Consider the following 288,358-nt stretch of genomic DNA (forward strand, 5'->3'; position numbering starts at 1 on the left):
GATAATAGATTAGAGTATGAATACTTTCATTTCTTTATCAAGATTTTAAGCTCCAATTCCTACAAAGAACATGTATTCAATAATACTACTGGGTACGTTCCAGCAGAGGGCACCAGCTGTTTGCCCCAAAAGCACTTTAAACACCAGCAAGTCACAGGGCAAAGGGAACACAGGAAGAAGGCAGAGCCTCCTCTAGACATATCCTTGTTTGGTAAGGACCTAACCTAACAGAGTATTTTCCAAGACGAAAGAAAAAAAAAAAGTGGCCTCATAACTAGTTAGCTCTTCTTTTACTGTTAATTTTATTTTCATTCCTTGGGATGAGACAGTTTTCCTTGATCAGCTACTTTTTCTGGGAGAATGTGTGTAAATTCCAGAAGAAGGAAAATTTTAAAGCCATAAATATATTTTAACGAACTAAGCAGTTTTAAACTAAGATCTCTGAAGGATCATTTAGTTCCCTGCAAATATATTTTAGTTTTGCTCTGCAGCCGTGGCTGGAGTCAAAATGGCTACTATTCCATTTGCTTCAGAAAAATGACTGCACTTTGCAAATGCTTACTTGAAGAGAGGTCTCTACCACTCTTAGAAATGACCTGCTTTTATAATATGGAAGGTGATAGGTTCAGTTTCTACTTCTGTGAGAGATTTTAATTTCATAAACAAGGAAGACAACTGTGGTCCTGGGCCCTGTCCTTCTGTGCCTTGCTCATGTTTGTGAACCCTTGTAGCGATCTGCACCTCCTGGCTGATGCAATTCCTTCCCAGTAAACAACTGCATGAAGATATTAGGAAAGGTAGCAGCCAACTGTGGGAGTGCTGTCTGTTCTATAGCATCTGGCAATTTAAGGAATTCAGACAACTGCAGACTTAAGGCAGCTCACTTGACAGCTGGATTAGGAAAAGGGCATTTGCCATCCCAGCAGTGAAAATGCACAAGGGGCCCCCTCACTGTGCCGTGGGTGGCCTTTCTGTTCATGTTTCTATGGAAACCATCTACAGCGGGAGATGACGGCTCAGACATTCTAGACCTTGGTTCATCACACTGGGTGAGGAAAAGATGCAAACCAGGACAGACAGCAGGTTGTAGAGTTGCCATGGGCTTTTGCCCCTCTCTCCCCCTCCCCACTTATTAATAAAGCTAAAACAGAGTTTGGCCTTTCGTGGTTATAACTATTCCCAAGGCCTCTCTTAGAAGACCCCCTCAAGGGAGCACCCAGCTCTCTCCCCTTTGGCCTTTACAGAGCACGAGTAGAGCCACCCTTGGTTTGGCTGTCTCCCCATGATGGTAAAGAACCTGGGCTCCAGCTCAGACACCTGGCTCTGACTCTCACTGCAGGGCCTTATGCTGGTTCCTTAACCTCTCTCAGCAAGGCAGGATTCAGGTCTTTAGTGTAAGGTTGCCAGATAAACTACAGGACACCCAGTTAAATTTGAATTTCAGATAAACAATGAACATGTTTTTAACTATTCCACGATATCATATATTTTTTATTTGCTAAATCTGGCAGTCCCACTTTACAGGCTCCAAGGGCCTAGAAAGATTGATACCCCTTCCCTCCCTACCAAATAATTCAAAAAAAAATTTTAAATCTACACCTTAAAAGACATGCAATAGAACTTGCTGAAGATCATACTTTTCCCATGATGCTTTTATTGAAACATCAGATTATTTTCAAAACCTATTTTTGGTGGCCCAAGCATTTGCTTAGTTTGTTAATCCATCACTGTTTTTAAGAATTGTGGTAAAATATAGATAGCATAAAACCATTTTTACTGGGGCTTCCCTGGTGGTGCAGTAGTCAAGAATCCACCTGCCAATGCAGGGGACACGGGTTCAAGCCCTGGTCTGGGAAGATCCCATGTGCCACGGAGCAACTAAGCCTGTGTGCCACAACTACTGAGCCTGCGATCTAGAGCCCGTGTGCCACAACTACTGAGCCCACACGCCTAGAGCTGGTGCTCCACAACAAGAGGAGGCACTGTAATGAGAAGCCCGCGCACCACAACCAAGAGCAACCCCTGCTCGCTGCAACTAAAGAAAGCCCGTGAGCAGCAACGAAGACCCAACAGAGCCAAAAATAAATAAATTTATTAAAAAAACATTTTTACCACTATCTTAACCACTTTTTAAGTTATTTAACCACTATTTTAACCATTTTTAAGTGTATAGTTCTCTGGTTTTAGGTACTTTTTTTTTTTTTTTTGCGGTACGCAGGCCTCTCACTGTTGTGGCCTCTCCTATTGCGGAGCACAGGCTCCGGACGCGCAGGCTCAGCAGCCATGGCTCACGGGCCCAGCTGCTCCGCAGCATGTGGGATCTTCCTGGACCGGGGCACGAACCCGTGTCCCCTGCATCGGCAGGCGGCCTCTCAACCACTGCGCCACCAGGGAAGCCCTTCAGTGCTGTTTCTAAGCCTCAATCTTCTACCTATAAGGTGTAGTTATGATACCAACCATGGAAAGGCGTATATATATTTGGAAATATTACTAAAATTGACTCAAAAAGAAGGAGAAAATCTGGATAAGCAAATAACACTGACCTTAATCCTCAGTGAAATATAATCCTCAGTCAAACCTGCTGGCAAAAAAAAGTGCAAGGATCAGTTGGTTTAAAGACAAGCTTTATTAAACTCCAGCAACAAGAAAAAGAAAACTAACCAATGCATTTAACATAGCTGGTATAACCTTTATGAGGCCTGATTTATATAATACCTTATTGATTTTCCTATATTATCTGTCTCTACAACCATCTCTAAAAGGATGCATCATAATTAGGGATGCTGTACACGTGACTGGATATGGGACAACCATATTCAACACAGGCTTATGAATTAAGTGCCAGTTTAGTATCCAAACCAGAAATTGAGATGAAAATAGATTAAATGCTCTGTTAGAATTGATGGGCCAGGAGGCATGTGTATTCTCACCTTAGAACACTATAAATCAAGGGCTAAGTTGTGGTACCATGAGAAAGACAGGTCTGGGAAGGTTTAAAGAGGTAGCTGTAACTAGGCTTTGCAGAATGCACAAGAGCAGCTTTTGTGGGCCACAGACAATTTACAAAGTGCTTTCTTATGCACGGTGTTGTTTGGGTCTAGAGAGGAGGTGTGGAACCATGACACATGGGTCTAAGCTGCCCAGCTGAAAGAAAGGGGACTGTTAGGAATAATGGGGGGCAGGTGGGAGAACGGGCAGGTGGAGAGAGAACAGAGTGGATGGGGCCTAATCATGGAGAGCCCAAAAGTTAAGGAGGTAGGAAGGAGACTGGATGCAATGCCTTATGAAGTGTCAGGGTTTTCCATTAGGAGAGTGGTGTGATGAAACGGTGCATTTGAAATCATAAACTAGCTGGAGAGTGCAGCCTGAGTCAGCCAGTTGAGCAACACTAATTGAGTGGTGGCTGATACCAGGGCAGTGATAAAGGACAAGAGAGGTGTATAGGAACGTTAGAGGCTCCAGCAGTGCATTAGCTTTAGGCAGTAAAAGATCGGGAGCTTGGACAATGAGAACGGTGGTTCCACAGAGAGGAGGTAAATTGAGAAAAATTATGAACTTAAGCTTTGAATGTATTGAATTTGAGAGAATGGTGAGAACATCTGAATGGAGGTGTCTCAGCCAGCTGGCTGGATTAAGGACTGGCCCAGGACTCTTCTCACTACTGCAAGCTTTGTCATTTATATATCAAACAGTATTTGTCTTTCTCTGTATGACTTATTTCACTATGCATAATACCCTCCACTTCCACCCATGTTGTTGCAAAAGAGCAAAATTTCATTCTTTTTAAATTTTTAATGGCTGAATTCCACTGTATGTACATGTACCACATCTTCTTTATCCATTTGTCTGTTGATGGACACTTGTGTTGCTTCCATATCTTGGATACTGTAAATAATGCTACTACATTGCTATATTGCAATGCTACACTGGAGTGCATGTATCTTTTCAAATTAGTATTTTTGTTTTTTAATGGTTCTTATTTATGCTCATTTTCCCCCTCAGATTGTATGTGCTCCTCAACAATCTGTTAATTGGTTCATAGCTCCTGGAAGGTCTATATTGTGTTGGATATTTCTTGGGCATTTCTCCCAGAGCTAAAATAATTAGGACCTATGGGAGATTATTAGTAGATAATTGTTGAGTTGAATATTAGTTTATCATTTTTTTCCAAAAATACCTAAGCAGTGTAGTTCTTCCTATAAATTTCAAAAGTTCTTTGCAAATGTAATTCCTCTGAGCCATCTAATAAGCATAGAGCAAATGGCAGAATAAGCCTCTTTTGCAAGATATTCCCAAAAGAAGTTCTAAAGGCTGAACAGTTTTCATAATATCAATACGTAGTGAAATTTTCAGCTTAATATTCTGAAGTGTCAAAACTATCAGGATTTTTTCAAACTGTGACAAAGACATAGCTCATGTTCCTTTCAAACTCTCTCAGGGTCCAGCAATGGGACCATCACTGTTGTCTGAAGCAAGGACTTGGGTAAAAACATAATGGAAATCATTTTTTTCTCTCTGAGTAACACAATTTAGAAATAATATTTTCTTCTCAGAGTATATATAGTGGGTAATATTTAATTATAAAGTATTAAAACACAAACTCCCATCTTGAATATTGAAAAGCTGTGGTGGTCTCTATTTGCATAATTAGAGGAATTTCATTGACATGAAAGAGTAAAGTTTATGGCAGTTTGTTTTAGTCAGAACCATTATAAACATCAAGCATTTCATCAACAATTTAATTTTTAGCATGTGTTCAAAGTCCAAATGTGACTGTCTGTTATGAATAAAAACATAGTAAAAGCTTTAATAAGAATTGAAAAGCACTGAGTTGTGTCCCTATTAGGTGCTCAGCAGAGAACAATTAGGGAAAGAACATCAGTCAAGGGAGCAGATGGGAGCTTGTGAGGAACAGACACACCAGAGGTTACATGTGGTGTGTAACCAAAATGGTGTGTATCCATTTGCAACCAGACTAGAAAGGTAAGCAGGACTTAGGTGTGGTTAGGAAATTAATGAGTCTGATTAAATGTATTAAATTGATTTAAATGTAATTCTGGGACTTCCCTGGTGGCGCAGTGGTTAAGAAACCGCCAGCCAATGCAGGGGACACGGGTTCGAGCCCTGGTCCAGGAAGATCCCACATGCCGCAGAGCAACTAAGCCTGTGCACCACAACTACTGAGCCTGCACTCTAGAGCCTACAAGCCCCAACTACTGAGCCCACGAGCCACAACTACTAAAGCCCGCACGCCTAGAGCCTGTGCTCCACAACAAGAGAAGCCACCGCAATGAGAAGCCCGTGCACCACAATGAAGAGTAGCCCCCGCTTGCCACAACTAGAGAAAGCCTGTGCGCCTCAATGAAGACCCAATGCAGCCCAAAATAAATAAATAAATTTATAAAAAATAAAAATTTTAAAAAATGTAATTCTGTACCTTTGAAGTTTGATTAAATTGATCATGGAGTTTAAGAAAAAAATACGAGTGAGAAAGGCAAAATGTGGAAAATCATCTGGCAGGCTAAACTCACTAAGTCTGGCTGGAAAAAAATGTTCAAACTCAGAAGACTCTGTGAAAATCTTTCAATCTTCTAGGTGAGATCAGAAGTGAACTGAAGAAAGCACTTCTTAATAGGCTACCCTAAAAGAGAACACTTTTTCCTCCTCTCGTTGTTATACTGGAATTGAGTAAAGTTGGGGAGAAAAAGGAGAGGAATCCTAAAATGGTAAAGTGACTAGACAAATCAGTGAATTATTGCTGACTTATAGCAATTCCCGAAGTCAAGTGCAAGGTATGCGTTTGTGTGTGTGTGTATGTGTGTGTGTGTGTGTGTTTTAGTTGATATATAACCAACAGAAAGTGGGATAGAACTTATGGTCTGAACATAACCTAGTCGATTTCTTACTAAAACACAAAACATCAACAATTCTTCAGTGACGTATAATAGGACCCAGGGTCTACAATACATAACATTCACATTTGTTATGTCCAGGATACAACTCAAAATCTTTCAACATATTGATACATACAACCAGGAAAATAGGGCCAATTCTCAAGGGGAAAAAAATGCCAACCTCAAAATGGAACTAAAAGACAAAAACCTTAAAGCAGTGATATCTATGCTACATAAGGTCAGGGTAAACACATCTGAAATGAATGAAATGATACAAATTCTCAACAGAGAAATGGAAAATAGAAAAAGGAACCGACTGAAAATCACTGAACTGAAAAATACAATATCTGAAGTGAAAAAAATCACTGAATAGTCTCAATATCAGAATGTAGACGGTAAAGGAAAGAGTCAGCAAACTTGAAAATAGAACAATGAAAATTATCCAACATAACAAACAGAGAGATAAAAGATTGAAAAATACCCCAGAGTGTCAGGTAGATAACTTCTACAGATCTATCATAGCATAATTGGAGTCCCATAGGCAGAAGAGAGAGTGGTTGGAACAAAATTTTTTCATCAAGAATGACAAAAAGTCCCCCAAATGTAGTGAAATACATACATTTACAGATTCAAGACGCTCAGCAAACTCCATACAGAAAAATTTCAAAGAAAACAATGCCTCAACACAATAATCAAACTTCTAAAATCCAAAAATAATTGAAGAATTATTGAAATCAGCTAGAGGGAAAAAGCACACATTACATACCAAGGAACAATGATTCAAATATCTATGAATTTCTCAGGAGAAATCCCAAAGGCCAGAAGATAGCAGAACTACATCTTTAATGTACAAAAAGAAAAGAGTTTATCAACCCAGAATTTTACATCCAGTGAAAATATAAAATTATCTTTCAGGGCTCCCTGGTGGCACAGTGGTTGAGAGTCCACCTGCCAATGCAGGGGACACGGGTTCGTGCCCCAGTCCAGGAAGATCCCACATGCCACAGAGCGGCTAGGCCTGTGAGCCATGGCCGCTGAGCCTGTGCATCTGGAGCCTGTGCTCCGCAACAGGAGAGGCCACAACAGTGAGAGGCCTGCATACTGCAAACAACAACAACAACAACAACAACAACAACAACAAAAGTATCTTTCAGAGATAAAAGCAAAATAAGGACATTCTCAGATGAAAGAAAACAAAAGATAATTCATCAGGAGCAGTCCTGCTCTTGTATCCAGAATGTATAAAGAACTCTTATAACTCAATAATAATACAAACAACCCAATTAAAAATGAGCAAAAGATGTGAATGGATACTTCACAAAAGAAGAAATATGAATGACCAAATGCAGAAGAAAAGACTCATCATCATTAGTCATTAGGAAAATGTAAATTAAAACCACAAAAAGATTCAACTATATACTATCTAGAATGGCAAAGTGTTTACAAGGACATTGAGCAACTGTAACTCTTGTAAATTGCTGGTGGGAATATACAATGGTTCAACCACCTTGGAAAAGTTTGGTAATTTCTTTAAAAAGTTAAATATATACCCACCACATGTCCATTCTATTCTATTCTTGGCTTTTATCAGAGAGAAATAAAAACATATATCTACACAAAGACTTGTAGATACACATCCTTAGGAGATTTATTTGTAGTAGCCAAAAACTAGAAACATCCCAGATGTCCATCAATACAAGAATTGATAAAGTGTGGTATATTCATATACTGGAATATTACATAGAAATAACAAGGAATATAGCAGCCCTATTTACAATAGCCCGGAGATGGAAACAACCTAAGTGTCCATCATCGGATGAATGGATAAAGAAGATGTGGCACATATATACAATGGAATATTACTCAGCCATAAAAAGAAATGAAATTGAGCTATTTGTAATGAGGTGGATGGACCTAGAGTCTGTCATACAGAGTGAAGTAAGTCAGAAAGAGAAAGACAAATACTGTATGCTGACACATATATATGGAATTTAAGAAAAAAATGTCATCAAGAACATAGGGGTAAGACAGGAATAAAGACACAGACCTACTAGAGCATGGACTTGAGGATATGGGGAGGGGGAAGGGTAAGCTGTGACAAAGTGAAAGAGCGGCATGGACATATATACACTACCAAACGTAAGGTAGATAGCTAGTGGGAAGCAGCCGCATAGCACAGAGAGATCAGCTCGGTTCTTTGTGACCGCCTGGAGGGGTGGGATAGGGAGGGTGGGAGGGAGACGCAAAAGGGAGGGGATATGGGAACATATGTATATGTATAACTGATTAAATTTGTAAAAAAAAAAAAAAAAAAAAAAAAGAAATAACAAGGAATAAACAATTGATACATCAACAACATGGATGAATCTTAGAAATATCAGAATTATGCTGAATGAAAAAAGCCTTACACAAAAATACATATTGTACGATATCATTTATATAAAAATCTAGAAAATGACTGAGGTCAAGGAGAGAGGAATAGATTTCAAATTGGCATGAGGAGACTTTTTGGGGTGATGGAACTGTTGACTATTTTGTTAGTGGCGATGGTTTCATGGGTCTATACATATATCAAAACCAGTCATTTTACATATCTGCTGTTTAACTGTACTTAATATACCTCAATAAAGTTGTAAAAAAATAATTTAAAAATGTTGACAACACAAATCCTCTCTCTTTAGTCCTATGGCTATTAATAGGCTCAATTTAAATTCCACATGGGCATTTGAATTTGTTACATCAAAGCATGCTTATAACACTGAACATTCTTGCAGGGAAGACACCATAAGACACCGTCCCTGCAATCACATTACATGACTGACCAGGGACCTGGGGGGTTTGCAGTTCTCCATTAAGTGAAATATTCAAGGTAATTGAAATCTCTGCTTATGTCAGTATTAACTACAAATTTCCATGTGTTTCAGATTTCTCCAATTAACTTACTGTCTATGAAATGATGAGAAATGAATTTTTAATTGATTGAGGATCTGGCTAGGCCCCAGGGTAGTCATTTTAAACCTGTACAAATAGCAGGTAAGAAAAGATAGAAGGCTTATATGATCTGACCCAAAACACTCTGGAAGGAAATTTTAAAAAATAAATACAATTCTTCTCAGACCTGTCTAACACGCCCATGCAGAAAACAGGAGAATATGCCAGGGAATGAATATTGAGGGCTTGGGAAGGGGTGGGCTTAGAAGCGGAGGAGGGGAATATAAGGCTGGCTAAGAGAATATTTATTGCTATGCAGGCACTTTCCCCACAAAAAATAAAACATGGTTCTTGATTTTTGTTATATATTTTTTTCTCTTACCAGTCTGATCTTAAATCATTGAGAACTCATTTCAGTCATTTCAGGTCATCGATCACTATCACTCTTAATATTATGTTTTTAATCATGTACAAAATAGTCTTTAAATACTAAAATTCCATTTTTGCTTGACTTCACACTCTGAAGACATTCAGTGTGTGTTTTTCTCAGATAAATGTTAATAAATTTCACTTCCAATCCCCTAAATGTGGATGTTCCCCAAATTTCCAATATTGACTTTGTCTTTCTGTCTTTCCTGTCTTTAACTTTGACCTCATCTACATATAAGGTTTCAAACATATCCGAGGTGCAAAGTATTCCAAAAGATTCAAAAAGTCAATATTCACAGTCCTGACTTGTCCTTCAAAATCCAGTTCCTGCTGCTACGAAGCATTTCCACTTGGATGTGTCACCCAGCACCTCAGACTCACCTTGTCCAAACATGCCTATTTCCTCCCCACCTCTAGCCCACCCAATTAATTTCATCTCTGGATTTCCCTATTTTTATTGGTGCTACTATCATTCTTTCAATAGGTTATAAATTATCCCATTGTTAGAAATGTCAGGATAATGCTAATACTCATATCCAACGAGTCAGCCAGTGTTACTGCTTTTCCCTTCAAAATGTGTTTTGCATTCCCAACTTTATTTCCATTTGCTAGTTTTGTCTTTTTCCACTCATTCAATAAATACATATACAGCAATAACTATATGAGAGGCACTATTCTTGGTCCTGGGGTACGAACGAAACAGACCAAGTCATGCCCTCCTGACTTCATCTATCCTACCACCTTGGTGTCAGTCTCTTCCAGCTTGAGGGGGGCTGTCTACTCAGTGCAGCCTGCTTGCACTGCTAAAGTGCTCCTTTGCTATATCACTACGCCCCCTCTCTTGCCTCTCAAGGGCTCTGTAAGATAAATTCCACCCTCTTAGAGTTCCATCCCCTACAGTCTATGGAGGACCATCCCAAACTCCTTACCTCCCTGGCCCTCTGACCAGGCCAAAATTGGATCTTTGCTTTTGGCTCATTCCCACTTCATTACTCTTGCCTGTTATACTTTTCCATCTAAAATTTATTCTTCTCATCTCTCTACATGTGACATTCTTAAATTCCCCCCCTTATGTGAATTCTTCCCAGCCCACTTCTACCTTTCTTGCCCACTTCTGAATTATTTTATCACATATACCTCACAATTAATCATGGTTTACCTTAGGGCATCTATTGCATTGCAAAGGACTCCTTATTAACTGCATTGTTATTTATCTTTAAATGTTTGTCTTTTCACCAATCTTAAGTAGTTAAGTTAAACAATAGTTGATGCAATATATCTGACTGCAAGAAATTACATACCAGCCTGTCCTCCCTAACTCATAAAAGTTTGACCAAACCCAAGATCAGGAAGACAGAGTTGAGCCTTGCCTCCTGTTCTCCTTGCTGGTGGACCTAGTAATAAAGCTCTTATTTCCTCAAGGCTGGTGCAATAGTATTGGCTTCCATGCGCATTGGGCAGTAAGCCCTTGCTCAGTAACAAAGGATGTTTACATTTTGTTAGAAAGAAGTGAGGGGACTTCAATCAAAGGGGAAAATATCATTTGAGAGTCTATACAATAATAGCTTAGTTGACATTTGAAGAAAAATGTAAAATATTCAATTCTCCCACTCTTTAAGATATAAGAGCTAATAATAAAAACATTCTTAATTTCCTTATTAAGGCTTGTTTAGAAAAAGAGAAAAGATGGAGAAAGGGGGCTTCCCTGGTGGCGCAGTGGTTGAGAATCTGCCTGCTAATGCAGGGGACACGGGTTCGAGCCCTGGTCTGGGAGGATCCCACATGCCGCGGAGCAACTAGGCCCGTGAGCCACAACTACTGAGCCTGCGCGTCTGGAGCCTGTGCTCCTGCAAGAAGAGAGGCCACAATAGTGAGAGGCCTGCGCACCGCGATGAAGAGTGGCCCCCACTTGCCACAACTAGAGAAAGCCCTCGCACAGAAACGAAGACCCAACACAGCAAAAATAAATAAATAAATTAATAAACTCCTACCAACAACATCTTCTTAAAAAAAAAAAAAAAAAAAAGATGGAGAAAGGAAGAAAATAAGATTTGGTGATTTCCAGGAATGGGGAAAAGATGACAGACACCAAGGGATAGGAAAGGCCATCTCTTCAAGCCCACCCCAATGATCATTCCTATTGTATGGCTACCATAAATACCATACTTTCTTCAACTATTCAAATTACAGATATTTAGTCACACTATCCACCTAAGTTCCTTTGTACTTGTCCACAAGTTCTCATGTTTTTGTTCGGAAAATATTGTCACCTGTTTTACCTAGACCTCAGTCTAATCCCTATTGCTTCCAGTCTCTCCCCGCTGCTGAATGCTTAGCCAAAAAGTGATCCTTCTTTTCCCTTTTCCCTTACCCCATTCACCCTGTGCCACACTAGTGCAAGCAAACTCCCCTCCTAACTTGCTTAGGTGATGTCCATCCCATACCCCTATCCCCGTTTCCTCTAGGACAGCAGCACTTTCCACCTGGCCACCTTCATCCTCCCAGCCTTGGGTTAAGACATTTACAGAAGTTAAATAATTTGCACTTACTTATATAACTGGTAGGTAGCAGAGTGAAACCTGAATAGAGGTGCTTATACCTGTATACCTCTCCCTATTCCCTCGCTCTTAATTACCATACTAAGTATGATTATAGTGATTAAGGGAGATTATAAAGTAATGAAATGGATTTTTCTGTATGGCTTGTGACAAATCTATAGGTACTGCATATATCATGTAAATGAGACCATCTATGCAATATTTATGCCTGATTAGAAGGACTTCTCATGGGTTGTCTTAGGTGAGCATTGGTCTGCATTCTGCTGAAATACTTCAAGTTTAATGTGCTTTTAGATACTATAGTCAAGAATGGCACATTTTATACCTAAAGATTTCAATCCACAAATGAATTGTTTCGTGCTATTGAGCAGCAACTAGAAAATGTGCTTTGCGAAAATGTGCTTTGCGTTACATTTACTGTAAGATGCAAATAAAACATTAGAGAGCTTAGCTCCTGCACAGATGATAAAAGGATCACTTGCAACCTTTCAGAAGACACCAAGTGTCTTTAAGAAGAAACCAAAGTTTAAAAGGGAGGATAGCAAAAAAGTGTGTTTTCATTCTTCCATATGGGTAATGTGAGCTGTAAACAACGCATAAGGTTGGAGAAGTGGGGCCTGGATCAATTACTGAAAAGGAAGAATAACAAAAATATTTCTCCAAGTTTCTAGAGTTTTAGGGTTCTAGAAAGAGTTCTAGAATTTTTTTTTTTTGCGGTACGCGGGCCTCTCACTGCTGCGGCCCCTCCCGCCACGGAGCACAGGCACCAGACGCGCAGGCCCAGCGGCCATGGCTCACGGGCTCAGTCGCTCCGCGGCACGCAGGATCCTCCCGGACCGGAGCACGAACCCGCGTCCCCTGTATCATCAGCAAGCGGACTCTCAACCACTACGCCACCAGGGAAGCCCGAGTTCTAGAATTTTCAAAGTGCTCTTACGTATATGACCTCACGTTACCATACTGATCCCCAGCAGCAGGCAGAGTAAGTGTAAGGTTCTCCACCTTACAGAGGAGGAAGCTGAGGCTCAGTGGCAAAATCCTTTATGAAACTTTTCACACCTAATAAATAACAAGGAGGCACAAGTAATCCGAATGTTGTTTTACAATTTTGGAAACAGCTACCTACTTCCTGAATGGCAGCCCTGACCTGACAAACGAAGTTTTCCCTGGATGACTTAGACCAAAAGTAATCTATAGGGGAGGATTTTTAGGCCAAATTATGAATCAAGGTCATGCTGATGGAGTTTTGTTTATTACAGAAATGGATCTCAGGGATCAAATGTAGATAATGAACAACAGAAAAAAAGAAAGGAGCCACAAGATCTTATACTTCCAAGGTGTTAAAGACAACATTCCTTCCCTCGATAATATATACTGAGCAACTACCGCGCGCCAGTCACCATGTTAGATGTTAGGAATCCCGCGGTCAGCAAAACAGGTATTTGCTCCCATCCTCACAGAGTTTACAATCCAGTGTGTAGGGTGTAGGATGAATGAGATATATATCAAGTTTTTAAAAGAAATCTCAAAACTATATGATTATAAACCACGCTAGCACCCCGATCTGACTTCCACTTCCAGAACTAGGAGAAGTAAACTGATGTTTATAAGCCAGCCGGGCTATGGCATTTTTGTCCTAGCAGCCTGAAGGGACTTCGGAGGACTGATCTAACCTGGCCCTCTGGGGGGCCAGAGGAAGCTTCTCTGAGGACGTGATGGAGATGCTGAGGTCTGACGGCTGAGCATGAAGCACGGGTCTGCTGCTGGGGGGCAAGAGGTTGGAGTGGCACTGGAAGGCTGTTAGGCAGGAGGGACAGATGGCGCAGAGGTGCTGAGACGCGGGAGGGGAGGAACAAATCCTAAGAAACCTGAGCTTCTTAGAGGGCTGTCTCCACCCCGCCTCCCTTTCTCCCTCTATCCTCAATGCAGCATCCACCCCAAGGTCCCCTGACACAGCCTGCACTGAGGTCACCAGCGAAGGCCAGGGTGACTCTAAAGGTCACCTCTCCGGGACCACTTCTCTGCTCAGCAGCCATCAGCGTCCACCTGGGGCAGAGCCGGTGACGCCCCACCGTGTCCCTCGGGCACCGGCCTGACCACGCCGAACCTGAGCTCCCACCGCCAGCACCGGGCTCTTACGGGGCGCGGCCCCCGCTCACCCACGGAGCAGCCCCGCCTCGGCCCGGGTTTGGCTCCCTGACCCTGGGTCTCACCTGGAAGCCTCGCCGCCTCGAGCCCCGGCGCCCTCTCAGGTCCGCAGCCCCGGCCCAGCCCGCGTCCAGCGCGTGCACGCCTCCCGGTCACTGTCACGGGGCCGTGGGTGTCATTTACTCGCGGAAGGGACGGTGCAAACAAACGGGAGGAGGAAATACTGGGGGACCGGCCGGAGGCCGGCGCGGGGACCGGGCCGGAGTGGCCGGGGCCTGGGCCCCCTCCGCGGCCGGGCCGCCCCCTCGGACGGGCCGCTCCCGGCCTCGGGTCTCGGGAGTCCCAGGAGCCGCCGTTCTCCGTCAGAGGCTCGGCCCTCGCCCGCCTTGGACTCCTGATGGAATATTCGGCCCCGCCGGGTTGAGCAGTTTCATGGTTCTCTGGGGCCCTTTCCTCTCCTTAGACCGGGAAACCCGGGGCAAAGTTCTTCAGAGCTTCACCTCCCAGGTCAGCGTTGTGAGGCGCAAGCTACGCCCTGAAATGCGGAAAGCGTCGTCTATCAGGCCAGTCAGGCCCGCGAGCGTTAGACGTGGCGGGAAAGGATGTGCGCCCCGGAAGTGAGGGCCGCGCGCAGCTACTACGTCAGGGGGTGTGGCCTGAGCTCCAAGGAGGGCTTGAGGGGGGCGAGGCCTACCTGGTAGTGGGCGTGGCGATGGGGTGGGATGGGCGGGGTTGGCCTTCTTCAGAGGGGCGGGGGCGGGGAAGTGGGAAGGTGCACAGAGGGACGGGGCTTGCCTGGCGGTGGGCGTGGCGGTTGGCAGAGTGGGCGGAGTGGACCTGCAGCGCGGGGGGGCGGAGTAGGGAAGTTGCGAGGGGGCCCAGAGGTGACTGCCCGGCCTTTTGTGACTTTGGTAGGATGGTTGGTGGCCGTTGACGGTTTGGTGGTGTGGTCTCAGCCCCGGGGGCAGGGTCAGTCATACCCAGGCTGTCCAGCTCTGTAGAAAGCAGAAACCCGCGGCCACCCCAGGCTGCCAAGAGCATCTGCTCCGAGAAGCAAGGACCCTGCGAGGCCTGAGAGGTGGGGAGAGAAGCTGGGAACGGTGCGTTGTCACCTAGTGCTGCTCAGTGATTAAGTGATTGCTCAAGAGCCAGACAGTATTTGCAGCGAGGCTGGACATCGTGATTTCATGATCTCTCTTTTCGTAAATTAGAAAGCAGAGTAAATTACTCTGTTTATCCAGAGTGGACTTGGGACTCTAAGCCACTCAGGACGAGAGGCGAGCGTGTGCCGTTAGTGAAGCAGCCCTGGAACGGGCCAGGCTCACCTGGGACAGTTGCTAGAGGCCTGTGATGGTCACCTTCTAACAGGAGATTCTCTGAGACTCAGGAATGCGGGGACAGGTTGCGGGCAGCAAAAGGAGGCCGTTTGTGATCTTCAGTTGAGGGCAAGTTGAAAATAGTGGGGGCCCCGGGGCTGCCGCCGCTCCTGGGGAGGCTCTCCCGATTAATGTGGATTTGGGGGCAGGCAGTCTCTTCTGAACTCGAGGTGTCATCTACCTTTTTTATTCTTTTGCTTCAGACAGCAAGGCCAGGCCCAACAGATGGAAGCTACAGGGAGGCCAGTTTAGACTTGATTGAAGGTAAGGATGCAGCCACCAGAACAATGGGCATCCCCATTCCTAGCACTGGGCAACCATTTGCCAGGCAGGCAGAGCTTGACAGTGAAAAGAGCATGGCTTTGGCAATGAGACATCTCTCTGCTTAAGGTTCTAAATTGATAATTCTCCAAGCCTGTATTTCCTCTTTCCTTAAGAAAAGAACATGCTACTGTTCAACTGGGGGGTCTTCCTTGTGTTTTTCAGTCAAAGAAGGCTACAGGGCTTCCCTGGTGTTGTGTGGACATAGCTGATCTAAGCTGCCTACTGAAAACAGAGGGTTCCGGGTTCAGAGTAACGGCAAAGCCTACAAAGTGGGCGGGGCCTGATCATGGAAAACCCAACAAAACTACCTCATGCCCATTTCCAGCCAATTCCACTACAAGAGGCAACCAATTTCTGATGTCTATCACCACATAAGGGAGGTGTATGATTAACCTCATACTACTCTGCCAGTTTTGCAAAGTGGTTCTTCCATCTTACACGCCCACCAGCAATGAGAACGCCAGTTGCTCCATATCTTTGCTGACACTTGGTATTGTAACTCTTTTTTAATTTTGGCTATTATTAATCAGGGTATTCTTGTGTTTATGTAGTGCTATTACATTGGAATTAGCATTTCTCTGAGGGCTGATGATGTTGAGTACCTTGTCATGTGTATCGACCATTACTATACTTCGGTGGAATATTAGTTCAGGTCTTTTTTTGGCCATTTAAAAACATGAGTTGTCTTTCTTTTTTGCTATTGGTTAGAGTGCTTTACATATCCTTGGTGTTAACACGTGCGTGTGACACACACACACAAATTTTCTCCCGATCTGTGACTTTTCAGTTTCTTAAAATTTTGTGGATCCAATTTATCAATTATTTCCTTCTATGGCTAACTTTTTGCTGTCCCATTGCAGTGAGACATAGTGAGGGCCACGTGGTAGAAAAGCCTGTTCCCAATCTGTCATCTAAAGACATGGAGCTAAGGGCTGCACTGCTGTGCAGTAATAAAAATGTTACACAAATGCAGAGCAACAGCTGAGAATGAAGTGTTAAGAGCATAAAAGTTCATAGACAAGATGACACTCTGTAGGAGTCCGCATGTGATTGTTAGTTGATAAAACTCAGATGAACCTTTGGTGACTGTCCTCCACCTGCTCCCAACTTCTGTCTGGCCTGTCAGGAAAGGTGTCATTTACTGCTGGGATGATAAGAGAAGCAGGTCTGTGGAAGCCCCCAGCATCCCTGGGAACTCCTGAGTCTTTTCCATCTGCTCATATGCTTTGCTGTCAAACCCCATTTTGCAGAGATCTTTGGAATTGAGCTAATGTACTTCATCACTTGTTACAGCCAACAGGATTCCAAATTGATGTAGTGGAAGAGGTTGCAACTGGGCTCAAGCAGGGTGAAAACCTTCCAGGATGACCAGCAGAGTGGAGCACCCACTCCATAGTCAAGAGCCAGGGGGAGAGGGACTTCCCTGGTGGCGCAGTGGGTAAGACTCCACACTCCCAATGCAGGGGGCCCGGGTTCAATCCCTGGTCAGGGAACTAGATTCCACATGCATGCCACAACTAAGGAGCCCACCTGCTGCAACTAAGGCCCGGTACAACCAAATAAATAAAATTTTTTTTTAAAAAAGAGCCATGGGGAGAGAGAACCCAGACATGCCCTCAAAGCCACTAACTGGGGGCCTGGGAATGACGGTTTCATCAGCCATGGAACAGGAAATGTGGTTTTAATTTGCATTTCCCTAGTGGTGCGCGATGCTGAGCATTTTTACACGTGCTTATTGGCCATTTGTGTATCTTTTTTCGTGAAGCGTCTGTTCAAATCTTCTGCCATTAAAAAAAAATTAGGTTGCCTGTCTTTTTATTAATGAATTCTTTATATATCCTGAATATCAGCCCTTTGTCAAATATATGCTTTACAATTATATTTTTTCCCCAACCTGTGGTTTGCTTATTTGATTTCCTAATGGTCTCTTTGAGTTTTAAATTTTATTGAAGTCTGATTTATCAATTTTTTCTTTTATAAGGGTTGTTTTCTGTTCTGAAGAAATCTTTGTCTACTCCCAAGTCACAAAGCTATTCTCCTTTGTTTTCTTCGAAAAGCCTCATGGCATTAGGTTTTAAAATAAAAAATGATCGATTTTGGATGAATTTCTGTATATCATGTGAGGGGGTCAACTTCCATCTTTTCCACATGGATATCCAGTTATTCTAGGACCATCTGTTGACAATGTTCTTTCCCCATTGGGTTGCTTTGGCACCTGTGTTGAAAATCAAGGGACCATATATATGGGCAACTATTACTGTGCTTTCTATCTTGTTTCACTGATGTACACATTGATCTTTATCCTGCATGATATTGTCTTAAAAATCACTCATTCTAAGTCCTCCAACTCTTTTTTTTTTTTTCTAAGATTACTTTGGATGGTCTAGATCCTTTGCATTTCCATATACATCTGTCAATTTCTACCTGAAAAACCAACTGGTGGTGTTACCAAGTCCAAGCTATCTCTGCTCGCCACATGACAGGCCAATGAATCAGAGACAAGGTGCTGAGGCAAGGGATACGACTTTATTCAGAAAGTCAGCAGGCCAAGAAGATGGCGGACTAGTGTCTCTGAAAACCATCTTGTCCGGGTTTGGATGCCAGTTTCTTTCACAGCACAGAGAGGGGGAGGAGATGAGGAAGTAAAGTAAAAAGGCCATAAGTTTTGCAAACGTCCCCTGGAATGGCCAGCCTCGAGGAAGGGACGTGTTCATTTCTTCTTTCTTGTAGCCATCCACAGGTGGACAGGGTCCGGATGTTTCCCTGAACAAAGGCACTTACATTCAGGCAGAGGGGCAGCGTTCCCCGAGGCAGGCCATTATGTATAGACAGTATCCTTTTAGTGAACAAAAGCAGCGGAAAGCAAAGGTTAAAGTAAAAGAAACAGATCCAACATGTAGTCAGATTTGGTTCTTCCCTGTAACAGTGGCATGAACTGGGATTGCACTGAATCTACAGATATATTTGTGGAGAACTGACATCTTGCCAATTCTCTTCCACCCACCTCTTCCCATCTAGAAACATACTGTATCTATATATTTACTCAGCTACTTTCATTTCTACCACAAATATTTTGTTTTTAGTATAGTAGTAGTTTTCAGTATACATGTTTTGCATATATTTTGTTAAATGCACTCACAAGTATGTTTTTGTTTTTTGATGCTATTCTAAATGGAAGTTTTAAAAATTTATTTTCCAATGGCTTGCTGCTAGCATAAAAAATACTACTGATTTTTATATAATAATCTTGTATTCCATGACCTTGCTAAATTATCTTATTAGTTCTAATAGTTGAAGATACCTTAGGCTTTTGTACATAAATAATCATATTATTTGCAAATGGAGACTATTTTATTTCTTCTTTTCTAATCTTATGCCTTTTATTATTTCTTTTCCTTGCTTTGGTATACAGTAAAAAAATCATGAATGAGTACTGAATTTGCCAAATGTCTTTTCTGTATCTATTGAAAAGATTCTTTTTTTTTTTTTAAAGCGCAGATTAAAAAGCACCAACTCAAACAAGTTTAGTAAATAGTTTTTGCACAAACATCCACCATTACCCTAGTGCCTCGTGATTTTTGCACAAGATCACCATCTGGCTAGTAGGTGACAGAGACTGGGCTCAGACACAAACCTTTTGAATTTAAAGCTCCTTTTCTTTCACCAGCACCATGGTAACCTCAGACTAGTTGAATATAAGAATTCTCATGATAATGTTTTTAGTTTTTTCCTCTTTATTTTTATGGATAAAATGCAACATACATATTATACTTAACAATGAAACTGATGGGATGAAAGAACAATAACTTTTGAGATGGGAGACAACATAAAAAATTGGCAACCTAGTGACAATATGATTTTTCAATCAAAGCACATAGTTTTAGAAAAGTTGGAAAATGCCTAAAAGAAAAGATGTTATTTTTAAATTAAGGTGTGTGTGTGTGTGTGTACAACTGTTGAAAATGTTTGAAAGAAACATTTTAATCCATGTCATATTATTTTTTATTAAGTGACATATTTATGAAAAAAAAAAAAGTTGAAAGTGCCTGTCAGAAAACAGAAACTATTCAATCCCGTAATGTATATTCCTTTCAGACATGTGATACATTTACGAAAAACAGTTGAAATATGCTTGATAGAAAGAAGTTTAATCTCACGCTACTTTCAGTCAAGTGCAATGTGGGGAAAGCGGTTGAAAATGCATGAAAGAAGAAGAAGTGAATTCCCACATTTGAAAACCTGTGACTCAGCACAGTTAAACACACAAGACAATGACTAAGGGACACGGATTCTCTCAGCGTCTACACCACACATCATAGTTACAGAGTATTTGGTTTTAAAGCTTTTGCTAACAATATTTTACATCATTAAATGTATATTATTAAATGTACACTGAAAGCTAACTGAAGTGACTTAAATAATAAGATTCAGGAACAGTTTGTAACAAAAATTGTTAACGTCCGTTATTTTTTTCTCCCAAGAAAGACAAGTGAGGTAGTTTATATTGTATATACATTGTAAAGAGATTAATATTCCAGTTTGTTCAAAGGTCACTCCTTGAACTCACTAAACTCATTGTTCAATGACTCCAAGAATCATATCCCCAAGTGAGCTGTTTAGCAAAGGGATCTTCTTTTGTAGAATGGAGGAAGGAATGAGCCTGTTCTAGGGGGTTTTTTTCTGAATAATTGTTCCTAAAACGTTAACTTTCTCTAATGTTTTCGTAGATATAATTTTCCTAACTGTACACCAAGAGCGCTTGGGAAGAGATGAGGTGGGAAGCTATCAAGAAAAGAATTTAGAAGCCCAGTACCTGACTCTTCTTTTGTTTGCAGATATACTATTCATGTTTGCTTTTACACTATTCACTTTTACAGATTACTGTAACTATTTTAAAAAACAACTCTTCATAAGGCAAAGACAGTTTTTTCAACACTTAGGTGACCAGCAATTTTGAGTTTTAATTGTAGGGGTTTGTTTATTCATTAAGAATAAAATTATTCATTAAGAATAAGATTAGTAAAAAAAAGAAAAGTAACAATTAGTAAAAAGAACTTCTTTAACCACACAAAAATTAGTTTGTGTGTCTACTGGAAATTCTTCTCTAATCAGTTTGTTAACTTGATGACTAAGAATTCAGGTTATATCCAATGGTATTGGTATTGACATGGGCTTCCATATCATATAGTTATTTGAAAGTTGTCACACATCCTTGGATGCACTGAAGCAATTAATTTAAAGTTATTGACTGGACTAAGCCTTTGACATCTAAAACCACACAAAAGTGGGTAAGAAATTCAGAAACTTAATATTTTTTAATCTCTCATCTGTTAGCCATTTATTTAAAACTAATGACTAATGAAGTAAATCTTAAAACCTTTAGAACTTATGCATCTGTCCTAATATGTTTTCAGTCAAAAGAAATAAAAATTCCCAAATAAAAAATTAAATGGATAGATCTGTGAATTTTCTAAACACAACAGAATATATTCTAAATGATAGGAAATTCAGTGAGAAAAATCAGTCATTGTTTTAATATATACACAGAAGTGTAAGGCAGCTAATTTGAAGAATTTCTTCCATGTATGTGGGCATAAATTACAGCCATCTTATGTCTTGGACCTTAGCAACTACATGAAGTAAAATGTTTACTCCTGTTGTTTGAACTGCAAAAATGATAACAGCATTTTCTCAGACCCTCAAAGTTCATTATGTAAACTCACATGCCGTCAATTAGCCATACATTGAAAACTGATGAAATGTAGGAATAAATATAAACCAACAGAACACATGTTAATCTTCTAATGGGTTTTCAGGCAAAGGAAATAAAAAATTCTCAAATAAGCAAATAAAATGAATGGATATTTGAGTTTTCTATAAAAATATAACAAAATTCTAATGGCCAGAAATGCAATTATCTACATGTTGAATATAAATTATGTTTTTATAGATATCAAGGCATAATGAGCATGTAAAAGATTTCTTCTATAATATAGGCTTAAATTATTATCACATTTTGTTTTGAGACTTGGTAAGTAGATTAAGTGTATTCTGCATTGGTGAGCAACTTTGTCCATTGTTTGATTTGCAAGAGAGAGTCATTTGGGCGTTAAATCTCATTAAAACTGGTGTAAATTCATCAAAATCTCAATCTAATTAGTAGATTCTAATCCAAAGCACATACATGGGATAAATGAGACCTCTGTCCCCATTTCTAACCAACTCTAGAACGACTATACTGCAGTATCCAAATGAAAGGCAGGGCTGTCTGACCTCCCAGCAAATTTCAGATTTGCTCTCAATTAGAATCATGAATTGTGCTTTCTCACCAACTGCAGGTCTGGAAAATGGCTCCGCGGGATCTTGATAGCGAGGCAGTTTTCAGCTCACCAAACATTCATCTGATTTTAAAGCCTGATGCTAATCCACAGTGCTTGGCCAAGTCTATGATTGATGAACAGAAACAAAACCTGTTTTTACAGCATATAAAACCTGGATATAACAGTATTTTTCAGCACTCCTGAAGAAAGAGCAGTTGGACAAAGGCAGTTCTGCAGTTTTAAAACTGGGGCTGCAGAAGTGATTCTCTACAGCTGTGAAATATAAAAAATGATATGTTTGATGAGGAAAGGAAATCTGTGCCTGGCACATGGAAAGCTATTCACTGAGCACCATAATCATGATGAGGAAATAGAGGCCCTGTGACCGCTGACTACACCAAAGGTTATGGAAGCACAAGAACAGCCTTTGTCAACCTAACCTTAACTATGGGGACCTGTGCTCATAAGAGAACAAGCTTTAAAAATATCAGTTTTCAATAGCCCAAGATAGGGAAATGTTCATTTGCACCAGAATGCAGACAGCCACAATACAGTACAGCATACGTAACAATACAGTGGTTTTTAAATAGAAGGTTCTCCTCCTCCAATTCAGGAGCAAGTCAGAGCATAAACATTGTTTGTGTGACTCTGGAAACTGATTCTCTTTGGAAAGTAGATCTAAATTATTTTTCAGAGCAGAAATTTTTGTTATTTCTGGCATCCTTTTTCAAAAAGGTCTATATATATATAACATAAGTATAAAAAAAAAAGTCTTTTCCACCTCTTGTGTTTGGTAGCATTTGCTACATCAAGAAGTGCTTCTTATCCCCAGGTAGAGGACCAAGTTCATTTCTGCTGTGAAGTCAAATTATTAGAAATGATTAGAGTTCCATATTCTATATTGGCCTTTCTTCTGGAAGGATCACATCCTCTTTCCTTCACTCTTATCAAAGAACCATCATGAGAAAGCTTCAGCTCAAATGGTCAACCAGTTCCTCTTCCACAGTTTGTGTTGACACCAGTGGGAGACACCAGTTGGGCTGAGAAACACCAAGAGGGTTCTAGGAACAAACATGTCAAAAGCAGTCTTGTTTTTTCCCTACCAAATGTAGGACTTCTTGGCATGTAATACACGATAGCTGCCATCTTGGGGGGTATTTCAAACACTTGGTTGGGGTTTAATCACCCATTCTGCCTGGGGATTTACATGATATACATCCAATATATAAGCCTCTGGATCCAAGCAGTGCTGTCCTAAAAGAAAGAAAAATCAGAGTATGTTTTCAAAAGTGCACACTTCCGTGCGTGTGTGTGCATGTGTGCATGTATGTGTGTTTGCAAGGCTCAAATAAGGCCAGTATAGTTCCCTCAGGCAAAAATAAATATTTTAAAGTTTCCTAGCAAAGCCAGCCTTCCTCCCCTCTTTTCTTTGCTTCTTTCTGACTATGAAGTACTTCAAATAAATCCCACGTGACACTGGGGAGCAAACAGACACACTAACCACAAGTAAATTGTTCCCTAGACTCACTACATCAATTAGAAAAATATGACAAGAACCTGTTTCAGGTATCAATTCATTTATATGATAATGAGCACTAATGATCATTTAGATGACAATACATGTCCTCTAACGGTTTTATAGATAGAAACTTGACCAGGACTAGACACTACCATCAAGTTCATTTTAGGGAAGGTCATTTCAATTTTCCTGTGGGCAGGAGATCTGGAATTGATAACAACAAAAAGATCATTCCATGGGGGCAAATACATTTGAAAATTCTTATGTACAGTGTGTTCAAAATGTATACTAAAGTCTCAAACAAAACTACCAATATTTAATTGCTTGCCTGATTCATTCATTCATTTCTCAAATATTTCTTGAGTTATTATGTGCCAGGCACTATTGTACGGGCTGAGGCTACAGCAATGCATCAGACAGTCAAAAATACTTGCCCTCGGGGTGCTTATGTTCTAAAAGTGGTAAAAGGCAACTAGCAAATAAGCAGTATGATAGAAAGTAAGTCTGATGGTGATAAGAACATGAGAGAACAAGAAATTGGGGAAGGCACAGAAAGAGGGTCCAATCCAGGAAAGTCTCACTGAGAAGCTGATACAGCGGCGAACACCTGACAGAGGTAAGGGAGTGAGGAGGGAACCATCTAATGGAAAGCATCCAGGGCAAAAGTCAAAGCAGATGTGAAGGCCCAGGGCAAGATGTGCTGGGGACTGGATATGCAAGCTGGTGTCCAGGGGAGTCTGCATATGATGTTGAGAGATGGCAGCATCCAGGTGCCTTCAGAGCAATGAGGTGAGGTGGACTAAGCTCACCATGGTAGGTAAGTGTAGAGAGAAGTTCCAGTGCTCCGAGGTCGAGAGGATGAGAAGTAACAGGCCAAAGAGACTCAGAAGGAGCAGCCTGTGAAGCTGGGGGAAAGCCAGGAGCTTAGGGGGTCCTTGAAACCAGGTGAAGAGAGTGTTTTCTTAAAGAAGGGAAAGATCAGCCCAGGCAGTTGTAAAGACAAAATGAAGCACTGGATTTCACAACAGAAGAGTCCTCTGGTGACCTCGACGGAAGAGCAATTCTGGTGAAGTGTTGAGGGGTAAAGCTTGACTGGAGTGGCTTCAAGAGAGAAGGAGAGGAAGAAACTGGAGTATACACAAATGATCCAAGGAGTTTTTGCTGTAAGTGGAGCAGAGAAGTGGGAGTAGACTTGAAGGGGGTCAAGAGAGAGTATTGTGGAGATGAGAAAAATTACAAAACTGTTTATGCAGAGAGAAATGGTGTGGTTGGGAGGGAAAAGCTGATGACAGAGGAGAGGACGGAGACTGACGAAGCCCTCGTCCACAGGAGGGAGGCACCGCCCTAAACAGGAGCACGGGTATTTCATCCCAACGGTGAGGGGGGGCAAGAGGAAGGTAAGGACACAGAGGCACGTGGATGGAATTTTCTTTTTATTCCTTTCTGTCACCCTTCAGGGGAATAGGAAGAATGAATCTGGACTGAGAGCTGAGCAGGGAAGTTCAACACAAAGGATGTTGTGATGCTGAAAGTGCCACAGTTTCTCCTTTCGTTTGCATGAATCTCCAGACTCTCCAACTTTCAGAGTCACATTTAAAAGACTCAAAAATCTACTCCACATAGACTAAACTATTTACATTTAAATTTTGAAAATATTTTAGGAAAGTCATACTGTTCTTATGTGAGATTTAAAAAATCTGACACAGTGATTTTGATTTTCTATCTAAAGAAATGTGTAAAGTACACTTTTGCAATAATAGCAGCGTATTTCTTTTAGAGTAATCAGAGAATGTAGGAGTAAAAACATTAAAGAATGCTTACCTATATTACCTCCAATTTCATATAATCTTTGGTTCTGGATCTTAACGCCTTCTGATGAACCATGACTGAGAAAAGAAGAAAGCAATATAATTCTAACCCTCCTCTGTGATCTGGGGTAAACCTGTGGATTAAATAACCATGGCAACAAACAATTCATTCTGCCTTGGGTGAAATACACCACACAAGTCATTATTATGACTGAAGTGATGATAGAATCTTTTTTTTGTTTGTTTGACACAGACAAGCATCTGAGGCAGAGAGGGAGCTGGGCGCTGCCAGGCTTCACGGCCCCCCCAGCCCTTCCATCCACCACTGTTAGCTCCTCTTAAGAGAGGACACCTTACTGACACATCAAGGCTGGCCAAACAGCTGGATGTTTAATATTGCCTTGTCATGGGCCACACTACTCTCAGTTCAAAAGCCATCAGGTTTCATTTCTGTATTTGCCAAAAATTGAACGAGATTCTTTCCTCAGCCCATGGCACATTTCTAAGCTTGCCCAGTGCTTTGTAAACTAACGTTAACTTTGTTGCATGTCTCTGCCCTATAATGAAAGCAAGTCAGAGAAAATAATTGCCCAATTTTATTTTTTTTTTATTTTTATTTTTTTCCTTTTTGCGGCATGCGGGCCTCTCACTGTTGTGGCCTCTCCCGTTGCGGAGCACAGGCTCCGGATGCGCAGGCCCAGCGGCCATGGCTCACGGGCCCAGCCGCTCCGCGGCATATGGGATCCTCCCAGATCGGGGCACGAACCCGTATCCCCTGCATCGGCAGGCGGACTCTCAACCACTGCGCCACCAGGGAGGCCCTAATTGCCCAATTTTAATCTTCCACCCCAGACTAGGCTGCCGGGGCAGAAGAGTCTGGAAAGACCATTGCTGAGCTCCTGCCCACTAGAACTGTCAGCTTGGTTACTCAAAAAGATGGTCTTTGGCTCTCTGCTGTGAGGGAGAAGGATGTGCACCCCCTTTGTTTCATTAAACATTTTATTTGAGATAGTTGTAGATCTGCATGTGGTTATAAGAAAACATACAGACACATCCTTGTGTACTCTTTACCTAGTTTCCCCAGTAGTACAACCTTCCAATACCCTAGTGTGATGTCACAACCAGAAGCGCCACATGGATTCAGTCAAGGTACAGAACATTTCCTTCCCCACAAGACTCCTCTTGTTCTCCTTGTAGCCACACCCACCTCCCTCTCCCTGTCCTCATCCTCCACCCCTTATCCCTGGATTCTACATTTCTATAAACTTGTCATTTATAGAAATGTTATATAAATGGAAACACACAGTATGGAACATTTTTGTATTGGCTTTTTTTCTTCAGTCAGCATAGATCCCTGGAGATTCACCCAGGCTGCTGCATTGTTACGGCTGCGTAGCACACTGTGATATGGATGGACCACGGCCTGTTTAGTCATTTACCTGTTGAAGAACACGGGTTTGTTTTTTCCAGTTTTCGACTATTATAAATAAAGCTGCTATAAGAATTTGTGTACAGGTTTCTGTGTAAACATAATCTTCCTTTCTTTGCGATAAATGCCCAGGAGTGTGAATGCCGCATCACACAACAGTTGCAGATTCAATTTTATAAGAAACTGTCAAACTGTTCTACAGAGTGACTAGACCATTTTACATTCCCACCACCAATGTATGAGTAATTCAGTTTTTTTGTATCTTCACCTGTACTTGGTGTTGTCATTATTATTACTTTTTAGCCATTTTCATATGTGTTTAATATGCCATTGTGGTTTTGTATTTCCCTAATGGTTAAGAATACTGAACATCTTTCCATGTGCATATTTGTCATCTGTATATCCTCTTCTGTTCATGTCTTTTGCCCATTTTCAAATTGGATTGTTTGTTTCTGCACTGTTGAGTTTTGAGTGTTCTTTATAAATTCTAGATACTAGTCCTTCGTTGGATATGTACTTTATAAATATTTTCTCCAAGTCTTTAGCTTGTCTTTTCATCTTTTAAACAGGGTCTTTCAGTGTATAAGTTTTCAATCTTGATGAAGTCCAATTTACCAGTTTTTGTTTCGTATGAGCCATACGATGTCAAGTTTAAGAAAATTCTTCACTAGTCCTGTATCACAAAGGTTTTCTCCTATGTTATTTTCTAAAAGTTTTATCCAGTTGCAGAAGATCTCCTCTCTTCCTAAATTTGCTGAGTTTTTATCATGAATTGGTGATGGATTTTGTCAAATGCTTTTTCTGTATCATTTAACATGATCATATGATTTTTCTCCAATTGATATGATGGATTACAGTAATTGATTTTTGAATGTTAAACTAATCTTGCATACCTGAACTAAATCCCACTTGTTCTAGGTATAATTCTTTTAATATACTTTGGATTGGATTTGTTGAGGGCTTTTGTATCTAAGTTTAAGACAGACATTAGTCTGTAGTGTTTGTTTTGTATTATTTTGGTCTGGTTTTGGTATCGAGGCAATACCAGTTTCCATGATCACTCTCTTCAACCTCTGGCAATCACTCACCTAACCTGCATTTCTAAAATTTTGTCATTTCAAAAATGTTATATAAATGGAGTCCTGCAATATGTAACCTTTTTTTGCTCAACATGGCTACTCCTTTTCAATATGATCGGAAAGCTGCTTTTAAAGGATATCCATCAGTTGTACTAGAGACCATCAAACGGTACCTGCTTTATCATAGTTAGATTTAAACTAGTGCTTCTCATCTTTTAAAAAAAACCCAGGGTAAATGTTTATCCCTGAGTAAGTATGCCTGGACAAAAATTATCATGATTTATGCTCTTTAAGGTGACTTAAGGCAGATATGCAAAAAATATTTTGTCAACATCACTCTGATCCTAAGGTTTATTGGTAGTAGCTTTTAGGGAGACCAACAGCTATGATGTTCACTCAGCTACATAAACTCTACTTGATATAGTCATGTTAAAGCCCAGTGGAGCCTGGAATAATGATATTCCTAGAAATCTATCAAGATAGCTACAAAACTAACTTGCTAATTTTTTTATTCAAATAAAAAGTAAAACCGATTGAGTAAATGAAGACACCGGGACAGAAGATACCTATTTAAGAATCCCAATTGTAGAAATTCCTTGAAAAAAACCTTTTGATACTGATAATTCTATGGTCTACTTAACTTCTTTCTTTACTTTTGATTCTTCATTTACTGGTGAAGTCCTTAAAATAACAGGTTCTAAGTTTTCAAAAAGGTCAAATTTTCAAATGCCTGGAGTTTCTCATCAGATAAAAGTTCATCTTCCTGTACAGAGACTCATATTCACTTCTACTCACCTGTTCTCATATTGAAATTTCGCCAATATGTCTTTGGCTTTGGTTTGACTGTTGAGTTGAATGGCCATGGACACCTTGGAGAGAAGGGGTGCGTGGATCCTTATGACTCCCTCCGGCACGTCAGACTGCCAAGGAGGAAACGTGGTACATTCTGTTAAACTCAATGATTACACTTAAGAGACATGAAAGTCAGTGGCATTCCAAATTAGGGAAACATGTAAACATGACTAGGATTTAACCAGAATGAAACACTGCTTTCTTCCTAACAGGAGATTTACTAATGACTAAACTTAATCTGGGATTTTACTTTTGTTACAGGCTTAGGTCTCACTATAATGCCTTAAAATCATGAGGGAAGAAAACTGGGGTGTGTTCATTGCAGCACTATTTACAATAGCCAGGACATGGAAGCAACCTAAGTGTCCATTGACAGATGAATAGATAAAGAAGATGTGGCACATATATACAATGGAATATTATTCGGCCATAAAAAGAAATGAAATTGAGTTATTTGTAGTGAGGTGGATGGACCTAGAGACTGTCATACAGAGTGAAGTAAGTCAGAAAGAGATAAACAAATACCATATGCTAACACATATATATGGAATCTAAAAAAAAAAAATGGTTCTGATGAACCTAGGGGCAGGACAGGAATAAAGACGCAGACGTAGAGAATGGACTTGACATGGGGAGGGGATGAAGTGAGAGAGTAGCACTGACATATACACACTACTAAATGTAAAACAGATAGCTAGTGGGAAGCAGCTGCATAGCACAGGGAGGTCAGCTCAGTGCTTTGCGACCACGTAGAGGGGTGGGATAGGGAGGGTGGGAGGGAGACGCGAGAGGGAGGGAGTATGGGGATATATGTATGCATACAGCTGATTCATTTTGTTGTACAGCAGAAACTAACACACCACTGTAAAGCAATTATACTCCAATAAAGATGTTAAAAAAAAACTGGGTTGTGACAAAAATCTAATGTTTTTATCAGTGCATTTTCTTGAACGATGTCCTAAATAAGCCTACTTGAAGTAGGATTCTGTATTTCAATTTATTTTAAGAAGATCAACCTGAAAAATTTAAGGATCTAATTGAAAAATGTGGCCTTTCAAATATCCTTTTTCTTCAGTCAGTAGCAAGGAATGGTCACTCCAAAGTGAATTCTAGATGGGCACCAAACTTGATCCCTCAAAGTGTCCTATTAACACTGTGAAGAATGGAGTGTGGACAGCTGTTGGGGAAGAGTGTCCCTGCTTTCAGGTGCTCTGATTGGCTTGGGGACCTCAGAGCTCTCATCTAAATGAAATATTCAAAGAATGGTGCTGTCTAATTAACAATAAAGTCTCTTTTGTTAGAATTGAATGGAAAATTCCTTTTGTTTCAAAATCTTGAATGTTTTAAAAATTAATTCTCTATTTAGAGATAAGCAGAAATAAATTTCTATTTGAGGATCTGGCTAGTCTTCAGGTAATTGTTTTAAATCTGTATGTTCTCAAGGGACGATACTGTTGGTGTAGTTATATGTGAATTGACTCAGCGTATCCCCTAGAAGAAATGTGTTATGGATTGAACTGTGTCCTCCCTCCCGCCCCCTGCCAAATATGTTGAAGTCCTAAGCCCAGGACCTCAGAACATGACCTTTTTTGGAAATAGAGTCATTGCAAATGTAATTAGCTAAGACAAGGTCAAATTGGAGCACGGTGGGCCCTTAATCCAATGTGATTGGTGTCCATATAACAGGAGAAGACACACACACACACACACACACACACACACACACACACACGGTGAATGCCATACAAAGATGGAAGCAGAGATTGGAGTGATGCATCATCTGTAGGCTGAGGAAGGCCAAGGACTCCCGGCGTCACCCAAAGCTAAGAATGATGTCAGAAACACATCCTCCTTTCACGACCTTCAGAAGGAACCAACTGAATCAACACCTTGATTTCAGAGTTTTAGCCTCCAGAACTGTGAGAGAGTAAATTTCTATTGTTTTAATCCACCCTGGTATTGTTACTGCAGCACTAGGAAACTACTTTTTAAGGGTCAGTTCTAACAGTACTTTCCTACTGTTACCTGAGAGAAGCAGGAGAGCATGCCAGGGAATGGCAGTGAGTGGTTTAGAGCTGGGAGGGGGCAGGGAGCCCCTGGTTCACTGCAGTCAAAAGCACCCTCCCAAGGGGATATGGGAACATATGTATATGTATAACTGATTAAATTTGTAAAAGAAAAAAAAAAAAAGCACCCTCCCAAAACACTCCTGTGGGCATCTCACGTCCCTCCCCTGCCAGCTCCACAGAAGCCTCTTAAGATAAATTTCACACTCCTGATATCACTGAGCCAGTTATAATGATCACATTTTCCCTCTAACTTTCTAGTGTATTCACTCTTGTGAACAGAATGTCTAACCACAAATTCTGAGTCATCAATTAGTTGAGTCCTTATATATTCCTTCATGTGCTACACTGAAAATGTCAAGTTTGAAGGTGTATCATGAGCAAAATTATATACAGATAAGGTGGATAGAGCCAAAGAATACTGTGTAAGGAGTTAATAATTAGGGAGGAAAGGAAATGATTTGTTTTCTTACCATTCTTCTTGTAGAGGGTGATTTTTGTAGTACCTTTGAAGTCTTGGGGCTTATAACCTAAATAAAAAACATTTAGTCTTTAGGATTAACATTGAGAAAACAAGCATATGCTGCTGTTGGAAGTGTAAACTGGTACAATCTTTATGGATAACATTTTGGCAATATTTATCAAATTATAAAATGCATATGCACTCTGACCCAACAATTCCACATCTATAACTTTATCCTTCAAATAGACTTCATTTGTGAGAAATGACATATGAACATGTTTATTCACCGATGCATAAACTTTAATAGCAAAATATTGGACACAATCTAGCTGTTCGATGATACGGGAATACTTAAATAAGTTTCAGTGTGTCTATGGAATATCATGCAGAAGAAGCAAAGAAGAAGGCTTGTGGATTGATGTGGAATAATCACCATGATTTCATAAGTCATTAAAGAAGATGCAGGACAGTGTTTCAAGTATGTTATCATTCATGTAAAAAAAGGGAAGAAGACCATATATTCATATTTGCTTGTATGTCATAGTGCCTCTCTGGACATATATGTATCTGTGTGTTCCTGTGCACACACATGTGTCATTGGTGACATTTCTTGTCTTCAGGAGGGGAAGTCAGAGATGGTCAACTTTTATTCTATAGTTTTTTCCCCTTCCAGTATTTTGAATTTTGTAAACTGTAATGAATTGTCTATTCCAATCAAAGTCAAGAAGTAAAAACATGGTATAGTACAACAGAACTGAAGAAAGACAATTTCTTCATCTTTAAGCACTTGCTTTCGTGGTACTTATAGCCTTTTAAAATTTTACTTAGTTCTATTTATAATTAAAACATTAAAGCAACTGACATTCATATAGCATTATACAGTTGACTCAGTGTTTTACACCCACATTATGTGAGTTGATGCTAATGACAATTCTGTGAAATAGATACCATTACTTTTTTCCCCAAATTGAAAATGTTTTTTTAAAATTTTGTTGGAGCATAGTTACTTTACAATGTTGTGTTAGTTTCTACTGTACAGCAAAGTGAATCAGCTATATGTATACCCATATCCCCTTTTTTTGGATTTCTTCCCCATTTAGGTCACCACAGAGCATTGAGCTCCCTGTGCTATACAGTAGGTTCTCATTAGTTATCTATTTTATACATAGTATCAGTAGTGTATATATGTCAATCCTAATCTTCCAATTCATCACACACCCCCATCCCCCTTGGTATCCATACGTTTGCTCTCTGCATCTGTGTCTCTATTTCTGCTTTGTAAATAAGATCGTCTATACCAACTTTTTCATATTCCACATATATGCGTAAATATACGATATTTGTTTTTCTCTTTCTGACTTACTTCACTCTGCATGACAGAATATTGAGGCTCTGAGAAATACTTTAATTTGCCCTGGCTCACAAAGCCTTACCTGACCCCAGCTTCAGCTCCACACATATCATACTTAGGCCATTGAAATTTTCCAGAATGAAAATGGCAGAGTAAGGACTCCAAAAGTCTGTCCCTCCATAAAAGTAACGAACAAACTGCCAAAAACTGTCATTGTCAACTTCTTCAGAACTCTGGAAACTAACCCAAAAGTCACAACCTGGGGAGCGCTTAAGTAAGAAAAACAGCTGAATCTTGACAAGAAGAGTGAACTTTGTGGCATTTTAACTTACACTTTCCCATCTCAGCTCCACAGTTCAGTGACAGCCTTAAAAATAACAGCCTGCGTTCCTGGTATTAGTACTGAAGGGAGCAGAATGGACCTCATTCACAAAAAATTCTAATTATTTGTTCCCTGGAAGACTGGCTTGCCTTTATCTTGCCTGACTTGGAACTTGACCAGTGCTAAAGTGGTGTAATGTTGAAAACATTTACAGGCAAATGCTTTAATCACTGCTGCCTGATGCAGTGGGTAAGAGTTGGGGGAGAAAGTAACTAACTAAAACTCTTGGGAGGCAAGCCTAGAGAATGAGATGCTTTGGGGAATAAGGTCTTTGAAAAGCTCCAACATATTCCTGAGAATCTAGAAGGCCATGGCATGCCCAGGGCTGTACACATATTCAGGAAAGACCTGAAAAGAACTTAAGCTCTCACCTCTGGCTGACCTTTAAGCTCTGTCCAAACAGGAACTGAAGGTTCAGGTGAAGTTGTAAACTGCCTGGCTGAATACTGAAGGTGTGTCAAGCACACGAACACACAGAGCTCGTCTGCAAAGACTGGGAGATTTTTTTGGTTTCAGATATTTAAGAAAATCTCTGTGCAAACATCAGCTAACCACTAGGCTAATGGAACAGAGACTTCAGTAGCCACACTAAACAAAGAATATAGACATAACAAAATTAGTTCAGCAGAAAAGTCATGAACAAATAAATAACAGCTATAACAAGGAGCAACCACGGGGAGGGGGGAGAATCCAAAGCTGCCACATTTTAACATTCAAAATGTCCATTCTTCAATAAAAATTATGAGACAGACAAAAAAAATGGCAAGAAAATATGGCCCGGACTTCCCTGGTGGTACAGTGGTTAAGAATCCTCCCACCAATGCAGGGGACACAGGTTTGAGCCCTGGTGCAGGACGATCCCACATGTTGCAGAGCAACTAAGGCTGTGCACCACAACTACTGAGCCTGTGTGCCACAACTACTGAAGCCTACAGCCCGTGATCCGCAACAAGAGAAGCCACCGCAATGAGAAGCCCGCACAGTGCGACAGAGTAGCCCCCGCTCACCGCAACTAGAGAAAGCCCTCATGCAGCAACGAAGACCCAATGCAGCCAAAAATAAATAAATAAAAATTTAAAAAAAAGAACATATGGCCCATACACAGGAAAAAAAAATTAGTGTCAATAGTTTCAAAAGAAACTCCTTAAGGAAGCCTAGACATTGGATGTACTTGAAAAAGCTATTTTAAATACTTTAAAAGAACTAATGGAAACTGTGTCTAAAGAACTAAAGAAAACCATGAGAATGATATCTCACCAAATAGAGAATATCAAATAAAGAGAATATATCATAAAAAGAAACCAAAAAGAAATTATGGACCTAATAAAAGTCCAATTGAAATGAAAAGCCTACTACAGAGGTTCAACAGCAGATTTAAGAAAGCAGAAGAGGGAATTCCCTGGTGGTCCAGTGGTTAGGACTCTGCACTTTCACTGTTGAGGATCTGGGTTCAATCCCTGGTCAGGAACTAAGATCCCACAAGCTGCACAATGTGGTCAAAAAAAAAAAAAGCAGAAGGAAAAAATCAGCAAATCTGAAGATAGGTCATTTGAGGTTATCCAGTCTTGAAACAGGAAGAAAAAAAAAATAAAGACAAATGAACAGAACCTAGAGGAACTGTGGAACACCAGCACACCAACGTACACACAGTTAAGAGTTCCAGAAGGAGTAGAGAGAAAGGAACAGAAAGAACGTTTGAAGGAACAATGGCTGAAGACTCCCCATATTTGCTGAAAGACAATGATCTACGTATCCAAATAGCTCAACAAACTCCAAATAGGATAAAATCAAAGAGATCCACACCAAGAAACATCATGATCACACTGTCAAAAACAGACATAAAGAGAGAATCTTGAAAGCATTAAGAGAAAAATCAATTCAAGTATAAGAGCTCCTCAATAATAATAGCTGATCTCCCAGCAGAAACCATGGAAGCCAGAAGACAGTGGGGTGACATATTAAAACTGTGAAAGAAAAAAAAAAAACTGACAAGCAAAATTCCATCTGGCAAAACAGTCCTTAAAAAATGAAGACTGGGAGTTTGGGGTTGGTAGATGCAAACTATAACATTTAGACACTCCCTTGATAAGCAAAAGCTGAGAGAGTTCATTGCTAGCAGACCTACCTTAAGAGGAATGCTAAAGAGAGTCCTTCAAACTGAAATGAAAGGACACTAGACAGTAACTCGAATCCACATGAAGAAATAAAGAATATCAGTAAAGGAAATTACTTAGGAGAATATAAAAGGCAATATAATGTATTTTTTGTTTATAACCTCACTTTTCCCTTATCTAACGTAAAAGACAAGTACATGACAATTATAAATTTATGTCGATGGGCACACAATTTATAAAGCCGTAATATGCAGCAATAACAGCATAATGTGGGGGGACAGAAGAATATAGGTAGAAAGTTTTTAGATACTTAAGGTCTATTAATATGAACTAGATTGTTATAAATTAAGAGGTTACTTATAATCCCCAGGGCAACCACTAAAAAGATGATTCAAAAATATATAGTAAAAAACAACAACAAAAGAATTAAAGTGGTACACAAGAAAATATCTATTTTACTCAAATGAAGGCAGTAATGGAGAAACGGAGGATTAAAACATGTAAGACATATAGCCAAAAATGAAATAATTCAAGGGAAAAATAGAAAGTTCTACAATAGTTGGAGAGTTCAATACTTCACTTTCAATAATAGATAGAAGAAGTAGGTAGAAGATCAGAAAGAAAACAGAAGACTTAGACAACACTCTCAACCAACTAGATCTAACAGACATATATAGGATAATGACAGCAGAATCCATTTTGAAGTACACATAAAACACTGTCCAGGATAGACAGCATGTTAGACCACAAAACAAGTCTCAGTGAAGTTTAAAATATCAAAATTATACAAAGTATGTTACATAACCACAATGGAATAAAATTAGAAATCAGTAACAAAAGGAAATTTTGAAAATTTACAAATATGGAAATCAAACAACATATACCTAAATAACCAATGGACCTAAGGGAAATTAGAAAATACCTTGAAATGAACAAAAATGAAACACAACACACTAAAACTTACTGGATGGAGGAGAAGTAGTGCTCAGAAGAAAACTTATAGATGTAAATGCCTACGTTAAAAAGAAAGATCTCAAATTAATAGCCTAACCTTCTGCCTTAAGAAACTAAAAAAGCCAGCTAAACTCAAAACAAGCATAAGGACGGAAACAATAAAGATTTGAGTTTTAATAAGGATTAGAGAATAACAAAAAAATAAGAGAAAATAATGAAACAAAAGTTGGCTCTTCAAAAAGACCAATGAAATGGACAAACCCTTGGTTAGATTGACCAAGAAAAGAGAGAGGATTCAAATTATTAATCAAGAGTATAACTGGGGACATTACTACAAACCTTATACAAATAAAAAGGATTGTAAGCAAATACTATGAACAATTTGTATTTCAACAAATTAGATAATCTAGCTAAAACAGATAAAATCCTAGAAACACACAAACTGTCAATACTAACTCAAGAAGAAATAGAAAATCTGAATAGAGCTATAACAAGTAAAGAACTTAAGTCAGTAATCAAAAAAAAAAAAAAATTCCTACAGAGAGAAGTCCAGGACCAGATGGTTTCACTGGTGAATTTTACCACACATTTAAAGAAGAAGTAACACTAATCTTTCTTAAACTCTTCCAAAAAATTGAAGAGGAAGGAGCACTTCCCAACTCATTCTATAAGGCCAGTATTACCCTGATACCAAAGCCAGACAAAGACATAGCAAGAAATGAAAAACTACAGACCAGTGTCCCTTATAAAAGTTGATGCAAAAATTCTCAACAAAATACTAGAAAGTCAACATAGAGTTGCCAAATGACCCAACATATGCCCAAGAGAAATGCAAAACAAATGAAAAACAAGAAGTGAAATACTGATACATGCTACAACATGGATGAACCTTGAAAACATTACGCTAAGTGAAAGATGTTAGACATAACAGGCCACATACTACATGCTTCCATTTATAGGAAATGTCCAGATAGGTAAATTCATAGAGCTAGAAAGTAGATAAGAATGTGTCAGGGATTGTGGGGAGGGGGTAATGGGGAGTGAATGCTTAATTCGTATGGGGTTTCTTTTGGGGGGTGGTAAAGATAGTCTGGAATTAGATAGTGGTGATGGTTGCCCAACTTTGTGAATATACTAAAAGTATATACTAAAATTTATACATTTTGAAATAGTTAAAACGGTAAATTTTATATTATGTGAATTTTTTCTCAAAACAAAAATTTTTTCCCCAAATTTAATGTGATGGTTCTAGTTGATCTGAAGTCACTTTGCCTATAATCAATGAGGGAACACAGCCATTCAGCCTTGTTTGTGATAAATCAATTAGCAATACTCCTACCTTACTGCCTTGGGATTTACTATTCCTTTCCCTGAATGAACTTTCCCCTCCTTTCTCCCTTCCAAATGCTACTACCCATCCTTGAAGATGCAGCTCAAATGCCACTTCCTCCGTGAAGTCTCCACACTTTCCACGTTGGAGCACATTTCTTTCTCCTCTGCACGATTCCCGGCACCCTGTCTGCACGACACGTTTCACACTGAATGCACATTCATGGCTCTTGTGTACATTTCTCTACCAGGTATCTCTCTACTAGATACACGTTCCTTTAAGGACAAAGTGAGTTTCCTGTATCTCTGCATCCTCCTCAAGGCCAAATGCTATGCCTCACAATCATCCTCAAATTAAAGCAATAAAGATACTTCTAAAGCCTGTTTCCATTATCCATCTCCACACAGACAACCGTGCTGAGGCAAAAATTCTTTGAAATGTAATGAATTTACCCAAAACGACTTGAGGATTAGATATTCTTTTAGTATCCAATCACTACAGAAATCTCTATCTCTACTTATTAGATATATTGACTACTGGGATTGCCCTTAAATCCAGTTCACAGGGACTGAAATGTTGACTTTCAGCATTTGTAAGAACCATTTTGCCCTCAAGTAATCTCCATGACAGAGATAATTCAAAAACTTCAACTGCAAAGCACATTAATTCAACAAAATGGAAAGACCACAGAACTCTGTCATGAACACAATTTCCACAATGTTTATAGTTACAAGACTGACACTTTATGAGAATATAACAATTTTGGTTCTAAATTACAAGCTACTTTGTGCATCACTGTGAGAAATAAGAGCCTGGGTGGCCATGATATTCGTGCATTTATTTAGTTATTACCCCTCGTTCTATGGTCTTCCTCCTTAGCAGCTTTTTGACACTTGGAAGCTGTTTCTTTAACAACATGGTGGCTTCATTCATTCTTCTGACTTGAGCGATTAAGAAAGATGGAACCTGGAGAAGAAACAGAGCTTGACTAGAAGGAAAACACTTGAGTTAAACCTCCCTGGTAGAGTCTGTCTTCTGGCCACTCAGTATCCAGGAACCAGGAACTGTGGTTCTGTCCTCATAAAGATTAGGAAAATCTACGAGGATTCTTGTTTAAAGGAAAATGTGTTTGGGAGCAGCCTTAAGGAATGATCAAGATGCCACCAGCAACCTGGGATTACTGTCTCCCACCTCTCCCTGTGCCTGAGGGCACTGCTTGCTCATGAGTCTTTACATCTCCTGGGGGCTAGCAGACATGAGAACATCCTAGTCGTCACATTGTCACTCACCTTCCACAACATCTCCTGGTACTTTAGCATCAAGCGGATGATGTGGGCAGCGGTGTTTGCTAAGAGTAATTCTTCACAGTCAGAATGTTTGCTTCTACTGAAGAAAAGATTTGGTGCCATTATAGTAGAAATGTTCCATATACTCATTCGGTTTTTTGATTCATTGGCAATGACTTTATTGAAGAATGTCATGAGGGCCTGATAGGAAACAGCACGGTGTCACTCTAGTCTTTGTAAATTAGGAAAAGGCATCACTGATTACTATCACTCATTTCCATACCCGTTCACTGGGCCTCTGGAAAACTGTCGGAGCTACGGAATGGTTCAATGTGTCATGTTTCCCCTCTAACTGCTTAAAAGTGCTAATGAGAAATGTGAAGAGTTTTTTCATTTCTCTGCTTCATAAAAGTAGCTCCATTTTTATGGAATTTGTTATGTTGGGATCTCTATAAATAATAGTTTGCATTTTCTTATTTTCTTTTATCTTAAACAAGCTTGACAAATATTAAAATTAAACAGTAAACAAGGGAGAGAAAACACTACAGCTCAAATAAACATGAAATGCAGTTCTGTCGTGAAGGAAGAAAAGTAATTCACTCTTAAGGCATTACTGTTAAAAATTATTTTCTGTTTCCTTGGGAATGGAAAGTCCATTGAAAAAAAATGAGTTTTAAAATAAATAAGTTATGAAATAAATGTCATGGGGATATAACATACAGCATGGTGACTATAGTCAATAATACGGTATTGCATATTTGAAAGTTACAAAGAGAGTAAATCTTAAAAGTTCTCTCAAGAAAAAAATTTTTGTAATGGTGATGGAGGACAACAAGATTTCCTATGGTGATCATGTTGCAGTGTATACGAATATCAAAATATTATGTTGCTTACTTGAAATTAATATGTTATATGTCAGTGATACCTCAATAAAAAATTTAAAAATAAAGTGAATAAAAAGAAAAAAAAATTAAAGAATAGAAACAACAAAATGAGTATCTCATTCCTCACTTCAAAAATATCTCAATCGGGGCCTCCCTGGTGGCGCAAGTGGTTGAGAGTCCGCCTGCCGATGCAGGGGATACGGGTTCGTGCCCCGGACTGGGAGGATCCCATATGCCGCGGAGCGGCTGGGCCCGTGAGCCATGGCCGCTGAGCCTGCGCGTCCGGAGCCTGCGCGTCCGGAGCCTGTGCTCCGCAACGGGGGAGGCCACAACAGTGAGAGGCCCGCATACCGCAAAAAAAAAAAAAAAAAAAAAAAAAAAAAAATCTCAATCGAAAAGCTGAAAACTTTCACTTTTTGGGTGTCATTTTTGTACTGCTTTTCAATTTTGGAATCTTTAGCAGACCAAAGGGAAATGATTACATGCACCTGTGCTCAGCATTTTAAAAAAATTGAGAAAGCTTAATAAAAGTTTGGCTAAGCCACCAAAGTATAAATGCCTATCAGAACTTTCTGAAATTCACCAAGAGGGCTGAAATCCTAAAAGGAGATGCTCTTTGGTTTTCCAAGTTTGAATTCTGCTATAGTATGTGTAATGAGAAAATGGACAGCACATACTAGTGATAATAGCTAACATTTATTTGAGGATTTACTGTGAGCCAGGCATTATTCTTAGTACTTTATATACTTCCACTCATTTTATCATCATTCCAAACCCTGTGAGGTAGGTACTATTATTGTTTTACAGATGAGGAAACTAAGATGGGGAGGGATTAAGTAGCTTTGCCCAATGTCACTTAATTAAGTGGCAGAGCCAGGATCTGATCCAAGGAAGCCTAATTCTTGAGCCAGACATCTTGATCTCTACAACACACTAGCTTCAATCTTCATTCCAGTCATAATTCAGAATGGAAGAGGGAGGGAGGGAGAGAGAGAGAGAGAGAGGATCTTCTATTAGAAATGTACTGAATTCTTTGATAATTGCTACATTCTTAGTTATATGAAAGGGGAAATGACATTTTGACTCAGATATCTGATACTAGATTCACTTCTTTGGATAAAAAAAAAAAAGCATTGTTCAGACAAAGCCAAACCAAAAAAAAAAAAAAAAACAAAGCTAGTAAATTTCCAGCTTTTGAAAAATTACCAAATTGTATTAAAACAGACATTCTTATGCCTTTGCCAATCCCCATTCTTGGGTGGAGGACATCATATAATTGACATAGATGGTTTCACTTGGTAGGAGGAAAGGTCCTCACCAAACTGAAATGTCTGACAAGAGGTAATACGAAGACTCATCTTTGTTTTCAGCATCATGTTTACTGGCCTCAAAATTATAACTCTTTCCAACTCATCCTCACCTCAATTTCATTTTAAAGATTCCAAGCACCTGGGGCTTCCCTGGTGGCGCAGTGGTTGAGAGTCCGCCTGCCGATGCAGGGGACACGGGTTCATGCCCCAGTCCAGGAAGATCCCACATGCCGCGGAGCGGCTAGGCCTGTGAGCCACAGCCGCTGAGCCTGTGCGTCCAGAGCCTGTGCTCCGCAACGGGAGAGGCCACAACAGTGAGAGGCCCGCGTACCGCAAAAAGAAAAAAAAAAAAAAAAAAAAGATTCCAAGCACCTGTTGTACTTATAACAGATTTCCTATTGCATACAGAATCATTATCAAAACAGCAACAGAAACTTTGATTTTTACAAACATAAAGCAGAGAAATGAATTTGAAATAAAAGGAGGGATATTTGGGATGGAGAACTATGGAATACAATTCTATCAAATGTTCTATTTTATATTAATGGAGAAATCACTTTTCTGAGCTTAATTTTCTTAATCTGGAAAATGGCAAGGTCCTATCAGGTGATCTATAAAATTCTGGGATTCTATAATTCTTTAAATTGAATTATGGTAAGACATGAACATTCTAGAAATTTTATTTAAAGCAGGGGTTTCATTCACTTCTGACATTATTCCATTTAAGTCTTCCATCTTTGCTTCTTCTTCCTACTCCTAACCCTCGCCCAGTGCCTGGCACACTGTAGATGCTCAACATCTCTTAACAGATTGAATGAACGAAACAAATGTTCAAAGAAGATTCCAGGATTCACATTCTTTCCTGGCTTCCTCAGGAGAACAGCGGTGGGAACAAGGAAAGGCAGCAGGTTTGCTGCAGGCTCAGCTGGTTGGTAAGTTGTCCTCTCAGTTTTCATTTTTCAACCTGAGCCATTTCCTCTGACCAATAAGAGTCAGTGACAGACCATGAGGTCGATACAACGTACCTGGGCTGTGTCCCTGTTGGCCTCAGGCAGTGCCATGATCATGAGGTGTAAGGCTTGAAACTGTACTTTGATGTGAGGCCCTCCTAACAAGAAAACAGAAATAACCACACATTTTGAACAACGCTCATGCATTCTGACAGCATTTCTTGCTAACATCTGGTGGCATAGGAGGGCCCTGACAGCTTTCAGTGGTAAAGGCTCAGGTTTTGTGACCAACAGTGTAAGTCTGTTCACTTGGACAGGAGCCTCAGTCTATCAACTCCTTTTTAGCATCCTAGGATGCCACTGTAGGGGCAGGTGGCCAACGAGATCCTCAAAATTATTCTGGATCTGTATAACATTTCTCTTTTCAAAGTACTTTCATAGATCTTGCTTTACTTTTATGCTATAAACAGTTGGCTTGAAGCTCAATTCAAGAGAAAATAAATTTTATTTCCATATGATGAGGCAGCCAAGCATAATAATTAAGAGCAGAGATTCTAGAACCAGATTCAAATTCTGCATGTACTATTTAGTCACTGAGTGACCTTGGGCAGGCTATTTAACCCCTGTTGCTTCTATTTTATCATCTGTAAAATGGGAATTGTCATCATACCTACCTCACCGGGCCATTATGAAGGTTAAATGAGCTAATGTACAGAGTATTTACATCAGTACCTGTACATAGTTACCTCCATAGGTGTTTGCTCTTGTTATTATGATCAGTGACGTTTATTTTAGCTCTTAAATGGACATGAAGGGAAGGTAACCACAGTTGGGTCTTTGGAGATCCAGAAGATGGCACCAGAGGGTTGACATTCTACTACTGTGTGTTCTCAATATTGGCTCTTTTCCCATTTTAGGGAAAGGATTTTAGGAAATCTATCCACAACTGCATAATTCACAGCCAGCTGTGCTGAAAACATAGGGTATTCCAGAGCATCCAGGCTTTGCCTGTTCTCTCTGTATTCTCCCCAAAATGGTCTCTTGGTAGGGAGGTCCTGCAGGGAAGCATGACATTCTGTAACCCCAGGGGGAGCTCTCAAGTTGAAGGAAAATCTATCCATTTACGACTCAGTGGATAAAGGCAGTCAGCTGCTTATAGAGTTACTTAGCTTTACACTAGAGGAAACACTCTCGTGACAAACTACTAGGTCACAGGAGGTCGTGTGCATCCGAGTTAGGAGTACATGATTATTGTGTGTAACCACGTAATGAAGGAACAGTTGGGAGGAGTATTTATAGGCTCATATCGTATTGTCTCAGCACAATCCCCATGAGGATTTTTAAAAATTTATGTCAAATTTGTAAACAAAAATGACACAGGTCCAGGTTGTTTTTCAAAATGGCTAATGCACACTGATGTGAGTTTGCCTGAATAACAGGCAGTAGCAGGAGTATATCTCAGTACAAAGCATTTGGGGACAGATAAGACATTACTTTAGGGCATAAATTACAGGTTAAGGGCTGTCTATAATTTTCCAATGCAACCCAAAAAAACCTCTGGGGGGAAACAATAGATGCAGATGCAGGCTCTCTATTTCCATTAATTCCAGATAAATTACAAAGTTCCCTTTAAGATTAAAAATCTAAACTGGCAAATAATCCATTTTCATTTTGCTTAGGAAACCCGGCCCTACACTGTTTTGTGGTTAATAGTTTTGTAGTTAATTCATTTATTGCACCCTAGTTAAGAGTCATTTTTTTCACTCCTGAGGTCATTATTTTCTCAGAAAGATATTAAACTTTTCATGAAAGTATCTAAGGTTTGATTGATGAACTATTAGTCTTTTAATTTTATGGGCAATTTTTGGACCCAGTTTGAAAAGAGAAAAGAGAAAGTAATTACACTAGTGGAAAAGACTACATTCTCTGACCTCCGTTTTAGAGTAAATACAGGGGCAGCTTAAACACACAGATGTCCACAGTTCTTCCCTTCAGAAAACCTCATTACAACGAGAGCTTACTCCAGGTGGCAAAAAGGCCATTCTTTCCGATGGCAGCAGCCCAGAACTCTGGGCTTCCTGTGGGGTTGGCTAGTTATCAAATCAATCACGACAATATAGTATTTTTCACTTTCAAAGTCATACAAAGAAATGTGGATCGTCCTGTGAAACTTTTCAGGATATTTTCCAGATTCTCTCCCTTCACTGAAGTGTACTGGCTTCAACATCTGAATAATGATATTAAGAAAAACTAAATATGATTTCCTTCTTAAATATGATTCTCCAAACAGGTTTTACATGGTGATTGACTCCTCTGTGGCACCATTTGTTTTGATGAATTGTTCAGTATATAAACTGCAGATCAAAGTGAAGATAAGACTTCTGCAGCCCGTTTTCCAGGACAGCAAACTTTACAGAAAATCCTGTGTTTCTCTGACTTAGAAATAAAGAGAGGGAGTTCTGTTTCTGGTATGGCTGAGTAAGCTCCTACCCAATCAACCCTCCTTAAGACAACTGTACACTCTGGACAATGTACAAAAAACAACTACCTGAGGCAGTGGAGAATGAACAAAAGCAGGCAGATTTAGGAGGGCACTGGACACTTGGCATTAGGGAATGGCACAGGGAGAGTGTCCAATTTCCTGGCTTTTAGTTTGAGGTCAGGCCATAGACAGCAATGGCATAAGGTGGCTGAAATTCCAAAAGAAAACCCCAATCTTTCTGGCCTGAACAAAGAGAGGACAGGGTTCAGGATGACCACAGCCACTGGGAAGTTATGGGGAATCCCAGAAAGGGAAGGTCAAGAGATAGAAGGCCCTAATTCTGGTATAAAATCCACCCAAATGTTGGCCTACCCCATAAACCATGCATATGTGGAGTAGCACAGGTAAGTATTAAATAGCAAATTGTCTGCTTAAATACAAACAAAAAACAAAACTAACCGAAAAAACCCCATTCCTTGGAGAAATATTACAGAACACAGAGTTTCCAAAAAAAATATTCACAAGGTTCTGGATACAGTTTAAACTTACTTGACATAAACAGAGACCCATTTTCAAGGGAAGAGACAGTCAACAGAGACCAACCCTCAGATGACCCAGATGTTGGAACTAGTTATGAAGCAGCTATCATAACTATGCTCAATGATATGAAGGTAAATAGGCTTACAATGAATGAAAAGATAGGGAATGTCAGCAGATAAATCGAAAATAGTTTTAAAGTAGCAACTGGAGATTCTAGAACTGAAAATATACAATATCTGAAATAAAAAAGAATGAAGATTCAAGCCCTGGTCTGGGAAGATCCCACATGCCACAGAGCAACTGGGCCCGTGAGCCACAACTACTGAGCCTGAGCATCTGGAGCTTGTGCTCCGCAACAAGAGAGGCTGCAATAGTGAGAGTCCCGCGCACCGCGATGAGGAGTGGCCCCCACTTGCCACAACTAGAGAAAGCCCTCGCACAGAAACGAAGACCCAACACAGCAAAAATAAATAAAATAAAATAAAAATTTTAAAAAAAAGAAGGAAGAGAACTAGTTCTCTCTTTCTTTCATAAAACAAAAATACTACATCATACAAAGAAAAGAGATACTGGTCACAGCATGTCAATTAAAGCTTAGAAAAGGACTGCCTTCTCTTATCATATTCTTTTCTCTGAAGCCACAGCGGATTATTTTATGAATCTGGTTTAGTTAAAATTTTTAAAGATTTAGAACCAACTAATTTTTAGGACAAATTTTGTCATACAACTTATGATGTGACTATTATTTTCTATGATTGTGATTTTAAGGATTTTATACTTCTGGTCAACCTGGAGAAGGTTGTGAACTGGCAGATACGGGTAATACTTGCTACGCTAATGTAGTGTTTTAAAATTTGAATTTGTGGCTGACATTTTTAAATGAAGAGTTTCGTCATTAAAGCCTGGATTTTGGCTTTCACTCCTGCATGGTAACCATCATCCAGAGCTGAGCAGTGGCCAACCCCTTTATATGGGATATGTCCTCTCAATCTGGCCACAGTCCATTTCTGTCCATATAGAATCACCATTTACTTAGCATGCTTATATATATTTAGACTTGTGACTCCTGAATTCCTCAGGTTGGTAGTTAAAGCCCACACTATGTAGCCTCATCCTACTTTTCTAAATTTCTCTCATCACACCTTCTTCAATATTCAACCTTTAGGATGAAATTACTTTCTGACTGCCAAATACAAGACACACTGTCCAGTTTCTATACTTTTTATCCAAGTACCTCAGTTAAGGCCTCATCTATGTGACTTTTTAAGTTTCAGAAACACTATGTGATACTGTAATTTTCAGAGACAAAACACCTTCTTACTGCATGCTACATCATCAGACCCAGGACCTCGGATTTAAAGAAGGGAGAGATGTTATATTTTTTGAAGGACTATTATACACCAGGCACTATCCTAGATGTCTTCATTCAATACCCACGACAACCCTGACAAGTAATTATTATCTGTAATTTACAGGTGCAGCAGTGAAGCTCAGAAAGGTTGACTGCATAGTTAACAGATGGTTGAGCAGGAATTCAAATCTCAAGAGCCAGGTCGTTCTGTAACCCTCTCTGCCTTTTAATGATTATAAAACCCTCTAAATCATATCAACCAGACTCAGAAATATAAACATGTGAAGAGATAACAGTTTACCATCAAACTCAATAGTTCATCAAGCAGTACCAGGAAATAGCAAATCTATACATTTATGGTCACATCTGATTATGCATCTTTCTTCTGCTCTGTGCCACTTTATTGACCTTGTATCTTAGTCCATTCACACTTAACTTCTTCCACCTACTTTCCATTAGAGTGATGAAAGCAGGTATATATTCCACAGGGAAGAGAGAGGTGGGTAGTTCTCTGAAAAATGCTTTCAACATTACTGCAGCTTCTCTGTGGCACATTTTCTCCCATTTAAACTTATCAGCATTAAACTTGGCATCCAGTTCTTCACGGTATTGCTGAAAATCAAGGAAAACAGTGAGTTTTACCACCTAATCCTCCCCCTTTAAAAACTGTCATTACATAAACTATTTTTGTAATTAGATTGAAAAGCCAATATCTACTAAGCTTATCTTTTTTCAACATGATTAAAGAACTGAAATGGCTATTTCTGAATATATTCTTTTTAAGTTTTCTAAAATCCTTTTAGAATAATGTTAATCTTAAAATAATTTGCCATCTTTACAAATACAAAAGTTCTTTACTCAGATCATAGTTTCATTTATATGGTTTTGGCAGAATACTGCCTATGCCCACATCATAAATGCACTGCTAGATTTTGACAAAGCCTCCACTTCCCCCTTTTTTTCAATGATCCCTTCCTTCTGCCACCCTGTCTTCTGTTTCTAAATTAGATCAAGAATGTATGCCTCTTGGCTAGTTCACATACAGAATGAGAAATATCCCAACAAAGGAACTCTGACCTCAGTGCAACACGCACACCAATGATATCTTCCTGGAGCAGTTACAGCGAAGTTTTATGCCAAGACGTACACATGTCTTCCACATGTCTGCATGTTTGCCCAATCCTTCGTAAGGTTGGGAACACTGTGTAAATACTTTTTAAAACAATCACTAATCGTCCTTAAGTTTTACTTGGGTTATACATTTTACATTATTAATTCATTTGATGACCTGTGCCCCCCATTCTACTGCTCCCTTGAATTAGAGTTTACCAGTAATACCAGGCAGTTATAGTCAGTTTCCCAACTGACAATAACTGCTTCAAAAAGGATTCTTCAAAAAAAAAAGGAAAAACTCTGAAAATCCTTAAGGCCTTTGCTTTATTCTCATGAGACGCCTAAGTCTTCCAGCCTTGAACATGTAAGAGAAGCTAGAGAACGACAAGGTGAGATTTATCTTTCCTGACAGGCAGGCGGAAAAGTGATTTGGGGGAGCTTGGAGCTCGGCACTGGCTGGGAAGCAGGCCAGAGATGCAGAAAGCAATTATCGGGCTAGGGCACCATTTCTGGTGATGGATCATCGAGGACTTAACCTGGATAAGCAGTTGTAGGATAGAAAGAAGAGGTGGCATTTAAGAAACGCCTAGGAGGGAAAATTCTCAAGAAGCAGTAATGGATTGAACATGAGACTCAGAGGGAGAAATAACAGTCCAGGATGACTCTCAGATTGCTAGCTGGAGTAATGGGCAGATGGAGGTGTTCTTAACAGGAAATAGAGGGGGAGGAGTAAATGTTTTCCGTCCACTGCCTGGTACCACTGCCATAAGGCAAAGGGGAAACTGTTTTGCAAGTGGGCAGGAAGTATTGGCAAGAGCAGAATAATTCAAATCCACTGCCCACAGACCTGTGCCACAGGAAGCTACCTGAAACACGAAGGTGATTCTCACCTGTCACTAAGTCCCTGCCACCTAAGAGGCAACATGGCACCAGGGTCAAGGGCAGGTTCTATAACCACATATTTTAGGTGTTTATCCCAATTCCACAACTGCCTAGTTGTAGGCCTGTGAGGTTTCTCGCTCCATAAGAGGGATATTAGGGATTTCCCCAGCGATCCAGTGGTTAAGACTCCGAGCTTCCAATGCAGGGGGTGCGGGTTCGATCCCTGGTCGGGGAACTAAGATCCCACAGGCCGTGTGGTGCAGCCAAAATTTTTAAAAATAAATAAATAAAATAAAGTCAAGAGCAATCATCGTTTTTTTAAAAGATGGATATTAGAACAACCTCACAGAGATTAAATTGGACACTACAATGTAGAGCTCAGGGGGCAGGGCCTGCATACAGAGAGCGCTCAGGAAATGCTGGCTGCACTTACCCTCCCCTCGTCTGGGTCTGCTACAACCTCTAGTGTTATTACTACGGGAAACCCATGTGTATGTGGTGTGGATATTCGGGTTATAACAGCACCTCATCTTGTCTAGACGGCCAGCGTGAGACACACGGAGAAGTTGGGACCCGAGCACAGTGGAAGTAGGACCAGAGCTGACACGTCCACGGTGGTCCCAAACATGAAGCCACATGAACCCGGGGCTGAGCTTTCCTCGCCAGAGACGTGTACACGTTAAAAAAAAAGTCATGCTTTCTGTCCACTGTTAATAAGAACGCCAGGCAAGGGTCAGGAGCCATGTCCTTCAATCTCCTCTGAGCAAATATCTAACCTGCTTCCAATTCTGAGGTACTTTTATAAAAATGCAAATAACCTGCTTTCAGCTTCAAAAACCAGTTCAGGAAGGGAAACCAGCAGACCAGGTAACATCACTATAAAACATTTAGAGCAGCCTCCGAATAACTGAAACGAGTCAAAAAAGAAAACCGTGCATGTCAAACCAGTCTGCCTTCTTCCATGAAACATATTCCCCGGTGTTTGGCTCAAATTTCTGTCATTTTTGGAAAAGAAAATCACTGGAAACACCAAAGCATTAAATTGGTTCCAAATGATCTGAGGCCTCACATCCAGGAATGGGCTGGGCAGTTATGTGCCCCGTGCGGCTAAAACCAGCAGCGTCCCCCAGGGCTGCTCCCCTGTGAGTCTAACTGGGACTTGAAAGCACAACCCAGGCTGGCTTCTTCATAATGATACCTTAGTGTTAGTGTCATCCACTTGGCACAATTTGAGGATAATTACAATGTTTTTTTTTAACTTTCTTTCCCCAAGCACATTCGTAGAAAAAACAGTCTAACAAATGAAAAATTTTTTTAAAGTTTAAAGTTTGAACAAAGAAGAGAAATAAAGGCCCCTTACTACATCAAGTTACAATGCCTTTCTAACTGCAATATCCCCCTGTTTCTGTTCGCTGGCCCGGAGTTCTTTCACATTGGCTTTCTTGGAGCTCAAACCACGAAAACATCTGGATTACATTTTTCGGACTAATAAGAGATGGAATAAATAGGCTAAAACTACATAAAACCTATTAAGGGCCAAAAGGGACTTTTACCTAAATGTGGCTCAGGAATGCATGTGCCTAATAGAACACATTAAATGAATTATTGGCCTTTGGTAAGTATTTTTCAGTCAAAGATTAGCTAAAGAAAAGCAGCTTGTGCTATGATGTTAAAATTCATACATACAAGAAATGTCATGTAATGTTGTCTCCTTTTGATTAATTTCAAAAATAGAATTTTAAGTCATATCCATTATGTTCCCCCTACACACACACACACACACACACACACACAGTAAGGGTCAGTAAGAATATGTGCAAATACAACTTCCCTATTATACAGGGAGGTCTAGAGGGATGGAGTCTAATTCTGTTTAGGAAATTCATTTTCCTGACTTCATTTTGGTTCTCTGACTCTACAGATATAACCACAAAGACTTAACCAAAACTAGTAACAGCTTTTGTCCTCAGATTTAGGATACATTTATTTAGAAGTATATATAAAAACCATACCTGTGAGAACCTGAAACAAAAAGTAGATCCCATTTAGAGAGGACAAACCTTAAGGATCCACTAGGAATTTTCCTGCCTTTCAAACGAACTTGTGCCAGTATTTAGTAATGTCTACTCCCAGGGAAGTCACAGCTCCCCCAGATGTGCTGTTCCCTCTGTCACCAGCACAGTGCAGAGCACAGCTCAGGTCTCCCTTCAAAAAAGAACTGGCTGTTCATCGGCAAAAAATGCAGGTAGCTGACTCCCCAGCTGCTGGCACCTTCTGATTGGCCTCAGGCCCTTCCCTGCAGGCAGTCCCAGCAGTGACAGTGCAGTGTGGGGCTGACAGGGCACAGGGAGAGAGTCCCACCTGCACCCGGTCTGAGGCTCAGCCCGCCCAAGCCCACGTCCTCTCCCTTGATCCTTGAGAAGCACGGTCCGCCGATAACCGTCTTCTACTCCTAACTCTGTCCCAACACCTGTTTTCTGGAGCTTCCAATAGACACAGCCTATTTATTCTCAATTTCCCCTTTGAAAAATATCTCATCATACGTCTATATAAAAACTCTGAGACTTCTGATACAACCAGAATTTCCCAAAACATGTGCCCAAGTGAATTAGTGAAGAGATGCTTTCCTGCCCCTACACAATTCCTTTTAGTAGTTCAAACACAACCAAGTTCACTTTTCCCTCTCCCCGAGATTTTTTTCCGCAAGGATTCATTATTGGGAACTGCTCATGTTTCCATGTCCACCCACCAGGGAGTGTACAGGGCAGGGAGGGACTCCGTGGATGCACACCGGCACACAAAGTGGGATATCTTACTGGAAATATATGAGAAAAGCTTTTCTTTTCTAACAATTCTTTTTTTTTTTTTGCTGTACTTGAAGAGTTTCCCACCATACAGAAGTAGGAAAGTAAAGGAATTCACATTGCATGAGTGGTTTTATATGTAGCAACTAACATTACCTTAAATGGAGTTGGGTTTTAGAACTGCTGAGTGAGTGTTCTAGTGGCTACAGCCATTCCTACAAATTCTTATAAGGACTTCCATTAAAAGGAAAGCCAAAGAATGTTTCTAAGTTTGAAGCAATTGACAATGGAAATCAGGGATCATCTAATACTGGCTTAGTGAATTCCATGACTGAGAGGAACACAAAAAAGCTAAAGTGTTTAACACAAAAAACAATGATGGGACATTTCAACTTTACCGAATTAAAGACAAGCAGCAGTTTTTGATAGTGAATTGATGTGTTCTTTCATTGTTGTTGGCTTTTTATTGTTGTTGTTTTAGTTTAAAGGAATGCACAACTCAGGATCATGGAACACATGATCTATAGGGCCAAGTGGTAGTATCCAAAAAACAACAACAAACAACTAGACACACCTGATGCCCGTGTGAACTTGGGTCTAGCTAGCTGAGATCTCTAACGAGGAAGAGAGAAAATGTTTGGTACCTTGACTTTGGCAGTACATCCTGAAAGTCGAAAAATCCCTTCAGATTCCAGACCCGATTCTTCAACTTTCTGAAAGAACTGGAGAGCAATGATACATTACAAAAATAAATACCTCCATATGATAACAAACATTTGAAGTAATAACGATGATGAAAGCAATCGATACATTACCAAGCATATATACATGCCTGGTACTCGAATGCCTAGTTAAATGTTCACACTCTCCCAGGAGGTCAACATTAGCCTCCAATTTGCAAATGAGGAAATGGAGACTTAGAGCTGTTTTCCACTTTCCCCAGGGTCAACCTCAAAAGTAATGGCACCAATTCTCTCAAGCTTGTGCTCTTAACCAAGAAACTACACTGCCACTTAACTATTTTAAGATCTGATTACTGTATCTCTTTCTGCAGATTGACCAATAAGAAAAGATCCTAAATTTACTATCATTAGTTGCACTATTCTGGCTAAGAAGCTATAGGGATTCTCAAAGTCTGACCAAGGGATTACATACTGTAAAGGCTTATAGGTCTCATGAGCTCTCATGGTAATGATGATGGTTTATGATTAAATAATAATAAACACTAACATTGATTGTGCACTTACTGTGTGTCAGATAACATTCTCAGCACTTTACTACATTAACTTACTTAACCCTCACAATAATCCTATGAGGCGGGTACTAGTAGAATCCCCATTCTACTGCTGAGGAGACTGAGGCATGGAAAGGAGAAAGGATCTGCCCACGTTCACACAGCAAGAGCAGGATCCAGAGTCTCTGTTATTTTCCCTTCAAGAAATGATGGTGCCTGGAGCTAAGGTAGTTCCTGTAGGTGTGAAGAGAAGTAGATATTTAGGAGGAAGAAACGTGCTCGTAAGAAAAGCCTCTCCCACAGGAGTAGAAGAGCAGTGCCTCAGATGAGGAGCAGTAACTAGAGCTATAGCACCTGTTGAGGTGCTAACACGAGGTAAACCCAGATTTAGTTTAACTGGCATGTATTGTGCACCTTCCATGTGCTAGGATTTTGCACCTACTTAACAATATAAATTCTTGTGTTGAATCTTCTCAGTCTTAGATTTTTATGCATTTTCTTCAGACTCTGTCCTTTCACTAGAGGACAAAGGGCATTATTCTGGTTCTAATTCAAGGAACGAAAGGAGATCTTAGAGTCACCATGGACCTGGCCTTGGATATACATACTGTGCTCCTTTTTGCATCTACCTCTTGTGTGTTCTTGGGCAAGTTATCTCACCCTACGATGCCTCCGTTGCCTCAGCAGTAGAAGGGAGATGATAACACCGACCTCCTGGGGCTGCTCGGTGCTGTCCAGACATGACAAGATACAGACGGCCGGGTGCAGGGGAGGTGCCCTACAGACGCGCACACTGGGTGTCGCCAGCATCCTCTGGCCCCCTGGTTGCCATCCTCCCTGCTCCTATTGGCAGTCAATCAATCACCTGATTTGAGGAGCAGCTCAATTTGAGGTATTGGTAGCAAAATTAAGGAAGATAGTAAAGAGACATAGAATTGTTACTGTGAATAAAGTAAGTATGTTTCCTCACTCAGTATTTTCACATATCATTTAAAAACTGAATTGAAAATTCAACAAGATGTGTGTTTAGGGCTTGGAATTTTACTTGTGCCACCGGATGTCACTGTTGAATAAATGCATAATTAAACCAGTGTAAATTGCTGGCTATAAAAAAAGTGACACAAAAGCAAATGAGCCATTAACCAGTGATAGTCACAGAGACAACCACATACGATAGTTCAGGTAATATCAGTTTCAAAACCTCCCAAACCAAAATTCTTCTTTGTCTAAATGGATCGTACCTTCTCAGTCATACCCCAAACACCACCAGAATAAGCTGATTTTTAGACTTTATTTAGCTTTGTCTGGAAAATTCATTTAAACAACTATACATACACATTTAAAAACACCCAACCTGCGATATATCTTAGCAAATACTTGTATGATTAGTAAATGGACTGCTAATAATTAAGTCATCTCTTATACAGGACAGAATAATCAAATACACACACACACACACACAAACACATACATACACACAAATAACATGTTTTAAATATTCAAAGAAATATAACTAAAGGAAGCCATGTGACAGAGCATCTGCACTCATCACCTGATGCTTTATGATCAGACAGTGAAACAGGCTCCAGAAGTTCTCAGCAAGGCAGACATGCCCAAGTGTTTGTGGATGTCATGTGGACGTATGGAGGAAACCTGGAAATCACCAAGGCCCAAGTCCTAATAGGGCTTTAGTGTCTTTAAATCTAAAGGAAAATTCATTAGTGGGTTTACAAATAGCACACTGCAAGCACAGGGCTCTATTAACTGCCCCTTTATTTACACTGAACTCACTTTTTGTAACACAAGGGGAACTTTCACTCCAGCATCTTTCCTTCGGTCATTTTCCAGCAGGACTGTAAGAGGAACTCCAAAAATCCCACTGTCTTCATTGTAAAATAGCCAAGAAAGAAAAAAGAATCAGAAAAGCACCGTCTTATTCCCATGTATCAAAGTGTTAAAGCCAGAATAAGTCTTTTTGTTTTGTTTTGTTTTCAGAATAAGTCTTAATACCTCGTCCTTTTACTTTCTCCGTTTTGTTTCTTTTCAGTTGAATACGAAAGGCATCAAAAAAGGCCGTCAATTCAATCAGAGAGAGATGGCGGATTTTCTTCATGTCTTCAGCAGACAGATCTCCTGCTTCAGTTAGGCCAAATCTGGTTTTCTGAACAATAAATTTCTAAAATACATATTGAGGATATTTATTTTTTATGGCAAAGGAAAATTATTATACCTTCATTCAAATGCCACCTGGACATTCTAAATCTGTACAGCAAGACATGCTATTCATAAAAAAAATCTCTGAGGAGCATGCTGCATCACAGAAAGGTTATGAATATGATTTTTAGAACATCTGCAGATCACTACTACAGTAAACTGAAACAAAACAGTGATCTGAAGTACACCATAACGTCATCACCACAACTGTGGTGTAAAGAAGGTAGGTAATTTCTCAACTGAAACTGATTGCACCTGCTTGCTGGGACAATAGTTATTCTACCTTAAAAATCAAATTTAGGTAATTCAAAATATTCTTAAAAAAGAAAAATGCATAGAAAGTGCCAAATAATTCTACTATCATTTTGAAGCCAATTATATCGTTATATTCTCCATTTCCACACTAGGAAACAAAATACACTAAAAGAACAATAAAAAACCCTTCAACAGTCCAGAAATAATATGAAGACTATAAGAAGTAGGACCTTTAAAAAACAAGAGATTGTTCTTGTAATAAATAACAGAAATATTACATATAGCTAATAATAATAAAATATAAGTATTATATAAGTTAATATATAATTACATAAGTAAAATATAAATTTTATATTTAAGTATATATATAAAATATATAACAAATACTTTGCTCTCAGAAAACCTGGTATTGAAAGAAAATGGCTAAAGTAGAACTATAAAATAGTTATTTAAATTACAAACTTGTAAGTATACATTCTCCATAGGAGTTCCCTAAACTACAGCTTCCTTGGGATTTTTAAAGCATCTACCAATTCATTCATTCATTCATTTACTCATTCATTCAACAGCTGTTCTTTGAAATTCCAAGTATTTAAAAGCTAAACAACAAAACATAGGGTGTGGTCTGAGGCATACCTTGTGCTATTAAACACTTGGTTATTTTACCTTCTTTCTTTTTTTTTTTGCGGTATGAGGGCCTCTCACTGTTGTGGCCTCTCCCATTGCGGAGCACAGGCTCCGGACACGCAGGCTCAGCGGCCATGGCTCACGGGCCTAGCCACTTTGCGGCATGTGGGATCTTCCCGGACCGGGGCACGAACCCGTATCCCCTGCATCGGCAGGCGGACTCTCAACCACTGCACCACCAGGGAAGCCCTATTTTACCTTCTTTCTGAGACCAAGGCCCCACATGACAATAACACATAACAACAACAGCAACACAACAAGAACTGCAATCATTACTGAGCAATTATTGACACTACGTGCTACACCCTATGCAGAGCTCTTCATGGGAGGCTGCCCTGCACCCCAGGTGAGCCCAAACTCAGGAGGAGACAGACATGATGAGGAGACTGGGGGTCAGCATCCTCTCTTGGACAATTCTCTCCAAAGATTCAGAGGGACTCCCCCTGCAACCAGAGTCCCAGAGCTGGGTTCCCTCTTTTGTCCCAGAATGCCACTGTGCCCTCCGACATAGAGGCTGCATAGGGTCCAGGAGGGGTTTTGAAGATGGTCACGTGTAGGTTTAAATCCTGTTTCTGCCTCCTATTAGCTGTGAAGATTTGGATATGTTACTTAGCTTGTTTGGGCCTCAGTTTCCTCAACTGTAAAATGGGAACAATCACTAGGATGATGAGAACTAGAATACCTACTGCAGTGTCTGGCCCATAGAAGGCCCCTGGTGAGTCTTACAATTCTCGCCCTGTCCTCTTCCCCTCCATCACAGGAATGGTCCAGGCCACCTGGGGCAAAGCCTCTGCCTGATTCTAGATGACTCATTCCTCTAGCCCTGAAACTGCCTGAGCCCTGCTCATCATGCCTCCAGCCCTGATCAGCACAGAATATTCAGGACTCCACATCTTGAACTCTTCACAAATGCACTGACTGAGTAGCAAATAGATCAGTGTAGCATATTTCCTGTATTGGGCTTTCAGAATATAATTATCCTGGATATATATAATGAGGCTTTCAGGCTAATGAAGTATGTAGCTCTACTTTCCCATCCCATAATAATAGTACGAATTCTTGAATTTATTTTTGATGAGTTTTTAGTGTCTGCCCTATAAGCTCTCACTTCTTATTGTTAATGACCGTGACTTTCTGCAGTGCCCCATCATGACATGTGGCTTCTAATGCACAAGGAGGTATACAGTTACAGGTGGAATCGGCATCAACCTGTAAGTAAAGTAAGGATATAAAGTGCATGAAAGCACACAAGCCAACTGGAAATCCTATTTCATCTGTAAAGCAGTACTCAAGCATATACCCTAGCAACTCTTCCTCAACCCAGAGCTGCCAAGTACAGCCAGGCAGGCTGTGTACTACACAACAAATAATGTCCCTGGTGTGATGTAACACTGATGCCTGGCCTCTCCCCATGCCCTTGTGCACACACAAAGAAATTTTTTAAAAAATCCTAGTTTGTCCCACAGAGAAGTCACAGGAAGCTAGTGGAATAATCATGAAAGGTTTTTACTTACAGGTAAAACATAGTCTTCTTTCTTAAAATCTGACTTCTTAAATTTATTTCTTTTTGGAGCCTCTGTAACCATTTCTGAATAAGATACTTCAAAGGACAGCTCTTCAGCTTGTAGTGGAATGTCCTTTTCCAGATATTCATCATCTAAAGAACAGAGGATGTGGAATATTTAATATGCCATTTAATCAATCAATACCATTTACTGTAAAATAAGCACAAAATATTTACAAGTTAATCCATAAGCACGTTAGAATGTTTACATCCCAGGAAAAGCATTAGACTCACCCAGAATGATTTCAGTTAAGCAATTGATGTAGTGTCATCAGATTTCCACATGAACAAACTTCTATAATTGTCATCCAAACAAACTTTCTATTTAATCTGATGTTTTTAATTTTAGATGTTTATGTCTCATGAAAAGCACTGAAGATTATTAGATTATTAGAAAGACCAAAATGAAATATTTCTATATATTCTCATGATATTAAAATTAAGTCCATCCAGACCCAACGTTGCTGCTCTTGGGGAAGCAAAAGCTTAAAGCAGAGGGAGAAAGGGTGGAGGCCCCACAGAAAATTCCTGCCTACTTTCATTCCTCTTGGGTTTTTTGCCAAACTGTGGAACTGTATCTCTTAAAATTTGTTCAAATTCAGTTTGCCCTTCACTACTAGATTTGTTCAGGTGAATTAATCCTAATTCTTGTGATTCTGTATCGTTACCTGACCTCGTATGATGCACATTACAAAGCTAAATGGGTGACAAGTAGTGTCCCATATCCATGTTTCTCTCAAGTCTGAAATTAAGACAATAGATTCCTTACCAAAAACAAGTGAAATCATTTGAGTAAACCTAAATCTGATTTTTGACTAAGAGTTTGGCTTGCCATCTTGTTTCATTGCCTGGCAAAACTGTTCATATGTCATGAAAAGACTTATTTGATTACAAAAAAAAGAGCTCATCTCTTTTACTCTCTTCTATAGACAGTGACTAAATGAAAACCAAATAGAACAAAAGGAACAAAAGATAGAAATGATAGAAGACCTAGTTAATCTCAATTAAAAGTTTAACAGAGAAATTTGTAAATCAACAAATTTAAAATTCTAAACAGTTATACTGAATTAAAACACAATAAATGGATACAGTAAGAACTTAGAAAATAATGAGGGCACAGTTAAGATTTTCACTCATCATACAGAGGCTTGCATGCAAATTAGAGTAAGATTAATTGTTAAATAAAACGCTAACTTCTTAAGGACCTATGGACAGATTCTTTGGACAGTGTTGATTATACAGGCCGATACTCCAAATCACCAGACTACTTCAGGTAGACTTTTATCTTTTAGTGGTATGAGTTGAACTGAATAACAATATGTCAGCAAGTAGAATGATGTGGAATAATTTACAGCAAATCCATTCTCTTCGATTTTTCTTTTTTTTTGGAAACAGCTTTATTAAAATGTAATCCACATGCCTAGAATTCACTTATTTGAAGTGTACAGTCAACGGTTTTTAGGATATTTGCAGAGTTGTACAACCATCGGTCAATTTTAGAACATTTTCATCACCCCAACTTATTTGAGTTTTGAAGCTAATGCTGCAAGTATGGGGTTCTGCTGTATCTGAGAAGATGGTGCATTATTTAGGGAAAATTTTGAGGAATCATAAAAGTGTGGCCTAAAGGGACCTATTTCTAACAAGGAGGATTTGAGATTCCATACTGAGCCCATGCAGAGTATCCAATGCTCAAGTGGAAGAGGCCCATTTAAAAGCTAACCCTGTTACTCTGTATATCACAAGCTGCTCTGCTGCTGCATTTACTTGAGCATAATTCGAGGTTCTTGGAAGTGGTCTACTTCCTGGTCTGCTTGACACTGTTAAGCAGATCCAGATTACCTGTCAGAGAGGCCCCAAATCAAAGACACTGCCTAAGTGAGTAGTTTCTAAATGATGCAGTGGGAATAAAGGTGGAAAAGATTCTGCTTCCAATCTTGTTCAATTAGTTTCGTCTGGTATGACAGATGGGCTGTTTGGAAGTGATGGGAGGAGAGGCCCGGGTGAAAATCAAAAAGGGGAGAAAATACACTTACATTTTGCTTTCAGAAATTCACTTCTCACTGAATTGAGCGCCAGCACAAAAGCAAAAAGACACAGCCTGAGTACAGTAGGAGTTTGTGTCACTCACCACTCACTGCGTTCTGCACCGACTGTCCAGGGTCTGCTGAGCCATTGGAATGAGCTGGCACATCTGGAATAGTCTCCAGGGTAGACTGTGAAACAAGGGAAGATGAACACAAAACAGCTTATCATAAATACAGTCTACCTTACGCTTCAACCTGATTTATGTTCTGCGGTATATTTGAATTCTTTTCACAAAAAGCAATTCTTGATTCCATGAAGGGCTTGCATCTGATTTCCTTTGTTTTCTCACTCAGTTCAGACCTGTACAGCTCACACATTTTTCTCAAAAGAGAACTAAGTCAAGGTCAAAATAACCACATCTTCTTAAATGTTTGTTGTCATACAGTTCCTAACGTAAAAATTACAATGCTTGATGTCACATAGTTTGACGATTATTATATTTGTTATTCTTGATGCAGCTGGTCACACATTTTGGTCGTAAACTCTAAGTCATGACATAGCTAGATGGCTAGTAACAGGGATGCTGGAGCCAGATTGCTTGGATTCTAATCCTGGTTCTTCCACTTCGTGTGACTTCAAGCAAGTTACAGGACTCTCTATTGCTTAATCTCCTGATCTGTAAAATGAAGATGATAATAGAACATATTTCAACAAGTTATTATGAATTTTAAATGACTATAAATCACATGGAACAATATCTGGCACATAGTGAGTACTGCATGAGGGTTAGCTACTATTAATATACTCATACATTAACTTCTTTGCTAGGAAATACAGAGTGATAATAACAACCAAAAATTTAAGTACGTTTTCTAGTTCAGTGTCCTCTCTTAATTAATTTCCTACTTTCTTCACTGCAATCCTGCCAAAGCACTGCACTCCCCTGCAATGTTATCAGAAGTTGAGTAATTAACTTTGTAGAGCTCTGTAGAGCTTTGTAGAGCTCTAACTCAGGTTGGATAGGTACTAGTAAAAACTTACACACAAATTCTACCATTTCTACCAATATAAATTTTAACATGGAAGTTATCAGCTGTGAGTATGTGTGAGGGTGAAAATCTGCTATTCCATCAAGAATCTTTTTTATGCTCTTCACACATAAGTCTGTTCTTTTTTCCCCAGAGCCTGATGTCGTTTCTTTTACACTCGTATTTATTTAGCAATATGAACTGAACACCTGCTTCATGAAAGATCCTTTATTATGTACTACAAATTGCACAAGGGAATCTCGAATGCTGAGCTTTGCGTTCTCTTTTTCCTATTTTATTCCAAAGGAGATAACATACCTTATTGTGTAAACAGAATGTGAATATATTGCCAACTATTAAAATACAGATGCTCAATTATGTAATTGGTGGCTCTAAAAACTAACACTACAGATTAAAGATTACCTATACACTGAAATCCTTAAAAAGATGTGGAACACTTTTCAGTGGTTTCCTTACGTTTTTCTAGAAAGAAATGTTTTATTAAACTTTGTAATAACTCATCTATAGAAGAGAACACTCCTGAAAATTGAGAAACACTCATGTAAGGCTTGAAGCTGATGGCTTGGGATCCTTGAATGGACTAAATGTCAATTTTGTAATCTGTAAAGTGGAGAAGTGCCATCTGCTGTCTGGTTTAACTGGCCTCCAGCCAGCCTACAGTATTGACTGAGGTCCCACTTTTTGTAATATAAATTATTCTGGGACTTTCCTGGGGGAAGCAGAAATTTAAATCGTGACCCTTGCTCTTTAGCTATTTATAATGAGGAGAAGAGAGTAACATTTATGGAACATTATTAAAAGACAATCCACTCTTAAGAGCTAATTTCTACACTACTAGTGTTTACTGGAGAGTAAAGGAGAGGAAAGAGGTGCCACCCAAAAGGTTTCACTGAAGAGGTGGCTGACCTTGCACGGGAACTCAAAGGAATGATGAAAAGGACTTACAAAGGCAGGGAGATGGGCAAAGCATTCAGGCCAGACATGGAATTATAAATTTCAGGTATGGAAATCTGAAGCATTTTGGCTTCATGAGAGGATCACGGAGAGCCTGATTTGCCAGGAGTTGAGACAAGGTATTAGAAAAATATGAGAAATATGTTAGTCAAGCAGGTTTTGAAAGCCAGGTAGAGGTTCTCAGACTTAGACTCATAAGGGTTAAAACACAACAGAACAAACAAAAGAACATTCATGTGTTAAAGCAGGGGGATGACTTGGTGAAAATGAAAAGGAAGACCTCTCTGCCAGTAAAGGGACCATGAGTTTTGAAACAGGTTGAATGAAAAGGCTCAGTGCTTGGTATTCATAATTTTAAAACATCCATTTACTCATTAAACATATTAATATTGGAATCTTTAAAATATTTTCACTAGTGATTTTAATGTATTTCAAACATAAATGCCACTCCCATTTAAAACAAACTTCCCTAGCTTGTCCATAATGGATCCTACCATTTCCCTACATGCCCAGCCACTAGAGTTTCCCACTGGGGCCTCAGCTGCTTTAGGAGAGGCAAAGCTTCCTTGCTACCAACGCTTGCTCTGCTGCCCAAATCCTACTGCACTGGGATTGGAGAGTAAGGGTTGAAGGATTATTATTTTAAATTCCAACATTTAGAAGGTTAGCACTATCTGCTTGAGTTCTCTTAAAACTAGACTTTGACTATCTGATATTTCTTTCGCATTAAAGAAACACCATACCAAATATTTTCCGTGTTCATTACTTACAGGAGAAACTCACCGACTCAAAAGATGTTTCTGACCTTCCTGACTGGCTGCTTGGTTTTTTTCTCATGGTTGCAATCTATGTGTTATGACTCTATACACTAAGTCTGCTTGTGCTTCAGTCATTACAGACAATAAGGCTCCCCATATTCCTCTTCTGCATCTGAGATCAGAACTGATAAAACCACCTCTTGCATCCACTGTGCCAAATTCCCCAGAGACGAACGTAAATAAGCCACATTCACTGACAAATACATAACCAATTTTGAAATAAAAAATATAATAAAAATTACAAAATCTATCCAAATGTGAATTTAAAGGCATTCCGATGCCATCTATGACATCTGAAATTATAAACTAAATATTAAAGACAATGAGAGCAATAAATTCCAAAAATACATGTGAATAGCCGAAGTATTATTCAGATTACTTCTTAACCTTAAACACAAGTAATAAAGTTTAAAAATAAATGGACTCCAAGCGGGGAAAGCGGCAGGGGGCTGGGGGTGGTGGTGTGATGAATTGGGCAATTGGGATTGACATGTATACACTGATGTGTATAAAATTGATGACTAATAAGAACCTGCTGTATAAAAAAATAAATTAAATTAAATTCAGGAAAAAAAAAAGTTGCTGATGTAATGGATAAGTTCCGAGCAAATCCTTCTAAAAAGGGATATCTGAAATTTCTGTGTCTGACATTAAAATGAGTATATATTTCAAAAAAATAAAAAAGAAGAAAAATGTTTATCATCCAAGAGACTAGGAAAAATTATCCAAGTAGACCCAAGAATGAATGAAAAAAATTAATACGATAGAAAAAGTAGGCTTAATTAATTAAAGGTAGTGACTTTAAAAAAAATACTGCCAACACAGGCAAGTATTTACATTCTGATAGACATAAATTTTATGAAGAAAAAAGGAGTAATAGCTACCTTCACAGAAAATTTTAAAATTATGCACCTAAACAAATGTGTGTATGTACATATATATATTTGTGTACATGTGTTTACACACACACACACACCAACATATATTGAAATTTTAAATGAACTGGATGTTTTGCTAGAACAAACACACATTACCAAATTCATACAAGTTGGGATTGAAAGGAATATAATCCCTAAACCATATCATTTGAAAAATTAATCAAAGCATTAGGTCTACAGTGATGCCAGGCCTTGGCATAAAACTGTATATAATAGTTTTTACAGATTATATGTTTACACCAAAGTTTAATAAATAGCTCCAAAATACTGAAAAATATTCAAAGTTCTCAACATGTTTGTACCAAGATTAGCATAACTCTGGTAATAACAAAAGGAAATTATATATTATAGGCTAACCCCACTTACTAGAAGAGTGGTTAAAAATGCTAAAATGGTAGCAAATCATATTCAGTAGCATAAAAAAAGAATAATATAACACAAGTAGGGTTTAACTAAGCAATGAAATTATAGTTCAACATTAGAAAAACCTATCAATGTAATTTCCTAAAGTAATTGCCTTTTAAAGAAGAACAACAATACATTCATTTTAATAGATGATACAATCATTTGATATAACTCAATCTCTACTCCTGATAAAAGTAACTACAAGGCTCAGAAACCCAGAACGAATATTCTTCTTAATAGTGAAACTTAGAAGAATTCATGAGAAAATCAAAAATGTATCAAAAGATCTCCATAATTATTATTCAATGTTATAAGTGCTTGAGGTTGGTTCAATAAGGTAAGAAAAGTAAATAAGATGAATAACTACAATTGTCCCTTGGTATTCATGGGGGATTGGTTCCAGGACCCCCAAGGATACCAAAATCCTCAAATGCTCAAGTCCCTTATACAAAACATTGTGGCGTTTGCACATAACCTATGCATATCCTTCCGTATACTTTAAATCATTTCTAGATTACTTATAACACCTAATACAATGTAAATGCTATGTAAATAGTTGCTGGTGCACAGCAAATTCAAGTTTTGCTTTTTGGAACTTTCTGGGATTTTTTTTTTTTCTGAATATTTTCAACCTGCAGTTGGTTGAATCCTAGAATGCAGAACCTAAAAATAAAGAGGGCTAACTGTATTTTAAAGATTGGGCAAATAAAACTTTCAGTATTTCAGATGATGTCTGCACAAATTATAAAATCAAATGAAAAATTCTAAGAAATAAAAAAGAATTTTCAGAAAGGAAACTATAAAAGAGACTTTTTTGAGTAACAAAAATACTTTCCTTGTATATCCACAAAAACAGACAAGAAGATACCATGAAAAACCCCTACCATTTAAAATACCAATGAAAGCTATTAAGTTCCTAGTAACTAACAAATGAAAAAATGTGTAGGAAAAAATATGAGAGGAAATTATGAAATTTTATTGAAGGATAGAAGATACAAATTAATGGAAAGACACAATTTTTTCTCAGTGGGAAGATGCAAAATTTTAAGATGTGAATTCTCTCTGACAATCTTTAAATTCAATGAAATTCTTAGTGGAGTACTAACAAGATTTTTATTTAATGGGTAGTGATAGCCTCAATTTAAGTTCATCTGAAAGAAAAAAATTTCTGAGAAGAGGAAAGAAAATTTTGATTCTAAACAATGATGGCAAACTTGTAACAAATTTAAATAAATAAAACATAGAGTCATAGTAATTAGGATAGACCCTGTATACGTAGAGAATTCACTTATCATAAAGGTGCAAATCAAACAAGTAAAAAAGATGAAAGAATGAAAAAGCAAGATGTTGGTCAAGCCAAGGCTATCCCCTTGGAAAAGATAAAGTTAGGTTACCTACTTTATCCCATTCCACAACATAAATGCCAATAGTGATAGTTGTCAAGAGCCTCTGGAGTCTTGGAGATAACAGTAAATAGTCAGTGAGGTTTTCCCTGACAGGCTGGCGAGATTTACCTTTATAGGCATCATGGCCAGGACCCCTGAAGCCCTTGCCTCCACTGCACTGGATCACTGGAAATCCCACCATGTAGGAGAAACTGGGGAACCAAACTGGGGTGCCCATGGCTCCTTATAATCAAGAAGCAGGGAAGTCAAAAATGTGTTTACGTCATGGTAAGAAGTTCTAGAATGATTTTCAGTACAGGTGCAGAAAGAGTTAAGTTGGCACCTGTGGGCTACTTTAGCAACTAACCAATTTGTTTAACATTTCAAAGTAAAGATATTATGAGTAACAAACAATCCAAAGTAAGTCACACTAGAGACAGGTACCAATGAAAAATTTTTGAGTGTCATTACTGCTGAAACTTTTACTTATGTCATTATTGACATTCAATCAGTTTTCAGAAAAACAAAATGAAAACAAAAACGAAATCTGAGTGACTAACTTATCCCAGGAAGCTCTGTCTATAACTGCCATGCAAGATCATTTTCTTTCTCTTACACTGTCAAACTTTCAAGGATCCTATCTGTAGACAACACGTGTTCAATAAAGGTTTGGTGAATGAATAAATCAATGTATCAGCAAAGAATGAAGAAATAGAAAAACGTCACAAGCATTGTGGTCACAGAGCTGCCATGGAAAAGCCTAGAAAACAGGCCTACCCAACCTCCTCTTCTTTAGCAACTCAACGGTGCAAACACCATGCTTCAAATTCTGCTTGGTGTGTGCACAGAACTACACACAGTACTTTCTTGTTGGCTTATAGAACAGATGAATTCAGCTAGGGGACAGACAAGGGGTCAGAGACAGGAGTTTTCTAACTACCTAACACTAACACTAACTAGAAAGTGGGGAGAACTGCTGCAGGCATGGAGCAAGACTTGCATTTTAGACCGATGACTTGCAGCCACGGCAAGGATGAGATGGAGGGTATAAGCTAAAGTCCAGGAGATCACTTAGGCGGCTGCTTCAGTAACACAGAAAGATGATGAGTTTCTGTATTAAGGAAGTAGCTGTAGGAAAAGAGGGGAGTAGACATATTCTAGAACTATGTACAAGATAAAATCAATAGGTGTCAGAGAAGACAGGTAGAGGTGAGGCTAAGACTTAGGGCTGAGTCTTGGGCACATGGGTACCTCCAGCTGAGACTGAAAATGAAGGATCCTGGGCAAGGCCTTACTTAGAACAGGAATCCCTGGTCACGGGGGGACAGCACAACCATGTAAGGTCTACTGTAGGAAACTCCTCATTTCTAGGAGTTACCAGTATGCAAATGACTTACTTTGTTTTCATCACTAAGTGGGGTGAACTGGAGATTATCTCTAAAATAGAGATATTCTCACTTATTTGCATGACTTACTTTGTTTTCATCACTAAGTGGGGTGAACTGGAGATTATCTCTAAAATAGAGATATTCTCACTTATTTGCATTCCAATGCGTGGTCTTAAATGTGAAAGTAACAGCTGAATTTAAAGTCAGTAGGTCAGAAACTGTGGGTAACCCTTAGCCTATCAGTGATATAACCTGTAGTGAGTGCTACTAACAAAAATCACTCACATTATTTTATGCTTCTTAAATGATCACTATGAAACAAAACAAAACAACCTCATAACCAAAAATCTAAAAACACAACAGAAAAACTCATTCACATGGGGCTAACAGCATTATCTCCCTGAACAATGGGGGTGTGCTGGGAGTGCATCGTGCATTATCAACTACCCGGTATATCAAACTCGACAACAGACGAGAAACTACTGCCCAGGAGGACACTGAATGTGCCCCCTCCACCTGCCCGTCTTGTCGTGCTCTTTTGCCTTCCATCAACTTGCCAGTAGAGAACCACTACTTTATCTAACAGGGTCTCTCACTTCTTCTGGCCCATTATGCCACACCCTGCCAGGGCTCCTGCACAGAAACACCAATTGGGGGTTCCCAGTAGAGGTGGGGCGGGGGGAGGAATGACGAGAGTTTGAGACAAAGAAAAGTAGAAGTTCTACTACTCAAGGCTGCGTGAGTGAATCTGTCGTAAGTGGAGGGTTTGTTTGGATGAGTCCTGAGATCCAACGCTGGATACACAGGCAACAGTGGAGAGCCTTCAATATCAGGAGGAGGAAATTTTAATTTATCCTGAAGGTAAAAGGACTTCTGAGTTAAGATGGCAGAGTTAGGACAGATCATATGAACTCAGACAAGGGGACAAAAGTTAACAAATCGCTCCATGTCTGAGGCTCCTAAAGAACACTGCATCAGTATTAATTTATGGAGTCCTCTTTCAAACTGATCTATTCATTCCTCAGTTTTAAGTCTCTTTCTTCCTAATTGTTGTAAGGCTGATGGGTCTATTGGCAGCTATGGTTTCCTCACAGTGTTAGTTCAAATTTTTCTCATCTGTTTGAAAGAAATTGCTTCTTCTTGCCTTGAATTTGCAACTTTGCCCTGACATGCAATCATCTGGGCATGCGATGACTTACCATGGAGCCACTCCTGGGAACTGCAAAACTCCCTTCTTCATCTCGGGACCCATCTGACAGGGTAGTAATGTTGAAAGACGCATCATCTGGCTAAATGGAGAAATGAAAGCACCATTCTTATTCACGCAAATACTTTCTAACATGTTTGTGTATTCCACTACGCGTACGTATTTAGATATGTGTGGCAATACACAGAGTTATGACTGCCAGGGCATGGGCAACTGCACCAGCCCTTCAGGGTTCATCACTGCGAACCACCTAAATGCCTGGCCCTCTGACAGACCCTGGCCCTGTGGCAGACACTGCTCGTCTGCCACAAATTCCATTTACCTTAACAATATCTTGGTTTTGTTCCAGGGAGTGAGGTGTTAAACCAGAGAACTTGATTTCCAGGCTTCTTTGCAGCTAAAAGTGATCATGTGACAAGTGTGGTCAATGAGGTGTAAGTGTAATATTAAGAAGAGTGTCTCCAGAAAAGTTAAGGCTTTCCTGACCAAAAAGAGTAGGGTCAGCTGCTACATGCTCATGACAGCACTCCAGGTGACAGCCTGGAGTTTCCAGGCATCTTGCTCCAATGCGGATGATGGATGGCAGAGATGGCTGGGTCTGTGCTAAGGGGTATCACGTGGCTGCCCTGTCACACTTGGACCACCCCCTCTTAAGCATCTCCATGTGAAGCAAAGCAACTCCGACTTTTCTATTACATGCAGCCAAACACAAACTTAACTTGTCTAATCTTATTTTTTTTAAACAGACCCTAGGACTATCTTTCACAGTGATTAGAATTCAATAGCAATAGCACCAAATTATTTTTTCATTTATAAAGCTTGAAGTAGATTTTTGCTTTAGTGTACAAGGGCATTACTGAAATTTAATAAATGAATATTCTTTTCTTTGCTGAAGGAACCTTATGGCAAAATCAAATATATTTGATACTTATAAAAACATATGATATTTTTTTTAAAAAAACTGTCACTCATCTTTCTTGACCACATTTTCTAAATTTTCTATAGATGGTATGTGTTACTTTATAAAATAAACATAGGACTCTTTTTTCTTTAAAGGAACAAATAGAACACAAGATCTAGCACAAGAAATTTAAGTCAAGATGGCAAGCTGACAGTCACCTAACTCCCCTCACCCCAAATCACTAAAAATGGCAGAAAACATATATATATATATATATATATATATATTTTAAAGAAACAGATTGTTAACAGCAATGGAAACCAGCAAAGAATTCCATAGCTGATAGAAATTTCTAGAAGAAAAGCTAATAGAATTGATCTGGTAAAATAAAAACCTCTACCTGAAAACAGCATAAAAGAAAATTTTTTAGAGAGGGAAGAGAAAAATAACAGAATGTACAAAGAGTAGGAAAGGGCCACAGGCATATAGTTAAGAGCTGTTTACAAAATATCGATAGAGGTCAAGTAGACCATCCCTCTTTAAATATGCAGACAGCCCCTAAATATAACCCTAGAACCGCACCCCCCCCAATTCTGTCTAAATAAAATGAACTAACTGCTTTGGGGTGGGTGGGCTCCTAGTTTGAGTACAGTTGACCCTCTGTCTCCACAGGTTCTACATTTGCAGATTCATCCAACCCAGATGGATAATATTTGAAAAAAAATTCTAGAAATTTCCAAAAAAACAAAACTTGAATTTTGCATATGCCAGTGACTATTTATATAGCATTTACATTGTGTTAGGTATTATAAGTAATCTAGAGATGATTTAAAGTATTCAGGAGGGTGTGTGTAGGTTATATGCACATACCACACCATTTTATATAAGGGACTTGAGCACACATGGATTTTGGTATCCTGGGGGGTCCTGGAACCAATCCCCCATGGATACTGAAGGAGGAGGGGGTCTAAAAGAGAAGGAACTTGGGAGACCACAACAAAAGAAATGGAGGGGCGACTGAAAATGAAATCAGCTTTGCCTGGATGAAGAATTCTTCATTCCCTTCATCAGTTTTGCATTTGGGGAGTGTTTACTGCACTAACCCACCTGCCCCTTCTATGCATCTTAAAGTTAAGTACACCCCAGTCACTCGCAAAAAAACACACAATCAACAATTTTGGCCTTTTAGTAAAATCAACCTACTCAATTGCAGAGGAAACATACAGCAACTCCCTACAGTAATCAATCAAAATTAATAAAGACTTGCATTATGATTGCAGACAACTTTAGGGGCCCAGGGGTGGTAGTTCCACCTGAAAATGTGCTGGTGTCTTCTGCCTTGTTGAACACTTTTAGCCCTGATGGAGGCTTTGGTGGGTCATCCCACCCTCTTGCTGTGACAGGATTCTGATAGACAGGGGTATGGTGGAGGGACTGCAGAGCTGGACAGGAAAAAACATCCAGGATCCATAGTCTTGGTGAGAAGCTCTCCCTGTACTGTAAACTTGGGGACTCTTGCTGTCACCTGACAGGAGATGTGCGCTTCCCTAATCAGATGGTGCTTGCATGTGGGCAGGACTCCACTGCTTGTATCACTTACTGCTACGCATTCCAAAAGCTAGCATGTTCTCCACACAAGATGTTTACGTTTGGAAAATAACTGGGAAAAACTAAATTTTTGTTTCTTAGTTGATACTGAAAATAATGAAAAAAAATTTACATGGTAATCTGTTATTTTTCCATATGAGCTCACCCACAAGGACCAAGCTTTAGTTGACAACATCCTCCACTTAGAATACACGTTTAAAAAATTAGTTTCTGTTGTTGTTGTTTCTGCCTGTAGATGCTTTCTTTAAAAGATATAATTTAGTTATTTTTGATTTATTGAATTATTCCTAGCTGAGTTTAAGAGTTATGGGTGATGGGGCTGAGGATGGCTTGTTTGCCAACAATCTGAATTATGTTGCATCTTTACCAATGAGAAATCAGAATATACATCCTTTATACTAAATGAATGTATTGGCGGCATTATTCATAATAGCTCAAAACTGGAAACAGTCCACATGTCCATCATCAGGTGAATAGATACACCAATAGTAATATATTTACACAATGGATTATTGTTAGTAATAAAAGTACTAAATTTCTAATACATGCAACAAATGGATAAATCTAAAAATTATTCTGAGTGAAAGAAGCCAGACACAAGAGTTCATATTAATCTCAATAGGGTTTGCCTCTGCAGGAGAGGGAGGACAACTGACTGGAAAAGGCCTGAGAGAAGTTTCTTTGGTGATGGAAATGTTTTCTATTTTGACTGCCTGTAGTTATATGAGTGAAAACACTTCTTCAAACTGAATTATATACCTAAAATGCATGCACTTTAAAATATATATATATATATCAATAAAAAAGACACAGAAATAATCTCCTTCCTTACAAATAATATAATTCTTATCTTCAAGGGGCTATTGCTCTATGAATCAAGAACCTACAGCTACCATATTGGGTAAATCAGAGAGAAAAAAGTTGTTCTTGGGAAATAAGAATATGTTTGCTGAAATGTACAAGGAGAAAGACAAGCTTAAAACAAAACAAAACAAAACAGAATCATGACCAAGAAAAAAATTACTAATCTGGAAGATAAAGATGAAGAAATCAGAGCAAACAGACTAACAGGAGAGAAAATTTAGGAGATACTGAAATTCAATTCAAGCAAAGCAGGAACCATCTAATATGTGTTCTAGAAGGGGGGAACATAGAAAATGAGGAGAAAAAAATAACTTAAGACATAATAGAAGACAATGTCCATAAACTGAAGAAAGAAATCAGTTCTCAGAAAGAACTCACTGAGCAGTCACCAAGATGAATGAAATAAGGGGCTGATTCTTGTGAAAGTTCAGAATTCCAGCAATAAATTCAAAATTCAAAAAAGTTGTAGATAGAGAGGGCAAACACAAGAAGCTTATTTATAAAGGAATAAGATTCAGGCAACCAAAGAAGAGAAAAGAAACCCAGATTGTCATGTAAGAGTGCAAAAGTAGGTCAATGAGCAATATGAGAAATGCCACTGTGCGGGTTTTCTCCAGGAGAGCTAAGGTTTTCTGTTAACAACAAACAGTCAGTTGGCACATGTTCCTAATGGGATCCAGAGTTTGCTAACCATCTTGTAAGTTTAAGGATTAAATCCACATGTTATGGTGGCAGCGTGAAAGGAAAAAGTTAGAAGTTTCGTGCTAAGGTTGGCACTGCATTGCACTGCAGTTGTACTAGCCTTGGTTTATCCACCATTAGTTACTCACTTTGTGATTAAAACAAACTCCTACTTGTTTAAACCCAGGTTCCTTAGATTTTCTTTACTACAAAGCAAACACAGATGCAATTGATCAGTTTTAACAGAAGGTATGATTGTATTTTGCAGTGAATTATAAATCAATAGCAAATGTAGCTATTTGAGTTTCACTTAAGACATTGGAAATAAACTAGATGGAAATAAACTAGATGGACTACTTTGCCTTTGAATTAACTAACACCTCTAATGACTAATTCATTTATGTTGACTACACGAAAGGAAAATGTTTCTTTTGTCTATACAAGTGATTTGTAGAGTAGTTTGTAAGGACTTTAGACTGGGTTGTAAGCCTTCTGTACAGGTTGTAAATCTTCTGTAAATCTTTTGTAAATGCCCAGATTTAGTGGCATTTGTGATTTAGAGTCAAGATTCAACCATGTATAATATATAGACAATAGACAATCATCTATATTATAACAGACAATTCCTTTATTGTAAGTAGCTTATTACAAAATAAATGTGTTGGATATTAAAGAAATCATAAAATATTATATGGACTCTTTTGTAAAGGTTTCTTGAGATAGATTATAAAGTATACAATTTGATGAGTTCTGACAAATATATAGACCTATGAAACCATCACCACAGTCAAGACAATGTACAAAACCAGCACTCCCCAAATGTCCTCATGCCCCTTTGTCATCCCTCCTTCCCTCTCCTCCTCACCAACCCCTAGGCAATCACTGATCTTCTTTCCCTCACTATAGGTTTACATTTTCTATAATTTCATATAAATTGAATCTTTTTTGTCTGGCTTCTTTCACATGGCATAATTATTTTAAGATCCATCCATGCTGTGTATATCAAATGTTCATTGCTTTTTATTGCTGAGAAATATTCTATTGTATTTATATATCACAATCTGTTCACATATTTAGCTGCAGGTAAAACTGGGTTCTTTCCAGTTTGGGGCTATTAAGCTATAAACATTTGTGGATAAGTCTTCATATGAATATATATTATCTATGAGTAAAATGGCTGGGTCTATATGGAAGGTATGTGCTTAATATTTTAAGAAACTACCAAATTATTTTCCAAAGTGGATGGACAATTTTACATTCCTACCAGCAATGTATGAGAGTTCCAGTTGCTCTGCATCCTTAGCACCAGTCGATACGGTCAGCTTTTTTAATTTCAGCCATTCTACAGGGTACGTAGAGATATCTCATCTTGGCTTTATGTGCATTTCCATAATCACTAATGATACTGAGCACTTTTCATGAGATGATTCACCATCCAAATCTCTTTCTTGGAGAGATGTCTATTCAAATCTTTTGCCCATTTTAAAATATGAGAAAAGACCAAACAAAATTTTATCACTGGAAAGCTCCAACTATGTTCTTGAAACAGAAAGTTGATTTGTTTTCAAAAGTAGAGGATTTGTGTGATTAAGTCGAAGGAACTAGGACTTCCCTGGTGGCCCAGTGGCTAAGACTGCACTCCCAATGCAGGGGGCCCGGGTTCAATCCCTGTTCAGGGAACTAGATCCCACATGCATGCCGCAACTAAGAGTTCACATGCTGCAACTAAAATATCCTGCATGCCGCAATGAAGATCCCACATGCCACAAGTAAGACCCGGCACAGCCAAATCAATCAATCAATCAATCAATCAATCAATATTATTTTTTTAAAAAAGGCGAGGGAACTAAAGCTTAGAAATACCAGCAGAGAACAAATTGTGGATAATTTTAATATAAAAAGAAAGAGTTGGGGCTTCCCTGGTAGCACAGTGGTTAGGTATCTGCCTGCCAATGCAGGGGACATGGGTTCAAGCCGTGGTCTGGGAAGACCCCACATGCCAGGGAGCAACTAAGCCCGTGCGCCACAACTACTAAGCCTGCACTCTAGAGCCCACGAGCCACAACTACTGAGCCTGCGAGCCACAACTACTGAGCCCATGAGCCACAACTACTGAAGCCTGCGTGCCTAGAGCCTGTGCTCCGCAACAAGAGAAGCCACTGCAATGAGAAACCCGCGCACCGCAATGAATAGTAGCCCCCGCTCGCCACAACTAGAGAAAGCCTGCATGCGGTAACAAAGACCCAACACAGACAAAAATAAATAAATAAAATAAATAAATTTTTTTAAAAAGAGCTATGTATTATTTCTGTAAACAATAGGGATTATATTCTGGAATAAAATGGGAGAGTTAAGTCAATGACCAAGATTTCTCTCCTAAAACCTAGTAGAGTCAACAAAACATAATGAAAAAAAGAAAAAAGAATCCCAGCAATGTTCACACGAGTGGTGGTCAGAGAGAAATATTCCAGGAATAATGTAAATTCTTTTCCAAAATCTGCTTCCCTCCTAATCAAATGGAGACACTTTTGAAATAGACAACTACTATCTCCTCCAAATCATGAGGGAAAACAACTGAAGCTGTGAGTAACCACATCTAGGGTCAGTATGAGCAGAGCCTTTGAAACTCAGTCTCTCCCCAACACCATCTCAGTAGGGAGGAGGGAACCTATTGGAGTCACCATTTTGCTTTTTTCTACCTGGGAGGAAGTTAGGGGAGGGAATATGAGGATGGAAAAATTAAAGGAAAGGTAGAGTACGTAAGCTCCACCAAGGGAGAGAAAAGATAGCTTAGGATAGAAGTGCAAGTAAAAACAGACGTGAGAACAGGCTCTGGCTAAACCATAAATAAAGCAATCTTTCCCGTTTGTAAACTGACAGAAGCTGGATCTTTCTCCCAATGTTTGCCTGACTTTGCCCTCCTCTGGGTAAGTGGGGAGTGGAAGTGGCTCTGGGGAAAGGCAGGGGGATGGGGAAGGGGAGGGGCACTAGACACCTAGGGTGAAGAGTGTGGTCAGAACTAAGATGCCTGGTGTTCGCCCTGCACCAGGGATACAGTGGACAACCTGAGGACACCTACTGCTGTCCTGAGACCTGACGTCCATAGCTGGTGGAGCTGTGACTCAATGGAACCAACACTCTTATGAGAATTTTTCAAAATAAAAGAAAAATAGAAAGGAACTAAATCTGTCATAAAGAAATGCCTACCATCGTTGGTTTTCTGGTTTTGTATCTGTTTTAATAGAGCATGTAGTTGTTTGTGGCTTTAACTATTAAACTCGGGTTCATTGACTGATGAATGGCTTCCTACAAATCAAATAAAGGTAGATAGGCATGCTGACAGCTGTAGTTGTCCAGCCACCTGAATTATGTTGCGTTGTTTTGAAGTTTTGCATGATTGTCTTGAAAGAACGGCTTCTCTTTTCATCCTTACCCCCAGTTCTCCTATCACTTACCAAGGAACCACCTGTTTTGATAACTCCCGGCAGCTCTTTTTCCTCCTGGGTGCCGTCCAACTGACTAGGATGGTTGTCACAGGTATCGCCTGGCTGATGAAAGAAATGAAAGTCATTTTTATCCAGGCATATCTTTCGCTATGTGATTGTTTATTCAATTATACACTAGAATCTGTATAAATGCACAGCCATACACAGAGTTAATGACTATAGTGCAAATGGTAGCATTCACCCATTCCTCCAAAAGGATACTGAGCCTCATAGATGTCATGCACTGCAATAGAAATGAGTCTCAAAAGCAGACACTGGGGCCTCCCTGGTGGCGCAAGTGGTTGAGAGTCCGCCTGCCGATGCAGGGGATACGGGTTCGTGCCCCGGTCTGGGAGGATCCCATATGCCGCGGAGCGGCTGGGCCCGTGAGCCATGGCCGCTGAGCCTGCGCGTCCGGAGCCTGTGCGTCCGGAGCCTGTGCTCCGCGGCGGGGGAGGCCACAACAGTGAGAGGCCCGCATACCGCAAAAAAAAAAAAAAAAAAAAGCAGACACTGCTACCTGCTTGCCAAAACCCACTTTTCTTTTCTTCTTTAACATATGAATATCATGATCTTGCTCCAAGATGCTGTGTGCCTATCTAAAAGGACTAAGTGTGATCATGTGATGGTTCCGTCCAAAGAGATTCGAGTGAAACCCTACTTGGTAGAGCATCCAGGAAGGCTCATGTTTTCTTGTTGAAGTGCATGGAATCAGCTGGCTGATGCTTCTCCCAGAACATGGGCATGGTACCTGTGATGCCCAGACATCCTGTAAGCATTAAATACTAGCCTGTATGCTGAGTGGAACAGAATGGAAAGATAAAAATTTGGTAGGTCCATGAGAGGGATATTAGTCAAACCAGCCACAAACTTCTTATTTTGTAAGGAAAATAAACCTCTAATTGTCTAAGTCAGGAAGCTTACTGATTAAACTATGCTACTTAAAAATCAGACTTTATGGGCTTCCCTGGTGGCGCAGTGGTTGAGAATCTGCCTGCCAATGCAAGGGACACAGGTTCGAGCCCTGGTCTGGGAAGATCCCGCATGCCGTGGAGCGGCCAGGCCCGTGAGCCACAATTACTGAGCCTGCGCATCTGGAGCCCGTGCTCCGCAACAGGAGAGGCCGCAATAGTGAGAGGCCCGCGCACCGCGATGAAGAGTGGCCCCCACTTGCCGCAACTAGAGAAAGCCCTCGCACAGAAACGAAGACCCAACACAGCCATAAATAAATAAATAAAAATTAAAAATCAGACTTTATGACTGTATTTTGGAGTGATTTACAAATCAAAAGCCAGAGTATTCAGGGTTTTTTTCCATTATGAAACTGGAAAAACATTAGACTGATTATCTCACAAACACATATGACTGAACCAAATATTTCATTCCCATCACTGAGTATTGGAAAAGCTCTGATTTTCACTATGCAGCAAATGGATTTGAGACTATTCTAATTGTCATGTGCTGCACTGTAGGCCTTGTGCATATGCTCTAAGATTTTTAGCAGCATTTGTGATATAATGGCATTTCCCAAAATAAGATGCAAATATTCTACTCCATGATTAAAGCAACTTTTTGCAGAATTAAGCATACTGGATATTAATGAAATAAACTTTTACATGAGACCTTAGAAACATTTTTCATCTGGCTTTTCCATATTTTCTAACTTTCCCCCAATGTGTATGTATTATATTGCTATGAAGAACACACATCTCTTTGGAAGGGGAAACAATGCTGAAAAGGCAGTACAAGAAAACTTAGGTCAGGATGGAGGTCAGAGAGTGTACCACTCCCAATCACTCAGAATTAGAGAAAGGGTGTATTTTTTAAGTATAGCTCCAAGGGCACTGAAAACCAACAAAGTGTTCTAATAACAGATTAAAAATTGTTAGAAATTCCTGGAAAATAAGAAATAAGTAATTTATTTCATAATTGTAAAGAAATTCTCAGCCTAAGGATAGCAAAAGACAAAGAAAGGGCAAATCCACAAAAAAGCAAACAACCAACCAAGCTAAGAATGAAAAACACACAGGACAAGAAGGGGCCCCAGGGCAATGGCTAGGATAATTTATTGTAAGTGTTTCCTTAATGGAAGGGCCCGACAGAACTCCCAACAGTTCCCTTTACACTGAACAGCAGACAGCAGCCACGTATGGACCCAAGGAAAGCACTCTGAATGAAGTGAACTACCTGCCTTGGGAAGATGCCCAGGGTTGGGACCAAAACAGACCTCAACATCAGGTCACTCTGGACCTTCGTGAAAGACATGGATGGGAGAATAAAAGGAGAACATGAGTTTTGTCTGGGAATGATGTCATTTGCCACTCTCCCTTTGGCACTGAAGGTATGTGCATGCGTATATTTGTGTGTGTACGTGTGTATGTACGTGTGTCTACGCATGCACACATGCACGGACTCACCCATGTGTGCTGTTAAAATAATGTCTATTCACATATCTTACTGCTTACACAGGACCCAAAGTCAGCCCTCTTATTCAATAAAGAGCCCTTTGGGAAAATATCTATATAATAGCAGAGAAATCATACAGCAATGACATATCCTAAAAGTCGTTAACTAGTCAATCCAGACCATCTCTAAGGATCATCAGCCACTGGAGAAAAATCAACATTATAAAAAAGTCAGCTGTGGAGAAAATCAACATTTTGAAAACAAAGTATAGTGATATACATTCTGGGAGAAAGAGATAATTGAGGGAAGAGAAAAAGGCTTATAATGATTTAATAATTTCAGAGAGATCTGAGAGACTATTGCAATCATAAATCAGGACTAACTATAACAATAAAGGGTGATCAGTGAAAAAAGGAGTTCTTATGAAGTAACAGTATGATCGCTGAATTTAAAAATCAACAGGGACCCAATTATAACCACTCATAACAAAAATTAGAATTAGGTTTCCACAAAATGATGTAGACAAAATCTGCTAGCATACAGAACAAATGGGAAAAAAAGACATGGGAAATATAAGAGACAACTTAGAGCTGTGTGAGTTTAATGTAAGAAATGAAAAGAAGAAGAGAGAAAATGGAGATAATGAAGTAAAAGAAATAATGGGAAAAGAATGTTCAGAACTGAAAGGAAACATGTTTCAGGAACAAAAAGCTGAGTGCTGGATCATGATAAAAAAAAAAAAGATTTCATATCCTGATGGCAGTTCAGGTCTCTAACAACAAAGATAAACCTAAAAGCTTCCAGAAATATAAAAATGAGAGCAGGATGCAAATAAAGGAATGATTTAGAGAGGCATCAGACTTCTCAACATTAACACTATATGAAAAGCAAAGAGATTAGTATTTACAAATTTCTGAAAGAAAATGATCAACAGCCTAGCATACTGATACTAACCAGTTTAGGATTTAAGCTTTTTAGTTATTAAAATTTAATATCCAGAGATATTTCTTGCCAGATTTGCTCAAAGGATAAAAGATGCAATCTGCTAAGAAGATGTAACAGTTCGTAATATATGTGATTATGGAAATTAGTATTTCTACTATTCTCTGTGGTCATTCTGGTGGGCTAGCCCTCATCCTCCTCCAGGGATAAAGAGCAGTACTGCTTTCTCATTCTATAAACTGGTGAGTAGTTCAGGGATGTGGCTGGAATAAAACTTAATCGTTCTCATCCACCTCAGTGGGAGATTTCTTCATGTGTTCATCACCACACTTGCCTTTAACCTTTAAAAGATGACAAGACCATCAAAGAATTGAAATAAAAGGGATAGTGATAAAAGAGAAAAGAAACAAAATAAGCATAGACTCATCATGAGAGTCCATGGCTGGACGTAGAGTGTCATTGAGGCAAAAAGATCTAAAATAAGACTCACTCTTACACGTTGTCTTGACATCCGGTAAAAGCAGGAGGGCCGTAAGTGGTCTAAGCCCAAGTTCCCCTCCCACTTTGCTCCCTCAGATAAGGTCCCCTAGTAAGACAACACTCCTTACCCAGGGGGCCAGACACAGTTCTTGCTTATCCCTGAGTAGTGGGTTTCAGTTCCCTGTCCACCCATGGAATTATTCAAACAAGCCAATCCATCCTCTGTGAGAACCAGGGGGGCACTCCCCCTCTTGATACTACAAAGCCTGGTTGTCCACTCTGTTCCCAAGTGCACCCCACATGTGGCTCTGTATGGTGTGCGGTGTCCTCCCTCCCTGGGCTGTGAGAACATGTGATAACTTGCTGTTGTCTCATCTTTCCAGTGTCAGGGGTCATGTGCTGAGCCGTCCCTATAACCCCAGGGTGAAGAGGAAGCAATCAAAGCAGTAGGCAGAGGCAGGTGGGGTGAAAAGCTCATAGAAATCGTTCTTTGAAAACACCCCATGTCTACTCTGACTTGCCCCTCCTCTAGCTGAGAGAAGAGGTAGTGGCTGCTGTGAAGGGGAGAGGGCGGGCAGAGAGGAACAAATGCCTGGATCAAGTGTCCTGGCCGGAAGGATGGTACAGAAGACTCCCTGAACCGAGGGAAAAATCTTCCAACTCAACAGAAAATGTAAAGACCTCTGACTAGACAGAGTTCACACTCTTATGAGAAATGCAATGAAATTAGAAAAAAATTAGAGACAAAAATCTGAAAACAGGATTGCTCACAGCCCCAGCTGACCACCCTCCACCTCCAGACCTTGACCTACCCTCAGGCAACAGAAGAGCAGCCAGAACACAAACTGGCCACATCCAAACCCTTGAGCAGAATTTTGGAAGGTACCAGGGGCTAGCCTGTATCGAGACAATTGGAAGATGTGGACAGAGTGCCCCACATAAAATATATGCAAGATGAAGGTAAACTGTCATCATCATCATCATCATCATCTTCTTCATCAGATCAAGAATGGTACAGGGGTTACTCTTAGAACAACAAAGAATCCCTCTTCCTCTGCTAGGAAAGAAAATAAAGAGCTAAAGAGAAGGAAACACATAGAAGCATGATAGAGGAAGGTCTCTTACTGTAAATTTTCTGCTGCCATGAGTCCAGGTGGAGGAAGATGTCAGGAACCCATGTCCTTCTCAGGGTGAAGGGTCACCACTTCAGTAAGAGGACCCAGGCCTCATGCCAGGAGGTACAGATCACAGCATGAGATTCATCTCTTTCACTGAAATAGCTTCACTGACAGTTTGGAACTCAGATCATCACTCTTTGAAACTTTGTACTAAACTGGGTGAGGTGGGCTCTAAATAAAATGTGTTTACCTCCTGTGCAAGACTGTGCACTTTTTCCACTTATTGTTACACGTTCAAGATGCTATAGTGCTGCGTCCCACGATATATTTACATTTAGAAAGTAATTTAAATGTCAAAATATGTCTTACAGTGACAATTAAATTAATTTGGAAAGATTTATAGAAGGTAGCATAAAATTTTCCACTATGCACTCAGCAAAGAGAACAATAGTTTAGCTGATGACCTCCCACATGTACTGACTTCTGGCTGTGGCTGCAGCTGCAGCTGCGATTGTTTTTGTTATTGTAGGTACAAGTAGGCCCCATAGTATTTGCGGATTTATCTATTTAATTATTCATTCCTGAGTCTGAGTCCCTTTTTTTCTTCATTGTTCCAAGGTAAGTAGGCTTTTTTTTTTTTTTAAACTTTCCAGGCTGCCTTGAAGTAACCACTTCTCCTGACCCCCTTGCTCTGTCTTACCAGTTGACCATTTCTGCAGGGAACTGCTGGCATCCCTTCTTCATCTGGGTTCACATCCAAAAGAGGAGCTGGGATACAACAAAAATCATCTGGCTATTGAGAAAAATGAAAGTGCATTTTTATTCAGGTATGTTCTCCCAAGGGTAACTGCATTTAATCACGTGTTACGCATACGATATGCACATTCATACAGACTTGTTGAGACACCCACAGATATGACTGCCTATGCACTGATCACTGCATTTGGCCACTTAGCAGCCAGTCCTGGGAGCTCACCACACACCAGGCCCAGTGACAGACACTGGTACGTGTGGAAGATCCTGTCAACCGCCTGCCCCAAACCCAGTCACCTGTCTTCCTTAATAGGATCCTGATTTTTTTTTCAGGAACTTTTGTGTACAATGAAAAAATATCAATTTCCCAGGCTCTCTTGCAGCTAAGGATGATTGTATAACATTTCTAGGCAATGAGAGGTAACTGGAATTCTACCAAGTAAGATTTCTGGGAAACCTAAGTCAGAGAGATAGAGTCAGTTGGTACAAGCTCCAGGAACCACCAGGAACATGGACATGGTGGCAGGAGTGGCCCAGCCCCCTTGGCAAGCAAAAGAATGAAGGCCACATGTGAAAGACAAAATAGAAAGATGGAAGGAAGCTGGGTCTATGCTAGAGCAAAGATCAGTTTCCTCTGAAAGAGAGAAAAAGCAAATTCGTATTTGTATAACTCATGATTTCTTGGGTTTTATGTGCCATGCAGTCAAATGTATATGTGTGATGTAACATTTTTTTAAGGACTGTATGCCTATATTTATACAGTTAATTATGAGTTAGTCCCACCTTTAACTGTTTATCAGTTATGAAGTTGGAAATATATCAGATTGACTATTTTGCTCAATTAAATGTGTTACTGAAGGTAATAATTGATTCACATCTTCTGAATATTAGAAAAAATCTGTCTGAGCACTGAACTTCTGCTCATGATGAAATGGATTGTAGACCTTGTATTATGTATCCAAAGGGTGATTTAATACCTGTGATTTACTGTATAAGAGCTCTACCAAAACAAGGGTTAAATATTCTATTCTTTTATGGTTAGAATTTCACTGAAAATTCTATTCATTGGATATTTAATTAAATCATAAAATTTTATTTGGGCCCACAGAAGTAATTTTTTACCTCGTTTGTCCATATTTTCTAAATTTCCATTAAAGATGATGTATTACTTTTATAATAAGGAAAAAAACACATTTTTTGAAAGGAACAAATACTACTGAAAAAATCAGCATAGGAAAATTGGATCAAGATATCACAATGCACATACCACATTCTCCTCCCCCTGCAAATCACTCAAAATGTCAAAGAGATACCTTTCTCAAAGAGTAGATCTAGAAACCACTAAACATTTCCATTAGCAGAACAGAAATTGTTGGATGCTCCTGGAAGATAAACAGCAAGCAAAAGCGGTTTGATAAGGGTAGAGAAAAACTTCAGCCTGAAAAAAGGTATAAGAGAAAAACGTGTGGAAGGTAAATGCTGAAAAAAAGCAGAAAAAGCACATATCCAGAATGAAAATAAAAACAGCAGGAAGGCATCGCCCAATTCAGAAGGCAACAGCTGTTTAGAAGAACAGCAGGCAGCAGCTAAATGTAATTCCAGGATAAAACCCAAGTGTCCCCTTGGTGACAGAGTGACCACCTGCCTTGGGAGTGGTAGTGGCTGTCCTAGTATGGGTGCGGTAGTCCCGGATAGAAAGAATGTTGAATTGCACGTTATTAGGGCCTTCTAAAAGGATATAGACAGGAGTATAAAAAGGAAAGTTGGGTTTGCCTGAAAAGGAAACAAATTATGATTCTGCAGGATCTTGTTATTTTGGCATTGATACCATATTTATTTCTTAAAGTGAAGTGTGACAGTTGACATTGACACACTTCACCACTTACACAGGCCCAGACTCCTGTTCTGGGGGAGAGTTTTTGGGAGAAAACGGGTCTACATAACTGCATAAGAAATATATGACCACTACCTATACTAATCAATCAGTCAATCTAGTTCTCCATTAATGAATATAAATCAATATCCAAAGATTAAAGTTAATTGAACAATAGCAATGTAATGATGCCAAAAATAAACAGATGACCCTGAAGGAAAGAGATAATTCAAGGAAAAAAGAGAACCTTGGAATTTAAGGTTTAATTTACTACCTTCAGAGTGCTGAGAGGCTACTGCGGCTGAGAAACAAGAACAGATCACAAAATAAAGGAGAAATTAGGGGAAAGGAGGGGCTTCAGTAAGTTCATAAGAGGACTATTAAAGTTTTAAAAATTAATGAAAGGTAAAAGTGTTAATACAACCAAGGCCAAATTAATGATACAAAAGATGAAGTTGAAGGGACAGCCAAGAATGTAAAGCAAACATACACACAAACAAAGCTTGGAAAATAGGACATTTAAGAGATATTGAGATTCAATCCAAACAATGAAACAATCATCTAACAACAATCATCTAACAACAATCATCTAATATCCAGAAGGAGACAGTGAGAAAATGAAGGGAATAAATACTTGTTTTAAACGTTAGAAGAAAATATTCAGAATGAACAAGCTGAAGAATGAAAGAGCTCACTTGGTAGTGACCAGGATGAATTTTTTTAAAAAGTAAAACTGCTAAAATTTCAAGGTTCCAACAATAAAAATGAAATTCACAAAGCTTCCACATTTGTATATAAAGGAATGAAGTTGATGTAGGTATTGTGCTTCCCCACAGCAATGGTGCGTGAGAGAAGATAACGGACAAATATTTTCAAAATTCTGAAGAAAAATGATTTTGAACCTGGGATTCTATCTGCAAAAAATTAAGAAAAAAACTAGGATAATCTACATATCTATTTTTTAAAGTATTTATGTCTTCATTTGGTGAGTATAGTGGGTCAGATTCATAATTCTAAGACTAATGGAAAATTACCTTATGCAACTTGTAATGTTAAAACTTCATTACAAAAATGGAATGAAAACTTTATGTAATTGTTCTATTAATGTAGGTAAACGATGACAAAGACAGAAGTAAAGAATAGGAGAGAATAAGGAAGGGAGAGCGGGGAAGAGAAAAAGGAGGGAGGAATTGGTATTCATGATGTCAAATCCAAATAGGAAACTTAAAAGAGTTTAGGTATATTTCTAAGAACCTCCAAGTCTATTTACCTGCAGAAGCAGATGCTGAATTTTTTAGGAAAAAACAATCTTGTGGAAATGTTTATTAGGACTTACACATTGTAAATATACCGTATTTTTAAAAGGCTGGCTTTATATGGCTTTTTACATTTTTGACAAAGAACAATGTGAATTTTTAAGCAGCATAATACAATGCCAGGCTTTCCCTGACTTCCAGATGCCCCACTTCTCAAGACAGCACAAGACCTCTACTCCCTGGAATATATGGTCATTCTTTTACCTGTGACCACTCCCCCTGCCTCATTCCCTATTCTCTCTAGAACTGGGGCTTCCGCAGCAAGACTGGGGGGTATGTGGGAGAAGAGGAAGGCAGACAGGAGGAAGAGCCCCCGGGGCTACTCCCCTTACCCACCAAGAATGCGGCCCTCTCTCTGCCTTTGCTGGAATTAAACACCAAACAGTTTATTGCACTTACATGTTATGGAAAAGTAAGACTCTTCATTTCATTTTATACTTAAGCCCTAATGCGTAAGTGCCCACCTTACGATTCCCTTCGGGGTCCAAGTGAAAGAAACGGGAGGAGCACTGCTTCTATGTGACTATAGTGCAACGTTTTGGGAAACCTAGAGAGTCTAGTTATGCATTTTCTTGAGTAACTGGAGGATTCAGGAGAAGCTATAGACCCATATTTTGCAGTTTGCTAGGGAAGAGGAAAAATCTTAGTCTGAAGTAGCTGGAAACAGAAATGGGGAAAGGATGCATGTAGGCCAAGTTCTTAGGATTCTCTCAAGATGATCTGGGAGATAACTGGAAAATGACCCAGGGAATTTAAACCTGCAGGGTAAACCTTTTCTTTGATAGGCATCTTGTCCAGGACTCATGTGGCTGGAGCCCTAGCCTCAAGCTGTGGGCATCACCTTTACTCAGTTACAGCTTGAGACAATCTCACCTTCCAAGAAGACCCAGGTTTCAACTAAGCTGAAAGTTCAAACAGCGTAGAACTCAAAATGGCTTACCTTGAGTATATCATTATATACAGCAGAGGATTCTAGAACTGTGTTCATTATACTGGCTACAAGCCACATGTGACATTTTAGATTCAAATCAATTACAATTAAATACAATTAAAATTTTAGTTCCTTACTTACACTAGCTACGTTTCAAGTGCTAATGCCACATGTGATGGGGGCTACCATATTGGACAGCACAGAAATAAATCATTTCCATCACTGTAGAAAGTTCTAAAGGACAGCGCTCTTCTAGGACATTGTAAACACAAATACAAAGCTTAACTTTGTATATGTGAGCTGCCCTGGCAACACCCCACTGTGATTAATGTATCTAAGAGAAGATTTGACTTACAGACAACCTTAACTAACTCAAATTAGAGACTGTCTTCAGTTATGCCAGCTACCCAATATCCTTGAAGTTTTAATTTATGTCACTATTGATATTACAATTAAACAGATGAGAAACCTAAATCAAAGTGATTAACCAACTTGCCCCAGGCAATTTTACCTGTGACTGCAGCAGAATATCAAGTTCCCCTTTTCCTATATATGAATTACCCCAAAGTTCCAAGAATCCTATCTGCATAGAACCTGATATAAGAATTGCACAGAGAATGTATCCAGTAATTATCTGTTGCATCAATGATGCAATTATTTCAATGCAACACTGCAATGATGCAATAAATGGATGAATGAGTGAACTGAAAAGCAGAGCTACCAGTAAAACAACCACAGAAATAGGAGGACATGACTCAGCCTCAGAAGTAAAACTGCGGCCGTGGAATAGCCAAGGGTACGCTGGAATTTCAACCAGCCATTTCTCAGAAAACATGTGATGCTTCCCTTATGGTTTTTTGAATCATTCTCTGGCCCATTTGATTAATGCTGTATCTTTCACTTTTCACCATTTTAATTTCTTTGAGCATAAAGGGTACCCTAACCACTCTCCCATCCCTACCCCCAAGTAAAACAAACTACACAGACTTGCTCATAATACTTGGGCCCACTTCTCTGGGACTCCTTTGCCTGTCCACAGAGTTTCCATTCAGTGCTGAGGTTTAAGTAAAGGCTCCGTGTATCCCATCCACAAAGACTTGCTCCATTACCAAAGAAGTGATCAACTTCAAAAGAAGGGAATAAATTTTGTGTGCAGGGAGACTGCTGTATGGTGAATAAGAAATAATCACTTAAGTTTCAAATTTGCAAATTTTTCAGTTTGCTGTCTGCTTTACCTTTCTCTTAAAGCTAGAGGATGACTGACCTTTTCTGATAATTTTTCCACATTCCCCTTCCCTCCCCTCAATCAAACCAAACCTTTTGAGCCCTGCTCACTACTTACAGGAGATTCGCTGACTCCAAAGATGTCTCTGACATCCCTGACGGATTGCTTGTTCTTTTTTCTCATGGTTTGAGTGTAAGTATTGTATCTCTTCTTCACTGCAGCTGCTTGGGTTCGAGTCAAAGTAGAGAGCAAGGCTTTGCCATCCTCCTCTTCATCACCCGAGATCAGGGTTGATAAACCTACATCTTGCAACCACTCTGCTTCAAGTTCTCCTTCTGTAAGATGAAGTTTCCAAGAGAAGGTTAGAATATTCTGAGATTGGAAGCCATGTATATCTGTACGTCTGTACACATCAGCGAGCAAGAAATAATCACTAGACAATATATTAAGACCATCCTGGACCTTGAGGACATTATGCCAAATGAAATAAGTCAGACAGAGAAAGAAAAACACCAAACACCATATGATCTCATTATATGTGGAGTTTAAAAACAAAACTAAGCAAAAAGTCCGAGCTCATAAATATAGGGAACGGATTGGTGCTTACCTGAGGCCAGGAGTGGAGGGTGGGCGAAATGGGTAAAGGTGGTCAAAAGGTACAAACTTCCAGTTATAAAAGAAAATAAATAAGTCATGGGGATATCATGTACAGCATGGTAACTATAGTTGATAATGCTCTATTGCATATTTGAAAATTGTTAAGAGAGTAGGATCTTCAAAGTTCTTACCACAAGAAAAAACATTTTGTAACTATGTGTGACAATGGATATTAACTACACTTATTTTGGTGACTATTTCACAGTGTATTCAAATATCTAATCATTATGTTTATACCTGAAACTAATATAATATTGTATGTAAATTAAACCTCAAAAAAAGTTAAAAGACCATTCTTTTTCCCATAGTAATTGTGGGAACGGCCTATAGGAATGAATAAAAGGTCTGTATTGTATTTTTTTAAGTAAGTCAAATTTTTAAAGTATCTTCTAGTAGAGTAAGGTTATTTGGCAGATTTGGGAAGGTAATTTTCCTTACCAGAGAGCTAAATATAAGCCATATCTGAACAGCCAATCTCAAAAAATGATAAAATATTAATATCTAAACTAAAACCATAACAGAAAAAAAGTGGTTTAATGGCACACAAAAGAATTTTTTCATCACACAAATTCAGGTTCAAATCCCAACCACCATTTACTAACTGAATGCCCTTGGAGAGTTTTAAGTAGCTCTAGCTCTCGTGTCCTCTTGGCAAAATGGAGGTAATAATTACCAAAGTATTAGGTGGCTATGAGGATTATTTTATCAATGAATTTGTGACAGATGGCAAAAATCTAGAACAGAGTATGTGTTCAATCATCATGTAACAGAAAATCCACTGTACACACTACAACATTCTGGGAACTAGGCTAAACAGGCATTACCTGAATAAGGTTTCTTTTAAAGAGCAGAATTGACTGGTTTGCAAGTACATGATCAAATCATCAGTCCAGAGGTGTTGGACTCTGCTTATGTTATTCTATCACTGGTACATGAACAAAAGCCTTCCCACATGCTTTACAAGAAAATGAGAAAACATTTTAAACTGAATAATAATGAAAATATGAAATATCAAAATTTGTGGGATGGAGTGAAGTCACAAAGGAAAAAGTAAGACTGTCTCTATTCACAAATGATCTCTTTGTTTATGTAGAAAATTCTAAGAAATCTAGTAGTAGACAACTACTGGTAAGTGAATTTAGAAAGGTAATGAAATATAAGGTCAAGTACAAAAATCAATTGTACTGCATACCAGTTGCAAACAATTAAAAAATGAGAGAGGTGAGAGAACAAGAGAGAGACACCCAATTAAAAGAAATAGTCAAAAGATTTCACAAAGCAAGATATATGAATGGACAATAAGCACAGGAAAAAGCGTTTGACATCATTAGTCATCGGTGAAATATAATTACACAATGAGATACCTCCACACATCCCTAGAATCATTCATGTTAATAAGTCTTAAAACATCAAATGTTGCAAGGATGTGAAGCAGCTAGACTTGTCTGTCAGATACTGCTGGGAGGAGTGTGAAGTGGTACAACTACTTTGGAAAAATGCTGGCAGTTTCTTATGTAATTACACATATTCTATGAAAAATACATATATCCAAGAGAAATAAAAATATATCTCCACCGAAAGAGTTCTACAAGATTGTTCACAGCAGTCTTATTCATAATGGCCAAAACTGCAAGCAACCATTAACAGTTACATGTATAGACAAATTATGGCATTGTTCACAGCAGCCTTATTCATAACAGCCAAAACTGCAAACAACCATTAACAGTTAAATGTATAGACAAATTATGGCATATTCATACAACAGAATACTGCTGTCATGGGTTGAATTGGGTCCCCAAAAAGATACACTGAAGTTCTAACCACCAATACAGGTGGATGTAACCTTATTTGGAAACAGGGTCTTGGCAGGTATAATTAGGATTTAAGTTGAGGTGAGGTCATACTGGAGTAGAGAGGGCCCTTGATCCGATACAGCTAGTGTCCTTATAAGAAGAGGAGGTGAGACACAGACAACAACACAGGGAGTAGGCTACGTGACTACAGAGGCAGAGAATGGCATGTGTTGTCTACAAGCCAAGGAACAGCTAGGATTGCTGGCAACACCAGAAGCTAAGAGAAAGACATGGAACAGATTCTTCCCTACCATCTTCAGAGAGAGGAGGGCCCTGCTGACCCCTTGATTTTGGACTTCTAGTCTCCAGAACCACAAGAGAACAGATTTCTGTTGTTTTAAGCCACCTAGTTCTGTGGTACTTTGTTACAGCAGCGCTAGGAAACTAATACAAACTATCCCATAATAAAAAGCAATGAAATAGTAATACACCAAATGAATCGCAAAAATATTATGTGGTCAGTGAAAGAAGCCAAACCCAAAACTATATGCTGCAAAAACATCAGAACCTTGGTTGTCTCTGGCTAGGGACAGCAAATCACGGGGATGATGAGATTGGGAAAAACCATCAGGAAATTCTGAGTTGACTGAAATGTTATGTCGATTTGTGTGAGGTTACAGGGTTAGTATTTGTCAAACATCACTGAATTGCACACTTAAGATCTAGGCATATGCTTCGAGGAAAATAATATCAGTCAAATAAATTTTAAACTCCAGTTAGTAGGTATGTTTTTTGTAGAAGTTTATGTTAGCAAGCCTGAGAATGTTTTCTGTATACTCTAGGCTTGAGCAAATGAAACAATACATTGAGGAAAGTAAGAACCAGGTTTCTCATTATTGGAGAAGGGGGATATAAATACAGAAAAATGGAAGACAACAACAAACTTTGTGGTGTTGGATTGGAATTGGAGTTTATCAGTATGAACTCATGATTTTTAATATAGATAGCTAGCTAGCTAGTAAGAAAAAAGAAGTGGAGAATAAGAGGTATTTTCCTTTATGTGTCTTTCTGGATCTGAAAAGACAAAATGTAAGTATGTAAGGAAAAGGAATAAAAATACCCTTCTCTGATGCAGGACAGTTCCCTTGAATGGATTTTCATTAAATCTGTGGTGGGACTTTTTATTTCTAATGCTAAGTGAAATAGACTAATTGTGGTACATCTGAACTATTGTTTTTCAGATCTAAGAAGGATAGGCTTGTAGAAAGGGAATAAAGAACAAAAAAGGTTTTTAAAGTTTCAGTTTATCTTGATAGTTGTCTTGAGGTTAATCACTGGCTAATGAAAACATTCTTAGATACTTGCTAAACTACCTTCAGTCTTTCTTAAGCATTTACTTGTCGATAGGTAGTACCTGGAGAAGATAACCTATGCTTTTAATCTCAGGTGAGTAATTTTGTACTTTTTGACAATTACGGACAATTATACTTTTTGGGTCCTCAACCTTCTTGTTTAATTTCACTGGAAACTAGTATAATTGACATATCTGACATGGCTTTTATTTGGTGAAGTACTAGATTATCCATTCTCTAAATACATTAATGCTAGTACATGCTTCATAGTTAAATATTTTTAATCCAGAATTATGTTGGTAAATTTTTTTTCTGTCTGTCTCTCTCTTTTGGTAATTAATGGTCAAGTATACAAATATAAAAGCCATCAAAATGAGAATACTCAATCTGCTAGATGATTATGAATCAAGTCAATAGACGGGTAGAGCATCCCTAAGTGATGATACGTAAAGGATCAATCTGGATTGTGTTGACAGCCCTCCTTCAGGTCATGTCACCTTACACAGAAGCCACCCTGAGCCAGACCAGCAGATATAAATCAGTGGGAGCAGGCAGCTGATGTGCCAAATTCTACTGATTCACTTGTTAAACTACTAGTGGAATGATTTCTACCTGCCAACAGAATAAGAGAGCATACAAAGAAAGACAGCACAGGGGAAGACCAATCTAGCATCTCACCATCCAGGGGCTTGGCCTCAGCTGGCGTCTGCTCTTCCTGAACTCCCAGGCTGTTCTCTTTGATACTTTCTATTTCCCGCCAGAAATCCTCCATGGAGGCGCTGTCTATGGAGGCTTGAGAGTTGGAGCGGCTGAATGCCGGGGATTGTAAGGATTCATTGGAGAGCATCCTGCTAATTCTTCGGCAGCGAGAAATGGATTTTCTGAGAAAAGAATAGTATCTGTTAACGAAAATCAGTGTCTCAGGTTACAAATCACAAAATTAAATTTAGGTGTGATATCAATGGAGAGATGGAGTTAGTGTGATAGAGAGGGGCTTGAGGGAATAACCTCCAGTCAGTGGTGGCCCCGTCCTTTTCATTCTCTATAATTCATAATGACTTTGTGGCCATGTGGGAATTACCACAAAACTACTTTTTATACCTTTCACACACTCATAAAGTGGGAAGTTGTTCATATTAGTCAAAACATATATAGTAAAAGTTAGCCCCTGTAAAGTATCTAAGGTGATGTCAGAGAAGAGTGAAAAAATCTGGCTGCTCACATCCAGTGGGGTGGGTACTATTAAACAAAATAAGCATTGGCGATGATGTAGAGAAACTGGAACCCTTGTTCATTGCTGGTGGAAATGTAAAATGGTACAGCCTCTGTGGAAAACAGCATGGCAGTCCATCAAAAAATCTAGCAGAACTACTGTGATATCCAGCAATTCCACTGACTATACATACAAAAGAACTGAAAGCAGAGTCTTGAAGAGATACATGTACATCCATGTTCATAATAGTGATTCACAATAGCCACAAGGCAGAAGCAACTTAAACGTCCACTGACAGACCAATGGATAAGCAAAATGTGGTCTATTCATACAACGAAATATTATTGAGCCTTAAAAAGAAAGGAAATTCTGACACATGCTACAACATGGATGAACCTTGAGGACATCAGGCTAAGTGAAATAAGCCAGTCACAGAAAAACAAATGCTGTATGTATGATTCCACTTATATGAGGGACCTAAAGTAGTCAAACGCCTAGAGACAGGAAGTAGAATGGTGGTTGTAAGGGTCTGCGGGGAAGGAGGCATGGCAAGTTATTGTTTAACAGGTAGAGAGTTTCAGTTTTACAAGATGAACAAGTTCTGGAGCTGGAGGGTGGAGACGGTTGCACAGTGTGAATGTGCTTCATGCCACTGAGCTGCAGGCTTAAAGGGGTTAATATGGTCAATTTTACGTCGCACATTTTACCAGAATTTAAAAACAAATGTTTTTAAATTACAGATACATTTTTTAAAAGTTGGCTGTTGAGAAAATGAGCTAACGAGAGGAAATAATCCATGACATTAAACAGAAAAACTCTGTATTAGGATGGGGAAGTGGGGCACTAACTCAGTTCAGGGAGAACCAGATCACCACCAGGGGAAAGGCCCAAATGCTTAGGGGGGCAGCGAAGCTCCAGGCATCACCACCCAGCAGGACCACTGCTAGCCTAGCAGACAACAGCTGAACAAGGCACAGAGCAGCTCCATGGGGTGCTTTCCTCGTGGGATTGCTGCAAGGACTAAGTGAGTTAGCATGTGTAAAGCATTTAGGACATAAAAACATCCAACAGATGTTAGTCTAAAAAACAAGAGACACAGTAGGGGAGACAGATGCCAAAATGCTGGAATTCTGAGAGAGTTTGGAGATTTACATAAAAATAAAATATTTTATGTGAGGTGGTGGATGTGTTAACTAACCTTATTGTGGTAATCATTTAGCAATATATACATATATCAAATCTTCAGGTCGTACTCCTTAAATATACCCCATGTTATATGTCAATTCTATCTCAATAAAGCTGGAAACATTTTTAAATGTTTGACTCTATGATATATGATTGACAAATATTACACTTCTTAGGAACAGAATGTTTGACTACATACAACACTTCAGTCCTCAACCAGGAAGGATGACTGAATTACTCTATGCAGTATGATCTTCTGCTCTTATTCTTACATGATTTTTTTTTCTTTTTAATTTTCCAGTTGGAGTGTGTACGCAACTCCTGTCAAAGAACTCCTCCACACTTGGTTTCTTCTCCTTGGGTCCAGGTGGAATTGAACCAAAAAGTTGAGACTACTTAATCAATGTGTGGTCAGAGCTGTTTTATCCAAAACAAGAAATCCAGATGGAAAGAGCAATGACATAGTAATGTCCAACCGTGGCATTCTGACTCGCTTAGGGCAATTCAATTTTGACATTCAGAGCAGCAGTGGATTACTACCAAACTTAGCCGTGTCCTAGAGCGTATGTAAAGCACACTGATATGTGTGAGAGTACAAAAAGAAAGGGGAATAAGAAAAAAATTCCATGTGCTCATATGGTCTATACCTCTAGGAAACCTAGATTTCTCAATCACCTTTAGGATAAATTTCTAGAATTTGATCATTGATCCTGAGACTGTACCAGACTGTAAGTAGTTCCAGTTTTGCAGTGAGTTAGCCAACTTATTTTTAAAACTCAGAGCATTTCAGGAAAATATTAGATATCCACTTTTATTTTTTTATTCTTTGCTGTGTGATAAAAATTTTATGTCGCTTTGATAATTGGGTGATAAGAGTTCTTCACTAAATTCTTCACAGTTTGACAAGACAGACACATTCTAGTGGTTGAAATACACAGGAAATCAACACAGGTTATGAAGGCAGTTACTGCTCCCTTTATTATTTTTAGGCTCTTCAGCCTTTTCTCTTTTGAAAGCCACTAATGAATTCATAGAATTATAGCATATAAACATCTATTTCTGTGAAACTGTAATCAATTACCACTGCTCACACAGCCTACTGTCCTCCGTGTATCATATTCAGGAAAAAGTATATAGATGCCCAAAACTTTCTCTAGTTCCAGTTTTTTTTTTTAGGTTATTCTTTGAAAATGAATATGACTTGTAAAAAATTCACAGTCTTAACAGAAGACATGGACTAAGTTTTTAAAAATTATAAGGCAGTATATTATAAGCATAAAAGTTTAAGTAATACACAATTTATAAAGCGGAAGCTGAAGGTTTCTTCCCATCTGTATCATATCATATTGTTCTATAAGCTGCTTTGCTTTCCCCACTCAAAAACATGTCATAGCTATCTTTTCCATGCCAGTACAGAGATAACACCTCAATGGCTGCATGGAACAGCACCATTTCTCTTAGAAATTAAGAAAACATGCAGTTATACTTAAGCACTGAAAATGTTTGAAAAAGTGAGAAATTTGGGAAATATTAAGTGAATCTTAGAAGATGAGGAGCATATATATTTAGGGCTAATAATGATTCTTCTGGTTACAGCCCAGTTTCTTACTCATGCAAAGGGAATACTGGTAGAATCTCAGAGAAGAGATCTTCATAAACTTCTGCTGGGAGCAGGAGGATTGGAGGTGAAATACAGGTCACGAACATCTGCGCAACACACTGGTTTCATCTGAGACAATCCACCCAAAGAATCCTTTAATTGCAATGGTCAACTATTTTTTTTGGCAAATAAGTCAAACAGCATTTTTTGGATAAGCACATTTGGAAGAGTTCTCACTTTTTTAGTTAGGGATCCAAATATTTCCCCCTTCACCCCAGGGTAGAGTAGGGACCATGACCTTACAGTCTTAAAGTATTACGTAATTGTGATGCTTGGGCTCATCCACCACTTTGATGAGCCTCACAGCTTCAAACCTCACCATATTAGGATAAACAGAGCTTCAACTTCATCAGCTGTTTGTCATTTTTTATTCCAAAACAATACCAGGAAAACTCTACATGAAAAACAGAATGCAACTGTTACACAGCATTATATAGCAACTTTTGTTGGGAAAACACCATTAGGTTTGTGGGGATTTTTTAGCCACACCATGCGGCATGCAGGATCTTAGTTCCCAAGACCAGGGATTGAACCCGGGCCCACTGCAGTGGAGGCACGGAGTCCTAACCACTGGACCTCCAGGGAAGTCCCAAAACACCATTAGGTTTAAAATTAGATTTAAGTGGATGATAATTACCATAAATTCAAAGTGGCATTAATAAAAAAAATTTTTTTTAAGATTTTACGATTCCATTTTCCCCTCCATAATGTTTTTAGAAATACCTTATATTATATTTTAATGATTACTGGAGATGCTACAACTTCAGAACAATGCAAATAACGTATAAGGAGTTTAATTCTCCCTCCACCCCTTATTATATTACTATTGTCATACATGTTGCTTCTTCACATGTTTACACCCCACAATGGTTATTATTTTTGTTTCTTTTAGAAAGTCAATAACCTTTTTAAAAATTAAATAAGTAGTCTTTTATGTTTATCCTTTCTGGGGCTCTTCATCATTCCTGCATGTCCATGTATCCATAACAGATCATTCTAATCGGTTTTGAGAACCTCCTTTGGTATTTCCTCTCTTTTTCTTTAGGATTTCTTGTACTATGGATCTGCTGGCAACAAGTCCCCTCATATTTCTTTCTGAATATGTCTTTAATTCACCTTCATCTTTGATGAATATATTTCCTGGGCATAGGACTCTAGGCTGGCAGATTTATTGTTGTTTTTATAATCCTTTTAAAGATGGCATTCCATTGTCTTCTGTATCCTTGATTCTGATGAAAAGTCAATTATAACTCTTACTGACATGCTTCTAAATATAATGTTCCTCCTCTCTAACTGCCTTTAATAGATTTTTTCCCTTTATCTTTTGTTTTTAGAAGCTTAATTATAAAATACCTAGATTGTTTTATTTGTATTTATTCTACTTAAGGTTTACTGAGCTTCTTGAATCTGTGGGTAGATGTATTTCATCAACTTTAGGGTAGTCACCCATTTTCTCTTCAAGTATTTTTTCTGTCCAACTCTCTCTCTCCTCTTCTTCTGGAACTCCAATAACACAACCATTTGATATTGTCCCAAATGTCCTTCATGATATGTTTGTTTCCCCTCCAACCCTCACCCCTTGTACTTCAGTTTAGGGAATTTCTACTACCCTGTCTTTAGGTTCACTTTTCTTTTCTTCTATGTGCCCAGTGCTAGTTAAGACCATCCAATGAATGCTTCAATTCTGATACCATGTTTTTTCATATCAAGAATGTCCTATTAGTTCTTTTTAAAGATTCTATCTCTCTGTTGACATTATTCATCTTTTATCCCTTTTATCTGTCTTCTTTTTAACATACTTATTATTGTTATTTAAAAGTTCTTGTCTCTTAATGCCAACATCTGTGCTGTCAGTGCATCTGCTAGTATTGATTTAAAAAGAACAGTCAATTGTTTATGGATCATATTTTCCTTTTCTTTTACAAACAATTTTTTGTTGACTTTGTTTTTAAAAGAACTCTAGAAAACTGGAGTAAATAGTAATTTCCCCAAGAGGGGTAAGCTTTCTGTCTGGTAGTTGAAATGAGGTACAGATCACTTCAACCCATTTAAGGAGCTGAGGTGGGTCTGGGCTGAGTTGCAACTTTAATCAGTTTTAGGTTACCTCTGATTCCAAATGCTTTGAGGGGGTTGATCTGTCCTGTGTGTATTACAGGTCCCTCCCTCAACAGGGCTTTTGGATAAACACCACAGGACTACAGGAATTGCTCTCTACTTTAGAGCCTAGCCGCGAGCCTCCTGTGTTGCTGGGCTCTCAGCAAAATCCCAAGGGGGAGAGTTGTCAGACTTGGAGAACTAGCTCTGCATTTGGGGCTTTGACAGATTCCAACCTTTTGGGCCAGTGCAGGCAGCCCCATGGGTGTCTTCTCTCCCCATAGAGTCCTTCTGCCGAGGGAGTGATCTTCTGCCCAGCAGTACACAGACTCAGGGAGAGACACACACTGAAGTGACTGCTGGGCTCTGCCCACCTAGGAAGAGCCCTTCCCTCCCTGGAACTGAGTTCCTTTAGACTTCTTTGTGTCCACAGCTCTCCATTATAAACAGCTTCAAAACATATGATTTTACATGCATCGTCTCTTCTCTAGTTGCAACAGTGAGAAAGATAATCGGCCACAACCTAGTCTGTGTTCTAACTGGAAATGGAACTCCCACAGAACACTGTACACACATCAGATATTTTTTAAATGCTGCATCTACTAATGAATTGCTTGCTCTAACCACAAGTTCAACTGTTCTGAGTATATTCCACAGAATATTTCAAAAAGACATACTTCTTGCTAAGAAATACTCTGTGGCCTTTATTATTTCTTATTTTATAAAGAATTTCACATGAAACAATTTACTATCATACACATTCCATCCTTTGATTCTTATCTTAACCTCCTGAAGTAGTCAAAGCAAGTATTATACATCTCAGTATACAGTGAGGGAAACAGTTACAGAGAGTAAAGTGAAGACACATTAACTTCCCACCACAATTACAATAAAATGCATATTCTTTTCTATGACATCATAGCCCAGCATGTTCTGTCCTCAAATGTCTTATCCAGTCTCACCTTATATCACTCTCCCCTAGCATTAGCACCAGGCCTGCTAATCTTTTCTCGGTTTCTCTAAAAAGTCAAGCTCTTCCTTCCCTTTCTCTTACCGTTTTTCTCTACCTGGAACATTCTGTCTATTTCCATGGCAAGATGCTTCTCATCATTCAGCTCCTAATGTAAATGTCGCCTCCTCAGGGGATCTTTTCCCGGCCACCCTAACATAGCATTTCTCCAATTACCCACCATCTCAGCTTTCTGCATTTCCTTCTTCTCACTCATCAACAACATACACTTTATCTATTCACCTACTTCATTTTGGGGAACTATTTTCCCCACTAGAATATAGAGGAACCGTGTCTGTCTTATTTACACAGTATCTGGCCAATAGCAGGAACTCAGAAATATTTGCTGAATGAATGACTAGGGACAGTGAAGCCAGGATATGAATTCACACGTTTTCAATTCTTTCCAAATGCTTTCCCTACAGTAATCCTTCTAAATTTCAAACGTCTCCTCAGGTATTTGCGTATCTGTGTATATAGCTCTACACATTTTTATACCAGGGAAGGAATATAGTATTGTGATTTAGAGAAAAACTCTGAAGACAGCTGGTCCAGATTTGAATGTGGGCTCTGACCCTTCCTAGATCCACAACCTTGAGAAAGGAATTGAACCCTTGGGCCTCCATTTCCTGATCTGTAAAATGGGAATATTAATCACATACATGCCCTGGGTTATTATGAGGATTAACTGAGTAAATATATGTAAAATGCATGGCACGTAGTAATCCCATGTGCTATTACTATAATTTAACTAATTTGTTGGCATGCCTATGGCTAGGTTTAGGGTCAGGCTAAAACGGGTGGTAAAATATCACAGCAGCACTAAAATTTACTAGGAATATAATGAGATAAATAAAACTGCATTTATCAGAACTCGTCTCTGATCCAACCCCATTCCCAAGCCTTGTTTCTCCAACTCCCTTAGGCCAGAAGCGATCATCTGACACAATTCTGGCCAAGTCACATAAGAAAAATCCCTCTCCATAGTTTCAGTGTAATCTTTTATTTTCCTCATATAGGTGCTACTCCTTTCTCTTCCTACCTCTCCCTTACTGGAATGTAGACAAGATGACTGGTACCTCAGCAGCCATCTTGCAACTATGAGAAAAAAGCCATGAAAATTGTAGTGATCAGCCTTGATGTTATTGAGTCTCAGAAATAACATCAGATGCTGCCTATTCTCTGGACTTCCAGAAATGTGAGAAAAATAAACTCCTATTTTTAAAAACTACTGTAATCTCTGTTGCTGTTGTTATTGCTACTTGCAGTCCAAATGATTCCTAAGTGATATACCTAGAAGAAATACTTTAATAAGTCATTTGGGGTGGGGTAAGATGAGACACCATCTCCACCCCACTAAGGAGACTATTCAAGTAAGATTAGACAGTCAGTAACCTGCCACCTAAAGGAAGGTGGGATCTAATGTAATGATTTTCCATTTTAAAGGTGACCGAATTATTGGCTTAACCCCAGTCTTGGTCTGGTCTTGATCAGTACACTATGGAGTTAAACTTCATTCCTGCTAAAGATCTCCCTGCCTGAATATGCAGGGAATATATTCACATTGCTCTCAAATCAAACATATTCCAAACATTTTAGGAAGAATATATCAAAATGAAAGATTTCCCCTTCTCTTTCTGAAAGAATAAGACTGCATTCCCCACTGTCATTATCACTGAATGAGGCCGGTGGCGGTGGCGGCACAGCATGACCATCTAGAGAAATCATCTTGGACCCTGACCACAGTGGGCCTGTGCAGCAGGGTTCTTGCAAGAGAAACCTCTCGCTCTCTGGGACAGACGCTGGGTACAGTCCCAGTAATGCTGCTGTCTGCCCTCTTGGCTTCCTGGGGAGGTCACTCAGCATGAGAAAGAAAGAGGACAAATCCCTTGTTTTCAGGCTCTGGCTTCTCAATATCTTTGGATTCGAACATGCTTATTATAAACAAGCTCAACTTGGATGTCTTGGAAAAAGCACTTGAAAGGCAGTGGTGATAAAAAAAAAAAAAAAAAAAAAGAAGCTATGGTTTCAGATTAATAGACGCAAGAACACAGAGGAGGTTCCCGCTCTTTCTCAGGCTCCCTGACTCGGTCTTTCACTATCATTCTGGCATCCTCTCCTTCGCATCCTGCCAGCCCAGTTTTCTCTTCTGTTCCTGACCTTCCTCAGCCCTCCTAGGGGAATGAGGAGAAAGCTGATGAAGCTTTTCCTTCAAAAGGTAAACAGGTCTGCCTGAACCTCTCTGTTGGCAGAAAAAGATACAGAAAAATGTGTTTGTAGATTAAGGGAAGGCTTAAAACAGCAAACAAACCTCAGTCACTCAGCAGGGAATATTTGAAATGGTTTTGAAAGCTAGAATTCTTTTTAATCAGTTGAGGTTCACAGCAGCAATTAAATCCTTATGCAGCGTGTATCACCTCTGAGCACAGGCACTGGGCTAGAAATGGGAAAAGTGAGAATGAGGAAATAATAACTTCCAACTATTATACACTGAACTCCAGTATTTACAAAGGCGGGGGCTCAAATGGGGCCACAAGCTCTTCTGTAAGAGAGAATGACAGAACCTTTTCCTGGAGGTGGGAGGACAGCAGGTTTTTCTGTACTTCTACTGTGAAAGGAAAGCAACTCCACATGCTTGACTTTGAAGGAAAGTAACCTGTTATGTTCTGTCTACTGCTCTACCAAGAAAAGCCACTAACTAAAATCAATGCTTGTACAGTTACCACTTAAGTATAATACATCACTTATGTGGATACATAACAAACATACACATGACAAAACCAAAATAGAATGGTTCTTAAATTTCCCCTACTTTGGCTGAGGGGAGGGAGGAGTAGAGAGTGATTGCTAATGGGTGTGGGGTTTCTTTTTGGAATGATGAACATGTTCTGGAATTAGTGGTGATGGTATCACAACTTGTGAACATACTAAAAACCACTGAACTGTACACTTTAGAAGGATGAATTTTATGTTATATAAATTATATCTCAATTTTTTAATTGTATGAGAAAAAGATCACCTTTCTTTTTTTTTTTTTTCTTTTTTTGCGATACGCGGGCCTCTCACTGCTGTGGCCTCTCCCGTTGCGGAGCACAGGCTCCGGACGTGCAGGCTCAGTGGCCATGGCTCACGGGCCCAGCCACTCCGCGGCATGTGGGATCTTCCCGGACCAGGGCACGAACCCGTGTCCCCTGCATCGGCAGGCGGACTCTCAACCACTGCGCCACCAGGGAAGCCCCACCTTTCTTTTTTTTTAATTTTGATAATTACAAGTGCTTTGACACTGACAATACAAAACCCTGGCTAGGATGTGGAGCAAGAAGAATTCTCATTCATTGCAGGTGGGAATGCAAAATGGTGCAGCCACTTTGGAAGACAGCTTGGTGGTTTCTTAAAGCTAAGCACACTCTTACTGTAAATCCAGCAATCGCTCTCTCCTCAGTATTTACCCAAAGGAGTTGAAAACTTATGTTCACACACAAAGCTGCACATGGATATTCATAGGAGTTCTATGTTCATAACTGACAAAATATGGAAGCCACCAAGATGTCCTTTAGTAAGCAAATAGATAAACAGTGGTATATCCAGATAATGGAATATTATTCACTGCTAAAAAGAAATGAGCTATCAAGCCATGTAAAGACATGGGAGAATCTTAAGTGCATATTACTAAGTGAAAGAAGATAATCTGTAAAGACTAGATACATACTGTATGATTCCAGCTATATGACATTCTGGAAAAGGCAAAACTATGAAGACAGTAAAAAGATCAGTGGTTACCAGGGCTTGGGGGCAGCAGGGGAAGTGGGAGGGGGAAAGGAAGGATGAACACGTGGAACATAGAGGATTTTTAGGGCAGTGAAACTTTTCTGTATGATACCACACGTTTGTCCAAACCCCCAGAATGTAAACTATGGACTTTGGGTGATTATGATGTGTCAATATAGGTTTATCAATTGTAACAAATGTACCACTCTGGTAGAGGGGTGTTGTTAATGGAAGAGGCTGTGTACGTGTGGGGCTGGGGGCATATGGGAAATCTCTGGTCCTTCCCCTCAATTTTGCTGTGAACCCAAAACTTCTCTAAAAAGATAAAGTCTTTTTTTTGTTTTTCAAAGAAAAGTACTTTGGAATTTCAAAGTTGAGGCAAACTTAGGAAAATGCAAAAAAGAATCAAATTTGCAAAAATACCCAGGGGTTTAGAAAGAAAGGAAAGATACTTCTATGAAAAACTACTGGCTGCTTTGAGCAAAGAATAACAATCACAGATGGGAAATGGCCCTATCTGCTCAAATAATAATCATCTAAACAAGAGACAGGATGAAATGTCTGCTATGCAGGCAAAGGAAATCACCGAGTGTGAATGTTTTATGTTCTGTCTGTTTTAAAACTAGTATGCAGTTTATAAGCTTGATGTATATATTGATTTTGGTGACGTTCAGTCAATCCCACAAGTGACTCTTGTCACATTATCCTTAAGGATAAGTTAAAATTATGAGTGGAAGACTAGTTTGGTGACACCTAATTATTGCTCAGAGGCTCATATTTTTAACTAAATTAGGAGATGCCCAGGAAAGAATCTATAAAACAGAATATGAGCAAAAAGCAGCTTTCCCTTGCTCTTTAATAGAATTCTATTCTTTATCAATTCAGTGACACGTGTCACTATAAGAGTCCTGGTGACCTATATGTTTTGTGCTTCTGAGATTACTGTTCTCTACGTAACCTGGATAAGTAATTTTTTTTTTTTTTTTTTTTGCGGTACACGGGCTTCTCACTGTTGTGGCCTCTTCCATTGTGGAGCACAGGCTCCGGAAGTAATTTTTAAAGGATGTCTTTTAATATCAAATGTAAGCTACATATTCCCTCTACTTTTCAGTACCAAATAGCAGTATATATTTTTATTACGTAGTTTTGAGGAGCCTGCTGTGGCTGGTATTGCTATGTCTGGCTTTCAAAGTAATTAAACAGATGAGTCCCCCATTCTGGTGTCTACTGAGGGTCTGCCTTTGTTTTCCAGCTCCTTGTGTGCCTCTCTGGTGCTGTGATGATTTGCTGGAATGCAACCACTCAACCTCTATTTCCTTCACATCTCTGGTCTGTATTTATTATCATTATTACCCAGCCATTAATGCTCAGCCATGCAATGTGAAAATGTTCTTCTACTGCACCCTTGTACTGTTTTTCAATTTCCTTTGTCTGTTGCCTCTCTCCAGCTCCAGAAATTCAATAATAGCAGGACAGAAGCACAAATAGGATCTCTGGGAGTCTCAGGCAGTCCCACATGGTCATTCTCATGTGGATAGAACCTTTCATGTGGCCTTAAAGAGCTCTGTGGTCCATCCCGACAAGGTTTTCCCTGAAGTGGGACTGACCTTCTTCCTCAGGGGCACTGGAATCAGCTCAGCTTTAAACTATTTGGTATAGAATCCAAAGTAGAATATAAATCCAATTTATCATATTCTGACAGGAGTTGGCCATTTGGATGAATAATTATCCAAATTGATTTCTCTTCTTTCACAATATACTTTTCCCCACTCAGACTCACTCCATGATGGCTTTAATTCCACAGGGTCCATTTGAGCAATAACCATTTTGTATTCCATTTGTTTTCACTGTCTAACTTTAAGACAGCTGTTTCCTAACTTCCCTACAAACAGCTTTGAATTGGAGAGCCATAACTAGGATTTCCAATGAAACAGAGGATCCTAGAATTGGAGAGCTAAGAGGGAATCTGAGAAATGCCAAATAAAACACCACATTTTAAAGATAAGAAAAATGAAGCTCAGAGAGGTCAAGCAACTCACCCAAAATCACACAGCTAATTACTGAGAACTAGAACTGCAAACTTGGTCTCCTGATGCCTTATTCCATGCTCTTCTCCCCTGACCACCAGTCTCCTAATTCATTTATGCTTTATTCTTCACCCACTCACCAAAATAAATAAATAAATAAAGCTTCACGTTTTCACATTAGAGATTATCCTCTTTGTCCCCTTAATGTATTTCTTAAAGAGCACATGATACAAAAATCAAGTGGGTAATATTTTTATCATAAAATATGTTGGAAATTATGTCCCCAGTCAGTTTTCATTAAAGAACAAAGAGCGCTACATGCAAAAGTGTCCCACAAAATAAAGATTTTTTAAAAAACAAAGTGCTCTGAAAATCTGAAAGTGAACTAATAAGATCGGCAAGTATAGCAGACCAAATACACCAATTATCTAAGTTGTATATAAAATATAGACAGATAACACACATTAAAAAAACAACTGCTATATATCCAATAAAAAGTAATATATTAGCACTATTAAACATAAATCACATTTTTAATTTATCCATTGCTTGGTATATTAGAATATATTAAAATTTATTGAAATAGTGTCAATAATTCATTCCATTTTAAAACCATTCAAGGTAGTAGAAGCTAAGACTCCCATTTTACTCAGCTTTCCCTGTGGCATATAGAGACGATTCCCAGGTGTCATAGCCAGGTTAAACTAAAATACATTCTAAATTCACATTTTTGTTACTGTTGCTATTGGTAATCATCATCATCACCATCATCCAATTGAAGTCATTTTAAATTAGTACTCTATCTCACCCTCTCCAATTTACTCAAAACACTGTTCATCACCAGATAAATTCCTTGAGCAAATCGAAGAGCCAGCAGTCAGAGCACTTCACACTCTCTAAATGCCATAAAAACAACTGTTGGGACTAGGGTCCTCAAAGTCCTTCTCACAGCATGACAAAGAAAAGCACACACTGGTAACCTGAATGCCCATGTTAGAAGTGAACTTTGGAAAGACAAGAGCTGTAAGTTTCACCAAAAGAGAATCAAATAACTAGTTTCACACTGGCTGACACTTCATGTGGTAGGGCTCTGAAGATCTCCCTGCACTGGAGATGAATGGCTTTAGTAGTTCAGTATCTGACCTCTGACAGCAAATCCAGAATGGCAGGATCTACAAAGTGAAACTGCTCCAGGAATTGGCATAGAGGTTGCCTTGACTCTTTGGTTAAACACCTATCAGGGCTGCATAAGTAAAATCTTTGCAAGAACTGGTAAAAATTAACTCCTGAGGAAAGAACCAGAGAGCTATAACCCAAAAAATTTCCAGAGTTCAAACAAAGCCAGGAATGTGTGTATATACATTGGTGTGTATACTAAAAATTTATCAAGTGAACTTCTGCTTTCAACCATGACAAAGTTTCAGACTTCACACCAGGCAGAGTAGGAATATGATAGAATCCACAGGACATACAGTAGAAACGTTAGAAGTCTCATGTCGTAATAGTAAAGTTTGCCCTAGCTAGAGGCTACTCTAGAATTCACTCACCACCCCCCTGCAAAATCAACAAATAACTGTCTGCCAAAATAAAACTGTACACTCTTCAAAGAAATAAAACAAAATATACCAATATACAACCTAAAATTAACAAGTTCAAGTATCTAAGGAAAATTAAGATATATGAAGAAGGAAGAAAAAGTGACTCATAACCAGGGCTTCCCTGGTGGTGCAGTGGTTGAGAGTCCGTCTGCTGATGCAGGGGACACAGGTTCATGCCCCTGTCCAGGAGGATCCCACATGCCGCGGAGCGGCTGGGCCAGTGAGCCATGGCCACTGAGCCTGCGTGTCCGGAGCCTGTGCTCCGCAACGGGAGAGGCCACAACAGTGAGAGGCCCGCGTACCACAAAAAAAAAAAAAAAAAAAAAAGTGACTTATAACCAGAAGAAAATCAGTCAGTAAGAAGACAGAAATAATATAATTAGCAGAAAAAAATGTTAAAACAGCTATAATAAAAATACTTAAGGACCTAAAATAAAAGATGAACATAATGCAGAAAGAAATAGAAAATATAAAAGATGAAATTTCTATACATAAATAATATAATATGTGAAATAAAACATTCACTGGGTAGAATAAACGACAGATTAGACACTGAAAAAAATCAGTGTAAAGAGGAACAAAGAAAAGGATATCAGCAAATTTCATGTTAAAAACAATACAATCCAAAAGACAGCAGAGCAGTAGCTTTAAAATACTTGAAGAAAAAACTATCAATCTAGAATTACATACTCAGTAAAAGTATCTTCAAAAATTAAAGGGAAACTAAGTTTTTATTTCAGACATAATAAAGTTGAAAGATTCATTAGCAGTAGAACTTTCCTGCAAGAAATGTTAATGAAAATCCTTCAAGCAGAAGGAAAATAATACCAGATGGAAATATGGATCTATACAAAGGAATAAAGAGCATAAGAAATGGTACCTATAGGGATAAACACAAAACTTTTTAACTTATTACTTAAATCTCCTTAAAGGTTAATTGACTGTTTGAAACAAAAATAACATTTCATGTTAATAATATTAATATATAATATAATATATAATCAAATGATAATATACATTAATTGAAGGTAGATTATTATAAGTTAAAGATTAAAATATGTAGTTAAAGCAATTGCCAAAATACACAAAGAACTAAGTAAAAAATACTTGATTTATCCAAAAGCCCCCCAAAAAGGAAAAAAAGGATAAAAAGTAAAAGCACAAAAAATATATAAAAATAGTAGATTTACACCCAATCATATCACATTAAAGTGTAAATGGTTTAAACCTCCCAATTAAATGCAGATTGTCAGATTAGATTAATAAGACACACACACACACACACACACACACACACACACACACAAAAACCCCAGTGTTGCCAAGCAGTCCACTTTATATGCAAAGACACAAACAGGTTAAAAGCAAATGGACAGAAAAAACACCATGCTGAAAAAAAAACCAAATGAGAGCTGAGTGGTTATACTAACATCGGAAAATTTGATTACAGGGCAAAAAATACCACTAGAAGTTAATGGAATCATTTTCTAATAACAGAAAAGTCAATCAAGAAGAAGTAAGACTCAAAAATATACAAACAGTTCATGCAGCTCAATATCAAAAAAACAAACAACCCAATCAAAACAATGGGGGAAGATGTAAATGACATTTCTCCAAAGAAGACATACAGATGGCTAAAAAGCACATGAAAAGATGCTCAACATCACTAATTATTAGAGAAATATAAATCAAACCTACAATGAGGTATCACCTCACACCGGTCAGAATGGTCATCATCACAAAATCTACAAACAATAAATGCTGAAGAGGGTGCGGAGAAAAGGGAACCCTCCTGCGCTGTTGGTGGGAATGTAAATTGGTACAGCCACTATGGAGAACAGTATGGAGGTTCCTTAAAAAACTGAAAATAGAGCTACCATGTGATCCAGCAATCCCACTCCCAGGCATATATCCAGAGATAGGAAAAACAGCTAATTGCATATTTAATGGTGAAAGACTGAATGCTTTCCCTCTGAGATCACGAAGAAGATCTGGACGACCGCTCTCACCACTTTTATTCAAGATTGTACTGGAGATTCAACCAGTGCAGAAAGAAGTAGACTATATTTAAATACAGATATCATAATTGTCTATGTAGAAAATCCTATAGAATACAGAAAAAACTACTAAAACTAACAAATAAGTTTAGCAAGGTCACAAGGTAAAAATCAATATCAATACACAAAAAGCAGTTGTATTTCTAGGTACTAACAGTGAGCAATTGGAAATCAATATTTTAAAACAATATCTTTTATAATTGCATTAAAAATATGAACCACTTAGGAGAATAAATCTGATAAAAGATGGGCAAGCCCTGTACACTGAAAACTACAAACACTGCTGAGAGAAATTAAAGCCCTAAATAAAGGGAGAGATGTGACTTGTAAATGGATTTGAAGATTAAATACTTTAAGATGTCAATTCTCCCCAAATTGATCTATAGAGTTAATGCAATCTCAATCAAAATCCCAGTCAGATTTCTTTGTAGAAATTGACAAGCTTTCTAAAGTTCATATGGAAATATAGAAAACCTAGAATAGCCAAAACAACTGTGGGAAAAGGAAATAGAATACTTATGTTACCTAAATTCAAGACTTATAAAGCTACAATAGGAAGCAATATAGTAGTGCCATCAAATAGATACACAGATCAATGAAACAGAACAGAGTCCAAAAATATACCCACAAACATGTTATCAATTGATTTTCAACAAAGGTGCAAAGGGATTCAGTGGGGGAAAGAATAATCTTTTCAATAAGTTGTGCTGGAACAAATAAAGAACCATAATCAAAACAAAAACAAAAACAGAAACAACTTCCATCCTTACCTCTATTCTATATACAAAAATTAACTTAAAATGGGTCATAGAGCTAAAATGTAAAACCTAAAACCTTTTAAAACCTTTAGAAACCTTTATGTTTCTAGAAGAAAACATAAAGAGAAAATCCTTGTGACTTTGGGTTAGGTGAAGATTTCAAAGATAGGTCACAAAAAGAAGATTTGAACACTCTACCAAAGAAAATTGTACAAATCACTGAGAGAAAAATGAGATGTTTTACAGACTAAGAATTGAAGTACCACTGTCTCTGATATTATCCCTGATCTTACCAGAGGAAAATTATCTGCCAGCATATGCCACTTATATTCTTGTATTACACTGACTTGAAGATAGGACTCACCTCAACTATTAGATTTTAAACTTGAAATTAGAAATTATATCAGATTTATTTTGACATCTCTCAGTCTATCACAGGTCCTGGCATGATGCCTGCTTCATTGATGCAAGTGTTAAGTGCATAAAGATAGATGAAGTGTAGGTATATATGGAAATCCTTTTGTATGTGAATGTTTTATTGAAGAAACACGTTGCAGAAAATTATTCCGTAAGTTTAATAATTTTATAATTTCTTTTTTATGTGTTCTAGAAAACTTTGAATTTCATTAAGAAAAATAAGTACCTATCTTCTTCCTCCTTCCAAATTTAAGGCTTTTCCTTTAAACTCAAGGTTGCATTAAAAAAAAAAAAAACTTGTTTTTAAAAACCATTATCTGAAGTTAATCACTATTCTCTAATTTCCTTTCTCTCACAGACCTCCAAGTTGTAGAAATCGGTTCCAGGCAGTGCCAGCTCCTAAAAGATAACAAAGCTATGCTATTATGGAAGCAAAGAGGAAACAGAAGACTGGGGAGAGGGAGGGGAAGAAATACCACACAAACTTTCATGGAAATCCAGTGTCCCTGAGTTGCAGGTATTGTCCCAGAGACAACTGCCAGGATGGATGCTTCTGGCCTCAAATGACATTCTGAAGAAAGGCAGATGCCTCATCTATGAGAGCCTCGGGAGAGCAGGGATCTGTGAGTTGACAGCCATCTTTTCTTTTCCAGTCTCACAGTGACAGAGAACAAACTCCAAAAAGCATCAAAGTGATCTAGGTTTTTCCATTTCTAAAGTCTCGCTTCAGGTGGGGCACACTGATGCCAAAGATAAAATAAAGGCCATCTGCCACAGAGCAGGACAGATTTTGAAAGTGTATACAGCTAACCACAGAAAGCCAGCCTCACGTAATGCCTGAACAAACAGGCAGGGACCAAGTAGACCCCCAGAGTCTATTTACTTTCAATAAATATTTATCAGACACAGACATACAAACTTGTCCCCCTTCTGGTAAGCTCTGAAGCCTGCCTAGATAAACCTTATTTTATTGCCATCATCAGTTTCCAGAGCTCTGTACCAACCAGCCACCCTGGCTAATGTTTGTTTCTCATTTTCCATTTGTTATTTGTTAAATTTAACTTTTAAATTAATTTTGAATGAACCATAAAACCACAGAAGTGTGTGTGTGTGTATCTATATATCTATCTATCTATATATATATACATGAAAAGAAGAAGCACAAATTGGCAGTTTTAGACTAACCCGGGATTTTGTTCCTTTAATTCACCAAAGGTTTGATGGGACTTCGTTAAATAGGTTACTTCGCCAGTCTCATTTATAAGACCTATAGGATGTTATAATTAGGTGTTTTTGAAAAATGACAACAAAGCTGAATTTCATAGAATTCAGAGGGGAGAAAGACAGAAAGAGATTAAAAAGAGGGCAGTGAATTGGTTGCTACTGAACTTCTCAACCTGTGTGACCACCTAACTTTTCTGAAGAAAATGACTAACATGTCAGATAGAAAATGCTGTATTCAAATAAGTGGTTATTGATTTAGAATGAAGATGATCTGAGCATCTTTAAAGGCAGGAACAGGAAGCTTTTAGAAAAGGAGAGGTTTAGCCATAAAAAAAGAATGAAATAATGTCATTTTCAGCAACATGGATGGATCTAGAAACTATCATACTAAGTGAAGTAAGTCAGACAGAGAAAGACCAATATCATATGATGTCACTTATATGTGGAATCTAAAATATGACACAAATGAACCTAGAAAACAGACTCACCAACATGGAAAACAAATTTATGGTGAGGAGGGGATAAATTGGGAGTTTGAGATTAGCAGATACAAAACTACTAAATATAAAATAGATAAATAACAAGGTCCTACTGTATAGCACAGGGAACTACATTCAATATCCTGTAATAAACCATAATGGAAAAGAATATGTATATACATATATATGTATAACTGAATCACTTTGCTGTACACCAGAAACACATTGTAAACCAACTATACTTCAATTAAAGAAAAAAAAGAAACAAAGAAAGAAAAGGAGAGATTGATCTGTAAGGGAGGGGCCTGAGGGGACTGAGCAAGGCTGCCAAGGAGGCAGGAAGGCAGGGTTCAAGCTTAGCAAAATCCTGTTTTTCTCCATCAGGTATAGAGGGAAGGGAGATGAACAGCTGTAATGGATAAAGTGTGTGTATCTCTATGTGTACGTAGGTATGTGCATGGGTGTGTGCACATGCACGTGTTCAGACTGTTTCTATTTATTGAGAATTTCCTTCCAGTTAGTTCTTGCCAGTAGATCCTTGCTGGCTACCACCAGGGCACGCTGCTCTTGGTACCTGGGCTTGAGAGTTAATACTTGGAATCTCACCCTCACATGTTCCATACATTTTGTTAAGCACTTCTATCCATCCATTTACCAGACTGTCCCCAAACACAGGAAAAGCCTGCAGGCCTTAGATATGACAGTCTGCCTTGTGCCACACGTTATAGTTTGAATTTAGACTCCAGTGTTACGCATGAAAATGTAAGGGTATAAATGTTACTTGGCTATTGTTTAAAAATTTCCTTGGGATGCTCCAAGTAGTGGCCTGGATACCACAAGTGCTTTGGGAGGCCCAACCTCTAAATGTCTGGTCACCCTTTATGTGGATGGGAACCAGACCCCTAAATGTCTCCTCTCACCTTAAAGGTGGGACTACACCCAGGTCACCCAATGAGAAGGAGGCTCAGTAAACCACACGTGGACAAAAGATAGCTTTATGGACATCCAGCCTCTCCCACTGTCGAAGTAGCCCTTGGTTGCATTCGTGCTGCAGTGGTAGAGTTGAATAGTTGCCCTAGAGGTGCTATGGACCACAAAGCTGAAAATATTTATATCTGACTTTTTACAGGAAGTGTGCTGACCCGTCCCCTCCTCCAGATTAAGAGAGAGACTGTTTGCTGACGAGCCATGGCGCTCAGCACACCTGCCCCACTTCTCCCCCAGGAGCACAGGCTGTGTCCTCTGGGCACACGAACTCTTAACACATGACTCTCCTCCCCGGACCTCAGGAAGAATGGGAGGCTCGACTAAAACCCGCTGTGCTCTTTTCATACTCTTGAGTCGAAATCTTTGTATAAAGGTCCACTGACCTAGAGAGAAAAGTGCTCTAAATTCCACTCTTGGATTTAGAAAGTTAGTTTTTAATAATCCAAATGTGCAGAAAAATACTCTAATGGCAGTCTGAGAAAATAAAATTTCAATGCTTCAGTTGATTTCTCCAGAAAGCCTGTTTAAACCTGTTTAATCTTCCTTGGTACATCTAGGAAGAACCATACCTGAAAAATTCAATCGGTCATGTGGTATTAGAATTCAGAGGCTTGAATATTCTGTTGAATGAACAAACAGCAAGATCTGGAAATAAAGACTTTAGGCCCTTAAAGTGAATCTAAAGAATGTACAAGAAAACTGAAAACTAAATTTCTGAATTTAATTTAATTTCTGAACTAAAAACTGAATTTCTAATATCACAAGTTAAGGAAGACAACAACTCCAGAACAAAATTATTGGCGCGAAGGTATGACCTTTGACAGACAGAACAGCAACACGATGTCACTGACCAGTGGAGGATCAAGCTCCTCCTGGAAGGACTGGTTGGTTCCAAGACCCTTCTGCAATTCACAGGACCATGGCCTCATTTTCCTATTACATGCCGAAGGCCAATGAGCCAGTTTTTAAAAGTGACAATTTTTCTAGTGTTTGAAGTCAGGCAAAAACATCAAGCAAAAACCACTGCAGTTTACTTAGCATGTTACGAAGGAAAAAAGATGGCTTCTAACAAAACTGGCTAGTCTGTTATGAAAGTTAGTTTGTGGGGAGGTTCCAGGGGGCTGGGAGAGGAGTATTCATCATGTGCAGTGAGATATACCATAGAAAATACGGGACCAACCTGGCAGCTATCAGAAGCACGATCAATTTTCTGTGTATCTATTTTGCAGCAGCTTAAGCCTAGGATTGCACAGCATACACATTCTCTTAAAGAGAAATATTGTTGAACTGAAGTAAGAAAACAGCTGATCAGTGTTTGTTATTTAATATTTTTATTTTTCTTAACTGAAAATGAATAAAGAATATAATTAATTTCATCATTGTATAGAATTTACAATGTATAACTCCTCTCTCCCCTTTATACCCATTGTAGGAATGATCTAATAGAGCCTTGGGCAAGTAATCCAGGATAATCTCATACTGATGAATGCGTTTGGGTGTCAAATTTTGTATTCATATTGTGAATTATATTTTCTGATGCCCTTCCTGATTACTCATAACCTTCATGGATCTCCCTGAACAAACTGGAAGCCAGTTTACAACCTCTCCCGATGAAAGCAAACAGAGGGTAACTTACCATCTTTTCAATGTCACTGCCCAGAAACACATGTAGTGTTTTACAATTCACAGCATGGCTTCATGTGCAATTGAGGTGGGACAAGGAAGGAGAGTAGGGAAAGATGTTTAAACAGTTCCCTAAAAATAGACTGTAATTCTTTATTCTCTGCCACTCAGAACATAACCACCAGAGCCCTACATTTAATTATTTTCTTCCATACTGTTTCTATCCACCCGAAATTTGCCAGTCCCCTTTGGGCATGAAAAGATAGAAAGAAGAGGAAAAACTGAACATGAAATGAAATAGAGGTATATGTAAGAGGAACATCCATGGTCTGAATATTTAAAATAATACTTCGAAGAAATATTGAAGGAGCAAGTTTCTTCATTTGTCCTTATTTTAAGCATAAGAAGACCTTACCTACTCTCACATGCCAAGGTCTTCTATAGTCAGCCATGGTGCATACCAATTATGGACCTTATACTTTATAGCATTTTAGAGTTTCACATTTATCATGTCTCATAAGTATTCTAATTACAAAGAAATGGAACCTGCAGATGTTAAGTGACTTGCCCAAGGTCACAGGACAAAGTAAAATAGTCTTTTGGGAAGAAATGAGGAAAGCTTTTACACCCAAATGATCAGTATAAAGGCCACACAAATCACCCAGAATAACTGAGGTGTGTCTTTCAGGATCCTCATTAAGTTCTGCTTAGTGTTTAAAATACAAATTTGAACCAGGTAATTATAAGCATTGGTCTGGAAGCAGATTTAAGGAACAAATTTAGTTTGTAAGTGGGCTGGTAACTGCTTGATCAGAGCCATTGCTAAGGGGAACTGCAATATTTGTGTAACTAATGAATTAACCTAAGAACCTATAGCTGAGAGAGGAAGGAAGGGATTGGAAAAATTTACGTAGAAACAGTGGAAAAACTCTTATAATTGGTTTACGGAGGGAGAACTACAGAATTCTACAGAGGTCACAATTGATGCACCATCACGTTACTTCCCCTCCATTTCTTGCTTAGCCAGAACTCTAAAAACTAAAGAAATCTAAAGACTAAGGAGGGGCATTTGACACTGTGAACCCATGCTTCTCTCTTGGACTGCGGCACTCCATAGGGAGTGCTCTGGAATGCTGTGGGAGAGCTTTTAGATTGTCGAAACAACTAGGGGCCTTCTGGTATTAATCGGCAGGGCCAGGAATGCTAGGAGTCCTACGAGGGCACGGAGAAAGAATCGCCCTGTGTCACACGTGACTTTCAAATACCCTGCTGGACACTGACCACAGGTGAAAGGCTTGTTTGTAATCATTGCATCCTAGAGCCCCTTTCAGTTTTAGACTTAAAGTATTTTTTATGTATGGAATTTTCCAGGAACACAATTATTGTGTAAGTTGAAGGAAAACTGTACTTTGTTCGAATATTCACCCTTCTGGAAGTTCAGGTCCTGTGCAGCAACACAGAACAAGCTCATCCGGCCCAGTCTCCACGTGCAGGGCCCCCATCCACGCCGATTCTGCGCGTCAGAGCAACCATTTGACTCCTTCACAGTGTCGTCTGCCTGAGCTGTGTCCCAACATTTACATATTGAAACACTTATTATATAAAATGTACTTTCCTTTTTTATATATATTACAGTTGGGGCATTATGTTGATTTTTTAAATTATGTGCACAAGGAGAGTATATTATCTGTAAATTTCATCTTGGGATTGATAAATGGAACAATGTATCTGATATGGTTGAAAGTCAGGGCCGTAGCCATTCTTTCTTTTCTGGAAAATCTCTCATTCCCGGCTTCTGGGACAATGCTATCTCCTGGTTTTCCTGAACCCCACCTTCCTTAGTCTACTTTACTGGCTCCTATTATACCCAACTCTTAAAAGCTGCAGTGCTCCTGAGTTTCATTCCCATCCCTCTATTTTTACTGATTTATCTCTCTTGCTTACTTTGACAGCTTTGACTAACACTTACTTGCCAAATGGCTAGACCCTGAGTTTCCCACTTCTTTTGCTGAATTTCACACCACATTTTCACTTGCCCACTGTGTACCACTTGTATTTTCTACCAGTGCAGTATCTCAAATGCAGCAAGTCCAAAACAGAACGTATTATCTTCCGTGCAAAGTCTGCTCCTCCCGTATTCCTGTTTTTCTTGGTTAAGGATGATATAATTTACCAAGTCTGCCAAATTATAGAAAACTGGAATCATTTTAGAATAATACATCATTTTTACACTTCCCGAAAGTAATTGCTCACCAAATCCAAACAAACTTATATCTTGAATATTTCTAAAATCTGGAGCACAAGTTTTTGCACTTTTTCTGAGATACAATAAGTAGCATTACAGTCTTAATGTTACGTGTGGTTTAACTCATTTTTACTTAAGTTATATAGCCTGTAAAAATATAATTTTACACAACTTTATGCACAAAGATGTTAAATATAAGGTTATTTATGAAAATTTGGAAACAACCAGCTAAAGGAATGGTTTGGTATTTTTATTATGCATCCATACAAAAGTGACTTTGTAGCCATTAAAATTATGCTAATGGAATGTCTTTATTATAATAAGCAATGTTTTTCATAGTGTTCTATGAAAAATCAGGATCTAAAATTATCTCAACCATATAAATTATGCAGGGAAAAATGACTGGAATGAATCACTAATGGTGGTTTATCCCTGGTGAAAGGATTATAGATGATCTGTATTTTCCCCTTAATGTTTTCTTCTGCTATCTTCGTGATTTTCCACCATGCGTGTTTTTCCTATAAGTAATTAAGTCCTTTTCAAGTCTTGTCGATAGTGCCTGGACCATAGTTTCATCACTTGTAACAGCCTTCGCATACACTTTCCTTGCTTCCTGTATATTTTTCCCTTCTGCCCATCTTTCACACTGCTTTGAGATGAATGTTTTCAAAATGTAGATTTGTCCCTGGAGTTCCCTTTCTGCTGGCTCCCGACCTGTGCAAAGGTCGAGGAGCAAACACATACACATGTCATAAAAAGATGGGAGAACCTGTCTCCCAAGTCTCTTTTTTCAGCCTCATCCCCTGCAATTCCTCACCAACAAACAGACCTTCCACCTTTGCTTGAACAAGCCATGGACTGTGGCATTTTTTGCAAGTCTGTTTTCTTCGACAAAAATGTCCTTCTTCTCTTTTGCTGCCAGGTCAAATAACACGTTCATCCTTTAAGACTCTATTCAAATGCCACTGCAGCCTGAGGCTTTTGCTGATACAGCCTCTCACACTCTTCTCCCAAATACTGCTGTGGATACTCTCTGTTAGCACTTATCTCTTGGTATAAGAAAGAAATGGCCACAAGAGTTCCTCTTCCTGGGAAAATACCGTGTCTTAGTCACCACCTTTGTATTCTGAGCCCTGATACAAGGTCTGCACTCAGAAAGCATTTGATGAATGACCAAATTAATGTATGTAGCCAAAAGCTGCAGGAAGAAAATCTTCAAGCACCTCAAATACCCAGATGGCTTGGAGGAGCTGAAGCCGAGTTTCTGACAAGACTAAAGGAAGAAGGAACCTGAATGTGCCAAAAGAAGAACACTAAGTGAAGTCAAGTTAGTTAGGAAGAAATGGCAGCTGGATTCATCAGTAATTGATAACTGGTGGAGATTGTGAGAAAAGATGAATTAAGCTTTTACATTAAAACAATACCTTGTGCCTATGTATTTATAATAGAGAAGTCTTTAACACTTTGGTTAAAACTGTGTTTTTGAGTAGTAAAATAAAGCCACCTTGGAAACACCTACGGGAAGCCGAGACACCAGATTAATACTCAAGGTACCATCACTTTGTCTGCACATCCCAACTTTTAAAATCTTAAAGCCTGGGCCACATTCCAGATCAACTGAATCAGAATCTAAGGGCCGGGACCCAGATGTCAGTATTTTTTAAAAGCTCCCACTGTTGAGAATCACTCATCTACATGAAAACAGTTTTCCCCAACTGCAGATCATCTCCCAAGAAGGAAATTAATACTTCATGATTATTTTCATTATTAACTTTGTTCCTAAAAAGTGACAGCAAATGATATACTCAGTATCAAAGAAAGGTAAATAACAACAATTAGTTTAAATAAACTTCTTCATTCAAGGGGCGCCGATTTTTACTTTAGTTGATTTTTTTTCTATTCTCAAAATACATTTTCAATATAACATTCAAATCTGCATAAATGATCATATTGGAATACCATACTCCAATACCATATTTTGATATTTTTAGGCCAAAGGAAGAAAAACTGGGGAATAAAAAATTTTATGGTAAGAAACCGAGCTCGTATGGACACGGAAGCTCTGCCAGCTTGTGGAGGGAGGGTCGCAGTGGGACAGCAGTTGGGACCCGGAGTTGGGAAAGGAGACTGGAGAGGTAAGCTGATTCCAACTCTCCTTCCTGAGGGCTGCTTTCTTCCTTTGGGTTCTCATATCTTTACCCTCGCTGTCACCAATTCATCCTGACTTGGGTATACTTACCCCTTATTAGACTCTGGCATGGTTAGAAAAATTCCCTGAAATTTTTCTTTAAGAATCTATGACAGGATAGTTTTTCAAAATTTATTTACTAAAAACTGAAGAAAGGAGGGGGAAAGAAAATGAAATGATTAAAGAAAAAAACAAAAACAGGAAATTTGTAATGCATAAGTATGTGACCAATAGTGACTTCATAATGCAGTTTAACTGGCATAAATTAACAATGCTAGAAATCGTTATCTTGTTCACTTGATCTCAAAACGCTCTTTTGTTTAACTGACTTTTCTCTCCATTTAAAGACAAGCACCTTATTCTCAATTCTGCCTCCCTCTTAAAACTTGTCCTTATTTCAAACACTATCTCTTAGTGGAGTGTTTTTCAAAAATTTTTTAACTTCCACTCATATCAAGAAATGCAACTTATATCTCCACCCAACACACACATAAATCATATATGCAACAAAAACAAATTTCATGAAAGTCTCATTATGCCTGACATGCTCTGATGTATTTTCTATTTCATTCTTTCACATGCTGATAGTGACCTACCAAACTGGCTTCATAACCCACTACTGGGTGGTGTGAGCAGCTGGAAAGCTAAGCAAAGCCTGCAGGGTCCCAGCGCAGTCTATTTAAATAGTGCTCGTACAGACACAGAACCTTGTTTCCACATCAGACACAATAATGCTCCTTTCCCAGTTTCTTAACTCCGCCCACTTTGGGAGAATTCTTAGAACCTGCTGGTTGGCTCGTTCTGATACAGTAAGGACTATGACATACCCAGGGTGGGAGGTGTGTGAGAATAACAGAGTCACAGTCACGGCATCAACTCCTGTAAGTACTGACAGAAGTTAATCCAAGTTCCAGCTGCTTACAAGCAGGGGAAGCAGAGAGAAGGGAGCAGGGGAGGGGGAGTTGAGGCTCAAGAATCCAGAACGAAGAAGATACCTTTCCTCTATCGCTCACTTCTAGCGCCAGGAAGAGGTAGCAAAATGGCAGGTAATGTGTATGTTTTGAGTGACACACCTGGTTCTCTTGAATGAACAAATGAATGAACGGTTAAATCAATATTCATAGCCCTAAGCCAGTATTTCTTTTTTAAAAATTCATAGTGGCATAAAAATTGTCCCCCCCATTTTGCTTGGATAATTTGGAATCTGTGTTATTTTGTGTACATGAATTATGCAGAGTCTTGAATGGGAGAGTTGCTTACAGGTGACAAACTTGGGGGCCTAATTAGGAATTCCTATGAGAACCTTATGAAAGGGAGACTTAGATTCTTTAACAAGCACTGAAATTAATTCCAAAGACAGCTTATGAGGTAATCAGTTGGTTTTTCCTCCCTGAATTTCCTTTCAGAAAAAAATCAGCTCCTTAATGCCTTTAGAGCTCTGGGTGCCCATCGGCATTTGCTGCTCAGCAGCTGCCTCAATACAAACAACTCTGACTCCGCAGATTGCTGGCTGGTCCTGGGAGAGATGCTTCTATTTGTCAAGTGTGACATTAGGATGAAGTTTGAGGACAGGAGATTACAATCAGGTATCTTTACTCAAGACTTTCAAATGTGACTAAAATTAGAAAACACAAGGCTTTCCATAGGATTTTACAGAGGGACTTCCTCACATTCATCAAGTAAAGTAACTTGAATTTTGATACTTTGGCCTTTGTTTCCACCTCATTTTGTTCCTGTCTCTGTTATAGCATGTACTCTTGTTGTCTTCACACTGACTATGAACAAGTCTTCATTCTTTCACTAAATCCAGTTCAGAGCAAGGATGTGTCTGTCACCTTATTCTTCTTTGTATTCCTAACACCTAGACGGTACCTGGAGCTGAGAATGTGTCCAATACCCATTACATAAGCAAATAAGAAGAGGGTAAGAGGGATGTGAGCTTTGCTCCAGGATGGGGGGTAGTGGGGAGGGCGGAAGCAGGGCAGGAGAAGCCAGAGGAGTTGCAGGCCGTCCCAGGAAACGAAGGAGATGACATTCAGAGTAGCAAGCTTCAACCCAACAGGGCTCCTGGCCACTTACTTCCTGAGAAGGAAGCTTACCTTTACAGCAAGGCTTCCCAATCCTTAAGGTGCAGATAAATCACCTAGGAATCTTGTTAAAATGAAGCTTCTGACTCAGGAAGTCTGAGTCAGAACCCTAGAGTCTGATGTTCTAACAAGGCTCCCAAGGGCTCCAAATGGCTGCTGGTTCGGTTTAGACACACCTCGAGTAACAAGGCAGCCTCAGGACCTGCGCTCTAAGTGTCTGTAACTCGTGGGTTCAGTTGGGGTCCTGGGAAGAAGAAGACAGCAAACACAAACTGCTTAATTGAGGAGCCTTGACTAAGATGTGAGTAGCATTAGGGGACACGAGCAACAGAAAATTAAGGACCTTAAGACTTGCAGCTGAGAGGATGAGCCATCACTAGTCCCAGACCAAAAGGTGCAAAGGGAGGGAGAGGTTACCAGAACCAAAGAACTTTGAAGCTGGAACAGGAACTGTAGGACAGTGTCATGAAAAGAGCTGTGTTCTTGGGTATCTTGGGTAGAGGAGCAAAGGCACTTCCTAGGGAGGGAGAGGGAGAATCAATATCCATCTCCCTCCCTTCGCAGCTTCTGATCCCCTCCCATGCCTCCCACTGGCCAGACGCAATTGGGACCTAGGGGACAAGGAGGCCCTGTTGATGAGCCCCCTAGAGCAACCCAGAGCAACCCAGAGCACAGAAAGGAGAGTGGATTGGACAGCACAGGGAGCTAGCCAGCATAGGAACTTCAACCAATTTAGCAATTTACTATTTCCTGTGGGTAAAAGTAAATACTCTTAAAACACAAAGAGTCTGGATTTGTCTAAGGGAGCTACATAAAAAAAGACTGCACCAGTCTGTGCTGATTCGATAGGCAATCTTCAGGAGGAGGAGACTCTCAAGGGGCTTGTTAAGTAGGGGCAGCTTTAGAGATAAAAGAAAAACAAGTTGACTGCCTGAGGCAAGGGCAGAAAGGAAGTGCTGGGAAGCCATTAAAAGACCAGCCCAGGAAGTGAAGAACAGAGTGGCCCCAGGATCTCTTAGAGAAACAGGACCAGCAGGTTGGCGCTGGGGGCAGGCAAGCCGAGAGCCTTCACTTTGCTCTCAGAGGCACTTTGCCTAAAAATTTCCAACTCCTTTTTAAAATTTAGATGCAGTATCATTGGTTGAATTCCAAGATTTGGAGAAGAAAGCAGACCCAAGGAAAGTTAGAAAGAGTAAGGGTCATAAATGCTAGCTCCTAAAAAATTCCAACCAGAAGTTTGTTAGAGACATATGATTAAAATTATGTGTGTATGTATATATACATGTATTCTCACACACAGAGAGACACACACACGGTTCCTCATTAGAGCTTTAATCCAGGCTCTTAGGAAAACACTAAAAAAAAAATGGGAAAAGCAACATCCTCATTTTTAGATTTTCAACATGCTAAAAACCAGCATCTTTCACACTAAAAGATAGTGTCACCTCATCACCCCTGAGGGATGTGCCATGCTCCTGGTCAGTGCTAAGCAGAGCAGTCCTTCCCAAGTCTGCAGGGCAGTCAGAAATGGCTGGACTCCCAGTGAAGTGAGAACGCAGTCTGGACCTTGACTGATGAGTGAGATTTGGTTGCCTTTTGCCAGGATGATATACTTTTTTTTTAAATTTATTTATTATTTTTTGGCTGCGTTGGGTCTTCATCGCTGGACACGGGCTTTGAGGGGGGCTACTCTTCATTGCGGTGCAGGGGCTTCTCACTGCAGTGGTTTCTCTAGTTGTGGAGCGCGGGCTCTAGGTGTGCAGGCTTCAGTAGTTGTGGCTCGCAGGCTCTAGAGTACAGGCTCAGTAGATGTGGCACACAGACTTAGTTGCTCCGCAGCATGTGGGATCCTCGCGGACCAGGGCTCAAACCCGTGTCCCTTGCATTGGCGGGTGTATTCTTAACCACTGCACCACCAGGGAAGCCTGATGATATGATATACTTTTGACTGATGTGTTCCCTCTTCACCACCTCCGCCTCCTTCCCTAAACCCATATTCCAAGAGATTTGGCTGGGGGTGGGGGGGCTCGTTCACCACTTGCCCCAGAGGGAATTGTCAGGAGGGAAAAGAAAGAAAAGAAAATGCCGTAAACAAAGATTCCAAGTTCTTGGCTCTAGTTCAACTGAGAGACAAAAATAATTTTGAAAAGAGATATGAACTGGCAGAAGTTTTTTGTTTGTTGTTGTTGTTGTTGTTTTGTTTTGTTTTGTTTTTTATGTTTTAAACCACCCCACTCCAAACTGGGAAGAAGGGAAAATTTAGAGAGGAAAAAGAGCATTATAAGCAATCAGAGGCTGTGCATTCAGTATCCCATCCCCAGAATAAAGCCCCGATGTATCAGGTGGGAGTTGGGGTCATCACAGTTTTCTCTCCAAATCTGGGGAGGCTCTGGGAGGACACCTGCTTCCTGCTTCCCTTCTTTAATCATTAAAGGCAGCTTCAGAGACAAGGGCAAGAAGAATCGGGATAGAGGATCCTGGTGGGCTAAGGCAGATGGGGTCAGGAGTTCCCTGCCTTGCCTACGGGTGCTGATTCTAGCTGAGAGACAGAAAGAGAAGATTGATTGATTCTATGTCTAACAGAAACTCCTGGCTTGAGGTAAGAGTCCTGATAGCAGGGGCTGCCTAGCAGGTAGCCAGGTGGGAGCCACGCCTGTGCCCACGGATCCATGTCTGCATCCCAGGAGCACTGCCCCCAACTCCACTGGGGTCAGGGGGTCAGCTCTGGGCTCCAAGAAGTCAAGGGAGGGGAGGCTGAGTCCAGAACCCAAGTCCCTGATGGCCGCTATAGAGGCACTCCTTATAGCACCAGTAGGGAGGGGAACGAGGAGGATGGAGAGGAAAGATCCTGAATATTCCCGAATCTTAACCGGGAGCAACTTACTCCAAAATTGGATGTGGCTGACTGGCTGTCGCTGTGACTAGATTAATTTTTCCTGCTATCTGTCAAAAATAGGGAATTCGAGTTAGAATACAAATTTTGTTGCCAAAATAAAGAAAATTATATTCTGTGACTGTGAAATTGATGTGCATTACAAGTGACTGATTTTTCTCAGCCTCACTGCTTAAATGTTATATGTGAATATTCAGTCAAGGTCAAATTCTATCCAGAAAAAGCAGCCCCACGGTCTCACCTGGGCCAACAATGGAGAAGCAGATTCTTGTTGGCCATCTGGCCTTCATCTTAATCTCACCTGAACTCTGATTTAGAGCTGGGATGGTCTCATAGGTCCAGTCCATGCTCTGTAAGTGGCAGCCCTGCCTGGAAGCACCTGTCTCCCCAGGTACCTGGTCCTGCCTGAGAGGTGACGTGCACAGCCAAGTCCCGCTAACACACGTCACATGGCTGCCCGCTCCCCTGATCCTAGGCAAGGTCTGACTCTCCTGCTCGCCTCTCCTTCCCAATGCCTCACTGCAGCCTCGTATGCCCCCTGCGGTTTCCCCAACCATCCCAGTCCCTAAGGATCTCTTTTACAGAGTAAGCTAGGCGCTCTGGAGTTCCCGGACAGTGACATTTTGGGTTCTCTTCTATTTACTTTTGTAGTGGGATGGTTGCATTTCTGCCAGAGGGTTGTTAGAAAGACACGCATTGGCCACAGTAATTGTGAAGCAATAAAGAAATGTCAGAGGCCTGCTTGAGTCTTGACAAATGGATTTTCATCATTAACTAAACATCTTTCCTGATGAGGAGGATGTTTCCCTTCTTCTCTCACAACAGCACCCCCTAAACACACACACACAACACGCTCGGACACATACAAGCAACAAAAATTACATATTACTGGGGAAGAGGGATAGATACTATCTCTTCCTTCAAGAGAATCAGTCAGAAAGGACGTAAAAATGGTCAGAGTAGAGAACCTGGGAGCCCCGGCAACAAGGAGAAGCGGCCTGCCTGCGTTGTTCAAAGTCCTGCAGCTACTTCCAGCAAAACCTCAGAGTTCTTCTACGACCTCCAGACTGAAAACCACAGACAGGTAACAAATTGTGCCGCTCACTGAGCACTGTGTGGGAGGGAGTGCCCAAGCCTCTCAGGCAAACAACGTTTGGTTCACATTCCCACCCTGCCACGTACTGGCTGTACAAACTTGGGGAAGACGCCTGGCCTCCTCGTGCCTCAGTTTCCATATCTGTAAACTGGGGGTAACCACCTCTGCATGGAGTCTTCGTGAAGATGAATGAAACGGTATTTGTAAAATGCCTGCACACGCTCTAATTCCACTCCTACCATGGTCACCAAAACCTACGGATTTGTAGTGGTAGATGTTTTGATAGTTCAGGCACTTCCGATGCTTTGGAAATTACACTACTTCTTGAAAAAGTTTGAGATGGGTTTGTTTCATGTTGATGTCTGATTTCTTCTATTTCACAGATTAGAAAGCAGTTGTGGTTTGTTTGTTTGTTTGTTTGTTTTGCGGTACGCAGGCCTCTCACTGTTGCAGCCTCTCCTGTTGTGGATCACAGGCTCCGGACGCGCAGGTTCAGCGGCCATGGCTCACGGGCCCAGCCACTCCGCGGCATGTGGGATCCTCCCAGACCGGGGCACAAACCCGCGTCCCCTGCATCGGCAGGCGGACTCTCAACCACTGCGCCACCAGGGAAGCTCTGATAACAGTTTTTAAAGGGACTGTAACTTCTTATTGGTAAGGGATCTCCACAGACTTGCCTAATTCAAAAGGAGACTGTGCTTCAGGGTTTTTGTTTTGTCAGAAGGAGAAGGAGGAAGAGCAGAAGCAGAAGCAACAGCAGCAGAAATCAGAGACGGATCAAGTGATAAATCCTGTAATATTTTAACTGAACGATACTGAACATTCATAGCTACTGAATAATTTGAGGTTGTCAAAAGAATGAAAGCCGATTGATGCATACTATGCTCTTATATAAAAAGAATCTTTTGAAGTACATGTAGGCTCTGCTGGCCTCCATGATAATTATATTGCTATAATACAAAGCACTCTGTCTGGACTAGTCCAACTGCGCCTGTGGATGCCCAACACCAGCGCTGAAGGTGCCTGGTCAACCACCAGGCTCCCGAAACTGCCTCAGCAGGCGGCACTGACATGTGGTTCCTGTCTCCTTATCTCCAGGACTCCTTTTGAAGTTTATGGAGGCACTGTTTGGAATTAGCACTGCAACTCATGGAACAGGAAGAAAAACAGGGTGAAAACATCTATATTATCACCTACTTATTCCAGAAGTTTCAGATAGTCAAATACCACTTCAGTACACAAATAACTGAAATACTGTGCCTTCTGTCTTTTTAAGCAAAATAATGGACGTTTCACGTCCCAAGTAGTGATTTTTGTGAAGTACCAAGCTGGATTCTTGGAAAGTCTAAAACAGAGATCTGCATTTTTAGCAGGAGATATCCTTTACATATCTGGCCCCAATTTTACTCGTATTTTCATAAGAGAAAGAAAAGAGGTGAAGTCTTCATGTTCATTTGCTTAACTACATCTAACAAACAGAAAGTGAGTAATACAGACCTTCAAAGCTAACAGAGACAAGACCTGTTTACTCTGCTCACTTACAAACCCTGAGTTTGTTTGGGACCTGAGCTCTGTAAGCCTATCATTTATTCATCACTCAAGTTGCCTAGCAATGAATGTCCATCTCATCAGCGCTCACATTGTCCAAAGACTCCTCTCAATAGTTTTTTCCCCTTCAATAATCCACAGGCTTCTCTATCACTATGAAACAATTCCCTTTTTCTCAAAGCCTCCTTCCTTCTGTTTAGACAAGCACTTGGGGCAATTGTTGGTGCAATCTTCTCTCTGTCAGTGGTCTTACTGCCAGGTCGCACAGGCCTTCAGAGAGAGCTGAAAGGCTTTTGCACTCTGTCTGGCAAGAAGGCAGTCAATTGCCTTCCCCCGTGTCTTTCATGTAACAATGCTGCACATCTTGACTAAGCTGCCTTCAATCTCTGCTTTTGGAAAATTTCCAGGCAGGGTCTGTGTTTACCTCAGCAAGACCGATTCAAAACAACATCTCTGGGGTTTTAAACAGGCTTTGAAACACAGTCCTGCACTCAACTGGGGTCAGTAGGAGGCCTTCCAGTAAATCTGTTATTTCACTTTATCATTCTACTTATTGCAGAGGCGCACTGATTTCCTTTTAGCTCATCTTATAAGCTATTTTGTTATTTTTCATAAAATTTCTGCCAGAACCTTGGCTATTAGAGCCTTGCATTCATTATTAGGCCCAATGTCTTCAGAATTCCTTATCTGTAGAGATTCTGCTTGTTTGGGTAGGCTAAGTGTTGTTGTTCTTTTTCCATCTGTTTTTTTTTTTTAAGTTTAGGATCATAAAAATAAAGTCCTTCAGAGTCATATCTTGTTAAATTTGCCTTTGATTAGCACAGCTGCTCTTCAATTAATCCCTGGGCTTAGAGTTTAACAAGGGCCTTACAAAACTTGTAAAAGATGGGACATGTACAGAGGGGTCAGGGCAGGGGGTTTGTGATTATTTGCAGAACTACAGGGGCGATCACAATGACACTGTAGAATGTGAAACTGAAAACAATTTCTAAATATGCAAATTCCTTATTACTTGCAAGATTTAAAGTTAAAGCCTTCTTATTTAGCAGTAAGTGTGAAATTATTTTCACAAACAAATGAGTACATCAAGCTATTGCCACAATCCTAGACATCATGCCAGACATTTATCCCCTATAATGAACCTTGGTTTTGCTTACCACCCCCTGAAATCTGTGATAAAACTAAAAAAAAAATAAAAATTTCCCCACACTATACCCCGAAAAACAATATTGCATTTCGGTAGGCTTTCTTACCACACTCTGATCTAAAAAGAAGGCTCATTGAGGCCAAAGTAGACTTTACCTTTGATTACAAAATACACTAGTAAAACAATTTAAAAACAACAAAGAAACTATAAACACACTTGCAAAATATAAAAATAATGCTACTTAACTAAAAAATAAAAAACCAGAACACAGTAAAGCAAATGATTCTAATCCAATTTTAAAGGAAATGAATTTCAAATAAGCAACAAACCCATCCTTCCTGATACTTGCACTTCCCTCTAAAAGACAACACAAAGGACAAGAAAAGGAATAAAAAGAAAATAAAAGACCAGCAAGGACCCTTGACAAAGTGGCTGTGTGGATAACAATGATCTAACAATTAAACATGAAACAAGGTGAACAGATATTATGGAAGTCTTTCTGGGAAGAGCATGCACTTGTGTTTACTGAAGTAGACCCTCTGCTTGCGATTAATCAGAGGAATTTTTGGCTTCCAGTGTACACTCTATAACTCAGGCACCAATGTCTCGAAGAAGGTGCATAAGAGAGGAAGGAGCAGGCAGAGGCCAGGAAAAGATCAGAAGAAATGGACAGAGGCAGATCACACGAATCCCCGGGGCCAAATGAGGGCAGGCACATGATGAGAACGCCTTCCTCACCCACATGTCTTCTCTTGGACCAGGGCAAGGAACACAGCCATTTCTGGTTGGTGCCCCTTGTCCCAGCACTGAAAACAAGAGGAAAGGCTGGTAGCCCCACCAAAGAAATATTTTAATTCCATTAAAGAGTGGAAGAGCTTGCTTGAGTAATGGAGTCTACCTCAGTTGATGTTTCTAAAATTAGATAATCATCTGGAAAGATTAGATGAGATAGTTGAAAGGCTCCTGCTCAAAAACAGGAACTGTAATCAAAAGATCTTTAAGCCATTCCTTTTTATGCATCTATTAAGATCTCATTTTAACTAGTCTTCCCAAATTAGTAACAAGGCTTACCTACTTGCCTTCTATATTTGAGCTTTAGAAACTCACATTCACACCACAACAAAACTTTTGAAAGGTTAAAAAGTAACAGTTTACTGGCACTTAACATTATGTACCAATAACCTACTAATAAAACTGTGAGCCCCACCCATGCATTCACCTAAAAATGGATTTAAAACAAACAAAAAAAGCTACAGCATGCTTTCCTTTCTCCTTTCCTCTTTTAGTAAAAGAAAGAACCAGTCTGCAGAAAGAAGTCTGTGGCCCAAATTATTGGTTTAGGAAACTTACCTTTCAGCAGGTTGAAAGTCTCATGCATGATATTCTTAAGGGAGAAGCACAAGACCTCTCTGTGGCCCAGTGTCCTCATGGCCCAGAGGTGGGGATGCCACCCTCCAGCCCACTTGCACCCTCACACCTGCAGAGCTTGGCCTCCACCTCAGAGCAGGACCTCGCCAGCTGCCTCCAGCCCTGCAGGGCCAGAGAAAACAAAGGGCAAGGGGAGCTTCTCATCTGAGTGGAGAACAATCCCCACTGCATGGCAGCTGTTTAAAGAGGTGGTGTCTACAGGACGAAGGCTGCCTCAGAGCCTTCCTGTTTGTGTCCCAGCTCAAATTTTCATCCATTTCCTAAGGAAGACTGCAAAGAGTAATCAGCCCTGAGAAGGCTGAGGTTTATGAAAACCCATGCCGGGTGCAAGGGCAATTTTTAGAAACACTTTTACCCTTTCCTTCTTTTCTCCACTAAGTAGATATGAGGCTTTATTAAAAGTACTTTTAAAGTCAAAAGCAAAAGCTGTATATGTTGTGATCTGGTAAAAGTTTTTCTACTCCTGAAAGATTTTTCACCTGAAATGTAGAAAGGAAAAAATTTGTGGCTGATTAATCCAATACGTATCAAGTAATTAATAATGCAGAGGAAAACTATGCAACTTTTGGTCAGAAAGCAAGGGTTTGAGTCGAAAAAACCTTTACCATTTACTAGCTTTAAATAAAGAAATGCACTCAATCCCTCTGGGCCTCAGTTTCTTTGTCCGAATAAACGGGACTAATAACATGTGCTTTACATGTCTATTTGTGAGAACTGCATAAGATGACTGGAAGAGACCCCATACTTTGCCCTAAAAGGTCAGAGCACTTTATCATTACATCAAGGTATCCAATTTCCCTGTGGCCGTTACATAATGAGACATTAGTAGCTGGCAAACAAAGAGCTAATACATCTCCTCACTTCTCTCCAAAATTATACTATATATGTATTTGTTTGCTTGTGTATTAGCTGACTTCCCCACTGGCACGCAGGTTGCCAGAGGGCCAAAGACCTCATTGGTAATGCTGATTTAACAATATCCCCAGTACCAAGAACAAGTCTTCACATTTATTAACATGCAGTATATATTTGTAAAGTAAATGAATAGATAAATGCATAATTTGAGGCAAAATCAAACACAATGCTCTACAAACAGTAAGCCTGTAACAAATACTTATTAGTGAATGTACCACCACTTTTTTTTAATAGAAAAATATCCCAGTAAGAATGCAATGTGATAGAATTTTAAGACACACTGGAACTCTGAAAAACATTTGAGATAAATATGACTATCTTTTGTTAGATCACCTTGTTCAAATATATTATTAAGATGGTTAATGTACAAACTTCTTATCTCACGGATATTAGGTACGCTATCCAATATGAATTAATTCGCTGAAAAAGTTTACCTTAGTTTGTATTTAAAATCCTTCCTCAGGCCTGTTTGTGTTCAAAGTGGAAACTCTCTTTTCGCTGTTGCCCTTTAAGTCCTAGCTTGGTGGCAATGGGATTGATAAGGATTCTTTTTTTTTTTTAAGAGCATTACCCAGACAAGAAGGATAAAGATGTGTGGTCCCTTGTGGCTCTTATGATCCAACTACCAATGTTTAATGTAACATAACAACATGCCGGGAGACAGGAGAGTCTCAGGGATCTGAAACAACAGATTTAGTTTTGAGCCTTCACATCATTGCCTGAATCCAGTTCAGGCCAGTTCAGGCCACTAGAGACTCAAAATCAATTCTCTGACGGCTGCTCATTAATATCTATTACGTGTAAAGAAGAAAGCGACTATAGTGGATATTTGTTCACTTTATAAAATTACGAAGAGAGGAAAGATCCTGAATCTTAAAAGATCATGTGAAACATAATTCCCTCTTCTACGGATTTCTCTTGCTTTGCTTGAGAAATAGGACCCTCCTTCCGCGTCTCTTCTCCTTTCCTCTCTGCCCTCTCTCGGCTCCTGCTTTATAGATAGGACAAGAGCTATCCCACTACATACAGATCTTTTCACAAGCGTTAAAAGTGCCATATAAAGATTTTAAGTTGCTCGCTCTGAATGAAGTCATTTTAGTTCCAAAATATGAGGAAACATCTCATAAACACTGAACCTGAAAGTTCTACAGCTTTTGGCCAACGAAAAAGCATCTCTGAACAACAGACAGTGATGATCAAATAAAATCAGAATTTATTACCTTTAACAAGTATCTATTCTGTTTTTCTAAGTTCAGAATTTCAGACACTGAGGATATTGTTCGCTACATCCCTCCTCCTCCTTCTCTCACACAGCTCCCCCAGCACTAGAGGCATTTTTAACTGAGCAATTTAAGATTTTAAAGAAGGTTCGAAACCGATTTTTGATAGCTTCCAGCAGCAAGCCTTTGTCACCGTGCCGGTAGCCTCCAGCCTGACAAATACCAGTCTCCCTGGGGCTTGTGAGTTCAACCACGAGGGTTATCAGATGCGCTTAAATACCTCCGGGAACAGGTACAGCTGACACTGGGGGAGGGGCTGAATTGTGGAAACCACCATCCTGTAGTCAAGCTGCTTCTTCATCCAATAAAGAAAGAACTTCTTGAAGAAGAGTTCTTCAAGAAGCTCTGACATCCTCCCCTGGGGCTGCTGGTGTACCCCACTAGCTATTTGCTATAAAATAGTTTTATTGCCCTAGTAACTAACAGACTTAGTCAAGATATCACTGTGTATTTGGTTAACAAATAAAAAGATAAGTTCAAATTACTGATTACAGGGTCCTGTTATGTTATTTCTATCATTATTTGAGATCACATATCTTATTTTAATAAACATTTATCTAATGCTACAGAAAACATAAAAATCAATCTTGTAAGGGACAATAATTTATAGGCATGAGTAAAAGGAGCAAATATCATAGAACACATTATCCCAAAGTCTATCATTACTAGGTATGTACACCACCGGACAACAGAACAATAATGAATATTTCCTTTTTGCCATCTGTTGTTTTATAGGACAGCAGATTTCCTGTCAGCTGACTGATGCAGATGAAAAAAATTAAAAGAAATACTTAAATTACCCTGGACATTCAAAGGAGAAAGAAAATTCCATCCGTAAATAAAATAAGAGACAGAGGATTTTGCAGCTGAGAAACTGCTCTAGGAACAGGTTGAATGTACGTACAGGCTGTCCTTGACTTATATCCCTTCAGTGTGAAAGATGATTGAGGAAAAGTACCTGGAAAGAAAAGGGGCCACAGACCCCTTATCTCCCAGATGCCATGCCCCCCTCTTTTCTGGAATGCCCACTCATGGTTCTGTGTGCAGTCTCAGCCTGTGCCATTCAGGGCACTGTAAATGGTCTTGGAGCCTCTTCTCTCTCCCCCCAAAATTGCTTCTCTCTCAACAACGGATACTCTCAAAGACTACCTTAATCTAGAAAACATCTAGAATATTCATAAAAACCGAAACTTCTGTTTCTAGCCATGATGCATTAACTGGGACTGGATCAGCCTTCGTGCCTAAACAGCTGGAAACTGGATAAAATACAGGGAAAACTATTTACAGATACTAGACAAAAGGAAGCCCAAGATGTGATCCCTGAGAGAAGGGGAACAACTTAGGTGAGTCTGATGGTTAACCCAGCTTGCAGAGCAGTGAGAGGAAACCCAAGAACCTGGGTCTCACTGAGTAAAGGGGACACAGAACAGAGTTCACAGAGGCAAAGGCAGATGGAATTTTATAGAAAAAGTACTAGACATGAAGGATCTATACTGACAAAGAGCTCAAGAAATCCACACGGGGTATCCTTGAGTTTGTTGCTGAATATTAAGTTGCACACGGGCCGGGTCAACTTCATAACACTGGACAAAAACAAATGAGGATCTACAAGATAAAAGATCCCCAGATCTGGCAAAGGGCTGGGAGCCATGTGAGTTTTTACCAGCCAGAATAGAAAGTCTTTGCTGAGCACCTGGGGCTTTAGGTCACAACCCCAGAAGATTCTTTAAAGTATTTGTTTAGTAATATGGTTAAATGAAGCCTAGAGTAAAGGTTACTACAGACCTGCCCTAACAAACCTTTTAAGAGAAAGACAACAAAACTTGGCACTGAATCAAAATAATACAAAAACAAAAACAAAAAACGAAACACCAACCCACCCACCCCCACCAAATCCAGCATTCAGTAAAAAAATTTACTGGACATGAAAAGAAGAAGGAAAATGGGACATAGACTTGGAAATGACAGAGCTGAGGAATTAGCACACAAGTACAATTATAAATATGCTCAATATACTTAAGGATTTAAAAGAAAGATATGAGGAGATAAAAGGAAGATTAAAAGACAATGAGATGTTATGGAAGTGAAAGAAATATTTGAAATAAACAATATACCAGATGGGATTATCAGGACATTAATGAACTGCAGAAGAAACCAGTAAATTCAAAGACAAAACAATGTAGAAAATACCCAAATGTAAATAGAAAGAGGAAAAAAAGCCTGAAAAAATGAACAGAGCCTCAGTGACTTGTGAGACAACGAAGTGGTCTAACACATGTGTTATCACAGTCCTGGGATGCAGGTGGGAATAAAAATGATAAAAACAGATAATGGCTAAAATTTTTCCACATTTGATGAAAACTACAGACCAGAAATCCATGGAACTGAATGAACCCCAACAAAGATATACAAAGAAAACCAGAACCAAGCATATCATGAGGCAATTGCTGAAAACCAGAGATAAAGAGAAAATATCAAAGGCAGCAGAGTGGGAAAAAAAGACATTATATACAAAAAATCAGTAAGAAGAATAACTGCAAACTTCTCATTAGAAACCACACAAGCAAAAATCAGTAGAATGACATCTTTAAAGACCTGACTGGAAAAAAAAAAAGAAAGGTCAACCTAGAATTCTATATCCAGTGAAAATATCCTTCAAAAAATGAAGACTAAATAAATACCACATTGCACAAACAAAAGCACAGAGAATTCATGGCCAATAGATTTGCACTACAAGAAATGTTTGAGCAAGTTTTTCAAGAAGAAAGAAAACACCAGGTGGAAACTTGGACTTACACAAAAGAACTAAAAGTGTGGGAATTTGTAAATATGTGGGTACATACAAAATAAACTATTTCCTTATTTTTTTATTTCTTTAAAATGAAATTGACCATTTAAAACAAAATAACGTATTGTTAGGTTTTTGACATATGTAATAAATATGATGTATGACAACAATATCACAAAGAAAAGGAAGGAGAAAATGAAAGCATAAAGTCAGGAAGCTCTTACATGACACATGAAGCAATACAATATTATTTGAAGGTGGGATATGATAAGATAGAGTGGCGTACTGTAAACTCTAGAGTAACGACTAAAAATAATGAGCAAAGAAGTATAAGAAAGAGAGGAGATAAAATGGAATACTAAAAAAATACTTAAGTCATCCCAAAAAAGGCAAGAAAAAAGAGAGAAAAGGGAAGGAAAACAGATGAGACAACTGATGGGAGCATACTGTATAGCACAGGGAACTCTACCTAACGCATGGTGGTAAACTAAATGGGAGGGAAGTCCAAAAGGGAGGGGTTATCTGTATGTGTATGGCTGATCCATTTTGTTGTGCAATAGAGGCTAACACAACATTGTAAAGCAACCATAATCCAATAAAAATTAATTTAAAAAAACAGAAAACATACCACAAGACAGTAGACTAAGCGCAGCCATACGTGCTGTCTACAAGAAACACACTTTAATTATAAAGACACAGAGTAAAAGAAACACACCTAAATTACAAAGACACAGAGTAAAAGCAAAAGGATGGACTAAGATATGCCATGCAAACAATAATTAAAAGAAAGCTTGGATGGCCATGTTAATTCAGACAAAGTAGACTTCTGAGTGAACTTGGGTCCTGGGAAAGAAGATGTCAAGACTGAATCAGAAGTTCAAGAGATTTACTGGGGGAAACACTTGTGAAAGATAAAGGTAAGAGGGAATAGGATTGAGCAGGGTAAGGCCTTCAGACATGAATGAGGATCTGACACCTGTGAAAGGAGAGAAGGAGAAAGAAGGTTTGGGTCAGAGGAGCCTGAGACTGCAGGCTCTGTGAAAGTCTTAGCCAGGCTGATGGGGAGTCCCCAGCTGAGTCTGCCCACCGGAAGAGCTGGCTTTGGGCAGAAACAGTTGGGGTCAGTCATGAGCTGGCAGCACCATGGGGAGAACATAGCCACGGTGGGGATATGTGGCAGATCCCCAAACTGTGGCAGCTGAGGCTGTGGGCTAAGTGTACGACTTTGGGGAAAGGAGGTCTGAAGAGCACAGCTGGATGGCTTCCACACCTTTAGAACCAGGGGTATGACCAAGGACAAGGAGGGATATTTCTTAATGATAAGAAGCTAACTTCATAAAAGAGACCCTAACAATCCTAAATGCACATGCACTGAAACACAAGGCTTCAAAATATTTGAAGTAAAAACTCTTAGAACTGAAAGGATAAACAGACAAAGCCCAGTTACAGTTGAATATTGCAACACTCCTCTCTCAGCAATACATGGAATAAGTAGACAGAAAATCGAGAAAAATATGGAAAACTTAAACAATAGCATCAACCAAATTAACTTAATGGATATTTTTAGAATACTCCCACCCAAAAGAGCAGAATATATATTCTTTTTAAGTTCACAGGGAATATCACCGAGATAAATCATATGCCAGGTCATAAAACAAATCTTGATAAATTTTAAAGGATTTAACTCATACAAAGTATGTTCTTTGACCACAAAGGAATTCATTTAGAAATCAGAAAAGAAAGATATCTAGAAAATCCCTAAATATTGAAAGTTAAAGGACACACTTTTAAAAAAACCCACAGATAAGAAGAAATCCCAAGGGAAAGTAGAAAATATTTTTAACTGAATAATAAGAAAACTACAACATATCACTATTTGTAGGATACTGCTGAAGCAATCCTTAGAGGGAATTTTATAGCATTAAACGATTATTGAAATAGAACAGAGGTCTCTAATCAATGATCTAAGCTTCTACCTTAGGAAGCTAGTAAAAGAAGAACAAATTAAGGTTGAAATAAATCAAAGCAAAGAAATAATTAAGGTAAGAATGAACAAAAATCAATGAAAGAAAGAGTAAACAGGTGAACAGAGAAAAATTATTTAAAAGTTAGGTTTTGGAAAAGAGGAATAAAATTGATAAATTTGTAGCTATTTTATCAAGAAAAGAGAAGACAAAAATTACCAGTATCAGGAAGGACAAAGAGGATTGCCCCTAAAAATCCTGAAGATAGCTAATGGATAATAATGGCATAAAATAAACAACTATACTCCAAGAAATTAAACAACTTACATGCAATGGACAACCTCCTTGAAAGATATATACTACTAAAACTGACAGCAGAAGAAATGGAACCTACTTGTATTTATTTTGAATATTGACTCATGATTTCATACTTTCCATGTGGCAGTAATTTATTCATGGACAAAAGAAAACCAGCCTCACCAGTGTGATAATTTTAGCTTCAAAATTCCTTATGCCAGTAAAAATTAAAAACCTGAAAGATACCTCACAGTAACAGATAAAGCAGGAAGGGGAAATGAAGGGTGAATGAATATAACCAAAGTAATAGTGAAATGGAGCAGGACGCTATGGTCCTTCCCCCCCACCACGTCTTCCACCTGCCTTTTGTCTGGGGAAAAACTTTAGCCAAAGAATAGGTTTAATCAGAGAAGTGAGAAAATGCAGAAACAAAGGAAAACAGTCCAACAAGACTAAATAATAATAGTTTAGTCATTAAGCACAGTCAAGGACCTTCAGTTCCTTCTCAAGGGCTATAGATAGATATATTCCGAGCCATCTCCTGTAAGTTAACTACATGATGACCAGACTGTAGCCATGACATAAGCTGCCACAATTCCGAGAACTGGCCTCAAGGAAGTGGGAACAAACCAACCCTGGAACTGAAGACTAACTGTACTTAAAACAATCAAGATGACGTTGGTCAGACCACCGATGACCAATTTCAAGATGACGGTCAGAGCTGACTGTGCTGTTTTTGCATGTAGCCCCCTCCGTCTATAAAAGCTCTTGCCCACTGCTTGACAGTGGGGAGGGAGGGGGAGTCGCCTCCCCACCCCTGCCCCCCCACCCCGTTGCCAGCATCCAAACTAAAGCAAACTTTCCTTTCCACCAACCTTGCCTCTTTACTGGCTTTTGAGCGGCAAGGAGCTGGACCCCACTTTCGGTTACAACAGTACTTGCATAATTAGGGCAAAATTATTATTAGCTAATACCCTTAATTACAAGTAGGTTTTAATATGAGTCTGGATCTCAACCCATCTCTTTTTTGGAATTAAAAAGTCTGGAAGTGAAACTATAGCTTCCTTGACAACACAAACGGTCCCAAAATGATTCCTGGGAACAAAAGCAGCAAGATGATTGTCAGGAGGAAGTGTGCTTTGAATCCAGGATAGCAAATAGTTCTTGTTTTACAATAAGCTGTGAACAGCCAGCTTTGACTATTAGCAGTTATGTGCCAATGATTATTAACTCAACTGCATAGTGAGGGCATTAAGTCACAGGAAGACTGTTGCTTTTATGCTGTACTTCTACTAAAACTTGATTTTATTGCCCATTTTCAACAGCTCTTGGGCTTGGGTTGTAAACAACAGCCTTTTGGTAATTCTTCTGCAAAGGATGCAGCCGGTGAGTAAAATTTAATCATATATGTATCCAACAAGGAAGAACAAATAACAAAAAACAAAATAACACGATTCTCCATTTACAAGTCAATCAAGTTATGTGCCTTACCTAAGAAGTTATGTCTTTAATTCTAATCATTAGTGATCATTAGTAAATGAAACAATTTTTATTTTTCTCAAGTGTTTAAGAAGCCAAACAATAGTCTAGACTTTCATAGGGAGACGTGCACAATCAAGATGTCATGCCAGGCTTAATGATAGTAATAAAACACTTTAGGCATTTACTAGGCTCTGGTTAGTATTTTAAGTGCTTTACATATACTAACCAATCTCATCCTCCATACCACCCAATGAGATTGTACTATTACTTCCATCATTTTACAAATCAAGAAATGGAGGCACAAAAAGGTTAAGTAATTTGCCCAGGATTCCACAGGTTGGCTTCTGATGCTGTATGGGGCACAGAGAGGTTAAGGAATTTGCCCAGGACTGCACAGCTAGGCTCTGATGCTGTAAAAACTGAAGAGTAATTCCCCAGTGCACCAGTTACTACCTCTGCTTTCACATTGCAGGAATTAACATTTTTACAAGTTTTTTACTTCTGGAAATGACTTTTTTTGTCTCTATGGTTTTAATAAGCTGAATCAGGAAAAATACAGTGTGAGGAAACATTAATTTGGTTCTGTGAGCTTCCCAGCAGCAGGTCAACTTGCTGGGATGAAGAACCTTTTCAATAATCCAGTAGCACACTCCAAGACTACAAGCGCATTTGCAAACAGCATAGTACCTGTGAGAAGGTGTTATGCTGAAAGGTAAGCAAGGTAGAACAGAGACCAGCACAGCTGACCCAGAGGAAAAAGAAATCAATTCAGTCCTAAAAGCAAAACTTAACAAACTTCCACATCTTGGAATGAGAAAAGGATGTGACATTTATTTTTAGAACCTCGTCTTGGAAACCCATTCTGCAAGACAAGAAAAATCATACTTGCTCAAGTATCCTCTTTGTGCAGAGACCTGGAAGGAAAATGCAATCACTGGGTGATGTTTACATGACTTGTGGAAAGGGAAAGGGGAAAAACTAAACATTTATTGAGTCCCCAGGTTGGGCCAAAACTGTGTTATGTTGTTTCCACTTCATCTGATTAAATCTTGACAATGTACCTATAAGGTATTATTCCCATTTCTAAGGTCTAGAAAAACTGAGGACAAAAGAGGTTATGTAAAGTCCCTGAGTAAATATGCGGGGAGGCCAGAAGTCACCTCTGATCTGTCAGATTCTGAAGCTCGCACCACACCCATACCACACACTGACCCCCGTCTACCCACCCCAGAGGGGCATCTTTGTAAGAGGTGGTCTACTTCTTCTGGGGGGCTAGACTGTATCATGTCAAAGGTTGAGCTCTAGGGTAAGACTCCTGGGTCTGAAGCCCAGTTATGCTGATGACTAACCATTGACAAGTTACCTGACCTTGCTGTGCCTCAATTTTCCAGCCATGGGTGACAGTACCTATATCATAGTGATGCTGTGATTATTAAAGGACTTAATATATATAAGCCCTCCTGTATACTTCCCCATAGCATTTATCACAATACACTATATACTAACCAAAAATACAATTTGTTTATTTCACTTATTTTCTACCCCCTAGAATGTAAGCTTCATGAGGGCAGAAATTATTATCTATTTTGTTCTGTACAATTCTGTATCCTCAGTACTGAGATGAGGGCCTGAAACTCACTAGGTTCAATAAATATTTGTTGAGTGGTGGACAAGTATAAGCCATTAATTTATTAAAGATCAGTATTTCATTTTTGTATGAGTCTGAGCATAGAAATACATGGTGATACATGCTAGGAAAAAAATTAAAGGGTCGACATATGGGTGATGATGGGGATGAGATACCAGTAAAACACGAATGCCCCTTTTCTAGAAATTTACTAATTTTGTATGTCAAACGAATTTCAACTCCTGTATTGCATCTATATTCATGGAAAGCAGAGGAAGTTATCTCTGTTTTATGGGAAATGAAAAGATACCTAGTCTTTCTAGCTTTCTCTTTGCCTGAAACTTAGGGGTTGACTCTTCATTTAACCTAATTTAAAACTCTTTTTTTTTTCTTTAAATCAGCAAAAGCCAATGATTGGCTTTCTAATCCTAAATTCCAAATGGGAAGAAAATTTTCCTTTCCTTAACCAGGTCTTACCAACATCCAGTGTAGCAGTGAGGACACAAAAATGCTTGGAGCAGAGATGTCACCCACTCCCACTCCCTCAGGAAATCTTAAAAATCTTACTTCTCTTTCTTAGATTATTTTATTAATTGGGATATTTAAAAATTAAGAGGATATAAATAATATTAATAAACTATTTCCTTATAAATACAAGTAGCCCTAAACATGCATGTCCTCTGTCACGTGTTACAGTACACATAAGTACAGCAGGTCAGTCCATGCACTTATTATTACATTCAATATGATATATAGAGAATCCTCCATAAACACTGCATTTAAAAGTTAATGCTCAGTTTTAATTTTTTGTTTCTAAAAAATAGATAAATAAATAAATAATAAATAAATAAATAATATTATTTATTTGGCTGCGCAGGGTCTTAGTTGTGGCATGCAGGATCTTCGTTGCCACCTACAGGATGCGGCATGCGGGATCTAGCTCCCCCAGCAGGGATAGAACCTAGGTCCCCTGCACTGGGAGCGCAGTCTTAACCACTGGACCGCCACGGAAGTCCCTCAGCTTCTTTTAAAATTACAAATCTTATGTAGCTTTCAAAACCCTACCCAGATGTTACTACCTCCAAGAAATCTTAACCAGTTGCCCTCACTACTCAGACTTAAATACCTATTTTGGGGTGCTGTTAACACCTATATACTAAATTACTTATTTACATATGTGTCTCCCTACAAGACTGTAAACTGGAGGTCAAGACATTTATCCATGTATGCCGGAGCCTAGAACGATACCTGGCAGAAAGTAAGTATTCAATAAATGCTGAACTGAGTTACTGGATATAGATTCAAAATAAATGTAGTCAATAAACAAAGTCACAACTGAGTATTAAAAAGAAAATAAACACTAGAGTTAGAGAGTACGTGTACTTGGATGACGGCTGTATCAATTTTTTGAAAGTCACTTTGTTTTGAAGTGACTTAGAAAATATTTGAAGGTAATGGGATAATTTGCAAGCATCTTCATCTGTCCTAAGAGAAGCAAAAGGGAGAGAGTTTTTGCGAAAGTCACTTTCGATGATGATCCCCTTAGAAAAGTTATATGCAACATGCCAAAAGAATTGTCTGAAATCACTGTTTTTATTTCTAACTGGAGCTCTATTTGTTTCAAGGGTTTCTCAGAACTCGTCCCAAAGGCCACTGTCCCTGGACAGCTCTCCTGTCTCCCCAGGGAGTAACATTCCTACCCCAGCCCCGCCTCCTTCATTGCAGTTATTTACTCTCATATCTGCCTCTTCCACTAGACAGAAAACCTTTTGAGGGCAGAGACTGTCTTACTATCTTCATGTTCCTGATATCTGGTACACATGAAGTACTGAATAAAAATTCACAAAAAATTAAATGAATTAAAAGCTTCTTTTAATTCTGCACAAGCCTACCCAGCTCTTATTGGGGGCCTGGAATCTGGACATGGGCCTGTGTGCCAATGTTAATGGACCCTGCATTGTAGAAAGTGCCTGGGAAATTCTAGAAAACATGCCTACTTGCATTATTTTTTTTTCTAACATCGAACAATTCGACAATAGAGCTTTTTGCCCTTCATTTCACTAGAATTATTCAGTCTTATTCTTTTACGTCTATGAGGACTTTTTCCATGGGCAAATTTAATTGTGTAGAATTAGATTTTATCATCCATATCCCAAATTTCTGAAGGAAACTGTCTTTATTCAAAGAATTTCAATAGAACAAAACAGCCAAGAGACGGCCAACCAGATGTAGGGATACTGATTCGATATATAATAGTTCTTGATAATTACTTGTCTGCTTTAGTGCTTTCCCTCTCTGACCCCAATCAACAGAACTGCGAACACCATGGGGAAAGAAGAGGGAGAAGCCAGGAGGGTGCCGTGCTCACTGAGTGCCCTCAGGCGCACCCCTGCTCTTATGTGCTCTACTCAGGGCACTGGTCTCCCTCCCCAGCTGCAGGCCAGGCAGGACAGCTTCTGGCCACTCACCTGCCTCAGCACCGGAGCTGCTGGGAGCACCCACCAAATATCTGCGGGGCATACACTGAGCTGGACACCAGCCAACAGAATCAGGGGTGGCAGGGAAATCCAGATAGACTCTGTGCTCCTGGAGTTTAGAGACTAGCAGAGAAGAAAACTGAACAAGTATTTGCAATAACATTGGATGGACGTCATGATAAGGCAAATATAGATCATCTGGTGTCAAACTCTAATACTTTTCAAACTCTCAGAATATTCTACCTTGACAAGTAAGAACTGAGGAAAAGAGACTGGGTCTTTTGTACACAACTGCATGTCTGGCAACGCTTTTTCCCCCATTTTCTGATCAGTAAATTCAGGATAATAAAAGTGCCTCGCTCATAAAGTTATAGTGTGCCAATAGTAGACAAGTAAGTAGACAAGTAAATAGACAAGTAAATAGAATTAGGACACAGGCAAAATGCTGTGAACAGGGCCGGGCCCACAATGAATGGACAGTGCATGTTTGTTGTGGTAATGTCACATAGAAGGGCACCTGGTCTAACCCAGCGTGTCCTAATTGAAGTGACTTCTAAGCTCAGTCTGAAGATGGGAGGGAATTCATTGTGGATGTGTCAGTTTGCTAGAGCTGCCATAACAATGTAATACAGGTTGGATGCTTTAAACAAAGCAATTTTTCTCACAGTTCTGGAATCTTGAAGGCCAAGATCAATGTGTCAGCAAGGTTGGTTTCATGCTGAGGCTTCTCCTTGGCTTGGAGATGGCCATCTTCTCCTTGTATCTTCACATGTTCTTCCCCCTGTGCCAGTGTGTGTTCTAATTGCCTCTTCTTATAAGATCAGGTTGGATTAGGGCCCACCCTAATAACCCCATTTTAACTTAATTACCACTTTTTTAAAGGCCCTATCTCCAAACAGTCATATTCAGGGGTACTGGGGGTCAGGGTTTCAACATATGAATTGGGGGGTTGCAATTCAGCCCATAACAATGGGAGACACAGGAAGCAGCACAGAGAAGAGGACTATTTCTAACAGAAATATCACTGTTCAATAAATATTAATATTAAATATTAATATTAGGAATGTCACTATTCTAAATAATGTGTGAACTGAAACAGGATCGTGTAGCATGTTGACGAGAAACCGAAGGAAATTAAATCCTTTTGTAGTATAGACTGCAAAAGAGGAACAGCAAGAGTTGAAGCTAGCACGTGGAGACAAATCAGGCCATGTAAGGCCTCTAAGAGAGTTTAAATATAAAGCAGTTGGAGTTTACCCTAAGGGAACGCGAAACCTTTGTAGAATTTCAAGCAGGGTGTGTATGTAGCACAGTTGAACTCCATTTGAGAGAGAGAAATCACTCTGCCTGCATTATAAGAAACTTTTTGGAGGCAGAGTGAGTTTGAGGCAAGGTAGTTGAAATAAGACAAGTGAGAAACGCTGATGCCTTGAGTCAGGCCATGGGGTACTAGAAGCTGATACACTCCGGAGAGCTAATCAATGGATTCTGTGATTGATGGGGCAGGAGGGAAAAGGAGAACAATTTCCGTAACCAGCAAATGGGCAGATAATGGGGAAGGAAGATGACAAAGTTGAATGGACCTTTTGAATTTGAGAAACCTATGGGACTGGCATTACACCACTGGCTGTTGATAATATCTAGGCTTACTAAACCCTGACTATACACCACAGAGTGTGCCAAGAAATTATGTAGATTATCATGCACCTTTCTACAATACAGACAAGGAAGCTGGGCCTTAGTGAGATGTGTAACTTGGCCATGGTGCTACATCCTTCCCACACCCTCACCACCCCTGGGGCACCATTATCTTAACCTCTGATGCCACAGATTAGTTCTGGCCACTTCTGTACAGTATATGAAGGCGATTGTACAGTGTATGCACTCTTTTGTGTATGTCCACATGCATTTTTAAAGTCTGCAATTTAACTTGAGGAAAAAAAAGAGGTTGTTACAGATGGAGACATAAGTATAATCTTATGAACTCATTTTCTTATCTTCTAAGGACTCCCACATGGATGGATACATAGTACCTACAACATTCATATTCCCAGGTAAAATCAGTAATGTGAAATGAATCCAGAGAAGGACAAGGCCCATTACAGTGTTGCATCCTTTAGAAGAGATTAAGTCACAGACCCAGACTAACTGTAACAAATCCCTTCAGATGAATTAAAGATTAGGATGTAAAGTAATAGTAATGGTAAGAGAGGTTTTAAAGGGAAAGTTCTATTGTAATAGCTTAAATTTAGATGACAATAAATGTGAAATCAACTCCAGTTGTTGCTTTATCTAAGTAATCCCCTTTTCTAGTTAGGAATCTCTCACACTGCTAAGGAATTGAAAGTGACTTTAGATAGTATTTTGAATGTGTTTTAAAAACAACAGAAATGACAGTTAACTTTTTCATTAGTTTTAAAAATTCTTTTCTAAAACAATTTCATAGAAGTTGTACATTTAACTTAATATTTTACTCTCTGCTCATTATACTATATAATACTACATTATACTTGCTGAATTCTGAGTTTGTTTCTTCCCTGGACCTAGGAATTTCTTGGTGGGGCAGGGATTACAGTCTTATTATTATTGTTATTTATAAATTTATTTATTTTATTTTTGGCTGCGTTGAGTCTTCGTTGCTGCACGCGGTCTTTCTCTAGTTGCGGCGAGTAGGGGCTACTCTTCGTTGCGGTACGCGGGCTTCTCATTGCAGTGGCTTCTCTTGTTGTGGAGCACGGGCTCTAGGTGTGCAGGCTTCAGTAGTTGCAGCACATGGGCTCAGTAGTTGTGGCACACAGGCTTAGTTGCTCCACGGCATGTGGGATTTTCCCAGACCAGGGCCCGAACCCATGTCCCTGCATTGGCAGGCAGATTCTCAAGCACTGTGCCACCAGGGAAGCCCTACAGTCTTATTTTTAAGGTAAGAGGATCTTGGCTTTGATAGTTCTCTTATGAATTATGCTACTTTTGCTTTCAATCACAGTATTAAAAAAACTGTAAAAAAAATTTGACTTGGAAGGTGAAAACAATCGTATTTGCAAATTTACTGCCATCAAACTTTTAAAGTTACCCGATGTTTGTAAAGGGAGAAAAAACTTATCTATTCACTTAACTGTTCTCCACAACAGGTCTGTTTGTTTGTACCTACATAGGCGTAAACAGTTAGGATATAAGTCCATTTCAGAGTCCCATCATTTTTTAGCATAGTGAATTCTTTGAACTCCTACTGCACATCTTTTGATCACATGTTTTTCTTAACCCCCTGAAATTCCCGATTATATCTGGATGTCCCTCTCCTACAAAAGAGCCAACATTTAGCCTAACCTTCTTGTTGAGCCAAACAAGGTTCTGATTACAATCTTAATGAACCTCCTTTTGAGAAAAGAATCAACCACCTATGACCAATATTTTGACTGCAGGATACTCTGCCTTTAAACTCGGTGGGAAGCAGCAACTTCCAGGTGAATTGTCAAGTCAGGTTGTTTTTAGCTGAGAAACTCTGCAGCTGGGTGTGGAAGCCTAGTTTCTCTGTCATATCTTTAACTTTTTCAAGGTCAGATAGATAAGAATCTGTGAAAGTATTCAAATTTTAGCTACTTTTTACTTTTCATTTCTGCTCTTATAATTTCCATATTCATTTCCTGTCATAGATGAGCTGTAGATTTCAGTTCCTTCACTCATTTAAGTCTGATGTCCCCTAAGCATCTCTGACTTATTTAAATTACTTAAACTTGTTAGGTGCAGAGCACAAGCTCTAAATACACATGTATATGTATTTTAACTAACCAACCATGCAGGGATAACTGGGTGAAAATTAGTAACATTTTAATAATAAATTAGACAATCACAGGAATGAAGATAAGTCATTGCAAAGGTATAAAACAAAAAAAAGAGTATACCCAAAGTGGGGCTTTTATTGATCACCAATAGGATATTCTAAATGAGAACTAGAATTTCCTTATTCATTTCTAAGCTTTTCTTTTTGAAAAATCTGATTTGTTCCAAATTTGCCTACCAACTCTTTAATGAAATTTTCTGAAACTTTAGAAATTGTGTCTAAAAGGATTAGAGTAAGAACTAAATCCCCATCTGCCAGGATATCTGAATTTGCCTCCTTTCAAATTATACATAAGGTATCTGTGATGAAATAAAGATTAGGAGAAAACAGTAAGCATTTAAAAGGAAAAGCCCACTCCATGCTTGCTAAGTATTAAATTTTCATTGATTGTAGCCAGCATTTTATTCAAACTTACATTTACAATGTTACATGTGAAATGAGTATTAAAAAGTCTCAATAAAAACCCATTTAATAAAGCAACAAGATCCATATTATTTTAAAACAAATCTAAAGCAGTCCTATGTCCTTACCTGACTCTTGCTCACAATAAATCATTTCCTGTCTTGCCTTTCATCTTCCCTGATTAAAAACCACAACTCTCATTTATCTAAGATGATAAAAGGACAGATATAGAGCGAAAAAGCCACAAATACCATTAATACCTCATGTTCAGGTCTGTCTACCTACAAATCTTTAACTAGCCCAACCATCCAGAAGGAAAATCGGATAATTTACATTTCCCTTTCTATCCTTTCCTGCTTCCTGGAGCAATATTAAAGGATAAGCAAGCAACCGACTCTAAAGCAAATTCTATGCCCTAAACCAAAGAAGAATAGAGTATCTTATATATGCTCTATGGATTTTAACACCTCCTCCATCCCCATTTCTCATCTGATACAATTATAGTATGTTTGCCACAGAAATTTCTTATTTTGAATCTTCTAAATGATATTTATAGCAGACCTACAATCCCATACAGTGACATGTAAGAATAATCATTCCTCAAGCTTCAGTTTCCTAAATAAACTTGAGAAATAGCTATTTAACACAGCACAACGAATGGACTTCACTGCACTTGGAAAATGGCCCTCGAAGTCAAAATTATATAGCTCTGGTATGGAACTTCTGAGGTCTACCCCTGGGGAAACCATCCTCAAAGCCTCCTGACAGGTAATCCAAGGAGCAGAACTCATTCATTTTCTCCTGGGGCAGTGCAGTGTGAAAGCCTGATATCCAGTCCTGCTTCTGTGGGGTGAACAACTCTGTGTTTAATGCTTTATTCTACTGAACTCTGGAAACTCCCTTGACATCAGTTTTAAAAATTTTACCAAAGTTGCTAAAAACATTGGCTATTCAGTCTGGTCCTGTATCTCTGATGTCACAGGTCCCATTAACTGGAATGATGGAGAGAAGGACATAAAGAGTGAGAGATCATGCAATTCTGGAAAATTATATGTACCCTGTCATGGCTTAATTCTTTTTTTTTTTTTTTTTTTTTTTTTTTTTTTTTTTTTTTGTGGTACGCGGGCTTCTCACTGTTGTGGCCTCTCCCGTTGTGGAGCACAGGCTCCGGATGCGCAGGCTCAGCGGCCACGGCGCACGGACCCAGCCGCTCCGCGGCATGTGGGATCTTCCCAAACCGGGGCACGAACCCGTGTCCCCTGCATCGGCAGGCGGACTTCTCAACCACTGCGCCACCAGGGAAGCCCATGGCTTAATTCTTAATCCAATAGGATAGGTAGGTAGAACATCAAACACTATTTAAATTGTTCCTTTACCAAATCTGTATGCATTTTATTTCCCGAGGGTAGCAACATCATGATAGTTGTCAATCCAAACTTTGCAGTAATCATCAGTATGTCCCTATAATGCCTAATTCAGATACACTCCTCCTGATATGCAATGCTGGCCAGGTTTGTCTTCTCATTTATCTCTGACTCTGACCCATCTCTCTAGACCCATTTTACTTCTTAGGTTTTGCTCCGTTTGTTTCTCTTCCTGTCCTTCCATCCTGCTCCACTCCCCATTCTCCCCTCTCTATCTCCAAAAAGTACATAACAGAGCTTTCTCCTGTTTCCCAAACTTCACCATGTTAAAGAAGAGTGGCTTACTCTACTCATCAGTTTCATGTTCCCCAAGATACTGCTATTTCCCATATGTGATGACTATTAAACAGGCCATATTCTCTGAAAAGGGTCGGAAAGGATATTTTATGCTAGGTACTCCTGTGTTTAGGTTTTCAATACATTAAGGTGGTAGAGGTGGAACAGGGAGGGGGGAAGGGAAGGAGGGCAGGAAATGATGATTCAAAGGACTGTGCAGAAAAAGAACGGTGCTTCATGGGGATATAAGAATATGAATAAGAGTAAGATTAAGAATAACAAGTTAACTCTTACATAGATCTTACTATGCGGCAATCATTGTTCTAAGGTCTTTACTTATATTGATGTCTTTAATCCTCACAATAAGTCTAGGAGATTAATTCTGTTATTATCCCCAGTGAGGAAAATGAGGGGCTGAAGGGCTAAATAACTTGCCCAAGAGCCAGAAATCTTGCTCTTCAACATTGATTTGTTTTTTTTGTTTTTTGTGTTTTTTTTTTGCTGTACGCGGGCCTCTCACTGCTGTGGCCTCTCCCGCTGTGGAGCACAGGCTCCGGACGCGCAGGCTCAGCGGCCATGGCTCAGGGGCCCAGCCGCTCCGTGGCACGCGGGATCCTCCCGGACCGGGGCACGAACCCGTGTCCCCTGCATCAGCAGGCGGACTCAACCACTGCGCCACCAGGGAAGCCCTGATTTGCTTCTTTTAAAGCTAACAGAGGGGAGTTCCTCCCTGGCGGTCCAGTGGTTAGGACTCCGCACTCTCACTGCCAGGGCCCCGGGTTTGACCCCTGGTTGGGGAACTAAGATCCCGCAAGCCACGTGGCGGGGCCAAAAATAAATAAAATAAAATGAAATAAAATAATGCAAAACAAGCCCACTAAAAGGAAAAAAAAAAAAAAAAGCTAACAGAGTTGATTATTTCAATACTGGAGAGGGTGAAAGTGAAACTGACTTATGACCAAAATGGCCCAGTTCCTTTGTGACCAATATATGAACCCTAATAGTTGAGACATACACTAACTTAAACTGATTTTTTTGGTGCTTATTGATAATACAGAAAAATTGCTTAAATGTTGTCCTGGAATGATATTCATTTTAGAAAATGTGGAATACATTTTAAAGTATTTGGGCTCAGGCATAGGGTGACCACATGTGCTAGATTGTTTAGAAAAATCTCAGTTTATACCTGCTGTCCAGGCATGATTGTATAGCACCTACTTTCACTTTTAAAAGTGTCCCATTTCAGACAAGAAAGTATATAGTCATCTTACTTATGCACAACCAGTGTAATTGGTACAAGTCAAATTGCACAAAATTCAGATCCAATCTCTTTATTGTATTATTTTCAGGTCATTCCTTTTAGGAACTCCAGAAGCTATTGGTCTATGCCAACAACAACCAATGGCTGTTCACTGTCAGCATTGATTCCATTATCTTTATGCACATTTTTTCTTGTTTCATGGTCCCATCCCCAAGCTTTCTAGTCAACAAGAATCTTTCACTCAGTTTTCTCTACCTGAAAAATTAATTAGGATTACTGATTACCTCTAAAACTTCTAAAAGGCAAAATCAATACAAAACAAACACCCTCCTTCCCTACTTCAAGACATATATAATTTAAAAACTTTCTGTGCAACTAAAGTCACATAAAGTTACCTCAATAAATGTTAGTTTAAAATCATATATGCTCATAAAAGGGAGAGTTCTACTGAGCTTTTCTTCTCACTTTACAGGATTTGGTACATCACCATGTGAATTTCAAATGATCTCTTATTCATCTTCTGAGGATCAACATCTGCATAAAAACTGATAAGTGCTGCATTTGGTTTTAATAATTCTGATTCTTTAATTTCCTCATCCTAAAATCAGTTGTTTTTACCATCATGAGCTCAGTGGTGCTTTTCCCCATTTCCCTTTTTTCTGCCTCTTCCTATCTTCAAAGACTTCATTTCCCTCTATCCTTTTGCCAAATTACTCCCTTTCCTCCTCCAATACTTTCTGTTCTATAATAACCATTCTAGTGACACTTCTGTCCTTAAGGATTCCATCGTCACTTTTTGGAAACAAGCCACTGTTCATTATTCACTCTCTCACATTACACTTCCAGTAATGCACCCAACTCAGCAATTGCCTTAGTAGGCCTATGCTTTCTCCATAGCACTTTATAATTCTTCTGAAAATTATTACTCTTGGTCTCCTTACACAAAACCCCTGACCACCCTACCCTTGGATCCAATTATCCACTCAGATGTACAGTCTACTTGGGAAACTCAGCTGACAAATAAAGCTTCCCAGCTCCTAGGCTTCATTCACCTTATTGCTTATGAAGATCCTTGGGAAACTGACCTACAGAGAGAAGGGAGGAAATTCCTGCCCTCCATCCATAGGAGATTAGTTTACGTGCCCTGAAGCACTGAACTGCATTGTTTTACTCTTATCTTGGTCAACATAACTACAGATGTTTGAGGGTACAGTTGACCACTAGTTCTGGAAAGTGCTCCATGCCAGTGTAAATCAGTATGAGGGAGACAATAGCCTACAATGTCCTGCTTAGTGACTTAAAAGTTTTGACCATGTTCTGCAGATCTTAGTATTTAAACTTATCTTGATTATGATACCCAACATAGAACTGTATTCATCTTTAATTTCCACTAAACGGCCTCAGCTATCCAAAGAGGTTTAATCTCACTATGATAATGACATATCATTAAAGGGTTCTCTATAAAAGTTGCTTTGGATGTGTGGTACCTTTTGGGGAGAAACTGCTATAAGGTTTGAAGATCACATTTAATAGAAAGAAGTGAATTTCGTTAAAGATGTAAGGAAAGTAATTACAGCTTGAGTGTCACATGGTCAAAGGCAAATTATCCATTCCATTCTATAATAATGTTTTAAATAGACATTACTTCCTAGTTACCTGTTACCTTGTTCCTTCATGAAAGTGGTCTTATGCAATAAGTAGATATCCTGAACAAAGCTGGGGTCATTGCAAACAGAGAATCAATTGTATCACATATTTTAGAGCGATGAGGTGACACTTAAACACATGTTCGCCAACACACGGACCAAAATTTGACCAAATCTTAATCATGAAAAACGAGCATGTCTCTGTATGTCAGCTTTACAACTACACTCCTATAGGAATTTCGGTAATCTCTTTGTCTTTTATGGACAGGGACAATAGTTACTAAGACAAAAATCAGTATGCCTGGGGTGAAATGTTTCAAGATGAAAGTCAACTAGAGTCAGACACACGCAGAAGCCACAGCTCTGGTAAGACCATCAGAATTAAAACTTTAAAACAACAACAAAAAGAGGACACCTCCAAGCATTCAATTCCATTTCTCTAAATGTCATCCTTTCAATTATCTTAAAAATACCCATATTACTAAGAGTAATTTTTAAAGGTCAGTCTCTAACTAAACCTCATACTGTGTGAGGTTTTATATATTATTCCTTCCAACTATGGACTGCACTTATTGAATGAGCTGGAACTTTACTGTGTGATACAGAGTAAATCATATGATTGCATTATCCCCATGAATCACAAATACAGATAGGGGACAGAGAAGAAAATAATATAGCTGATTTCAGTTTGGTCTCACTGAAAACAAGATACTTGTTCTTACTGTCCCTTTACCTTAGAGAGAATAGGAATGTCTAAAAAAATTTTTGAAAGGCTAATTTGAAGATTTATTTTTAATTAGACACAAGCAGTGGCTCTCACGTCAAATTTTTTTTTTACTTTAACCTTTTACAATTGCAATATTGTACTGAAAGTAAGCAGAAATATTTAACAGTCTTATTTAATAGTCTCTTTCAAGGACACTTTCCTTACAAAAAAACAAAACAAAACAAAAAACACTATAAAATCAGCCCTCAGGTACCATTTCACACTGGCACCTAGGTATCCCAAGGCTCTTATCTCACTGTGCCCTCCCAAATTATAGCCTAGACTCAGAATCACTTGACTAAGTGATACTTCTGTAAGACACTAAAGCTACTGATTTATTGAGAGGCTTGAGGCTCTATTTTTACTTCATCACACTCCTACGTATAGTGTTTATAGCAACAATAGAAAAAAATCATCCTCAATCTGTGAGTCAAAGACAAAATCACATAGAATGATTATGAGCATATAAAGAGGGAAAAATAAACGCATACCTTGGTGGGATGATACTGAGGCATTTCTTAGGAGACTACTTTCTGCATTCCTGAATTGTGACCAAGATGATAAAGAAGTGTGGAGAGGAACAAGTGACCACATTGTCCACTGTCCGTGCTCTTTAGCTGAGGAGGCAGAGCCTGTGTACCAAACGGCAATTACCAAACGGCAATTCCAGCTAAGAACTGACCTTGCCCCAGATGAGAAGCATCCGGAGCCCAGCTCACAGAGTCCCTTCTGTTTAGACATGGTTCTCGTTGTACAGAGGCTGGAGTGAATTCAGCAGCTGGTTTTGTCGAGCCTGGAACCTATGCTACGCCGCACGAGGTCTGTGTTAACTGAAGACACAAATGGTCTCAGATGTAGACAGAAAAGACTGTGAGAGACAGAGTTAGAGACAGGATCGAACAAAAGCTCGAATTTGAAAGTGAAGCTCTAGTCCTTGGTTTACTTGTGATGCCAGTGATACAATCAGAATAGATGAGGAGGTCTGTTTTGCTTCATTGTTTGAATTTGGGTCTGAGGACCCAATAAGTTATGATAATGTTCACATTCTTTTGCAACAGTTCCAGAAACCGTGGTTGTTAAATTCAGTAGGGGAAAGAATTCCATTTGGCTCTGCTCATGCTTTCCTCCCAGAGTAGAAATGAGGATTAATAAAAGCATGTCTGAGTAGAGATCTTATTAGTCTACCAAGGGTGAATGGGCATTGGCAGATTCGTAAAGGGAGCTAAAATTAAATTCTTAATACAATTTAATGTCAATTAAATGCATGTAATGAGAATGGCCACCCTGAAAATTAACCTATTTAATAGTTCAAGTATAATCAAATGGTCTGTTCTACAAATGTAGCTCTCCTTCCTTTCTAATTAAACACTACTTTATGAAGTTGGACTTCCCGGACACCTGGTATTTTTTAAAAAGATTTGTAGCCATGTCTTCAAAATGAGAGGGACTTTGCTACTTCTTATAATAGAAAAATTGGTTTCTTGTCTTAGCAATTGCCAATTAACTTCGTAACCCTAGAGAATTTCAAGGAAAGGAAATCAAACTAAACTCAGAAAGGAAAATTACATAGCAAATACCATAGTTTACACCATCACAGAGACAGCACTGTTGTACTCTGTGATCTATGAAGCTGCTGCCGCTGCTCTTACTGGGCCTGGCAGTGCCATCTCCAGATGTGACACCCCGGTAGAGAACCAGTAGATACTTCAGACACCCCAGTAAAGTATGTGTGTGCCCACCGGTTTGAGGCTTCTTGTTGACCCAGTTGGCACGGCTCATTTTGCCTTTCTACGCCCCAGTCCCAACTATCTCAATTTCTATGTATATTCTTCATGGCCATTATTTTCCAGTCTTTAAAATTATGTCCTCTAATATCCTCTGAATCATCCCTATCTACTGAGTCCTAAATTAGATGCTGCATTTTAACAGGAGACACATTATCTCCGAGAACGACTGTCTCAAATGAGGTCATGGACACTCTAGTTTTACAGTTTGAAAAACAAAAGCATTTCCTTTTTCTGTTACCTGCCAGGGGTTTTTTTCTTTACAAGAGAGAAAATCTGACAAAGTGAAAGCATAAGCAACTGACCATGTGGAACCTGACCCTGATTAGCATCTCCCTGTGTTTCTTCAGTGTTTCATTTTCTCTTTCTTATTGTAAGAAACTGTCTCCTACAATAAATTTTAACCAGAGTTGATTAGTTTGTCTTCTAGTTTTGGAAAAAAAAAAATCATACATGGCCCCCTTCCCTCCATTTCACATACATTTATGGGGCATGGTGCTGGACACTGAGATCGTAAGGACACGCCGTGGCTCCAGCTCTTAGGGGGCTGCGAGCAGTGGAGTACAGGGGGCAGCTACAGAGAAGTCACGTCAGCATTATCATCAAGAATAATAACTTGAGGGCAGCAGTAGGCCCAGGGTTCAAAGGACAGAAACTGGATACAGACTGGAAGAGAAGAGGAAAAGGTATGAGGGCAGGTTTTCTAGACGACAGAAGCTGTGGTCCAATCCCCAGGGACGACAGGACTTAACCAGATGAAGACTGGGGAGAAGGCTCTCCCAGCAAGGGAAGGAGGATGTGTAGAAAGGACTCTTGGGACCTCAAATATACTATAAACTGCTTGATGAACAGGCTATATGTAATCAAGGCAGGATATAAAACCCTGTAGGAGAAATATCTGTCCAGTCCAGAAATCTGTTGGACAATGCTGCCAGGGAATGTTTGTAGGCAAAAGCAGCATTTGTTTGGCCGCTACCTTTTTAACTTTCCTATAAAGATAGGCTACAAATTGGCAACTCATGACTTCAGCTCACCTTTCTTGAATCTATTTTCAGTGTGGTACAGCTACTGAATAGATAATGTGCAAACAGACCAGATCAGTTGTTTGCTCTGATTCACTTCCAGCTCAAACATTTTTTTCGTGGTACAATGATATTGGTCAGAGAGGTACTAGAAGCCTTAACACCAATCGCAGAAATGCTTCATTTACAAAAGCAAACACTTTCCTCTCTGTCTTGGCACACACGACTAGGGACTGGTGGTCTCGTGTGCAGATCACACACCTGCACAGGGATCCAAGGAAAGCACTAGAAACACCAAGCAAACCCCCATTCAGGACACCGAACTTGGACTGTGGGTATGAGGGTAAAAAAAGGGGGGGGATTGATTTACCTTGTCTTCTGATTAGAAAACAATTATACCATTTCCCGCCCCTCGTGTGTGAGATCCTGAAAGGCTTCTGTGTCCTCTACACCTTCCTCGAGAATGGCGAAAACTCACTACCTTCTTGTGCCCTGATCTCGTTCAATGTTGACTGCCAACAGTGTTCACTTCTGAGAACAGAAACATCCCATTCATACAGGTATTATCTCATAAGCCCAAGGCACCCCCGCTTCTGCCCTACTGGCTTTCTCACATCAGCCAGAAATGCCCAAGCCCAGACGCTGGCCATCACAGCAATGCCACCCAGAAGTGTCCTGACTGTGGGGAGACACACAGAACAGCAGGCATTCTGTCTGTTTTTATATTGAATTTGTCCAGCAGTCGTTCAAAGCTCACCTCAAGTCCTGGGGAAACACTCTGAATACTATTAAGTATACTCTCCAGGTATATGAAATGGTCCTGATAACTGTAAATGTAAAGATACCCTGGATAGAAAAAAAAGAGAGGAAATTTTAAATAATCTGACCAATATCTTCTTAATCTGCGGTCCACGAATCACCTGAAAATGCATGCAAACTTGGACAGCATACATATGTGTACTTTTCATAAAGGTCTAAGGCTTTTATTAGATTCTCGAAGCATTCTATGACTTGAAAAAGCTAAGAACTACATGATAAAAAATAACTCTTCCTATTTCGGTATCTAAAAATACAACTCAGGTGCACAAGCTAGAAGTATCAAGGAAACATAAAATATATCACTTTTTGCCTTCATTTGTATATCTTTGAGCAATGAATACCAAATTAAAAGATAGTATTTGCTACACATGCTGTCTGTGAAAAGTTACCTTGCTTCAGTAGTTCATCAAATAATTTTGACAATACATTTTGTAATTTGGCTTTAAATAAATTCACCCTAACACCAGAAAAAAAAAAGATATTCTGGATGTAAAATAGTTCCCTAAAGTAGGTATTGATACAGTAAATGGTTCGTTTAATTGAATACTTGCTAAATTTCATGTCCAATCACACTTGGGTATGTGGAGAATTCTATTCTAGGAGTAGCATAATTCCAGGAAGATGGAAAACCTGTAACTGAATCTCCTTCACCACTTTCCAAAAACAAATAGGGGTGCATTCCAAACACCAGCAGCCACAGGCTTAACTGCAGCTGACCAAGTTTGAGATGACCTACAAAATCTGCTCTGTTATTAGTAACATTCCTGCCTTCATGGAATTACCAAAATGCATGTGGGGGTCAGGGTTTCCTTAGTGTTGAGTTAGTCTTCCCCCCATCTGCCCTGTATCCCCTCTGGGGCACAACACTAGGAAAATTCTGTCATCCAGCTGTGTCACCCAACTGCAAGCCAGGTTAATGGGAATAAAAGCTATGCTAAATGTGAAGTCTGAAGATGGGACTTTGGCTGAACCACGAGGATTCCAGCATATGTTTGTGATTATCATTAAGCCACTTACTCCCAAGATATAAGCTACTTTGTATTGGTTATTTGACTGGGCGAGTAGAGTAGGGGGGCGGGTAATAAAGTTCTAAAAGAATTACGTTTATGCTTCAGTCTGATTCTTTCAAAACAAATTTTCATTAATTTTTAAAGAAATGTACAAGGAGTTTAAGACACCCTCCCAAGGTGAGGTACTCTCATTAATTTATCTTCATTGGTTTGGCTGTGACAATTAATATCTCTATGACAATTCACTCATTGAGCCAATCCCATCCCACAAATAAAATCTTGCAAATATTTTTAGAGACGTTACCACTACTTCCCTCACACATTTCTCAGTACATCCAAGCTGAATTGAGCCCCCTTGTATACCCTCCCTTTGCTGCACACCCTACGCATACACCAGGATACCCACATCACCCAGTATGTCCACGTGCCCAACTAAAACACCACTCCTCTAGTAAGCCAAGTCTGTGTTCTCTCCAGAGGCATGAAGCTAAATAAGACATGGTTCCCAATGGTCTCGGGCTCCCTTAACAGGCCCTCAAGCACGGAAACTCCATCCTGTTTAGCTGTGATCCTTCACAGTGCCCTCAGGGAAGATACTCAGAAGATACGTGCTAAGAAAGAAATTAAAAGAAAGAATAAATGGATGAATGAACTGAATGACAGAGAAATCTAGAGGTCTCTATTTTCTCAGTTAAATTTTTATTTTTTTCACACACTTATAATGTTAGAACAATTATTTGGACAAAGTGTTCAATATACTGTTTTTTTAGATCAGTTAACCTGTTTGCTAAATGTATAACCCTCATTCTTTCTTAGCCAACCCTTGGTTTGGTTTCTGGAATACTACCACTGAATTCCTAATTTTTTCTTCTCTCTCTCTCAGTCTTTCATTCCTTTAAAATATGTGAGCTAAGACAGTTTCCTCAAATGTCAGTCTGATAGTATATTTGACGTAATGTGACTCATATCCATCACAAACTGAACAGGGCAGAGAACACTAGGCTAAAGACCTGGGGGTTCTGAATAGTCTGGGCTCTTCTTCCACTGACTCCTTGTGACCTTGAGAAGTCACTACTCTGAGACTCAGTGTCCTAGCTGAAAGGTGAGAGGTTGTTACTAATACAACCCCCAGTTCCTTTCAGCTTTATGTATTCTAGAGAATAAATTCTCTGTATCTTGCTATTATAGGCTTACAAGTTTCATGAGTAGGCAGACCAGGAAGCTGTCTACATTAGGGGACTGAGTTCTAGGGCCCACAAGCCACATCCAGCCCACTGCCCATTTTTGTAAATAAAGTTTTATTATAGTACAGTCATGTCTATTGGTTTATCAATTGCTGCTTTCATGCTAATGATGGTGGAGTTACAACAGAGACTGTATGGCCAGCAAAGCCCAAAATACTGGTCTTTTGCAGGAAAACATAGCCAATCTCAGTTCTACAAGATGTGCATTGAGGATTGTGACTTCCTACCGAAAGATCTTGCCTCTCTTCCTTGAATGAGACCTGGAATTTCACCATTAGAAGTTACAAAATGTATATATGCTTTGGAAAGGCAAAATGTCTCAAGTGTTAAGCAGATAGTCCCCTAGTAGTAATCAAATGATCCCTATCTGAGACAGCGAAGGAAAATGGAAGGGCCCAGGCAAGCCAAAGCAAATTGAGCAGGCACCAAATATAAATTTGTTTACTTCCCAATTCTGCCTGGGTCCACCATGGAGAGATGAGTCTCTAGATTTTGATATTGTGATGAGTTTTCATCTAAACCTGCTCCCTCACCTAGCCCCTCTTTTATGTAACAGCCGATGCCTATGGGACAGCTGGAAGACAATCAGGTACGACAATAAAATAAAACCACCAAAGGGTCTACATACATTTTTTCCACTTTCAGGCTCTGATGAAATGATGTGTTTGAATCTCAAAAGCCATTACTCTGAGGAAATGAAGGCAGACACAAAACAATACATACTGTAATGTTCTGTTCCTATGACTTCCAAGAATAGGCAATACTAAGGTATGGTGATAGAAGTCAGAAACTGGCAGGAAGTAAAAGGGGCATGAAGGACACTTTCAGAGTGATGGAAATGTTCTATATCTTATTTTGGATGGCAGTTACATGGCTTAAAATCAACTAGCTGAATCCTTAACTGTGCATTTTACTTTATATTAAGTATATCTCAACTTTAAAATTTATTAAGTGACTATTATCACTAAATAAAGGCTTTTTTTGTTTGGGGATATGTCTTCAGAAATCTTGAAGATCTTTAGGATCATTGTCATTATATAAATTTCTCCCCATAGGAACGGTGATGAGGGTGAGGGGAAGGGAAGGTTCTTGGCCCCTGTGCCCATTTCCCTCACAGGCGCATTCTTGCAATATGTCATCGGATATCTCAGTTTGGGGACCTAGTCTTTCACAAAAACTCAAAAGCAGAAAATGAGGAAATAGTTGAAACAGATTTGTCTCCTTAAATTGTGTGTATGTGTTGTTGGACTATTAAAAAACACAGAGAAAATATACAACAACACACTCACGTGTTTCTTGGAAGTCTCTGCTTTATTTAATTTGGATTAAATTTATTCTAATATTGTGTCAAATAGAAGTGTTAAATCTAGCACATATGATATTAATAAAAATGTATCTTTCAAAAAATTAAGTTATAAATAAATGCTCTTTTAAATCTGAACAAAAAATAATGAAGTGCCATGGCATTCTTCAACAGTATCTAGCATTCCTATTAACTGGGCTACCAGTCTACAATCATCTGAGAAATAAAAATCAGTTCTGCTTATTGGACAGGCTATATTTTTCAAAGAAAAGCTGAAAGACAAATACCTTACTGATATATTAATCTGACTTTGGTAGCTTGTTTGAAATGAACCAAACTCTAGTTAAGAGTAATCAAAGGTACTAAATTAGGCAACAATATAATACATGCTTACTGCACAGAGAGCATAAGTACCCAAGAGATCATTTAAATAGGCAGAGTTAAATAAGAAGGGGAAAAGTGTTATTACAAAATTAGTACAGGTCTGAACCTGTGTTTTGGTTAAAAATCTAGAATTATCTAATTACCTTCATTTCCAACTTAACAATTGAGAAAAGGAGAATTTACGTGTTAGAAGGGATCTAGAGGTCAGCTAATGGAAGCCCTTAATTATTCTAATGAAGAAACTGGGCATGTAACCGAGTTCAGTCTGACCTTCATCATTTTACCCAAAATGCACAGTAAGTGGTCTCTCCCCTCGCTGGCTGATCTCATGTCACGTGGCCTCAGGACACCAGCAACTGTGGCTACAATCGCTTTTCCTTTTCCTCAGACTGTTTCTTCTGCCAAAAACTCTTCCCACTCTCATTCTTCCTACTAAGTCGTGCTCATTCTTTAAGGCTTAATCTAGTTATGACTCCTCCCAGATGCTTCCCTTGACCCCTTTCTCACCCACATCAATTTGAGCCCCGAGTGTTAGTTACACCTTCTCTGTTTTCCCAGAGCACCTCATGCGTTTTTCCTCAACCATTCTTTCAACCATTCAAATACTGAGTGTCTGCTCTGGGCCAGTGGGATAATGCTGGGGAGACAGAGAGAGAGAGAGAGAGAGACTTCCTTTCTACCCTCAAGGAGCTGCACTTCAGTTGCAGCTGAAACGCCTGTTAACAGTCCATCTATTCTCACTGAAGGACTATTAAAACATTTTTGCAGCCCCAGAACCTGACAGAGTGTATGGCATACAGAGGCTCAATATATGGCTGTTCAATTTCACTTTTATTGTAAAAATCAGGAGAATGACCCTTGAGCAAAATTTAATCTTTAAATCAATGGAGGTTATATTTACCTTCTATTAATTATCCATACTGCTCTCAGTTTTATGTGTCATGGCATGTTCATTTACAATTGTTGCCAGTTTTGGTTTTTATTAATCATTCTTTACTTCATAGCATATTACCAAGAGTTTATGTTATCCTATGACTAAAGGCTAATTTAGCAGATTCTGGGAAAGCAGGTAGTATGCAAGGTCAGAACAGTATATTCTCCAACACAACACCAATCCAAGATTTCTAATACTTCTAGGGTCAAAAATAATAGCAAATTATGAAGCTATCATCATATATTTAAAAGGAATATTACCTTCACCATTATTTAATGAATAAATTGTTAATTTACTCAAAAAGCATATATGTACCTGTCACTGAATTAGGCCAGGGACATGGAGATAAATAAGACATGGTCCAGGGCATCAACAAACTCCAGGTCAGCTATTTAAGTACTACCGTAAGTAGTGGGTAAGTGCAATACTAATAGAATGCAGAGGTAGAGGAGGCACAAAGGTGGAAGTGACCAACGCGGCTTGAGGAGGAAGCAGTCAGGGAAGACCTCACAAAGGAAGTGATGCTTCTCAACGCAAGGAGAGGCCACATTTCCACAAATCAGCCCCCACTGTGTTTACTCAGCAACAATTTGTTAAGACTCCGCTGAGTGCCAGGCCCTTTAATGGCGGGGAGTGGGGGGGAAGGTAGTGAAGGATTCAGCAACGAAGAAAACAGACAATGCTCCTGTTCCAGACGCACTTAAGCACTACTGTGGGGCTAGTGATAAAGATTCATCCTAAATGCAAAAAGTTATCAAAGGATTATAAATAGGAGACTACATGTGTTTAAATCTTGCATTTTAGAAATGCTAGGTTTCCTTCTTGACGTTTAGCCAATTTTCAGCTCTTTTTGCTCAGTTTTAAAAGCTCCCCCCTTCGGTCTCTTCACCTTCCCATAAGCTAAGCTTCTACAACAGGTTCCACTTGCTGCCTCTATTTCCTGACCTCACACTCACCCTTCAACCTGCAGCAAACAGGCTTCCGCCTCTCATTTCCATTAGACCCACGCTCGCAAAGATCTTCATTGTTATCCACGCTACAAATCTGGTGGCCAATTTTTAGTCTTGACCTTATTGGTCACTTAGCTATCTTGATATGGCTGTCCACTCATTCTGAACCTAATGCCTTGGCTTCCAGAATGCCCCGTTCTGGTCTCCGTCAGAGGCTCCCACAGCTCTGCCCTTCCCTAACTGGCGCTGCTCCTCAGGTTTCCACCTGTGCTCGACTGCTGTCCCTATAGAGACTCTGTTCTCTATTCTCTCCTGCCAGATCTCATCCAGTCCCAGTTTTCACTACCTCTCAAATGCTGAAGATTCCCACGAACAAATAGCTTAGAAGTCTTGGCCTTGATCTCCTTCCCAAGCTTCCAACTTGTATAGCCAGCTATCAGGTGGGTATATACACTGAGCTCAAAATTTCACAGGCCAAACTTCTCCCATCCACAATCTGCTCATCCACCAGAATTCTCAATTTCAGTTAATAACACTAAAACAAAAACTCAAGATTTTTTTCCTGGTCCCCAGTATGCATTTAATTACCAAATCATACCAACTTCATTGCTTGTCGTCCCAAAGACTCCATTACTCCCTTCCATCCATATTCGAACGACCCTAGTCTAGGCTCTCATCATCTTTACTTGGACAAGGGCATCAGCCTTCCAAACAGTCACGGTGCGCCTTAAAGCCACCTGTTATGCTCTAGAGAAGAAAAGACACTGGGGGATCCTGGAACAGAAGGAGCAAACAGTTATAAGATCACAAGTTTGGTTTTATGGATTTAAATCCAATAGCTCTGAAACCAGATTAAAATAGTAATGATCTGAATCGGGTATGAGCAGGATGGGGTTGGAGAGTGGAAGAGACAGAAGAGAGAATAAATCAGTGTAAAATTTGATTAACTGAAGAGAGTTCCTCCTTAAGACCCATTAAAAAGTCCTCTGAGTGCAAAGTGCTTCCATGAATACTAAAGACAACTGGTGCTAATTTTTTTAACTCCCACAAGAAGAACTTTTTTAAGAGTCTGGATAAGGGAAGTATCATGTTTGTTTAGGATAAGTATAATTGAAATCAGCTTCACTTGGGCTTCTTCTAAGCAATGACTCATGTTGTTTTAGCTGGTGTTGACTCACTGCCCCACAAAGGATGACACAGCTTTAAACAAGCAGAGCAGGGCCTGCTTTTTCCAATTACATGCTTCCAGCAACTGAAGAGGTGGGAGTCCTCTGGAGTGGAGCCTTCTGCAACTAAGCACAATCTTGATTTTACAAAAACAGTTGCCAAGTCGACCTTGTAATCACTGAGCTTTGTAAATGAGGAGGAGAGAAGTTAAGTTGTGGTATGTTAAAAATCACAGGGGCCAGGCATCCTCTGTTTTTTCAAAACAGAATCTACGGAAACTTACAGTCAGCTCTTTTCCCATTTAATTGCTTACTCTATTGAGGTCAGCAAATGTTTTTCTTTAAGATGCCAATGAAAAGTCGCAGCAAGTGTGTTTTCGAGACTCTCCAAGTTACGTTTGGTGAGATAACGTGCAAGGGGAGTTGTAACAGTGTTTGAAAGGAAGCTAAGGAAATGTCGTTCTCATTAACGGTCACCACCTTTTCTCCAGTCCTAGACCTTTAATGTTCTTCCATCTGCAAGCCGGTTTTCCCCTCCTCTATGTTTTCCTTGCTGGTGGCCTGACTGCACCCAGAACACATTTGTCCATGCTGTGGGCCTCAGTAGGTGCTGTGGTAATGCGAGCAGGTGACAAGGGGTCAGCAGAACAAATTCAGAGCCTGGCTCAACAAGTCGGTTATTCCTTGAGAGGTTTTCGACAAGACACTTTTCCATACTTTGCTTCCCAGCTGTACCACAGAGATTAGTCCTCACTCATTACTGGTCTTTCATGATGTTTAGTTCCTATCAGAAATACACTCTGAACAAGTTGGCTAGTTAAAAATAGTTAGAGAAGACTTCTAATGACATGGCAGTTGGCAGAGAAGCCCAGACCACACTGTTTAGGTATAATTAAAATGACCGTCCAGCCTCTGTAGTTCCAGTGTTCTAAAAAACAAAGTTTATCAAAATGAATACCTCGGAAAATGAACACAAGTGCCTGGAGGCCACTCTGATTCTGACCTCCCCAGAAGATTCAAGTCCAGACTACAATGGGCCCTGGGTTTGTTTCCTAAACAGAAATCCTTGAAGCCCAATTTAGGCTCAGCATTATCCATGGCTCCAAGGTCACTGAGGGACAGGGACTGTGCTCAGGCTGATGGGAGACCAGGGATGGCTCGGGGTCCGGACTGGATTGCACAACCTATCTTAACTTATCCTAAGTTTCTGAGTAACATTTTGAACAGAACTGGTCTTCACAAAGGCATGGTCCAGGACCTGCTTGTCCCTTGGTTGGCTTCAAAATCAAGATAAGGTGAAAACTTGATTGAATATTAGGAGACAGGAGAGGAAAACCCCATTAATTCTCATGGAGCATTGCTTCTCAACCTGCATTAAGAACTGTTATAAGACACATGGAAGGAACAAAGTGAAAAATATGTTTTTAACCATAGAAATCTTAGTAGTTAAAGAAAATGATTAATAAAACTAACATGAAAAATTCTAAGAACATGAACCTAAGGGTTAGAGGATTAAAAATTGCCCTCCCCTCCTTCTGCCTAAAAAAGAGCCCTAGGAAGATTTCCTATAACTCATTGCTTGGATCTCACTTTCCTGGTCAAGTTGAATGACTTTCGTAGCACATTTTGTCTATTTTAAAACATAGTTACCTAAATAAGACTGCAAGATGGGCAAGTATATAGCTTTAAAATTTTTTTAAATCCTATTATTTTACTTCCTTCAAGTGGCAACAAAATTTCTCAAACTATTTATATCCATTCATATTTAATTCGCTCCATGCTCATTCCATTAACACAGAATAGACATGACTGCAAAAGGAAAGACTAAATCAAAACTGAGTATAATATCTACTGTGTGAAAGTTAGTATTGCTGGTTGCTAAGCAGGGATATGATAATACTGTCCCTGCTCTCAATAAACCTATAACCAAATTGCGGCAGAAAAACACTAAATCCACAATATTCTAGAAGGGCTGTCATTATCTTGCTGTGTGATCTTGGGCTATTTCTCTGTGCCTCAGTTTCCTCCCATGTCACTGGATTGTGGTGAGGGTTAAATGAGATAGTGCATGTCAGGCTCAGTAAGCTATCAATAAAAGCTGGCACCATTTTTTTTTTTTTTTTTTTTTTTAAGAATTGACACCACAGGACTGTGCGTGATGAATTACCAACGGATCATTATTGTTATGGTAGGTAAAAACCCTTCTGGCTACTATTGTGAAGGAAGTCTTCAGAAAGGAGGTCTAGTCCTTACTTCTTTAGCTACATTTATCCTCTTGTGTTTCGCTTTACAGCGCAGCCACTTAAATATGGGTTTAGTCCCAACCACTGACCTGTTAACTTTGGCTACTATGTGAATTTTTCAGTATGGTAATGAAGGTAGGGAAAAGTGGGGAGGAAAGAGATCAAATATCATATTATCAGTTATAATGTCATTTTAGTATGTTTAACATTTTTTCTAAACACCTGTCAGGTTTCTCTACAGCTCTATAAAAATATAAATCCATTGATGGACCTTTGTATAAAGCCAAAGGCACTGTCCAGTGTTTTCTAAATTGATTTTCATAAATGAATACTGAACAGGAAACTTCAAAGGAATTCTTGTCCCTATACATTACAGATGTACAAAAGCAAATTTTGTGGCTGACCACAAAATTTAACATAGGAATAAAGATTTATCTCTTATATGAAAAGATAATCAGCACCACAACTTAGAATTATTAAAATAGTACAAATATATCTCAAGTGTTTCACAATTTAAAACTACTACATACTACTCTGCCTTTGGTTTCCAGTTTCTCCTTCTCCTTCCTGTCTTTGGTATTGTGTGTTTGTGTGCAGTCATCATCTATTCATCGAAGGGATCAGAAATGGAATGCATAGGTTTAATTAGTTTTTAAGAGTAACATGAGACACCACAGCTGGTTCTCAACTTGATATTAGCATACGTCCTCCCACACTTGGAATTACTTGGCACTTAATGCCTATCAAATGGATAGTTTTACCTATAAATATTCATTTGTTGAAGACTGATATAACACATTTGATACTCAAAGAATGTGTCATAAACCACAGATATTTAGGAAGATGATATACAGTAAAACAATCTACTACTTTCTTTAGTTCCCACCTTAGGCACTTTTGGACACAACATTAATATTTTGATGCACGTCCTCTAATAATCACAAAGAAATGGATACGTGAAATTCCCCATTATAAAGAACAACACATTATACAAAACTCACTAACTCAAGCAACCAGAACATAGCAAGAAACTGAAAGCAAACAAGCAAACCAAAAAATTATCAAGGAAACTGAAATAAATGCTATCAAAATCTTTTGTTAGATTATACATTTTAGTTCTTTGAGCAGTATTTTCTTTACACAGTTCCAACAAGCTTGATTATCTAATCAAAAGTAAATTACAAAGCATGTTAAAAGTAGCAATATTAGGAAGAACAAAAGTACTGCTAAAGGCTTTAAGGTCTGCCTGAAAAGAAGGAAAACAACAACAATGATAATAAATAATATTTAAACTATATAATCAATAAAACAATACACCAATATAGGCTATTTATTTTTTAACATCTTTATTGGAATATAATTGCTTTACAGTGGTGTGTTAGTTTCTGCTGTATAACAAAGTGAATCAGCTATACATATACATATATCCCCATATCTCCTCCCTCTTGCATCTCCCTCCCTCCCACCCTCCCTATCCCACCCCCCTAGGTGGTCACAAAGCACGGAGCTGATCTCCCCTGTGCTATGTGGCTGCTTCCCACTAGCTAGCTCTTTTAGATTTGGTAGTGTATATATCCATATGTCCATGCCACTCTCAGGCTATTTACTATTAAAGCAAAACATCCACATCTCAATCAGTGCCTGTACTACAGCACTGTAATTCTTACTGACTTAATGATGATAGTCGTTTAGAAAAGGTTCTTTTCTGCACTAAAGATAGATTTGACTTCATATATTCATCCAAAGAGGCTTAAAAACAAAATGAAATCTACTGTTTAAGTCGATAAACTTTATTTCCAAAATTTTCTCCTGAGGAACATTTTACTCCCTTCATTTGCTTTTCTATATAACATTCTACTTCTAATCTTTGCTAGAACTGATATCTAGAGACCACAGATTGAGAAAACAGAGAACGGATATGACTTCAAAAGTGAAATAGTTTGGTTTTAGGATGGAGTGAGAAGAAATTTTGATTATATGCAAATTAGAATGTTTGCTTTAGTTATGATACATTTGTAAATGTTCAAGTAACATCTCTGGAACACTGATAAGGGGAAAATGTTTCCCATCAGATGCAAGCATAGTACCAAGAAAACAGAAGGACAGCCTCAGTAACAAGTGCCAGGCAAAGTGGGACCTAATAACCACACTCTCTGAACACAGCATTTAATTTAGCAACTTTTTGATTATTTTTTCTATTAAGCCTGTAACAAAATTTTGCTTTCAAAAAATCATAGATTTTGAAAATTAGGGAATTTATCTTTATAGGTTTCATGAACTCAGACCAGATAAAACTAAGCCATTTTATTGTATTTTGTGGCAAAACTGTGAAAAAAAACAGTAGGTTAGATTACATTTTGACTTTTTAAAGGCAAAAAAAGCCACAAATAATAAAATTAGAGAGAATACTGAATGTGGATTTTATAGTATGTAAAATAAGTCAAACGTAGGAGGACTGAGAAAAACTGAAAATCACTATTAGAACGTCACTGTAATAAATGTTACTGGCAAGATCCGTAGATGGACATGAAAATCAGAGGAGGAAAGTTTGAGGAGAAACAGGATGTTAGCACAGTCAAAACGTATCTCTCCCAAGATATTTATTAATTACGTAGGGAAACCTGGCAGACAACACCTTAACCAGGTGTTCAGAGCTAACATCAGTATTAGCGAGACAGCGACATCGTGAACCCCTCAAATGATGCCCTGAGAAAGGCCTGACATCATCCTGTGGAATTCTCACCCAAAACACATAACTTCAATCCAGTCATGAGAAGACATAAGACCCATCCAAATTGAGGGACTTCCTACAAAACAACCAACTGGTACTCCAAAAGTGCCAAGTCACAGAAGACAACAGACTGCCATGGATTGTAGGAGGTTTGGGAGTCATGACTAAATCCAGTGTGGGATCCCGAATTCAATGCTACAACAGAAAAATTCCAATTCTAATGGAAAAACTGGTGAAATCAGAATAAAGTCTATAGTTTAGTTAATAGTACTGTAGCAGTGTTAATTTTTTGGTTTTGATAATAGAACACAGTTCTGCAAGATATTAATCTTAGGGAAGATTAGGGAAGCTGGAGAAGGTTACATGGGAACTTACTGCACCACTTCTGCAAATTTTCGGAAGTCTAAAATTACATCAAAATAAAAAGTTAAGGGAAAGTTATCATTTTCATCCACATGAAAATGATTCTACAACACTCTAAGTTCCCTGAATTTTTTCGGATACATTAAGGATTAGTGATCAGGGGGAAATGAGCAGGTTAAAAATGGACAGAGCAACTGGCCAAATGTTAAGCCAAATGACACGATCAAAGGAAATGTGCCAGATGTTTTCCAACAGCTCTACATATGGAGGCACCTACAATCAGCAGGGACCCCACTGTAAAAAGAAGCCAGAGCCACCAACTCTGGTTTCAGCTATCACGTAAAGAATGACCTATAAATACCTCATTCTCTCCCAAGAATCCTATTTCCATGACTCTTTCTGAATCCTCTAGAAAAGTATACCTACTATGCCCCAGAATTTGGTGTACCTGTGTATATGTTTGTAAGCTCACACAGACCTACGTTAATGCTTCACTGAACAAGAGTTGGTGCCTTGAAATAAATGTCTTTCGAATTAATTAATTAATTTCAATCCAGGAATGTACCACTAGCTATGTGGTACATTCCTGGATTTTTTTTTTAGCCCAGGTCTGGCTCCCCCAGCCCCAGCAAGACCCCTGCTTCCATGGTAGAAATACTGAGCTCTGGTGCAGAGGAATGGGGGGGGGGGTGTTACCTCCCTTTCTCTGCACACTGCCAAGGTTAAAAAAAAGAAACCCACTTACTGGAGAGGGAAGGCCATACAGGGTTGGAGTTTAAGGGCAGGTATGGCTCGGTCCCACCTCTGCTGGCTGCAGAATATAGAGACCATGGTTCCAGACATTTTTTAAAGGAGGGGAGAAGTTGCCAACTCTAGCCTTTTCCACAAACAAAATATTTACTTTCTATTCATCACTAATTCCATTTTAATCAAATCATTCCCATTATAATGAACAGTTATGCTATTAGGAAACAATATGCCCTTGACAAAAGTTTTAACATTGTTATAGAATTAGATTCCTAGGATAACCTCGGGGAGCTTCTATATTTGTTTTTCAGGAACAGTTGGCTCTTTTCCTCCTCTATTTTTGTCCTCTTTCAGGAAGTTTATGGTATACTGAGATAAACATCAGAAATACTCATAGCCATTTTATACTATACCTCCACTAAAAAATGTTGTATATGTTATTTGTATATAACTTAGGAAATCTTTGAAAAACAAGATATCTAGCTTCATCTTCAGCTACCTTTCATTTTGTCAGTGAAATCATTTTGAACATATGTTAACATTTTCACTCTCGATTCTGAATAAGGGTCTAGGAGCTTAGCTTCTCTAAAAATCACATGATTCTAAAGATAATTCCAACCATTTGTTTCAACAGAACTGAGAATTTGTAATCCTTCGTTCTCTTTTATCCTTACAACAGAATGTAAATATAGAATGTGTGCGAAATAAGGAATTGCTTTCCCTCCTCGCAACAAATGCTTAGTACTCCTGAGTCTCTTCCCTGCATGAGTAAGTTTGGGGGATAGGTACCAAAAATGTTCTACTCCTCTTTACGTCAACAGCTGTGATTAAAAGCGGTAACAGTAATAATGCAGCTAACAATTATCAGGCACTTCCTTGGTGTCGGATGCTAGCAGGCTGTCCAAGGTCACATGGTAGGAAATGGGGTAGGTGATGAACAGTGTCTGGTAGTCTGACCCCAAGCCTGAGTAACTGGCAAGTACACTTTATACTGGCTACTCACTTTAATAAAATAAAATGGGCAGGCCCCAGAAGAAATTACAGTGGACACCCAGCTTCAGTGTTGAAGAGTAACAGGGACAGGTGTGTAATGGAGACCATGGAAGCCTCAGTTGCTGGATCCTTGGGGTTTTTTTTGGGTTTTTTTGTTTGTTTGTTTGTTTTTAATGGGAAGCTGACGTCCAGATTTATATCTGAAGCCTCTTGATTTTGAAATGTTGCCACTTATTTCAAGCTTTTTTCTAAAAATCCTATTGGTCTGAAAGGTCAAGGGCTACACTCTCAAGGCAGGCTCTTCATCTCATTTCTCTTTGTATCACTAATGCCTTTTGTGTTCCCGGCACATAGTAGGTACAAATAGGTTGACATACTGTTAAAAATCTTTCCATTTTATCTTGGCCATTTGGTAGGAATTCATTAATTTATTGCGCTACTACAGTGGCCGGACACTACTCTGGGCACTTGGGATACAATAGTGAAGAAAAGAGAATAGTAAAGAGAGAGAGAGAGACTATATTTTAGTGGAAAAAAGAGGCCAAAAAAAAAAAAATCAAAAGCACATAAAGTTAGATGAAGTATAGGCTTGGAAAATAAGGAGATGGCTTGCTTTGAAATGAAACTACGCTACCCAGAGCTAAAGAAAGGTGATACTTAGAAAGTCAGATACAATGGCCCATGCTTCCTAGTGCCATAGTGGTCCCTACTCCACAAATACATTACACATATGTAGGCGATTTAAAGGAAAGGGTATTCTTGACAGAGAGAGTGCTCTCTTCATAAGTGGAACAATACAATCTTGCTCCTTGGCTTGAAAGAGAGTATTGATCAGTAGTTAGTGAGTCAAAGGTTAATAACTCAGGCCTGATTACTTCTGTTACCAGACGCATGATGGATAGTGTCCTCGGGCTCCCTGTAAATACAGGAACCTCTTTTTGATCGCTGTTACTGAGAACCAAGGAATTAAGCTCTTCTCTCACAATTTAGTTGTAGGGGGCGGGGGTCGTCTATCTCCTGCATCGGAGGGTGAGTAGCACGAAGGCTCCCATACAGAGGGTACAGGGCAGTCACCAAAAATGCAAACTTGGAGCAACATAAATCTAATTGGCAACTGTATGGTAAAACACTAACTATGAGAGGCAACTCTTGTGCTCTTGTATATTATTATTCCACGAGACCACATGCTGAGTTAATGGAACTTCTCCAGTTTGCTATGGAAAGGGATGTAATTTCGGATTGCCCAAATGGCACAATCTGGCTCTTGCTCCCAGACAGCTGCAGGGAGCTATAGACAGGACAGCTACACCAGGACCATCTAAAAATGCACAAACCTGGCCCCCACTTCTCACCAAATCACGTATATCTATTTAGTTACTCGTAATAGGAGTAATTATAGTCAAGGATCATGTTTAGAAAAGAAAACACTCTAAAGACAAACGCAAGTTTGTACCTTCATTAAAATAATGTGCACAGCTCTTAAAACTGGAAGAAAAATGTTATTTTCTCATTGTCTGTATATAAAAATTAGATTTCATTCATGCTGCTCTTTTTGGAAGAAACAATATTTTCTTTGTTAGCCAAGCCCAACACAGATCTCATGCCAATGCAGTTTGCTCTTCGCATGGATGCTAGCCAAGAGGATATTTCTTGAAATAAAGTCACAATCTGTTGAAAGCCTTGCAAGTCAATTAAATTAGGAAACAATCTTTATCACATAACTAAAGATAAAAGTATGAGGAAAAAATGACTGAAAATAAACATGCAAAAAGCACACTACTCAAATCTCCCCACTCGTAAAGAAAACCATTCGTCAATGGATCCATTCCAGATAGTCACATTTAAACAAATAATATTTCTCCTAAATATGTGTCAGGTATCAAATCATCTCAGTGTAATATTTTTGTCCACAGAAGGAAACTTCCTAAGGGTCTAATATTTTCGTTTAGTTAATAGTCTCACTGGCCTTGATCTTGCATCAAATAGACGATCACTGATAGATTAACATTAATTAATTAACATAGATATTAAATCTAAAATGCACATAGTGAGGAGCCTTCAAACCTCTTTTGATCCAAAGGAAAATTATAATTGCATTTATAGACAGAGTCAACATTAGCAATAATAGTGACACCAATGTATTTATACAATTGGAAGGTTTTTTAAAATCTAGAAATAAAATTGTTTTTAAAAGTCTACTGAGATTTCCTTTTTGGAGACTCTCTCCAGCTGCGCTTTAGCTCCTGTGAAATGCAGTTACTAAATAAATTCTCGATGGTGTTTGAGAATTTAAGATAATATATTTTACTTTTTTTTTTCATTTTCCCCTGCTGTTTCATTTTAATCTCCAATAGTTCAATAGGTGAATTTGGCAGACATCAGGCATATGCCTATTATCAGCAAGTTGTACCAAGAACGCAACTCCGCTGCTAACCTCTCCTAGCCACCGTCTTTAGCCATTGCCGGCTGAGACTTCCCATCAAGGACAAATACAAAGAACGGGAGGCTCACTCATCCAGTCCACCAAAACTTGAAACAACAATCAAGCGACGGTGGTCCTACGCTCCCGCGGAAAACCCAGCTGCATACGAACCACCCCCGCCCCCCCAGCCCAGGAGACCTCTGCCCCTTCGGCGCGGTGGGGTACCTGCTGCCTGGGTGGCTGGCGGCGGCCCGGGGCGCGCAGCGCGGCTCGGAGCTGGGCGGCTGGGGGCGCGCGTACGAGTGGTAGGCGGTCAGCACCACGCCGCCCGAGTCCTCTACTTCCATCGTCAGCCGCGCATGTCTCCGCTCCGGCCCGAGAACAAAGGCGGGGACCAGCATGGGCCAGCGCACCGGACCGGTCACCAGCGGGGAGGCGCGGCCCGTCCGGCTCCCAGGGCAGAGGGGCTCCTCCCGCCGCTGGGCTGTCAGGGGCGCGGGCAGGCCGCCCCGCCCGCCGGCCGCCGATTAGCCCGGATTCAAATACACGCCCACCAGCCCCCCGGGGGTGGAGTGGGGCGGGGAGGGCGAGGCGGGGCGTCGGGGTGCAGGCGGCCGGGGACTGGGGAAGTGGGGTGTGGGATCCCTGCGTCTAGGAAACTGGAAACCCGCCGCGATGCTTAGGGGCTCGGGCTGGCTGCTCTAGTAAAGTTTTGCTTGCTTTGTTTCTTTTCCTGTTCCTTTTCTCAACCCCCAGCCCCACCCCTTCAAACGGGAGGCTTGTCCCGTGGCTAGGAACATTTCCTGCTGGGCAGCCCGAAGTCAGAGGAAGAAAGGGCGCCTGGGGAGCCCCGGCTGAGAAGCAGAGGGGCCGGCTCCAACGTGCGCGGGCTGGCGAGGAAAGGAAGAAGAGGCGACGCTGTCTCACTGAAAGCCTCCCCATCAAAAACTGAAGAACCGGGTCACGTTGCTGTTTACTTAGTCCAGTTCCAGTCAACGTGATTTCCTTGCGGGCAGGTAATGCCCTCTTACGACAAGCAGGACACGTCCCTCCCTCACCCTTGGTGCCGCAACCTTCAGGCTCTTACCTCACTCCCACAGCCCTTTCTTCCTCCCCATGCCGCTCAAATTCACATCCTGCTTTCAGCTGGCCTGAAAATTAGACTAGATCGCTCTGGGAAGAGAGCCTGTTATTCCCAGAGGGCTTTACTGAGGGAGGGTCTGGGGTCTGGCAGGGAGGTGGATAAAGGGGGGCATAGTCAGAAATCTGGGGTCTGAAGTACGTCTTTACCTCCATCAGACTAACAGCACATATGGAAAGAACATTCTTTTAGCCAGTGAAAAAGAGAAGCAGTAGAATGCTACATAGAGGCCCACCCCGACGAGGCATTCTACCTTCTGCCTCTTGCGCTCCACTGGGAGCAGGCGGACTGGAAGGAGAACTGAGTTCACCCCTCACTGAGGGGTGACCTGGATCCTGCTATTAACATCTCAGAATCTGTTTCTGTATCTGTGAAACAGGGAGAATAATATTCTTCTCGTGGGGTCAAAAGCATCAAGTACATGCTAGCTCTCAAGAAATGTTGATTCCCTCTGCTGCTTCCTTCACATTCATCAAGACAGGAGACATTTGTTTTCACTGCACTTCCAGAGATTGGAAAAGCAAAAAAAAAAAAAAAAAAAAAAAAAATTCATCCAAAATGCTTTTTAGAAAATGTTTTGTTGACTAAAGGGGTGGGATAATAATGAATAACATTTACTAAAATACTTACTCGTTGTGTGTTGGATCCTATACATTAGCTCTTTAAACAACTCTGTAAGGTAGGTAGTATTATTATCTCAATTTTCTGAATAAACAAACTTGGGAAGCATCAGTGTATGGATCGGGCACAAAGAATGCTTCATTCTCCAAAAATTTCAGCTACAAAGAGGCATCTGTTTACCGACTGTGTTTAATGCCAAATACATTGAAACTAAGAGAATACTTTCTTAAAATATAAAATAAAGAAATAGTATAAGTATTGATACACATCCAGAATGCCTCATCTAAAACCTTGGAATGGGATATGTTTTAGAATTTATAAATATTTTTTACTTTTCAAAGGTAGTTTGGTGCATGTACCATTTAACACAGAACACCTCCTATCCAGTGCGATTTGGGACAGAACCCTGTATTCAAATATATTATTCCTTCAGCAAATAAATGGACCCTAAGTGGGATAAATAAAGTCTGTTAATACCCTTACATTTATGAAGGTCAGGTTTGTCACCACACAAGTTTTGACACTAAACTTTAAAAAATGTGTAATTTTACAGCTTTTTGAATTTTGGAATCACCATAAGGAATTATAGTAGTGGAACCTTTTCTGGGCATGGAATTTCTCCTTGGCATTTTCTGTTTGTTTGTTTCTGAACTACAGACTCACAATTTTAAATACCTGCAGGGTACTTCCTTGAAAATATTTTTTCCGTAACTCATGTGTGCGACGTTGCAGAGCTCTCCCCCATGCCAGCTGCAGCAGCTCTCCGCTTTCTCTTGAGCGTTCATATTTTAGACACCCTGGAGTCCCTTGGGGTCCTCGCTCCAAACAGTGATCACACCTGTCATTTCTTTCTCATTCTTTCAATTCTATTCCCACCACCACTGTCCTTGTTCTCGCATCACCGTCTCTTTCCTGGGTGACAGTGAGCTTCCCTGGACACAGGTTACCTTCAATCACCTTCCTCTTCAACCCTCCCCCACATTCAAAGTGCTGGGAAAGTGATTTTCCTAAAACATAGGACCTCCCCTTTTCAAAAACCCTCAGTTGTAACCCACTTGCTACAAAATTAAGTCCAAGTTCCTTAGAATAGGTTCTCATTAATCTGTTTTGGTCACCTACTACTTTTTTACTCCCAAGTCCCCGCGGCCCACTTACACCAGCCGGTCCTGCATTCTTACCTTGCCTTTGCTCTTCTCTGTCCTTTCCTGTCTGGAAATCCTGAAACCACCCCCCCCACCTACCCCCACGAAGTCTTCTCAGGTGTTCCAAACCAAAGGAACCCCTCCTTCTGCCCTCCTGAGGAAACTGTTCTTGCTCCTGCAGTAGGGACCACCCCACTCTGCCCTACAGTGAAAGCACAGTCAGCCAGAGCCCTGTGTGCGCTGAGCTCACGCCTGGCTCCTGTGCCCTCATCACGCGGGGCTAACAGGGCAGAGTGGTGTTTCCCACCAAGCCCAGATGTGGCCACAAAATCTCAGAACGGAGCCCACAGCAGCAAGGTAGGTTTGAGATAAAACTGTGCTAGGATTCTATTACTATTTTCCAAAACGTTAGTGTCTTTTCCTAAGTTGTAAGCTATTGGAAGTGCTAGCGTCACATTTTTATCTTTACATCCCAGAGCCCATGTTTTGCAGAGTTGACACTCAGTAAGGAATCTCGTTGAGTGAAGATATGAATCAATGAATGAATCAGTGAATGAGATAGCCCTCTTGAGTGCGATAGTTGCAATTTTCAGGGTAGCCAAGGAGTTATTATAAATGATTCATTTATAGTAATTCTCTATGGCACTGCAAACTAAAAAAAAGTTTCACATGTATTAATATTTTTTGAGTGTGGATATACACTGTTGACTTACTAAATGACAACTCTTTAAGCATTCCTGAGTTTTCAAGTTTCATAAATGTGGTAGAGCGCATGTATTAGATTTTATAGAATACACTGCACAAGACATTCACCTTTTGCCCTTCAGATCCACTTGCCATCCTCATGCCCCAGTGGCTCACTTTATGGTCTGCATCTGTGAGCTCTCTTGCCTCTGGCTTCAGATGGGGTGCGATCAAAAACAGGCTCCAGCAGAAGATCTAGAGGGAGAGGGAAAAACCAGGTTGGGTATTTATTTCCCAGGCTTCTTCTCTATTTTGCTGCCAGTTGGTTCCTTCTACCCAAGGCCAGAGCTCCTAACTGCAGCCTTCTCCCATGCTGCTCTCTCTGGATTCCCGTAACTCTACCTCCATCTGGCCCTTCACGCCTAGGGGTGGTAACAGCTTCTGCTTCATCACGTAATCCCCCTTCTGCCCTCCTGCAACATCCTTGCTGTTCCTTCACGCCACCCACACCTTTACAGACAGTCCTTTTAATAAACTCTGCTCATTCACCTGGGCTGAATACCCCATCCCTTCCTGCCAAGACCCTGGCTGATAGGTATCCCCGTGAGATCTGGGCAGTACCCTGTGAGCAAAAGCATTAGCACATCTGCAGTCAACTGTGCGAGGACTCACACTATGAGGGATAGGTACACACGATAAATAAACTCATGTCAGTTCAGGTGCCGTGTCGCCAAATAAGTTCAGGTCTGAAAGAGTTTTACAGGCAAATGAGTTAAGAAAAAGCTTCCAGATTTGAGAGCTTTTTGGATTTCGGAATTACAGATATGGGATTGTGGACCTGGTAGCGTCTGCTTACATTTTTTGCCTTGCTGGGAACCACTGGGCTGGGGGATGACAGCCCAAGACTGTGACCGCTGACTCGGCGGTGAACAGGGACCCTGGGAAAGACTCTCCATCTGGGAACTGGGCTGATAAATTGCCCTTATGGTAGACAGTAGACATTCAGTGCACAGAAATAGCATTTTCAGTTTACTTAGACTAGGGGCAACAGTAGAGGGAAAATTCTCATTTGCTGCACCGCACCGCTCTGGTGGTCACTGCAGTGCCCAGCAGTGGACTGAGAACGGGAGACTGGGTGTCAGCACCAACTCTGCCACAACAGAACACCGGGACCTGAGCAAGCTTGAACTGCAGACCTGTTTCCTCACATGTAAGAGAAACAAAACAGCCCACATTTACTGAGTACTTGCCATGTGCCTGGTTCTGTCCTAGGCATCAGAACACCAATCATGAAACACTCAGAGCAGCCTACTGAGATAAATATTGTTAGCATCTTCATTTTACAGTTGAAGAAACTGGCTTTAGTAACTTGCCCAAGGTCACCCAGGCTAGGACATACCAAAGCTAGGGTTCAAACCCAAGGAGTCTGGCTCCCTGAATCCAGGCTCGTAAGTATTATAGTTCTCTTTCATAAAACGTTTGTTGAGATTCAAAGCCCATTCCTCCTTTATAATATAATGAGACGGGTAGGATTTATGCTTCTTTGTGGCAACTTTCCATAAACCTGTTTAGCACATTGGAGGACAGATATCACTAGCATATAATAATGACAATGAAAATGTAATAAATGAAGAAGGAATTACACGTATTTTCAATGCACAATAATAAAGAGTTCAAAGTTTATGTTTTATATATATATATATATATATATATATATATACATATATATGTATATGCAGTTCACTAACTGCTCTAAGAATGTGTTGAAGGTTAATTCAGTATTTCATTCTGCCTTGTAAATTTGTCAGTGGAATCACATATATAAGGTATTAAAGGGTAGTGACATACGTGATCTACAGGTGCACAAAGACTGCACTTTCCAAATAAACAGAGGAGGCAGAGTGGTAGACCAAAGAGGGTCAGACAGAGTTGAGTTTGAGTCTGAATTCTGAATTTGCTACCTACTCTGGGTGTTAATCTTTCCCTGTTTTAATTTCTGAATTTGAAAAGTGGGGGATCTCCTCCAAGAGTTGAATAGCATCTTGAGAACACCAGTCATGGTGCTAAGCATATTATAGATGCTCAGCACATGTGGGTTCCCTTCTCTCTTGTTCACTATCCCCTATCACCTGTCCTCTACCTCAGCCTTTACAGAAGCATCATTTGAGTTCTACCTTCAAGACTAAACAACCTGATCTTCAGAATTCCAAAGGTGTTTCAGAACCTATACTGAGGGATGAGTGAGACTTAATTCACATAATGAAGCTGACCTGGGAAAGCCTCACAAACTCTGGGACCCAAGTATAAGTGACACGGCAGTAAGTATTATGTAGTATGTAGATATTCCAGCATATTCAACCCCACCAGGAAAGGCAAGAAAACAGGGCGTTTATGCAAAAGCTTAACATGGACAAAAGAAAAGTGTCTCTTGTGGCTTTGGCTGCTTATCTGCTAGGATAATGGTTTAGGACCAGAAAAGGAAAACAGCTGCAGCTGCAGGAGTCTTTGTAGCTGCTGCCTGCCATCCCCTCAGCAAGAGGGTTTGAAGTTTCATAGTTACTGGCCCTATCTTGCAGGAAATGAAGGCACAGTTCCTACCTACCTAGAGAAACATGTTCATTCTGTCAAACTCCACCTTACATACATTCACCACTTCCCCAAAATCCTCTAGAAAAGACTGGGTAAAATTAGGGGGAATTAATGCAAAATTTCATTTATGTAAAGAGAAAATACTTTAATGAAACAACTATTTTAATAGTATTTAGAAAGTAATGAGTAAATCCTTCATCATTGAGTCAGCTGATAAATCTTCAATTTCTACCCTGAAATATTTTTTAAAACTTATTGGCACTAATTAAATTATACAAATTTATTTTCTGAGTGCTCTCAAGAGGACACAGAATTTTTAGACTACTATGATTTTCCTATTGTTTTCTTAGCATAAAGATTAAAAGATCTCTAAAAAGATTTCAGGGCCTATTTTCCTTCAGTAATTGTTCTGTGTTCTATGATCAGTTTGGTAATCAGGTTAAGCAGACTATGTCACCATGAGAGCCTGTCAGCCAGGTCAAGACTTGTGTTTTTTATGTGATGGACATAACTGAGCCACTGAAGTGACATAACTGAGTGACTTAGGTGACTTTTACAAATAAACTGAATCATTATTGGTTGAAAATGAATCACTACTAATAGAGCCAGGCAGACTGGGGGAAGGGAACAGACATGAAGTTGTTGTCCAAAAAGATCTGTATTATAGAATACTTTCTACAGTGCCATGCTTTGCAGTTATACAAAGGCTATATCCACCCATCCATCCATCCACCCTAAGAACCTACAATCATCATTAACACCTATAATGCTAAGCACTAAGAACACAAAAATGATTAAGAGTTTGAAAGCACAGTCCCTGCAAGGGGTAGAGGCGGGGGATGGAGAGTAGGTCATCACAGAACCCAGAGGAGGTAATGCTAGAGATAGGTCTTAAAAGATAAATAACAATCGGCCAGCTCAGGAGGAGGTGAGTGCAGTTGCAGGGGATGAGAAAAAGGGCAATTCCAGAGAGATAATAGACTGAATAAAAGGCCCAAAGAAAAGAAACAATTTGGCACATACAGGAAAGCAACTTTAGTTTAGCTTTGCTGGAGAATAAAGTGTAAAGGAGAGAATGCTAGAGATGAAGCTAAATACAGAGGCCAGGCACTGGGGGGATGTGAATGCCGAGTGAGGAGTTCACATGGGAAATCCACTGTAGGTTCCCAGCAGCACAGACCAGGGTCTCCTTGTGCTTGTAGATGGTCCTTCCTAGGTTCTGCGCAGTGTGGCCTTCACTCAACTCTGCTGAGTTACATCTCCTGTGCTTCCCAGCCTCCTTTAGAGAAGAGTATACACTGAAGCCTGGGAAAGAAGAAAGCCAATTATAAGTGTCCAGATGCTAAGCTCCAGACAGAATCCTAAGACAAAGTCCAGATGGATTTTAAACAGCTGTTGAGAAGAACTTTAATAAATTATGTAAGTGCCTCAGAGGGGAAGCTGAGGAAAGGGCTCTATCAACCCCCTCTCTATGTTACTAGCTCAATCTTAGAGATAAGCTACCTGATTCATTCACAGTCACCCTGGGCCGTACAGACCACCTGACCTGGAAAGTGATGGAATAAGGATACTAGGTTTCCACTGAGTTGGTGAAGAAAGAACACAACAGTGAGATGCTTAGGGAGAGATGTGGCATGTAGGGCTACCAACAGGGAGGGAAGATTTATTATGAGAGTTCTTTGGTTGCAAACCACAAAAACATTTCTGATTCTGAAACAAGGAAGAATGTTTTAGAAGGGCCGTGGGAATATCACAGGATTGTGAAGGTCAAGCTGAAAACAAGACTTGGGGCAGGAATGAGAACATAATCTTGCCAGAATACAGTCTTGCCTCGGTGCTTCTTATAAAATTAACCAATTTTAACTTTTCTCCCATCCTTGCTTCATTCTTCTCAGGATACAGACTTCCAGAATATTGCATCAGATTGTCTGTGCTTCAGCTGCATGCTTACCTTCCACTTGGCAGTCCTTGGGTGTTAAAAGTAATGGTCTGGTGACATGGCCTTCAGGGACCCCCTTGCCTTCTGTAAGGATCATGGGTGGTAAAAATATCCAATAGCTGAGAAAGGAAGGGGTTTCACAGAGTGAGATAAAGAAAGCACACACCTGCCCACTGTGCAGTTATGTCTAGATGTGGCAAAGGTTGGGAGGGGAGTCTTATTTCCTGAAGTTTACAATCAAATGGACCTGTGATTTTGTGATGAGAATAGCAAGGTTCAAATCCATATTGATAAGTCAGTCCTCAAATAGGTCCCAGATTACATCATTCATTAAGATATATATGACCTGAACTGAGTCACCTGAATCCATAGAAGAAGAATTGAAAGTATAATTTTAAAGTAAGTTAATCATGGATGGTTAAAGGATGGTAGAAAGAAGGCAGTGTTTGAAGCAGGACAGACATGCCAGTACACCCTATCTCTTCCATTTAGTGCCATAAGACTATAAGCCTTTATTTAATCTCTTTGGTATCTGATTTTTCTCATCTGTAAAATGAGATAGCATTTAACATACAGCGTTGTTGGCCAGGATTTAGAAAGGATAACTTGTAGGATCACTGCATACATAATGTTCAATAAACATATGTTCCTTTTATTATGCTATGCTTCCAAGACACTGTTATTTTTCCTTCTACTTTGTTAGCAGTACCTATTTGAGCTTCCAAGGGAATTCAATAAACTCTAGCCACCACTGCTAGTCTTATAGCAAAGACATTTCAATATACCCCAAAGAGTATAAATATTTCTTCAGAAAGGGTCATGATTGTAACAGAGCCATCCTTTGAAACTGAGCAGGCATAGGCAGACAGTGAGAAATTGATGTTTGTTTATCAGTTGAAACATTATTCAGTGATGTACCTAGTTATTAGTATTATCCAGTTCAAAAAAATTCACAGAAAGCCTGACTGCCTTGGCATCACTAGGCCAGAATACTAGCATGGCCTCTGAAGAGGAAGTCTTGACTCACAGCACTGGCATTCCAGATCAGTCATTTCTGGTTGGGCTCTCAGAAGGCTGCTAGCAGACTTAGTATAGCATCTGGTACAAAGTAGGCTTATATAACTACTTAATGAATAAGAAGCCCTTGTCTACTCAATCCTTGCTTTCTACATCTGCAAATATAAGGTGAAATTACAGGGCTGCTACCTTACTGTGCCTTTCCCAAAAGAGTGGGAGGACTCGAAAGTCTTAGGAGAGCAGTGCAATGGACCACAGAAGTAGAGAATGGGATGCTGTTAACTTATACCCCTGCAGTTGTGGGATGCAGCCGTTAGAATGGCTTTAAGACAGGCGGGTCAGGCTAAATTACAGTTGTAGTAATAAAACTTGTGTTGAAGGGAGAGGACAGTTCTGATCTCTGCTCTGTCACCTGCCAGCCATGAGATGATATGCATACACCATACTTACTCATATTTCTTCCTGAGCCCTTCCTTTCGGGAATCACCCCTAAGTGCCTTCATACAAGGAACTCTCCTCAGGCCTTGTGGTTTGGATTGAGCATACCTAGCCCTCCTTCCTCACTCCCCTGGGACCTCTGCCAGATCTTCATAACAAGAATTTTTTCATTCTCTGTAAGGATAGTGCAGCCCTGCAGTTGCAAATAGCCATCTTACTACCACAAAGCTTATCTGATATATCTTGAAGCCAAGGAGAAGCAGAGATGCTGGGGTGATTCTGAACCTCTTTCCTAAGGCACGTCTGAAGCAAATACTACTGCCTTTTCTTTTGCAGCTTAAGCTAGTGTGAGTTGGGTTCTTATCACTTGCAACCACAGAATAAGAACAACAGCCAGCATTCACGTGGCATTGAGCAGATGCCATGTGTTATGTTAGGCACTTGACTCTGAATACTTACAACAGTCTCATGTGGTAGCACTATTATTATCATCCTCTCCATTTTGAGAGGGGAAATGGGAGCCCAGAGAGGTGAACTCATCCAAGGTCACAGATCTAGAAAGAGATACAGTTGGGATTCAACCCAGGTAATCTGGCACCAGGGTCTAGAAACTTAGCAACATCACCATGCTGCCTCTTAATTGCCCAAACAAATATTGTGAACTTGGGCAAGGAATTCACCACCTCTAAGCCTCCGACATAAGGAGCAAATATACAACATTTCATCAGAGTGGGCTCTCAGTAAATAGTAGTGATTGCAGTGCTGGTAATTGTTCACTACTTCATTCCATTTCCTTCATTCTGAGTGGTGCTTGGTGGGTGGGAATAAATGAGTTCTATTACAAAACAGCTTTGAGGATTTGGGGAAAAAGTTGGGTTCTAAGAATCATGATAGTCTATTCCCTAAAAGCAAGTAACAGTTTTGTTCATTTCCACAGAGAAAGAATAGACCATCAGTTTGGACCTGATGATTTGATTGTATCCGTCCCTGTTGCCATCACATGTAGGAATAAATGGTCACTTGAGGCCTGGCTATTTTTTAAAAATCCTCTCAAAGTGACTGAAAAGAGGCTGAAGATGATGAGATACTTGAGAAAGAATTATTATACACTTAACCACAGTGCTTCAAAGGTTTAGAATCCCTTTGTTCTGAATTCATTTCAATGTGCTAATGGTGGAAAGGGGTATATTTCCTAAAGTAGATGAAGTCCTGTTATCTACAGATCACAAATCTGATCCAAATGAAATATAATTCTAAAGGTAATTTGATTAGTAGTAATTTACCTTCAGGTAACTGCAGTCATTTAGAGTCTGCTTCTTTTATGATTTTTCCTCCCTGCAGCTTCCCCGTTCTTATTTCAATCTGTTTTCTGCAGACAAAGGACAAACTAGCCACTTCCCTCTTCTTGGCTGGTTTGCTCCCCCAGGTCCCCCTGGAAAAGAGAACTGTGCTCATTTCTGGGTACAGTCACTTGGCTGTGGGTTTTGAAGGGAAAAATCACCCCGATTTATCTCCCTAAATATAAATTAAACATACGTTTATAAATATATACCTTTCTTGAGAGGCTATATGCCAGACACCATTCTGGGGTTCTGAGGATACAAATATAGTAAAATAACACTATGAAATTTATTCATATGTTTTCTTTTTTGTATTTCCTAATATGATGTTGTTCTTCCAATATAGCCAGAGGTTTCAAATGCTTTAGTGTGGATTCTCCATGGGTGAATCCAGAATAGACAAAAGTGCGACATGGTCTCAAGGCGAGTGGATGACACACAGAGATCAGAACTGTCCTCTCCCTTCAACACAAGTTTTATTACTACAACTATTGTTTAAGTTAGCCTTACACTCCTGTCTTCAAAGCTATTCTAACAGGGCTGCATCACACAACTCTAGCGGTATAAGTTACACAGCATCTTATTCTCTACTTTTGAGGCCCAGTGGCACTGCTCTCCTATGCTTTTGAGTTCTCCTATGTTTTAGAAGAAGTCACAGTGAAATAACAGTCCTGTAGTTCCATTTTACATTTGCAGATGTAGACACTGATAGAGGTTGTTATAGCTGGAAGAGACAAATGGCTAACGCTTTCCTTTGACCTTGACTTTCAAGACTGGCTCTTGAAGGATGTTCTAGATATATTAGTCAAGAGAACTAGGCTTCCATGACTAGAGCTTGGCACTTGAGTTTCCTAAATTCTAAAAACTCCCCATTAATCTCAAAAACCAAAGTTTGGGAGACCGAATGTGGAGATTTTTAAAGCTACAGACTGTGATGTCAAGAGAAGGGCAGCACTGCTTCCACACAGAGGGGACCTGAAAACTCTAGGGCTTGGGAGAGACGTCAAAGAGAGAAGAGAATTATACTCAAGAGGAACTATCCGGTCTGCCCTTTCCTGGGTTAAATCTCTGGGATGCAGGGTATCATGAGAGATAGGCTTGAGTACTAGAGGATGGAGAAGATTACGTGCCATCCCCACCTGAAAGTCTGGGATGAGGCAGTCCTGCAGAGAACCTGAGATGACCCACGCCTCCCAGAAGCTATCACGGAGGGCATGGGGGAGATCAACAATCTCCCACGTTCCCCAGTGAGTACTGACTAGCAAGCTCTCAGAGGAATCATTATAGCTGAGATGTAAAGACCTGATGGCAGAGCGCCTCAGGGTTGACGGCCCAATCTGGGGAACAAAGAGTAGGTCTAGCCAGGCCACAGGAGATCTGCAGGGCCAGCAAGATCTAAGGTGGGGTCCTAAGGAGCATGGGGAAATGTCAGAGCTCCCGACAAGCACTGCCTCTGTGGACAGAGTGAATAAGGAGTTCCACCAGCAGTGGGGGCAACATGGACAGCCACGCCAGCCCCTTACCGCAGAGTAAAGCAGATGAACAAAGTCTAGAGGACAGCACAAATCCCCTACAATGTTACATAAAGCCTCCTGTACCCAGACACAATCTCAGGATCAAGCAGAAGGAGAAGGAGAACCAGGGAACCGTCACCACAGAGAAGAACCATGATGGGAAGCTGTGACGTGAATTGACTGAGCTTAAATTCTGAATTTAGTAATTTCCTAATAAAGACTTCTTTCAGTCGGAAGATACTGAACGTCTTTGAAGTGATAGAATAGAACTAAGTTGAGTAAAGGTAGACTTTTTGTACCTCTGACTCGTGACTGTATTTGAAATGTAAAACCCACTGTATGAAGATGAATGAGATAAAATTCCTGCCTCAAGAACTTTATAATCTAGGGGTGTGTTAGAAGGTGAGATATTGAACCCAGGACTTTTCTGCCCTATAATTTTGCATATGATTGATGTTGACATTTTATGAATAAATACATTTCATGCTTATAAATTGGGCCCGGGGGGGCTAAAGTGAGAATAGAAAAAGGCTATACGGCCAGAAGAGCTAACGTTCTACTGCAGAAATATGATGCCAATTGAGAAAAACTGGATGAAAGCCCGGTAAAGGACAATCTAAGTGATCACTAGATTGAGGAAGATGCTCTATGGAAAGAAATATTAATATGATAAACTAGTCAGGAAATGCAAACACTGAGAAGGAACAGAAATGAAGTCTATCAGATTTTTAAAAAATATTGAAACCATCATAAACCATTATTCAATCTCATTCCAAAAAATTTTTTAAATGAGTTAGATAGCTCCAAGGAAGGTCTGATTTATAGTGGCAATTTTCTTGACCCAATAAACCCCACATGATACCGGAAGTGATGAGATTCCAGGTACTTTGTATTTTATGTGCTAGGGAGGTGGGCAAAGTTCATACAGTATGTTTACTGGTGTTGCCCAGGAAACGTCCCAGCTATGGAGGATCTGTTTTCAGAACAGACCCCGGTCAAGAAGGGATTTTCCTCCAAAACACCTTAAAATTAGACACTGAGAAAACCCAGATGCGATGTAGAAGAATGCTTATTCCCCAGTGAAATCCCAGGCACAGAGACACTGTCCACATGGAGGAGGCTTGGGAAAGGCTCAAAGAGCTGCAGGCTTGCCTGCACTCCTAGGTCAGACAAGAGAAATCTTACAATTTAGGGTAGGGTTTGGGCAAAAACGTAAAAAAATGGCTTTACTTTGTACCCAAGATTTTGAAGGAAGCAGCAGACATCTTAGGACAGAACGGATTTTGAATTATGGCAACAACTGGGGGCATGTAGCAGAAGAGGTGGCTGGAGCCAGCAAGGCCATTTAATCACAATAGATAAAGCACTGTCATCAATTTCTTAGCAAGGAAGAAACAGACACTTGTATAAAAACACATTCCGCTTCCTTTATAGTTACTTTTACATGTTCTAAATTGTAAGAGGTCTTATTACAGAGTATGGGTATAGTCATTCTCAACAAATGCTTTTGATGTTTCCATAAAAATCTAAGTTAAATATGCCCGTCTGCATGGATCCTGACTGATTATTAAAGTCAAGATTCTGGTAAGGAGTGGCAAGGACTTTTATTTCCTTGATGAGCATGCTAAATGGGCTATGCTTACTTATGCTTTTACAGCTCCTATGCTCTATGATCTTTCCAAGCTGTACAATCTCGTGGTGGTTTTGAATCTCTTGCATATCTCAGCTGGGAGATGTGATTCCCTCCATGCACTCCTTTCTAAGTCAGCATATAAAGTCCCCATACTTGTGTCAGTGATGTGCTGCAGCTGATTTGTACTGGCTCATAAAAGATGATTATTAAGATTTTAGGAATTCTGTGACCCAGTTTTTAAGACACAGCTGTTATTAAAATTGAATTACATAAACTTACAGTTAAATAAATCATATTTAAAACAAAGGTAAGAAATACTTTCTAATTATTTTATTACAGTTTACTATTTTTTATGCATTTGAGGCTATTTACATGTACTGTTCCTGTATAGTGGAAATACAATATAATGGTGTATTTGATACACCATTTGTATTTGAGATACTGAGAATCTCTTCCCATTTCTTTCAGTGACATTATGTCTGCTGTGTGAAAGTGGCCTTGGTGAGGGGTATTTACACCAAGGGAATTAGCAAACTACTATAAATGAGGGCTTGATTGTTTGTTGATTGCCTAGAATGTAAAAAATGAAGGTGGAAGTGTATATGATATAGATTAATCCTAAAATTATGCAGTATCCATAGCCATTCCATTGTGAATAACACAAATAAATGAAGAAATATTCTTCCAGTATTCAAAAACTATTTTCTGATTCAGCAAAATGACCCATGTCATCTACAAAAGAGTGATGTTCCAACCCATGTCTTGATTGTTTCTCTGTTGTCTTGTTGGTTAACATAAATGCAAATATCAGTTGACATTCATGTCCAAACTACACTCATTCATCAGTTGTTACCAAAGGCTACCAAGAGTTACATGGTTCAGCAAAAAAAAAAAAAAAAAAAATCAATAAAATCATTTTATGAGAATCAGTGGCTGTATGGAGTTTAAAATAAAAGGCACAGTTATCTTTATTATTATTTATAAATTGTGTGGTACACATCCTATATATAAAATTTATAATAAGCTTATATATAGAACAAGTACATTCTTTTCCAGAGAGACAGTTGTCAAACACTTATCAGCATACCATTGCCTGTGCCTCTCTCTCATCTAGGAAAAGTGAGCGATTGGTTCAATTTTTATTTTTTTGTTAGTTTTGTTTTTACTCTTAGAGAGGACAGTTCTCTCTCTTTATTGAAAAATGTCCAATTTCATATCTCTACCTTTTGGCCCTTTGTTGTTTTCTACAGTGTCACAAGGAGCTTGGCTTAAGGGCTACTTAAGGGTTACAAGGAAAGAGAAGGCAATAATTACCTTTCTATTTTCTTTACAATTAAAAGTGGCTTTTGAGGATGAATATGTACACACCACATCATCTGTGCTATTCAAACATATTCCAAAAAGTATTAGTGTGGCTTTGAAATTATTTTTATGAGTTTGAAAAGGATTTAAGTTTGTGGTGTTTGAAAGAAAATAACAGCTTATTTATTTATTTATTTATTTACTTATTACTTTTAAAGAAAATGGTATGTTCAGTGGTTAAAGGCATGGAGCTGAGAATCAGAATACATGCATTTTAAACCCAAATTTTCAAACTGCCAACTCTGCTATCTGTTTAGATAGCCTCTCTGTACTTTAGTTTCTCCATCTATTCAATAAACTTTAGAACAGAATCTACTGCATAGGGTTGTTGTGGTAATTAGATGAATTGATATGTGTAAAGTACTTGACACAGTGTCTGGCACACAGCAGAAGGTTTGCCATTTTCATTACCACTACTATTACTACAATTGTGGCTGCAACACAAAGTAGTCAATTCATTGACTTACAGATACTAAAGTAAACTGTACAAAGAGTGCCTGATCTTAAATTCACTCTGGTGCAGAAAAATTGACTTACCAATGATCACACAACTTTTAGTGTTAGAACCCAAAGCAGGTGCCACATCTCCTGATAATCTGTTCTCTTGTTAAGCTAAATGGTTTCTTTATGAGCTATACTTGAGGATTTATCTTAACTAGTTAACTAGTCAATTTTGAAGAGCTATATGGTTCTTCATGAAAAAGAATGCTTTTATCTAAGTGTATCAGGATGCTTTACAGCTGCACTGTCCAATATGGTAGCCACATGTGATCACTAAGCATTTGATGTGTGACTAGGGTGTTTGAGAAGTGCTGTAAGTATAAAGCACACACCGGACTTTGAAGACTTCATATGGAAATAAAATGTAAAATGATCATTAACAATTTTTACACGGGTTAAACGTTTAAATTACAATATTCTGAATATATTGGGTTAAATAAAGTATATTATTAAAAATAATTTCACCTGTTTCCTTTTACTTAATGTGGCTTCTAGAAAACTTAAAATTATATATATATGTCTCGCAAGTGTGGCTTGTATTAGATTTATATTGGACAGTTCTATATAAGATTAATCTTCATGTCTAAACTTGAAAGCTGAAAATATTGCTTTGTTTAATAAACCAGGAAGTGTTCTCTACCATAGTTCAGCGCATTATTATCCACCTAGTCACCCAAGCCAGAAATCTAAGGAGTATTGTTGATTCTTCCCTCTTCCTCTATCCCGTATACAGTAATGGTTGAATCATTTGCAAATCTATGCCAATGTCACCATTCCTTCTACCAGTGCAGTCTTCACTATTTCTTATATGGACATTGCAATAGTCTTCACACCACTCTCCCTGACCACCAGTCTTGGCTCCCCGAAGCCCACCTCCTACCTTGTCAGATCACGCCACTCTCCTGAGCAAGGTCCTTCTACTGGTCCCTATTACCATGTTCACTGATGGCACATCCACCACCACCATCACCCCCTGCCCTCTGCCCCGTGGCCTGGACACTGCTTACTTGTCTCATCTCCTTTTACATGCTATATTAGAATTAATATGAAGAAATTCTTAAGTATGTACATTTTGTTAGGTATTGGGTTGTGGTAGGTGTGAGCGGAGTGGAGGAGAAGGGAGAGGAAGATCTGGGCAATGGTATGAAATGATCACTTATTATATTTATAAACTCAGTAATTTTTTAAATGAAATATAAAACACAGATTCAACATCTAAATGGATGTCCTGGCCAATGCGTTAACACAAGAAGGGAAAGCAACCTATACAGTTTTATCAGACACATCTTAATGATAATTCCTCCCATTTCCTCAGGACTGTGACCTCCTTAAATGAAATCATGTATGAAAAGAGTTTAATATAGTGACTGGGACATAGTATTCATAAGCACTTTCTATCCCTTTGCTTAAATCTCACCTCTACCAAGCATACCTCTCCCTGAATCATCATTAAGTCGTTAGGTAAAAGCCCAGGAGGTGAAATACAAGCTTCCAAAAACAATAGATAGTTTAAGCAAGTATCACTTTCCAGGTCACAAACCACTAATTACTGAGGAACTTAAATGTATGTTATTGCGTAGAATAACCTTATTTGTTGAGGACAGTGAAGAGAGAAAAAGAAAAAAGAGCCCAGCAAACAAAGTGAGAAATAATTGGGAAAAAAGGGAAAACATGTTTCATGCCTGCTTCTTTACTGAAAAATTAAACAAACAAGAAAAAAGAAATAATGTGAAGGATGAAGTTATTTATCTCTATATTTCGAAAAGCATATACCATAATGTATGGAGCTACCTTAGAGAATTTCATTTAGTATTAACATGAAACTTTCATCTTGTTGATAGGTGATTTGCTTCGGGCTAACATTCTCAGTAAGTATCCTGCTCAGTAACTATCTTCATTCTGTCTAGTGAATTCTAAAAATTAAAAAGTAATTATATAAATGACTTCAACACTTATGTAAACCAATAATTATGGAAACATCATTGGCTCCATGATGAAAGTTACCATCTTCACTTTAATAATTCTTAGACTTTTTTCTCTGGAGATGTAGAGTCACTTTTTTTAAGATTATAAGAATTTTTTATAGTCATTACCCTTGTGACTTAAAAACATTTGTATTCAGACTGTTGGATTATTTGAAATACATAATTAATATTTATTTGTAATGTTACCAAAATGAAGATGCATCCACACAATTGAACTTCTCTATTATTTAGCAGTTGGTCAAAAACAAACATTCTGATAGGTTCTGTTATGAAGCTGCCTTTATTTGTATAGAATCTGCAAGTCTGAAGAATATTTAGAATCTGTCTAATCCACCTTCAGACCCAATTTAGGAATCCCAATCATCAAGAGGTTTTCCCTTTTGCTCTCAGATCTAATTCATCAGACTTTTATATAATGCTTGAGAAGCCTTTAAGCTTTCTGTAAATTCAACTATCAAAATGACAAGGCTGACTAATTACCACACTAAGAGGCTGATTTCCAATGTCAAAATTCCCCACTTTCAGAGAATTCCAGCACAGGGTGGTGCTTGCTTGTAACTGGATTAAGATTACCCAAGTTTCTAGAAGACTTAGCTTTTCCTGCTCCCACTTGGGCAAGGCAAAATGAGATCAGCATTCTTTTCTGATTTTTACAATTCATGTTTTTCAATATAAAGGGTCAAAAGGATTCTGATCTAAAATTTACAAACTATTTTTGTAAAATTACATAGTGGTGATTGCCACACTAGAAGTCTTAGCTCTTTGAGGATGCTAAAATAAAGAGACTGTGTTGCTTTGACTTATTTCCTATACTTCCTAAACTCTTCTGTGTTTCTAACACCCCACCTCCCCATTTGCTCTCCAATCCCAATCTTTTACTTCAGGGAAAGGCAAACCATAGCACATGGGCCAAATCCAGATCGCCACCTGTTTTTGTAGATAAAATTCTTTGGAACACAGCCATGCTCATTTGTTTCCATATTGTCTATGGCTGCTCTCTTGCTACAACAGGAGAACTGAGTAACTGTGACACAGATCATATGGTCTCTGCAAGCCTAAAATATTACAATCTGACCCTTTAAGAAAACATTTCTTGACCTTTGTTCCAGCAGGATCACTGAGTCCTCTCATACCTTTTTTCTCACAACACATATGTGGTGGATGAACAAGTCAAGGGAACTATTCCACTTTTTCATAAACATGGCAAGTACTTTCATGTCATGCAAATGTTCTGTTTGCTAGGAATACCTTCCTTCTTCACCTTAACTTTGTTGTGTTCCTGCTTATCCTTAAAAACCCCATCTCTGGTGTCACTTCACTTGCACTTCTTTTCTTGACTATCCCATGAAATAAACTATTTTGTATCATCTTATTCTGTAAATGCATTTGTCAGAACTTATCTTTTAAGAATACTTTTGTGTCCACAAGTAAATCAATAAATTCATTAGGAGAGAACCGATTTCTTTACCATATTATCTTACCATACACATTCATAGTATCCATTTATTCAATTCTTCTTAAGAGTTGCATTGATTCTTCTTCTAGTACTAGCACTTTGATGCAGAGAGAGTCTCTCATTAAACTTTGCATTTAATTGCCCCCAAATCCCCAATCCAAGACATCCCACCACTTCCCAGCTGGCCCAAAGCACAGTACCTAGCTTACAGTGTAAGCTAAATTCTAAAAGGATCAGAGATCAAATGTAAAAACTGAAATCACACAAGTACTTAAAAAGTTGGGTGAATTCCTTTATAATTTGGTAGTGATAAAAAACTTCATAACTATAACTCAATTTAGAAGGAATAAGAGAAAACATTGGTAAACGTGATTACATAAAATCTTAAAATTAAAGACTTTATAGATAGGAAAGGTACCATAAGTAAACCAAAATGAAAAACTGAGAGAGAAATATTTGCAATTTCTATCACAGGAAAAGGGGTATTATGAATATAAAAAGATTTTCTAAACATAGAGAAGAAATAATCCAACGCCCTATTGAAAAATGAGCTAAAGATATTAACAAATTACAAAAAAATGCAAATAATTCTTATATAAAAAATGCTCAACCTCACTCATAATAGAAAATGCAAATTAAGCTATAGTCAGATATTTCTCACCTAATAAATTGACAACAATACAAAATCTAAAATACTTTCATAAAACCTTGGGGAAAAGGGATTCGGATATTGCTGGTAGGAACTGAAAATGGTACAACCCTTATGGAGGAGAATTTGGCAATTCCCAGCAAAACTACATAGGCATTTATTTTCTAACTCAGCAGTTTCATCTATAAAGATCTAACCAAAGAAACACTGGCAAAAGTACTGAAAGACATATGTAGAAGTCTATTCTTTATGCCACTGTTCGTAATAGAAAAGACAGGAGCAACCCGAATGTTCATCAGTAGCAGACTGATTGAGACCACAATGGAGAACTACACAGTTTTAATAAGGAAGGAGGGATACCTGTATATACTACTATGGAGAGATTTCCATGATATACTGTTAACTGGAAACAGCAAAGTAGAGAAAAGTACATATGGCACGTGTGTATAGTATTCTTTAAGAAATGTGGACAGGGTATGAATATATACATTTGTATATACTTTTTTTTAAAGGGAGATAGCCATTTTAAGTGAAGACAGAGTAAGGGAGACCGAATTTAATCTCATATCTAGAAACCTGAGCAAATATGTCAATATGAAGTGATACTTTTCAGACACTGGAGAACTGGCAGCTCAGTTTTATCCCTAAGAGAAAGGAAACAAGGCAAACACTGGAGGCAGTTTCCAGGTCACAGTTCAGGGAAAGGGAATCCAAACATAGCCTGGTGATTTTGATGAATTGAAGAAATAGAGATTGGACTTTAGAGAGGCAAAGGCAGCTAGAATTTGTGAGCCAGAATACCAGAGAAGTAGTTTCATAGAGAAGCAGCCCAAAGACTTTCAGAGGGGTTCACCCACATCCTTGGCTGAGTATTGATGTGCAAATACATAAGAAGAATTTACCCAAAGCCCCCCCGCAAAAAAAAAAAAATTACTGGAAAGGAACAAGGAAATGTCCCTAGCAGTTCACAGAGGACCAGGAAAAGTTCATGTTTACACTAGCCAAACTGGAAAACCTTACAATGTGTTGAGAATCAGGTAGAATCTACAAAGGGTATTGTTTTATTAGAGGGACAAAATTAGTCCTAAACTAAGGGTTGTTTATACCTACCCTAAAAAAAACCTTAAAAATAAATACAAGGGCTTCCCTAGTGGCGCAGTGGTTGAGAGTCCCCCTGCCGATGCAGGGGACATGGGTTCGTGCCCTGGTCTGGGAAGATCCCACATGCTACGGAGTGGCTAGGCCCGTGAGCCATGGCCGCTGAGCCTGTGCGTCCAGAGCCTGTGCTCCACAGCGGGAGAGGCCACAACAGTGAGAGGCCCGTGTACCGCAAAAAAAAAAAAAAAAAGTAAATATGAAAGAGGACTAATTGGTTCTAAGTAAATTAGCTAAACATCAGAGCAAAATATAAACATCTTGAAAGGAATATAACAAAATCCAGCAAGCAACAGCATAAAATACACAATTTCTGGCATGTAATCAACAATTATGAAACACAAAAAAGCAGCAGCAAAATACGAAAAATAATCAGGATAAAAATAAATCAATGCAAACAGAGCCAGAAACAACAGAGATAATGGAATCAGTAGATGAATCCATTAAAACAACCATTATAAATATACTCCCGATGTTCAAGAAGATAGTGGATAACATGACAATAAAGAAGAGAAATTTGAAGATATAAAAATGACCCAAATAAAACTTCTGAAGATGAAAATTACAAAAGCTGAAATTAAAAATACATTGAATGAGAATAACAGATTAGATACTGCAGAAAAAAAGATTAGTGGTTAATTATAGGATTCATCCAAAATGAAATTCAGAAAAAATACTGAAAATTAATACAGCATCAGTGACCTTGGGAGTAATATTATGTGCAATTGGTGTTCAAGAAAAGGGGCCTGAAGGACAGAAAAAAATATTCCACATTTACTGAAAACTATGAATCTATAGATCCAATATGTTCAAGGAAACTCAAAAGCAGAAGAAACACAAAGAAAGCCACATCCACACCCATCATAATCAAGCTTCTGAAAACCAGTAATAAGGAGAAAAATCTCAAAATCAGCCAGAGAAAAAGGGCACATTACATAATGAGGAACAAGTATAATAATAATGGTATACTTTTCATGAGACACTATTCAAGCAATGAGACCATAGTTAGACATCTCTACAGTATTTAAAGAAAAAAGAAAACTTGTCAACCTAGATTTCTTTACCAAAATATCTATAAAAATGGAAGGATAACAAGTTCTTTTCCAGAAAAATAAAAGTTTAAAATATTTATCTCTAATAGACCTATACCATGAAATGTTAATAAATTTTCTCAGGTAGAAGAAAAAAATGACAACAGATAAAAAAATTAAATCAACAACAACAAAATGAAGAGTACCAAAATATGCAGGAAGTTATAAAATGTATTTTTCTCATTTTTAAACTCTTTAATAAATAACTGACTCTTTAAAGCAAAAAAATAATAACATTGAAAGATGAAATAGTTGTATAATTCTTCTATTTCAGTAGTTATAATACTGCTTGAAGATAGACTATAAGTTAAAAATGATTTATTGTGAACCTCAGTAAAATTTCTAAAAAATAAAAGTAAAAGAGGCATGGTTAATAAATCAATAACAGAAACAAATTGAAATCATTACAAAAAAGAAAACTTAGTTAGTATAAAGGAAGGCAAGAAAGGAGAAAAAAAATAACATAGAGCAGAAGAGACAAATAGTGATTAAGTAGTATGATAGTAGACTTAACCCTATCCATATAGATAATTACATTAAATGTAAATGAACTAAACAGACAAAAGGTAGAGATTATCAGATTGGCAAACATATGTTGCCATATTTTAAATACAAAGACACAGATAGTTCAAAGCTTTCAAGATGGAAAAAGCATAATGTTCAAGCACAAATCAAAAGAAAACTAGAGTGGCTGTCAGAGTATGCTGTAGCACAACGAATATTTCCTAGGAATAAAAAGGAATAGTTCACAACTATATAAAGATGAATTCATCAACAGCACATAATTTTAAATGTGTATGCACCCAATAACAGAGTTTCAAAATACACAAAGCCAAACTTAAAGAACTGAAAGGAGAAATAGACAAGTCCACAATTATAGTTGGGGAATGAAACACTTTTCTCTCAGTAACTGATAGAACAAGAATACAGAAATCAATAAGGAGGGAAAACACTTTAATAACACTGCCAACCAACCTGATATTTGTAGAATACTGCGCTCAACAACAGGAGGAAACACATTTTTCTGAAAGTGTACATGGAACAGTCACCAACACAAAACATATGCTGACCTATAAAACAAGTAACAATGTATTTGAAAGGACTAAACTCATACAAAACATGCCCTCTGACCACACTGGATTAAATTGACTCAGTAACAGAAAGATATCTGTCATATCACCAGATGTTTATAAATTAAACACTTTTAAATAACCCAAAGGGCTAAGAAGAAATCACAAGTGAAAATGGAAAACATTTTTTTTTACCATGTCCATCTACTGAATTAGCAAGTAATATTACATTTACTGAAAAAATATAGGGGGTAAAAGAAAATTTTCTCAATCTGCTACATATTATAATGGCAAAGATTCATCAACTAAAAAAAAAGTTGCAAGTTTATTGGCTTTTTTCTTTCAATAAGGTAAGTTCATCTCATTTTACGTGCTAGAAGCTTACCTATTCACAATATAGCACACAAGCTGGCTCCTGGAAGATTACAGGAGCACTGCTTGCGGACAGAATTTTGGAGGTACACAGATGGAAACATAAGCCCACTTCCAGTAGATGCCCATAGGAGACACGTGAAAGCCAGGGAACATGCCATGGCAGAAATTTTGTAAAATGTAACCTATGGTCTACACACTTGAAGACATAATGTGAGAGACAAAGTTATATTGCTATATAATTTATTCCTGTGGTTAGCCAATTTTACAATTAATTTGAGAAAATGGCCCAATGACAGGGACAATATCTTGTACTTTGTAGCTGAACTATACTCATTCTATCAACTGCACTCCCTACCCTTGATAACTAGCACTGCCTAAAAATAAAAATATATTAAAGTTAATTTAAACTTAAGGCATTAGTGATATGAGTATTCTTGTGCTGGATGGAAGTATCCAATGAAAAAATGTCTTTGCAAGTCCTATTCATGTAGATGTTATAAGAATAATGGAAGAGGTGAACAAAATTCCATAAGACATTAAGACAGATATAGGGTATCCCAAAGCAAAGGAGAAATTCTCTTGATCTTGGGAAATGAAAAAAGGGAATTTAAATTTTCTTATAAGGAGACCTTAGAGCAAGAGGGGAAATTTTAAGCAGTGGAGGGAAAAAAATCCATTGAGGGCTATACACAACCAACAATTTAATCAACATTTTAAGAAAGAGAAACAGAAAATCAATTCTCCTGCTCTTAAGACAAAAACATAATAAAAATGTACTTCAGTTCAGTATTCAAGCTAGACAAGGGGAAAAGATGACAAAACCTAGGAGCAAGAAAAGACCAACACCTCAGACTTACTCTAATTATCATTTCTATTATGATAGCAACCATATGTGGTACATTTTCTTGAATGATTCCAGTTTCAAATATTCTGCACTATTGTTCAGATACATTCATTCGTATTTATCGCATTTTCTGACTCTTGGTTTGGAAAATGTCCTCATCAAGCCTACTTGTACCCAGTCCTCAGGTTCACTCCTGCTGTGGTCCCAGTTCCTCTCCCCATTGACCAGTAGCTGGACACCCTTTGGTTCCCCTATCATTTTCCTCTCAACCACCACCACACCAAGACAACCCCCAGCTCCAATCTGTTTTGGCTCCATAACCTTACCTTCCTTCTCGCTGTGATAGTCAGGATTCTCACCCTGATCAGCCTTCAGACTTCCAGCCCTGAACTGCTCTCCAGGCTATAAATCCAATCCCAACCTCCACCTCAACTGAACAAAATTAGTTTGCTTGCCTCTGTGCCTTGAATTCCCTAATATCCTCTGGCAGCTTTTTGGCCACAAGGTCCCTTTCCACAAACCTCAACAAAAAAAACATATTTTAGGTACTTACCTTTAGGTATTTACCTTTGGTCTCCCAACTAAGTTTAGCTCCTCCCTCTCTGAAAGGTTCTCTCACAGTGCCGTTAAGATGAAGAAATAGTGATGGGAAAATCAGCTCGAGTTCTCAAATATTTACTGAGCATCCATTGTTTGTGCCAGGCTAGCATTGCATTCTTCATTATCTGGTAGGGGATGGAAGTGACACACCCCAATGAATAAGACCTCCTTTGTTCTCAAAATCCTTAGAATTGAATGGGTAAGGGACAGGGGTGAAAACGTATCTAGGATATAAGGGTGATTCTTAAGTGAGATAATCTAGCTTCATCAGCATAATGAATTTTGGAGGGAAAGGATGAACTAGGGAAATATGCTTGCCTCTCTCTGTTGTGAGCACAAAAGGGGAAGCAATTGTTTCTGACCCGAAGACTGGGAAAGTCTTTGGGGTGAAAATGGCTTTTAGACTAGCCTGGAAGGGTAAGTAGGTTTTCAGTAGTGGACAATGAGAGAAAGGACAGGAGAATGTCCTTGGTGTGCCTGCCTATGTTGTTGCCTCCTAGACTCTATCTGGCTGCTCCCACTCATTTTCCAGTGGGGAAGTGTATTACTTTGCTAAGGCTGCTGAAACAAAGTATGACAAACCGAGTGACTTAAACAACAGAAATTTATTGTCTCAAGGTTCTGGAGGCCAGAAGTCCTAGGTCAAGGTTCTTAGCAGTGTTGGTTCCCTCTGAGGGCTGAGGGAGAATCTGTTCATGCCTCTTGCCTAGGTTCTGGTGGTTTGGTAGCCAACTTGTCATTCTTTGGCTTATAGAATCATTACCCTGATCTCTACCTTCATCTTCACATGTTTTATTTTTCTGTGTATGTGTCATTCTTCAAATTTCCCCTTTTTATAAAGACACCAGTCACTGCACTAAGTATGGTATTAATATATATACACATTTAGAAATGGACAGCTATAACGTAATGAAATGGACTCTTCTGTATTGTTTGTGAAAATCACTCTATATTTACTATGCATACTGTGTAGATAAATTAGATTTCTTGTAGCACAAAGGCATTTTCATATTTACAGATTTTTGTTTGGTGGAATATTGGTCTTTTGTAAATCTTCACCTCAAATCTCACAGCACCTTAGAAACATCTCAAGTTTCATGTTTTTAGATTCTCTGTATCTGAACAGACAAGAAAGGCACATTTTATGCCTACAGATTTCAAGTCACAAATGACTTGTTTTCTTCCCATGAGAGGTAAATGAACAAAAGGAACAGATAATGCATTACAGTAAAAACAGGATCCAAATAAAAATATTAGAGAGCTTGGCTCCTGAACAAACGATAAAACGTTTAATGCCATCTACTCTTACTGCAAGTTCCGTTAAGAGGATACTCAATTTAAAAAGGAGGAAAGCAAGAGAGGGTATTTTCATCTTTCCATTTTGGTAATAGGAGTTGTATTGAAAAGGAGTCATACTGGTAATAATACTTTAGATTTTCATAGTGCTTTAGAATTTTCAAAGTGTTCTCACATATTCTATTTCATTCTATTTCATTTGACTACAACAGCCCTGTTTGGTGGGCAAAATAAGGGCACTGACCTCCACTTTACAGATAAAGACATTGAGAGAGTTTAAGGGGTCTCCCATTGTGACCCAGCTAATAAATAATTAGAAACACAAAGAATGTATCCAAACCTTCAGAACAGCTTTTTGTTAGCCTTTGGGAACACTACCCTTTGGGAACAGCATGCAGCTTCTCAAGGTCAAAACTGAATTGACTTATGAAGCTCTTCACCGAGAATCTGCTGCAAAAGATGTTCAGGCCAAATGTTTATTAGCTGTTTCAGGCCAAAATGTTTTTTAGCTGTTAATCAGAGTGTTCCTGATAGAGCTATGTATTATTTCATTAATGGCTGCCAAACATCACATGCAAACAATGAGCTACAGAAAACATAAACACAAGACCGTATCATTCGTCCAAGGTATTAAAAGATAATTTAATTTATTGATTGATTCAACAAATGAGTTGAATGTTGAGCAACTACTATGTGCTATACGTTGGGCTACATACTAGGGGTACAATATGAGCCAAAGTGAAATCCTCCCACCTTTGTGGAGCTTACTGTTTGTCATGTGTCTAGTGTGTGTGTGGGGGGGAGTACCCATAACTATGTAATTATAAAATGTGAAGTGTACTACGAAAGAAAATTGTAACAGAAAGATCTCTTTTAAGCAGATAGACTGGAATAATCAGGAAAGCTCTTTCTGAGGAAGTGATGTATGAGTTGAGATTCAAAGTATGTAGATGAGTTAAGAAGGACAAATGGTGTGGTGGAGGAGGGTATAGTAAAGAGCAAAGAGATAGCAAGCAGAAGAGAGTGTGCAGCAATGGACTCGAACTGGGATAGAGCATAGCACATTTAGAATATGGAAGAATTGTCAATGTTAGCCACCTCTACTTTCTCACATGTTTCTCTCTTTAACACTCTTCAGCCAGGTTCCCATCTCCACCACTCCACTCACACTATTCTTAAGGTCAGCAAAGACCACCATATTGTAAATCCAACAGGCACTTCTCTGTCATCTCATTCAATCTCTCACTAGCATTCAAACTGCTAATCATACCCCCTCCCTCTTTAAAAAGCTGGTAACAATCTCTGGGTTCACCGTCTCAGTCTTCTTTGCTTGCTTTTCTTCTGCTTGACTTTTCAATATTGGAGCCATAGGGTTGGATCCTAAGCACTTTCCTTTTCTCTATCTACATCTTTAAGACATGTCACCCAGTCCCATGGCCTTAATCCCACTATGTTGTCAATCTCAAATACATACCTCTAGACCTGGCCTTTCTACTGAGATTCAGATTCATATGTAATTGCCTTATGTCTCCACTTGAATACCAAATCGGCCTCTCAAACTTACGGAAAAAAAGCTGATTCCCATCCCCTCCAACCTGCTCATCTTCTAGTCTTCTCCATCTTAGTAAATGAGTGGTTCATCCCTCATTCTTCTCTTCTCTTCTCTTCCCCTTACTCTAATATATTTACAAATATATTAACAAGTCTCTATCTCCAAAATACATCCTATAATCATTCACTTCTCTCCACCTTTATTACCATCACCCTAATCTGACTAACCAAGCCCAGACAAGTTCACATATTCCCTAACTAGTCTCCCTACAGACACTCCTTCCCTCTTTAAATCCAAGTCCACCATGGCAAACAGAACGTTCCTTTTAAAATGCAATTCAGATCACTTCACTGCCTTTCTTGAAATCCTCCAGGGGCTCTCCCTTTCACTTGGAATAAAATCCAAACTCCTTAAGCTAGCCACAAGCCTTTCATAATCTGGCCCAAGCCCACCTCTTTAACCTCATCTCCTTCCACACTTCTCGTCCTTCTTCCACACTGTGGTAGGCAGAATAATGCCTCCCTCCCCAAGATATCCACATCCTAATCCCTGGAACCTGTGAATATGTTACCTTACATGGCTAAAGGGAACTGCGACTGCAGATAAAATTAAGGTTGCTAATCAACTGACCTTGAAATGGGAGGATTATCCTTGAATATCTGGGAGGTCCAATGTAATCAGAAGGGTTCTTAAAAGTAGAATAGGGAGGCAAAAGACTCAGAGTCAGAGAATAAGATATGACTACAGCAGCAAGGTCATCAACATGATGCAACGTGGGAAAGACTCAATCTACGTTGCTTTGAAGATGGAGGCGGAGGGTCATGAGCCAAGGGGTGTGGGCAGCTTCTAGAGGCTGGAAAATTCAAAGGAATGTATTCTCCCCTAGAGCGTCTAGAAAGGACTACAGTCCTGCTGATACCTTCATTTTAGCCCAAAGAGACCCATTTCACACTTCTGACTTCCAGGACTGTGAAGAATGTAAACTTGTTTTGTTTTAAGCCACTAAATTTGTGGTAATTTTTACACAGTAATAGAAAACTAATATACTACCTCACAATGAACCAGACATACTAGCCTATTCCATGAACAAACTTGCTTCTGCCTCAGAGCTTTTATCTTTATGGTCATCCCTACATGGAATGCTATGTCCCCACATATTAACATGGCTGACCTGGCTCCTTCTTGTCATTTTGAACTCAACGTCACAGAGTGGTCTTCCCTGACCACTTCTAAGTAGCTAGTCATCACTTTCTTTCTATCACATTATGTTTCATTTTCTTTGTAGCATTTTTACCATCTGAAATTATCTCTGAAAGTTATTGTAGCCTAATTCCCTACTGCAGACTATATTTTTTGTGAGAAGAGGACCCCTGCCCTTGTTCACCACTGTATCCTTGGTCCCTGAGCAGTATCTGGCACAAGGTACATGCTTAGTCATAACTGTTAACCACTGAATAAATGATACCCACTACAGGTGGAGAATAAAGGGTACTGGAGAGAAGGGTGTGAGAAAAGGCTGGAGAAGTGGACAGAGGCAGATCACACGGTATCCCAGAGTCCTTGTTAAGAACGCTGAGCTTTACCTTAAGAACACTAAGAAGCCATGGAAAAACTGTAGGCAGGGGAGTAATGTATTTATATTTCTGATTTTAAAAGATTATTTGGTGACGGACTGGAGTGGGAGCAATGGTTTATGTGAATGTAAGGAGAACAGATATGAAGAATGTTGCTGGGTAGACTAGGCGATAAATGATGGTAAACTTGGACTAGGGTAGTAGCAGTGAAAAAGCTAATGTATTAGAATGTATTAGAGATATAATTTGGAATTTAAATGAACAAGACTAGGTGACAGATTGGGACATAAGGAGTCCAAATGAACAGAGCTCAAGAATGACTTTCAGATTTATATTCTAAGCAACTTATAAGACTACAGTGCCAACTTCTAAGATGGGAAAACTGAAGAAGGATCAGGCCTGAGTGTGTATACTGTGGGGGAGAAGATTGGAAGCTCAGTTTCATCTGTGTTATATTTGAGTTGTCCTCAAGGCATTAAAGTGGTGACATCATACGTACAGCTAAATGTTGAGCCAGGAATTCAGATTAAAAGCAATGTGTTTTGAAGCTAGAAACAGTCAAAGCCATGGGACTGGAGGAAATAATAATCTAGGAAGAAAGCATAAAGAAAGAGCATTCAGAGCACTGCAAGTTCTCCTGTTCTGAGAAGCCTTATCAATGTTCCTCATTGCAACCAGAAAGCTGACCACAGTCAGGCTGGGAAGATGCCTGTTTGTACTTTGAAAATTCACTCAGTCCATTCTACCATGGGTGGGATTCCCTCTTTTCCTCTCCTCACTGCAGATTTAGGTAAAGAAGGAGCAGGCAAAGGAGATTGACAAAGAGCAGTTAAGGAGATTGAGGGAAACCTGGAGAACTTCATTTCATACAATCTATAATGATACCCCAAATTAAAAGAACAGATAGGAAAATAGTGATTTGTGTGGGATAAACGACTCCTTCCTTAGCAGAGCATTATGAAACCAAAGCCTCCCATCTCACCTAAATTCTCACACTGGATGAAAATTTAGGGAGTATGTGTCTCAAAGACACACAATGCCAGATGCAACTAGTTTTCCTATAACAATATTATCAAAAGGGTGATTTGTCAAAGGACCTGTCTCTCCAGGTGTGTGTTATGGGCAGCAGCCAAATTCAAGCACCCTGACCCATTTCACTGTGGAGGTCAGATGGCACCTCCCAATTCTGTAATCCAGAGGTTCTCAAAGTGAGGACCCCGGGGTTCCCAAGACCCTTTCAGGCAGGCTGCAAAGCCAAAGCTATTTTCACAATAATACCAAGATGTTATTTAGAGATTAGATGACATGTGATATCACAAGAGACTGAATGTTGAAAGACACAGAATACATTAAAGAGATTCACAAAAATGTAACACAATGTCACTCTTTCTTTGTTTTGTAGACAGTTATTTTACACGAACATGTTAACGTGTAAGGGGTTCATTACTGTGAGTTTTAAATAAATTGAAATAAAAAAACTTCCCCGTTTTAATTTCTGACAGTAAGTATTAACAGATAAAAACCCAGATGAACAGAACCTCTTCGGGGTCCTCAGTAAATTTTAGCTGTGTGAAGAAATCCTGGACCAAAGTTTGAGAGGCACTGTCCTAAAAGGCCACCAGAATGGTTCTGAAAACAGGGACAAAGGACAGCAGGCTCCCCATCCCCTCCCTCTGGCCAGCAAAGCCTCATCTGTGCTGGAACTTCAGGATGCTCTCTCCCAAAGCCACGGGTTTGGCTCGCTGACCCCGGGTCTCACCTGGAAGCCTCGCCGCCTCGAGCCCCGGCGGCGTCTCGGGTCCGCAGCCTCGGCCCAGCCCGGGTCCAGCGCGCGCACGCTTCCCGGTCACTGTCACGGGGCCGTGGGTGTCATTTACTCGCGGAAGGGACGGTGCAAATAACCGGGAGGAGGAAACACGGGGGGAACCAGCCGGAGGGCGCCGCGGGAACCGGGCTGGAGTGGCCGGGGCCTGGGTCCCCCTCCGCGGCCGGGCCGCCCCCTCAGATGGGCCGCTCCCGGCCTCGGGTCTCGGGAGTCCCAGGAGCCGCCGTTCTCCATCGGAGGCCCGGCCCTCGCCCGCCTTGGGCCCCGCCGGGTTGGGCAGTTTCATGGTTCTCTGGGGCCCTTTCCTCTTCTTAGACCGCGAAACTCGGGGCAAAGTCCTTTAGATCCTGGTCCGTCGTCGTCTGGGTCAACGTGGTGAGGAGTATGCGACGCCCCGAGGCGCTGTTAGCGTTGCCTCTCAGGGCCTCAGACTCTTGAGTCTGCGCAGTAGAGGCCAAGCGATCTCCCTCAGTTCTTGCGGCTGGGAGCAGGGGCGGGGCGTCTTCCGGGAGGGGAGGCAGCCTCGGAAGAAGGCGGGGTCAGCAGGTAGGGTTTTGCCTAGCATTGATAAGCTTCAGTTGGTAAGAAGTGGGAGTATATTTTTCTTTTGCTTCATTTTATAGAGGGTGGAAATGTGTTTTAAGAAGTAAAAACACAGGCTTCCTTGGTGGCGCAGTGGTTCAGAGTCCTCCTGCCGATGCAGGGGACACGGGTTCGTGCCCCGGTCCGGGAAGATCCCACATGCCGCGGAGCGGCTAGGCCCGTGAACTATAGCCGCTGAGCCTGCGCGTCCGGAGCCTGTGCTCCGCAACGGGAGAGGCCACAACAGAGAGAGGCCCGCGTACCGCAAAAAAAAAAAAAAAAAAAAAAAGAATTAAAAACACTCTAAGGAGTATATATAAATAATAGTTTGAAAGAGTAGAGGCAGCCTACCCCACCTAAGGAGGACTGTGCAGAGGGAGCACCGATGCAGAGGAGCGAAATTAAGATCATATTGACCGGTTTTGCATTCGAGGAGTCAACCAACCTTTGATTTAAAATATTTGGGGGAAAAATTCCAGAAAGTTCCAAAAAGCAGAATTTGAATTTGCGGAGCACCGGTAACTACTTACATAGTACTTACAACTATTTGCATAGCATTTACATTGTATTAGTATTATAAGTAATCTAGAGATGATTTTAAATATATGGGAGGGAGGACATGCATAGGTTATGTAGGTTATGTGCACATGCTGTGCCATGTAACATAAGGGACTTGAGCATCTGGGGATTTTGGTATCTGAGGGGGTCCTGGAACCAACCCCCCATGTGTGTACCGAGGCACAACTGTACTTAGCTCAGCCTCTGCCAGCAAACCCTGACAATTGTCAGAGGCCATTCTGGTGCCCACTGTCTGTCAACATCTGAGTGAGCACCCACCTTCTCCTGTCCTAAGATGCCACAGAGCAGTGTGTGGCCCAGCAGGAAAGATTCCTGTCTGCACTTAGAGACTTTTCTCCATCCTTGGACCACCATGGGTGGAACACTGAACACCCCAGTGGCAGTGGTGGTGTGAAAGGGAAAGTCCTGATCACCTGGACATGGTTGAAAGTTAAAGGACCAGCTCAAGATTTACACCCCTCTCCATCCTCAAGTCCAACAGTGGTGAAAGCTCCTCCTTCTTAGTGGGGGGGGGGCGGGGGTTTGAATCCAGAAGGTCATGACCCAGAGGACTTGATCACAGGCCAAGGAATGACTTTTAAGTTCAAAGGAGCTAGTCAGGGTCGGGTTGAGCAGTAGGTTCTGAGAACTTGAGCTTAAAAGGGAGTGGAAACCTTCGCTAACTCTCAGAGCAAAAGGTGCTCCGTCTCACAAACTCCAAACACTAGGCTATAATAGCCTCTCTATCTCCACTCTTGACACTGTCTACTAGATATTTTCTATGTATATCTGAGTCTTCCAATTAAAAAAGAAGTCTTTCTTCTTGCAACTTAGCTTTCCAATATCTAGTCTAGATTGTCTAACCATTATAATTTTTAATGTAATTTGTGATGCCAAAGTAGGGTAACCTCAACAAACCGTGCTGACTAAATTCAGAATAACAATAAACAAATTAACAAATTACAGTTCTGATCCTTCTATTGCTAAATCTAATGATTTTTCTGTAAACGGGACTATTTGATAGATGTATATACCTTAAAATACATTCAATTTCTGGCTCCCCAGAGTGAGATCCATCTGTCTATCTATCTATCTATCTATCTATCGTTGGATAGGTAACAGAGCTACAGATTTAGAAGCAGGTGCCTTGGTAGAAATTCAAATTTTCATGTACCAGATGTTCGTGGTCACTTGTAGTGCTAATCATTGCTGGATATTTTACATTGAAAAATATTACCCATTTCAAACAATGACCTTCACACTGAAAATGCAAACCCTAGTTAGAAACCCCTGAGCCAGCTAATGTAAAGCTTTATGTATGTGTTTAAGATCAAGGCAAATTACAAAACACATAGTTTTAATGCACGGGAAATGTGAAGAAAATAGCATAAGAATCTCTGAAATGCATTCCTAGAACTAAAAAGGATTTGGCAACCATTAGAAGAACTGCATCCTGGCAACTACTCTTCAGAAGCTTGGCAAGCCTGAAAAGTTGACCAACACTCAATGTCCAACAAGAATTGAGTGAAGTCACACTGTGTATTATGTTCAGTTCTGTTCAACATTTTCTGTGCTGTTGTATTTGAGAATGTAATAAGGGACGTAGAAAGCTGTGTCACAATATATATTTTGACATCTGGGAGACTCGTTCACCTTACCAGATTACAAACGTTATCATGTATCATTGAAAAGGACACAGAAATTGTAGGATGTGGATGGATGACTGTGTTCTAAAGCACAGAAGGCAAAGAAGCAAGCAATTTATCACTTGCTGCTTTGCAGAGTCAGCAAAGCACAGGGGCTGGCAGTGAGCCTTGAGGAGCCTGAGATCAAATACCAGTTTACACAAGGGAAATATTGTACCAAGTCCATGAGTTTTCTTAGAAAATGAGAACTGTCACTGGGTTCTGCCTCTTAGGTTAAACATTATCCAGTAATGATTGATGCAGAAGGAGAGAACTGAATTGAGAGGGAGGAAGGTGAGAAGCGTGTGCACCAGAAGAAAAAGAAGCATTCTTATTATGTAGAGATTGACAGAGGTGACAATCACATGGCTCCCAGGTAGAAACTTAAGGCAAGTAACACGACAGTTAAGTATCAGGGCTCGGGAGTACTGGGTTTGAATCCTGCCTTTGTCAAGTCACAACTTTACAAATTGGGCAAATGAATTTCAAACCTATTTAATGGGGATGATAATGATGGTATCATAAAGAATTAAGGAATATATAGACTGGGTAAACAGCAAGGTCCTACTGTATAGCACAAGAAACTATATTCAATATCCTATGATAAGCCATAGTGGAAAAGAATATAAAAAGAATGTATATATATATATATATAACTGAATCACTTTGCTGTACAGCAGAAATTAGCACAACATTGTAAATTAGCTGTACTTTAATTTTTAAAAAAAGAATTAAATAAGGAGATGCATGGTCAAGAGGGTCTTTGGCATGGAGTGGCAGGAGAAGGCCAGCAGGAGTGAAGTTCTAGGCTGAGCTCATCGACAAGTATTGAACTATGCTCTCATCTCAGCCCTGTGATGGGCCAGACATGAAAGGGACACTGTTGCAACACAGACTGTGGTTGTAATGAAACAGAAGCGGCGTAATCACCAGCAGGTGAGCATGAGAGACTTCTGGAAGATTCACTCGAACACAGACCCAAACACAGTTCAAGTTGTCACCGGTTATTTGGACTCCATGAGGGAAAGAATGCTGACTTTACATGATTTTCACAGTCTTAACCACATAGATTTCCCAGGGCATAGTGCACAGAACCTGGCACCGAGTCAGGAGCCCTAAACTCTTCTCAGCTCCCCAGGTCTTTAGCCCATTTGATTTTAAGCACTTCGTTGACCCTCTCTGCTTCTCAGCCAATACGTGAAGGTAATAGATTTTTGACTGCTTGCCTAACATGTTTTGTTAAGAATATAGAGATAATGATTTGCAAGCATTTTCGGGGGAAAACAAATTTAAGATATAGGAAAGGGGCTATAATTCTAAAGTTTAGTTTGAGATCATTAAATTTTCTTTGTGGATAAAGAAGATGTGGTACATATATACGATGGAATGTTACTCAGCCATCAAAAAGAATGAAATAATGCCATTTGCAGCAACATGGATGGACCTAGAGATTATCATACTAAGTGAAGTTAAGTCAGAAGGAGAAAGACAGGGCTTCCCTGGTGGCGCAGTGGTTGAGAATCTGCCTGCCAATGCAGGGGACACGGGTTCGATCCCTGGTCCGGGAAGATCCCACGTGCTGCGGAGCAACTAAGCCTGTGTGCCACAACTACTGAGCCTGTGCTCTAGAGCCCGCGAGCCACAACTACTGAGCCCACGCACCACAACTACTGAAGGCCGTGTGCCTAGAGCCCATGATCTGCAACAGGAGAAGCCACTGCAGTGAGAAGCCCATGCACTGCAACAAAGAGTAGCCCTGCTCACCGCAACGAAGACCCAACACAGCAAAAAAGAAAAAAAGGAGAAAGTCAAATACCATATGATATCTCTTATGTGTGGAATCTAATATACAACACAAATCAACATATCTACGAAACAGAAACAGACTCACAGACGTGAAGAACAGACTTGTGGTTGCCAAGGGGAAGGGGAGGATAGGGGAGGGATGGATTGAGAATTTAGGATTAGCAGAGGCAAACTATTATATATAGGATGGATAAACAGCAAGGTCCTCCTGTATAGCACAGGGAACTATATTCAATATCTTGTGATAAACCATAATGGAAAAGAATATGAAAAAGAATATGTATATGTATAACTGAGTCACTTCTGCTGTACAGAAGAAATTAACACAACGTTGTAAATCAACTATACCTCAATAAAATTTTTATAAAATTAAAAAATATATATTCTTTTTATTGAACTGAATGGTTCACTGTGGTCACAATTGATGGCTATGCATAACATACACATATATGAATAGAATGTATATAAATATGCAACCAGAGCTCTGTATTTAGAAACAGGTGACCTGGGATTCAGTCCCAGTTCTGACACTAACTAGCTCTGTAACTTTAAACAAGTTAGTTAACCCTTCTTCTCTTTTGTTTTCTCCAGATGAAGAACACAGATAATAAATTCCCAGCAGCATTATTTTGAGAATCAAATACACTTGAATGAAGAGTTTATGATTTCCTCTGAAAAATGCAATGTTTGTAATTGGTATCAATAAGACATTTTAAATTTTCAATTGTGGTAAAATACACATAACATAAAATTCACCATCTTCACCATTCCTAAATGTATATATACAGTTGTAATGTTATGTACATTCACACTATGGTACAACCAATTTCTAGAACTTTTTCACCTTGCAAAATCGAGGCTCTATACCCATTAAATAACAACTCCCCACCCCCCTCTCAACTCAGTTCCTGGCAACCACCATTCTATCGGGTTGGCCAAAAAGTTCGTTTAGGTTTTCATAAGATCTTATGGAAAAGCGCAAATGAATTTTTTGGCCAAACCAATACTTTCTATCTTTATGAATTGACTACTCTAAGTACTTATAAGTGGGATCATACAATATTTGTCTTTTCGTGACTGGTTTATTTCACTCAGCATAATGTCCTCGAGTTTCATCCATGTCGTAGCCTGTTAGAATTTCCTTCCTTTTTAAGGCTGAATAATATTCCTCTATAGGATATTAACATGAATAATGTTCCTTCTTTTGAGTGTTCATTATTTGTAATTCTTGGTCTTCTTTCTGGAGATACTTTAAGCTTCAATCTCTACCAATGTGTATATCTTTCTATGTGGTTCATTTATCACAACTAGCATGATAAACTCATTCCTTTCACATCAAATGCTATTCTGCTTTCTTCTGAGAACATCTGGTTTATTAAAAAAAAAAAATGAAGAGCGTGACAGTAACTATAATAGGCCAGTGCTGTACCTACTTGACACAAAAAGCATTTCAACAAATTCCACGTGATTAATAAAGTCTCTTAATTTAACTGTGCCGAGAGAAACTGCAATGATTTGGTGTGTCTGTCGCTATCCTCAAAGAAAAGCCATTTTTCACAAGACCTATCATGTCCATTATTATAATTGATAATGTGGTCTAAGGCTAAAGTTTAGTGTTGCTGATTCTGTAGGGAGAGAAGTTTGCCTAAACTAGAAAGCACTTACTTTATATAATTTTTTGCAACCGCTTATTAAAGAAAAATTACCCAAACACACACACATTTATAAGATATAGTACTCCATAGAGATTGGTTACTGAGTATTTTATTTCAAGGGTTTTAAAAAATTATCTTACTTTTCCCCTTCATTAGTGAAAATACTTTTATGTAGCTTTTTATCTTACTACAGAGAGAGAATTTAAAGCCAATCTCAGATATTTCTAAATCACTTCTCAGAGTTGTTTGGATTTTTATTCCAAATAAGGAAACGGCAGTTTTTCTTTCTCTGCTTTTATTTGCATGCAATTTGAATCATTTCTCAAACATGAAATGTTTCAATACACAGAGGATGAAATGAACTTGAGATGAATATCAAGGAACTTCCAGAGAGAAGTTTGGACCTTTTGTATGTCTTGGCTTATCGTTTCCCACTGCAATGTTCTCTCTCAGTCTGAGCCAATGATTTTCTCTGTGTATTTCAGCAAACTGGTGTGCATGATGCGACACACAGCATTGATCACAGTCTGAAAGGAATTGCTTCTCATTCATGCATAGTCTATCCTGTGTGTTGAGCTTGAGTGGGGGATGATAAGGTCCCTGAGGGTGGGGTGCCCAAGATCATTCCCTCCAGGCTCAGCCACATTCACCCTCTTGGCAGTTGCTTTGTTTTGAGGTTACACCTATAAAATGGTGCAACACTTCGGTTTATCCAATGTTGACTTTACCTCCTCTAAATATTGGTTAATTTTTGTATGCCAATCACTATCACATATTCTCTACATAAATTATTGTTAACTAAATTCTGGTTGATGTATCACTGAATTTAAGACTAGATGGAAACTGAATAATTTAGTCTCAGTGGAATCAAATTTGACATGATAGCATCATATCACCTAGGAAAATAAGAGTTAGATAACTTTACTGTAATCTACTCCACTTTCATACTTAAACAAAAGACATTTCTCATTTCTTCAAAGTAGTTATTTCCAATTTAACTTGGAAATGAAATATTCATTTATATCCTAGGAAAGACTGACTAACCAGATAATATCATAATTATGGAAAGGAAAACAGTAGGAGTAATGGAATATTCAAGAAAAATATGGACTTAGAGAATGCAGGGGTATAAGAAATACAGGGAAGAGAAAATGGCCCATCAGACTTTAATCATTTTTTTTCTTTCAATTTTATCTTTTGGGGAAAAAAATCTTTATTAAGGATATAATACAATCACCAATGATTCTACATCAATTTGCTTATGACTTCCGTAGGACATAGAACAATGATTATGAGCTATGACTTTGGGGTTAGACAGACCTGAATTTGAATCTCAGCTTTACTACTTAGTAGCTGTCTTATATTGGGAAAGATACTTAAATTTTATGTTTCTCAGGTTTCCAGTCTAAAAATTGGAGCTGACTAATTCCACTCCCTGTCTCACAGGATTTGTGTGTGTGCTAAATGAAATAATGCTTGTATATACTTATCAGAATGTCTGTACGTAGTCAGTGTTCAATAAAGTTTAGCTGTGGTTGATGAAATTATTCTGATGACAATGATTGTCCATAATGAGCTTAAGAGTTCCTACTTGAGTTCCTTAAAAAACTAAAAATAGAACTACCATATGACCCAGCAATCCCACTACTGGACATATACTCTGAAAAAACCATAATTCAAAAAGAGTCATGTACCACAATGTTCATTACAGCTTTATGTACAATAGCCAGGACATGGAAGCAGCTTAAGTGTCATCGACAGATGAGTGGATAAAGAAGATGTGGCACATATATACAATGGAATATTACTCAGCCATAAAAAGAAACAAAACTGAGTTATTTGTAGTGAGGTGTATCGACCTAGAGTCTGTCATACAGAGTGAAGTAAGTCAGAAAGAGAAAGACAAATACCGTATGCTAACACATATATATGGAATAAAAAAAAAAAGGTTATGAAGAACCCATGGGCAGGACAGGAATAAAGACACAAATGTAGAAAATGGACTTGAGGGCACGGGGAGGGAGAAGGGTAAGCTGGGACGAAGTGAGAGAGAGGCATGGACATATATACACTACCAAATGTAAAATAGATAGCTAGTGGGAAGCAGCTGCATTGCACAGGGAGATCAGCTCGGTGGTGCTTTGTGACCACCTAGAGGAGTGGGATAGGGAGGGGATATATGTATATGTATAGCTGATTCACTTTGTTATAAAGCAGAAACTAACACACTTATAAAGCAGAAAGTAACACACCATTGTAAGGCCATTATACTCCAATAAAGATGTTAAAAAAAAAAGTTCCTACTCCAAATATTTTTGGCTAGATGCAGAGAATCAAACTTTTGATGCAATTATGAAAAGCCACATCATTACTTTTTGATTTGTGAGAAATGTTCAGAGACCAGAACTTCCTAAGGCAGGATTTAAAGAAATTGAATGAGAGGAATAAGAATTCTTTGCTAAAACAAAATTGTTGTAGTAGAAACATTGAAGACTATTCCCATTATAAATGATTCTAACTGGCAACCCCATAAATTTTAATGTTCTAGACAAAAATTTTCAGAGAAGTCTTTTCAGTATTTTCAGTTTGGGTCCTGCAGCTTTCAATCTGATATATAAGATGACTAATGCCACTAGGAGGTGGGATTTGACAAAGGGTTTTTTGGATTCTAAAGAAAGATAATACTTCCATTCATGGAGAGTGAAAATATATCTTGAGTGGGCAAAACCTACCTGCCTGAAGGTTGAAGGCCAAATTAGGTAATTACATTTTTTTTTAACTGTGACCTATAACTTACATACAGAACAATGCAAAAACAAGTAATCACCACCCAGGTCAAGAGATGTAATTACTACCAAGGAAACCTCAGATCAAGAAAGACAACATTGTCAGAACCCCAGAAGCCAAAACGACTAGCCTCATTTTCATTGTTTCCAGCAGGAGCGTTGATTGAAATAATCTATCTGGCCGTTTGCAGAAAAGGAAGGTCTGGGTGACTTTTAGAGACTCCTCTTCATCTTACCTTTCAATAATCAGCTCAAAAGTAGAGGCCAACATGAGGTCAGCATGTCCTGTATAGGTCTCTAATGTCATAGCAGGGGGCTACCCTAAATTGGAGGTCAAGGACCTCCACTGGGCATTAGGCAAAACTTAGCTGACCTGAAGGAATGGAAAAAAAAACTAGAAAAATTCTTATATAACACTCATGAGTATCTCCCATGATAAAGTCTAGTCACGTAAAGGAATTACTGGTGGCTTCCTCTTTCACTGAAACAGCCCAATATTTATTCCCTCTCATCTCCTCTCCTTCGCCTCCCCAGATCTCACCGACTCACTCACTTAGCAATTCTTTGAGGAGCTCCAGAGACTTAGTGACTTTTACTTCTAAATTTCAAATTCCCTTATAAACAAAGACTCCTTTTCCTATTGATTTTGTCCCAGTTTTCTGGAAGCTCTAAATGATTCTTGGCTTCTCTACATCAGTCTCAGAGTAATCATTTTCTTTTCCCTTTGGAGCTTCTTAAAACAAATCAGCATAATTGTGTCTACTTACCCCTTTAGCATAAAGCCTTCATTCTAGTATTTAAAACCACTCAATGGTCTCAGAAACGTTTTCTTCACATTTTTGTTCACTCTTTATTTTTAAAGCAAGTAAAAGCAAGCAATCCAAATATTTGATTTATTTTTATTGACAAGAAGACCCAGAGAAAAGAAAACCCTTTCTTCCTGAGAGGTAAAAGTCTATCTGACCACATTACTCTTCAAACATAATTCCTTAAAATATAAGACTCTTTCTTAGGAGACAAGCACACTCAAAGCCAACATTATTCAGCTGAACTATGTCAGATGAAATGCATCTTTTTTTTCTCTCCAAGGTCAATATAATACCACATACAAAAGGAAAATTATATCCGTGTACACAAAAAAAGGGCTTTTCAGAGGGAAACTTGAAACATGAGATGCTCTGTTTCTCACTGTAAATATGTATTCTCTACTCTGGAAAGGGCCACGGGGATCTTTGCAGTAGTTGCTTAAGGTGATAGATGATGATCAATGTCAGTTCCACTTTCCATGAAAAAAGAAAAATCACTGCTCAGGTATAACCAAGGGTTTCCAGTCCATACAAGGAATTTTCTGAGTGTTTCCCATAAGATAAGTAGCCAGATTTACAAGGGTACAAGGATGTTCACCACAACATTTCATTTTAAAATAATAAATCCTGGGGCTTCCCTGGTGGCGCAGTGGTTGAGAGTCCGCCTGCCGATGCAGGGGACACAGGTTCATTCCCCGGTCTGGGAAGATCCCACATGCCACGGAGCGGCTAGGCCCGTGAGCCATGGCTGCTGAGCCTGCGCGTCCGGAGCTTGTGCTGCACAACGGGAGAGGCCACAACAGTGAGAGGCCCGCGTACCGCAAAAAAAAAAAAAAAAAAAAAAAAAAAAAAAAAAAGAAAGAAAAAATAATAAATCCTGGAAGCAATCTAAAACTTCATTAATACAGAATTGGTTAAATAAACTATGGTCTGGCTAAATATTAGAATACTGTGTAACCCTTTGTCAGATGATGTATATCTACATTCAAAGACAGGGAAAGATCTATATGACACCTTGTTTTTTTTTTTTAATTGTTTTGTTTTGTTTTGTTTTGTTTTTGCGGTACGCGGGCCTCTCACTGTTGTGGCCTCTCCCGTTGCGGAGCACAAGCTCTGGACGCTCAGGCTCAGCGGCCATGGCTCACGAGCCTAGCCACTCTGCGGCATGTGGGATCTTCCCGGACCGGGGCACGAACCCGTATCCCCTGCATCGGCAGGTGGACTCTCAACCACTGCGCCACCAGGGAAGCCCTGACACCTTGTTTTAAAAGCAGATTATGAAACAATACATATAATTCACTTTATTTGAAATTGCATACTCATGTATATGTATGTATGTGTATAGAGAGACGGTCCCCTAAAGGTTTAGAATGCCTAACTCTGAGTGGTGTGATTAGGAGTAACATTTACTTTCTTCAGAGTGTTTTGAACTTCCTCAAGGTTAAAATTACCTGATTTTTCCGTGACATGGATTTCACCAAAATAAAAAGCCAGGAGTATATATTATAATTAAAATCAGAAAAAAAGTGAAATTACCTTTATTTTGGAAAAGAATTATCTGGCTAATTGATTTAGTTCTTCATTCTGTTTCAAAAGTAGCAATTGGCTAGAAAATGAGGCATAGAGATTTAGTGAAAGAATCACCTTCAGTGTGGACTATGTACAATATCTTGGAGATATTCCTATACTCCAGTTTTCCCAGGAATATTTTATAGCAGATTTTAATCTGGGGCATTTTCAAATTTACCTTACATGTAAAAATCAAATGATAATGAAATAACTAATTATTACTTGGTATTTCTATATTATTTCTCTGTTGTAGCCTTTAGCAGAAACTGAGTATTAAAAATGTGAGGGCTTCCCTGGTGGCGCAGTGGTTGAGAGTCTGCCTGCCGATGCAGGGGACACAGGTTCGTGCCCCAGTCCGGGAAGATCTCACATGCCACAGAGTGGCTGGGCACGTGAGCCATGGCCGCTGAGCCTGTGCGTCCGGAGCTTGTGCTCCGCAACGGGAGAGGCCACAACAGTGAGAGGCCTGCATACCACAAAAAAAAAAAAAAAAAAAAAAATGTGAAAAGCACTTTGAGTTTTTGCCCTCTTGATTTTTCTATGAAAATATTTTGGAAGACTGCCACGCATGTGTTCAACACATGTTTTATACTAGAAATGTTTTGCCCTAATCACAAACTGATGGAATAACCATGATAATTTGTGTTCTTTTGTTCACATGCTTCAATGTTTTGTTCATTTGTTTGAAATATGTGCTTTGTTTTTAGCTAAAATCAGGTTCATGTGCTGAGAAATAAAAACTGTGTATTTCCATACCCATATTCTTGTAACATGAGCTCTGTAAAAGATCTTAGAAATAAGTTAATAATCACTTGGCATCAAGTGAAAAGAAAACTATAATGGGATATGTTTTCATAGTAAGAACATTTGATTTTGGTCAAACTCATGTCAAAGAAGAATTAGAATTAATTTTAGCCTTGGTATGACTAAGATATGGACAACCAGATTATCTTAATAGTAAACATATTTTCACATTCAGAATTGCTTACTCTTAGGCACAGAGTTTTTGTTTCAAACACTATAGCCTCATACAGCAGATCCATCATGTATCCGAAAACCTCAACTATCCAAATCACCAATGAGAATCAAAGGCGAAAAAGAAAAATGTTCCTGAGCATTAAAATAGAAATGGTCCTCACTTAGACCTCTACAAAAGATTAAGAACCTCAAATTCAGAAAGACCTTTAAAACTCAAACTGAAAGTAATATGAAGTAGTGACTGTTGACATTGTGATAGCCCAAGAGGAAACAGCAAAGCTATAAAGCAAGCATGATCAGAAAACTGAAGTCTGGGGCCAATTCACATTGGATCAGTGTACATTCTAAGGGAAGTAGTGCTGATGGCAAAGTACAATAATGGATGTCTTAATGACATTTATTATTTGCCCCCCAAATCCACATCCTCCAGCTGTGCTTTGTGTATTGGGGCCACCTACGGCTCTCAATGCTTTTGTGGATTGGCTGTGAGTTGCCACTTGTGAAGTGTATGGGCAGCAATTCTAGGTATTCGGAGGAGAGAAGGATCATCCATTTATCTACACTCCTCGGTTATCCTGGTTTTATTCTTATTGCTTGTATTTATATGAGTTAATAGGATGGAAATAAAGAACAGAATTTCAGTGCACAGTGCCTTGCACTGTGAAAATATGGCTAAAACAATGATATATTTTGGCCTGGAGCATTTTCGTATTTATACTGTGAGACATTTCTAGGTTTCTTGTGGAAAAAAATTGGTCAAGTAGGATGTAATCAGCTTTTAAATATAGCTCACAAAATTATATGGTGATCTTGCAAGTGTGCTATTAGGTTCCACTAAAAGAAAGATGATTTGGATGAGTTTGTTTTCTAATGAGCAAAAGCATAGAAAGATCAACAAAAAGAATCAGGGATCCTGTCTGGACTTAGCAAACAAGGGTTTTTTCTTTGCAATCACAGAACGTAGAGATAAAGACTATTATAAACAGCACCACACCTTAAAACCCCACAGACAGGGGGATGTGACTCTACAGGTCAGCCCTCACTGTGTTAGCCACAGAAAATGAAACAGGGGCACCTTCGAGCTGGCAAAGTAACGCTTATAAAAAGTTAGGCAGCATTCACAAGGGATAGTCTTTTCTTGAGAGATTTTTTTTTTAAACACAAATTTTTTTTTAACCAAAAAAAAATTTAAGTTAAAAATTCAGTTTGTGGGGTTGAAATTTTATAATGGAAATGTTTAGCACTTGCTTTTTTTCTGCTGCAGGGGAGGGGATGCTGCATTTTTCTTCTTAAAGTAGTTGGGAATTTATAGCAAGTGCTAATGAAAGCAATCTTTCTCACTTTGCTTTTGTATGGATTGCATAACCCTGGATTAAGTGATTAAGTGTAATGCCCTCTCTTGCTAAGAGGTGAAGAAACAAGGGTTTCATGTGCCTGGGTTTTTGTATCTAGGATTAGGCTGCACCTCATAATAGCCTTGATTGAAATCATATTATATTATTAATTTTGTTTTGGAGTGAAAGTACTACATTTTGGATACTGAGACGTTCTTATAGAAGGTAAGATATTGATGAGACAAAGAGCATCCTCCCTCATACAGAGCAGGCAGGCGGAAGTGCTGAGAAAGTCTTACATCCTCAGAGCACGCTAGATAGAAGGTAGGAGGTCACGTGTTCCCTGAACATACCTGCTTCCCTCTTTCTTTCCATCATTTAGGCTGTCTTCTCTCCCCAACGGGGGACCACTGGGGCCGTGAGCACACTGAGAGGACACAGAGGTTTGTAGCAGGCACTTAGACCTGATATAAATATTGTCACTGGAGAATTCTGTGGGGGATCAGAGAGCACAGACAGGGAAGGACAAAAAAAGACTAGTAGGCAACAGACAAAGAGTGAGACAGTTGACCTTTCTGTGCATTCTGTTACACAGATATTAATGGTGTTGAATATCAATCAAAGGTTATCAAAAGTACTTCTAAAGTTCTTGATGCAAAAGCTAATTCCAGATCCAATAATTAGCATCTATTTGTAAATTTTATTTACACTGTTCTTTGTCAAGTGTGCTATTTCCTGCTTCAATAGTCAGGAAAATGTTAGTAAAGACTTGCAATAATTCCCTGAATTAATTTTTTTAACACTTACATTTCCCAGAAAAAATTAGCCTTCCTGGCACACAGGTCCCAACTCCCTAGGCTAGTTCATTCCTCCTTCTCCTTCTTCAGGTCTTTCCACTTGGATGCCACCTGCTCAAGGAAGCATTTCCTGAAACTCCAGGTCTGAATTCGAGACTACCAGCACGTTCCCTTAGCGCCCTTCACTTCTCCTGTCTGAGCCCTTAGCAGGCTGTTTAGGTCTGTACTATGACCTTGATTCTCTGCTAGACTCTAAGCTCCATGAGGACAGGGCAAGTGACAGTTATGCACATGGGCTTTGCAGTGCATACCATGTGCCAAGTGTTATTCTGAGTGCTTTACATAGACTAACGCATCTAATCTTCATAACCAACCCACAGGAGACAGGGGCAGAGAGAGGTTTTCTATCCCAAGGTCACGCAGCCAGTAAGTGGCAGATCCACAATTTGAACCTTGGCAGTTATTTGCAGAGACCATGCTGTTTATCGTAATAAGGTGTTGCCTCTTAAATCAGAGTCTTGGGTTCCAGAACAAAGTCACTGCTTCCTAGCTATTGGACCTGGGGTCATTTCTTGCCCTGAATTAAACTATTTTCTCATCTGAAACATGGGAACAAATAACAGTATTTGCTTCAAGAATTGAGAGGATTCAATGAGATAATGCATCTATAGATAGTAGATAATGCATTCAGCACAGGACTTGACATGTAATAAATGCTCAATAATTATTTGTCTGCTGCCTTTTTATCCTTATTATTATTCTCCTTCTGTTCCTCCTCTTTCTTTCTTTCCCTTTTTCTTCTTTTGACTCTTCAGAATTGTGTCTTCAGCTCTGAGCAGATGACAGACACATGGACAGCAATAGACAATTCATGAAAGCAGGGGTAAAGGAATGGATAAGTGATCAGAGGAATGGAATAGCAGGCGAAATTTCCTTGAAACCAATTTGCATCAATCTGCCACATGCCTTAGTCATACATTTTCCTCTTCGGCAGACTGAGGGTGATCTGGCTGTGACATCTGCAACCCTGGACAGGGTTGGCCTGTCAGGAACTGGACCTCTTCTCCCTCACAGCAGCAAACTCTGCTGTGAGTTAAAAGAGGATGAGTCGCTGGGCTGTCTTAGAACCAGAAAGTTGGTACTCAAGGTCCACTTGTAAGAGCTTTGGAAATGCCTGTAATACCAAGAGGTATTATTTAGTCCCAAATTCTAAATTATTAAGTATTCAAAAAGTTTTCAAACAGTCTCAAGAAGTTACATTAAATTGACACTATGGTACATCAAAATTTTGCTGAATTAAGCTAAGAGAAGCATCCCGCAAGACCATTACTACAACATTATGTTGTGGAACATTAATTTAAACAACAATAATGAAAATAGTTATTGTGATATTTACTTACATTTATATAAAATCTTTACCGTTTTGGAGTTCCTGGCTCCAAAATTGTGTCAACATTTTAAGCTGCCAGATTTTATGGGGCTAAAGGTGATTAACAGACATTCCTTGCCTTACACACCCAAAGGTTAAACATAAGCCAGAAACCGACACCAAATGCAGTTCAGGCCTTCCTGAATCAGATACCTTAGTGAAGAAAACTGATCAAATCTCAAGTTGTGTCATTCTTGGCAAGTACTTCTACATTTGTTTTCTAGGGTTAGTAAATATTTAGGGAGAATTCCCATATAGGAGGGATTCCTTATAAAGTGGGAATTTCCTTGTCGTCTGTTTTCTACTCCTCCAAAGTTAATTCACAACACTGTTTCATTCTCTAATCAATGGCTGTGACTCCTCTCTCATTCTACCTGTGCTTGTGTTTCCCTGTGTGGGTTGGAAATACAACGCGGCACAGAAGTGAGTATAAGCATGAGCATGCACACACCGGGGGGAGCCTGGCAGAGTCTGCTCAGCTTGCTTGCTTTTTTTTTTTTTTTTTTTTTTTGCGGTACGCGGGCCTCTCACTGTTGTGGCCTCTCCCGTTGCGGAGCACAGGCTCCGGACGCGCAGGCTCAGCAGCCATGGCTCACGGGCCCAGCCGCTCTGCGGTATGTGGGATTCTCCCGGACCGGGGCACGAATCTGTGTCCCCTGCACTGGCAGGCGGACTCTCAACCACTGCACCACCAGGGAAGCCCAACTTGCTTGTTTTTGAGGGGGTTTTGTCAGTTCTTCTTTGCCCATTAGCTCCCATTGTTGTTCCTCTTTTTGATACAGTTCTACTGTCCTTTTGCTGTGGCTGGTGGTGGTGGTGGTTTGGTTTTGGGGAATATGCAGTTCCTAGCTTTATCCTTTGTCTTCTTAATCCTAAATGGCAAGCAAAAAGGAATCCAAATTTGTATGGAGACCCAGGGTATTTTAGGAGAGTCCCTCCCAGATTGTTTTCTTTGTCCATGTGGAATATTTAGAACCATAGGCAGAGACACACCTTCAGCACGAGGTGCTTTCTGCCATTATATGGTTCTTGTTGCTGCTCTGCTTGACAGAGCTTATGGGCCCAAAGAAGTGAATTCCCCATTTCAACTCAATTCCTTGGCACTGTACATTTGTCTATTCCTTTCAGAAGAATTCACTTGCCTTAATCAAATTTGGTATATAACTGAAGGAATTTAAGATCTACCTTAAGTTTTAGTTGATCTTGGATTTTTTGGCTCCATCCAGTGCCTTGGAAAAATGAAGGCAAGAGAACTTCTGGAAAAAAAGAAAAGAAAAAGCCAACGGGATTCAGTCTCAAACAGATCAGGTTCATGAAAATTCCTGTCTATTTTCCACAGAGGATTTTAGGGTAAATATCTCTGCCATTATAAGGTTCTTATATATTTACCAGAAATCCGTACCACTATCTAATGAAACTTAAGCAATTTCTGAAGTCTCCATAAGTATGTAGGGATTTTAAATGTTTATCTGTTTATTTATAGAAAAGAAAACTTAATTGATTAAATTTAGATTAATTGAATAAATCATGACTGATGACTTATATTTTAATTATTGAAGGTTCATGTCACCATGGGCCAGGCCTATGCTAAGTTTCATAACATACTTTAAAAATGAAGTATAAATAAAAATAATAAGTTTCAGGAAAGTGAAAACACTTTATCAAAGACCTACTCTAAAAAGTGGCTCGTTACAAAATACAAAGTCCTATTGTTCTATTGTTAAGAGTAAACCAGTCTCTTAGAAAAGGAAAGATTCCCATTATGTTGTACATCTGAGACTAATATAGTGTTATATGTCAATTATATCTCAACTAAAAAAGAAAGAAAAAAAAGATTCCTAAAATTGGAGGTATATCATGGGGAAAAAATTTATAGAATAAAACCTCTCCATGGTACATAAGATGTGTGCAAAACTTCTGTTTATGATAAATGATGTTTAAAGGGGAGTGCTAGTGAGTGAATAAAAACAAAATAACTTTAAGCCGACTCATTCAAATAATACTACATCTGTTACTGAATGCGCACAGCATGTCTGAGGCTGGAAATCTGAGCTCTGGACCACATGTAGCAAAAACTCCTGAACAAGAAGAAACATGGCTGGAAAGTGCACAAAGGTCAGACCTCCAGCCATGTCTAGAAACAATCTGCATGTACACACATACACACACACACACACACTTTTCATTTTATGACTTTATAGCATTTGGTGTTCCTTAATCTCAATTTCCTTAATTCCTATCTGTTATCCCTCTCTTAATTCACATCTGTTCTCTTAAGGGTCTATGTTTTTATTTGAATATTTTTCTATGTCCTTTTAATCTGGGACTTGATCTGTGCCGTAACTTGACTCTTTGTCTCTTTGCAAATTCTGTCCCAATGGGCCCAGATGTCCAGGGTTGCCATTACTCCAACCTCCTGCTCAATGAAGGATTCCTGGCTTATTTTTTTTTCCCTAAAGGGTGCTGGGCTTCGGCTTTGTTGGTTAGAGAAGTGGGAAGTCTGCAAGTCTCCTCTGGAAAGTCCTGGTCTGTGTGTCCACCTTCCCTGGTCTCTCTTCTACTCCGGTAGGTCTGTTTGTGGACAACTGAGTGGTTTCCTCAGATAATATTTTCCCCTGTACTCTTGACCAGGCTCTTTTCGTTCTCCCCACTCCTCCCTCCGCCATTCTTCACACTCTTTAACAAACATTTTAAAAACAAAACACTGTAAAACTATTTCTACCGAGCACTCTTGCTAATTTGACTGAAAGTATATGCCACTTTAAGTTTAGACAAGTTCCACAGATATGTGAGCACAAAGACACACACATGCACACACACGAACACACACATCACAGCACATACACACAGAGACACACCACATACACGTACACAGACACACACCACATACACATACACACACAGAGACACACACCCACATAAACACACTCACACTCACACTGCAATACATAGACACACAGATGCACACCACATACACACACTTACAGACACACACCCACATAAACACACGCACACACACACTGCAATACACAGACACACTCACACCACGTACAAACACACACACACATAAACACATACACGCAGACACACACACCACATACACACATACGCACACATAAACACATGCACACACACCACAATGCAGACACACACAGACACACACACACCAGTTTCCTACTCAGCAGCATCAAATTTGGACGCACCATCCTATTCCTTCTGCCCATAAACAAGAACTTCAACATTTTTACATACACCTGGTATTTGTAACATTTGCAAAGAAATAACAAGGGTGTACGACATGTAGAATTCCGCGTCTTAATTACCCTTGCAGAGATGACTGTCCCTAAAATCCCAACACCAGGCCTTTGAGGAAGCAGCTGGCACCTTTTCCTTCCTCTGGGAAAGGGCTGCGGTTCACTGCTCTGATTTCTTCTGAATCCTTGTCTTCACTCACAAGGGCAGAAACGTTAAAACAGAGGTTGCAAAATGGCAACCTACCAGCCAAGTCTGGCCTTCGGATACATTTGGAATGGCCTACTCAGAGGTTTAAAGACAGTTTTTAGTTAGATTAACGTTTCCAAATGAGGACATTTGACTGAAAAATCTGGATATCTGTGTCTCTTACACAAGTAGACGGTCTTACAACCCTGGGGCCATTTTCCTTCTTGGCAACAATTGGCAAGGGGCCGCACAGTGGCTCATGGAAAACATGAGGTGCAACTCCTGTTCTAGCACAGCCTCAGCAATTCACTGTCTCTTAACATCCATCTCACGACAACCTGTGGCCTGACCCCCCTGACCCCTAGATGCATGGGAGTTCTTCCTCTGATGGAGATGGTTTAAACCTGGTTGTGAACTGATTTGAGAGAAACAAACAAACAGAACCTTACGTGAATCACAAGTGGTGGAAGGTGTTAGTGGTGAAGGTAGAGACTTTTGAAAACATGGAATCAAAGACCCACACTGAACAAATTGCTCCTTCCTGGGGTAAATTCTGTGCAAATGGCCTATTCGTCAAAATTTGCTAATACAACGAAGACAGAAAATTGGGGGCAACAAAATATGAGAGGGAGACTGCCTTGTTCTAAGTCCTAATTCATTTCCTTTCTGGGCTCTCAGCCTCACCTGCACACGGATATCTCCTTGTGACCCAGAACTTGGGAAGAATGAAGGATGCCACCTACAGGTCTGACCCAGAAAAGCTTCCTCCACCATCTTCCCTGCAACCAAAATGGAGAGAGGACACCAAGGACGGAAAGTGGGTAGAAGATGGAAGGGCTCTGGGAACCTCCCCAGGCCCATCCCACCCGCACACCCCTCAATCCCACTGCACATTGACGTGTGGCTTGAGTGAGAAATGAGTATCTGTTTTTCACCAAGATGCTGAGATCTGGGGGTGTTTGTGATGATAGTTAGCCTACTCCTGATTAATGCAGAGGGCTCCTGAAAGCCAGCTAGGGAATGGATGGAGTAAGATATTCCTGAAGATAGGAATGATGACTAATAAGCATGTCTGTGCCTCCAAAGAGATAAAGATCCAAATAGAACAGAGGTGTTTAGTCCTTAAGGGCTAGGAGCCTGCTGCTACCAGGTTCCAGTTCCCTGCTGAAGAGCAGATGAAAATCGGCTGGTGTGTTTAGGAAATCTTTTACACGAAATTGCTCAATACAGCTGTGCTTTTCCTACCCAAGTATAGGGGAACACATAAAGAAAAAGCCCATCTGTTTGGGGGACTGTTAATGCTCCCCAAGGCTCCTCGGTAGCACACCTGAAAAGGGGAGTAGAGAAAATTATCAAGATGAGACCTAATTCTGCTTAAGAATAGTGTCTGAAACCCATGGCCCCCAGAGGGATACACAATTCCAAGTTAGAATTCTTTATAATTTAGTACTGTCGAAACGATAGGAGTTTTAAAATTCTAGTTTACATTAACCTTAAACTAGGGATTCATTGTTCTAACCACAAATTTCCTCTTTTCTGTAGTGGAGAGACAACTACATGGAGGGTTTCTAAGGATTTAACAATTTGTTGCGATAATTAGGAATAATGAAGAGATGGCATAATAACTAGCTCGTTACCTTGGACTTTTTTTTTCTCTACTTGTTATGGGTCATTTGTGATATAGCAATTTAGTATATAGAACACTTTGATGTTAATGATCTTATTTCCTGGGGATTTGCCTGTAATAAGAAAGTTGGTTCCTAAGTGGTTCCAGCTCACGAAATGAGTCTTGACATAGTAGAGAAGTGAGCCCTGTAAGATGGTGAGTTTGGGTCCTAAGAAAAGCTGACTGTATCACAGGGTGACAACCTCAGTGTCTAATTGCACCCCAGGGCACAATCCATGGAGTCCTGGAGATCACAGTCTATTCGGAGGAAGTCCTATAAGAAATTTATGTTAATGTGTATACTCTGCCTCTTTGAATAAAATGAGGAAGATTAAAAAAACATATATAAGAAAGTTAATGGAAGAGGAAGAGATAATCAAGGCTGTGAATGAAAAATGTTGCCTGCCATATCAATAAACAAAGGATGTTGCCACCATCAGCCACTGCAGGCCCCTGACGGTGAGCCCTGTGGGAACTCAGGATGAGAAAGAACAGGATACAGGCCCTAGATAGCTAAGGTGCGTATCAAAGGAGTGGTTTTCAATGAGCCCAGGCTCTTGCATCTTCCCATAGGTAGAAAAGCTCTAAATTCCTTCCTCTGGAAGTTAGCTTTGGCTCTGCAGAGAGGCCCTACCCTGGAAAGCCACTCTTGCGATCAACAGCACCACCTAAGTAAAAGAATAAAAGTTTGCTTTACCATGGAAAACCTCAAGATGTAAGTTTGAAAGATACATGGCCCAAGTTTGCCGTTTCACAACAGATAAGTCAGGAGCCTGATTAGACACGTGTAATTAAAGGCATTTTAAATCTAAGCTTTATTTGAGCACCATTCCATAAAGGATGCTACTTACGGGAAACTGGGTGTCAGATTTCACATCATTTGCTCTTTAAAGAATGAAGTTAGATCAGCAAAGATGGAAACACATGAGCTGCTGCAAAATCACCTTGTCGGGTAACGTTCAATTGGACACCCTCGCCCCTGCAAACCACCACCACCATCCTTATCATATAGTTTTAGCTTTCTGCTACATAGCATCTTCTGGATTATATGTTTGCCAAGAAGGCACTCAGTGGCTTAATCCTGACTGGCCCCTTGTGACCGTTTTCCTCTTGGGCCATCTGCCACCATGTCTGTATTTTGATCATCTGACCTATCTTTGTATACTGAATGCTTCCTCCCCCTCCCTCATCAGCTCCAGCCATCAGTTCCTGCAAACGACCTTGTTCTGACTACTTTTCTCCTCTCCGTCTTTGGGCAGAGCAAAACAGCGTGCTTAGTCCAGCAACTTTCCACCCAGTGCTCTCTGTCAAAGCCCATCTAGGCCAAGGGCTCTGTGCTTGGCCTCCACTAGGCCTCCCCTGGCCCTCACCTCAAAGCAGAATGAGCACTATTGCCAGCTGGGTCTTCCTGTTGGGTCTTCCGATGATCATCATTCAGACTATACTAACAAGATCTTTTCCTAGGAATTTTGTAAAAAAGGACCAAAGGGACTAAGTGAGAAATAAAAACGCTAAAATAATCTCATGGAATAAAGTATATACAGTTCAAACATACAGTTACTTCCAAACAAAACCTGTTGTGTGATGTGGGTCTGGTACTGCCTTTCGCCAAAACACTCCATTAAGTGCAGCAAAGGGAATCTGGCGTCGGAGTTTTAGCCAGACTTCCCTCTGTGTTCTCGACTTTACCTCACTTGGTTCCTACTCCCCGCTGATAAGCACATGGCTTGGGGCTGCCTACCGACTCTGGGGGTCCTTCATCTCTCTCAAGCTGTGATTTCTCAGCGTTCAGACTTGCAGTACAGGCACTTCATTGACCACTCCTATAGTTTTAGCTTTCTAAGACTCTACAAGGGATTATACAAATCCCTGGAAATCTCAACGTTAATTGCGTTTGTTTCCACCAGATTACTCTCAGCAACACAGCTAGAGCTGCGTGTTACCCAAGGATAGATTCTCTACTTTCAGGTTGGATTCTGCTGTAAAAACTCCTTTGGTCCTCACACATTCTGAGTAAAGTACATGGCTACAAAAGGTACAAACTTCCTGCTACAGGATAAATAAATCCTGGGAATGTGATGTACAGCATGGTGACTACAGTTAACAATACTGTATGGTATATTTGAAAGTTGCTAAGTGAGTAGATCTGAAAAGCTCTCATACAAAGGAAAAATATATTTGTAACTATGTGTGGTGATGGATGTTAACTAAATTTATTCTGGGGGCCATTTTGTAATATATACACATATCAAATCCTTATTTGATTTACACCTAAACTAGTACTAAACTAAACTAAAACCAATCCAATGCTATATGTCTATTATATCTCAATTAAAAATGCATTAATTTAAAAAAAGAAGGAGGAGGACTTGTAACAAATGATGATAATATGTAAGTTCCTGATGACCAACAAAAAAATTAAATGTAATAAGTACTTGTAAAAATGTAAATAAAAACACGCTCATCAATCTTAAAACAGAAAAACAGCACAGCTCCTTGGTCCTAACAGTTTCTGAGTCCCACTGTCAGAAATAGTCCCTTGGCAACCCAAGCTCTTGCTACTGCATCATTTCCCACCCAGACTCTTCATGCCTCCGTGTAATTCCATCACTGTGTGAACCAGGAAATCTGCTCCTGGCTACGTGGTGATGTATTCGTGGCTATGGTTTCAAATTCAAACTTTGAATTTTGAATTTCAATTCGTGGCTATGGTTTCAAATTCAAGAGCATCCAGGGCGTTAGGAGCCTGGGAGCCACGTGGAACCACATAATCACGTGGTTCCACGTGGCTCCCAGGCTCCTAACGCCCTGGATGCTCTTGGCGTTGCCCCAGCTTCTGTTCTCTTTTCTTTCCTAAAATCATAGTGACTCCTTCAAAAATGCTAAGAAATAAAATGTGAGTAACTAAAAGGTTGCATGTTCTAAATTGTAAAACACTGGAGTGGGGATCTTTTAGGAACTACGTAACATGATCCTCCAGTGTGCTTTTTTAAAATTAAATTACTTCTCCAAAGAGCATGCCAAACACATGCGATTTGACAATTTAATTTGAGCGCTATCATTTCAATGCAAAATGCTGTAGCTTTTTTTAACTGAGTGATTATTGGCTAAATTCTAAGGTGTGATTTCATATTTTGCCACAAAGTACTTTTTCTAAGGAAAATGTGTGTATGATCATGCCTCTTGGTAATAATCTTTTTAACAGGCAGCAAAGCGATCAGAAACTAGGCCATGTCACTGCCCAAAATGAGACATGGCCTGGTCAAAATCTCTACATTGGGAATCTGTTTAACCCAGGTTCCTAAAACTCAGAACCTAAGGCAAAGCTCTTGTGCCAATGTTCTATCTGGGAGTGTAATCTCGGGGCAGCAAGCAAGAGGGAAAGAAGAAAGTGAGGCAGGGAAGGAGGGAAAGCAGAGGTAAAGTGGTACATGACCGAGCTGTCCAGAGCTTCTCAAGGAAACACAACTACTGCTCTGTTGTGTGGCGCACAGACAAGATGCTGTTTGAAGCCCCTTTGTCCCACTGGGGATAAGAAGGGCAAACATTTTATGGGCAGGCTTCTCCTCAACTCTAGACCACCCCAATGAGGACCTATCTTCCTTGCACTTTTGGGTTGGGGGGCACAGTCCCTCCAGGAGCTGTCAGACACCAGCTCTTCCAGGGGTCCAGGCAACTGTCACAGAAGCAGAGGAAGGAATGGGTATCCCTCACTTCTGGCCATGTGACTTTGTACTCTGGTTCCTGCATCTGTGGATCCTCACAAGAGAAGAAAGAGTAATTTCGCGACTGTCCCAGTGTGAAGACACAGGGCTGGAAGATGTCTCAGCCTTGGAGAGGCATAAGCTTGTGTCTTATAGCCCTGGAAGGTCGAGGATGCTCTGGTCCAACATCCTCATTTTCCACATGGGAAATTGTCACAGAGAAGGGCCTCTGTCTTTTAGTTCTATCTTATAACACTTACAGTTGCAAAGAACTTTCATACTCATCCTCTCATTTGACCCTTTCTTTCCACAGCCCTCAAGGGACACATCAGATACTAACTATTACCTGCACCTGACAGTCCTAAGAAATGGAATCTGTACATCTGGACTCTGAAGCTAAGTCTCTTTCTATTACGCTTCACATCCAGTTTTTCTTGCATCCCCTTCAGTTCAAAGAGGCATAGCTTTTTTTTTTTTTTTTTTTTTGCATTACGTGGGCTTCTCGCTGCTGTGGCCTCTCCCGTTGCGGAGCACAGGCTCTGGACGTGCAGGCCCAGCAGCCATGGCTCACGGGCCTAGCCGCTCCGCGACATGTGGGATCTTCCCGGACCGGGGCACGAACCCGTGTTCCCTGCATCAACAGGCGGACTCTCAACCACTGCGCCACCAGGGAAGCCCGAGGCATAGCTTTTGAAGGCATTCTAATCAACCCTCACTTTGTTGTCTGAGAAGCCCTGTGATTTCTCATCTGTTAACCCACCCAGTATCTAGTGGCTAATAAGTATTTCGGACAATGTGTTTGATCCATGTTCCTCTGCAGGAATTCAGGGAGGCTGGCTTAGGTGTTAGCTCCACGGGACAGATTGTGAAGGAAGGAATATGTACAATTATTGGCACAAGTTACAAGACTGTTGACAATGACTGGTTCAAGACAGGATACCAAGAATCAGAGTTGGAGGATCATATTTGGAGCTCAAATGCACCATCCGATCCAGCAAGGCCAGAGGAAGATTTAGTGGCTAGAGGACAGAGCTAAAGGTTTGTGGAAGAAAAGACCAAGGAATATGGGGTTGAGAAAAAGGAAGTGGGCAGAGATCTGGGTAAATAACTAAGATGAGATGGTGGCACGTTTTTGAGTTGCTCAGGAATGAACAGCATGACTGAGCTGAGCTCATTTGAAAAGCCAGCTACAGAATCAAAATAATGCATTTTCTGCTGCCTACTGGAAAATTCCAAATCTGATAATTATTTACTGTTTACTTTGGCTACCCACTTCAGGGCTCAACCCTTAAAATGTTTACATTCTGTAAAGAAATATAAACTGTGTACATATTGCTGAATCACAAGAGGGTATGAGATAAGTATCACATGAGTAATATAAACAACATACTCTAGTTATTCAGAGGGATAAGAAAGCTGAACTTTGAATTTGAAACCATAGGTTCTTTTTTTTGTTTTTTTTTTGCGGTACGCGGGCCTCTCACTGCTGTGGCCTCTCCCGCTGTGGAGCACAGGCTCCGGACGTGCAGGCTCAGCAGCCATGGCTCACGGGCCCAGCCGCTCCGCGGCACGTGGGATCTTCCCGGACCGGGGCACGAACCCGTGTCCCCTGCATCGGCAGGCGGACTCTCAACCACTGCGCCACCAGGGAAGCCCCGAAACCATAGGTTTTTGAAGAGAAGAGCATCATGCATTGTGAAGATTTACCTGGAGGCAGAATATAAAACAGATCAGAGATGAAGTGACTGAGACACAGAAATCAGTGAGGAGATTATGGTAATAGTCCACACAGGAGCAAGAAGGTTTAGTATAAGTCTTGGTAATAAATATATTTTGAAATTATGCATTTAAGTTTATCTCTTTAGATTTTTTTCTTTAAGACATAGTATCAAAGATAAAGTACGTAAAATGTTTTTCTTTTCCATTATGGTTTATTACAGGATATTGAATATAGTTCTGCGTGTTATACAATAGGACCTTGTTGTTTATCCACTCTATATATAATAGCTTACATCTGCTAGTCCTAAAGATCCATCCGTCCCTCTCCTGACTGCCCTCCTCCTTGGCAACCACAAGTCTGTTCTTTATGTCTGTGAGTCTATTTCTGTTTCATAGATAGGTTCATTTGTGTCATATTTTAGATTCCACATGTAAGTGATACCATATGGTATTTGTGTTTCTCTTTCTGACTTACTTCACTTAGTATGATAATCTCTAGGTTCATCTATGTTGCTGCAAATGGCATTATTTCTCTTTTTATGGCTGAGTAGTATTCCCTTGTATATATGTATCACAACTTTATCCATTCATTTGTCGATGAACATTTAGGTTGTTTCCATGTCTTGGGTATTGTAAATAGTGCTGCTATGAACATAGGGGTGCATGTAAAAGATAAAGTACATTTAACTCATGAAGTCCATACTCCCCTGAATGTCCTTTGAGCCGTCTCTATTTAAACACTGGTTTAGCTTTGTTCACAGGGTCTGGAAGTGAGAAGGTAGGTGCTAAATATGAACAATTATTATTGGAGGAGATAGTATGGTAACATAGCTGTGCCTACATGAGTTTGGAACCAGACACATCTGAGTTCAGATTTATTTGCCAGTTTGTAACCTTGGGCAAATTACTTTCAAGTTCTCTAAACCTCCATTCCCTATCTATAACATGGAAATAGTGATATTTCCCTGGTGGTGATAAGGTAGGATTTAAATGAGGCTGCACATTTGCTATCTCTCTAGACAGCCAACACTCTGAAAATATAACCTACTGTTACTTCAGGACTGTTAAAATGGTCACATTTCTGCCATTTTACATCATAATGATACCATTGGCAGATTATCGGAACTACATGTATCCTGATCTTGTTACACAGTTGAATTTGTCATAAAAACAGATATTGCGTCTATCTATTTCATGTTGTGAATACTAGTTTTAAACTATAGTATGTTCTTCATTTTTAGACTTGAAGTTAAAACTTGGCAACTCGATTTAACATATGTATCAATGCAAAGTAATGTTTAAGTCCACACTATATTTCTTCATACAAAGCTCTAACACTTAAGAAAATAGTTTGGAAATACTAGGTACAAAAGTATATGCTTACATTCGTATCTTACTGAAGCACTTTCTTCCACGTGTGTCTGTGTGTACACGTGTAAATGCACATAGTTTTAATGATTAGATCTAAGAGTTAGTTGCCTGACAATAATTAGACCTCAGAGAACGTGGAAGAGGATTACCTGTTTCTCCTTTGGTTTCATGTGACTAAGCATGAAACCTTTGATGTAGAATTTAGGCTTTGAGGGAGGAGGGGGACACATAAAAGTCAAGAAAGACAGAGGCTTGGGAACAGAGTTGTTGGGACGTGGCCGGTGTTTTGGTCTCTGACCCGAGACAACTGAAGAGAATAGGCAGCTAACACAGGTCAGCTGTCACACTGGGTGTTCCCTTGTCCTTCTTTAGGGGACACTTATTCATCATTCATCTTCTTTCTCTGTCCCCAAACCTGGCTCTAAATGTCAGTGCCTGTATGGACACAAAGACTCTCAGATTAATATCCATCTGAGACTACTAAACTGCTTATTTTTGCAAGACAGTGTTAGGATCCATCCAGGAAACAGACAAACAAAAATTACCTACAAGAATCTACAGTTTCTTAACAAATATCAAAATCCCCTCTTCTCTGCAAAGAATGAGGAAAAACTCCAACATTTAAAAATAAATTGTACGACAAACTAGTGGAATGTAACAAAGAAGAAGCAGACTCACAAATATGGAGAACAAACTAGTGGTTACCAGGGGGGAGGGGCAACTTAGGGGTGGGGGAGGGGAGGCACAGACTACTGGGTACGAGATAAGCTCAAGGATGTATTGTACAACACAGGGAATATAGCCAATTATTTATTTATTTATTTATTTATGGCTGCGTTAGGTCTTCGTTGCTGTGCACGGGCTTTCTCTAGTTGCGGCGAGCAGGGGCTACTCTTCACTGCGGTGCACGGGCTTCTCATTGCGGTGGCTTCTCTTGCTATGGAGCACGGGCTCTAGGTGAGTGGGCTCAGTTCCTGTGGCTCACGGGCTCTAGACTGCAGGCTCAGTAGTTGTGGCACACGGGCTCAGTTGCTCTGCAGCATGTGGGATCTTCCTGGGCCAGGGCTCGAACCCGTGTCCCCTGCATTGGCAGGCGGATTCTTAACCACTGCGCCACCAGGGAAGTCCCATAGCCAATATTTTGTAATGACTGTAAATGGAAGGTAACCTTTAAAATTGTATAAAAAAATTTTAAAAATTGGACCAACTAATCACTACGCCCTGTAATTCTGAAGTAATGCTAGCATAAATTATATCTGCTACATGTGAAATATCATATGAAAATATCTGGGACTTATTTTGCCAACATCACAGGGACTGTTAATATTACAGTGGTTTGTCATCCTCATTCCGATGTGAGTAAAATGATTGATTTTAGTTCGACGTTAGCAAAAATAAAGTTATTTTTCCTCACCCACAAACAAATAAATCAATAAATAAAAATAAGCCGGGGCTTCCCTGGTGGCGCGGTGGTTGAGAGTCTGCCTGCTAATGCAGGGGACACGGGTTCGAGCCCTGGTCTGGGAAGACCCCATATGCCATGGAGCAACTGGACCCGTGAGCCACAACTACTGAGCCTGCGCGTCTGGAGCCTGTGCTCCGCAACAGGAGAGGCCACAACAGTGAGAGGCCTGCACACCGCGATGAAGAGTGGACCCCACTCGCCACAACTAGAGAAAGCCCTCACACAGAAACGAAGACCCAACACAGCCAAAGATAATAAATAAATAAATAAAATGTGACACCTTTAAAAAAAAAAAATAAGCCAAGGGAAACTTCAAATAGGATGTTAAACATGTTGGTTTCCAGTCCCACCCCCGCCTGGGTAAGTATCTTCCAGATCCATAGGCTCCAGCTTGAGGAGTTGGTACAGAGAAGGACAAAGAAAGGAACACCTGGCTTATTCAACAGTTCACTGAACACCAGGGATGAAGTTTAATGATCTGTGACTCCACCAGGCACAGACCACCTAGTCGCATGCCTTTGATTAGCTTGGCCTGGAGAAATCACCTCCTGAACCCTGAGTAGATGTGGCAGACAGAAACGTAAACATCACCTAAAGCAGCAAAGTCATAGGCATTAACCTTTAACAAATATTTATTGAATATCTGGCAGCCTCAATGCTCTTATTCCAGGAGGAGCTGGCAAACTAAAGGAGGGAGAGAGGGAGACACGCATGTGACCAACCACAGTTTATTTTCACAAGCGCTACACAGAAGAACAAAGAACCTGGAGAACACATTAAAAAAAAAAAAAAGCAATATATTCTTCCTGGAGAGTTGAAGGAGCCTGGAAGAACTCTCACAAGTGGTGACATTCAAGAAAGGTCTTAGGAAGTAAAGAAAGCCACCCAGCAAAGCAAGGGGAGGCTGACATTTGATGTGAGAGTAGGAACAGGACACGTTATGACAGCAAGTAGCTCATGATGCATCCATGGATGGAACATGACATGTGGAGGTTTAGAGGGGATTAAAAGGTGACATTGTAGTCAAGTTCTGGAGGAATCTGAACGCCATATTAAGAAATTTGGGCTTTATTCTGTGAGTATTATGTAATTGTTGAATCATTCTTTCAAACAATATTTTAGAGGAACTACTATGTGCTAGGTCCTGTGTTAGCACTCAAAAATTAAAAAATAAAAGGAATCTGAAAGCCATGTTAAAAAAAATTGGGGCTTTATTCTGAGTATAATGAAACCATTGAATCACTCAATCAAACAATATTTTAAATGACCTACTATGTGCTAGGTACTGTGTTGGTTTCTGAAAATTAAAAGAAAGAGGACAGTCTTCTCTCCAGGGGCCCACAGACTAGCAGGGAGAAAGGCAGCCAAACAATCCCAACACAGTAAGTTAAATACTAAGAAGGAACGCCGGGGAATTGCGGAGACAAGAGTAAGTCTGCCTAAAACATAAGGAATCATAACATCCACAATTACTACTTAGCTGGCCTTTTTTATAAGTGCTGGGAACAGTTGTGCTCTATACCCGCTGTGTTCACTGAATCCCAACGACCACGGGAGGTAGATTCTCTTGTATTATTACCTCTGTTCTATGGATGCTGAAACCCAAACAGCTGGAGTTGCCAGCTCGCATGGCTGGTGGGCAGCAGAGGTAGCATTTGAAGCTGGCAGTCTGGCACTAAACCCGAATGTTTAACAACTTCACTATTTTCTCTCTTAAGGAAAAACGTAATTTGATATGATGATCAGAGGGTACAACTTGAGAACGCAGAGACTTGCCAGGCAAGGCTGGTGGGAGGAGCCGGGATTCCGGGGTCCAGACGTGGAGGCGCACAGGTGAGTGCTGGGGGAGGGGGCGCCGCAGGTGGGGGCCCTCAGGCCAATCCAGGCTCCAATCAGCATCTGTCAATCAAACCCAAAGGGCATATTGGGGGACAGTCCCTCTTCTAACTTGATGCTTACAGGTTTTCAAGGTCCTGATTGCTGTCATTTGGGAACCATATCAATATGAAGCCTACTTACGTCTCCCACATCTCAGGAGGGAATCAGGGAGTTAAGATGCTGTCTGCGACTCGAGCCAAGCCCAGGTATCACCGCGGAGATGCTGCGCATAGCTGCGGCAGCTCAGTCCACATCCACGGCGTCCACACCTGCGCCCCTCCACCCGCTGGCTTCACCTGCTCTGCGGCGGATGGACGCATGTAGAAACACCCCATTTCAGGCCCTTCAGGTGGGGAAATCCTCCCGGGTTTGTGCAGGTGCCCTCACTGCTCTTTGCCAGGACCACCTCCAGATAAACTCCCTGCACCCAGCCTCATCTCAGGCCCCGCTCTCGGGAGACCCAAACTAAGACAATTTCTTTCCATCCTGTTGAGTCTCCTCCTTTCAGAGCGTCTTTCATTACCCCCACAAGGGTCTCTGCCACAGTAGTCAGTAAAGGGGCTAAGGTGTTACTGACCCACACAAAAATGATGTTGTCCTTAAACAAAGCAAGGAGAAACTTTTGGTGGCTTGTAAGTACCCGTGGGGATAATTGCGGATGTACTTCCCTAATTTCCCCTCACACTCAAGATTTCTATACCTAAAAGAAGGGAAAGGAAATGGAGACTATTACTTCATTTGCCATAACCTGACATGTCTGTAACTAGAGTACAAATCCCACCCCACCCTGACCTTCTGGAGGCCCAGAGAGGTGGCCTCCATCAGCTCTGAGGATCTAAAGATCTGGCAAATATCTGTACTCCTAATTTTTTCCCAGACATGTATGTTTTCCTTCCTTCCTTCCCCCCTTGCTTCATTTTTATCATTTCTTCTTTCCCTCCCTCTCTCTCCCTCCTTCTTTCTCCCTGTAATCCCAGGCTTGACTCCTCCAAATCCCAGGATCCTTAGGGTGTGTGTGTGTGTGTGTGTGTGTGTGTGTGTGTGTGTGTGTATTTAAAGAGAGGAACCAGGCACTTAGTGGGGAATCTCAGAGCCCAGGGAACCCGCCTGAGCTCTTTGATCCTCGCTTCCTGGTTTATAAAATCAGGATGGAGGGAGAATCAGAAGAGATGACCTCTAAGAATTCTTATGAAATTCTATGACTTGAACAAAACTCAACAGTGAAATAAAGCTGCTTCCAAAGTAATAATGAGGGAACATGAACATCTCAAAGAACAGAAGTAAATTGTCATCTGCTGAGCCTGAAAGAGACTTGGAGGTGGTGGTGAGTCATCGGCAGAGCTTTCCAAAGAAAAGATCCAAAGCGAAAAGTGATAGTCCCCCAAATACTCGGCGAAGTCCCTGGAATGACACCCCCTACCTCTCTCAGGACCTATCCTACATCCTACAAGGGTCTTCCTCCTCACTAGCTATCAGTTAATTCCACAGATGTGCTAAGTGATGATGCCAGGGAGGTTTATCTCTAACGAGGAGCTCTTAGACATCAAAAAAAACCTTTAAGATCAGAATAAATAACGAGCTAATGGAGTGAATCCAGGTGTGGTGACAAGCATGAGATAGACGCTTGAGGGAGAGCAAGGAATTTTCACAGCACCATTAAATTTACGTCCTGTACAGGGCTCCTAATCTGTCAACTTGTGACAAGACCCCTGCAGCCACTGCAGTCAGTGCTCTGCATGATGAGGTGGGGCATCAGAAAACAGATGATTTAATTAGCCAACACCTGCATTTACCCACAAAAACCTCAAGGATTTCATGGGAAGACAAATATATTATTTCAAAATTAACTTTGAAGCTTGCAAATGAAAGCAACCTGCTATCTTCCTGCATTGTGGGGGAGATGGTGAGCCCACATCAGGAGCCCATGGCTGGGAAATGGACCGTTGAAGACCTTCACTCTTCACAGGGCAGTGATGGTGGATAATGCCTCACTCACTCTGAGACCTCACAGCCCAGGTGCCTCCAGCACCAGCAATTCACATCAATTCGTGTGATCCCAGTAAAGCAGACCAAGGCACTAAAAAATAATAAAACCTCATTATAAAGAAAGGAGAAATATAGTGATGTCCAGGCAGTTGCTTCAGCACAGAATAAAAATGTGTTTAGTTTGATGGCCTTAAGGTGGACACAGAAGAGATCTACATCACTTCCATTGTTTTGACACCCCAGACATGACAGTTTACTGGGGGAAAATGTTGCATTGAAAAGCCTCCTTTTCTTTTTTTTCATGTTTAAGGAAGGAAAAAAAGAAACAGAAGGAAATTCCGTTTCAAATAGTCACAGGAATAAGTATCAGTTAGCTGTGGCTGAATAACAAACAATCCCAGAAATTAGTGACTTAAAAGAACAACCACTTATTTAGCTCATGATGCTGTGAGTCAGCAATTTGGGCTCATCTGGGCTGCTCTGGCCTTGACTGGGCTCACTTGTGTGTGGGGGGGCAGCTGGCTTCTAGGGACTGGCTGGCTGTCAGCTGGGCAGGCAGAGGGAGTAGCAGAATACCTGGCAGACGTGTAAGGAGGGGGAGGAGCTGCGTCCATTTTTACAACCTAAAGCAGATACTATACTATGCCTAGACACAAAATAAATATACTGAAGGTGGAAAAGAAAAGAGAAGCTTAGGCATTATGGCTACTTCATTATTACCATTCTACTGCAACAGAATCAATTCCAAGATAAGCTTTCTGTAGTTTCTTTTAACATCCTCAAGTCACCTTAGTGTATAATAGTATATAAAATTATATATAATAAGCATAGGATATTATGTAAAAATCATAATTTTAGCTTGTTTTGTTTGCCTTCTGTCTATGATTTTTTACGTTACCACTATCTTTCAGTCACGTTCACCTAGAGTCACAGTTGGACCATCACTGGAGAGAAAAGAAGGATCACATTAAAGACTAACCTTCCTAATAGCAATGGAGTTTTTCACTTACTGCTCAGAAAACAGAAACAATTTCCCCAGAGTTAGTTACAAGTGGAAACAATACTGGAACCCCAATTTCCTGAGTGTTGGTTCAATACTCTATTCTTTAAACCATGCTGATTGCCTGGAATGATTTTTATGAAATAAGTCTATTGATTTACTTAGTTTACTCAGATGGCCAGAGTGCTCACAGACTTAGTATACTGCCTGGAAAAGTTCTCTGCTGGAATAAACAAGACCAGACAATAGATCAGGACCATCTTACTGAGCTTGGAGTTGCTATGGCTACTTGCTGTTTCCAGTTGGCTTTCATCCCTCCCCTTTGCAGCTGGCTGGTAATTCTCAGGGAGGGATGGGTGGCCGCAGTGCTCGTGCCTCTTCTCTGCTGGCAGTAGCACTTAGGATTAGTTCAGGCTGCATAAAAGAGAAAACCCCAAATAACAGTTGTATAAGCATGGTTCTCTTTTAAAACTGTTCTCACACCATGAAAGTTGTGTTAGGCAAACAGGGCCAGGTAGGCAACTCCACAAATTCCTCAGGGCCCCCGGTTTCTTCTTTATGTTTCTAACTGCATCTTTTGCTTAGCACTTCTGTCCTCAAGAGCATCATAAGGCTGCTGAAGCTTCAGCCATCACATCTACTGTCCAAGCAGTGAGAAGGCAGAAGAGAGGAAGGAAAAAGAGGAACAGCTTCCTCTTACACTCTCCCTGGACATCACATCCAAAAATCCATCTTACTTCTGTTGGCCAGTGCTTATTACAAGGCTGTACTTTGTTACAAGGAAATCTGGGAAATACAGTCTTTTACTTGCACACATTGCCAGCATGAATAAAAGAAGGGTCTTCTTACAAAGCAAGAAAAAGAGACTGGGTATTGAGCAGGTACCTGTCACTCTCCCACACTTGCCCACTGGAGATAGCCAGGCTTTGATGAAATAAAATGTTTTGGTTTTCTTTTTCCCCCTCAAAACAACATTTCTCTCCTCCTGATTGGGAAGGGCCCCTGTACTTTGTAGCAGGAGGTCAGAATTTGTATCCAGTGACAGGGCCAAAATCTCTGACAAAAGGTGGCAATATGGTGCTTCCCTGGTGGCACAGAGGTTATAAGAATCTTCCTGCCAATGCAGGGGACGGGTTCGAGCTCTGGCCCGGGAAGATCCCACGTGCCTGGAGCCACTAGGCCTGTGCACCACAACTACTGAGCCTGCACTCTAGAGCCCACAAGCCACAACTACTGAAGCCCACATACCACAACTACTGAAGCTTGCGTGCCTAGAGCCCATGCTCCACAACAAGAGAAGCCACCAAAATGAGAAGCCCTCACACTGCAATGAAGAGTAGCCCCCGCTCACTGCAACTAGAGAAAACCTGCACACAGTAACGAAGACCCAACACAGCCATAAATAAATAAATAAATAAATAAATAAATAAATAAAATATATTAAAAAATAAAATAAAATAAGATATATTTGAGCTCATGAAATTTATTTAACAGTGAACTTTTAAAAGTAAATTTTGGTTCATATTAAGTAAGAATAGTGTTAGTGAAGAAATCAATGAAAAATGTTAAATTAGTCATCAGAAAATGCAGACTCAAACAAAAAATATTGACAATAGTAAGCAATAAGAAAGACCGGTTATTAATAGTTGCTCCAGTGGAGCAACTGGAACTCATATAGATCACTAATGAGAATGTAAAGTGGTAGAGCCATTTTGGAAAATTGGCAAGTTTTAGAAATTTAAAACCACTCTTAGTTGTACTGCCCTGCAATTCTACTCTGATGCATTCACTCCAAAGAACTGAAAACATATGGCAACACAAAGGTTTGAACACCAGTGTTCATAGCAATATTATTCATAACAGCTCTAAGTTGGAAACAATCCCAATGTCCATTAGCAGGTGAGTGGATAAGCACATTGTAGTGTATCCATGCAATGGAATACTACTCAGCACTAAAAATGAATGAACTGCTGAGATATGCAGCACTGATCAGCCTCAAAATGTTAAAAATATGCTAAGCAGAAGAAGCCACACACAAAGAGTACATACTGTATTATTCTGTTTATAGGATATTCTGGAAAAAGGAAAATTAGAAGGAGAGGAAACAGATCAGTGGTTACGATGAGCCAGGGGTTGAAGAGACTGATGCCCAAGAGAACATGTGTGATAGAACTGTTCCACATCCTCACCAGGTGGTGGTTATACGGATTTATGATTTGTCAAAACTCACAGAAGTGGCTGCCTTTATTGTATGTAAATTATATCTCAATAAAGTTGATTTTGTAAATTATATCTCAATAAAGTTGATTTTGTAAAGGGCATCAGGATACACCTTGGAAGCAGTTACCAGGGTTAGGAAGCAGTTACCAGCAGTTATCAGGGTGTAGAGACCCTGATGTGAGGAAGCCCTCTGTGTCCACCAGAGGGACACAGAGAACCCTACTAGCTTGGGGGCTTGGACTGCTCAGGGTGAGTTGAACCTTGTCTTCAACAGGAGCTGGAAGCGGTGCAGGTAATACCTGAGTCTTAAGTGTGTACTTGAGAGTGGTTAATGGGACAAAAAATGCTTTGGCTAATATAATGGGAAATTAACCAGCATCTGCCTGATAGTTAATTTCTGAGTAGGTCCTATCTAAAGGGCTATGTGCATGATTATAGCTGCCTCTAAATTGTATCTAGTAAGTTATTAATAGCAAGATTGTAAAATTTCAGGCATAGAAGTGACTATTTGGAACAAGGTATATATAAATGAGCTCAGCTCAGTGGTCAAGATGGCTCTCCAGACTTAATAAGACCCACCTCATGTAACCTGCTCACTCCCAGATCCTGGGGTAGTATCAGCTTCATGAAAAGTCCCTGGAGATATTAGCTGTCTGTTTTAAACCACTGCAACTGTCTTTGCATATATACTTAGGAGATAAGTAAAATCTATTTTACTGTTGGAATGCAGACAAGTTTGTGATATAAGTTAAGAGCAATAATTATGACAACATGGATATGGGAATGGAAATTATCTTCACAAATGTGTAGTTTTGATTCATTAAAGCAGCATTTTTGTAGGTCTTACATTTCACTGGGTCCTACGAGGTCAAATACATTTGGGAAATGCTACACTTTCTGATGCCCTCTTGGAGATCCATAAAGAATATTTGTTCATTAAGGAGTTTAAAAGCACTGTATTTTAAAACTGAAGACAATATTTCCCACACTTTCAGGACCAAGTCTTCTTTTTCTCCCTTACCTTTTGCTTCCCACATAGGATATTCTAAAATTTCGTGGAACGTTCTTCAGGAAACACTACATAAAATGAAGAAATGATTTAATTGCTACAGATGCACTCCCCAAAGGTCACTGGTATTGGTGTCACATGTGTGAAGTGATGACATCCTGAGATGGCTTTTAGGTACATGTTTTGTCTTAATTCAGTGATTTTATATCTATGAAAATAAGGTCTGGACACACATCAAAGTAAAAAATTTAGTTTCTACATTTAGGGTGAATTTTACACAGTATAAACTTCCAATTTATGTTCATAATTAGTCCATTTGCAGATGCAAAATTTGGTACCAAAATGATCACGGACAAAAGCAGTTTGATGCTGGCCAAATAAACCACTCTGGGTACAATTAGCCACCTGGTGTTTAGTAGATACAGTCAACTAACTGGCTTGCATACAAGCAGAGACTGGAATTATTTTACTGTTTCTTCCCTGATATCATTTGTGGAGGAAATTTTTTTTGACATAATTTTAGGGGCAAAAATAGGAATAATAGAAAAATGTCCGAACCTTCCCAAAAGTTCCTATTTTAGAATAATTTCTTAGTGACCGACACAAACTTGTTTGACCTCAGCCATTTTTAAAGATTTCGGAAGTTCAGATAACACAGCCACCCTACCTGCTTGTTCCATAATTTTGATTTTTCTCTACCAGAAGAATATAAGGTTTCTCGTTTGTTACCTGAAAGGGTTAGATATTTAATCTTGTCAAGAGATATTTAGGTGTAATTTTGTGATTTCTTTTTGAGTGTGTCTTTAATTTTAAGGTCAGCTCTTTATAACCATCAGTTGACTCTTCTCAGTGGTTTTGGAAAAAACATGTACATCAAGTCAATGAAAAAACTATGCTGCGATCACCTGAATATGAATATTTAATATAAGCTCAAGTGTCATAAACCTCAGTGCATTTTTCTTTCTTAGATCAAGATGCATCTATATTTAAAGAACCAAAATTAAAATGGCCAAAATTTGCTTTCCAGAGTTACAGGCAACGGGACATACATGTTTCTGGTGGCTGTCCTGGGACTGAGCCAGGTATAACCTTGTATTTGATAGTTTATCAAGTAATGATTAGAAACATTAATATTGAAAAAATTGACTTTGTGATTGTGACTAGCACTAGGCATTATTACAGGTCTCAGACCACTCTGATTAGAAGGAGTCAATTTAACGAGAAAAGAATAAAAAGACAAAGAGTTATGAAGCCCTTAGTATTCCTTAGTATTGGGTTGGCCAAAAAGTTCATTGGGGTTTTTCCGTAAGAGGTTACGGAAAAAACCCGAATGAAATTTTTAGCCAATCCAATATTAGGTTTCATTAGCTTGATACTAAAGAATATACACCTTATCATTTGTGTATGGAAATAACATTGAACCTGTTTAGTGTACCAGGGAATGTATAGAAATTTACTTAGATTTTGCATAAAAACATATCAGACATAAAAACAATACTAAAATTTATGGACATTTCTTCCTAATCATTTAGGATAGCTAGGAAGACCATATCATTTTGAATGCTACCAAAGTATGACTGGAACAAAGAAAGGGAGGGAGAGAGGGAGGGAGGGAGGGAGGGGGGAAGGAAGGAAGGAAGGAAGGAAGGAAGGAAAGGAGAATTGGAGATTTGGATTTCTCATATAATAAGAATTTTCCTTGTTATGACAAGGATTTTCCAAGGGGATCATTAATTTTAAAAATGCTCACTACATTGCCCCTGCTGAAGTTTGTTAATGGTAACTCAATGACAATTTTGGTGGCAGTGTTTGTAAAATGATATGTGATATGCTTCATGTTAGTTGTTGACTCTAGCTGACTGCTCAGAAGGATGACCCAGGAGGCTTTGAAAGGACACAAAGACCTAGGCCACACTCCAGAGTAACTAAACCCTAATCTCGGAGATCCCCCCCGTGATTCTGTATCCAGATGACTAGAGACCCACCAGACTACAATTCTCACGATTAAAGAATTCTTCCATGTGGTCTCATGAATACTAAATAATAATTATTTATGTCTATTTGAAATACTTTTCATTAGAACAAACTAATACACATTTTTAAAATAAATGATGTGCTTGGGTTGATCACAGGGGAAAATCTTAAAATACCCCAGCGATTACCCTCATCAGTTTGCACTCCATTAATTCTCAAAAAAATCGAAATGTATATGTAAATTGATGTAAATTATATACCCTTATAATTAGCATCTTGAGGTTCTTTTGGCAAATTTCTCTTAGGCTGTAGCTATGAAGCTCTAAATTCTAAAACTGGCTGCAGAAGGAGGATACTTTCCAATTAACATGTTTTCTCTTAACTAAGTAATTAAATAGCTCAGTTGATTTTAACAGCCTTTGAGTAAGGAAAGAGAAAAATGGTAATGTCCTCATTAGGGAATAATATGTTCATGGAGGAAAAGAATTCACAAAGATGAGAGAACAATAAATGGAAATGATTCCTTAAGTATGAGTGTTCTGGACTATGCCATCACTACAAGCTATGAGGAAGTCTTGGCATCTCCATGTATTTGACAGTAATCCAAAGTGGTTCATTCTAATGCAGAATGTACCATTTCATTTAGATCTATAGAGACCGACAAAAAAATTGGAAATAGAATGTATTCTTTTTTTTTTTTTTTTTTTTTTTTGCGGTACACGGGCCTCTCACTGCTGTGGCCTCTCCTGTTGCAGAGCACAGGCTCCGGACGCGCAGGCTCAGCGGCCATGGCTCATGGGCCCAGCCGCTCCACGGTATGTGGGACCTTCCTGGACCAGGGCACGAACCCGTGTCCCCTGCATCGGCAGGCAGACTCTCAACCGCTGCGCCACCAGGGAAGCCCTAGAATGTATTCTTTTTTATACTAAATAAATAATGGACAAAATGTATTTGTAGAGTGTGTTCATTTAACTTTGCTTTTGAATCACTTAAAAGGGTACAGAATTATTGCAGATATTGTCTATCACGCTTGAGGCTTTTCTCCAGTTTCTGTCTTCCTTTCTGGATCATATTTGCCCCTACTGCATTGGGAAACTATAAAGGCTCAGATAACCAACTGCAGGTTCAACTATTTTGCAATGTTATTTATCAACTGAAAATAATCTTAGGCCCAAAACTCTTGATACCCCAAATCACTTTTAATTTGCCAGTTTAATTTCTGGGATGATTTATCCACTCAAAATGTTCTATGAAGGCTTGTGAGTTAATTAAATAGCCCATCTGGTAGAAATCCCAGAGTTCAGAGGACGCAGTTAATTCAGTCTTCAAAGAATATAAAAATAAGATAAACAAAAGGAAATAGAAAATAAATGAACATAAAATGATGCCATATTTTCCTCCTATAAACTTGTCATGGTTCTCTTCAAATGTCACTTGGTGTTTTTTTCATATTTAAGATGAAAAGATAAGACAAAAGCAGAAAAATACACTCAAGTAGTTAATATTAAAACGTTTCAGTGATGTTTAAAAGTGGAAGATTGCACTCATAGAATGCTGATGTGGCAGAGTTTATAAACATGTGCCTCAAGACAGAAAGACATATGTTCAATTAACAAGTTTTCCTTCATTGTTTGGTTTTTTGGTTTTGTTTCATCCTGAAAGCTTAGGAAAGGAGACAAAAATATTTATGAAGGGAAACAGATTTTACCCAACAATCCCTGAACAATATTTATCATATTAAGATATGTCCTCGAGTAAAAAGCCAAGTAGACAAATTGGAGGCATTACGAATAAATTTATCAGATTTGAGAATTACAGCCAAGGTTTCCTATTCAAGATGGTGGACAGAACACTCACACCCCTGTTGCTGCCACCAAAGCCCCTCTGAAATTACGATAAATATATTTTTAAAACTATGCAACCATAAGTGTATCATCAGTGGCCCAGAAATATTAAGGACTATACGGAAGGTGGAAGAGAATGGAATAAAATTTATAGCGGAGGAAAAAGAGAAAACTGTAGCTGAAGAAATAACACACTACCAAGAAGAATCAGATCTTTGAGGAAAACTGAGGATAAGTAATACACTAAGGTGAACAATCCTAGTAACGGACCTCAGAGAAAACAGAATTGGTTTAATAAACAACAAAAAATTGTCGCCAGTATTTCAGAGAAGTTCTAATCCAGAGGCTATTAGGATAAAAATTGGAGAAGCATTTATTTGCTTATCTATTCATTCGCCAATTTGCCATACATGTATTATTTCTGCCTACCATTGCCAGGCACTATTCTAGGTGCTGGGGGTATAGCACTATCCACAACAGACAAAGCCCCCTGCCCTCTTGGAACTTACACGAGGGCACATAGGAAATCAATCAGATATTATATGTCATAAATAAATGAAATAATATGGAGAGTAATAAAGCAGAGAATGGTGGAAGGGAGGGAACAAGAGGGTTGGGATCTTAAACAGAAGGTGTCTTAGTCTGTTTGGGCTGCTATAACAAAATACCATCAGCTGTTGGCTTATCAACAACAAATATTTATTTCTCACAGTTCTGGAGGCTGAGAAGCCCAAAATCAAGGTACAGGAAAACTATGGGTCTGGTGAGACCTGCTGCCTGGTTCACAGATAGCCTCTTGCTATAAGCACACGTGGTGTTAGTGGGAGGAAGTTCTCCTGAGCCTCTTGTATAAGAACACTAATCCCATTCCTGAGGGCTCCACCCTCATGACCTAACCTCCTCCCAAATGTCTCACCTCCAAATACCATTAGACTGGGGACTGCGTCTCAACATATGAATTTTGGGAGGGACTCAACTGTTTAGTCCATAACAGAGGGGTCAGGAAAGACTTTGCTGAGATCCGAATGAGTTGAGGAAGGAAGTCACATGTATAATCTGGGGGAGGAGTGACCCAGGGCATGAGAAAGAACAAGAGCAAATGCCCTGGGGCGACAGTGTGGGAGGGGGTGACAAGTAGAAGAGTTGACAAAAGAAGTAGCAGAAGTCCAGGTAAAATAAGACTTTCTAGACCATGGTAAAGACTTTAAATTTTACTCTGAATGAGATGGAAAGCCATTGTAGTATTTTAAGCAGAGGAATGAAATGATGGGACCACATTTTAAAGAGACCACTTGCATGTGAAGAACAAACTCTGGAGAGAGGGAGGGCAAGGGATATAAGTTGTTCCAGTTGAGGGATGTTGATGGCTTAGGTCTGGACATTACCAGGAAAGTCTATGAGAAGTAACTGGTTTCTGATTGGGTCGAGGTTTTAATGAAGTTTGTCTGGAAATAAAAAAAATACTGTTGCCTAAAATACATGCATACATACATCAGTGGATGTGCTGGATTTAAAAATTGGACAAAACTAAAGAGGAAAATTATTAACCTGGAAGGCAAAGTTAATGAAATATAATATTGAACAGAAAACAAGGAGATTAATAATTAAAGTTATAAGCTATTTCCAATAGGAGTTCCACCTATGAAGAAACGAGAAAATGGAAGAGAATCAGTAAAGAAGTAACAGAAGGAAAATTCTTGGAGATTAAAAAAAAAAAAAGACAAGAGTCTTCAGACTGGAATCGCCAAATAACAAGACTAATGAAAATAACAACTAATACCTTGGGGATAGAGAACTCTAGAAAGCCAGGTCTCCAAAATGGACTGAGAAGAGAATAGCACCAATCTTCTAATTAGAAACACTAAATGCCAGATATAAATGAAACCATTTATTTGAAGTTCTGAGGAAAAAATATCTTTACAAAATAACTGGATAGGATTAATAGAAGATTAGACACTGCAAAAGAAAAGGTCAATAAACTTGAAGGAACAGTAATAGAATCTACCTAAAATGAGACCCAGAGATTAGGGGAAATTCTTTAAAAAAAAAAAATGAGGAGAGATGCAGTGATTTATGAGACAACATGCCAGGAAACAGGATTACAAAAAACTGGCATTGTAACCATTCCTCATTTTCAGAAAGTGTAAATTAACAGTAATGATAAGTCATAGTCTCTGTGGGAAGATTACAGAGATGATGAAAATAAAATATCTGTGCAAAGAAGGCACTCAGATTTTTTTTCTGTCTTTCTGATGCGGTTTTTCTATAATGAAAAATTGGAGGTCATACAAAACAAAGTTGGGCTTTTGGTCACTTTGATCGACAGTGTTCAGAGTTGCTCTTTTTACAAGGCTTTTTCAGCTCCAGTATGAGACTTTCTTCAACCATGAGCAGCAACAAAACTGCCCCAGTAACAGAGAAAATGGAAGCAGCTTAAGTGGGAATTTAGGAGCACTAAAGACAGGAGTCGAATTTTCATCATGGCTTCTTTAATCACAGTGATTTTGGTTACAGGGGTCATCCTGCTAAATCGATATTAATAATAACACTTGTCATATCTTTTTTTTCTCTAGAGCAAAAATTAAGTAGGCTAAATCTATTGAAGGATTTTGAGAAAATTGATATATGAGCACGATTCTCAGTATCATATTTATCAGGAATTAGTTCCAAAGATGAAAGACCACTCACTGCCCAGCTCACAACCTGCTTGAAGACAAATTTTCCAAGCATTTTATTGAAAGGAAAAACAATACAGCAAATTGAATTTGACCTTAAGACCGAAGAAGTCATTTCAAAAGTTGGTTTACTTGAATTACCATAGTTAAAAGCTTGCTCTCACACTGAGACCCCTTCCACCCCACTTTACATTCCACACAGGTCAAATAAATAGCACTTCCCATGGATCACCACAGTACCCCACAACAGGCTATCTAGGACAGAGCATCCAGAGCCTGTCAGAATGACAACAAACACTGTGTATTTGACCCAACACACCAGGGAAGAACAACTGCTCCCAAGGTCATTTCTCATTGCTGATTAAATATATATTTAAGCTATTTTAAAGAAAAGATTTTCTGTACATGATCTTTAATAAAACGGAACTCAAGTGATAAAACCCGGGCATCCTGACAACTGAGAAAATCAGAGGATGCAGCCTAGAACCTCCAAAAGGACCCATCCCATCAGGGCAATTTGATAGAACGTTTGAAGCAAAGAGATGTTGCATTTCAAACCGTGGAACTGTAGCAGATGGAGTTCAGAAAAAATGCTATGAAAACCCCTGGTCACAGAGCAGCGCTAGTAAGTTTTCAAACGACTTACCCTAGCACCTCTCCATCTATTTTTCTCCAGCAGCACTCATGGTAACGATGTCACTAGAAACCCCTGATGTCCTTAGTTACCTCTGCCATGCAAATCTCCTAGCCGTTGGAAGATTCTGGAAGGGGTATGCTGAGGTCAGTTGGAATATTTGCTGATATTAATGTCTCATGTTACTAGATTCCCAACCTTCCAATCAATGAGTCAGGGCAGCAAATCTCAGACAGGGCAATGCACTTCTAAATTCTCATGTGAGTGTCTGCCCTACCTGAATTTTCCACAGGGAGGTCAACAGGAATTGAGGGATTAATTCCTGATATATTCCCAAATAAGTGAATACTTGAATGTCTTGGAAGAGGGGGCTTGCAAACGCATTCTACTTTAGTGCAGATTTCTTTCCTTTTCTTTTTTTCTTTTTCATTTCTTGTTCGTTTCTTTGGCTGGTCAGTTGGTTGAAAACTGCTTGTCCCTTCTGTGGCACTGAGTTTCAGGGCACAGTTATAATAGGTATACTTTTCATTTTTACACATATAAAATCATAATATTGCATTTGTTTATATTGAATATATTCTTCTTTTTAAATATTGGATGCAAATTTGATGTTATACTTTTTTTTTTTTTTTTTTTTTGCGGTATGCGGGCCTCTCACTGTTGTGGCCTCCCCCGTTGCGGAGCACAGGCTCCGGACGCGCAGGCTCCGGACGCGCAGGCTCAGCGGCCATGGCTCACGGGCCCAGCCGCTCCACGGCATATGGGATCCTCCCAGACCGGGGCACGAACCCGTATCCCCTGCATCGGCAGGCGGACTCTCAACCACTTGCGCCACCAGGGAGGCCCGATGTTATACTTTTATATTATATTCATATCAATTTCAGAAAAGGTAGCTCAAGAAATTTTCTTGATAGTTGACAGATACATTGAAGATAAGCTTTATTTTTACATTTGTCAAAAAAACAACAACAACAACAACACCAAACCGCCTTCTAAAAATGAGAAACCTTGATGTAGTCCATTCCTCATTTACTGATGGCTTACAGAGTGTGTCACCTGAGAAGGTACCAGCACCTACTTGGGAATCTAACCAGAGCTTGAACCCCGAGATGATGGTACTAGTTCACAGAGAGAGCTGAGAGTAATAATTGAGAGAGCATTTGGGCCTGACATCTGTGGGTAAACAGAGGGGAGCAAGGCTTAAAACTCAGCTCTAAATAGAAAGAAAGATAACTTGAACGTGTACCAAGCCTGAAGCATGAGCTAGAAATGGTCTTTTGACTAAAGTCTCAAAATTCTTGTGTTTTCTTGTCCTTGGCTTTTTGGTCTGTACATAGAAAAATGTTCAGTTATTTGCAGTTTCTTATTCCTTAGACTCTTGATAATTAAAGTTTTATATATCTGTCTGCAAAGACAGACATCAAGTTCACTGCTGCACAACGTTTCATTTGACGGCTGTGTGTTTACGAACATGAAAAGCATGTCTTCCATGCGTGCTTCAGTCTAGATGGATGTGTGGTCAGACATAGCTGTCCCCAGCTCTTCAGAAGGGTGGGGTAGCTGAAGTGGAGCTCAGAAAATCACTGGATTTGAAGACTCCCCAAATTAAAGTAATAAGCATGTTGGGATTCAAGTGTAAAGTGAAGAAAGAGATTTGTCTGAGAAAATTTAACACCCTATGATATCTATAATCCTGCGATTTGGTACCATTTCATTTTTCAGTTTAATAAGGAAGAGATGAACTTTCAGTTTCAAGTCGAATAAAAAGATTTTAAAAACCAGACTGTATCCTGAAACTGTCTGTGAGCTTGACCAGAACTGCTGGTTCCAAGCACTGTAGTTGAAGTTCTGACAGAGTTGCTGTGATGAATTTCCATTGTTAGCTTTACAATTTTATTCTAGAGACATGCTAGGGCCAAAACCTGACAGACAGGTTCCCATTTCTGTGTAAGTGGAAAACTTGAACAGAAAACAGCCAGCCATGATTTTGTACACATTTTGCAGTTTCTTTGTTTCTATCTAGGAAGACTGGGATGTTTGCATTTTCACGTAGGCAGGCATCCTCTGTTCTTCGGTTCAGGATTTTGATGGATTCGCTCAGTTTTGAGCCCACTCTGTTGCTAAGGATGTTAATCTATGATATTAAGCCCTCCCAGAATTCCTTTGGTTAGAATTCATAGGGCTTTTGCTTTTTTTTTAAAAAAAATTATTTATTTATTTTGGCTGTGCTGGGTCTTAGTTGTGGTACACAGGATCTTCATTGCGGCATGTGGGATCTTTAGTTGCGGCATGTGGGCTTCTTAGTTGTGGCATGCATGCAGGATCTAGTTCCACGACCAGGCATCCAACCTGGGGCCTCTGCATTGGGAGCGTGGCATCTTACCCACTGGACCACCAGGGAAGTCCCAAGGCTTTTGCTTTAAAATAATTTCTGATCAAATTATTTTTTTGTCTTTGCTTACTCCTTCCTACTTTGTTGAAGCTAAAAAGGAATGAGTTTGGACTGTTTATTATTTTTTATTTCAGCTTCTGCCCCATTTATGCAAACGCCCTCCTCAGCGTTTTCTTTTTTCTAGTTTTTCCCTAAGAAAAATGAAGCACATCATGCCAAGAGAAATATTTTCTTCACCAAGCATCTTCCAAGAAACCGTTTTTGTTCCAAGTTTCTAAATTGTACTTCAGAATCTCAAGAAGCCTTCACATTTGATCTCACCCTTACGTTTGGAAACCTTAGTACCTTTATCTTTGCCGAAACAGCAGTTTCCAAACGTCAAACACAGTTTATCCCATTTTAAGTAAAGAATTTCAACTTAATGTACTTTTTCAAATCTTTATATCTTTTGGCCAAAACTATAGCTCTCTTGAATAGTTCCTAGATGTAAGTAAGCCTTTTCACAGGTTTGTCATGTCATTGTTGACCCCAAAGGACTCCATCTCCACCCTCCTCATCTTTTGATTTCATTAGTTGAAATCACAGCCTCTAGAATTCCATGAAGTTGTTAACATTTGCTACTGGTGTGTGTTTGCCACATGATATCAATGTTACGATTGTCAACAGAAAACTTCACTACCTTGGAAAGGTTTGCAAATCCAGGTGCGGTTTTTAAAATGCAAAAGGAGGCTAAATTCATGGATCCTTCTAGAAGGACATAACATTCTCCACCTCCAACTCGGGTTCTCCTTGCTTGGCTAGCCACGGCATGAACTCCTCACAGAGAAAGGGCAGATTAAAAAGAGAAGATTGAAGAAAAGAATAAAAGGGATGGCAGCCAAACAGGCAACTGTCCAAGATATGAGATAACAGCTAGGAAAGGGCAGAGCTCTAACTTTTAGAACTAATCACTCCTTGTCCTCATTTATACATTGCTCAGTCTTTGTTCTGAGCCCTGAAGAGGTTAAGACAGAGACATGAGATGAATATTTTCTTAAGCGGCTCTGTACTTTGGATGATATTCGCCAGCGTGTTCTCACGCAGCCCAGACTCTGCTCTCTCCCTCGGCCATCACTGTCACATGGCAGGAATGCGACAGGACCTGACTGTCTATGCCAATGTCATTGCAGGTGCCATAGCTAAGGATGTCCCTTTAAATGTATGCCCATTAAAGTAAATTTGCACATTTAAGTGGACTGATAGCTAGAAGGGCAGACTTCTCTGATGGTTGACATGTCCAGGGTTGAGCTCACAGGCTCTTGGTCCCGTCTTGGTTTCCTTTAGTGTGTGTGTCTCAAATTTAATTACATGTACCTCTGGGATATGAAGCAATCCACAGGATAAATGGCATCAATTTTCCTCAAATGTGTGGGAGGGTGGAGGAGAAATGAAGGCAATACAACTTATAACTTAAAATGTATTTATAATAAAAAAAACCCAATGGTTATATTTTCAAGTGGAATGCAAAATTCCCACTCTATATAATAGAACACAAGGCTACAAAGATCTTAACATTTAGGGGGCTTGCAAACCTCAGAAGCATTGAGTCTCTTCTGTTGGGTAGGTGGCTTCAATAAAAACATTTCAGAGACACTGACTTAAATCAGCACTGCTAAGTGTCCATATTTAGTTTTACATATTTACCAGTGGGCTGCAGGTTACCTAACCTTTTTGTTTTTTTTTTTAAAAGGTTGTAATCACAAAAAGGAGATGAGTCTTAGGATTCAAACTCCCTTAAGTTAGGAAAAATAGTAAAGGAGGAAAGGAATTCCCAGATTTGTAAAATTAAAGTCAAGGGCAGGTCCAGTTTCAGGCATGCTTGGATGCAGACAATCAACCAGTCTACAGTGACATCGTTTTCTCTCTCCCTCTCAGCTTTGCTCATATGCTCACCATATGCTCATCTTTAGAAATGGAAAGACCAGTTCTACGCAAAGCACAATAGACTGTGCAGTCTATGTACAGGGAGGGTAGAGGGGGCAGTCACGATGGGTTCAGAAAAGGTGGGACTAGATGCTATCTGGTAAAAACTGCATTTGTCCACTAAGATTCTTCTTCAAAAGCATGTTTCTCCTAAGAGCTCTGAGTATCTCCCATGAAGTAAAAGTCATTGCTTGTCTTGGGAACACTGGATTTTTTGCAGAATGGAACTAACATTTATCTACCACCTACTATTTCAATCTTTGAGATAATCTTTGGTAGACATTATTAAATCCCATTTTACAGATGAAGAAACTGAGGCTCAGGGAGATGACAGGTGGTATTTAAAAAATAATGACCACAATAGCAATTCCATTGCCACTTACCAGAACCAGGGTGGACCATAGTAACCCGGAGTTTGGGAAGAAACTGCAGACTCATCAATGGAGGAAGAAAACAGAAGTGGTCCAAGGTACTTGGGCAGTCAGAGCGGGCCTGCCAGGGAGTTAGCCTCCTGGGGACACATTTCCTCTCTCACTGCATACCAGAAAGTTCTCATGGGTCCATACTCAACCTGCGCCAAAATGAGTAAAGTTCTTGAAGAGTTAAGTAGTCATTAATCATCTGGATATTAGGATAGATTGAGTTAATCAGCTCTTTTTCTCCTGACACCGGGATGAATTTAGTGGATGCTGAGAAATGGATCACTCCAGTGTGAGGGGGTAGTGTGGGTCACCCTGGGGGAGGACAGGTCTGGGGGAGGGGCTGTTCTATAGGACTCAGGCTCTGGAGACCGGGGGTGGGGAGGACAGAGGCAGGTGATAATCAGCTCAGAAACAGAAGTGGATCCCAATGATAAACTTCGGGGATTCTCACCTTTTGAGCAGAGTTGGCCCTGATGCAGTAAACTGCACAGAAGTGGAGGCGTCCCAATATTCTGTGACACCCCATGTGCTAAAACCCCTCTCTTCTATCCTTTATTCACAGGCCCAGAAACTAGAGTGACAAGGCCTAGTTCCCAGAAAGTAAGGAATAAGTAGTTTAGCTAGGCCCTGGCTACCCCATGTAGCATAATGCATGGGAGTTGTGCTGATATTTTAGAATGCAGCCTCTTCATTCTTTGCCTTCTCCTGGTTTCCTTAACTCTCTCCCCATTCTTCAGAAAGCACTACCCTCTCTGGCACACCAGTCCAAACTGGTGAACACAGGATGTGAGGTAGCGTTCAAGGTGATAGGACAAGTCTGGGAGGAACAGAAGGCGGCCAGCTCGCTTCCCGGGAGACCCCAGCCTGTGTCTCATTGGTCAAATACCTCTTGGAGTCCATACTGGGCAAAAACATTCATTCCCGTCCACCTATTTTACTAAGGTAACTAACTTCCAAGGTTTTCCTTTTCTATGTGCTCATGTCCGCTGGTATTAAGTCACACAGAGAATCCAGGAGGCTGGGACGGGAGCTCCACGCCGGAGGTGGTGATGTCTCCAATGAGGCCAGTGAGTAAAAGAGAGGGAGCCACCTAGAACCTCGGGGAGGGGTGGGGGGAAGAGTTGTTGGAAAAATAGACCTTTGAGGCTAATTTTGGTGTAAAAAGAAAAATACATACCTGCAAATCCTGAGAGCTGCTCCAATGAAATGAATTCTTTTCCTTTTTATACAGTTTCTGATGGTCTCTGCTCTATTTTTATCACATTATTTCACTTAATTGGTTATGTTAAAATAGTTCATAATACTTTTTGTCTAAATGCATTATTGTAAATGGTTTACTGCATTCTTTTGTGGTCTTGGGACCAATTTCTTTCTTTGGGGACCACGTTGTTGAAATTAAAAGTCAATTGAAAATATGATCCAATTTACAATGATTTATACTCAATTTCTTAAGAAATTTGTTTTGTGTAAAGTAAGGTGGCCAAGAGATGGCTGGGCTTTCCCCTCTGCCCCTCCTCCCCCCAATCTCACACAGGTTTGTGGGTGCCACCTGGTACCCGCAGGTGCAGGCTCTGCCCCTGGGCAGCCTGGCAGGTCTCTTAGGTGGTGTGAGGTGAGAGGCACTGGGATTCAGGCGTGTGACCCTAATTCCTCCCCTACTGATACCCAATTCCTTGGAATTTCAGTCAATCCTCTTAAAAAGAAAAAGAAAAGAATTAAATATATATATTTGGGACATACGTGGACCCTGGTATCATCAGACAAATATGGTTTGTGTTTCAGATCCACGACTTCGTTGCAGAGATTTGGGCAGTTTGCCTAATCTCTTGGGGTCTCCCAGGAAGGAAATAAACACTCGGGTTTAGATGGGACCCAGTGGTGGCTCTCACTAGGCTTTTGGTGAATAGCTGCAGCCTCCTCTAGATATGAAAGTACAGAAGTTTATGGGGCTCACTTTCTCCTGCCTTTACAGAATAATACACTATCCAGTGGAAGCTGGGGGAGAAAATGCGGGGAGGGAAGGCAACTGGTTGAAAGGCAAAAAAGGATTCAGAAAAAGGCTGCTGAGGCAACTATCTCAGAGGCAAAACTTGAGCTGAAACTTCTATAAAAGGATAGGAATAGTAGTTAACTTTCCTTGAGCATCGACCATGCCGACCCTTTCTACAGCAGTTTGCTGATTCCTCACAGGAACCCTAGAAGACAGATGACGTCACCACCATCCCAGCTTTCCCGATGGGGAGCTAACATGCTTCAAACCAGCTGCTAAGAAGTGAGGCTGTGAATTCAAAGCAGATAAACAGAAGCCAGTGTTCCTCCGTGACCGCCATGCTGCACGATGACTGGACACCACGAATGGCCATGACTCTTGAATCTCTCCATGACTACCGGGCCCAGTGGCAGGAGACATTTTTGCCTGTTTCCAGTAACATCTGGGAACTGACCTACCGATGTCAGGAAAGGGGAGGGGAATTGGGGAGAGGAGAGGAGAACAAGGCCAGAACTGCAGAAGGGGGAGCCTGCAGAGACCAGGCCCACCTGCGGCCCTGCAGGAGCAGGAAGGGTGGGCTCCGGGGGTGGGGGGAGGGGCGGGCTCCAGGGGTGGGGGGAGGGGCGGGGGAGGGGGGTGGCGGGGGAGGGGTCACACCAGCTCGGTGGCCCGGATTCAGGCAGAGTTCCTGCAGGCTTGCACAAGGGAAGGAGGGGAAGCCTCCATCAGTCAGAAGTCCTTCCACGGTGGAAATGTAAGCAGCCTCAGATTTCCTCCTGGCCCCTCCAGTGTTTTCTCAGCACAGCCAGCCAATTTTAGCTGTTAAGGAAAATTTATTTTTTTATGGAAGGACTTAGATTCTTACTCTTTCTAAAAGGTTTTCGTTCATTTTCCCTGATGTTCCTGAACACCCTTAGCCTTTATTTCATACAAAACTCACCCTCTCGCATACATGTGAAATTAAAATCATTATAACAGGTTCTATAGGGATGTCTTGTTTGTTTTTATGTAAATTACAGAAAGCATTGGGATGGCGCATTATTTTGTTATAATGTATAAAAGTAATCAAATCATATAACAAAGATGTTAGAAAAATAAAGGAAAAACTCACCCATAATTTCAGGTTATTAAAAAAAAAGACTTTTAATTTCGGTCTTTTCCTTCCAGTCTATTTTTTCATATGCATGTCATCATAGTATTTGCACAATTTTTCACCCTCCTTTTTTCACTTATTATTTTGAAGGTATGCTTCCATTTGGGCATGTCGTCATCTTAAGTTGCTTAATATACCATTAAGTAAGGACAGCATATTTTTCTTAACTATTCTATTACTGGAAATTAAGTGGTGAGGCACATTTTGACTCATAAGACTTCTGGCACAAAAGAAGACGTGATGACCTTAAGGCAGAATGCAAACAATTCTCTCTTAGCTATAGTAGCTAGCTGGTATAGGAAGGTTTTTGAAAATAAAACTGTGGAATAGTTCTATAGTAACTACTGTTTTTCATTAATATGTTACTAGAAATTATAGCAGCTAGTATTTATCCATCACCTCCTATGTTCCAGGCAGCAGTCTGCGTGCTTTATGATATTAGCTAGTTGATTTCATCCACATCCTATGTGGGGAAGGGGCTATTTGTAGCCCCATTCCATTGATAACCCCACTGAGACACAGAAGGATCCGCGGTTGGTTGAATCTGTGGATGAAAAACCCGCGGACATGGAGGGCCAGTTGCATTCACTGTACTTTGCCATTTTATGTGAGAGACTTGAGCATCCTCCGAGTTCGGTGTCTGCAGGAGTCCAGTCCCCCGTGAACACCAAGGGATGACTGTATTTGAGCAAGTTTATACAGCTAGTAAATGGCAGGGTGGGGCTCAGACCTATGCTGCTTGGATCCACAGTTTGTGTTCTTAACCACCATAAATGCATGTTGAGTGATGGACTGCCAAGGCATTGTTGCAAACAAGGCTGTGTCTCAGACATCATATGAGGTTTGCACTTTTTTTTCTTTTAGCGGTACGCGGGCCTCGCACTGCCGCGGCCTCTCCCGTTGCGGAGCACAGGCTCCGAACGCACAGGCTCAGCGGCCATGGCTCACGGGCCCAGCCGCTCCGCAGCATGTGGGATCTTCCCGGACCAGGGCACGAACCCGTTTCCCCTGCATCGGCAGGTGGACTTTCAACCACTGCACCACCAGGGAAGCCCGGTTTGCACTTCCTGCAGGCTGGCCTTACGGAAAACTGTGAGTGGATGAAGTTTGTCTTAACTCTAGAAAAAGTTCTGAATTCTCTCTTCCTTTTTGGCAGCTCGCCTTAGGTTTTCACAAGCTTCATGTTCCCAAATGCCCCATTCTGACTTTTTCGCAGGCCTGGCAAGCCCTCCCTGCCTTCACAGGCCAGCTCTGTGGGAAGCCTTGAATCTTCCCTTTTCTTCCTTAACACTTCACCACTAACCCCCTCTTCCCCTAGCAAAGCGTACCTGTCCTGTAGCTCACTACCCGCCCCCCGCTTCTGGGGTCCTGCTGGGTAACCTGACTGCCAGAATCAAACTTAAGTTCTATGGCTGGTTAACAGCCTAATGTGTCTTTCCTCCCAAGTGACATCTCAGGGCCTGTGGCTTACAGGGATGGTATTTTGGAGATGTGACTCTTTCGTGCCATTTAGTGGGAAACTCAGTCCATCTTTCAGTGACTCGCCTCTCTTGATGGACTTTCCAGCAACTTGTTCTGCTCTCTTACAGCTGAAAAAGTTATGGAGAAAATAAAGATGATTAGACAATTCCACAGAGTCACAGGAGGAGTTAAAAGGGTGGGGGACAGGGGATGTGAATATTTACCTAGAGAAAATGAGAGTCACTTTAATATGCCTTTCCACTGTGTTCCACTGAGAGCAAGCAGCAGAGGCTTACACTGTGGCCTTGTTTGTCCATCCACTCCTGTGTCCCTTTAAAGCACCTGCTTTGTCTTCAGAGCACTCAGTAGGCTGCCAAACTCTGACGGGAGGGTCCAATCAGACATCAAGGGAGGTTTCCTGGAAAAGGCTTAAACTACTTGAAGCCATCATTCAAGGAAAATATGAGCTCTTTTTCCCTAGAGCGTAAGGCGATGCATTTCTCTGCAATGATTTCATTGTGGTTATTCCTGATGGTAAGTGACTGCTCTAGAAGTTTGCCTACAGCCTCTTCTGGTCCTGAGATCAGACGATTCTAGACTGATAGAGCAAAGATCTAGAAGATCTGATAGCAAAGCAAAAATGCTTTCCCAGGCAGCCCTCATGCATCACTCCCCTGGTGCTTTGATCTAGTGCTGAAGGGTAGGGGTTCTCATAGAGAAGGGCCTCGCCCCAACAGAGCACCACATGATTGGAGCTCACCTCATTTATGTTCAGACCCTCCACACTTTCAAGGGTAGCTGTGGCCTTGGGATGGGCCAGCCTCTTCTTGGAATTGCCCGTGGCCTGGGTCATCATTCTGTTCCTTCATCGGGTCATGACTATCTTTCACTTTCAACAGAGAAATGAAGTGTATGAAATGTGATCATTGTCTGTTAACATGAGAACTAGTGTAGGAGAAATCGCCAGGGCTTCCCCTTCATTCCAGCCAATTGGCCTTTTTCTGGTTCTTTTCCTAAGGTCTCTTGCTCAGGCTGGAATGCTTTCCCCTGGCTGGTTCTCCAGAGAACTGGCTTCTTTTCCCTCGGGTTTGGGCTTAGCTATAGGAGCATCAAAGTAGTGATCCCTGACTTTATGATCTAAAGGAGCACTGACGTCTGACAGTACTCGGTTCCTTTCCTTTTTAGTACCTCCCTCACTTTGAAACTAATGGACTAATTTTGCCTATGTGCATATGCATATACATACATTTGTACATACCTTGCACATATAGGTTTGCCAACTTTTTATTGGTCTCCTGCACTAGGCTGAAAGCAGAAAACACATGTGTTTGTTTCATATCCAGAGAAAAGCGCCAAGTAGGATCCCTCTGTGTATTCACTGAATGAGTGCATGAATATTCATAAACCCTCACTGGGGAGCAGGTGAAGCTCCATGATCTAAACTTGTGCTGTCCAGTATGGCAGCCACCAGCCATAGGTGACTCTTGGCACCTGAGATGGGGCTCCTCCAAACTGAAATGCACTGTTAAGTGTAAAATATCCCCTGGACTTCAAAGACTTAGTAACAAAAGTTGTGTAAAATAGCTCATTAATAATTTTTAGATCAATTACCTATATAAATAACATCTTGGATATATTGGGTTAAATAAAATGAATAGAAAATAAAATAGAATATACTATTAAAACTAGTCACACCTGTTCTTTTTACTTCCTTCAAAGTGGCTACTAGAAAACAAAAAATCATGTGTGCGGCTTGCACTGTATTTCTATTGGCCAGTGCTGGTCTATACCTTTGTGAAAACAATCATGAAATCAGTGTGTAACCTCTAAATGGTGTTTTAAGCAATTAAAAGAGTAACTTCTTCCCACATTGACCAGTGGAGATTCTAGTCCTGGATCTGCCAATAATTTGCTGGGAGATGGGTGCTGAGTGTCCTTCCTGAGGAGCCCAGTTCCCTCATGTGGCGATACATCTTTTTGGCACCAACAGAACAGTAGATAATTGGGCCATTATTTGTCCATTTTGGATTAAGACAGCGGAGAAATCTCCCTGTGGGACTGGTATATTTTATAAACCCCTGCTCCCTTTTCCACACCTTATCCTTCAAATGCCCCCTGCAAGCTGTGCTATAATCAAAGTCAGACATAAATGTCAACAAAACCTGTTTTCCCAGACTCGATGTAACCAAAATCATGCAAGTAATAATTTGTTAATCAGACTCAAAGAGGTCAGTATAGCTGAATTTCCAGAGCTGTCTTAGTGGAAGCTACTGATTTTCCTGCACGTGTTGGCAGACAAAAGGCGCCAGGGATCCTGGCACGTGGCATTTTGCCCCATCTGGCTGTGTGAGCTCCAAGGAGGAGCGCGGTCCAGAGTGGCTCCGGCCTGTCGGAGGTATTACGGATCCATGCCAGCATCCCTGCTGCGTGGATTCAAACTGGGCTAAGTTACTCGGGAAATTCAAGTTGGTGTGTTTTTGTTTTAGACTCAGGGCTTATTTGGTAAAACCAGAGGGAAATGGATGAGGGAATTTTATAGTGATTCACATATACTCATAGATTCCTTTGCCAGAATCATGTTTTTAAAATATAGTTTTGATCACGTCCATTGCCTGGGGGAAAAAGAGACTGCGTCATCCTCTCCTCTCCTGTGTGGCGGTCAGCAGAGGCTGCTGCCTTGACCCCTGCCCTCCCTACTTTGCCCCTTTGCATGTGTTTCTGGTTTTGCCTGGAGGTCCCTCCTGCTTTCATTGGTGAAATCCTGTTCATCCTTCAGTGCCCAGTTCAAGTATCAGCTCCTCTTCTGAGTCTTCTTTTTTTTTTTTTTTTTTTTTTGTGGTACGCGGGCCTCTCACTGCTGTGGCTTCTCCCATTGCGGAGCACAGGCTCCGGACGTGCAGGCTCAGTGGCCATGGCTCACGGGCCCAGCCGCTCCGCGGCATGTGGGATCTTCCTGGACTGGGGCACGAACCCGTGTCCCCTGCATTGACAGGCGGACTCTCAACCACTGTGCCACCAGGGAAGCTCTCTGAGTCTTCTTGATTCTCCAGACAGGAAGTGAAATGCTGCTAATCTGTGCTCTCATGGGAAAAGCCAAGAATGAACAGGTATTGACTGTTGGTTATGCATCAGGCACTATTTTCACTTTACTGCTATTATCAGATATAATTTCCAAAACAACCCCATGAAGTAGGTAGTGAATGAGGACATCGAGGCACAAAGAGATTAAATACCTTCTCCAGGTTACCCTGCTAGTAAGCGTCAGGCTCAGGATTAAAATCCAGAGAGTCTGTGCTCTTAACCACCACTCTCTCTCAGGATATCTTGATAAGGCATGTATTGCCTTTTCCCCCTAGATTATGGGATTTTTGAGGGGCTGGACTGTGCCCACCCCTGCTTTCAGGTGTAATTCCAGGATTCAGGATGACAAACATGAGGCAAGACATCACCAGACTTTATCCAACTCTTTCCCAGCAGAGATCTCTGGTCAACCACAGGCTCTGTCTCCTGCTGACCTTTAACTTAATCGCAGAATCCTTCTCAACAAAACCGCTAGTCATTGATTGGAGTTGGTGCACTAAATGAAGTATATTTGCCATCACTGGCTGGTGTAAGTGAAGCCTTTGGAGGAATCCACTCACATAAGTAAGCACCACAAGGTTTGGAGCAGACCCCGCCATGCTCCGCCCACATATCCTTGACCTTACAACCTCAGTGTACACTTGCTGAACTTCCAGCTGCAAACACCTGGATTTCTTTGCCTAAGGGTCTTCTATAACTAAAGGAAGCCACTTTGCCACCTCCACACGAAAGTCTAGACATGCTGGGAATTAACAATAAATGGCTGCAGGGCTGGTGGGAATTGGTGTATAAATATCTCATCTCCCTCAGCCCTCAGAAGTAATTCCTTCTTACGGGGTAATCTGGGAGGCACATTAAACAGCTGTCACGTCCATGACTGTGGATTTACAATGGTAATTTGCTTGATAATGAAACTTCATTTGTTTCTTTTCCTTTTCCATCTTACTTCTCTGCTCCTCTGCTGGTGTTTCCTAGAATCACTTCCCAAATGGACTACTTGCAATCTAATGGTGATCTTTGGGTTGGCCTCTGGGAGGACCAAAACTAAGACAATGGCTATTTCAAAAGTCTAAGGAATGAAGTCCCTGTCATAGTCTGAATTAGGCTCAATGTTTATTGAGAGATTAAGTCCTTCTGATGAGAGCTCACAAGTAGGGCTGGGTGGCATGGGAAGGTGAGAAGAGAATGGGGCTGAAGAAAAGGACAAGGAAAGGAGGGGTTTGCTCAAGAATTTAATTCTGCTGGAGGTTCAGAAACATGGGAAGCAGTTGGACCTGTGCAGAGGAGAAATACATGGAAAGATGGGAAGCCTGCCACTAAAATGTTGCCTCCTGGGAAATCATGAAATCTAATTGAAACAGACATCCAAATGGGCTCTTTTTGACTATTCCCCTTTCTTCTTGAGGAATTTGCATATTCCCTAACAGACAGGTATATAGTGTCTTGAAAAATGTTAAGTAAACCATTGCACAATGCCTTTAGTTTTGAAAAGTAAGAACCCTATTTTCTCATGTCCTTTGGAAATCTAACTGAATATTCCTTGTGAAAAATTGTTTGAGGATAAGCACTTAAGATACATTGCTACCAGCCATGCTCCTAATGTTTTCTTGTCATTATTTACCTATGTGGAAAGCACATAGATCATCATGATGGCCCTGTAGCTGCCAAGTGAAAGGATATTAAGTTTATTTTGATTCATTATGTTGAATGTGCTTTCATCTTTACTGTAAAAGAAATTACTTAGACTCAAATGATTATTCAAAAGTCACTGAATCTTTTGACATAAAAATGGTAAAATCTTTTGAAAATAGATGATATAGTAAGACCAAGAATAAAGTGAGTTCAAAAATCAGTTGCCATGAGATTTAGTTTGTATAGTGTGATCATCTTGTCTTTTCTGCTGGGGAGAGGAGCCTATACTGTACGAGGAAGAAGGATGGGGAAACCACAGGGCAGGCGTTCTTTTGTCTTGAAGGATGTGGCAGGGGGCATTGTGTGGAGAGAACAGGCCAGTTGGGAGCGATTCCCGTGAGGGAAGTCACCATGGCTGCACCTCCTGGCATGCACCTCAGTGGGAATTTTAAAGCGAAGTATGGAGACACTAGACCCAAAAGACCTTATCTGAGCAGTGACTGGGGTATCTTAGAACGGGCTCTGGCTCACAGTTACCGAGTGCCCTCCCCTTTGGGCCATCCTCACTGGGCCTCAGAACAGTCACCTGAAAGACAGGTGCTCCAGGTCACCCAGCCAACACATGGTGGAGGAGAAACATAAACCCAGGACCCTTTGCCCACATTTCACCTTTTCTACTCCACTGTAGAAAGACTGAAAGAAGGCTGTAAAAATGCCACTCAAGATGGGCCCAGTGACAACATGCTTGACCCCAAAGTACTGGTGAGGGTGCGCTTTGTGTCCCCAGAGCTGGCCCTGGGTCGCGCCGCTCTCCCAGCACGGAAGACAGTACAGAGGCGAGGGAAGGGGGAAGGATGCCTCCAGGGTGCCGTCTATGGAGGATCTAGGGAGATGGTGGGGGAAAGTGAGGACAGGGAGCAACTGGGTGCCAGCCTTGGTCCTCTTGTTCTCTGGGCATCTTTTCCCACACAAGTGATGATTTAGTAGTAACATATGCACAATACGTAGAACCCGTCAGGATATCCGAATACATCCACCAGCTCTTTCTTGATGCCATGTCTTTCTTTGTCACGCTTCTCATACTCTCCACCTGACTGGCTACTTCTCCATGACCGAGCTCAGGCATCTCCTCCTTCTGGAAGCCTTCCACGAAACCCAGGATGGGCTCTGTGCTCACGTATTAGCCTCGAGTACCATTAAGCACTGGTGGCTGTTGTGCCTTTCAATATCTATCACTGTTCATAAATAGGCAGGGGCAGTGTCCTTTCCGTGTGTCTTCCCTGATGTTTTATTGCAGAACAAGCGGTCAACAAAGGTTTTCTTCAAACTATGTCCAACGACATTACATCTTCCATTATGTGGTTTCCATTTCTTCTTTGCTCAGAGGAAGAAAATCACTCTTCAAAATGTCCATCATTTTCTTAAATAACACAGTCAACAGGGGTTGTGATTTCCATGGATGCTGATAGAAGGGAACTGGACTCGGTCTCTCAGACTGGCAGGTTGCCTCAAAGACTGGCCCCCCAAAAGTGGCTGTGACTTTCCACACATGTGGCTTCAGTCTGGAACTTCCCAGTTACACAGGGCCAGATAACTGAGCCCTAGAGGTGAAGCACAGGCATCCGTATTTTTAAAACCTTCTCAGGTCATGATATGGCCAGCCGAGGTTTAGTGCCCCTACTTAGATCTAGTCCCTTTGGGGTGCCCAGTACTGTGTGTCAGACTGTGGAGTGAGATTCTTCACTGAAGGATGGAGACCATTTCAGAAGGGAACTGCAATGTCCTTACAGTTCCACATGCCCTCGTGGTGAATATCCTGCCTCAGCTCGCACCAGATGTAATATGACATCTGCTTTGGCCTTGCTGAGGCTATGTGGTAATGCGCCCCCTCCAGTGCTGGTGGACAGACCCGCCCCAGGCCTCTTTAATGGGAAGGGTGGTATGGGGACTGTGTCTCTGTCCCTCTGCCATGTAGGAGGCGGGGGACCCCACAGTGTCACCCAGCTCCCCGTGGAGACACTGCCTTACAGACTGTCCTCCTCAATTTTGTCCTCTGCTTTTCTCGGTGAGGATTACTGGACAGATTGTGGCTAAAATAGCTGAATTTAGTCTCTGTCTCTGACGAAGAATCTTAAGCTGGAATGAGTTTTTAGGCTTCTCCGGGCTCATTGTCAGCTCGCAGGACTGTATTTCTCTGCTAAGCGGTCCTGATCACACGTCTTTTTACACGTACAGAGCAAGTAGTCCCACGATCATCCCTGTAACTTCTAAAATGAATGCAGTCTGCACAATGGAAGAGCTTGTCAGATGTTTGAAATGAATTCTGTAAGCTGCCGGTTCCCTTTCGTATGCTCTCATGTGGCTGCCCCAGAATGGTCACATACGGCTACAGTAACCAATCTCCGCTTCTCTGGGGGCTTTCAAGGGGAGCACGGGCTTTCCAATCACACAGACCTGCAGTCAGGCTGGGTCTTGCACTTGCCGCAGGCAAAAGGAAAGTGTCCTTTAGCCCTTTAAAAAAGTCTGTAGAAAAAAAATGTAGTCCTACTTGTTCCCTTGGGCTTGCCCTTTCTGGAGTGCCTGCCTTAGGACCAGGGGTCCTGTTCCCTGCCTTTGGAGTAGAGTCCAGAATAGTTTCACTGACCTCAAAATGCTGCACGTTCTGGCACTCCTCCTTCCCCTGGAAACTCAGGCAATCACTGATCTTTTTGCTGTCTCCATAGTTTTGCCTTTTCCAGAGAGTCACATAGTTGGACTCATACGATATGGAGCCTTTTCTTACCAGCTTCACTTAGCAATATGAATTTAAGCTCTCCATTTCTTTTCGTAGCTTAATATCTCATTTCTTTTCATCACTGAATAAGTTGTTTGTCTGTTCACTTGTGGAAGGTCATCTTGGTTTCTCCCAATTTGGGGAGATTAATAAAGCTGCTATAAACATTTGTGTGCAGGTTCACGTGTGACATGATTTTGCAACTTCACTGGATAAACACCTACAAGCACCATTGCTCGATCCTATGTTAAGAACATGTTTAGCTTTGTAAGCAACTACCAAGCTGTCTTCCAAAGTGGCTGCACCATTTTGCATTCCCACCAGCACTGAATGAGAGTTCTTCCTGACCCACATTCTCCTCAACGTTTGGTGTTGTCAGTGTCCTGGATGTTTGCCATTCTGAGAGTTGTGTAGTGGTGTCTCATTGTTGTGTTAATTTGCATTTCCCTGATAACATGTCATGTGGAGCATCTCTTCGTGTGCTTACTTGCCATCTGTATGTCTTCTTTGGTGAGGCAGCCAGAGGTCTTTGCCCATTTTCTAGTTTAGTTGTTTGCCTTCCTTTTGTTAAGTTTTGCATATTTTGGATACATATAGTTTGTCTTCTTGTTCTTTTAACAGTGTCTTTCACGGGGCAGTTTTTATTTTTTATTATTTTTGAATTTTATTTTATTTATTTTTTTATACAGCAGGTTCTTATTAGTTATCAGTTTTATACATATTAGTGTATATATGTCAATTCCAATCTCCCAATTCATCGCACCACCACACCCTGACCCCCGCCGCTTCCCCCCGTTGGTGTCCCTACGTTTGTTCTCTACATCTGTGTCTCTATTTCTCACAGGGCAGTTTTACATATTAATGAAGTCCAGGTTATCAATTCTTTCTTTCAGAAATTGTGCTTTTGGTATTGTGCCTTAAAAAGTTATCGCCAAACCCAAGATCATCTAAATTTTCTCCTATGTTATGTTATACAAGTTTTACAGTTTTGTGTTTTATATTTAGGTCCATGATCCACTTTGAGTTAATTTTTGAGAAAGGTGTAAGGTCTGTGTCTAGATTCCCCCAACATTTTTTTTTTTTTTTTGGTATGTGGATGTCCAGTTGTTCCAGCACCATTTGTTGAAAGAACTGTTCTTTCTCCATTGAATTGCTTTTGCTCTTTTGTCAAACATCAGCTGACTGTATTTGTGTGGGTCTATTTCTGGGCTATGTTGAACCTTCTTCTCCCGTCATGCAGGGAAATGACAGTTTGGCAAGATTCCATACCTTTTTACCAATTTTTGTTTTTTTAAAGGATCTCTTCTCAGTAGATATTTAATTCTGTTTTTGTTTGTTTTAAAGTCCCTCTCTTCCACTGCCCCCCTGCCTCCCCACTGAGTTTAAGGCCTTGGGAAAGAACTTAGTTTATTTTATACTTGTTTCCTCATCTACGGAACGAGAATGATTGTTCAGGCCTCATGGGGTTACCTTGGGGGTTAAATGACAAGATATACCTAAAGTTCCTGCAAAATTGATGCTGGATAAACAGTAGTAATTTAAATTCACATCATGATAGAGAATGAGTCAGCCTATATTCTACTCCTACTGACGTTTCATATTCAACTTGGGGATAAAATGGCAGGTATCAAATCACGTCACAATACTCAAATTGTATTAGATTCTCAGCAGATGTTTAAATTTAAATCGAATTGCAGCCAAACATTTTATCCAGGTATTTCCTGTCCCATCAGAATGCTGAGGAACTCCCTGCAGCAAACTTGCTTAGTGTAGTAAGTGACAATGAATGCTTGTGTTAGGCCTATACATGCATTAGAGAGAGCCGGGTGCAGGTTTTCATACTATTCCTGACGTCTCATGTCCCATCACTATGAAGATCTGAAGTCACATGTCAGTGCCAGGACTGCTCCACCCATTCTGACTCCATATTAGATTTGTTTCTTTTACTTTAAACTTTGTGCTCTGTTGCCTGTGCTTAGTCTTGCTGGCTTTGCACGTTTTGTAAAAGAATGTTGCCTATAGCCTGAAATATACAAGATAGCCCATTCTCAAGGCTCTGACCTTTAAGTGTGTAACACTTTTCCATTCATGTAAAGATAAAAAGTTGCAGAACAGAGAATAACATTTGTCTCCTCAGAGGTTTACAGGAACATCGTGACCTGACCTACGTGGACAGCTGCAAGAACACAGGATTCCGACACCAAGAAGTCTGCAACAACCAGCCATGGCCCTCCCTCACCTGGCCTTTAAAAATGCTTTGCTGAAACCCTTTGGGGATTTCGGGGGTTTGGGGGCATGAGCCACCCGTTCTCCTTGCATGGCCCTGCAATAAATCTTTCTCTGTTCCAAACTCCAACGTTTCGGTATTCCTTGGCCTCACTGTGTGATGGGCACAAGGACTCGCGTTCGGTAACTTTCCTAGTGGTGAGACTTCACATGTCCGCACTCTGCTAATCTCTGATTCTCCGTACTCTTGGTTTCTCATTCCAGCTCCTAGGAAGTGTTTTTAGGCACTCTAATAGCGAACTCTGTTCGTCTTTCTCCTTATCTCCATTTCAGAGCACAGCTTCTTATTGTGCAGGGAACTAGCATCCATCCTGGGTGCTTACAGGGAACTCGGGGAAACCTTATAAAGTGACGGTCAAGAACAGAGGCTCTGCGGTGTGACAGCCTCCATCCCCACCCCACCTCTGCCTCAGTGGCTGTGTGACCTTGCGCGAGAGAGCTGACCTCTTCAGGTCTCTGTGTCTTCCTTTGCAAATTGAAGATTCTAGTCACAGCGCCTTTCTCATGGGGTCGTTGAGGATTAGAGGAGTTTCCTGTGAGCAGAGTGCTTAGTGCAGCTCCTGAGAGCTCAGTAACCATTACTGCCCTTAAGAGAAAGTAAGGAAAGGGCCGGTAAGTGACACTGTGACCCTTTCAGACCGCGGCGCCCCCAAACTCCCACCAGCCACACAAACATCAACAGTATTTGTACATACCAGACAGATGGAAGAGTTTTACAAGCTTGTAACATTTTGAGCTAAAAGGGGTTAAAAGATTTCAGCGTCCAGTGCTTCCATCTTGAAAGAGTGGAGGCCGAGATGCTAATGGCCAGGAAGATCACACAGTGGCTGGGACGAAGCTGGGGCTCAGCCGGCACCCACGTTAAAGCACAGCTGTTCCACGTCCCACCCCCGGACAGCTGAGTCCACACCCAGCCGGCAGCAGCCTCATCATTACTCAAGCCCCGTGAAGTCCGAGGCACAATTATTCCTGTTTTCCCTGTGATCCTAAGTGCTTCGTACTGGCCCCCAATCGTACTTGTATTGTTTACTCTCTTCTGGTGTCGGTTTCACCACTAGAATCTTCTTCAAGACAGGACGATTCCTCAATCCTTTGTGTCTCCAGCCCAGTGCAGGCACAAGAAAAAAAGGTTAATACTTAGCTGTGAAACAAATGACACTATACCCACAATCTGCTTAAAATCTGACCGGTGTCCTGTGACCCAACAAGTAACTCAAAGAACCAAGGGCCCAGGGCCGTCAGGAGGTGTCGGCTGAATGCTGAGCTCCATGGAGGCCTCAGCCATCCACGGGTGGTGGCTCTCCTCCTCTCCTTGTCTCTTTGTCGTTCCTGTGTTGGCACTGAGCCCTCGGGAACTGCTGTCCTTGTCACCTCTGGATGTGGCGGAAACAAGCACGTCTGGTTAAGCCCTCAGCTGTCAGGTGGCCGAGCAGCTGCTGCATAGGAGGCCGGCCAGGAAGTGCCTGGGCCTCACAGGAATGCTATGTATTTAAGTGGCCTTCTCCCTGCCAGTCTTTCTCATTGTCCGCAGAAGAATATGACGCTGCTTGCTGCTGATTCTCTTGGTGATCATTTTGGGGGGTTCGGGACATCTCAGTTACGCAACCAGGTGAGGGAGCTGAGGGGCTTCTGATAGTGACATTCCTAGGCTAGTGGAAGGAGTCCCAAGGCCATCCCTGCCATGGCCGCATCCCAGCAGGGCTGCTGCTTCTCACCCGTACAACTGGCCTGCTTAATGTTTCCATCTTATATTTACTTCCCTTTCCCAACCCCATCCCCTCAGTCTTTTGATCAGAGGAAACCACTGCAACATCATCAAAATATTGTTAAAGGCCTCATGAAAGAACAACTTTGGTTTGTCCTCGGTGACTTTGAGGTAACAGAATCTTGAGAGAAACCAATAGTATGTCTCAGTAGATAGGAAGAGAAAACAGTCCTGGAGGAAAAACACTGATTAGAAACCAAGCAGTTGCAGTAATTCTGGAAAACAATGGGGGTATTGTTAACATAATGAGCAGTTAAAATGTAAATGTCAGGTTGCCTCCTAATCCCCTTGCAGAGCCTGGTTGAATAAACAAAATTGAAATTATTTTCCCCTTTGAAATCAGAGCTTGAAAGGTAGCCAACAGAAAAGTCCAGAATTCATGGAGAAATGTATAGAGTATCTCCATTTATCAACCAAATCTGCTGTCCAAAACAGAGATTGGGCCGTATCTACAGTAACTTCAGACGCTGTTTTCTTTTCTCTGTAGTATGTAGACAAAAAGCTTTTTATGGTGCCAGTTTTGGAGCTCTGGCTTTCCCAAGCTTCCACACCAGGCAGGTGGTGTGGATCAATTTGAGAACGTTCATATGCTGTATATTCAGGCATGGAGGAAGTTACCAAGCTTTTTTTTTTTTCCCCATACTGTAGCAAATTTCAAATGATCCTGTGGTTCAATCTTTAGATGTATTCGCACTTTCAAATTCTTGTTTCTTTTGTATTCTCTAAAGAAGCTAATAGGCTCAGATTAAGTACTCACTACACATCAGCTGTCTTTCTATGCCCCTGGATGCCTTTGGACATGGTTATAGTTATTGGAAGAAGGCTGAGGTTTATTCAGAGGTTGCTCATTGCAGTGAGGAAGAGTTGGTGCAATCTCTTGGCATCTTCAGGGACTGAGCCTCATCTATTGTTTAGACCCTGATGCCTAACACAATGCCTGGTCCTGAGGAGGCACTCACTGACCGCAAAGATGCAGAGACTTCTCTTCCCTGCTGATATGGGATGGCAGAATGGGCTACACTACCGAGTAATTAATAAGACATAAATCCTCAGACCTAGGTGTTCACCTGCCTAGGGGAGTAACTTTGGGCAACTCATTCAAAACTTTCTGAGCTGGAGTTTCCCAATCCGTAAATTGAGAACGCTAAAACCCAACTTATGGGTTATTATGAGAGGCAAAGGAAGGCAAGGTTTACAAAGCTGCTGGTACACAGTAAGTGCTCAATAAATAGACTTTCTCTTCCCTTGCATTCTTTCTGGTGATTCCTTTCCATCCTCAGTTTCACTTGCGTTTTGGTGATTGTCGCTTTTCCTGTTAGAGCTTTAAAACGCCAGCTGTCCCAGGGACTACCGATCCTCTGCAGTACACAGATTGATGAGGCTTCGGACGGCTCAGAGGGAAGTTCTCGAAGCCAAGAGATGCAGTTACTCAGATTTTAGTATGCCATGTTTACAAAGCATTGTACATTTTTATGTTAACTTGTCATTCAGAAATGCTTTTTTTAATAGGAAGACAAGATTCTGGCCAACTCAAACTACCATGTTATGATTTCCACGTGCCAAATCTATTTTCTAACTACAGTTCTGATATTTTAAAAATAAATCTTGCTCTCAGGAAATTTGTGCTTTGGAGGTTTCAGAGAACCAGAAAATGCAGATGAAGTGTGGGTGAGGACTGCAAACCCAGCGGCATGACTTCGCCCCCTCTGTGATGCTGGAAGGATGTCCCCTGAGGTGTCCACCAGGTGACCATATCATGCTGTCGCTCTCAGGGATATTAGCCCATTCCAAAGAAGTTTCTTTAATTCCCAACCTTTAGCTGGAAAATATGACAAGCAGCTTCTGGAGCCTCCTCCATATATTTTATAAATTATGTTGTTATTCAGTTATTCAAAATTCCTTAGAAACCTCAACAGATATAATAGTAACCATCTAACAGAAAATTTGATGGGTTGAAAATAACTAATGAATTTTTTTTTTTGCCTTAAGAGAGTGTTGGGCTGAACTGCAGGCAGATGAGGTATTTGTGCAGGCTTCTAGAGTTTTCCTTTTCAGTGCTTCTCCGAGGAAATGTTTGTGTGGAAAAGAAAGCTACCAGTATGCCATGCCTAGTAGCCATCTCTAAGGATGGACAGGAAACTAGCCTGTCCCCTCAATGTGTTCTGAAGGGACATGTCATTATTGACATATTTGTATAAGTATGATCCTATTTTATTTACCATATATGCTTGATGTTTAAAAGTATATAGTGCCTTTTGTTTGACTCCTTCTTCTTTAAAGGACTGTCGTTACTCTTACGTATTATCTGGTGGTTATCAGCTCTCTAAAAAATACAAATCCTCAAAAACTCTTTCTTAAGTGACATTGACAAACCGACACTTGACAGTTTTCAGGATTGTCCCAGAATTCTGGCTGAAGGGTATTTCACAGCTGGAGTCGTAAAACTATTTACTTTCAACTGCTATACAGTTTATGTTAATAGTTCTATTTTTCTGCCATTTCAGATGCTGATAAAAAAGATGTAGGTCTCACAAGTGCTTGTTGAGTTTTACGTGTTGTGCAAACTGGGCTGCGTTACCATTTTCACTGTGAATGCCAAAACATTCACAGGAAAGTCCAATAAGGTTTGTTTTATGAAGGACTCACACATGTCTCAGATTCATCAGTCTTGGGAGCTTATCAGCGCACATCAGAAAATATTCCTTAGCGGGTACTAATGGCCATCTAACGGTGCTTACGGTCCCTGACGTGGTAATGTTCATGGTGCGGTATTAGAATAATGTTCAGTGAAGAGCCAGATGCATAAAGTTTAATTAGCTGGAGAACAAACTTTCCAAGCTCTAAACAGCTTAATTATTTGCTGGCTATCAGTGCTTTGCAAGCAATATCCCTTCCAGGGAGAACGTGCAGGTAATGATAATGACAATAAAAATAGCCCTTGAGGGGGCTTCCCTGGTTGCGCAGTGGTTGAGAGTCCGCCTGCCGATGCAGGGGACACGGGTTCGTGCCCCGGTCCGGGAAGATCCCGTGAGCCATGGCCGCTGAGCCTATACGTCTGGAGCCTGTGCTCTGCAACGGGAGAGGCCACAACAGTGAGAGGCCCACGTACCGCAAAAAAAAAAAAAAAAAAAAAAAAAAATAGCCCTTGAGAATTTCTGGAACATTAAATGTCCCATCCTGAGCAATGGCTCCCTGCCCCTTGCTCCCATAGCCCCACTCCTGCCCTCAGCTGTGTCCTGCGGAGGTGCACCGAGTGTGGCTGCTGTTCACTCCCTCCCCGTCCCCCGACCCATTCACTCCACAGATGCTTATGGAGCATCTTCCCTGTGCCGACTCCCTGGTCCCTGACCCCATGGAGTTAATAGTGCAGTGCTGGTCCCCATGGAGTTGATAGTGCATTGCTGGTCCCCTTAGGTCATCCTGCCCGATAGCTGCATCCACGACCAGGTCTGAAGGATGCCGCAGCTCTCTGGTGGTCAAGCAGAGAACGGGTGGTCTTGCATTGCTGTTTTGAGCCTGAAACCCCTTTTACTGCATGGTTGTGTCCCCTCCCAGCTTCCCAGCCGGCAGACCAGGCTGGAGCCAAGAGAGGTTGGCATGGCCTCCCGTCCCAGGGATCCTGGCTGCCTCCCCTTTTCCAGCTCAGGCCCAGCGTCCTCTACTCTAGCCCTGGGCTGCCCTGGATGCAGGGCCCTGTCCAAGCTGGGTCGGCTCACCGTGGACCTTTGCTGCCTCACTTATAGCAGCTTAGTGACTTGCTTCTTTCATACAGTTCTCAGTACAACGGTTTGCAGCTCTCGGAGGAAATACTCTGCAGTGTACTGCAAGGCCAATGACATGTAACTGGGTTCTCCCAGCCTGTAGGCATTGTATTCCAATTAGAACAAGCAAAAGGCTCCCCTCCAAGTGGACAAATTAGAAACATGTGCCCCATTTGGGACACATGCCGCCTCCTGGAAACACAGCCAGACTAGCATCCCGGGCTGGGCTTCACCCACACTTCCCCAGCGAAGCACCTGCACCCCACGATGGCAGTGCTGGCTTCTCTTGCTGGACAGACTGGGCTCTCTTAGTCTCAGCAGGCCCCTCTTCATCAGGCCCGCACTCACCCCACAAGGCCACTCCCATCCCGTCTCAGCTCCCACACCACATGTCACCCTTCCCGGGGGCTCTGCCTGACGCGCCGTCCTGGCTCTAGCAAGCTCCCAGCGGCGTCCCGTGCTCTTGCTGCCGCAGGCCTCCGCACGTTCTCCTGCAGCGGTGGTCTGTTTGCAGGTTTGTCTCACACTTGCAGCAGTGACCTTGTGAAAACCAGGACCTTATTTTATTTAATTTTGATCCAGTTTCCTGGCTGTGCCTCACTCTCAGCTGATGAGCTTTGCTTCTGATCTGAAAAAGTGGAAGGAATTAGAGCAGAACTTCTGTGTGCTTCTAGGACCAAATCCACCACCCACCTGCATCTGTACCGGGCCCTCCGCCTTCTCTCCTGATAGATGACGGGGTGGCCCGCGTGCTTACCTGGGGCCCTGCCCTCTCAACTACTCCAGGGTAATCATTCCCCTAACTGACCCCATCTCATGAATCATCGTTTTTTCTTGATACTGCAGTATCCTCAACAGACTAAGAGTGTGCTGTAACGCCTCCCTCATCTTATTAAAAAAATCTCTCTCCAACTACTGCCTAATTTCTCAGTTCCATTTTACAGCAAAATTGCTTTAAAGGGCTTCCCTGGTGGCACAGTGGTTGAGAGTCCGCCTGCCGATGCAGGTGACACGGGTTCGTGCCCCGGTCCGGGAGGATCCCACATGCCGCGGAGCGGCTGGGCCAGTGAGCCATGGCGGCTGAGCCTGCGTGTCCGGAGCCTGTGCTCCGCAACGGGAGAGGCCACAACAGGGAGAGGCCACAACAGTGAGAGGCCCGCGTATGGAAAAAAAAAAAAAAATTGCTTTAAAGAGTTGTCACTGAAGTGAGAGAGTGGCATGGACATATATACACCACCAAATGTAAAATAGATAGCTAGTGGGAAGCAGCTGCATAGCACAGGGAGATCAGCAGCTCGGTGCTTTGTGACCACCTAGAGGGGTGCGATAGGGAGGGTGGGAGGGAGACGCAAGAGGGAGGAGATATGGGGATATATGTATACGTATAGCTGATTCACTTTGTTATAAAGCAGACACTAACACACCACTGTAAAGCAATTATACTCCAATAAAGATGTTAAAAAACAAAAAGAGGTGTCAGTATTCTGCCTATACTTCTACCCTTTCCATCCTTTCTTGAACCAGCTCTAACCAGGACCCACCCCTCCACTGACACTGCTCTTACTGGGGTTGCTGGTGGCCTCCACGGTGCCAAGTCCAATGGTCCATTCTCAATCTTCATTTATTGATCTTCCAGCAGGATTGGTTGTTTGGAGGTGATGAACCTCCTTCTTGAAACACTTTGTTCACTGGACTTCCAGACACTCTCTCATCTCCTGTCCTCCCTGGCTAGACACTACTTCTCAGACACCTGCTGGATCCTCCCAACTTCCAAACACTGAAGCCTAGGGCTCAGTCTGCAGTGTTCTTCTCTGTCTACACTCATGCCCTCGACGACCTTGTGCAGCCTCAGGAATTTAAATCTAAACTATAAGCAGGTGATTCTCTAATTTTTCTCTCAAGCACAGACCTCGCCTCTGAATTCTGGAGTTATAAACCCAAAGGCTTACTCAGTACCTTCACTGGGACTTCTAACAGGCATCTCTAACTTAACATGTTCAAAATTAAACTTGTCTCTGTGTGTGTGTGTGTGTGTGTGTGTGTGAACCCCAAACCAGTTCTTCCTGAATTCTCCCATCTCCATAACTGGTACCTCTCTCTGTGTTTCCAGTGTTTGGTCCAAAAACACCATAGGCTCCTCTCACACCTCACCTTGAATTCATCAACAATCCTGTTGGCTCTTTCTTCAAGGTACATCCAGAATCTGGAGATTTCTCATCAATTTCACCACTACCTCTCACGAGCCACTGTTCTATTTCACTGAGACCCTTTTTACTCAGAGTGTGGTGTGTGGACCAGCAGCACCAATTCACCTGGGTGCTTGTTAGAAGTGCAAGGTGCCAGCCTCACCTCAGACAAAATGAACTGGAACTGCATTTTATCTGATGCCTAAGGAGTCCATCTGCACATTAAAATTAGAGATGCTCTGATCTAGACTACCGCAACAGTCTAATTGTCTCTTTTCTTCTATCCTTGCCCCTCTTAATTCTATGTTTCATCCAGCAGTCAGAACAATCTTTTACAAATATGTCAGGGGATGTCACTCGTTTGCCCCAAGCCCTGCAGTGGCTTTCCCTCTCACTCAGGGCTAGAAGCAAATGTCCTCACTATGGTCCAGAAGCTTACTTTGATCTGAGCTTCCCTCCCCCGATTCTCTTCTGACCTCATCTCCTTCCATTCTCTCTGATCACTCCAGCTACAGTGGCCTGCATGTTGTTCCACTGACAAAAACTGAACCTCAGGATCTCTGCATCTGCTGCCTGGACCCCCTTCCCCAGATCTGGGCAACTTGTTCCTTCATTCAGATCTCTGCCACCTAATAGGACAGGCCATCTGTGTTCAGTAAAATAACATCCCTCCATCATCCTTTCTCCCTTTCCCTGCCTTATTTTCTTGCTTATTTCTTCATGTCATATACTTACTTGTTTATTGTCTGTCTCTCCACAGTAGAATGTAAGTCCCAGGAGGCCAGGGACTTTCGCTGTGGTATCACCTGCTGTGGGAGTCGTGCATGGCCCAGTGTAGGTGCTCCTTAAACAGTCGCTGGATGAATGGATGGATCTCCAGTTTTTTGTCAGATATTGGGTTCACCTTCTAAGACTAACAACATTTGGTGAGTGCCTGGGGTTTCTTAGGTAAAGTGCCTGAGAAGGCCAGGGCTTAGGGAAGCCTTAAAAAGGAAGGATTTCCTTGGCACTTCCGGTTCATCAGTTGATACACTGACCGCGTGCCCTCCCTCAGTGGTCTGAGGACTGGAGTCAGAGAACGGAGACTGAGGCTGCTTGGGGCTGGGACATTCACGCCACATGACATTGGCCAGACTGGCTGGAGGCTTTGCTCCTGGAAATGTGGTGAAAACCCAGCCCAGGTCCAGTCCCGGATTTCTCAAGCGCTGACCTCACCACTTGGCTGACTTTCCTTTCATTTTAAGATCACCAATAGGTTTGCATTCAGAGCCTCCAGGTGAGCTGTTGTGATCAACGGTGAAGATGAAAGTCTGAGCCAACCTGCACGGGAAAGGAAGTGATAGCGGAAGGGAAGGTGGGTGAGAGCACTGGGCTGACCTGGAAGGTGGGTTATAGCACTGGGCTGACCTGGAAGGCTGGCTATAGCACTGGGCTGCCCGAGATCGCCAGTAACTGGAGGAGACAGCTGGACGGTAAATAACCCCCAGGTCTGTGGCATCCAGAGAGCCAGGCACAACCTCTTTGCCCTGCAGACACACCAAGGACCAATGACAAGGACGCCCTTAAGAAGCTTAACGAGGAACTGCATCAGAAAAGCATCATAATCTTCAATGTTTATTAACGCAGGGGGAATACATGCTGAGGAGGATTGCATTTAACCAGGCAGAGATATTTGGCAGACTTACCAAACAGTAGTTGAGTTCCTCTTTGGAGGCAAGTTGATTTTCTTTTAACATATATTTTTTTCCCCTAGTGTTTGTAACAAGCTGGTTTCAATAGCACATTACTCTTCTCAATTACCTTGTGAGTTTCTTAGAGTCCCACAGCACTACTGCTGGAAAAGACCTGAGAAGCATTCTTGCCCAAACCCACTGTAGTTTCGTAGATACTGTAAGAGAAGTTCAGCGAAATGAAGCAACTTCCTCTGGGGCTGTAAGCAGCGTGCTGGGAATGGCACTCCCATTGATTCACTAGCCCACCTGCCACCCCAGTGATGAAGCCACCCCTAGACACCCCCACTAAGCATCCTTGCACCACAGCCACGGCCGGAGTGAAGTCTTCCGCACCTGCCACCTCCCCTCACCACGGGCATCTGCAGCCCTGACACTCAGAGCCCTGACTGCGCCTTGGCCCGAGGCCCACACTGCCCTCCTCTCCTGGCTCTTTGTCTGAGCACAAAGCCTGGAGTTCAATCCCTGCCTCCCCCAGCTTTGCCCTGAAAAGACAGCTGCATGTGTCAGTTTCCTCCCCTGAAAAATGGGGGCTAATGCTCTCACCTTGCAGGGTTGCTGTGACGCCCACCAGAAACTGAGTGAGAGAATTTCCTATAACCTTGCAGATAAATACCAAGTAGGCCCTCCCCTCCCGCATCAATCCCACTTCTTCATTGTCCTGCCTTCGGCCTTTATTAAGTAGGAAGTGCCTCTGATAAGGGAACTCACAGCCCCTGTTGGACCTTGAGCAAGGTGCAAATGAGTGGAAAAGCTTAATATGTTCACATAGCCAGCAGCTGTTCGGACCCTTTAGAAGAGACCGTTGGCTCTTAATCCCAAAGCCCGAAAGGGAGAGGTTCTGAGCGGGAGAGGTTCTGAGCTGCGTCTGGCCTTGCTGGTCACTGACCACCGTCTAAAAGAGACAGCGCCGGCCAACTCCACCTCTGAATCTCCCTCTCCCCTCCGTGTCCACGGTGACAAACGGCATGTGAGTGTCTCTCCTCCACACCTCCCTGTCCATTCCTTCCTGCACAGTGGTCAGGGAAAATGGTCAGACTTTAAAATGGGTAAAAAAGATTACTGGGTGCAGTAATCAGTAATCTGGGTGCAGAAATGCAGTCATTTTCTGCAGAGAAACGGAACCAATATATGATACAAACACACACACACACACACACACACATATATCCTACTGGATAAATTATATATATGATACAAATTATACAAATTACACATAAATTATACAAATATAATAAAGAATTGGATTCTGCAATTATGGACACTGAGAAGTCCCAGGGTCTGCAGTCAGCAGACAAGCCGGAGACCCAGGAAAAGCTGATGTTCAGCTGAAGTCTGACAGCAGGAAGATACCATCCCAGCTCAGGGCAGTCAAACAGGAAGGGGTTTCTCTGACTCAGCCTTTTTATTCTATTGGTTCTGCACTGGGCCTCACAAACCCTGTAGGTGGCGCTGGCGATGGAATTTGCCTTATGAGCGGAGAAGGGTCTTTTCTGGTCGGTCTCTCAGATTCCAGACTCTTCTGTCCCTGCAAGCGCACTTGAGGGTTCCAGACATTTCTGAATCTGAACTCCGGGTAGGTAAAGCTCAGGCTGTGCTGGGACCCCAGTCTGAATATGAACATTTCATGCAGTGGAAGGAGGGGTGTCACCCGCCGTTCACTACATCGTGAAGGTGGAACCAGACCCCTGAGCTTGGAACCCAGACTCTGCCGTTTACCATCTTGGGCAATTTTCTTAGACTCTCTGTACATAGAATAGAAGGTAAAATGACACTTCATAGGGCTTTGCCTGTAGCGTAATAAGCCTTCAATAAATGTCAGCTAGTTTTATGCATTTATTGAGCATTTATAAGAATTTAGATATATGTGTGAATCTGCATAGATTAAACGGATTGGAAGTGGAAGAACCCTTGTAGGAATTGAGAAAACCTGACCAGCCTAAAGGCATTTGTACCCAATATTTTATATGAGAACACTGAGGGGCCAAAATCAAATATTACAGAATGTTGTAGGCCATGTTTTACCCACAGGCCACCATATAAATGAACATGATTACTCTCTGGAAAAATGGCTTCTTGTTAGCGTTTCTTAGCCTGTTATATCAGAATGATAATGAACTAAGGTACAGCCCCTGAACTGATCATTCTGAACAATAGAAAAGGCAATACACCCAATAGCATCCTGAGAAAGTTTCCAGGATTTGAGGAAAATAAATCTATAATATTTAGTGTTTTTAATAATGCATAATATAGATTTTGAATTTCTAGCACCAATACTTTTTTTTTAACTTTTTATGTTATATTGGAGTACAGTTGATTAACAATGTTGTGATAGTTTCAGGTATACAGCAAAGTGATTCAGTTATACACTGAATAATAGATACATGTATAGAATATATACATGTATCTAGTCTTTTTCAAATTCTTTTCCCAATTAGGTTGTTACAGAATATTGAACGGAGTTCCCTGTGCTATACAATAGGTCCTTGTTGGTAATTTATTTTAAATATAGCTGTGTGTACAAGTCAATCCAAACTACCTAACTAATATCCCTCTCCACCACCCTCCCCCCAACCCCGTCACCATAAGTTCGTTCTCTAAGTCTGTGAGTCTGTGCCTGTTTTGTAAATAAGTTCATTTGTCTCATTTTTTTTAGATTCCACATATAAGCGATATCATACAATATTTGTCTTTCTCTGTCTGACTGACTTCACTCAGTATGACAATCTCTAGGTCCATCCATGTTGCTACAAATGGCATTATTTCATTCTTTTTAATGGCTGAGTAATATTCCATTGTATATATGTACCACATCTTCTTTATCCAACAAATACTAGCGGCCTCTAGTGAATGATATTGTTTAGCTAACGGTGATAAACAGCAGGCACAAGCCAGAGGAAAATAATCCATACCCAGGATCTTTGGGCTGTCAGTCTGTCTTCCTGAGCTCCCCACCAAAAACCCACCGGTAGCCAGGTGCATATCCACAAACTGCACAGAGAGCTTCTTCTCTGATTAATCCCAGATTCTCTCTGCTCTTATTTACACCAACCCTAGTTCCTTCTCCTGACTTCCCAGCCATGTATGGTCGTAGTATGTGGGTTCCACCCTTTTTGTACTTCTTCATCTACCCTTGGCTCACTAGTATTTGCCATCCCCGTATCAACATTCCCCAAAGCCACACTTACGACACATACATGAGATCTATCTTGTCAATGCAAAAGAGCGTAGCTCAGATGAACACGATTCGAGGGGTGCCAATCATCGCCCTGACATATATCAAATCAGACACACTGGCCATTAGGTTCTGCAACCAGCCATCTGGTAACCATACACTCACAACTTTGTCACAAGTCCAAATAGAGGTTATGAAACATTAGGGTTTTCTAGGCTACAAATATTTTAAACTGAGAGGGTTTGTCAACTGATGCCAGATTGTTGATTTCCAAACAATATCATTTTAAATAAAGATCTCTTTCTTAACATAAGCATAAGGAATGTATGGTAGATAAGATAGAGGATGAAACACAAAGTAGATTATCTTTGAGGGATGTTTCAGTTCCCACAGGATATAATGGAAATTCCTGAAACTTCCAGGGAAAGATAAAACAATGTGCTCTGTACTTGGATGGACCGGATGCTAATGCTTTCTCTTCCGGAACACACCTCTCTAAGGAAACAGAGGCACATGGTAATTAGTTGAGTTTTTAACCTAAGTTTCTAACTCACATTTTATGCACATGGAGCTCTGGGAGTTCAGATTTGTTTGTCTACCTATTTGTAGAGGAAATCCCCTTTCCTGAAGATAGGCGTTTAAACGGCCTTGAGGACTCTCTTTAGCTGCTCCAAAGCTGTATCATCACAGCACTGTGTTTGTATACACTGCACACACATGCCGGCACACACTCACACGCACACACCCAGAGACACGGAGAAGCAGGGGCTACCTTGGACTTAGGCTGCGAGATTGTAAAAGGTATCTGTTACCAGGTTCCCAGCACCTGCTTGTTGAACAAATGAAGGAACGCACAGTTTGATAATGTTACACGGCTGGACATGGGACACTGTAAAACACGAGTGTGAGCACCCAGGATTCCAAGAAGAGGGTGACCTTGCGGGTGGCAGGGACTGGATTCACTTACTTTCTGTCTGTAGGACACCTCGCAGACAGAGGACGCAGTGAGTTCGTCACCCCAGTATATTTCCTGCATGGAGTGAATGGTTTGTCTCCATCCCTTTGCTCCACCCTCTTCCACAGCCTCCACTTTCACTGGCCACAAGCACCTGGGCTTCTGGAAGTTTCTGGAGGCCGTCTTGTTCCTGGCACACACCAGGTGCTTGTGGGGCACCCCGTGCTGAGCTGACATTTAGAAACAGAAGCAGAGAACGTCCCCCGTTACACTCATCTGTGAGCGCCAACCCCTCTCACTGTGTCTCCTCTAACGTGAGGGCAGAAAAAGAGATGCTTGTGGGTTAACAAGATAAGATCCAACAAAAAACAGTCACAGTAAACATCCATTTATGGCTGGAGAACACTGTCCATTTAGAAAGCGTTTATGTACATGTGTACACCAACAGTACAGAGAATCCTTTGCAGTAGAGGCATCGGTCTGTACTTCTCTATTTTAATTGAATGCATTAGAACTCTTCAGCTTTAAAAATCAAAGTCCTCACAGACTTAGAGAATGAACTTATGGTTACTGGGAGGAAGGGTTGGGAGAGGGTGGGAGGGATAGACAGAGAGTTAGGGATTGACATGTACACACTGCTATATTTAAAATGGATCACCAGCAAGGACCTACTGTACAGCACAGGGAACTCTGCTCAATATTCTGTAATAACCTAAATGGGAAAAGAATTTGCAAAAGAATAGATACATGTATATGTATAACCGAGTCACTTTGCTGTACACCTGAAACAATCACAACATTGTTAATCAACTATGCTCCCATACAAAATAAAAACTAAAAAAAAAATCGGAGTCCAGTTAAACAGTCTTTAACTGCTAAAGAACAGCGCCATGTGTAGCTTCTCACAGCCCAACCGTGAAGTCACATTAGGAGCCAAGATAACGTGCAGAAAATACAGTAGAATCCCCTTCTATTTGGAATTCCTTTCACGCTTACATGATAATAACCGTGTTCTTTTTTTTAAATAAATTTATTTATTTACTTTTGGCTGCATTGGGTCTTCATTGCTGCACACAGGCTTTCTCTAGTTGCGGCGAGCAGGGGCTACTCTTCATTGTGGTGTTCGGGCTTCTCATTGCGGTGGCTTCTCTTGTTGCAGAGCATGAGCTCTAGGGCATGCGGGCTTCAGTTGTGGCACACGGCTCAGTAGTTGTGGCTCACGGGCTCAGTAGTTGTGGCGCACAGGCTTAGTTGCTTTGCGGCATGTGGGATCTTCCCGGACCAGGGTCCAAACCCACGTCCCCTGCATTGGCAGGCGGATTCTTAAACACTGCACCACCAGGGAAGCTCTAACCGTCTTCCTTTCTTCTGACTTGTGAGCGCTCCCTTTGTATGAAGCAATGTCTACATTACTGAGTCGACAGTCCCAAGAATCCTCTGCCTTCCTGCACCATCACTCTCCTCTGTGTGTTCAGTGCCAAAGTTGCTTTTATGGATTCACTCACACTCTTCACATCTGTCGAGAGGTGGATTCTGGAATGATGGCATTTCCAGGAGTACTATTTACTCAGAAAGTGACTAATGGATAGTTAGTGTTTTCCCAGTTTGAGACTGGTTCCCTCTGATTTCTTATCAAATTCCCATAGGTGGTGAGCTGCTGAGGCTGAGTAAGTGCAGAGTCCTAGGACAGACACAGATTCCCCGACCATCAAAGAAGGATTAAAATGTCAGACCCATGTAACAAAACACTTTAAAGAAAAGACAGAAAGTAGAGAAAAGAAAAAGATTAAATAATAGAAAAGAATACTAAAAGGAGATAAAATTTGTGATGTTACCCTAAGTTTGGCAGATTTTTAATTAAGAAATTGAAGGTGGACTCTGCAAGGTGTACAAAAGAGCGAGAAGGGGCAAGCCACAGAGCTGGTAAACATGATACTAGCACCGAACTAAACACCTGACTCCCAGGGAAATATCCCTCCTCACCCACAGCTGAGAACAAAGGAATATTATTATTAACATCGTCACCAACATCAGTTGATAATATTTGCTGAGTTGTCACTAAATGCCAAGTGCTATAAAAAGCCCTTTGCAGGTAATGTGATTTAGCCAGCAACCCTGTAAAGTGTTTACTAGTATTGAAACCAAGCAGGACCCTGTGGACTCCTAGGCATGGAAGCCTTTACGTGTCCCCCCCATTTCTTGTTTGTAGGGAATAAATTTCAGCCCCTATGACCTTCCCTGAGTTCCTAAGGGCAGATTCGAACAGTTGCTAATCAGGGAAGGGAGGGGACGCAGAGACAAGGGAGGTGCAGTTAAGAAACAATACTGCAGCCTTGGGGCAGGGTCCTGGTTCCACCTCAAGGGATACACATGATAATATCTTTAAGCTCTTCTGCAGAACTAAAACTCCAAATGCAAGAGTACCAGAGAGAAGGTCATAGTATGATAACCATGAAGCTCATCAGGAGATCACCTGAGGCCAGATTCAAGGAGTGCAGGCCCTGCACACACCCTGATCTTTATCAGCAACCCTGCCCCTAAACCATTGCTGTAAAACTCCTCACCAAATCCTCCTGGGCTGGAATGCAGTTTCTGAGGCACAAGCCCATTGTTTCCTCCTTTTCCTGGAAAAGCAATAAAGCTATTCTTTTCTACTTCACCCAAAACTCTGTCTCCAAGATTCTATTTGGCACTGGTTCACAGAGGCCAAGTTTTCAGCACTGGTATTATGAGTCCCATTTGCAGATGGGGAGACTGAGGTTTAGAGGGCTTAAGCAACTTGCCCATTACCAAACCTCTAAGGCAGAGCCTGTACTCCTGCCAGGTTGGTCTGACACCTAACTGCATCTTTTTAACCAAAACAAACAAATAAACAAACAAACAGCAATCAAATGGGGCGTCCCTGGTGGCGCGGTGGTTGAGAGTCCGCCTGCCGATGCAGGGGACACGGGTTCGTGCCCTGGTCCAGGAAGATCCCACATGCCGCGGAGCGGCTGGGCCTGTGAGCCATGGCCACTGAGCCTGCGCGTCCGGATCCTGTGCCCCGCAATGGGAGAGGCCACAACAGTGAGAGGCCCGTGTACAGGAAAAAAAACCCAAAAAAACAAAAAAAAACAATCAGGGGCTTCCCTGGTGGCGCAGTGGTTGAGAATCCGCCTGCCGATGCAGGGGACACGGGTTCGTGCCCCGGTCCAGGAAGATCCCACATGCCGCGGAGCGGCTGGGCTCGTGAGCCATGGCCGCTGAGCCTGTGCGTCCGGAGCCTGTGCTCTGCAATGGGAGAGGCCACAACAGTGAGAGGCCCACGTACAGCAAAAAAAACAATAACAACAACAACAAAAAAAAACAATCAAATGACAAGGACAACAACACACAGAGAAGCAGGAATCTGGGGCATTTTCTCTGCCTTCTCTGGGTATCCCAGTCCATACTATACTGGCCTGGTGCTTTTTTTTCTCCCCTGGAGAGCTGGTTAGCACCACTGCCTGAAGCCTTGGGTGGTGGTATCCACAAACAGCTGGAGTGTTTGAATGAATTCACTTCTGTTCTGTTTATTGTTTCACTTCTGGGGAAACTAAACATCTCAAGCAATTAAATTTTCACACCATTGTTTATTTCTTTAAGATTTTTATTGAAGATAAACTTACATCTGAACCAAAACCCAAGTGATATTTACAGTCTGGGTGCTAGGATGGATATCTCTACCTTCTCAGGAAATGTGCCAGTGATTTTCTATACTATATACCACACTCCTCTCAGGTATTATGAAAGGGTAACCTTAAAAGAAATAGTCTCTTTTAAAGCTTTCATTGTGACACAAACAACAAACTGTCTGTTTTGACTGCTCAGCTAGCACATTAAATGATTTCTTCACTAAGCCAGCATACACGTGCTGAATACCACTCTATATCAGGGCTCTGTTGTGGGCTGAGCATAGAAAGTTCTTCATCTGAAGGATCTTTCAGTGTAGTAGTTGGGAGATTTACAACTCAATGTGCTAAGTGCTATAATCGAGGTCTGTACAAGGGACTCTGGGAGACTAACTCAGGGTGGGTAAGTCACGGGAAGGCTTTTCAGATGAGGTGATGTTGGAATTCCCAGAAGAGCGAACAGAAAGAAGAAAGGCATGCAAAGGGGGAAAAAATAAAATGTGATTAAAGACCGAGTAGGCAGCGTGCTGAACCGCAGATGTAGTCACAGCTACTCCGGGAATGATAAATTGGGTCGTAGAGAGAAGAAACTGGGGACTCAGAAAGAAATGCCTTCTCAATCTGTGATGATGAGAGATGCTTTTGTAGCGGTGTGCAGGGCAGATGGAAGGAAAGAGAGGGAAGGACCAGATTGTGGATACTGAAATATTCCAGGGAACCAATATGCGTCTAGACTAAAGACTGCAGGGGACAGAGGGTGGATCTGGGGGAGACTTGGGCAGCGGGAATAGACAACTTTGATGGTTGACTTGACAGGAGGTGGGGATGAAGGAGGAAGTGTGGGTAGAAAGAGCCCAGGCTTTCGGGCTCTTACCATCCATGACTTCAGCCATCCAGCTGTGACTGTGTCCTATGAACAAGCATGTGCTAATCTCACCCCGTGATCTGGAGCATCAGAGAGCAATAGGATGGGCTGCAATAGGTTCCCCTTCATTTGGTGTTAGGGCCTATGACCCCCTCCTGCAGCTGGCACATTGCTTGCTACATAATATACTCTCAGTAACAACTCATTGAGTGAGGATGAAAGAGGAATCAAGGCTGCTTCTGGGGTTTTGAACAGAGAGGTTCAGTAAAGACACAGAGCTATGTTAGTTTGTCAGCAGACACACTGGGTTTCTGTAAAAGTTGTATGTGGAAGGAATACTGACATGGTCCCTGGAATATTGTTCCAACTGGTGATTTCGTCTGCTTCGGCTGATGCAGTTCCTAACCATAGTAAGGAACCATCCTAGCATTTGCCCCAGCAGAACTGGCCTGTTTATAGTTGTGAACGACTACAAAACCCTTATTTCTAGAAGTGGCCAAATAATGGGGCTTCTAACCATTGATGTGGAAAGAAGCTTAGAAGTTTCAAACATGGTTTGTGGCTCTAAAATTGCCCACAGATTATGGAAGAGGATGGGTAAAAACTTGTACGACCTCTGAAGTGGTCCAGTGATGAGCGGTGCCCTTCTTACTCGGGTGTTGCATGTTGAGCTCAGAAAGCATGGAGCCATTTCTGCTGGGAGGTACTATCATGCCTCTGCTTCCAGCCAGTCTGCTGAGTAGCTGCATTTCCAAAGGAGCAGCTCATTCCCCAAAACTAAATGATTTTCAGGAGGTGTGGAGGAAAGATCAAAGCCTTAGGAAGTGGAGGAACATAAAATAAAATCTACAATACAGGCGAAGGCTGTGTGGACTGCTTCATCATTTCTAGCCAGTTCTCCCCAAAGCCTCCGCACTGTGATTTCCATGAAACACTCCTATGCTCTCAAAGACAGACTAGCCTGAAAATTTAAACAGGCTTTGTCTCCTTCTCATCCCGTCACACGAAGCCATGTGCATGGGGCTTTTGTTTTGAAATCATACTGGTTCCTATGGGTAAGAAAATAAACAAAAGAGTGGTTTTCCCAGTGCATTTTAAAGGCATTTATTAGAACCTCAGTGATAATCTTCTTTTATTTGAAGAGATATCAACTGACAATCATCCTTCTGAAACATAGTATCCTGATGGACAGAAAGCCAAGTGAACGCACACGGTAAATTTGTAGCCCTGGCCTTTTCTGTGTTAACATTCTCCTCTCAGTCCATTCATCAAATGTAAATTTAATGGTCTGGAAATGCTGGCAGGCTTTCTAAACTTTTCTTTGCATGGTATTAAACCAAGACTCATTTATTCGTGTCCTAGACTATATTATAAGCTTCCTGGCAGTGAATCGCTCTTATTTACGATCAGATGCCTAATCATTTCATGTTAAATAGCTTTCATAGTCCAACAGACTGGGAGGAAATTGTACTTTAGTCTATTCTATCCGCTGTCTCTCTTCTTTACTTGGGAATTTCTCACTGACATTTGTAAGTGTTTCTATGATTTATAATTCATATTATTTTAGCCCTGATTCCAATTCAAAACTTCTAAAACTGCATAACCTTACTCTTACTCGGGGTTAAATTGCAGATTTCCTTCCTGCTTGATACTGGAAACAAGGTTCAAAATATCTGGCCTTGGGACACCGGACCATCTTTGAAAAAAATTTATTTTTAAGTAAAGAGCCAGTTTTGTATATCTACTTTCATATACTTCCTCTTTGGACAGAAATCTTTTACTTAAAAAAAAAATCGCCTTCAGATTTAAATGGAAAAATAAGGATCAAGTAAGGATTTTTATTCAAAAATTTCTGCCTTTGGTAATAAAATCTCAGGCAAATTAAATGACAACATAAAAGGAAAGGAATATATAAGTGGCTAAGAGTCTGCATCTTAAGGAGAATAATTGATATGCCAATTAAGGAGTTGTCCAACCAACTAGTTCTAAAGACAATGCGAAACCAATGCACCCAAGAACATCCTATCCTGTTTGCTGCATCCTATTCTTCATTGCCACTCGGAGTCCTCCCAGCCTCCCCGCCGCCGCCCAACACACAAGGTGTGATTAGAAGTAAGTCCTCCTGTACGGTCCTGGAAAGTGAATCTGAAAACAACCCGAGTTTTCATCTCCTCAGGACTTCCTTGGAAGGTGTCACCACCCTCTCCTAGTATCAAATAGAAATAAAGAGTTTCAAAATTATTATTACAAAACGATTTGGGTTTTCAAGTTCATTTATTCCCCTCACAATCATGTTCTGCAGTGTAATGATAATATGGGAGATTTTCAGGAAAGATTAAGCTTGGGAATTTGTACCGTTTTGGAATTTTCATAAAGAGAACAGTACTCAAAATAGAGCTTTGCTTTTCCCGTAGATAATCTGCTAAAATTTTCCAAGGACGACTTTCTTCTTCTTTTCAAGGAATTAAATTGCAGCAGAATCACATTTCAGAAGGACTGAAATTGAGTGGGCTGCCATTTTCTTGCCTAGATAAAGTCTTCTCACTTCTCCAAGTGCCCAGGATGCCACCCCCTGCTTCTGCCAGTCACGTGATCCCCTCACCATCTCTCACAGAGCTTCTGCTTGCCAGGGTCTACACAGGCTCACTTGCCTGAGCCTGTAGGAGGAAAAGCATACACATCACATCTAGCCAAGTCAAAACCAACTGGCTTTCTCTGGCTGACCACTAGCTTCTCATACATCCTTTATTCCTTAAAACCAGTTCACTTTCTTTTTTTTTTAATTTTTGAATTTTATTTTATTTATGTTTTATACAGCAGGTTCTTATTAGTTATCCATTTTATACATATCAGTGTATACATGTCAATCCCAATCTCCCAGTTCATCACAACACCACCACCACCCCTGCCCCTTTCCCCCCTTAGTGTCCATACGTTTGTTCTCTACATCTGTGTCTCTATTTCTGTCCTGCAAACCGGTTCATCTGTACCGTTTTTCTAGATTCCACATATATGCATTAATATACGATATTTGTTTTTCTCTTTCTGACTTACTTCACTTTGTATGACAGTCTCTAGGTCCATCCATGTCTCTACAAATGACCAATTTCATTCCTTTTTATGGCTGAGTAATATTCCATTGTATATATGTATCACATCTTTATCCATTCATCTGTCGATGGGCATTTAGGTTGCTTCCATGTCCTGGCTATTGTAAATAGTGCTGCAATGAACATTGGGGTGCGTGTGCCTTTTTTTTTTTTTTGTGGTACGCGGGCCTCTCCCTGTTGTGGACTCCCCCGTTGCAGAGCACAGGCTCCGGACGCACAGGCTCAGCGGCCATGGCTCACGGGCCCAGCCGCTCCGCGGCATGTGGGATCTTCCTGGACCGGGGCACGAACTCGTGTCTCCTGCATCGGCAGGCAGACTCTCAACCACCGCGCCACCAGGGAAGCCACGTGTGCCTTTTTGAATTATGGTTTTCTCAGGGTATATGCCCAGTAGTGGGATTGCTGGATCATATGGTAGTTTTATTTTTAGTTTTTTAAGGAACCTCCATACTGTTCTCCATAGTGGCTGTATCAATTTACATTCCCACCAACAGTGCAAGAGGGTTCCCTTTTATCCACACCCTCTCCAGCATTTGTTGTTTGTAGATTTTCTGATGATGCCCATTCTAACTGGTGTGAGGTGATACTTCATTGTAGTTTTGATTTGTATTTCTCTAATAATTAGTGATGTTGAGAAGCTTTTCATGTGCTTCTTGGCCATCTGTATGTCTTCTTTGGAGAAATGTCTATTTACGTCTTCTGCCCATTTTTGGATTGGGATATTTTTTTTTAATATTGAGCAGCATGAGCTGTTTATATATTTTGGAGATTAATCCTTTGTCCGTTTATTCATTTGCAAATATTTTCTCCCATTCTGACGGTTGTCTTTTCGTCCTGATTGTAGTTTCCTTTGCTTTGCAAAAGCTTTTAAATTTCATTAGGTCCCATTTGTTTATTTTTGTTTTTATATCCATTACTGTAGGAGGTGGATCAAAAAAGTTCTTGCTGTGATTTATGTCAAAGAGTGTTCTTCCTATGTTTTCCTCTAAGAGTTTTATAGTGTCTAGTCTTACATTTAGGTCTCTAATCCATTTTGAGTTTATTTTTGTGTACGGTGTTAGAGAGTGTTCTAATTTCATTCTTTTACATGTAGCTGTCCAGTTTTCCCAGCCCCACTTATTGAAGAGACTGTCTTTTCTCCATTGTATACCCTTGACTCCTTTGTCATAGATTAGTTGACCATATGTGTGTGGGTTTATCTCTGGGCTTTCTAACCTGTTCCATTGATCTATATTTCTGTTTTTGTGCCAGTACCATATTGTCTTGATTACTGCAGCTTTGTAGTATAGCCTAAAGTCAGGGAGTCTGATTCCTCCAGCTCCGTTTATTTTCCTTCAAGCCTGCTTTTGCTATTCGGGGTCATTTGTGCCTCCATACAAATTTTAAGATTTTTTGTTCTAGTTTTGCAAAAGATGCCACTGGTAATTTGATAGGGATTGCACTAGATCTGTAGATTGCTTTGGGTAGTATGGTCATTTTCACAATATTGATTCTTCCAATCCAAGAACATGGTATATTTCTCCATCTGTTTGTGTCATCTTTAATTGCTTTCAACAGTGTCTTATAGTTTGCTGAGTACAGGTCTTTTACATCCTTAGGTAGGTTGAGTCTTAGGTATTTTATTCTTTTTGTTGCAGTGGTAAATGGGAGAGTTTCCTTAATTTCTCTTTCAGATTTTTCATCATTAGTGTATAGGAATGCAAGAAATTTCTGTGCATTAATTTTGTATCCTGCAACTTGACCAGATTCGTTGATTAGCTCTAGTAGTTTTCTGGTGGCATCTTTAAGATTCTCTATGTATAGTATCATGTCATCTGCAAATAGTAACAGTTTTACTTCTTCTTTTCCAATTTATATTCCTTTTACTTCTTTTTCTTCTCTGATTGCCATGGCTAGGACTTCCAAAACTATGTTGAATAATAGTGGTGAGAGTGGACATCCTTATCTTGTTCCTGATCTTAGAGGAAATGGTTTCAGTTTTTCACCATTGAGAGTGATGTTTGCTGTGGGTTTGTCGTATATGGCCTTTATTACGTTGAGGTAGGTTCCCTCTTTGCCCACTTTCTGGAGAGTTTTTATCATAAATGGGTGTTGAATTTTGTCAGAAGCTTTTTCTGCATCTACTGAGATGATCATATGGTTTTTATTCTTTAGTTTGTTAATATGGTGTATCACATTGATTGATTTGCATATACTGAAGAATCCTTGCATCCCTGGGATAAATCCCACTTGATCATGGTGTATGATCCTTTTAATGTGTTGTTGGATTCTGTTTGCTAGTGTTTTGGGGGGATTTTTGCATCTATATTCATCAGTGATACTGGTCTGTAATTTTCATTTTTTGTAGTGTCTTTGTCTGGTTTTGGTATCAGGGTGATGGTGGCCTCATAGAATTAGTTTTGGAGTGTTCCTTCCTCTGCAATTTTTTGAAAGAGTTTGAGAAGCATGGGTGTTAGCTCTTCTCTAAATGTTTGATAAAATTCACCTATGAAGCCATTTGGTCCTGGGCTTTTGTTTGCTGGAAGATTTTTAATCACAGTTTCAATTTCATTACTTGTGATTGGTCTGCTCACATTTTCTATTTCTTCCTGGTTCAGTCTTGGAAGGTTATACCTTTCTAAGAATTTGTCCATTTCTTCCAGGTTGTCCATTTTATTGGCATAGAGTTGCTTGTAGTAGTCTCTTATAATGCTTTGTATTTCTGTGTTGTCCATTGTAACTCCTCCTTTTTCATTTCTAATTTTATTGATTTGAGTCCTCTCCCTCTTTTTCTCTCTTTTTTTTTAGTTGGGGATACACCCTGCTGGTAGAAATGTTTTGAGCATCTCCAATACATGTGTATTTATGTATAAGCTATAAATATGTATTAGTTTCTGAATTATTATGTGTATTTTTAAGTATATACAAAAATTGAACTTAAAAAGTATTAAAATAACCATAAATAGAAGTTCTAAAATTTTCTTTCTTGCACTCCTGCTGGGATCTAGGCAGCTGACTCTGCAGACCACTGGATGGTGGGTGGTGGGTGGTGGGTGGTGATCCCAGAACCCAGAGGTGATGGGGATGATGCGGGGATGTGGCACATGACTGCAGACTGAAAGGAGGCAGAAGCACACTAACTGAGACTGGGTTTTGTGACTTGCCTGCATCTGGATTCACTCTGAGTCACTTGTGGTAATCCCGACCCCCAGTAAGCACAGCGGTGTCACGCATCAGAATGACTAACGGCTGAACTAATAATAAATCTCTAAGTTATCCATTTTTCAGAATTGTTTCCACAAAAGTGAAAGAAGCTGGGAGAATATGACAGTCCTCA

At 40.3% G+C, this 288,358-nt stretch overlaps 1 protein-coding gene across 1 annotated transcript; it reads right to left on the reverse strand.

Moving 5' to 3' along the window:
• Positions 1 to 23,139: 23,139 nt before the first annotated feature.
• On the reverse strand, positions 23,140 to 169,095 carry ARHGAP28 (Rho GTPase activating protein 28). Its single transcript, XM_060119032.1, has 19 exons — positions 168,955 to 169,095; positions 90,119 to 90,321; positions 85,756 to 85,973; positions 80,241 to 80,333; positions 74,565 to 74,657; positions 67,048 to 67,137; positions 59,015 to 59,099; positions 56,834 to 56,976; positions 54,174 to 54,339; positions 53,955 to 54,046; positions 51,574 to 51,651; positions 46,580 to 46,742; positions 41,833 to 41,915; positions 38,617 to 38,814; positions 38,180 to 38,293; positions 31,207 to 31,263; positions 28,611 to 28,735; positions 25,321 to 25,385; positions 23,140 to 23,234 (listed from the first exon to the last, which is right to left on the reverse strand). The coding sequence occupies exons 1-19, from the start codon at positions 169,074 to 169,076 to the stop codon at positions 23,140 to 23,142; spliced, it is 2,283 nt and encodes a 760-aa protein (XP_059975015.1). The 5' UTR covers positions 169,077 to 169,095.
• Positions 169,096 to 288,358: the final 119,263 nt, after the last annotated feature.

This window comes from Mesoplodon densirostris, chromosome 15 (assembly GCF_025265405.1).
Source record: "Mesoplodon densirostris isolate mMesDen1 chromosome 15, mMesDen1 primary haplotype, whole genome shotgun sequence".
Taxonomy (NCBI): domain Eukaryota; kingdom Metazoa; phylum Chordata; class Mammalia; order Artiodactyla; family Ziphiidae; genus Mesoplodon; species Mesoplodon densirostris.

Bases quoted from the DNA above. Each gene is read 5' to 3' on its own strand.
- ARHGAP28 (XM_060119032.1), bottom strand. From the start codon at position 169,076: ATGGAAGTAGAGGACTCGGGCGGCGTGGTGCTGACCGCCTACCACTCG. The intron at 85,974-90,118 runs GTGAGATGCTAG...TTCATCTTACAG, and splicing joins TGAGGCCAAGCCCCTGGATG to AAGGAGAACTTGAAGCAGAG. The intron at 56,977-59,014 runs GTGAGTGACACA...TCTGTTCTTTAG, and splicing joins GGTGCAGAACGCAGTGAGTG to ATGATGAATATCTGGAAAAG.